The following is a 285391-nucleotide window of genomic DNA, read 5'->3' as shown; positions in this document are numbered from 1 at the left end:
AACCTGACTTTGAACAAATGGCTCCCTAGTACCTCTTACATTTAGACGTATAACAAAATTGACAATGGTGTATCTGACTCTAAGCATAAAGGTTCACATAGGTCCCCAACCACTCTTTAGCCAGAGCTACACCCTAGAAGACCCTCTGATTCAGTGATCTTGACGTATTTGCTCAGATTCTGGCATAAGAATAGCCATACTGCAACAGACCAGTAGTCCATCCAGTCCAATGTGTTATATAATTGTGGTTAAAGGGATAGATTAGAAATCTTATGTTGGTTTGGTCATACAGTTTCAAATGCATTTTGGATTAAATCCTGCTAACTATATGCAACCTTTCTCTAGGCCCGTGTGTGTGTGGAAGAGAATGTTAATAGAACAACATCTTGTCTTAACAGAAGTCCATACCAGATGCTTCAGAGAAATGTGCAAGAATCCCTGCAATGGCAATTAGGGAGTAATCTTCCCATAAACCATTTCTTCTCAACCTCAACCAGTGGCGGTATTTATGCCTTAAGCAGGAGGGTCTATATTTGTTACATTAGCTAGGATAAAATATTCTCGTCCATATAAATGGCTCCTTTTCTTAATCCTAAGATCTTCGATTCAGGGGCGCTTATGGCATTAAATTCCTCAAGTTGATTATGGACTAACTGCAGTATTTCTTCTTACCATCTTTAAAATGCAGTGCTTGTTAGCTTCATTGGATGTTTTCTTGCTCGTGTATTATGAGAAGGTAAGTAAGAACACCTCATCTGCACCATTTTCTAATACAGATAAACATTTTGCCTCATGGGTAGCTGCAGCCCTTCTGATTTATTTATTTTTTTAAATCCACCCCTCACCTCTACATGACAAACTTACGTTCTGAGTTAAAAACCTTGATTGCCCTACATGTTTGGAACCCTTTTGAATGTGAAGACCAAACCTAATGTCATGTTTTCCTGAAACAAGTCTGAACTAGCCTATTCCCAGAGCCAGAATCCCATTTTAGGGGCTCTCCCTGTAAAAGATGAGTTGTTTATATCTATTTGAACTCCTGGTGTCCGTGATGGGAGAATGGACCATCTTTCTAGGGGATGGTCTTGAGGACTCAAATTATTAAAATTATCCTGGAGACTACCATTACCATTTACATAAATTTCAAAATGTCAATATCTCATCTTGCACTCTATGTAGCATCAGAATTTTAACTCTGCTTGGGGGAGGGGTTGGGTGGCTGTTTTTTTGGGGGGGCGGGGGGAGCGTTTTGTTTTGTTGCTGTTTGTAGCAGTCACTTAAAAATACCCAATTCTATGACTCAGGCTGCCACCCTAGAATCATGCTTTCCTATAATTAGATTTGGCAGAATTTTGGGGGGATTTTAATATAATTTCATCAGATAATATTTTAAAGCGGCTTTAGAATTTTTTTTTTCCATAGTTGTGGAAAATCATAGGGGGGAGGAGTCAGACAATTTAATGACAGACATTGAGATTCAAAAAGTTAGTTTTATAAATGCTGCATAATTATCTATAGCTCCAGTTTTGCTAATACTGGAGCCAACTGTTTAGGCAGAGTTGTAAATACATGCTTCATGCAGCTTTCATTACAACATGTTTTATCTACAATAAGGAGGACTCTAAATTCTCAAGCAGCATTTTTCTTGCTTTGCCTATCTGTAAATTTGATAATCAAATGGAAATGTTTTCATCGGTTTGTGTGTGTATCAGAAAATTCATTTAATGACACTTACTGATAAAAATCTAATACTTCCAAGCCTACTTATAATGCAGAATTGTCCAGGTACCATCAAGACACAAGCAAATTATAAAGTTATAAATGATTATGGCATGATTAATAGATTTTATAAGAATGTGACAAAGATACACTTATAGTCATGTACCCAACAAACACAAGATGAACAAACAAGTATCTATACCCAGCTTGTTCCTACAGTCTCTCACCTTGTGGAAAAATCTAAGGTTTGTGCAGAAGTCCCATTCAGCCACAATCCCCCTATGGTCATGCTAACATCAGACTCTTCCCTCTTGGGATGGGGAGCACAATTGGGTACTCACACAGTCCAAGGCAAATGGTCACAACAGGAAGAATGCTTGCACAGCAATCTGTTGGAGTTAAGAGTGGTCAGAAATGCTTGCCTACACTTTCTTCCCGTAGTCAAAAACAAGTCCATCAAAATCATGACAGACAAAGCTTGTATGTGTTTATATTGTATCAATTGTCAGGGCAGAGCACATTCCTGCTTGCTCTGCACTAAAGAAATAAACTTGGAAATTATGCATGGAAAACCAGATAGTCCTCTCAGCTTCTTACCACCCGGATACACAAAATACCATGGCAGACAACGTCAGTGGACATTTCTCCCTAAATTACAAATGGGATTTGGACTCTTCAATCTTCAGCAAAATATTCCTAGCTGGAGGATTTGCGGAGATTGACCTTTTGTTATGGCAGCCACCATGACGTGCAGAAAACTCTGTTTCAGGACTCAATCTCTAGGAGACGCTTTCCACATTACATGGACAAAGATATTTTCTTATGCATATCCTCCAACTCCATTGCTTTTAAAGGTCCTCATCAAGATCAAGCAGGACCAAGCCAAGGTCATTTTGATTGCACCAACTTGGCTAACACAAGTTTGGTTTCCTTACCTTGTCAAACTCGCCTCTCTCCCTCCATGGTGGCTCTCAACCAAACCTCAACTGTTTTGTCTCAGGATGCAGGTCAGATGCTTCACCCCAATACAAATGTTCTGCAGTTACAAGCCTGGTTCCTCAATCAATGGTTCTCAAGATTAGAGGCAGCCTGCTCTCAGGAGTACCAAATGTACTTTTAAATAGCAGAAAGGAATCTACAAGATATTTCCCTTTTGGAAATGGAGAAGAGATTATCTCTGGTATAACCAGTGCCATCTTCACCTGTCCAGTCATCTCTTTCCACAATCTTGGATTACCTGCTGGAATTGAAAATGCAAGGTCTTTTCATGGGTTCATTTAGTGGCAATAACAGCTTTCCACACGCCATTAGAAGGCTTCTCAATATTCACTCATCTGACCACAAGATTTCTGAAAGGATTTATTAATCTTTTTCTGCAGATTAGAGCCCCTGCACTGCTTTGGGACTCTCAACCTTGTTCTGAAACAGTGACCACATGACTTAGTGGCTCAATCCCTCTATGAAGAGGGCCTTCTTGGTGGTCATCACTTCTACTCAAAGAGTTGGGGAAATGGGAGTTGTGATGGCAGGCCCTCCAATGTACAGTGTTCTTCAGGGAGAAGGTATCATTACAATTTCATTCAACATTTTTACCTAATGTGAAACTCAAGAAACCTTAACTAAACTATTCACCTTCCTTCCCCCACACCCCCAAACTGCATCAGTCTACACTGTAATCTGACTTCCATACACTAAATGTTCAGAGGGCATTAGCCTGTTACTTGGACAGAAGTAGGCCATTCTGGAAGGTGCCTAGACTGTTTCTCATGCAGGTTAGGTCTAGGGGAGCCTCTGTCTCCACTCAAACTTTCCAAATGGATCGCTGGGTGCACTATTGCCTGTTACGGTTCCACTTCCCTCATGATTGACTGCACATTCTAGTAGATTGCAATCTACGTCTGTAGCCGTACTCAAGGACGTTCCAGTTGCTGAAATCTGCAAGGCTGCAATCTGGTCTTCTGTGCATATGCTTTGGTTCACACCGCAAGATCAGACACTACAGTAGGCAATGCAGTTCTTCTCTGAGGGACTCTGTTCCGAAAATCCCATTGCCTTGGGGTTACTTCTAGGGAGTCATCTGAAGCAGAGCACCCCCAGGGATGCTACTTGGAGGAGGAGAGGTATGACCCTGTGGATCCTCCGCTACCTCCCCTCCTCCCCTCTGCTTTGGAGTTTCCTCTGTGGACTTCACAATAGAGAAGGAGCTGAGGGCAGTTCACCTGCACAGCCCTATAGAACTTCGGTATGAGGCATGAGGATACAGGGGAGTTGCATCTTACGCAGGGGTTAGGTTCTGAAGTCAGTGCGTAAGGCAAAAATCGCATATAGTCAAACGCTCATTGAGTGGAATGGTGGGCGGAATCGCCTGCACTACAGGTACAGTATTTAAATTATTTTTTTTTTCGTTTGTTTTTGTTTGGCCGAGCGCGTATAGTTAAAATCGTATAAGTTAAATGCACCTATGATGCGACTCCACTGTATCTAGGATGCATGTGCGAGCCAAATGGGCACTGCGACCAAAAATCTCTAATCAACGGCACAGGGCCAATGCATGCCCGAAGTGGGGCACCCATAGAGGGACACATCTTAAAGAACTCTCAGTTCCTGCTCCAGTTCTCCTTTCCAATTCTTGTGGCTCTTCTCTGACCCCTCTCCAATTAATTCATCAACATTCTCTCTCTTCAGTTCTGGTGCCCACAATTCAATCTTAAGATTCTCTTCTGTGCGATCAAACCTGTAGTGACAGTTGATAATAGAACTTAGCTGAACTATTGGTGTGGTTTTTGGTTTTTAAGTTTAGTCCCTGAATAGAAAAGTCTGGTGGGAGGGACAAATATTTCAGTCTAGAATCCAACTGGCTGGTTATCCTGTTGAGATAGTTGTATTGTTCCCTGAGAATAACTCATGTAAATCTTGTATATTTACACTTTTGTTCCTGTTCATATTCTGCTCATTTTTGACTGGCCTTCATTAAAATAACACATTAAAATATATCGTCTTAGTTTAAACCTAATCCCATTTATTTTAAGAGCATATCTTGGCTCGTGACTACATCTGTACTCTGCATAATTAGTACAATATCTTTTTCAGAGAGGTGGTTTTTTTTTTTTTCCTGAAGACACCTAGCAACTTTCCTTTGTTAAATGATATCCCCAGAGTGGTTTTGAGTAATAAATCCTCCCCCAAGCAGTGTATTAATGAAAGCAGAAGTCTGTCTAAATAGCTATCTAGAATATGAGCTAAGCTGCTAACATTTGTATTATTGAATACAATCTGTCAGCAAAGGTCAGATGGAAGTGGTTGTTTAGTTTCTTAGGCACAGCTTACTGCTGTATGTAGTAAAACTTGGATATTGCAGTACATTTTTAACATGGTCATATAAAAGTATATGTAAGCTCAAAGGCCCAGCCCATACACCAGTCATAAAATAATTTGAAAAGAAGCACCATGAACTAAAAAGCGTACATGATTTAAGCAGGTGCCTAATGTAGTGAAGGCCAAGACTATAACAGGGTTCAAAAAAGAACTAGATAAATTCATGGAGGATAGGCTCATCAATGGCTATTAGCCAAGATGAGCAGAGGTCGTCTCTCTAGCCTCTGTTTGCCAGAAGCTGGGAATGTGTGACAGGTGACGGATCACTTGATTACCTGTTCTGTTCATTCCCTCTGAAGCATTGGCCACTGTCGATAGACAGGATACTGGGCTAGATGGACCTTTGGTCTGACCTAGTATGGCCGTTCTTATGGACTGCTATACCTAATTCTACCAGGCATTCCTATGGAGTTTGGTATGGCACCTGGCTGTCCCCAGATTGTCCTAGGGTTAGAGTGGTAGAGCCAGCAACACAAGTGGAACAAGAAATTCAGTCTTTGGCAAGGTCTATACTACAAAGTTAAATCAATATAAATCATCTTACATTGACCTATTTGTGCATATCTCCACTCAAATTTGTCTCCCACCAACATAAGCAACCCATTACAGCAACACAGTAAAACCACATCCCCAAACAACTTTGAGCCATGGTCAACCTACGGTGGTCAGTGCAGCGTGAGAGTCGACTCAGGTTCTGTAATGTCTACACTAACAGTCTTCCACTGTCTGTCCCACAATGCCCCATTGCCTGCAACAGTGACTAACTGCTCTGGTCACAATTGTGAACTTCACTGCCCAGGGGTCATGGAGACCAGACACCATGATGAATTTAGCTGGCATCATTGCAATAAACAGGCTAAAGCCATACTGACCCAGGTGGCTTTGGGACCCCAGTAGCAGCTGTTTTCTGTGCTTTCTGTTACCCTCAGCTGTGAGAAATCAACTAAAGCCACCACCGCCTGTGGAAAATAGCGACAATTTTCAGTACCTTTGCCCTATGCTTATACCCATGGAATAGAGACCAACATTTGATTGCTTCATGCAACTGAAATTCCTTCCCCTTACTGGGCCATACTCACCATAGCTGAGGTCAGGACCAGCTCCAGGGTTTTTGCCGCCCCGGGGGGCGGGGGGGGAGCCGCGATTGCAATTGCGATCGGCGGCAGCTCCATTTCACCGCTTTCTTCTTCGGCGGTAATTCGGTGGCAGGTGCTTCCCTCCGAGAGGGACCCGCCGCCGAACAGCCTGCCGTGCTGCCCCAAGCACCTGCTTGCTGGGCTGGTTACTGGAGCCGAGGTTACTGGCTGAGGTTGGGGAGCAGTGCTGTGCAGAGATGCTCCACAGCTAATGTGTCAGTAGGCATATCTTCTCTTATTCCTATAAACGCTTTTAAGAAGGGAGTTTTGAAATTTCTTTCCCTTTCTGTTGTGACTGCCAATCCACTGCTACACCGGTCTGCTTTTATCAGCAATTGCTGCCGTTGTGGCCTTGAGGGCTGCTCTTTTCACGCGTCGGTGCCTGACTGGTGAGAAGGAAAAAGAAGAGGACGTGGGCGGACATCTTCACTGAGATCCTGCAAGCTAGTGCTTCATTGACTGTGAAAACAGGGCCTGGAGCGCTGATGTTGCAGATGGCATAGAGGACAGCGCACACAGGAGATAGACCCAGGAGAAGAATGCACCTGGATCTAATGGGTCTTTTGAGTTAGCAACCACCAATACTGCAGATCCTGGTTGACTTACAGATCCAAAAATCCCAGACTCTCTACTCTTTTAGCACTCCATGGTAGCAGCTCCCTTCTTCCCCAACCCCACCATGTGGCACAACAGGCTGCATCCTTCCTTACCCCCCTACCACTTCACACCATGGGACACCAATGAATATCACCGCTTCATGTAAACTAAGTTGAGAGAACCAGTTTGTGTGTGCATGTAGGTGCAATGGGCTACAGTTGTGCACTGAAAGGGGCAGAAATGTTTGCTGCCTTTCCAATTGCAAAGTCCCAGTCCAATCATTTTGTTTAAAATTTGTATTGTATTGTCTCCTCTTCTTTGCACGTTGTTTTTCCGAGCCTATGAGTTAGGTGATGCTTTGTGCTTTGAGTACTGCTGTGCATTTTGCAGTGTATGATGTGGAGTGGGCAAAAACAGTGCAGAAAAAGAGTCATTTCAGTAAATGTACACAAATACCACACAATTCATAGCAGCATCTGAAGCTCCAGGCCCAAAGAACAATCCAGTACAGAACACTATTGGCTGACTGTTGAGAGAGGTTTTGAAAGATCATCTTAACTGCATGGCTCCGGGTTGAGCTCTTGTAATGGCTTGTGTCTGGTTGGTTGAAGTCAGTAAACCGCTCCTTCACTCCACCCTGTGACAGCTTTTCCCCCTTTGCCTCACAGATACTATGCAAGACACTACAGGCACCTATAACCTGTGGGATATTTTTCTTACTCAGATCCAATCTCATGAGTAAATACTGCCAGCATCCATTCAATTTATCAAAAGTGCATTCAATTGTCATTCTACACTTGCTGAGCTGGTAGTTTAATCTTTATTTGTGCTGTCAAGGGGGCCACTATATGGCTTAATGACCCAAGGGAGCATTGTGTAGGTGGGGGTCCCCAAAATCAGTACTGGTATTTCAATATTGCCTATGGTAATCCACCAGTCAGGAAAGAATATTCCTGTTTGCAGCTTCCTGAACAGTCCTGCATTCTTAAAGATTAAAGCATCATGCACCTTCCCAAACTAGCCCACACTGATATCAGTGAAGTATCTCTGGTGAGCCATCAATGTTTGCATAACTATAGAAAAGTAGTTGTTTCTATTGATGCACTCTGTGGCAAAGTGGGGGATGTGTGCCATCTAGTGCCTCCACCCTCACCCCACAGTTCAGGAACTCCACTGCTGCAAATCCACCCACTATGTCCCACCAAATGCTGAGAATCTCAGTCCTGTGTAGTAGAAAACGATTAACGGCCATGCACACTTGACAATAGCCCCCCACTATGGATTTTCTGACTCCAAAATGACTTCCTACTGACCGGTAGCAATCCAACTTTGCAAGCTTCAACAATGCAATTGCTACTTGCTTCTCCACTGTCAATGCAACTCTAATTCTGGTGTCCCTATGCTGGAGGTCTGGGGTGAGCTTGGTGCACAGGCCCAGGAATGTGACCTTTTGCATCCAAAAGTTCTGCAGCCTCTGCTTGTCATCCCAAAGCTGCATTACGATGTGATGCTACCAGTCCGTGCTCATTTATTGGGCCCAGAAGCAGGCTTCACCATCTGCAGCTGCTCCATGCATGCCGCCCTTGAATTGTCCCTCAGCAAACTGCTTGGAGAAATCATCATGTCCACTGTTGTTGCAGTACTTCCTACAGGTTTGTGAATGCATCAGGATCGCACATCTAGTATTTGCAACATTCATGAGAATAGTGCAGAGCTCTGCAGACTCCATGCTTTTGTCAGAGAGGGCAAACCCCAGAAAGTGCCATGTGGATTTGTAGGATTTTAAAAATAAAACGTGAAAATTATGGAATTAGGGATGGTGAAAATTGCATGCTGCAAACTTGAGCCCTGGCTCTCAGAGATCCTTGGATGAGAAGTTTTGTTTCTACAACAACTGAACATTTCCCAAAAGGCATCATGCTAGACAGCGGTGCATGTCACACAGGGATACCTACCAGTGGTCCACAACACTTTGCATCAACACAGCAGTCCTGGGTTAGTATGTATAACATTGACACAAGCAGCTGTATATGCATGTGTGATATGTGAATTGGTGGCTGCCTGCTGACATAGCCTCTGTTGACCAAAGTTTGTAGTGTAGACATGGCCTTGGTCTGTACTTTAAAGTAATAACAGCATAGATATCATAGAATATCAGGGTTGGACGGGACCTCAGGAGATCATCTAGTCCAACCCCTTGCTTAAAGCAGGACGAATCCCCAATTAAATCATCCAACAAATTTTTATCCCAGATCCCTAAGTGGCCCCCTCAGGGATTGAACTCACAACCCTGGGTTTAGCAGGCCAATTCCTTATGGCATTCAGCTGAGGAAAAGAACTGTGGAAGCAGAAAACGAACTGTCATGTTTCTGCTTCCACAGAACATACCCCTGATTGATGTAGCTAAGACAATGTAACTCCCAGTTTAGATGCAGCTGTGTCAACAAAAGAGGGCTTTACATTAACATAACTGTCTACACTGGGTATTTTGTTGTTATAGCTATAGCTAACACGAAAGTGTGTGTGTGTGTGTGTGTGTGTGTGTGTGTGTGTGTTTTTCCTCCCATAGCCCTGACAGACATACCTATGCTGATACAACTTTTAAGTAGGCCTGTCAAGCGATTAAAAACATTAATCGTGATTAATCACACGATTAAAAAAAAGTAATTGTGCGGTTAATAATAGAATACTATTTATATAAATATTTTTGGATGTTTTCCACATTTTCAAATATATTGATTTCAATTAGAACACAGAATACAAAGTGTACAGTGCTCACTTTATATTTATTATAAATATTTGCACTGTAAAAATAAAATAAATAGTATTTTTCAATTCACTTAATACAAGTACTGTAGTGCAGTCTCTTTATCATGAAAGTTGAACTTACAAATGTAAAATTATGTACAAAAATAAAACAATGTAAAACTTTAGAGCCTACAAATCCACTCACTCCTACTTCGTGTTCAGCCAATTGCTCAAACAAGTTTGTTGACATTTGCAGGAGATAATGCTGCCTACTTCTTGTTTACAATGTCACCTGAAAGTGAAAACAGGCATTCACATGGCACTTTTATAGCCAGCGTTGCAAGATATTTACATGCCAGATGCGCTGAAGATTCATATGTCCCTTCATGCTTCAACCACCATTCCAGAGGACATGGGTCCATGCTGATGATGGGTTCTGCTTGAAAACGATCCAAAGCAGTGCGGCCCAACGCATGTTCATTTTCATCATCAGTCAGATGCTACCAGCAGAAGGTTGATTTTCTTTTTTGGTGGTTCAGCTTCTGTAGTTTCTGCATCAGTGTTTCTCATTTAAGACTTCTGAAAGCATGTTCCACACCCTGTCCTGATCAGATTTTGGAACGCAGTTCAGATTATTAAATCTTGGGTCGAGTGTTGTAGCTATCTTTAGAAATCTCACATTGGTACCTTCTTTGCGTTTTGTCAGATCTGCAGTGAAACAGAACAAAGTGCTGAGTCATCATCTGAGACTGCTATAACATGAAATATATGGCAGAATGCGGGTAAAACACAGAGCAGGAGACATACAATTCTCCCCCAAGGAATTTGGTCACAAATTTAATTGACGCTTTATTTTTTTAACTAGTGTCATCAGCATGGAAGCATGTCCTCTGGAATGGTGGCCAAAGCATGTAGGGGCATATGAATGTTTAGCATATCTGGCACATAAATACGTTGCAACGCTGGCTACAAAAGTCCCATGCAAACATCTGTTCTCACTTTAAGGTGACGTAAATAAGAAGTGGGCAGCATTATCTCCCATAATATAAACAAACTTGTTTCTCTTAGCAACTGGCTGAACAAGAAGTAGGACTGAGTGGACTTGTAGGCTCTAAAGTTTTACATTGTTTTGTTTTTGAGTGCAGTTATGGAACAAAAAAAATCTACACTTTAATGATAAAGAGATTGAACTACAGTACTTGTATGAGGTGAATTGAAAAATACTATTTCTTAATTTTTGCAGTGCAAATATTTGTAATAAAAATAATATAGAGTGAGCACTGAACACTTTGTATTATGTGTTGTAATTGAAATCAATATATTTGAAAATGTAGAAGAATGTCCAAAATATTTAATAAATTTCATTTGGTATTCTATTGTTTAACAGTGCTACTAAAACTGTGATTAATCGTGATTTTTTTTAATCACAATTCATTTTTGTTTAGTTAATTACGTGAGCTAACTTCAATTAATCGACAGCCCCTACTTTTAAGTGTAGACCAAGCTACTGTAGAGTCTAGTAATCATGTGGCCATACTATAGCTGGGGTCCTAGCATAGGCCTATGGCATTCATGCCTTAATATCCAGTCCTAGGTATGAGCCAACTGGCTGTATGCAAGAGTTTTCTTTCAAAGAAAGATGTTTCTATCCCCTGTACTGTACTGTTATTTACTTTCACAAACCCAAGAAGAGAATGAATGTCCATTTCAACACAAAATTTTTACTTTGCTGTACCACCTTTCATCCTGAAGGAACTCAAAGTAGTTCACAAGTTCTGTACATGTATATATTGCTAATCATAACAGAGAAAATGTCAGTGAACTCAGTTCCCAATGCTCAGAGAGGAGTCCTATATACATTTTAGTGCACTATACTTGTTGCATGAAAATAGGTATCAGGACAAGTGCTATTTATTATACAGTACTGCTTCTTATAGCAGCCAGAAATAAAGTACTATTTATTTTGTTTCATATACTCTTATAGTTACTTGTAGTTGCATATTAATAAAGAACAAGTAAGACATTAAATATGCTATTCATAGCATGAAAGCTAGCACCTATGTGCTATGTGTATTTCTCCTTTTCTGGATCTAGGTAACAGTTGAGATGAAAGTTTAAAAGCGGAGCTGTGTGAGTTTCAACAGTTTTGGTATATAGGGGATTCATTAATGCCAACCTCTTCTGATTCCAAGTCACATGGGTTTTTTATTTATTCCTTTGAGTTTCAGGTATGACTTCAAAGCAAATTAAAACAAGCTAGTTATGTTTCACCTGGTTTAGCATCAAAACTATAAACTGGCTCAGGTTCATGCTAAATGTTTAGTTTGGGATTTATAATTAAACAGAACCAGATGCGCTCTGTGGTTTTGGGCTCCATAATTAAAGTTTGGTTCAGATCTTAAAACTTGTGGGCCAAATGCTGTACAATCATTGGGCTTACATTAGGAATGAATTTGGTCACTGTCAAAAGACCAGATTGTGAACTTTGTAGATGAATTATTTACCATGACACGTACATTTAAAAATCCACTATTCTGCAGGTTTATAAGAACATCAAGCACTTAGATATTTGTTTGTAAGTATGAGAGTTAATGTTATGACATTTGTAAAATGCATTCTTCTGGAAGGCTTTTTTCTGCTTTGCTTTTAATAATAATTGTGTTTTATAAAACACCATTCCCATCCTTCTCCAACCCAACAAGCAGGTTTGAGGGCCTAACATGGTTCTCAGATGGAGCAGCAGGTTCATGTAACAATAGGCACCTTTTAAAAGAGATTAAATGTTGAGCATAGAAGAGTGCAAATTAAGTACAGGACTGTGATTTAACTGACAACTTTGGGGATGAGCAGGGTTGTCAGGCTGTGCAATAATTGCATATAGAGGAGATTCACCCAAAACGTAAAAGAACACAGGAGCATAAGCTGGGTTTGCTTGGTGCTATAGCTGGACTGTGGAGTCTAGCAAGGTTCTAAAGCGCTGTGCTACAGTACATTTTAAAAAGTAGAACTGAATATAAATGATGAGGCAGCTTAAAACGTGACAAAGGCCTTGTCTACACTGCATAGTTTTGTTGACAAAAGTCAAGTTTTGTCCACAAAACAGTGGAGGTGTACACACAACAACGCTGCTTCCTGCTATGCTGACATCATAAACCCACCTCGAAGAGCGGCATAGAGCTTTTTGTGATGAAGTTAGAGCAACTCAATGTCAGTGTAGACATTGTGCTTGCTGGGTGGTGCACAAGGGCAATGCCCATCATGACCGCTCTGGTAAACTGTTCCTACTCTACTGCCCTGCAGCCACATACACTGGTATGCGCCCCATCTCCTCTAAAGCCCCAGAAATGTTTGAAATTCCACTTCCTTTTTGCTCCTCATGGACAGCTCACATTACATCTTCCCAGCTGACCCCATGCCGGCTTTCCACAGCAAACGCGCTCCTGCCTGGGGTATACTGGAGTTACTGGGTCAGTAGGGAAAGGAGGCTGTGCAGTCGCAGCTCTGATCCAGCCATAGTAACTTGAACACCTATAAGCAGATTGCTCATGGCATGGATGAGAAAGGGCATGAAAGGGACACGCAGCAATGCCATGCTAAGATCAAGGAGCTGAGGCTGGTGCACCAGAAGGCCAGGGAGGCCAATCATCACGCTGGGACGGTGCTGAAAACATGCTGTTTCTAAAAGGAGCTGCATGTCATCCTTGGCTCTGACCCCACCTCCACCGCCAAGAGCCCCATGGATTCTTTGGGGTGACGGAGGCAGCGGACAGCGAAGTCAACCCCGAGGACAAAGTGGATGAGGAGGTTGAGTTGAGGGGGACAGGTGAAAGGCTCGTCCAGTGGCATGGTGAGCCAGTACCTCTTTTTGACTTCAGAGGGGTCTAGCGAGTCCGGTTCTGGCATGCCTGAAGCAGGAGGGGGGTGCTCCGGTAACTACTCATTTTGCTTTGATACTGCACAGGTACATGAGATAGAGGTATCCTTTATTTTGTTACATGGTGCATGTGGGAGAAGAGATTGAAATTAACAACACATGGCACTGTTTGCAAATGCTTCTCATTCCCCTGTGCATCTGCGCAGTGGGGGCCCTGCAGAAAAGTTTGTTAATGCAAATTGCACACCTAGATTGCCTGGAAATCCTCTGTAGAGATCTCTCGGAAACTTTCCGGCAGGTACTCTGCAATTCTCTGATGAAGATTCCTTGGCAGAGCTGCTTTGTTTCTTCCCCTGTTGTAGGAAACTTTTCCATGCTAATAGGCAATTACTTCTGCAGGAACCAAGGCAGCACACAGGCAAGCAGGATATGGACCCAATTTGAAGCCACATGCATGCAGGAGATGCACCCTTGCATCTTCAGTTACCCTCAGGAGTGTGATTTCAGCTTGATCACCCCTTAATCGTTCATGGAAAATGATGTCAGTATTCAGAAAAGTGTCCCTAGGTGCTTGTACTGATTCCCTTCTAAAGCCATCCAGACCCTTTTGTCCCATCTTGCACTCCTTCACCCCCCAGGGCGAACTCACTATGTTTAGTGCTCTGGCCATGCTGTGTGCTTGCCAAGGGAAAGTGAGAAAAAGGTGTATAACTTTTATGATTCAAGACTGTGAGTACACACACAATACTGACTCTGTGTATTGTTTTTTTTTTTTTTTTTTTTGCTTCTGCAGATGTGCCCTTGAGGGACAGCTCCTACACATCGGCGGAGTGAGTGCCTCCGTCAGATAAGGAGGCGATTGAGGAGGAGTTAGATGGACATGTTTTGAGAAGTGCTGCAATCGTCTGTTCAAGCCAATAGTGAGCCTGGAGAGAGACAGTAAATGAAAAACTAGAAATGGATAGCCAGGGGAGGAGACACGGGCAGGAGTGGATAATAGAGAGTCAGGAGCGGATGATAAAACTCATGGAGGACCAAACAGAGATGCTCAGGTCCCTGATTCTGCTGCAGGCAGAACACATGCATGCTTGACTCTCCCTGCAGCCCATACAGAACTGCATTCCATGCCCTCCCCAAACTCCCCACTCATGTTCCCAGCCTGTCTCAGTACCTCTTGCATTCTAAGCCAAGGACATTTTCCATAACAGCAGCTGGACTTACACACAGCTGGTGACATTCTCATTTCAGAGAGTGCTACTCAGTGTCATGTCCCTTGTAAGAAATGTGAATCTGTGTATTGCTGTTTAAGAAAAATGTAGTCTTAAAAAGACACTGGTTCTTTATTTGTGACCTACACAAAGTGGTTGCAGCAGAAATTTATACACAGTGGCAATTGGCACATTGGCAGACTACAGTTAATGCTCAGGCAGAAATCATTACAAGGGTCATTCAAGGTGGCAAGTAAACAGTGTCATTACACAAAGACATATTAGTGGGTCTCATTGTCAAAATGCGGCCTCAAAGCCTCCTGGATTCAAATGCCCCCCCATTGAGCCCCTCTAATAGCCCTGGCATCTGGCTACTCAAAATCATCTGCCAGATGAGTCACCTTAATGCTCAACCCCTGGGGAAACTTTTCCCCTTTGGCTTCACAAATGTTAGGCGAAGCACAGCAGGCTGCTATGACTATGGGAATATTTTCCTCATTGATGTCTAACCTGACAAAAAGGCAGCACCAGCGACCTTTTAATCTGCCAAACACACTTTTAACTGTCCTTCTGCACCTGCTGAGCTTGTTGTTGAAGCGCTCCTTGCTGCTGTCAAGGTTTCCAGTGTATGGCTGCATGAGCCACAGGACTAAGGGGTAGGCTGGGTCTCCTAGGATGGGCATTTCAGATCTGAAATGAAAGTCCCTGCATGCAGTTTTCTATACAGGCCAGTTTTCCTGAAGATGCTTGCATCATGCACCTTCCCTGACCACCCTGATGTCAGTGAAGTTACCCCAGTGATCCACCAGCGCCTGCAATACCATAGAGAAATAGCCCTTTCTGTTGATGGTCTGGGGCCAAAATTGGGATATGCATGCCATCTATCACCCTGCTGCAGTTAGGAAATTCCATTGCTGCAAATCCATCCAGTATTTCCCACATGTTGCTGAGAGTCACAGTCTTTTGTAGCAGGAGGCAATTAAGGGCCCTGCACACTTGTATCACTGCAACTCCCATGGTGGACTTTTAAACTAATTTGCAACTGAGTGGTTGCAGTCTGCAGTTGCCAGCTTCCACACAGTGATCACCGCTTGCTTTTCTAACACTAGGGCAGCTCTCATTTTGGTGTCCTTGTGCTGCAGGGTGTGAGCAAGCTCCACACACAGTTCCAGGAAGGTGGCTTTGAGCATGTGAAAGTTCTGCAGCCACTGCTCATCATCCCATACCTGCATCACAATCAGATCCCACCACTCAGTGCTTGTTTCCTGAGCCCAGTAGTGATGGTCTACCGTGTGCAGCTGCTCCATGAATGTCAACATAAATCTTGAATGGTTTCTATCCATGGCGCACACAACAGGGCAGGCACCACGGCTTCCTGTTCAGATTTGCAGCTCATGAAATACTGCTGGATCAGCCACATTGTGTTCATAATGCTTATCACAAGATTTGGTGAGCAGTGCAGGATTCATGCTTTCAGGCAGAGATGGAGGGTACAAAGTTTACTGGGGCAGTTGGAAAATGGCATGAAACATAGTTGAAAGCCTTGGAATTATAGGATGGAGAAAACTGCATCATGGGATAGTGATCCTGTCCCCGTGCTGCATTGTGATCCATTCCCAGAACGTCTAACGGCAGAAGGTGGCTATTTGCACAGTGGGATAGCTGCCCAAATAGTGCACTGCTCTCTCTGTTGGTTCTAAATCACCAACTGTGGACGCGCTCCGCCAATACAAGGCACGTGGTGTGAACATGTACAAGTGATGTAATTACAGCAGTTTATGACCATTGACATAACTTAAGTCAACTTAACTCTTTAGTGTAGACATGGCCTAAGAAATATGCATGCCTGAGGCCTGATTGTTCTCTTTTACACTGGTATAATTCAGTTGACTTGAATGGAGCTACTCCTAATTACCAGTGTTGGAAATAGGATGTTGAGGCCATGATTGGATTCTGCAGTTGTCATACTTCTCAGGCTCCCTGGAAAATGAACGTAATATAGATGAAGCATGGAGCTATGAGATATGTGAGAAAGTACAAAGTGAAGGAAGCCCAACTCCATGCTTTGTACCAAACAAGACTGGAGTGTGGGTACAGCAGCTGCAAATAAGAGATGTAGTTTGAAGATGGAAGACAAGAAAATGCAGACTGGGGTAAACTTTGTGGTCTGGCACTTTTGCTGCTTGGTGTTGGCTGTGGTTAGACATTGTGGGGTGTAGGAGGTTCTTAGCTATGCACACAACAGGTATGAAGACTGAAAATAGAATAGGGCCAGCCCTGTTGCCCGCCTGGTACTGGGCTATGTTGGATGCAGCTGGGGTGCAGTAGAGCTCCCAGCCGCTACAGGAGGATAACGCTGAGGACAGCCCTGCCCTCTGCCTGGTAAAGCTGGGAGAAGCCCTACTGAGGGTGTGTGGTTTGGGTGGGAGTGCTATGACTGGCCTGTGCAGCAATACGGAGGGGGAAGAGCCCTGTGCCTAGGCTCTGGAGCAGGGGGGAAACAGCAGACTGTGGGGATTGAAGCTGGCAAGGGGTGGAGGGATGCCACGCTTTGGACACAGGTATAGAGTAGAGGGAGTCCTGGGGATGGAGGCTCTGTACTGGCTGCGTGAGGAGAGCCCTGCGGCAGGTGCAGAGGCTAGAAAGCTCCAGGAGGCAGAGAGCCCTGGGCGGGGGCAGCCCTGTACTCTCTGTAGCTGTGGTATGAGGAGACCCCTGTGGTGGCTGCAGCCGTAGGGCCCAGGGAACCTTGCGGGAGTCGAGGGGAGCCTCGCGCCCAGGGATGAGCGCCCGGGAGGTGGGCTGAGGGGCGGGCAGCGTTGCCCGGCGCTGGGGCGCTAACATGGCTCTCCAGCCGAGGAGCTGCCGGCGCCGCAGCGCCACCTGCCGGAGCTCGGCGGCCTGGCAGGTCACGTGAGGCGCTCAGGGCCTGCTGCCGCCGCCGCTTCCCCCAGTCAGAGCGGAGCGAGCCGAGGCAGAGACGAAGAAACAAGATGGCGGCCGGTAGCGATCCGGAGCGGGACGCCGGCAATTCGGATTGATCCCCCGGCCCTCGCAGTTCGGCGGCCCCCCTCCCCGGCCCGGAACCCTCGCAGGGGGGGGAGCTTCCCCGCAGCTGCCTGTCCGGACTCCGAGCGCCCTCCCCAGCCTTCCCTGCCCCTCCCTTCCCCCCTCGGCCAGCGCCCAGAGATGCGGGGCCGGCGAGGCAGGCCGCCCAAGCAGCAGCAGCCTGCGGCGGCCACCGCTCAGGCGAGCTCCCCGGCTCCGCCCGCCCCACCGGGCCCCATTGGGGGGCTGAGGTCCCGGCAGCGGGGCAGCAGTCGGGGCAGGTGGGCGGCCTCGGCCCAGGTGGAGGCGGTGGGGCCCAGGCCGAGGGGGGCCGGGGCTGCTCAGGCCTCTTCCTCCTCCACCGCCTCCCCCAGAGGGGGCAGCAAGAGGAAGGGAGGCAGCGGCAGCAGCAGCACCCCTGGTGGTGGAGGCAGCAGCAGTAGGGGCAGGGGCCGGGCTGGGGCTGGAGGAGCAGGGGGAGGAGGCGCAGGAGGCAGCTGCAGCAGCCAAGGCAGGGCTGCCTCGTCCAGGAGGAGCATCAGCAAAGTGGTGTACGATGATCATGAGAGTGAAGAGGAGGAGGAGAGCGTGGTGTCCGAAGAGGAAGAGGAGGGGGACCCCGAGGATAACCAGGACTCCGAGGAGCAGGAGGAAGAGGAGATCATGGAGGAAGACGACGACGACGACTCCGATTACCCCGAGGAGATGGAGGATGAAGATGATGCCAGCTATTGCACTGAGAGCAGCTTCAGGAGCCACAGCACCTACAGCAGCACCCCAGGTATACAGTCAATGGGATGCACTGTAAACGAAGGGGAGGGCACCCTACATGCTCCCTCTAGGTCTGGAAACACACATTCCCAGGGGAAGGGGAAGGCAAGCAATAGCAAGGGATGCCTGCGAGCAGACACAGGGGGAGAGAGGCATGCAAATCAAGTGGTGCTGGCAACCACACAAATGCGTTGAGAATCAGAAGGTGCTTATAAACTCACACAGGGAAGGAGAAATAATATGTGCACAGTAAGGATGCTATCACACACAGAGAGAGGGCTTGCAACTACATAGACGCATGCTACGCCAGAAAGTGTTCACAAACAGTGGCAAAGGACTTGTATAGAGCATCCAATGGTACTTTTATAAAGGAAAAGGAGATGCATGCATACTAAAAGGGTCCTTGCAAATACATATAGACAAGGATGCCTGTTAACATCAAGTTCTTCTTGCAGACACAAGGAAAGGAAGTGCATGCAACATGAGGTGTCCTCCAAAAATTAAACTCAGGATTTGCAAGTGTGCCTTGCAGACATGCATATAGTGTTTAGTGGCCTCAGAACAAAACTAGCTTTACTAGAAGGGAAAGGAGGTGCATTGTTCAAAATGGAGATTGCATTGTTGCAGTTTGGGGAAAAATTCACAGGGCTTCATTGCACTGGTTTAAACCCAGTTTTAGTTACTGGTGTGTTTAAAAAAAAAAAAAAAAACCACATCCAAACATAGAATTAAAAGTGGTAAAAATGGAAATCAAAGGTGAAGTAGGTTTAAGTCTTCAGAATACTTGCATTTAAACACTGCATTTATTTTAAAATGTCGCAAACTTTAAAACTTGGTTTATTAATTAGGGGTTTGAGGCTCACTTTGATTATGTGGATTTACAGTTTTACTATTTTAATTATAAAATGTATTCTTTTTACATCAGTAACAACAATCTGGTCATCTTTCAAATTTTTAAACCCTGCACTCCTCTTTTCCCATAATTTGCTTTATTATAGGAGTTTTTGAAGCTTCACTCAAAAATTATGATTTGTCTAGATTTGCACCACTTTTTATTTACGGTTCTCTTTCACTCCGGTAGAGTTTAGGCTTGACCTTTTTTTAAAAAAAAAGGTCCTGATTCAGGGAGATATTTAAGCCCAGGCATACATTTAAATTATCTTGATGAATTGGGCCATAGGCAACAAACACTCTTGCAGTCTAAGTATTTGGTATTGGGGAGAAAAACACATAGCTTGTGTGAATTTATTGAACTTAATAAAATAGCTGTGTGGTCTTGTACAACTTGTAGACAACTTTTGAGAAGGAGAAGTAGTAGTTCAGGTTGCTAGAATGTGTCATTTGTTTTAATTATTTGTCTACTTAATGGATATATGCAAAGGGGATGCCATTATGTGGCTTTGCAAAACTTCGAAAGGAGTAGAATTTTTTTTGTAAAGGCACCACTTTCATATCCTAAGGATCCTAAATTCAGTAGTCTTTTAAAAGAAATTGCAAGACAATTTAAATATAATGTAACTACCAAAGAGAGATCATCTTTTGGAAAATGGATTTTAGTTCACCTGTAGGGATCGTACTTTGATCAGTTTGATGTCTTTCAAATAGTTCTTGTTTAAAGATGAACTCTTGTACCAAGTTAGACCCAAGCACTGAAAGTTACTATTCTGCATTTTCTTAACTAAATGGAAATGTAATAGTTATGTGGGAGCTTTTCATAGTTACCCACCTTCTCCTGCTTGGTCAAGGGAAGAATTTGTTTCCTGACTTCATAGGTTCATGCTGAGAAATATTTTGATGCCAAAAATCCAGGTGTAAGATCCATTATACAGAATACAATAGAGAATTTCTCAAGTCCTGAGAAAAAGTACCTAAATTAAAGAGATTAAATATTTTGGCAAGCAACAAGATACCTTTGGGCACATGTGCATATTGTCACTGTATGCATACACAGGTGTACGTGGTATTTAAGTGCCTACTACTAAAACAACAATGCACTTTATAAGAACTGGTAGAATTATAAATTTATGTGCTTATTTGAGTTTAAATCTCAAATTTAAAAATGTGTAAATTTAAAATGTTATCTTTTGAGGCATCACATATATAGATCCCAAACTTGTTGCTGAGTTGCCAGTTGGTGGCAAGAAAAACTGTATTGTAGCCTGTCTGGTATTTTAGCAGTATACTGAAAGGTTTACTTTTTAAGTTACTTAAATAATTGTGTGTCTTAAGTTGTCTCTCAAATTCTTATCTTCAGAAAAGAAGCAAGTGATGCCTAATGTTGCTTATTACAGGTGATGAATAATAAAGTACCAACTTTTAATTTGGCCAGCTGTAAGTCTGTGTCCAGTTCCTGCTGAACAAATATGTGTATCACAAACACTGCCACTTACAGATAGCAGTAACTGGTATCTTAATCTCATCAGATCCTAGAAGTGATTTGGGCATGGAACCTGAACTGCCCTCTCATTGGAGGTGTGGTCCTATTCATGGTTGCAGCATTTTTGTAGAGATGTGTGTGGGGAAATTATGATGCTGCTGCCTGTGCTGTGCAGACAATTTAAGTACAAGTGTCAGTCAAACACTTCTCACCAGCCATATGTGGACACTTCAAACAAAAATCACGTTCAGTTTACATGAGTGAGATACAATTCTAAAAAATTTAAAAATCTATTAATATATTGAAAAATAATATGATGATATGTCCCTAGAGCATAAGAATGACCATACTGGGTCAGACCAAAGGTCCATCTAGCTCAGTATCCTGTCTTCCAACAGTGGCCAATGCCAGGTGCCTCAGAGGGAATGAACAGAACAGGTAATCAAGTGATCCATCCCCTGTCACCCATTTACAGCTAGGGACACCATCCCTGCCCATCCTGGCTAATAGCCATTGATGGACCTATCCTCCATGAATTTATTTAGTTCTTTTTTGAACCCTATTATAGTCTTGGCCTTCACAACATCCTCAGGCATGGAGTTTCACAGGTTGATCTTCCGTTGTGTGTGTGAGTGGGGGAAGGGGGCTCAGTTTTTTTGTTCTACTGGAAAGTTTGTGATGTCTCTTGAATGTGCATATTGGAGTATCTAATACTTTTGATACTTGAATATTTAAGTTGAGAAAATTAAAAAAAAAATCTTAGGAATATCATTATGGCATTGACATAAAGCTTGACAATTAGTGCAGATTCAGTTGTAAGCACAACCATTATGGCTGCTTGTTGCTTCCAAGGGATGTGATGTTTTTCTTTTGCTGGGGGAGCCAGCATCAGTCATGTTTTGCCAATCAGCTGGTAGAAGGACTTTGACTAGTTCAGCAAATGTACTGTAGTTTGATGCAACGCTGATCCAAGTATCCCTATTCTATTATGCCTTTGACGTCCATTATTTTAGCAAGCAAATTTTGAGATAGTTATCCTTTGTGTTCTGTATTTCAAAACATTGTCTCCTCCACGTGTCCACTCTAACCTTTTACTTTAAGCTTATTATGATGTAAATACATACCAATACCTCAGGTACATTGCTTAATTTAAAACCATGTGCTTAAACAAGATGCCCGAACAATCAGTCTCATCCTACCCTCCATCTCTTTCTCAATTATTTCCTCCTTTTCCCACAAAACCCAGGGAAAGCAGTTGGTTCTTGCAGCATGTCTTCAAATCAGGGTTTTGGCTAACTGAGAGAATGAAATGTCAGAATGGCTGACAAATGATTCCTAAGCACTTGATTTGTGAAGAGCCAGAGGACTATATGTACAAACACTTCATTAAATTTCTTGACTTGGATTCCATCAATGTGAAAGTTAATGCAGCTATAAGCCATCATTATTTGCTTCTGAAGCTAGTCACTTTACCAGAGTGTTCTTACTTTTGTAGCAGAATTATTCTATTGGAGAATAAGTGTTGCACATCTCTCAAACTTTTTAACTGTAATTTTTATTGCCTAATATTCTCTTATGTACCAGGTTATTTAAATGAAGGGGAGTTATTTAAATGGAGGCACTAAGGTTTGATATTGAGGTACGTAAACTAAACTTTACTGATCGTGTCTGCGCTGTAGGAATATTCACACAGCACTGACTAAACTCCTGAAGTCTTTACCAAGCATGCACTGGGCTTTAAATAAAACCTGGCATGGCTTCTCTTGAGGCAGTCTCTAACTGGTTGTTTAATTATGTAGAGGAGATGTCACCTAGACATCATGCCTATTATGAAGGAACACAAGAGGTGATTTGACAATCCTAGTGAGAAGTTTGTGTAAAAGAACAAGTGAATAGGTTTGTGGCTAATTCTGTTGCATTGACTTGCAGCTTTTACCAGAAAGGGGAGAATTTGTATGCTAGCTCAAGAATCTCTTAAAAATCCATTTAAAATAAAAACCGAAACAATTATGGTCTATTTGCATAAATTAAAAAAAGAGCATTCTTTGTGTGAATAGTTGGATTTGAACTCCTCCTTAGCTTATTAGCAGTTGGATATTGTGCCATACTAGCTACCTTGTAAATTTCTTTTAGTTCTGCAGTAAGGTTTCAAATTTGACCTATGATCTCAGTGTCACATGGTATTAATATATAGACAAATAATTATTATAATTGGTCAATATAATTTTGGGTAGATTTTCTTGTTTTTTTCCATGGAGAAATTTAAATATACTTTATTCTAATTCCTAAATTAAGTTTACATATGCTGAATATAATTGTAGCTCCTTTAATAATAAAATAAAGCTGTCAGTCATCCTAAATTGCTGAAAAAGTAGCTAAATTGCATCAATCCTGTACATTTTCAATTTTGGATCCCTGGATTGAAATTTTGCTTAGATGATAGGTGACTATGAGTACCTCTCAGAATGACCACACTGGACTTAGGTATTGGTATATCTCATACTATTCACCAAAACATTTAAAAGGATGTGGGAAGTAGTTAGTAAACGACATAGTCTTTGTAGTTGACTAGTATTTAGAGGGATCCATATAGTTTTAATGCAGATGGTCAGGTTTATAAGAAACTAAACTTATGTAAAACCAGCATGTATCTGCTTGTTTCAGAAGCAACTAACACCCACTGTTTTTAGAAGTGTGCTGACATCCTTGATGCTAAAAAAAAAAAAAAATAGGCCACAATAAATTCAAATTTCATTTCACAGCAGTATAAGTGGTGGGGAGAGGAGGGGTGTGTGTTTTGGACAGGTCCAGTGGCTCACAAGGAAGTGCAATATCCTATAAATCAAAAGTTGAGCCCAGAAAATGATACTCAAGCTCCAGTCAAAGGACTATATTCTGGTCTGTCTCATCCATACTGTCCCTGCTGCAGTTCTACAAACAATTTGGTGTGTGGTGTTTTATAGGAAGCTGGTACAATTTCTGTGTCTAATCTTGATTTCTTTTCCAAGAAATAGAAGTAAACTGAAAAAAGGTGCACATCTTGCACAGCAACATCCAAACTGGTTCCATAGTTGTGAGTAGAGCTGGTCAGAAATTTTCTGACTGAATGTTTTTGTGTCGGAAAATGCTGATTTGTTGAAACTGAAACATTTTTTGGAAACATATCTCGGTGTATGAAATTTCATTTTTAAAGAAAAATTGAAAAAAAAAATTTTGATGAGGTTGAAATGTTCCATTTTGACCTCTTTGGAATAGAATGATTTTCCCTTTCTAAATGACTATTTTGGTTTTTTATTATATAATATAAAAATGTGAAATAAAAATGAATGACCCAAAACAATCTTTTAAAAATCATTTTACAGGAAATCTTAGGGTTATTTTTGTTTTGTTTGTTTGTTTTTTCTTTCCATTTTGGAACAAAAAAACCCTTCAAAATTGCAATTTTTCCTGGAAATACAAAATCCAGTTTCTGCCTAGCTCTAGTTGTATCATCTCCTCAAACTATAGAAAAGTTCTGTGGCACAGCACTTTTATCTGAAACTTGGGTAACTCAAAATAAAATATAGTGTAGCAATCAACTAATCTTTAAAACTGCCTCTTTTTTTCACATCTGTTAAAAACAAATATTTTTAAAAAGGCTCTCTTTGACTAAGCTTGGCATATTGAGCTGAGGAGAGTCCCTGTTTCTAGGGAACCCTCATGCCTCTAGAGCAGCACATTATTAATTGGGAATAAACCTCCATGTCGAAGATGCTGTGTTCAGGCCCTAAATCTGGAAGAAAATCCAGTTTTTATTTTAGCACATAACTAGTCTGGGTTATGTATGAATTACTTTGTTTGAAAGATTCCGTGGGAACTGTCACCAGATACAAACACGTAATCTCTCCTCTTCTTGGCTGCAAAACTCTGCTAAAATCTGAATACTGAATTATGGGTTTGGGGTTGGTGGGTTTTTTTGTACAACGTGATGAGGTCCGTGTCCTAAACAGGACAGGGAACATCCTTTTGTTCCCTGTGCTCTTTTATGTGACTCCTGACCTCTGCAAAAGGTGATGATGTAACAAAAAAACTCTGAACTGAGGTCTTGGCAGGTAAGTGAAGAAGAATTATAATTCATTACTTACATTTTAGCTGGCCTGGCTTTTCCTATTGGCAGTTTTTGGAGGAGAGCAACTAAACTTAGCATCCGAAGAAGTGGGCTGTAGTCCACGAAAGCTTATGCTCTAATAAATTTGTTAGTCTCTAAGGTGCCACAAGTCCTCCTGTTCTTCTTTAAACTTAGTTGAGAGCTTTCTGGGCTAACAGATGCTGGAAGCAGCTCCTATTGGTCTCGAGATCATATTTGGTCAATTTAAGGCATGGCAGTAACTGTCCCTGGTGGAAGTAGAGTTTAAACCTTCCCTTGACTTCTGATTGGAATTCAGGTTGTTGGTTCTTTATAACTTTCAAATTGGTTTTGGACTTGGTTAGCTGAGAGATTGCTTCTCCTTGTGTGGTGCTTCTGCATTTGTGGTTAGCTGGAATACACTCAGTTTAAACAAGAGGGGGCTTCTGAAAAGGCCTTTTCCATGAAGGTCTCCCCCATTGGAGTTTGTTTCTTTCCTGCCCACCAGAGCCCATCTTTGTTAACTTTCAGGACCTGCTGCAAAGGCCATCTATTTTAATACATTTAAAGTGGCAGAATATGGGATATAAGGTACAGCTTGTTTTTTTGATTATCAGGTGAATAATTGAATAATGTAGTCTGTATTGTATTTGTTTTACAATTAAAATACACAATAATTAACTAGAAAAGTGCCCACGGACCTAATGGGTGCATATTGTGGGTTATAAAATAAAAGAAATAGGGATAAGAATGGGCACAATGACCCAGATATATGCAGTGTAGTTGTAGCTGTGTTGGTCCCAGGATATTAGGGGGACAAGTGGGTGAGGTAGTATCTTTTCTTGGACCAACTTCCGTTGGTGAGAGAGACAAGCTTTCAAGCTACTCTTCAGGTCTAGAAAAGGCACTCCCAGCGTCACAGCAAAATGCAAGGTGTGCAACGCATTGTTTAGCAGCGTAAGTAGTCAGCATATTTTGTAAGGGACCATCCAGGGTAGAGTGGCCTGTTAACACCTCTGTAGTCATAGGACAAAAAGAGAGAGTTAATGATTTGTAGTGTCTAAGCAGAGTGATGAATTTAAGCTCCTAGGCTCATCTTTTGAAAGTGTTGTGCAGGTTTCCTTTGAGGATGCAGACTGATAGGTCAGATATAGAGCGATCGCTTTGTGAAAAGTGTTCACCCACAGGTGATAGGTTTTTTTTTTGTCTTTTATTATTTTTGTGTGTGAGTTCATTCGAGAGCGTAATGAATGTCTGGTGTCACTGACATAGTTGTTATTGGGGCATTTAGTGCACTGGATGAGAGATACTGCATGTGTGGGATCCATGAACCTTGAAAGGTGTGTTGTGGATGTTCGTGGGAAAAGCAGTTCGGGAGAGAAAATTCTAAAGGATCTTGTAAAGTCAATTATGGGCTTGAAAAACCTTTGAATGCCCTCTTTAAATATTAGTTAAATTTTCCTGTTATTGGAATGCAGATTTCTAAAGTCCCAAATCTATGCACAGTTAGTATGGAGTTACATGTTATCTAATATCTAGTTTTCTGGGTTGAATCCAGCCCAAGTAAGCAGCGACCAAAATTGTTGGCTGCTTGCTAATTGTTCATTGTAAAATGAGTTTGATCTCTGTTCCATTCCTATTGGTGAATTTTGTGATATAGATGTTTGTCCATCAAAGTTGGTACTAATGAATTGCCTTGATGATGATCCTTGTCATTTTCGCTGAGATCAAGTGGTAGAGATTGCCCCTTTATTCCTAGATCTGACCTGGATGTCAGGGTGTGGGTTGGTGAAATACATTATACTGGTAAAAGTTCCTTCCTACCAGTATAATTGTATACACAATAAGGGGTTGCACTAATTTAATAACATTTTTAATCCGGTTAGTTAAATTGATGTGAAAATTGTAGACAAGCCTTTGGAGATGGGGGTTTAGGATGCAAAGTTTGGACTGGTTTGTATCTAGAGTTTTTGTTTGGACCCATCTCTGCTAACGATATATTAATCTTGTCATTGGAGCATTTCTGTGAAAGGAAATAGCATAAAAGGGCTCTTTCTATTTGAAATAAGAGAGAAAACCATTTGAAATTGTCTGTTAGTCTTTAAGGTGCCACTGGACTCCTTGTTTTTGTGGATACAGACTAACACGGCTACCCCCGATACTTGAAATTGTCTTGTTTCAGACCAGCTATGTGGCCTGAGTTTTTTTTTTTTTTTTTTCCTCAAGACATTTTTGTATGGTAAATCTTAGAACTCTTAGGATCAGTTTTGAATAGATTTCTGTGGGTATAGAAAAAATCTGAATATTTGAAGATTTACTTCATTTGCAAATAATGGTAGTGCAAAACTAAGCTTTATAGTTCAGCTGTGGATGTGGTGTTGCGTGTCTGTCACATTTACTGTCAGTCTTCATGATTCTGTCTAAAAAAAGTCATACAGACCTTTTGCATTAAGGAAATCTTTCAGTGGAAGGTTGCTGCTTTGATTTGTACCCTCTGCTTAGTCTTATTAATTGTTGATGTTTGGTACAACAAGCATTCCTCAAGAGATTGAGGTTGAGATATAATTGGAGAAAAGTAATTGTGAATTTCTCTTGAGATGTGTCATTTTTAAGGAAAATTATAATGGTCATCTTAGGTTGCTCAGCACATTTGCCTTTTGGGTAATTGGTATAAAATGTATTATCTGAAGGACCAAAAAAAAGCTGTCAAAAAGTTATCCTCGCATATACTTTTTATGTTTAGATCTTTTATGGCCAGGCAAAATTTCTTGTTCTTTTCAGCTGCTCAGTCCTACTTTGCAAAGGGGTGCTTTCTAACATAAAATTCCAATGGCTAACTTCACTAGGTGACAACAAAGGTAGCAAAAACGTTTTACTGTCATACAGTCCTATACTATAGGAATTGCCAGCTAATGCTAATCAAACCTTAGCGCAAGCCAGCTAACAAACTCTTTTTTTCTGTGTCTGCCACTCCAATGGCAGTCCCGGGTTCCTCTCATACATTATTCATACCAAAGGTTGTGAGGATCGAGCTTCTACATTACAAAATGTCATTCTTGAACTTTTGGAAGCCTCTAGAAAATAAGTCCTCAATTCATTAGAACTTGTGGCTGTGTATAGCTATTTAAATTTAGAACATATACTGACCATACCACACAGCCATCTCTTGTCATTTTGTTAAAAGAATTTAAGAAATTTATTGTACATGGCTGCAGAATTCTTGTACCGCTTCTGTGTGAAGCAGTTATAAGTGTGTGTTTGTCAACACACCAATTCTCTTGATGCTTCAAGTCAAAGCTTTCTGATCTGGGCATATTAGATTTGTATGAATGCTCTTTCGTTATTAATACTTGAATAATTGGTGCCACATCAATTACATTGTTTAGTTTTTAGTTTTAAATACAGCCATCTCCTCAGTCAGAGAGTAGAAAATGGGAAGGAGCTGCTAAATCAGGCTCTCTCGCCCGGAAACTGCTGCTGAGCAGCAGGGTCTCAATCACACCCTAGATCAGGGGTCAGCAACCTCTGGCACGCGGCTTACCGGGGTAAGCACCCTGGCGGGCTGGGCCAGTTTGTTTACCTGCCGCGTCCGCAGGTTCGGCCGATCGCAGCTCCCACTCACCGCGGTTCGCTGCTCCATGCCAATCGGGGCAGCGGGAAGCCGTGGCGAGCACATCCCTTGGCCCGTGCCGCTTCCCGCAGCCCCCATTGGCCTGGAGCAGCAAACCACAGCTAGTGGGAGCTGCAATCGGCCGAACCTGCGAACGTGGCAGGTAAACAAACTGGCCTAGCCCACCAGCGTGCTTACCCTGGCGAGCTGCGTGCCAGAGGTTGCCGACCCCTGCCCATGATCACTAGAAAGCCATGGAACATGAGTTGAGCAGTAGTGGAGTTCTGTCCCTGCTTTGTATGGGCTCACCCAGAATGGCGTTGCAGGTGGGATTTTGATTCAGGGACTAGGTGAAAGGGTATGCATGAGTTGTGAAAGGATGCAGCACTCATGAAATAAAGTCCTGCTTCTTTGTGGGAACCATAACTATGAATAGACACCATCAACTTGAAATCTAACCAATTAAAATAAAAAGTGAAAAGTAGTTTCAGGTATTACACCTGCTTCTGAGTCCTTCTGCCAATTTGTTGTAGTTTTTACGATCACATTTTTTTTCTTTTTTTTAAATATTCCTTTCTGTTGCTATGTGAGAAAACACAGCTGTAAACTGACTGTAAGGGAAATGGTGAACTTGAAGTGGTACATAAAAGTGGAGTAAATCTGACTGTGATGCATATGTATTGGTGACATCAAAATAACCATGCCCCATGCATGTATTTCAGTGTGTAATTGTAATGAATACAGCTGTCAGTGTGTACATGTGCTCTGATTTTTTTTTAATCTTTTAATAAAGCTGAAGAAAGAGATGTCTAAAGTCATGTCTGCATGAGAAAGCAATACCAGTTTAATTTATATTGGCTTTTGACCAGTTTAAACTGATAAAAACCTCTGTGTGGACACTTTTTAAATTCAGTTTGTCTGGTTTATTTTAATTTACCTTTAGCATTAATCAATTAAAGTTAAACCAAGATAAGCCTGGTTTAAACCAAAATAAGTGTCCACACAGGTTTGCACTAGTTTAACTAAATTGGTTTAAAATCTTACTTTTAGAGTTGGTGTAACTTTCTTAAATAGACAAAGCCTAAGGCCTGTCTACATTTAAAAAATAGATCGACCTAGCTACATGGCTCATGACTGTGAAAAATTTTGTGCCCTGAGCACTGTAGTTTTGACCTAACCCCCAGTGTAGACATGGCAAGTTTTACGTTAAAAAGAAAAAAAAGTAAATTGTCAAATCTCAGTGTCTGAAAACTTAACCATGAAAGACATCTTCAGAAAAAAGCCAAACTGTTTTGCAGAGCAATCTTAAATCTCAGTCCAAAGGGAAGCTTTTTCGGAGATGTGCAATCACTTGAAAATAATGGTTTATAATGTAAATGCTTCCTCTGTAGTCATATTATTGTTAGGGCTGTCAAGTGATTAAAAAATTAATCATGATTAATCACGTGATTAAACAATAATAGAATACCATTTATTTAAATAGTTTTGGATATTTTCTACATTTTCAAATATATTGATTTCAGTTACAACACAGAATACAAAGTGTACAGTGCTCACTTTGTAATAAAAATAAATATAAATATTTGCACTGTAAAAAACAAAAGAAATAGTATTTTTAATTCACCTAATACAACTACTGTAGTGCAATCTCTTTATCATGAAAGTTGAACTTACAAAAGTAGAATTATGTACCAAAAAAAAACTAGATTAAAAAATAAAACCATGTAAAATTTAGAGCCTACAAGTCCACTCAGTCCTACTTCTTGTTCAGCCAATTGCTCAGACAAGTTTGTTTACATTTGCAGGAGATAATGCTGTCTGTTTCTTGTTCACAATATCACCTGAAAGTGAGAACAGACATTCACATGGCATTGTTGTAACCAGTGTTGCAAGATATTTATGTGCCAGATGCACTAAAGATTCTTATGTCCCTTCGTGCTTCAACCACTGATCCAGAGGGCATGTGTCCATGCTGATAATGGGTTCTGCTTGATAACCATCAAAGCAATGCGGATCGACACACGTTCACTTTCATCATCTGAGTCAGATGCCACCAGCAAAAAGGTTGACTTTTTTGGTGGTTTGGTTTCTGTAGTTTCTGCATCGGAATGTCACTCTTTTAAGACTTCTGAAAGCATGCTCTATACCTCGTCCCTCTCAGATTTTGGAAGGCACTTCAGATTCTTAAACCATGGGTTGAGTGATGTAGCTATCTTTAGAAATCTCACATTGGTACCTTCTTTGTGTTTTGTCAAATCTGTAGTGAAAGTGTTCTTAAAATGAAAAATATATGCTGGGTCATCATCCGAGACTGCTATAACATTAAATATATGGCAGAATGCAGGTAAAACAGAGTAGGAGATATACAATTCTCTACCAAGAAGTTCAGTCACAAATTTAATTCATGCATTATTTTTTTAATGAGCATCATCAGCATGGAAGCATGTCCCCTGGAATGGTGGCCGAAGCATGAAGGAGCATACGAATGTTTAGCATAACTGGCACGTAAATACTTTGCAATGCCGGCTATAAAAGTTCCATGCAAATGCCTGTTCTCACTTTCAGGTGACGTAAATAAGAAGCAAGCAGCATTATCTCCCGTAAATGTAAACAAACTTGTTTGATTTAGCAATTGGCTGAACAAGAAATGGACTTGCAGGCTCTAAAGTTTTACATTGTTTTGTTTTTGAGTGCACTTACACGATAGATTGCTCTAGGTACTTGTATGAGGTGAATTGAAAAATACTACTACTTTGCCATTTTTACAGTGCAAATATTTGTAATAAAAATAATATAAAGTGAGCACTGACAACTTTGTATACTGTTGTAATTGAAATCAATATATTAAAAAAAGTAGAAAAACATACACAATATTTAATAAATTTCCATTGGTATTGTATTGTTTAACAGTGCGATTAAAACTGCGGTTAATCGAGATTAATTTTTTTAATCAAGATTAATTTTTTGAGTTAATCGCGTGTGTTAAATGCGATTAATCGATAGCCCTAATTATTGCTGATCTCTTAGACTGAGAAATTCATGTGGTTAATGATGTATCCAGTTTGATTTCACAAATCAAAATATCCATATTCTTAAAGTAAAATATCTGAAATTACCTTTGACTTCCCTGAGATTCTAAAAAGAGAAATAAACTGAATTTGGATTTTGGAAAGTTGAATCCAACCATTGTTGCAGAATTGTACTTCAGAATCCAAACTTTTATTTTTTATTGTTCAAAACCTTTTTCTTTGCAAAAGAATTTGAACATAATAGCTCTGAGGGTTGGGAAATGCACTATCCATCTTAATGGAATAATTCCAAAACCTATAGATGACTCTTCAAATGGCAATTGTTAAAATGATTGGCAATGAAATAGTTATCAGAATCATACACACAAACATAATGTGGTTGTGCCATGGTCCAAAACTCTCTTGCCACCATAGGTGCCAAAAATCCCAGCTTCATCCTCTTTAGAAGCTCTCAGCATCACCAGTGACAAATTCTGCAGTGTAATTATGTACAGTATTGTCAATACAAAAACATATATAGAATATTGTAAATATGCGATGGCGTAAAATTGAATTTAATATCGAAACAGGAGCGATGGTACTCCTGGTTTGATTTCATGTGTAATCATAAATTAATTTTAGTTTAAATGAAGCTGCCACAGTGGTGCAGAATTTAGGAACAGTTTACCCAGGAAGTACAGATTCTTCATTAGAGACTAGATTATTTGATTATTTTCTGTAAAGTTGTCATTCTTTTTTTTTTTTCTGACTGACTTCTTGTTGTTGTTGTTAGTGCATGTAGCACAGAACTGTAATACATTTACACATATGTAATGTTGTCTTCTGAATATTCCAGTGCATCTTCTGTGTCTGTCACATAATCTTCAGACTTTATGAGGGAGGATATAGCACCAACCATATTAACAAATAAGTATAAAAGCACAAGACTGGCCTAAATACCATGCAGCTAAGCCATTCAGATAAGAAATGACTGGGTATTGTTCTTTCCTAAAATGTTCTGCACCTTTGTATGCTTTTCTTGCCTGGTTCTGGAAGCCACTCTGCTGCATACATTGCTGAATTACTCAAAACAAAGGAGAGGCTGTCAAATAAAGTGTGTTTTACAATGGTATTAGTTGAAGTGGAATTTGAAGTAGTATAACGGGGAGCTAAGTATGTTAGGCTGTAAACAGGCAATTTATAAAAGTGTAACACAGGAATTTAATTAGGTGCATACTGTATGTGAATTTAATATTACATAATGTGACACATCTTTGCTCATTTGCACCCCTTAGATTTATTGCAATTTAGCCCTCCCTGCTTTATACCAAGGGAAACTAGAGACAAAGGGGTGTCAGAAGATGCTAATGCTAATTGCAACCTATGTCCTGAAGTTAAGAGCTCAGTTTACTTCTCACACCTGCTTCAGTTTTAACGTAACAGATATTTTACCTCTTCTGAGGGCCATCGGAGACCACAGTGTGTGTACCACTATATAACTAGATAATTTCAGTAGAAGTTGGAGGATGATGGGAATAATATAACTGGTGCATCATTTCATATGCTGAAGTGAAGTGCTACATTGTAAGGCTTCTCCATAGCTTGACCAGTTATTAGTTTTTTTTTCTTTGCATTTGAGACCAGCAATTTATACCAGCAAGCTTCTCCTCAAAGTACTTAAGAAATTTGTTTGTTTTCACCATGACAGAAAAGGCTAGGAATGTTCCATTTGATGGCCTTTCTGCTCCTTTTATTCACACTGGCATGATATATATCAATTTTGCCTTTTAGGCTGGGGATACACAACTGCATCAGAGAAACGTAGCTCAATCTTTCTAATTTTTGCAATAATATAAGCTTATTGGTGTGTTTAATTCATAAGCCCATAAATTCTAATGCAGCAAATTTCAAAGTATCTGAAGGGTTAGGGTGAAGCCTTCTTTTCTCCAGTCTCATAGCCAGTCATATCCTCTTCTAGTTCACTCCTGAAGTGTCTGAGTACAGAGTTCATATTTTGAAAGCCTGATGATTCTAGGTCAACATAGAAGATGATCCAGATCCATCTTTCTCTTTCTTTAGGCTTCTTACTCTTCTTCTGTGGCCACCTTTTTGGTAGGTAGAGGAGCTCTTTTAATTCAGAACTTGGGCAGCAAAAATTACATTTGTTTGTAGATTCCCTTGCATTTGGTTGAATGGTCTCAGTGAAAAAAATTTGGGATAGGACCACAGCTACTAGGGTTATTCTCTAGACTGTTCCACTTGAATCAGAAGTAAGTTTCAGGAGTCTATGGTTAATTCCAAAGAAATACATGTTCTTTTGTCGGTGCTAAGTGTCTTCATCAAACTGACTCAAGTTTGAGCCTAAAAGAATTTTGAATCCCAACAATAGAAGGAATGAATTTATTCTACATATTCTTGCTGCAACAGCATTTTGTATCTGTAGCTGTGAAATCCCGATGTTCTTCTATGCCTGCCATGTTTAAACATTTTCCACTGACTTGTGCAGCTGTTTACTGAAAGAATGCTTATATGCCCTTCTTCCATTTTCCACAGAGTAACAACTCTAGCTTAACTAAACTTGGAAATTTATTTTTATACACTTCTCAATCTTGATCCATTTCTTCTATAATGGAAACATCTGGCAGTTCATCTTTTATACTGTATTATCCTTTCAGTGTGTAATTCAAACATCGTAGCACAAGATTTTTATTCACATTATAAAGTAAATGTATTAAACTTCAAATTAGATTAAATACTTTAAGGTTGGGAGCAATTTTCCTAGTATAGTAGTTGTTTTGAGTCTAATATCCTCTTTCGATACTGGCTCAACCCTTGATTTACTGTTCCTGTAATGGAACTATCTGTCAAATACTTTTTAAGGAGTGTTATGTTCCATAAAAGATTGTTTCTTTTTGTTTTGTATTTCTGTTAATTGAGAGTTTTTCTCTTTAGTACCACCTTAAACTTTGGGTGCTGCTTTAAAACGTATTCTACTCTGAAAAAACCCTGCAAAAATGGCACCTTCTAACTCAACAGATCTGACCTTTTGTGTATTCAGTCATCTCTCTATCAAAGCCTATGGTTGCTTGATATTTGCTTTTGTTAGTGATTAGTTCTTTCAATTACAGGGTCAATAACCAGTGAAAACCCCTTGAAGACAGTGGGGTTGAACAAGGGTCACTGAGGACATAATTTGGCCATTCTGATCTCTCGCTGATGGCAATACACAAGAAGGAAAGAACTCATCTTGACTTTCAAATTTTGGGGTCAATTTGAACTTCTGTATAAACTCTGATTTTAGCCCATGAGGTTTAATATTATAAATACAAAACTTTATATAAAGTTTTATATGGCACTGTGTGTTTTAATTGGATCATTGCAAATGCATCTAATTTATTACCTGTAATTGGAATTATTCTTATGGATAATTTCACTTTCTCATTATTTTTGTTTAGATTTTCCCTGTAAAGAAACTTTGGCAACAGAGGTCAGCTCAAACTGTTCCTTTTACATATTGACAGTTGCTTAGTTATTGACTAAAATACAGCAAGATTACAGGATTGATGTGTTGAATGAAATAGAAACATTTTTTAAAATTAGATTTTCATTTCAGTCTTTTGCTTTTAAATTAATGTTCACTGGTCTGTATGCCTAACCCTTTATTGAGTTAAAAAGCTCTAACAGTTTTGGTGAGTTCATCTGAATACTCCATCTAATAGCTCCAAAACAATTACCAGTAGTTGAATCCTTTTAAATTAACCCAATAACATTGAACATGATATTTGTAGGTTTTCTTAAAAACTGCTATAGCACCATATAAAGAAATAAATGTTCCTTATCCTTCTTTATGATAGCTCACACAGTGGAGGTAGTTTAAAAAAAAAAAATCTTGTGACATTTCTCCCCTTCTAGAAGGCTGTGCTGATTATGCCTGGTTTTCCTGTGTTAGTTGAATAGCTCTTCTGATTGGTTAGGTGAGATGGGATTTCCCCCCATCCTTCCTCCCCCCCTCCCTTTTCTATAATTGCTTCTCTGAAGAATGACCTTCCTTCTAAATCTAAGGAAACTGAAATATTACTTTGGCATTCTTAGAATCAGCACTGGCTTCTGATAATAAGAAAAGGCAGTTCTAGGCATAAGATTAATTTTTCTGAAGCTATTTTAGGAGCATTTGGACATCTCTCTCCTTCATGGTGGAAACTTTCTAAGGAGAGGTCCTTTTTTGTTTTATTGCAAGCATGGCTTTAAACATTTACCAGATACTGACAAGCCAGAAGTGAAGATCAAGTATAGACCTTTTTATTTTAGGGGGGGGGGGGGGGAGTGAGAAAGCAGAAAAGAACCACCAGCAGTGGCCAGGGGGAGTACTCTGGTTAGACAGCTAATTTATCTACAATTCCCACCTATTGTAAAAGGGGAGAGTGCTCTAACTCAACCCTGATTGGGACTCTATTTTCAGTAAATTTGAAAACCCCAATTGTCTCCTGATTACAAAAAAACAAAACAAAGCCCTCCATTCCAGAGTTTCGTGAAAGTTAGGGTGGGTCTTTGCTAATTTGCTCCTTGCCTATTCTCTCTTTATGTCCTCCCCAGTAAGTAACTTTCAGTGTTTGGCTCTGGTACTTTTGTCTTCTCCAAGCAGCTGCAATGAAATTGACATACTGATCAGTTTCACCACTGGCACAAATTTTCATTAGCAATAGAGATGCTGATCAAAGTCCTGTTAATTTTACTCTTCAGTTAATTATAGACAGGCAAAATAGCAGAGCATGGAATCTGTCTCCAAATTTAGGAAGACAGGACATCAGTACGTATTTGGAAGCTTTCCTTCAGAACCATATGGGCTGGAAACTTAATTTGTTAAAGAAAAAACTTTCTGCAGAAACTGATAGCTGAAGACACCCACTTGCCACAAAGTGTTTGTACACCATTGCTGAGTAGGCAAATAGCAACATGATTTGTTGCTAGTACTCCAGTTTCATTTGGAATAAAATATCAATTTGAAGAATTGTATTGAGTATAAAAATCAGTTGAGAATTAAAGCTTTCAGAGATAGGAAATTTTATTTAAAGCTTTCGCAAAACAACTAGTCATACTGAATGAAAATGAGAAACTATCAGTGTTTTGGGTGCTGAGGGCATTTGTCTACTTGTTTTCAATTTATTTAGGTTTCGGATTCTGCTTACTTTGCCAATTTGAATACTCAGTCTGGATTTTACATTTAATGTTAAGAATTGGATGTCAGATTTAGTTTACTTATGAAACTTTTGAAGTGTATTAAAAATCTGAAGCTTAAACATGAGTCTGAAATGAAACGTGTGAAGTAATTTTATTTAGTACTCTTGAAAATGTGGGTAAGGTGAAAATACTGGGAGTAATTGCAGAAATACTATATTTAGCTGAGTGCAGCAGCTGATAAAACATGAAGGTTTAATTTCCAGTAGCTCTGAAGGAAAATTTTACACGTGAAGGCCGTTCATAGGAGGCACACTCAAGTATATTGGCTTGTGATTAGCAAAACTCTTACTGTTACTTTTATTTACAGGTAGAAGAAGACAAAGAGTGCATCGTCCACGTTCTCCAATATTGGAAGAAAAAGACATACCACTCCTTGAGTTTCCTAAATCCTCTGAGGACTTAATGGTGCCTAATGAGCATATAATGAATGTTATTGCCATCTATGAGGTACTACGGAACTTTGGCACTGTTTTACGCCTGTCTCCTTTTCGTTTTGAGGACTTCTGTGCTGCTCTGGTAAGTCAAGAGCAATGCACACTTATGGCAGAGATGCATATAGTGCTTTTAAAAGCAGTTTTACGAGAAGAAGACACTTCAAATACTACCTTTGGACCTGCTGACCTCAAAGATAGCGTTAATTCCACTTTGTATTTCATAGATGGAATGACGTGGCCAGAGGTTCTGCGGGTATATTGTGAGAGTGACAAGGAATACCATCATGTTCTTCCTTATCAAGAGGCAGAGGACTATCCTTATGGACCAGTAGAGAGTAAAATCAAAGTTCTACAGTTCTTAGTAGATCAGTTTCTTACAACAAACATTGCACGTGAGGAGCTAATGTCTGAAGGTGTTATCCAGTATGATGATCACTGTAGGGTTTGTCACAAACTGGGGGATTTGCTTTGCTGTGAAACTTGCTCAGCTGTGTACCATTTAGAGTGTGTGAAACCACCTCTTGAAGAGGTACCAGAGGACGAATGGCAGTGTGAGGTCTGTGTAGCGCATAAGGTGCCTGGTGTAACTGACTGTGTTGCTGAAATCCAAAAAAATAAACCATACATTCGACATGAACCCATTGGATACGACAGAAACAGACGGAAATATTGGTTCCTGAACAGAAGACTTATTATGTAAGTAAATCCAGTTATTTAGTCTATTCTGAAGAACATTAGGATGTTAAGTATTTGTTTAAAATACTTTTTCCTATAAGTTCTGTTTTCATCTTAAAGGTATATATTTTTGTAATATAAATCAAATATAAATCAAAGTTGCTGTGTACTTTTCTATGTAGGTTTCCAAAATCCATGTAATTCATCCACGTAGTTTATCCAAAACGAATGTTTAAATACTCTTCTGTATATGACAGAACTTTAATACTTCCAACCCAGTGCTCATGTGCAAAAACAAGCCAGTGTGTAGTAGGCATGAATGTGGGAGAAGGGAAATGGAATTTCAGTAAAGGAATGTGTTTTGACCTTGAGCATCCACAGTGTTACTGCAGAATAAGAGATGACTTTAAAAATATGAAAAATAACATTACAGTATCCTTTCTGAAAATATTGAACTTCTTGTTAACATCACTTAAACTGGATCTAGTCAGTGCCTTCATAGCAGCAGACTGCATAGAAACCAGGATTTAGGAACAACTTCAGAATACAGTTTCCCCGTGCTGATGGAGATTTGATTGAATATTCGTTACTGTTGATGGTCTGCCTGTGCCTGACTAATAGAAATTCTCTTGGATCACTCACTATTGCTCCTAGCCAGGACTGCAGTGATGGAGAGCATGTACAAATGAAATAAGTCTTCAGGCTATAAAGAGGAAGTGAATGCATAGACCTATGAGTTCAAGTTGTCTATTGTTTTGTTTCTACAGTGCCTAGCACTTTGGGAACCCATTCTTGGTTGGTCTTTAGGTACTACTGTCATAAATGTGATTAATAATCATAATCTAATATGCTTTATGGTAGCTCAGGGTACTCAGATCTTTTTTTCTCCTCCTCCCCGAAAAGTTAAATTTGGAGTTGTAAACGGAACTTTATTTTCTAATAAAAATAGATAGTGGAATCCTGGCTACTCCTGAAAATCTTGTCTAACACAGTAGCTATGAAAAGGCAAGAAGCGTAAATTTATGAAGAGACAAATAAAATACTTAACATAGTGATCTTTATTATCTCTTCATACCATCTCCCATTAAGTGTTCAACCCTGGAGAAAATAGTCCATAGTAAGTTACAATTAACAAAATTTTACAAAATTAATGACTGAAATATATCAAAATGTTAGTTAGAATCTCTGGGAGGAGGGGCCATCAATATGATTCTGTCACTTGCAAGACATCAGGCCAAACCATGCATTTGTAGTCTTTCAGAATGTATTGTCATCTCTTCCTTCTAGCATTAATACATAATCATTCATTGATACTTAAAGTATTGACTAGTTCTCGAGGTTAAATCCACCAAGGGTATAACTTCAACTTGTTAAGGGAGAATATTAGCATGTCCTGTAATTGTGAGGTGAGGGTTTTTTCCTGTCATTTTAATTATTTTTAATTTCCCCAGATCATAAAAGCCACCATTGTAGCAGTTAATCTTCTGTAAGAGGCTGCAGTTAGCCCCAAGAATATCATGTATTGTTCAGGTTGATCAGCCTGATCTTGTCAACAACTTTATTCTGTGTATGTGACCTCAATCAGATGGGGGCTGCCCTCTGTTGGTTTCTGATGAATTACGTAGCCTGATTTGTTTCAGAGTAGCAGCCGTGTTAGTCTGTATCTGCAAAAAGAACAGGAGTACTTGTGGCACCTTTGAGACTATCAAATTTATTTGAGCATAAGCTCTTGTGGGCTACAGCCTTCATCAGATGCATAGAATGGAACATATAGTAAGAAGTTTTATATATATGTACACACACACACACACACACACACACACACACAACATGAAAAGGTGGAAGTTGCCATACCAACTCTAAGAGGCTAATTAATTAAGATGAGCTATTATCAGCAGGAGGAGAAAACTTTTGTAGTGATAACCAAGATTGCCCATTCCAGACAGTTGACAAGAAGGTGTGGGGATACTTAACATAGGGAAATAGATTCAGTTTGTGTAATGACCAAGCCACTCCCAGTCTCTGTTCAAGCCCAAGTTAATGGTATCTAGTTTGCAAATTAATTCTAGTTCAGCAGTTTCTCGTTGGAGTCTGTTTTTGAAGCTTTTCTGTTGCAAAATTGCCATCTTTAAGTCTGTTACTGAGTGACCAGAGAGGTTGAAGTGTTCTCCTACTGGTTTTTGAATGTTATGATTCCTGATGTCAGATTTGTGTCCATTTATTCTTTTGCGTAGAGACTGTCCGGTTTGGCCAATGTACTTGGCAGAGGGGCATTGCTGGCACATGATGGTATATATCACATTGGTAGATGTGCAGGTGAATGAGCCCCTGATGGCGTGGCTGATCTGATTAGGTCCTATGATGGTGTCACTTGAATAGATATGTGGACAGAGTTGGCATCGGGCTTCGTTGCAAGGATAGGTTCCTGGGTTAGTGTTATTGTTGTGTGGTGTTTGGTTGCTGGTGAGTATTTGCTTCAGGTTGGGGGGCTGTCTGTAAGCGAGGTCTGGTCTGTCTCCCAAGATCTGTGAGAGTGAGGGATTGTCTTTCAGGATAGGTTGTAGATCTTTGATGGTGGGCTGGAGAGGTTTTAGTTGGGGGCTGAAGGTGACGACTAGTCGCGTTCTGTTATTTTCTTTGTTGGGCCTGTCCTGTAGTAGATGACTTCTGGGTACTCTTCTGGCTCTGTCAATCTGTTTTTTCTTTTTCTTTTTCTTTTTCTTTCTTTCTCACTTCAGCAGGTGGGTATTGTAGTTTTAAGAATGCTTAGTAGAGATCTTGTAGGTGTCTCTGTCTGAGGGATTGGAGCAAATGTGGTTGGATCTTAGAGCTTGGCTGTAGACAATGGATCGTGTGGTGTGTCCTGGATGGAAGCTGGAGGCATGTAGGTAAGTATAGCAGTCAGTAGGTTTCCGGTATAGGGTGGTGGTTATGTGACCATCGTTTATTAGCACAGTAGTGTCCAGGAAATGGACCGCTTGTGTGGATTGGTCCAGGCTGAGGTTGATGGTGGGATGGAAATCGTTGAAATCATGGTGGAATTCCCTAAGGGCTTCTTTTCCATGGGTTCAGATGATGAAGATGTCATCAATGTAGCGCAAGTAGAATGGGGGGCGTTGTTCTAAGTCAGCCATAAAGATGATGGCATACTGTGGGGCCATGCGGGTATCCATAGCAGTGCCGCTGACTTGAAGGTATATATTGTCCCCAAATGTGAAATAGTTGTGGGTGAGGATAAAGTCTCATAGCCTGACAAATCAGGCTATGAGACATGCTTTTTCTCAACTCTTTGGAAGTTGGCATTTTCCATTAGCAATAGATTATTCCTCTGAATTCCCACTGCTGCATTTAAAGTTTTGGGGAGCAGCTTTCATCCTAGGAAAAATATTAAATCCATTCACTACTTACAAAAAATCCCAAACCCTAATAGTTTGGGTTTGATAGTGACTATTAAATAGCCCATGTCCTTCTCCAAATCTGACATCACAATTTCTATGGCAGCATGAAATCATAAATCACAGGATCTTAATTTTACTACAGGCTCAGAGAGAGAAACTGGGAGAGTTTCAGCAAAATAGTGATTTTAACTTGTATTTCCTCTTTCTGTAGTTCTGCAAAATACATACCCCATGATCAGAGATCCTGCTTTGTTGAGATTATCAGAATACTGCATACCAGGACATGTGAGCCCCTAAGATTAGCTCCAGATTAGGGACTTGGTCTAGGACAAAAAGGGGGATTTTGTCCATAATAGTTAAGTTTTGTATTTCAATTAAGCAAGGTTGAATACTGGAAGAATGGACATGCCTTTTTGTTGTTGTTAACCTGACTTGGGAGCTTGCCCGTCTGTTTTCTCTGCACTTCCCAGACATCATCTTTCTCTTGGAGGAAGGGTTTAAGGTGGAGGAATCTGGCAAATGTTAAATTTGTGTCCAAAGTAACTTTTCCAGTTAATGTGCGTTTAATCTTTCATTCAATGTATGCTGTATTAGCATAACTTTTTAAAACTGAGCCAATTTTGAATACTTCAGTAGACTTCTATACATTCTTAAATCTGATACAACAAGCTTTCTTTTTAACCCCCCTTTTTATTAGTATAATCTAGTTTTTAGGTGTACATTTCCACAAGCACATACATCTACATATTGTTTAAGGTTCGTAGATTTTATATACTATTGTAGAGACCATTATTGAAATAGGTGCGTTTCAAACACCTATTTATGTTTAGAGATGGGGGTTCTCTACTTTTGGTAAAACTGGTTAGTATGTCCCACTCTCTTGGTGTACTAGATCTTCCGATTCTTAAGTAATCTATAGTATGACTTTCCAGAATGTTAAAAACTGGTTAAACTGTGCTGATTGTTAAGGACAATCATGTTCAGCGCAAAGCATAAGGATGATTGTATTACTAGAGGAAATAGTGATAGTATAACACTCTCTCCTAGAGGGTAGGAAAAAGGGATGCTGCTTGGCAGTTAGAAAGCACTAGAGAAGAGTAGTAGCTCAGAACTGGAGAAGACTAGGGTATCCCTTCACTGCAATCAGGAGGTATGATTGCAGCCTCTGTAAGCATACCTGATCTGGCTTTAATCTAGTTAGATCGGGGTTGGCAACCTTTCAGAAGTGGTGTGCCGAGTCTTCATTTATTCATTCTAATTTAAGGTTTCGCGTGCCATTAAATGTAAATTAATACATTTAAACGTTTTTAGAAGGTCACTTTCTATAAGTTTATAATGTATAACAAAACTACTGTTGTATGTAAAGTAAATAAGGTTTTTAAAATGTTTAAGAAGCTTCATTTAAAATTAAATTAAAATGCAGAGCACCCCAGACCGATGGCCAGGACCCAGGCAGTGTGAGTGCCACTGAAAATCAGCTCGCGTGCCATAGGTTGCCTACCCCTGAGCTAGATCGATGCTAGCTTGAGTAACAACAACAGTGTAGCCATGGTGGCAGGTGCTATCCTCCTGAGTATAACCCTGCCCAGGCCCCTAGGCACTTACTGGAGCAGCTAACCTGGTCTGCTGCAGCTACACTGCTATTGTTACTCAAGCTAGCTTTGATCTAGCTGGGTAAAAGCTATTTTGGGTATTCCTACCCATTCTGCAATCATTGTTCCTGATGTCAGTGTAGACATACTTTGTCAGAGGCTGCTGAGAGGTAAACAAGCAACTCTAAAAACTTTAAAATGGGGATCATTGGAGAACTTTAAGGAGAACTGGCACTTCCTTTTCAGCTGGGAGGACTAGTTAGTCAGACAGTCTTTGCAGGAGAATAAAGAAGAAAATGGGGTTCATGAAGGGTAATTGTTCCTAGATTGTATTTACTCAGAGGAAAAAGGCTATCTAAAAATATATATTTTTCCATTTGGAAAAAAATCCAAATAATTCAAACATCTCTTTTTGCAATAAACTTGAACTGGAGATACATATGCCTGACTTTTTCAGTGCACTTCCTTTTTCCCTCAGCAAATGGACGCTAGAAAATAAAGTGCTAAAAATGTGAACTTCCACTTCAGTCGTAAGAGGATAGTCAAACATTTAAGAGTAAAATAAGTACTTGCCTCAGTGCTCAAAATATAGAGGTGAACTAGTGATGTAAACACTGTTTACACTTAAATGGTCGAAGACCGAGTTCATCTCTGCATTGTTTCAGTGTGTTTATGTTGAAGGACTTCAGTGGTCCAGAGTCATCTTGTTACCACCTTATTGTTACAAGGCTGGAATCAAATGGGAGCTACTCAGTGTGTTTTCAGTGAGCAGCATCCCCTTGTCATTTTCTCCTTAAACCCATTATTGGTCCTAATCCAGAGCCCATGGAAGTCACTGATAATTCCTGTGGTTTTAGTGGGCTTTAGAGCAGACCCTATATGCCACTAGTCTTCTGGGGGAACAGTTAGTTGGAGGCTGAACTTGTAAATCTTTTTCCAAATATGTTTCATGTGTGACTTTTTAGAACCACAGCTTTAAAAATTATACCTAAATGCACCTGTACAGTACCCAGAATGTAGTGAACTGATTGGTGTGTGAACAATTATACTTAAGTATTTGGAATCTTAAATAAATGTGAACACTTTAAAAGAATGAAATTTAGGCTCTTTATTATCTAAACTGCTTAATTGGAAATCTTTTAATTCTTTAAAGGTACATTATATTTTGTGCCTAAGACACCTGACAAAGATTTTTTTGAAAAAGGGGGAAACCCTAAATTTCAGTTAAAGATTTTCCTTGGATTTAAAAATTCCCTTGTAATATTGCCACTACTGACAATACCAGTTGTGTGTGTGAGAACCAGAGCATGAAACTGATTAGGTTAAAGATTTTTGTAATACATGGTAACATAAATTCAGAAATTGTTAATTATCTCTTCTCTCTTACCCAAGATCCCAAAATGGTGGTGGGAGAAACTCAATTCAGATACTCAGGAGAAAAGGTTCTTTACAATCAGAATGGTTACAGTATATCAGATTTAAATAATTTAGAAATCTTGTTATGCTAGCATTACACTATTAAACTGAAAATTAACATTTTTATTTTTGCCATTTTTGGCACCATCTAGGCTTCCGGATACTTATCTGTGATTTACTTCAGTGTTAATATGGCGTCCCTACTCTTGCAGGTACAATTTGAAATTATAGTTTGCCATGGAATGAAATGGAAATCTTAATAGCAAGAGAAAATGTACCAGTATGATTTGTCACAAATTTTAGTTTTTACGGTACTTGTTTTTCAGATTTAATTGTTGATGGTTGTTAATTGCAGCGTCAAATTTTACGGCTACAGTTTTATTGTTTTAGTGCATTTTTTGTTACTGAATATGCATTATGCTGAATAGTAACTACTAACCTGTAAACAAAAAGAACAACTAAGGAAAGAGGAAAAATTACTCCTGATGGCATTCTGTACCAAAAAATTAAAAATTCTTCACATAATATTTTAAAGTCTGCAAATTGTTATTATTATAATACTACATAATCATGCCAGTTTCAATTATTTTGGTAATTTATTTCAAAATACGGACTTGTCTTCACTACAGGGATAAGTTGACCTAAGTTACACTAGTCCAGCTGCGTGAATAACTTATCCTGGTGTCTTCACGGCACTGAGTCATTGGGAGATGCTCTCTGGTCAACTTCCCATACTCTTTTCAGAGAGCTGGGGTACCAAGTTCAACCGGAAAGCGCTCTGCCGTCTATTTAGTGGGTCTTCACTAGAGTGCGGCAGCATCAATCTCCCTGGTGGTGGAGACAAGCCCTTCTTATCAGCAAGCATGTCTATAATAATACAGACACACACAAAAATCCCCCCAGGAATAGAGAGTTAAAGAAACAATGACAGTCCCATTCCTGTTTCTCTGCCGAGCCCAGCCGGGGGGCCAGACACCCATAACCCTCCCCCCAAGAGCCTAGAGATACAGAGGGAGAAACAGCCTGATGCTTGGTACCAGGCTTGCATGGAGTTTCCTGCACACTGCTCTTTCCTTCCCTCATGGCTTGCTGGGAACAGCAGCTGCCAGGAACCTCTAGCTCCCTCTCCCTCCCCCAGCAGTGTCTTCTATGTGTGAGCTGGGTTCTGCTGGGTCCAGTGGCCCCTTGTGGCAGCTAGCAGCATTGCAGCCCATTTCTGTGGGGGAAAGAAATTCTGTGTGCACGTTAATTTCTGCAAAATTCTGCATTGTGCAGTGGTGCAGAATTCCCCCAGGAGTATACAGCTGTCAGGGATGGTCTAGATAATACTTAGTCCTGCCATGAGTGCAGGGGACTGGACTAGATGACCTCCTGAGGTCCCTTCCAGTCCTATGATTCTGTGATTCTATACATTAGTGTGCCACAATAGCAAGCGAGAGGGACCAAGTTTCATACACTCTCTCATGCACGACTGCCCATTCTCCCTCACCCCCCCACCCCCGTGGTGATTTACATTTCTATCAGCTGCTCTGGGCGCCCAAACAGACTTGCCTGCGCTGCCAGGGGGGAGCACATGACTGCTTTTGCAGCTTCCCTTTGCTTCCCCATCAGAAGTCGTTTTTCTGCGGGGAAGTAAAGAAATCTGCAGGGGACATGAATTCTGTGCAGAATTCCCCAGGAGTAAAAACTGCATTTAAAACAGTTAAATCAGTACATAAGATAAAATTTGAAAAAAGCTTTGCTCTAAAATAAGGACCGAGAGGGCGAGAAGAGGATGGTAGTTTAATTATCTAACATCTATTAGTAATGTCAAATTTAGATCCTTGTTCTGTAGTAATTTGATTCTTACAAAACAGGTCTCAGATTCTCAATTTGGCATTTGATGTAACATTTTTCAAAGTTTACCTTGACAAACTTCTATCTCCACTCAATATATTTTCTTAAAACTTAGAACCAAAGGCGGTAGGTAGTGGCTCCACCTGTTTTATCAGCCGTAGTGGCCCCAACTCAAACTTGTACCTCCCCTTATTAAGTCATTCAGGTTACACTGAAGGTCTTCAAATTTTTCATTGGAGGTATTGCTTAACCAGAATCTCTGGAAGTGAGGAGACAGTGGCAGAAACATCAACTGTAATAGTTTGGATCAACAAAGAGCCATAAGTCAAGCTGCCAGGCTATTTAGCAGCCTTTGATCCTTCTGTCAAAACTCAACATACTTACTAATATTAAACATTAAATTCCACACTTTAAAGGTAAGATAGGGAATGTCTACACAGTGGTTAAGCACCCGTAGCTGGCTCATGTCAGCTGACTTGGGCTGTGGGACTGTAAAATTGCGGCATAGATGTTCAGGCTGGAGCTCGAGCTCTGGTATCCCACAAGGCAGAAGGGCCCCAGAGCCTTGGTTGCAATCTGACCCAAACAGCTACACCGCATTTTTACAGCCCCACAACTCGAGCTCTGCAAGCGCGAGTCAGCTGACTCAGGTCAGCTGCAGGTGTTTAATTACTGTGTAGACATACTAAAATGTAAAATTTGTTTTGAGATTTCCCCCTCTTAAACCTGATATTGGCTGGTCTAGTAGCACGCTTGTGGTACTGCAGCCATATTTAAACCCAAACTCCATTTCAGGGCAGACAAAAATTCCTCTGGGATGTTTGTGTCCTCTTTCTAGGCAGAAGTTCGGCCTCTTCTTTTTCCTCCAACCTGCCAACGAATCAGGCAGAGAGAGAGAGGGCTTTAGGGCACTATTTCAAGGACACCAGGGGAATTCCTTTTACTCAGTACTTCCTGTTTCAGTTGTCAGCAGTGCTAAGGTTTCCATAGATTGGAGGCCTCTGCTCCTTTTCAGCTTTGTTGTATGTGTGGTCTCCCCCACTCAACAGCAGTATTAGGAAGGGCTGGAAGCCTGTTTACTGAAGCAGGACCAGGCTTTACAGATATTCACATCCAGTTTTTCCTATGATTTCACTATGTCAAGCTGAACATGACCTCAAAACCAAAAGGCCAGGTTGGACGGGGGGAAGAAAGTGCCCAAGGTATGGGAGTTTCCACTGACCCCTACTCTATCATTCTTCTTTTGCCCCAAATGTACCAGAAGCAGCAAGAGTCCTGGGTTCCATTCTCTCGCTCTCTGGTATTATCCTCCACTGTCTCTCCTGATTCATTCTCTAGGAGCAGTGCTGACTCACCCAGCCCAGAAATATCAGCTGTTTCTGTTGAAACAGCTTCTTTGAGTGGCAAGGATCTCCCTCCCACACTGTCAACACAAACTCCAGACCTCATCTTTCTCATTCTGTAAGGCTCCCAGCAGGACCAGATCATGCGCATCAGCAAACCTGAGTCCTTGTTTTCTTTGGATCTCTTCATGTTTCATGCTTTTTTCCATGTCTCTATTTGACATCATCCCAAGAAGGGAAAATCCTTTGGCAGGGTGGATTTGATTTAAATCACTAGTCAGGAAGATTCAATTTAATCATGGATTTCTACATAAAAGTGCATTCTTGTTGGTTGTTATAACCTTAATACATATTCTTCACAACTCAGATAGGGATGTAGGTTTCATTTTTAGAAGGTGCACACTATACATTTTTCAAATGATTTATTTTAAAAACTTTTCAGATTAGTTTTATAGCTATATCAGAGAATGAATGATTGTTTAGTTATTTCATTTACCAAAGGTAATTGAAGCAGATATTTATGAAGTCATTGGTAGGTGAACTATCTCCAATTCAACAGGTTAATCATTGATATTTGGAGGATTTTCTTGCCATGCTGTACTAGGAGAACATCACCAGACATCTAAATTGTTTTATTTAACTAAAACAACGTTACGTATTCTGGATTTTTTTTCAACAGCAAACATATAATTTAACAAAACAAGCATATAAATTTTTGAATTTAGTTAAACATTCAAGATTTTTAAAATCAGGTTTGTTTTTGTTAAAATTGTTTTAACTAAAATAGTTAAATGAAATACTTTTTTAAAAAACAAAACATAAATTAAATCGACTGTCAGCCAGGTCAACATGAGAAACTTAAAATATTGACTTCTGCAGCTAACTCAGTTGTCTTCAACTTGCATTTTCCTGTTTGTTCATAATCTAGAAAAGAAAAACAAGCTTTCCTGCTTTTTCAGGTCCCAAACGATTTCTCAATTTGGAATGAATTAGTCCAAAGGAAGAAAATATTCTTTCTACACTGGCAGAAGAAGCTACTGCTATTAAGAGTCTCTGAATCCAAGTGCTTAAGTGACTTCCACCAGTTCACTGTTGTGACTTTCTTTAAAACATCATCAGCAAACATATATTTCTTGAATGGTTCACCTTTAGCTCTGAAGTTTATTATAGTTGGCATAATGGAGGGATGATTGCTGGATGTCCATGTCATAGCCAACTCCTCTTCTTCAGCAGTTAAGGTTTGACCCTGGTACCGAGTATTGAGAATATTTGCAAGAAAATGTCCCATTCATTTTTTTAATGCTTGTAGTTTAACTCTGTCATTGCATATTTCTCTTTTTAAGATCTCACTCAGTTCCTTCCAAATTTCAACAGCATCAGCAATAAAACAGCTCTTTCCCTGCATTTTGTTCAAGACTTCAGAAATAGGCTTCAGGATACTCAGCATGTGTTCAACATTTCTCTTAAGCCCAATGTTGAGAACTTTGGCTATTTTTTCACGATTTTGTTCACCAACTGTCATCAGATTAGGCCAGATCTTGATATAGTGCTCAAAACAGTCCACTACTGAGTTCCATCGTACGTCTTGTGGGAGAGTTAACTTGGTTCCTCCCACTTTTTTCAGAGCAGCTGCTGCAAAGTGGTTGTTAACAGAAGTATTTTGCAATTTCAACAATTTTGCAATTAGCCTTTATTTCTGGAACACTGAAGTCTTTGGCTAGGAGGTGCATGAAATGAGCACTGCAACTGTATGTTATTAGCTTGGGACTCTCTCCTAAATTTCTTCTCATCTTGGATACATTTGCAGCATGGTCTGACCAAGCTGTGTACTAGACCTTTGAATTTTTTTTTCATTTTTTTATAGCTTTTACTGCTACGTCTTGTCAGTATTCTGCTGTGTGTGCATTTCCTGATGTATCCGTTATTTCTGTAAGGAAGACATTCCCTTCTTGTGTTGTCACACAGGCACATACAACAGGATCATTGTGGACATTGTTCCACCCATCAAGACTCAGGTTAACAATTTCACCCTCTAGACCTTTTGCACACTGCTCAATTTCTCTTCATACACTTTATCCAACAATTTGCCTGCGACATCTGCTCTGTTGGGTGGACTGTATCCTGGTCTTACTGACTGAACCATGTTAATGAAGTGTGGGTTCTCAATCATAGGGAAAGGAGAGTTTTTGTTGCATAAACAAACCGGGAAATTTTTTCATCAATTACCTCTTTTTGTAATCTGTTGGTTCTTATCACAAACTTATCTATGTTTTTTTCTGGATGATGGAGATTTTTTTTTTCTTTTTGCTACAGGTGATATACTGTGGCTATGTAACATACATGATGTGACTGAAACACTATCTTTGGCAGATAACTCTGAAACTATAGAAAATGATGGTGATCTTGAAGGTGGATAGTCTTCAGAATCCTGTATGTTGAGGATGGATTCTCCTAAACAAAATAAGTCAATACGGTTGTTTATTTATTATTACCGTACTGCTCATTTAGTATTACTCATTGCATTCACTGACACTCAGTACTACTTTAAAGGTGAAATTGTAAAAGGAAAATCTGCCTATTTCAGCAATTTATTTTTTATCACAACTGCATCTAAAATGATAGTATCATACAGTAACCACTATATTTATTGCTCAAACATGAGAATTCAAGAATAGTCCAGAAGGAAGACAGGCAGTCCTTAAGAAAGAAGTATGAAATAAAGAAGTTTACCAGCCTGAAGATCCTGCATTGTTCAGACATATTCCTTTCATTGTCTTCAACACAGCTTTCTCCTGAGAAGGAACGCTTCTCATGATGTTGTTTCATTCAGGCAACCAGGCATTTCTTTGTTGCACTATTTGCATTTTGCATGCGTGCCTGTCTTACCCACAGGTAGAGGAACTTTATTAAAATATTCCCAAACTGGGTCTCTTTTATGGCCTGCTATCATTATAGGTTTTCCCTTCTAGTGAGAGAATGGTATGCTAGATCTCAAATCAATGAAGGCTACACTCAGACCTCAAGACTTCTGGAATATGCTGCTCAAATAGTTTCAATTTTGTTTCTACAGCCTGTCCCTCCCTTCTCACATTTATCTCCAGACTTCTTCTCCTTGTCCAAATCTATTCCGCCCCCAACAATCTTCTACTCATTGAACTTTCTGAAACTTTGCACTTTTAGAGAGAGGCAGGGGATTGACTCTGTGTACACAAATTTGCAGAAGGACAATACGGTTGAGGTCTGTTATTTCTCACCGCTATATATTTATTTATTTATTTTAAAACATTTTTGCTGTTAACAAGCATGTTATCTCTGGAGACACAAATCCACAGTTTGAGAACTGCAAACCAAGCATCTCTGATGGTATCTTCTAGACTGAGCGCCATTGGGTAGATAGATTAACCTAAATCTATACAGAAACCTGTGGAACCCCATAATATTCGGTCCCTAATCCATAAACTATTGGAACTAATTTACAAACTTTTCTTAAACATTGTGACTATATTGTCTCATACTATAGAATTAGAATTTGTAATCCCTATTCCATGATGATAGTTTTAATTAAGATACACTACAGCTCAAAAATATCTTGATAGGTTTTTTTCCTCAAAAAGCATTTTATCAAAAAAATCGATTTAAATAAAAATAATCTGATTTTTATTTATGTATGTATTTATTTTAAATCATTGTTTTTTATTCACCCGGTTCTCTGGGAAGAGCAGTTTCTAATCTAGAAAGGAACAGCCATTAGCTGAGTGTTCCTAAACCTCTGACTGCCAGAAGCTGGGACTGGACGATGGAATGGATCACTCAATAAATTGCTCTGTTTTGTTCATTCCCTCTGAAGGATCTGGCACTGGCCACTGTCAGAAGACAGGATACTGGTCTCTATGGACCATTGGTCTGCCCCAGTGTGGCTGTCCTTATGTTCTTTGTAGCTTTTTTTCAAGGGAAATACCATGCCCAGTGAAACCCTGTGAAGAAATTAGATGGCACTCTCAAAATATATTTTGTTTTCGGTAGTCTATTTCCTGTACATGATCAGAGCAGTCATGAAATGATTAGAGCTTTGACTACATCCAAAAAGTTTACCTCAAGGTCTCTCCTGTAAAATAGCATCCCTTTGTGATGTAACATCCATCTAGGTGGCTCAGGATTCTGTTGGTGTCTCAGACCGTAACATGGCAATTTCTAGATGGTAGGGTAAGCTCTAAGCTCTCTGACTCTATGCTGGAATGGGGAGAGAAATCTACTAGATGGAAATCTACATTGTTGTATGATGGGGTGACCTGAGGGAGCCCTGCGACACCGGAGTAAGAAGAAATGAGAGCAGATGGAGGGGAGGATGGGGTGGGTGGCTTAGGCTGGGTAACTGTATGGACAAAGCAACAGATATAACTCTAGTTATGGCATTTTGGATTGATTAATAGGAAGCTAGGTGGGAAAAGGGGTCAGAGGAGGAAACCTGCTTGATGGCCACAGCCGAAGTCTGGGTAAGTCGCTTAGCTTCTTTCTGCCTCCATTTCCAGTCTGTAAAATGGGGATAACAGTACTTCCCTACCTGACAGGGATGTTGAGGATAAAACACTAAAGACTGAGAGGCACTCAGATACTTTGATAATGGGATTCTTCTAAGTAGGTGAGGTGGGATTCTGTATTGCTTAGTCAGTAATCTTGTGTGACTTATAAATTGGGTTCAAAATGAAAAACAAACATGGTTGCTGCTGAGTAATTAAGTAATTTCATAAAAGTATAATGCTTATCAACAATTATATGTGCTCAACAATGTTAGTAAGCAACAAAATGACTGTCTAGCTCCTACAACAGCTCTGCCAGCCCTTCCCACGCCCATCATTGCAGTGGTGTGTCTGCCAGGGATGTAAAAAAGAGTAACAAATAAATACAACACTGTAAGCATGTATTCTTTTTCTTTTCCTCTTGCTCTCTTACCACTTTTTTCTCTTATCTGTTCTTTTCGTTTACAGTCTGTTCTTCCTTTCTCTGAATAAGATATATTATCATTTGTGTGCTGTTTTCTCTTCCTTCTCTTAAGTTTCCGCCTCCTCCTGCTTTTCCTCTCCATGCCCCAGTAGTTCCACAGTCTCTTCACTGATAGGATTTGAAGTACTTATCAGACTAGCATAAATTTTTCTTGGTTTAGATGAAATATGGCTTAACCATTAACTGTGTTAAGTTTGAAAAACATATAGGTGGCTAAGTGTTAGAGTACACCACAGAGATAAATAAGAACAAAGGGTTGACAATATAAAAACTATTTTTGAACTGTCCCTTTGATCTGTAATTTGTGTGAACAACCTGAAAATTTTCTTAAATAACCATTTTTCTTGGAAACCTTTTAAAACCACTAAACAACTAAATAATAAACAACTGAAACATGCTAAACTATGAAGATCAGCTGGAGATTAGAAAGACTAGAGCAGTAGTCCCCAAACTATGGGGCGCGCCCCTCTAGGAGGGTGGGGGATGCGGTGGGGCCTGGGCCAGCCCCCACAGGGGGCATGGAGGGAGCACCACACAGTCCCGCTCTGCTTTGGCACCAGCTCTGGCCCCAGCTCCTGGCCGTGCTCCTAGGTCCCAATGGTGGCTTTGGGGAGAGGAGGGGGCGCAGACAGCGGTAATGGGGACCCAAGGTAAAAAGTTTGGGGACCCCTGGACTAAAGGAATAAATTAGGTTAACTAGAGTCTTAGTTGCCTTCCAAAAGCAAAGAAAGATTCCCCTAAGTCCTTTTTAATGGAAAGAGTGGTATTTCTTTGCAATATGCCAGATTCTGTCAGCCAATCAAAAACATATTTTGAAGTAACGTCTAGAAAGGTATTGATTTAATGTAAAGTAATATTGCCATTACTTCCAAGCTCCTGATATTTTGGCAATTTTGAGGATGATTGTCTTCATAACAACACTTCGGTGAATTTGAATTTTTCTGCACTGTCTGTGTGTAACTGACTGTTTAGCTTGCTTTATAATCCTAATTTAAAGTATTCTAATATGTAAATAAACTTCATGAAATCACTAAGGATGCTTGTGTTCATGAATACATAAGGCCAAATCATCCACTTTTATGGGGGTGGGAGGGAGAAACACTAGAGAGGGCCAGTAGTCAGGGAAACTCAGCAAGTTCCTCTGATGTATTAGACTGGTTTGTTTGGAAGAATTAGGTATAGAGGAGGAGCAGAGCATTGTGCTCCCAAAACCTCCAAATTACAGGGATCTGAATAGAGACTCTCTGCAGTGAGAGCAAGGGCCAGCCAGTGCCTTCCTCACCACTCTGGTGCGTGCGCACACAAGTAAATACTATCTGAATAGTAATATAAAACATTATTATTATTGTGCGATTCCCCATCTTTAAATTTTCTGACTGAAATTTTAAATATATCAAAGCCATAATATTGCATTGTTTTTAGGAATGCTTGGAGAGCATAGGCATTTAGTAATATTGTAATAATTGGAAAGTAACCGTAGTAAATCCTATTGGAAGATGGACAAACCAAATTTGAGGCAATGATTTAAAAGCTTTTCTTTTAACCTCCCAGGGATGTGATCATGAATATTGGCTTTTTTGAGGGAGCAGGGAGGAAGTGGTGTGAAAAGAACATTTGGAGGTGGAAAGAGAGAGAGGGAGATTCTTTAGAAGCTTGGGAGGCCAAAGGTGAATCTCGAGTGTTACCGTATTCAGACCTTATTGCTTAATATTTTCTTGGAAAAAAGGGGGAAGGTAAGCTCATCTTATCTAATTTTCCTCATTTATTTGAAATAAATGTATAAAACAATTGTTCTCAAACTGTTCTTGCAGAGAGGAAGATTCAGACAATGAGAAGGATAAGAAACTCTGGTACTATAGCACAAAGGTCCAGCTGGCACAGTTAATTGAATGCCTAGACAAAGATTACTGGGAAGCTGATCTTTGCAAAACTCTTGAAGAAATGTGCCAAGAAATTCATCGGCATATGGATATCACGGAAGACCTTACTAACAAAGCACGGGGCAACAACAAATCTTTCCTTGCTGCAGCAAATGGTAGGAATATCTGTCTATCATGGGAATGAATGTTAAACACTTTCATATTATGATTTTACTTCAAAGTCTTTAAACATTGCAATAATGTCTGCCCCCAAGTTTCAGATACACAAATGCTTTTTTGAAATGTATTGTTAATAACTTTCTAACATCAACCTGGCTGGCAGTAGCAACGTTAAGAACTTTTGAAGTTGCTTCCATATTTCCTGTTTTCAACAGTTCTAGTCCTGCTGAACTGCTTGATATATCTTCTAGACATATTCTTCTAGCACTGCCAAACATATTTATGTCCTGAATTTCCATTGACTTAGTGTTCTGTTCCATGTAAGAGAGAGAGTGTGCTGGGGAAAGGGAGAGAGATGGAGTTTTCATTAGTAAAATGGTTCAGTATCCTGTTAACTGAATTTATGTGGTGATATGACCATTCCAGAGAAGTCCAAATCTATACCTTTTTTTGATTTCATAGGGATTACTAGTGGCAGGGGTTCAAAACAGAGTTGTCCTTCCTGTTAACTCTGTCTGAAGGTAATATTCTTTGAAGGGGAAGAATAAAATTTTGAATTACCTGAGAAATATGACCTATAACTTTTTAATTTTAGGTCTGTTAAGTTTTGTTTAGAGACCTAGCTTTCTGCATCTGCAGGTCCACATATTTAATACTCCAGTGGCTTTCTGATTATCAGGAAGTACAGGAGAAATTTCCTATCTAGTACTTGTAAACGTTGACACTACAATTATGAATTATGAGATCTACTCAACTTTGTTTTAATTTAACATTTTTACTAAAATTTCATTTCTCCGCAGAATTCTTGTTAAAAATTAGCCATGTGTTTTAATAGAATATTGTAGACTGCTGTCAAAGTACAGTCCCTTCCAAATGAGTGTCAAAGATATAAATTCCCTAATGTTAAATTTTAGAATTTCTAATTATCCAGCAATCTGGTGTAAAGTAAATGTTAAATGCTACTAACTGGGGGAAGTACATAATGCTCCTCAAACACAATTCTATAATGTTACTGCTATCAGTAAATGAAAGAATTACATTTTTTGTATGAGTTATGTATATTGTGGCAATAATTCTTGGTTCTGATGTGAAAGATTTAAAGGAACTCATGGATGTATGTGACTTGGCATTTGGTATAATCTGTTCTCTCTAGATAGTTTTGACAAAGTACAAAATCTAGGGAAATCCTAAACAGAGAAAACAGGCAAGATAAAGTAACAGCCCCCAAGAAACAAAAGTATCAACTACATAGAAACTGTATCTGAATCCTTGTTTACATGCATGCCCTACACAAGCTAACGATTTGTGTAATCTGTGTGGTTTCCTCCAGGAACGAATGCTTTCACTTACGCACTCAATATTTCTTTCAACCCTTTTTTCTTACTGAAATACAATATGCATTTATGTAGCTTTGGCCATATTAAATTAACAGTTTGTTGAGCAATTCAGCTTTTTATATCTTGATGAAAGGATTGTTATTACTTATGAGATATAATTACTGAAAGTATGAAGTCTTTCAAAGTTTAGAAAGCCTTCATTCAACATTGTGAGCAAAGCAGCTATTCTTGCGTCCTTCAAAGAAGGAGACAAAATAACAAAAACAAGGCGGTAGGATGGTGCAGTATTATTGAGTATCAGTGATTAATGCTCAGATTCATTATACTTTACTGGAAGCCAAAGTGGGATAGGATAAGAATGGTATGACATGAAGAAGGAATTGAGTTGGTGAGAATTCAGTCACATGCAATCTGAATTGTAGTCAGTGGAGAGCACCCTCAATTAATTCTCAATAATAAGTTACAGTAATCAAGTCAAGATCACTATTTCAAGGTCTTACTAGTCAAACCGGATCTTATAATGGCAGTATTAGTGATGTTTAAAAAAAAATATCCTGAAGATATCTGTCTGGAGACGAATCTGATTCCATAATTACTTCTTTCTACTTAATACTCAAAAGTTAAAACAGTGAATGTGAATTGCCATGGGTGGAGTGCTGCTCCGCAGATATTTGGAGCCAACCATCAACACCTATGCTCAACTCTCAGTAAGTTACATGGCATGGATTTTTATAGAAGCAGTTGAACAGAAATTACACTGTATTTCAGTACTTAGCATCACAGTCTCACATAGCTAGTCTTTGGTGAATAGATGTGTAATCCCAAAGGGAAGGAGACAAAAGGAAGCAACCATGTAGACCACTTTAAAAAAAAAAAAAAAAAAAAGGCAGAAACAGATTTGATCCTGACCTCCTGATTTCCCCCAGTGTGAAGAGGGGCAGGAATTAACAGGCATATGACACTGGCTATGCAAAATTTTTCAACAAAAACACTGGCGCAAACCCCTAATCTTCTAGAGAAAGTGTGATAGCATCTTTAAACTTTATGTAGAACCCCACAACAATAAGCTGAAACTCAGTTTATCTACCATGGAACAATAAAGGACTGTGTAAAGGGGTTTGGTATTTTGTACATAACATAATGTTGAGAAATCAAGAACTCGAGCATTCAAATTTCCATATATCTGAAAATGGAAAAAGGGGTAAGAACTTGGATGTTATTTTTGTTCTTAGCTCCTGGCTTTTGTTTTGTAATTGTGAAAGGTAATGCTTTAAACCTGAAGGCCATTTTGATTTAAATGACTTCTGATTTAAGACTTCTACTTAATGGCTCTATAAAAGGGTATTTTGATACCTATCACCTGAATTTTACTGTTTTTTTTTTTCCTACTGTAGATGAAATATTGGACGCTATTAGAATAAAAAAAGGAGAAATAGTGGAGGATAAAAGTCAAGCAGCTGAGGAAACAGATAAGGACAAAAATGATGTTGAAAATAATGACCAAACAGATACTGAAAAAAGCAAGGAAGAACCTGCAGACCAACTACAGGAAAAAAATGAAGAAACACCACCTGAACAAGATTCAGAAAACGGAAAAACAGAAGGTAAAGAAACTAACCTCACATTAGCAATATTTTTGTTGTTTTAAAATAACCTTTTACTATCACATTTACTTCTGGAAATATTAATGTAATTTTTTACACTGGTAAGATTTTTTTTTTAATTGCTTTTAAAGAGATAATGCTAGTTTGCTTCTTTATGGTTATATACCATTGTTTCTCTTTGGTAGTGTTGGATAGCTCATTTTCCCTACTGCTATTTTACAGTTTGACTCCACTTTTGCTTTGAGATGTCTAGCATGGAGCTCACTGGTGGCAGTCAATATGTGTACATCCACCAGTGTCAAAGGATTGATTTCTAATGCTATTTTTTTAATTAGGATTAAGTATTTTTGGCCTGTTTCTGTTCTCTGATTCTATGAAGACATTATCCTTACTGCAGAAATACACTCAATATATTTTGGTGCTACAAAGTAGACATAATACAAGGAACTGCACAAAGTCTGCCTTTTAGCATGGATAAGGACAGATGACATCCTAAGGAAATGTTAAGAATATCCTTAAAGATTTGTTGTGCATTTTACTGTAGAGCCAACAGACGTTGGGGATAAAAGTAACTCTGTGGCATCAAGCACAGACGGCAGCACCACAAATCCTTCTGCAGGAGAAACTAGTTCCTCTGAAGGGAAGAACGCAATGGGGTGTCAGTCAGAAACCTTTGATAGCAACAATGTGGCAGAGAAGAAGGTGGCATCAGAGCTCCCCCAGGATCTCTCAGGTACAGAGGGCTCTGTATCAATGCCTCTGTAATTTGGGGAACCTTTAAGATTTTCTTATTATAAATTCTGGTTTGTCAACTAAAACCATTTACAGTGTATGTTCATTCATGCTATTTGCTTGCAGTGCCATCCTTTACTGCTGCATTGTCATCTAACATTTAGAATTTTTTAATGTGGTCCTCCCTGCTGTTAGCATATGCTTCCATGGACTCCAAAGATTTCTGTGGCTAAGCTTTTCTCATATTCTGTTTTTTATTTTTCTTCATTGCAAACCATAGTGGTGGTGAACATCCTACAAAGGTTTATTTCAAGCTCTTATTTGCTAATGGCTGTTAAATTGTTTAACCTGTAATATACTGTAAAAATTACTAGCAAGAAATTAGTATTTGCAGTTAATCATATAGGTTCTTGCATTGGGTTGCCTGGAGAAAAGTTTTGCATCATCCCAAAAATCTGTACGCTGATGCTTAATAATGTATGTACAAAGTTTGTTTTTATTTTAAGCTGTTTTTTATTTCACTGCAGCAGTAATTCGCTACTCCATAAAATACAATACAATTCTTTTCTTGACACTCAGGAATGAGTATGACTTGCTTAGGTCTGGAGCATTAATTAGTACATTAAAATCATACAGATACTTTTTAGAAAAGAGAGAGAACGTTGTCCTTTTGACCAAATTCCTACATTAGCAACAGATAAGTTAATTTGAATAACTCGTAGCATTAATTAAGATGATGAAAGTTGTATTTTCACTTGAATCAATATTACAAATAAGGTACTGCAGTTGAAAAAAGTACACTTGGTACGCTAGATTTGAAAGTTGGTTCTTGATAACGCATTGAAAAATGTGGTGTGCTGTGCTCCAAGAACAAGTAATATGCCTCCATACAGACATAGTTTGTAATGTTTCAAGGTGGTTATTTAACTTTTATTGTATTTAATTCTTTTGTATGAAATGACCCTCGTTATTCTCCACCACCAGTTAGTTTTATTTCTCTCCATTAGTAGGTAGCTTCGTAATTGGATTAGCAGTTTTATGTACATCTCCAACAGGGAAAATCTGCTTGTGCTTGGGGGGGAAAAATATATATATATTTTTGTTTAGGGTTTATAGATCAAGCATAATTTTTTTTCCATTACTGTTCACAAATCACCTGTTGAGTACATATTTCCTTTTAGAGTTAATGAGGAAATAATCCCGTTCTTACAGGATATTACTGAAGGTGCATAGGGAAAGTACATATGCCTGTTGATTCAAAATTTGAGTTTATATTTTTTGTTTAAAAATTCATTTATGAAGATGCTTATTGGGCTGGACTCTGGGCTGCTGTTCCTTGTTACGTTTTTGCAAGTAGCTCTAGCTGGTTGCATCCAGCTAAGCTTTTCTACCTGCAACCTCCCCTAAATTTTTTGCTACCTCATAGTTATAAGTGTGCTGCTACTGCACAGTCATAGTCTTTGGGACCTTTATTGAAGAGCGTGGGGAGACCTATGATATACAACAGGCAGGCATCCATTCCCACATAGGTGGAGCAGAAGCTGAGATGTAGATATGGAAGAGAGAATCTACCCATTTTCTTCCCAGTTATATGTCCTCTGGATCTCAGGTCCTTATGTGAATCTAGGTTGGGTGGGGATGGTCTACCTTCCCCTTCTCCTCCAAACTCCAGGCCTTAGATGGTTCTATCCTCCCCGACCTGCAATAGGGCAGGTGGACCAAATAACACTGGTCATGTTTTGGATCTGTGTCTCATCCAAAACAAGGTTAGGGGTGCTCTGAGAACCCTTGGATTCTTAGCAGATTTATTCCTTTGCTTCTTTGATGGTGAGTACTTCCCAAAGAGGGAGACCCGGCCCTCTCTCAAAAGGATGGCAGGATCTTTCTGTTCTATATAGGGCTTTATACCACATTCACCACCAAAGTATCTGAGCACCTGATCTTCAGCACCCTTGGGGAGGTGATGTCCAAAGTCTGGATTTTGTCCAGGGAGGACTCCAGGAACAGAGGGCCCTCAAGACGAGGTTGTTCAAGTTCAGGCAAAAGCCCTCGTTGTGTTTCCCTTGTACAAGGTTATCAAGGAGATAGGGAACCCTGAAATAAGCCAGATGCTCACCAGGCCCTAAAGCTAATTGTACCTTTTCTTTTCTGTGCCTGCTTAAGAGATAATATGAGACCCATAGGTCCCTCCTGCATGTAGGCACCCTAGTCACTAATTTGGAGAGTCAGAGCTCTAGATGGAGGAGGTATGTTTTTTCTGTAAGATTCTGAGCTCAGGAGAAATCATGACCTGATCACAGACCATTTTGACCGATTCAGCCATAGCCTTGTGCTTTAAGACATCAGCTGTTTAGTTCCAACTTCTGAATCTAGACTCTTTGGCAGATCACAAGTACATGGAGATCTGGACCAACCTGCTTGGTTTCAGACTTATTGCCAGAGGTCTCCCTAGACACACAAACCTTGGTCTCCTTTCTACTTATGAGTAACCTCATGGTGGGAAAAGCCACTGGTTAAGGTTAAGATGCCAAGAGCGCCAGACACTGACACTCATTATTGCTGCTTTTAAAGGTGGGAGGCCTTGAATCAAGCTCTTCAGAATTTCCAGGTTCAGGACAGCCTGTGGAGCCCAAGTAGTCTTCTTTCGTCCTTCTTTCACCATGCTCAGATCCTCTTAAGTCTTACTACCAGATGAGGTGCCAGAAGTCCTACAATTCAAGGACTTTAAGGAATGGGCCCAAACTGGCAGAGTCCATCAAACCAATTAAAATGTTTTTATGTCAGGGAAGCAAGCTTCTTCTCCATCCTTTTGGAGGGCAGTTCATTTCTTCTACCAGTAGTGAGGGGATAGAACACAAAGTACCTGCTAGGTGGCCAATTACTTCACTAGGATACTTCATGGACTTCCAGCCTCTTCTGAGTTCGTAAAGATTTTGTCCATCTTTTGTATCTCATAGGTCAAAAAGCGAAAGCAGTAGGCAGGCATGTCATTTTTAGACTATCAGAACCGTCACAGGTGTGTGTTGCAGGGATCTACTCTGATTTTGCTAATTATAACATGACATGGCTAAAGATTTAACTCTCACCATCCTAGATATTCAGAAAGCCATTGGAGTAACAGGAAAACGTAATCAAATCATGTTGCATTAAGGATGTTATAGATGTTAATTCTGAATTTCCCTTCTTTTGTAACTGTCAGAACTGTTTAATTTTGTTGTAGAAAATGTCATTCACAAATGTTACAGATAATAGAAATAGGGTCTTCATTTTTCATGTGGGCACTTAAACACTAAGTCATTTGTGCCATATGTGTGAACTAGTCTATGTAGAGACTTGTTTCCAATATATGTGGATAGGTGGGGTTTTTTGTTTTGTTTTTTTAGAATTTCTAGTTTAAAAAAAGGCAGTTCATCCAGTCAGAGTAGATGTGTAGATGTTCGTAGGCATATTCATTGTCTTGGTGAAATTGTTGCTTAGCTTTAAGAGATGAGGGAGAATCTGCATTTTAAATACAGCTACAGGCAGTGTGATCCATTTACTTCTAATTCAGAGATGGTAAATAAAATACAGATTAAAAAATTACTTCATGGGCCACTGTCAGTTTTAAAAAAGATTTATCTGTTACTAATAACACTTTATATTTTTAAAACTGTAAGAATTTTTTTAAAAACTTCTCACCATTAATGTTCCATTTTTGCATTCCCTCTAGTTTGGATAACAAAAACAAACTAGTCACTCTCATTTCTTGGTTTTTATTCTCTAGCGCAGTCCTGTAATGCTTAGGTTGCAGACACAAAACTAGGGAGTCTACTTTGTTTTATTAAAAAATATACTCAGTAAAGATGTGTATAAAAATGATTGACTTCTATTTAGTCTGTTTTACAAGGCTTGTTTTTATAAAACATTTAGGTTTTGTAATTTTGGGAGAAAACTTAATCTAAAAAGTTGTAAAAGTATAGCAGTTATCTTTTTAAAATGTAAGTATTCTTCAATGGATCCAGTGCTCTGGATAGAAGTCATAACTCATGGGTATTTCTCTGCAGTCTAGCAAAAAAAATTGAAGTTCTTTGGGAGGAGGAGGAGGACCTGGAAGCATCATCACTTGCACTCGTGCTTGCTGAATTAATCACACCTTTCCTTAGTAAACATTTCCAAAGAAGCAAAACTTTAAAAAAAATATTAATAACTTAAGCTAAAGAAATCCAACTATTACATTGTCAACACTGCATCATCTTTTAGCATGATTTAACATTCCCTCTTGTCCTGACTTGAAGAAAGATGATAAAATCTTATGCTAAACCAAACCTGTATAGAATACTAGACAAATTTAGGGAGTATCTGTCCAGAGCAATGTATCCACATGAGGAGAAACTAAAATTGCAGTTAAGAAAACTAATTTTGTCTTTCTCCTGAGAGTTTGACAGCATGGATAATTTCTAAATTGTTTGGTCTTTGCTGATTCACTCTTCCTTAATTTGTATTTTTCTGAACATACATTTTGGTAATGTTAATCAGCAGTTTCAGAATATCAGGATGTGAAGAATGTTTATCTTAAATGGCAGGTTAGGCAGAAAATCCTGTTTGAAATCTAGGAGAGGTTAAATGCAAAGAACAAAAGAAATAGTGATTAATTTTTCATTTGTAGGTTTGAACTACTGAAAAGCATGTAATTGTCTATAAATAGACAAATGAGCTGTTTGCAATATTTATGAAGATATTTATTTATGTAGAATTTGTCTATTTAATGCTTAGGGTTAAAACAATCACTTACTGTTTTTACTTTCTTGCTTATTTGACCATAGAAATTTTGAACAGTTGTGGTTGATTTGAAAGCTGATTGGGGAGAGGGGAGATCTTTGTTTCCAGTAGGTGCATATGCCTGTATATGCTTTGTATGTTGTTAAAGATTTTAGGTAGACTTTTTGAGGTAATTAAAACTCCCAATTCTTCCATGTTACAAATGAGTTATTGATGTTTCAGTAGCTCATCTGAATCTTTTAGGGTTTTTAACTTTAAGGGAAAAAAAGTAAGCTTAATTGATACAATACTAAATATCTAAAGTCTTTCTTTTGTAGAAGAAACTGGTCAGATGACCCCCAGCATCAGTCCTAGTGCATCAGTTGCACCCCTCCAGTCTGTCGAAAACAGCAACAGCAGCGAGCTAAATTCTATGCAGAATGACTCTATTAAGACATCTGATGATGCTGAAAATGCAGAAGGAGGATCCCAGACCTCAGAAGAAATAGGTAAAAATAAGTGTCACTAAGCTTCTTTCTAAACTTGATTCTTAAATTTCTTAATTCCCATACATTTGCAATATATTATCTTCTTTTTTTTTTCATGTTTGTTTAAATTACATTTTTGTGGCAGGGGAGAAATCCAACGGTGAAAGAAGTGAATCTCCATGCACAGGAAAAGGCGCATCAGGCTCGACACGAATGCTTACCCGATTACGAAATCCAGATAGCAAGCTGAGCCAGATGAAAAGCCAGCAGGTTGCTGCAGCAGCACACGAAGCAAATAAATTATTTAAAGAAGGCAGAGAGGTTTGTACTCATTTTGAGAATTCCCAAAATACAGGATTATATTGGTAACAGAAGAAGAAACCTTCTTGCTGCTACAGTCTTAAGAAAATGGGGTCAGTGACCTACTAGGAGGTACATGAGAAATTCACAAGTTGGTGGAATTGCCATATCAGAGATAGTTCTTCCTCCTTTTTGTACTTTATTCCACCCCCTTTCTCTCTGTGTAGCTGCTCTCTGATTTGCTCTCTGTAGAGTGGTGTGACAATAACAAAGTGGAGTAGAGTCGTTTTCCTTTAGTGTGAAGCAGGTTCTGTTGGTTTCCTTTTCCAGGAGAGTGATGCAGTGGGTATGGTGTACACACACAAAATAGTTAAATATATTTTTACCCCTATTTCTGTTGATCAGATATGTAGAAATTCTCTTGCTAATTGTAACTTCTTGGTATTTTCTTGTCATACTTGACTGTCATGTGCCTTTGTGTATTCCACTGAGGGGTGTACATTCGCACCATGCCTCTGAGATTGAGGATTCTCCTCCTCATGCTCTGAACTGAGGGCATAAGGGGCGGCAAAGACTGACAATTTCTGAAGATCCTTTCTACTGCCTGTGATCTGAGATGGAACCTTTTCTGTGTCTGCAACGTTTGCTAGTTGCTTCTGTGTCAAACTGTAAATATTTGTAAATAACTTTTAGATAGATTTTATACTTGGGTATAGTTTTTAGCAGTCAGGGCCTTGGGAAGTCTTCCCCTACCTTGAGCCCCCATCCATATGGGATGACCAGTATGCCCAACAACCATGCCTTCTCAGTCAGCGGTGACCATCTCAAATGCTTCTACTGCCTCACGGAAGTTCATGTCCCCTCCAAGTGCACTTTTAGCCAATCTCTTCCAAGCCGAACGCATCAAGCCTGTGAATATAGGCTCTGGAGATTCCTAATAAATCATGCTATGAGATGCCTGTTCAACCCTCACACAACAGATGCCTATGTACATCAGGCAGAGGCATCAAGTGTCTGTCGGAGCACAGTGACCTCTGCAGCTGTGGTGCTTATAGGAGTAGAGCTGAGGACTCCAAATGGCGTGAGATGAGTAGGAAACGTTCTGATAAGAAGCAAGAGAAATCTGCCTCCAGATACGCATCCGAAAAAAGGACCTCTTCTCCGACATCCCCCAAGTCGCCCCAGTGGGAGTGTCAGGAGTTCACAAGGAGCACAGCATTGTCTCACTGCTCCAAAGAGTAAGTCACCCCAAAATTGGCATTAACCACAGGAGCAGGATCGTACTCATTACCAGTCAGAGAGAAGTGGAAGTAGATGCCTTCTATATTGATGGTACTGTCATACTATGATAGGGAGATGTCGGTACCAAAGGCCATGACAAGACCGAGACTGCTGGTGCCACTGAAGGAAATGAGTCCATTCTACACCCATGTGTATGGGGATAGATACACCACCCCCATAGGATTTTGCCATCCTCTCAAACCTGGAATCTCTCATCCTGTAAGAACTGATCCTGACCAAAGGAGATCACCACACCATCGATCCAAGGGATGGAAGAGAGGGAGAGCCACTCACCAGTACCATCTACCAGCTGAAGCATATCAAGGCCCCAGTGCCGATGGCATCACCCTGGGAATCTGAAGCTACTGCCTCCTCTGAGTCAGTGTCAACACTCCCATCGAGACATAGGGTCAGTCCAGACAGAGGATTCAGAGTCTCTTGGGCACCATCTTGATCTTATAGGAGCGATTATGCACCTCAGGACCAATGGTACCTACTCCATAGGGACCACCTCAGTTCCCATTTGACCCCCTCGTACTGCCCTTATGGGAGCTCATGGGACCCATACATGCGATATTCCGTATCAGACAACATGAGAGCAGTGTGCTACTTCAAACAAGGGAGAGCAAGATCCGCAACTCTCTGTACAGAAATGATCAATCTCTGGAACTGGTGTGCTTGCCACCAGATCATCCTCTCAGCAGTGCACCTCCCAGGAATACATAACAAGTTAGACAGCCTCAGCAGGCACTTCTCCAGGGACAGCAAAAGAGAACTACACAATTTGGTAATACAGAACATATTTCAACAATGAGGATCCCCATCTTTGGACTTCCTTGCTCATTTCTTGTTTTCTTGAGATGCAGTCTGCTGTTGCAAGGGGACTCAATCCCTTGTCAGGACAACTAATATACACCTTCCCACCCATTCCACTCTTACCTCCGGTTCCAAGATGGAACAAGCAAAAGGGAGCGTTGGTTATTCTTATTGCTCCAGACGTCCCAGATGGTTCTGGTTTCCCAACATTCTACAGACGTCAAAATGTCCATACAGCTGTATTCAACTCTTTCCAGATCTAGTGAACCAGTGACTGAGGCAAAATCAGGCATCCCAATCCAGCATCCTTCCACCTGACAGCTTGGCATTTGCCTGGATGATGACCCTAGAAAAGACATGCTTGGAACTAGTTCATTACCTCCTTAACAATAAAAGAGGAGACACGTGAGAGTGCTACACAACAAAGTGGAAAAGATTTTTCGATGTGGTGTCAACATTGTCAGATGGCCCCAGGGGGTTCCAATATCTGTGTCCACTTGGAATAGCTTCTCTTCTTAAAGACTTCATGTCTACCTGTTAAATCCCTTTGGATGCAATTAGCAGCTGTCAGTGCCTGTCGTGATCACTTGATCTTCACCATCCTGTGACAGTTTCCTAAAGGGTATCGTTAGAACCTTTCCCCGGTACTGAAAATTACCCTGGCTTGGGACCTCAACATAGTCCTATCAGCATTAATGGAGATTTCACTTGAACATTTAGACATATGTTCCTTAGCCCATCTATTGATGAAGGTTGCTTTTTGGTGGCCATCACGTCAGCCTGAAGGCTAGGAAAGCTGGGGACCCTCATGGCACATTCACTGTACACAGCCTTCCAGAGGGACAGTCTCCTAAAGACTACACTTGAAAGACACACCCAAAGTGATCACAGAAATCCATCTAAATCAGGCTGTTCGCTTACCTGTCTTCTTCCCAAAGCCATATGCTACCAGTGAGGATAGGAAGCTTCACTCCCTGTATGTCTGAGCCTTGGCATTCTACTAAACCTTTTAGAAAAATCACCTAGATTATTTGTATCCCTTGCAGAACATATGAGAGGTGAAGCAATCTCATCCCAAAGACTGTCCAAATCAATTTTGGACTGCATCCTGCTCTGTTACGAATTGACGATGACCTCTTCCCCACATCTTGTGAGGGACCAGTTGACTGACCCGGGCTGCGTCAGTGGTCTTGCTTCAAGGAAATCTGCAGGACAGCACGGCAGGGTTCTGTTCACACTTCTACGAGACATTACGCCGTAGTTTAAGCTTCTATGGCTGACGACTCGTTTGGCAGAGCAATCCTTTAATTGGTGGTACAGCCAGGGTCCTCACCCTTCTCTTCAATGAATACTGCTTGTGAATCACCCTCAGTAGAATATACATATGGACCACTCAAAGAAGAAAGTTAGTTATTTACCTTACGATAACTGGAGTTCTTTGAGATTTGTGGTCCATATCAGTATTCTAATACTCACCCTCCTTCCCCGCTGCTCCAGAGCCTTATCCTAAGGTTACTTGCATTAGGAAGGTAACTAGAGAGGCAGTCTGTCCACGCTGCCCCTTCTGTTCCTCGTGCTCCAAACTGAGAGCATAAGGACCCAGGCGTGGACCTATAGACAGTGCTAGCAAGAATTTTCCAATCTTAGGCACATGAAGTGCCTGCACATCGGTCAGTGGAAAACAGATAGGGACCACACATCTCAAAGAACTCCAGTTACTGTAAGATAGGTAACCTTTATTTATTTTACTTATTTGCATACACAAATTCCAACTTCTTTGCACACCTATTTTGTAGGTGCAACTCTGGTGCCTACATTAGAAAACTTGGCCCCTAACTTTAATACTGTTGTTACTATTTTAGTACTGTTAAAACGTTTTGAAGGTAAAAAAGATTAAATAAATTAGAAGAAATTAATACAATATAGAATTCAGAATGAATGGATGTGACTTTGAAAATTGAAGGCCTGTATTTTAAACAGGAATATAATAAAGATTATTTAAGATTTTAAATAAGTTAATTAAAAAAAAAACACCAACTTTTTGTTTCTTTAACAAGGTTCTGGTGGTTAACTCCCAAGGGGAAATCTCCCGGTTGAACACCAAGAAAGAAATCGTGATGAAAGGAAACATCAGTAATTATTTCAAGTTAGGTCAAGAGGGGAAGTATCGTGTCTATCACAACCAGTATGCCACCAACTCATTTGCATTGAACAAACACCAGCACAGAGAAGACCATGACAAGAGACGGCACCTTGCACATAAATTCTGTCTGACTCCTGCTGGAGAGTTCAAATGGAATGGGTCTGTACATGGGTCCAAGGTTCTTACCATATCTACTCTGAGGCTAACTATCATTCAGCTAGAGAGCAACATCCCTGCATCATTCCTTCACCCCAACTGGGCCTCCCACAGGTAAAGAAATAGCAAATATTTTTGGTTGACCCATATTTTATTTCATAACATTACTTTGTGGCACAGGTGCCAGCTTCCTCCTTTCCCTGAGGGTGTTCAGCCCCTGTCCTGCCCCCACTCCACCCGTTTCCCCAAGACCCCACCCCCATCCCGCCTCTTTCCACCCCCAGGTGTGCCCCAACCCCGCTCCTTCCCCTCTCCCCCAGCGCTTCCTACATGCCACTGAACAGGCAGGCGGGAGGCTCTGGGAGGGAGGGACTGGGAGGAGCTGATCAGTGGATTGCCGGCTGGCAGGAAGTCCTGGGGGGTAAGGAAGGAGCTGATCAGTGGGGCTGCTGGTGGGTGCTCCAGACCCAGAGCACCCACGGAGTTGGCGCCTATGCTTTGTGTTGTCCTTAGTCATATCACTCTCATAGACAATAGATATCATTGGAACAGAAACTTGAATAAATGTGATATGTAATGCATAACAGAAATTATGCAGTGTTTTAGCAAATATATTTTAATAGTTTAGCCTACTTTAAAATCCTATTAATGTATTGCTCATAGGATGAACTTGATATATTTTAAATTCTTTCCAATGTAGGTCTAACTGGATTAAAGCTGTTCAAATGTGTAGCAAACCTAGAGAATTTGCACTAGCTTTGGCTATATTGGAGTGTGCAATTAAACCAGTTGTCATGCTGCCAATTTGGCGGGAGTCGTTGGGGCACACTAGGTAAGAGAAGCTTTATGAATGTATTCTACTCTTATCTGCAGCATTGGTTAAGCTAAAACTATATAATTAAGAGTATTGATGAGAATTCAGTCAGACATCAGTCAGACATTCTACCAAATGATACTGAAATCCTTTTCCTTCAAACAATGATTTACTTAAGCCCAATGATTTACCTAAGCCCCAGCCTCAACTGACATCAGAGGGGGAAGTCTAAGAAAGCAACAGTGAAGAACTTTCAAAAACCCCAATTTGTTGGGATCTGACATTATTCTCTAATCTTGGCATAAGAATAGGAGTAACATTAATGATGTTGAATACTCTTGCCATCAACTGCTTTTGCAATTGTGTAAATGCTCATAAAAGTAACATTATCGCAAGTAATATCGAGGAGTCTGGTGGCACCTTAAAGACTAACAGATTTATTTGGGCATAAGCTTTTGTGGGTAAAAACCTCACTTCTTCAGCTGCATAGAGTGAAGTAATGTATGTTATTAATATTATTCCGTAATCTAATATTATTCATTGATAGTTTTTTCCCTCGTCTAAATCTTAGTCATTCAAGGGGGTGGTATGTGCCATTGTTAGGGTGTTCAAATTTGCTTACACAATTTGACTGTATTTGCATGTATTAGATTACACAGAATGACAGCTATTGAAAGAGAAGAAAAGGAGAAGGTGAAAAAAAAAGAGAGGAAACAAGAGGAGGAAGAAACAATGCAACAGGCTACATGGGTGAAATATACTTTTCCTATCAAACATCAGGTAATGTTTCTCCCTAGCAATTTTTGTTTTATTTTTAGAAATAATAAAAGGCTTTATTTTTGTAGCAATTGTCCTTTATACAACTCTGTTTTATACTTAAGATTTTAATGACCAAATTCTTCATTCCATTGCTTCAGTGAGAGCCATGTGCTCATATTCAAAAACGGAATTTGGCTCCGAGTTAAATTTCTAACATTATTTCCGGACTTGATCATTTGAGGTTGCCTGTGTTAGAATTTCTTATTTATGATGCAAAATATGCAACTGTTTTTAATGGAAGTATAATAGGTGAACAGTGGAGTATCATCGAATATAAAAAGAAAGAAGTCTTTTAGCTAAATTGTGCTGAAACGATATGTGAAACAATGAAACATTACTGTTGAAACACAAAAGTTACATATTAAAGGCTATGATATTCTTCAGTGGAGATTCATTCATGGATTTGACTTGGTTGCATTTGCTTCTGAATTTTGTAGGGGATTTGGTTTTTGTTGCTCATACTCTCTAAAGTAGAAAACAACTAGAATAATATCCTGAGCTCATGGGCTAACAAATAAAGATAGTCTTATTTTAAGCTAACATTTGTTAGAATTTTGCTATCGGACTGAGTTGTGTTGTCAGTTTATTTTTGGGTATACGTTTTGCAACAGATGTCCTCCAATATGCAAAAGCTAACAAAATTGTATATCTGCTTCTTTCAACTTATTAAAAAATTCCTAGTCAGTGGTGATGGCATATGTACAATCTTTGTAAACACGCCATTGATCATTAGAATTAGTGTCCAGAAGCTAAAATTGCTGGAGATTTCTTCCCCTTTGTCCCTCAAAAAAAACCCAGACTTTCTTACAACATCCTTTCATCCACCAACTTCTCCCTTCCCTCCAGATAAAAACCTTGGAGAACAGATAGGCTTCACAGCATGAGCTGAAGATTAGCAAATTGGGTCTTGGTGGAAAGCGAATTCTAGTCAATGACCTTTTGCTGAAAACACCTAACCTCCAGCTGCATCACTGTTAAATTAGGATGCTGTAAACTGGAGTCCTTCAAACAAAGCAAGATCACACGAGGGAAGAAGTAGTCTCTCAGAAGTTACCAGCACCCAACTCATTTAAATGATTAAGGGGGGCTATTGATTTTTATTCAAGAAAATTTTCTTTTAGCCTAAAGTATTGTACTCCTGAAAAGTACTATGTAAGTGCAAAGTAATAGTGTTATGGTAACTTGCCACACTTCTTTAAATCCATCTTTAAAGGTTTCAGTAAATAATCTTTTAAAAAATTAATGTTGTAAAATATTTAACAGGTTTGGAAACAAAAAGGAGAGGAATATAGAGTAACAGGATATGGTGGTTGGAGCTGGATTAGTAAAACACATGTTCATAGGTTTGTGCCTAAATTACCTGGAAATACTAATGTCAATTACAGAAAAGTGCTACCAAGTAAGTGAACCTTTCTTTGTTTTCAATTAATAACATACTACTTACTGAATTAGTAGACTGCATTAAAATATCCCAGATAAATAGGCTTTGTTCTAAATAGCGTTCTACGTAAACTTTGGGAATTTGCTGTTGCCTTTTTTCTGTATAATGCGTGTATTTCAGCTGTCCCACAAAATTGACCATTTATGTTAAATTGGCTCATTTATGAAGTTGAGGCAGTTTGTAGTGCTTATAAATGTGCATCTTCACATCTGCTTTGTTCATGGACAATCTATGTCAAAAAATAGCATTCATAAGCTAGTTATTGAAGATATATACCTATTTTCTATATTAAACAAATATTGTACCATTACCCAACTTGATTTGGAAACCATAGTTTTGCAGTGGGGAAGGAAACCATTCTCTACAGAAATCATGATACGGGTCTTCAGTTTTTGTGAGCAAGCAGTCCTATGAATGAACGTGATCTAAGCTCCGTTTGGTACTGTTGACCCTTAAAAGTGTCTGTCTGCAATTTTATTTAGAAAAGTAGTAGTTTGCAAATAATCTTGGATTTCCTTCTAAATATTAGAAAATTGTGGGTGAATTTACTGCTATGAAACTTTTAAAAACATTTTCTGGAATCCACAAAAACATGCAGGCTTCCTCTGCAGTATTACTTGTGGACACAGCCTTTGGGTTGCTTTTGTAACTGCTAGATTGGATTATTATTGCCTCATGGAGTGCAGAGTGACAGTCAGGTACAAAGTCTTTGCCAGTTGGATAGTTGGGTCCATCCAGGGCTTAAGGTGTATAGGCCAAAATTAAAAAAAAAAAAAAAATTGGAACTATCTTGAGATACTGTAAAGGGGTCTGATTTTCAGAGGTGGGTGCTCAGTTCTTTCTGGAAATCAAGTCCTTTTAAGGTATCTCACACTGGGCTTCCAAAAACACTAGTCACTTTTTAAAATCCAGACCAAAGAGCCCAAGCCTGCAGTGGATGGAATTTTTACCATTTTCCAGGATTGGGCCCATAGCATACATGTATATATTCAACATTTGAGCCCCTTACTTGAAAGTATCACTGGAGTGTTGGGTTCTCTTTCTACATATTAACCATGACACATGGTTAATTTTGATTGCAGGAGAGATGAAAAGGTAAAATATTGTACATGATGCGTGTAAAATGCAGGAAATAATGTAATTAAATCATTAACAATGTACAGAGTTATTTTGAGCAAGTTAAAACATTTAAAACTTTCTACTTTTTTAATCTATTGCTAATAGCAAAGAATGATGGTACCACTGAAAATGAGTGTGAATTGGATAAAAGAAAAAGTCCAGCAAAAGTAAAAATAGAGACTGATTCTTCTAAAGAAAGAAAAAAAGATTCTCATGATCCACAAGAGAAGGACCAAAAGGAAATAGAAATTTCTGAAACCTTGGAGAGAGTCCAAGTAAAGGAAGAAAACAAAATGAGTGAAGAAAAGGTGGAAATTGATATGAATTCTGAAAATTTAGATCATGCAAAAGCTGAAGGTAATATAGACATTTTTCAGACTTGAATGTGACATTCCAGGGTGCAGTCCAGACAGGTGAGGGACTGTTTACCCCTCCCCTGCAACCTTGGGTGCCGTACAATACCTTGCTGGTAGTAGCTCCCACCTGGGCTGCTCACAAACAGCCTTCCAGCATGCAAGTCACACCCTGAGTGTCTGTGTGTAACTGCAGCCTGCCAGCCACACTTGTGTTACACTCTGGCTCTCACCAGCCTGGGCTATGTTGCATGGTGACCCCAACACACTCCCAGTCCCAGATTTTCCCCCAGAAATATGTCTTCTAATGCCCAGCCCTCTCCTGGAGAGTCTGAATATATTAAGTCCATTACTCTTTTAAGGGAATAATATACTGCCTTAAGTGGAGTCACCCAGACACTTCAAGTTAAACACACTGGATTAGATAAAACAATAAAACAAGTTTATTAACTACAAAGAGAGATTTTAAGTGAGTACAAGGAATGAGGCATAAGAGTCAGAAATGGTTACAAGAAAAATAAAGATAACTGGCTTTCTAATGCTAAATTTAAACTATTAGATTCAAGTAAAGTTTCTCACCAAGGGTTTCCAATAGCATTACTGACCAGAGTCTTCAAGTCAGCAACTGTCCCCCCAGAATCCAATGACTGTTTTCTTTGTCTTCTCAGATGTGGAGAATAAGATGGGCGGGGGGAAGGGAGAGGAGGACCTCTTGGGGTATTTGCCCCTCCATTTTATAGTTTCAGTCCCTCTTTGAAAGGCATTTCCGGTTGAGAACCGAGAGACGAGTCTGGCGGAGGAAGGAGATCTCATGCTGTTTCACTGCTAAGATGCAGATCTTTGTCCCTGCCCCCCTTCCTTGTCAAAGAATGACCTCTTGATAGGTGATGGCCCATCAGTTTTGTTGACACCTAGCTGGGGCGTCGGCTTGTCTTTTGTGTTTGAAAAACTGGTTTAGCCACTCCCCAGATTTATCTGAGAAACACTCTTGAGTCATGATTTCAGCTTATGTTCATAACTTTACACACACTGTTGCTATATGCATTTTACTATATTACTGATCAACAAATTGTATTTTCAAGTGATACCATACAAGCGTGCCTTGTACAGAGATTATTACAATAGTGTGTAGGGTGTGTGAATACAAGGGTGCATTCTCTCACACACACTCTCTCTCTCTCTGTCTCCACCTAGGATATATGTTATATATTTTTATGTATGTTAAAGCACAAGAAACCTTTTAACAAATCCTTTTTAGTTTTGAGAGTCTCTGGTGAAGTTTTTTGACTAGTTTTTAGTCATTGTATTTCATACTACTTGTCTGCAGTAGTGTACTGTATGCAAATGTCTTAAGTTTTCTGCTTCATGTTTTTCCTAGCCTAGTTAATGTTTATCCAGCCCTTTGTGTAGTGCTGTAAGTGCTGTTATTACTTTAAAACTTTATGTAAAAATGAAAGTTATTTATTGTATTGTGTCATTACTGAGAGGTCCTACTGATTCAAAAATATTTATTGTTCACAGTGGAAAGAGAAGTTGATTGTGAAAATAGAGCCATCAAGGAAGAACCCATGGAGATAGATGATGTAAAAATTGAATCCCCCACAAAAAATGAGGATATTCACTCTAAAGCAGATTTAATCAATGTCAGCGAGGGGTTTCACTTAAGGACTTGCTACAAAAGAAAAGTAAAAACATCAAAATTAGATGGACTACTTGAAAGGAGAGTAAAACAGTTTACGCTGGAAGAAAAACAGCGCCTAGAAAGGATGAAGCTGGAGGCTAGTTCTAAACCTGTAGGCAGTAGATCTGTGAGTCCACAGAAAAACATAGATGAGCCACAAACAACTAAAGCAAAAGAAGGAAGCCAGATACACATGTCTCCCCAAGACAGAACCCATATTTCAGGTAAGATCCAAACTGAAGATTCAGTACAGGACTGCTTGCCAACCAGCAGTACACCTTGTACCAAAACCTGTGAACCAGACCAGCCTTCTTTGCCTTCCATAGACAGACTGTCAAAAAGAGAAGGCCAAGTACTGGATGATGCCTCTGAAATTCAAAGTTCAGTTCAGAACATCACTAAAGAAGGTGATTCTGAACCAATCACTACTGATAATAGTCCAGGACAAGAGGTTCTTAAAAAGAGAGAGAGTGAGAATCCCCTCATGGATGACTTAAAACAAACACACACAGAAGATATAAGCAAGAGTGGCACCTTAAACCATGAAAAATCTTCAGAACAAAAAATATTTAATACCACAGTGTCTCAGAGTGAATGTGAAAACCCATTACAGCCAGTGGTAACTGAAAGCAGCTGTGAAACAGATGTTCAGCCCATTGCTGAAAAAGCAACCTCAGAAGAAAAACCTGAAAAACAGGTCTGTGACCCAGAAAATAATTGCATGCTGAAAAGCCATTCTGAACCAGTGTCCCCACAAGAAAATGAGCTAAAAGATATGGCTCAGAAAAACACAGATGTTAAAACAGAAAACAAGATTTTATTTGATCAGAAACAATCGTTAAAAAACGAACTAACTTTAGAAAAAACACCTGAAAGCCAAACTCCTGAACACATGGGTGGAGTAAATGTTAGTGGTGATTTATTGAATTCTAAAGTCACTGAAGCCAATGGTGAAAAGCAAGATGAACAGAAAATGGAAGCAAGTACCATAAACAAATGTCTTGATCAGCTGAATCTAAAAAGTATCACTGACAAAAAGAACAATAAACATGGAGAAATAGAGACTAAAGTGGAGAGAGAGAAATCGGTGGCATTTCAAATTAATGGAAAAGACATTAAGGTATTGTCAAATGAAGAATGCTTAATGAAAGATACCTGTGATACTAAGGCAGGGAGTGATATTGAACCTAAAGTCAATAATATTAGTAAATCCATTCCTGAACATGAAATAAAACCATTGACTATTAAAGAATCCTCTGTAAAACCATTCATGAATGGTGATATCACTATGGAGGATACAGATTTAAAAAATAACTTGGATACTAAATCATGTTTTCAAAGTTCTGCAGAGATTGGTGGTGAGTCTGGAGAGTATCCTCTGCTTCCAGATAAAATGTCCAAGTGTGTGCAAAATATTGGAGAAAAGCAGCATTCTCTTGAAAGATCCAGCTCTGTTGATAGTGCTTCTACGCAAGCACAGCTTTCCTGTAAAGAAAATAATGTGATTAGTGAAGTAGAATCCATGGAAACAGAAGCCATTGAGGGTAAGGAAGTTGCACCCTCACCAGTAACTTCTTGTGAGGAATCTAGCTTGAGTAGTGACTTTACTGATCAGAATGGCCTGCAGATGTATAATAAAGTCGAAAATATCAATGGAGAAAATAAAACAAAAAATAAAACTGTTATTACAGAAGTGACCACCACAACGTCAACTGTTTCCACAGAATCCAAAAGGGTGTTTAAAGTAGCAGAGTTGTCCGCCTTCAAGGATGATAAACAAACCATGGTGTCATCTACAGAAAATTGTGCCATTTCCACTGTAACTACCACCACCACTGTAACTAAGCTTACCGCACCTGCTGCAGACAGCAATGTTGATGTCATCTCTGTACAGGAGCACAGTAAAACGGTGATTACTACAACAGTAACTGATTCATTAACTATTCCAGGAGGCACATTGGTGACTTCCATGACTGTGAGCAAAGAATATTCCACAAGGGACAAAGTGAAGTTAATGAAATTTTCGAGACCCAAAAAGACTCGTTCTGGAACAGCCCTGCCATCTTACAGAAAATTTGTTACCAAAAGCAGTAAAAAGAGTATATTTGTTTTACCCAATGATGATTTAAAAAAGTTGGCCAGAAGAGGAGGGATCAGAGAGGTTCCCTATTTCAACTACAATGCAAAACCTGCCATGGATATTTGGCCGTATCCATCCCCAAGACCAACTTTTGGTATCACTTGGAGGTACATACTTAATGTTTACCTTTTTAAAGAAGACATTTGGGATGGGGTGAAATTAACTGTAAAGATGGAAGCAATACAATAGGCATGCCAAAGGTAATTTTTTATTGACTTAAGCTATATCAAAATAGGGCATTCTTATTCCAAAATAAGCATCCACACACAGGTTTGCACTGAAATCACTAAAGGTGTGGATTACAGGTGATGTCAGGCTTGTCTCTATGGGAAGTTAGTGCACAGCAAACTAGGGTGTGAACGTACAGCACACTAGCTACTCCGGTGCTACCTCTTACTGTGCTCAAAAATGCCCTCTGGCAGTTTAGCTCTGAGCTAAACCAACGAGGGTGCTTTAAGTGCTCAGTAAGAGTGTTTATGCCAGGAAGGTAGTGCCAGAGTAGCAAGAGCACTGTAAATTTACACACTAGCTTGCTGTGCACTAACTTCCCCATGTAGACAAGTCCTTAGTTATTTTTGTTCCCCATGTTGACAAGCCCTGAGCTGCCAGTTTTTGGATGGATCCAAACAACACAGAACCAGAGTTTAAAACAGTGTTGTAGCAAGGTTTACCATAAAAGAAAAGTGATCCTGTCCACACTAGACAAAAGTGGTGGAAATAGATTTAAATGGAACTGATTCTCAGGCTCTGTTTAAAGGCCAGTGGAGATGGAACCTCAGTCTTATCTATAATTGGTGAATAGATGGAATAACTTATCTGTTGGAACAAAATAGTTCTGAGACTGTTTATAATGCAGAAATAACCATATTTAAACTTGATTGTGGCTCAGCTGCATTAAATGTTTTCTTTTTGTCTAGTGTTTTGGTGGTGGTGGGAGGGAATGTTATGACCATTTTTAAGGTCCCATGTTTTTCTTTCAGTAGTCTTATCTACACTAGATAGGATGCTTAAAAATAGATGTCAATCTATACTAGCATTCTCATAGGTGAAGATGCAGTAGTGGGAAATGTAAGAAAAAGTTTAGTGTAGACACAATTTCTATTAAGTTTAAAATGTAGTTATAAATTTACTTTTTATAGCCTGTGTGGATGTAAGATATGCTGTAATACACTTTTAGCCATAACCATGTTTAAACATGTTTTTGTGTATGTAGACAAGGTCTGAATCTTATTTTCTTTCAACATCCTAATTTTCTTGGTTTTATGTGAACATTCTTTATAACACACAACTCTTTGTACAGTTGGGCTTGAATGGTATATGGTATCTTGTAGACTTGCCTGCTAAAGCTGTTCCATAATTTGTATATTTCCACTGCGTATCCACAGACTCATATGCTTTAGGGCTTGGTTCTGCTTCCATTCAAGATGATGGAAAAACTCCTATTAACTTTAATGATGCACGATCAAGGTTTTAGTGAGAATCATCTTAACAACTTTAGTCTCTTCTCCTGACAAAATGCTTACTAAGAATCATTCTAATTGCTCTGTCTTCACCTTAAAAGAAAAGGTGATCCAAATCCATTATTTCAAAAAAGCAATAACTGGTGCTGAATTGCATTATGAAATTTTTTTTTATTCATTCTTGATCTGTTTCTACCGCTCATTATTACTTGCAAAATCTTCAGTATTATGATCAGGCACTGATATTTTATCTTTGATATTTAAATCATAAAAATCATTGTTATAAACACAGCTGAAAAGTGAGTTTCTCTGGTGGGGAGGGATTTGCAGATTCCTGCAGAAAAATCTTCACTGCAGTTTATGGACCTGCAGAAATACTGTTAATTTTTCAGCTTAGTTCAGTGAGAGAAGCCCCTAATTTTGTCCCTGGATACACTTCAGATAAACTCCCAGCTTCAGAAATTGGTCTTAGCCACTTTGTGCTAAATATGAATCCTTCCTGAACTGTCAGACCTTGCTTAGATCTCAAACAAGGCTGCATTGTCCCTACCTATCTTTTGTATGTGCTGTCTGTTAAGTGCCATATGTTTTTCCTCTGAGTGGTATTCGATGGAGACATTCTTTTGGTCAGCCCCTTTTGCATGTTCCTCCAGCTGCCCAGTGGCATTCCTGCAATGGCAGGTAAATAACTTGATAAAATTCTCTCCACTTCATTAAAATATGTTTAATCTATCCCCCCACTTCCCAACTCATCACCTTAAGATGAGGTGTATTTGTGCACACATATTCTTTACCCACTTCCTAAGAGAATTCTGTATATGCTTTGTCTGTAGGATTTAGAAATCAACTCAGAGAAACTTTTACAGTTAGGCCCCCCACAGTGCCATCAACAGGCTACTGTGCCTTGCTGCAGACACTTTCAAAACAAATATACACTATGCATTCTTCTATGGCTTAGTTCAGAAAGTGCTAGGTTTTTAGCCTTGCAGTTTGTTCTGGACCATTTAAACACGCACCTACTAAGAGAAGGACCAGTTTCATTTACTTATGAAGAAAAGTGGAGGTCTTTATTTTAAGCTTTCCTAATTTTGACCTCATATGTCCTCTAATAAAGATAATTCTACTCTGTAACACTATAGAATATATAGATGGTCATGTTTCTTGCACATGTTTTTTTTTTCCGGGGGCATGTGGAACAAAAGGTATTTTTGGAGGATACAACAAACTAACATTGCAGAATTTAGGGGTGTTTGGTACAGCATCTTATCCCATTGTGCCATGAAGTACATAGGGGGACCCGTCATGTATCCAGCCTTGATCCACACATGCAATACACACTGACATCAATGGGAAATTTTCTGGAGATCTAGGGCAGTATGAGTTCCAAAGAGTTTCAGGAGCTGAATAAATTACAGGTGTTCATGCTACTTAAATACTGAAAAGATAAAATGAAAACCCTTTGGTTTGTTTAGTCATTAAGTTAATGTATTCAGTTTAAAATGTTGTTTTTCTTTGTGGCTTGTTTTAGATATCGACTTCAAACCGTGAAATCATTGGCTGGGGTGAGCCTTATGTTGCGGTTACTCTGGGCATGTTTAAGGTGGGATGATATGGCTGCAAAACCCCCACCTGGGGGAGGAACTACACGCACAGGTAGTATTTCTTATAAGCTTTTGCCTTTTTTTAAATGAATAGTTTGTATTAATTTAGGATATTGGTACTGAGAGTCTATCTATAAAAGTGCAATATGCTACACAAATTTCAGTTGGTTAAAATCATATAAAATTAACATTATACAGTTTATACCTATTGCTATTTTACTTATTTTGAGTATTTTGGAGAAATGGATGAATCAGTTCAATCTAAATGCCTTACTTTTCAGTGTATGTTTTTGAAAAAATGTAACCAAAAACAAAGTATGTAAGGGTTGCTTCCAAACAGTTACTTCAGAATGAGCATCTGAGGTTAAGAAAAATTTTGCCCACCTTGGGTGAAATCCTGGTTCAACTGAAGGCAGTAATGCCAGGTTTTTACACCTTCTTGCCGGTGATTGTGTTACTTTACAGAAGGGTGGGGTTTAAATTTTCCTCTGACAATCAAAATTGGCCAGTGTGTGAGGTAGACAATATATTCTGATATTACACCTCCTGTGTTTCTAGGAATGGACTGTCTCTTAAAATGTATTTCTCTGGTTTTTGTTTACTCCAAGCCAGTCGGCACACACACAATCACTTATTTCTGCCATTTTTAATTGCAGTATTCTTTGATTTCCTCACTATAGCCCATATTTTCAAATCAGCCTGCATGCTTTTGTGCATGCCTTATTTCCATGTGTACAAGTCAGAAGATGTGTGTACACATGCCTTCATGCATGTACAAGCAAAAGCCCCGTTTTTGAAATCTGAGCCTGTTCATGCAGAAACTTGAAATAGCTTTTTTGGTTGCCTGTGAAACTCAATGGATTATTGAAAGTTATTTCTCCACAATTGTCTTTATTTCTCATGAACAACTTGTTTACTTTTTATTTTCTAACATAATACATCATATTGGGATTAAATCACTGTAGAAACATCTGAAACTGAAATTACAACAACTGAAATAATCAAACGGAGAGATGTTGGTCCTTATGGAATTCGTTCAGAGTACTGTATAAGAAAAATCATTTGCCCTATTGGTGTACCAGAGGCTCCAAAAGGTATGCTTGTTTATAAGTTCTTCAAACTTCATCATAAATTTTATAGAAATAAGTTTAACCAAATTTTCATGGTAACCCTGACCGTCTAAGGAGAGGGCAGTGTTGCACAAATTGAAATAAGTATCCATTCTCCATTCAATTGTGTTAAACAAATCAATCTAGTCATTCTGTTAGATTTATTATCTTAAAGCCAAAGGCCTTCCTGTTACAAAATGAGATTAGCAAAAATGAATGGGGTAATATACAGTAAATCTTCTTTATAAGCAGGATATCCTGTCCTTAATATGTTAGAAGAAAATTATCAACTAAAAAAAGTTAACCCAACTCCATATCTAATCTACCATATGATATTGTAGATACAAGTAGGCTACAACTGAAAAACACCAAATTTGTGTATGTGTATGTATGTAATATTTACTTTCTCTGGATTTTTAGTAGCCATGCTTTCATACAAAACAAGCTAAAATGAACCTACCCCTACAGATCTTTAAAACTGTAGACATGACTATATTTTTCTCCTGATTTCATTAAAATCTAACAGCCCTCCTAAATACAGTTTTAGCTTCAAGCTTCCTGTAAATCAAAAATAGCTTGTGGATCTATTATGCTTATTATAGATTCTTGGAGTATAATGATACTCAGATTACTTCTTTAACAATTAGGTTGGAATTTTCCAAAGTCTTCAGCTTTGGCCTAACAATGCTGCTATTGAATTCAGTTTGTCTGAAAATTTTACTCTGAATAACCCCCATTTTCAAACTGCAGAATTTGTGTAAAAATTGACACTAAATAACTTTAAATTTGGATCTTTTATTTTAATGAATGTTTGACTTTTCTCTAAAGAAACTCCTACACCTCAGAGGAAAGGCCTTCGATCAAGTGCATTGAGGCCAAAGAGGCCAGAAACACCCAAGCAGACAGGCCCTGTTATCATTGAAAGTTGGGTAGCAGAGGAGGAATTGGAATTATGGGAGATCAGGGCATTTGCTGAAAGGTAATTTCACAATTTAAATGAAGCATTTTAGTTTGTGTGTACATTGTTAAAAAAATGCTCCAACCAGATTGCCCAAATTATGGGTGATACCCATAATGAATAAAAAATTAAGCTTTTAATGTTGTCTTTGCTTTCTTTTTTAAAAATGGACAAACTTAGTTGAAGGAGCAAGTTACTAGTGATGCCAGAAACTAATTTAATTGTGGCAGATCTATAAACCTACACACTAATTTTGTGTTAATCTAGTATGTAGTAACTAAGCAAACTACTATTTGGCTGCTTTATGAAGTAAACAGAGTTGTGTGCCAACAGATTATTTCTATGCAGCATGAGTTCTTCTGACATGCACATTACTTACTAAAACTATAAAGGTTTTAAATCATTCTGCAGTATGAATGAAGCAAATGTGTCCCTTAAAACAAAGGGTAAAGTCAGTCTTTAAGTCCCAGAGTGTACACACAAGAAAGGAATATTCACAGTGCTTCACATTTAGAGGAAAAGTTATAGTTAGACCTTTATCTTGCTTTCCTAACAAAATGCTATTGTTTTGAACTGTTGGTGTTATGCATAAGGTGGTGTTTTCAGTCTCTCAAAAATAGTTATAGACCATAGTCTTGATAAATACCTTTTTTGAAAGGCATTGCATTTATTTGCTTTAGAATATTTCAGGGAGTAGTCTAAGAAGCAGGACTAATTCTCAGAACATCAGTTAACCTGGATAAAATTAAATAGCTTTTTTCGTGTACAGTAGTAATTTTCTCTTTGGTTGCTTGTCTTTGGCAGGGTGGAGAAAGAAAAGGCACAGGCAGTTGAGCAGCAGGCTAAGGTTAGTGAACAGAAGAAGGCTGAGGAATTCAAGGCCCAAATGGAGGTTCAACTAAAACAGCAACGATTGGCTGCCCAGCAGGTGGGGAAGCCATTAGTAGTCCCACCTGTCAAAAAGTTTGCATTGTTAGTCTGCGTACATCCAAACACAGGAAATAAAGTATGCCTCTGTAATGCTATTTTTCAAGTATAATTGTAATTTTTCCAGTATATATACAAACTCAACATTCTGGAAAGATCCCACTGAGATATTAAATATTGTCACTTATTGTACATAATACATTCATTATTTTGAAGTACTGGGCTCTAAGAAGGATTTTTTTATAATTGCCTTTCAGTTTTGTAGACCCAGTTTAGATTGTGTCCAAAAAAGTTTTTCTTCTCCTTTTAAAAGGAGGATGTGAAATAGCAGCCTCCAGGTGAGATCTGAAGCATTCCACAATCTGATGGAAAGCAGCTTCAACAGACAGTAGACTGTGAAATTGGCCAGATTAGTTTCCATGCTAGAATTAAAACAAAACTTCTGATTTTGTCCTACCCTGAGTTTGTCTGGATACAAGCACGGAAGGGGAGGGTTGTGTTTTAACCTGCTAATTAATAATACCCAATACCTGATTGCAGGTTGATTTTATTTTATTTTATTTTATTTTATTTTATATTTTATTTTATTTTTTTGCACCCTGAATGTTACAATGAAGAATTGTACAATTTTTCCAGAATGGTTTCATTTTTCCTTTTGTTTTGTCTTCTCTACAGACAATACATTTCTCCCTGTTAGGGATTGATACTACAAATAGTATTTTAGAATTATCTAAACATAAAATAAAATGCAAACCATTAGTTGACTTACAAACCTCCATTACTTTATTTTCTAATGTTTCTGCTATTTTATATCTTAAATCATTGGTATTATTTATTCACTTGTAAATAGTGAAAAAGAAATAATGTTGGTGCCTAAGCAGTTCTACCCACTTTTCCCAGTCTTGCAGTCAAGATTCAAATGGATAAGGAGCACTGCTCAGCGTGAAATATATTGGAAAACATACAAATTACAATTGGCATTATTGAATTGCTTGCAGATAGCCATCTCTCTAAAATAAAAAAGCACCATTGCTTATGACAGTAACAGCATGGGAAGCCTACTGTATGTAAGGGATTGTTGAATATGGTTTTGAGTGGGCTGGAGATTGGCTTACAGTCAGGTGAAAAACTTTAAATAATGATATTCTTTTGATGATGGTAAATTAGATAAAGTAGAAATGGAGATATCTTCACTTTGTCACTTTAGCAAGATAAAGCTGCAGCCAGCAGTAAATTCAGGAAAGCCAACCGTAATTAAAAATTGAGCTATGTGTAATACAGGTTTGCTTCTGTCATTGAAATTGATGAAAGCCACGGACACATACTGAAACCCAAAATATGGGCATATATTTTCGGACTGTAGTTTATCATGCTAAAAAACCTTCTACCTTTTGATCTTTCATATTGCTTGCTAGTCTGAGAATAGTGAATAAATGTACTGGATTGACTATGTACAGCATTCAAAAGATGCTATATATGTAATAATTTTGTGGTATGTAGCACAGTGGAATGTATACATCTGCAATACAGCAAGTATTTTATGGCAAATTATAATATTGCATGTATATGTCAATTGTGATAGCAATCTGTAATATATTCTGCTTCAATAATTTAGTATTTAGATTTGCTAGATCCTGTTCACATACCTTGTTTTTCAGTGGGAAAAATTAGGTATTCATCCCTTGCAAAATCCACAAATTTTAACTGTTCATTCGTTCATTGAGTTTTTCTTCTAACTTCTATAGAAGCGACTGGAACAACAGAAGCAGTTACCTACAACAGCCACTACAGTCACTACAGCAAGCAGTACTGCAACCACTGCCTCAACTCCACAGAAGGTTGTGGTAGGCCCATTAACAGGCCCAGTTCCTACTGGAACCAAAGTAGTGCTTACTACTAAAGTGGGCTCTCCAGCTACGGTAACATTCCAGCAGAACAAGAACTTCCATCAGACTTTCGCTACCTGGGTTAAACAAGGCCAGTCCTCGGCAGGTAAATGATCTGTGTGTCACTAAAAGAACCTGTTGTTAGTCCCTGCTTCTATAGCACATCACCTTTTTCTCTATAATATAGCAATATTGGGATTTAATTTCTGATCTTTGTGGTTAACTTTGTTACCAGTTTGGGAGGGGACTGGGGAACAATTCTTTTTGCCTAAAGATGAATGTCCCATCCTTAGGCCAGTATTTTTCCTGCATTCTCAAGCCAGATTGTTTCATTTCTGATCTGTGTCAGTTTTATCTGTATGGTGAAAGTGTTCTGTGCATAAATTCACTGTTTCAACAAACCTTTAAAAGATATGAGGGGAAAATGATATGACACATTGAAAAGTGGTTGTATAATAACCTTCCAGTTTTACTCTCTACTACTTAAGAAAGAGTCATATTTACTAATAATAACTAAGTTCAAAAATTGACTTTCTTATTTCAATAGCTACCAGCACAGCTGCTACATCAGCTACAACCATTGCCAGCACAGGTCAGACGTTCCAGATTGCAGGCACTCCAGTAACTATGGCAGGCAAAGTGATAACAAAGTTGCCTCTTCCAGCAAACAGCAAGATTGTTGCCGTCAATGTGCCATCAACCCAAGGAGGTAGGGGGAAAAAATATATCTTCTAACTTTCCAATTCAGATTGCATTGACATTATTTTCCCAGTGAAATAAAATGTGACTTGTCTCTTTAAAGAAAAAACACCAAAACTGGAATAAGTCTCTCTAGCTTTTTCTTTGCTACCCCCCAAACAATGGCAATTGTTTTCAGGCAAAAAATGTAGGTTTGTATCTTAAATTTCTGCCTGCTCTTACCCGTGACCTTGGGCCTTGTACTCTGAGTCCCATAGTGCATAATCAGAAGCTCTAATTTCTTTTGACAACCTAGAATGCAAAATTCTCTTTTCCGCCTCTAAATTAGATTTCAAAAGGATTTTTTTTAAAGTGTTTCAAAATAGACATAACTGCTAATTGTTGTAAATAGTTATTCCTTAGAAGCTAGTGTGATTCATTTTACTGGTCAATGAAGTAGTGTTGGATCCTTTTCTTCTTGATTGGAAAAGACAACATGACATTTTGTGAGCTTGTGGATGGCATATCGCTTCTTCACCAAAGAAAAATACTCATTTCTCCATCTCTATTTTATTTATATTCGTATAATATCATTTGTATAATTTGTATATATATGATTGTTGAAACAGTGAATTTATATTTTTATCTATGAAAAAATCATGGAGACTGCTAGCTTTTGACGGTGCTTTTTTTAGGCGGATGAACGGCACTTATCGTACTCACCTGCTCCATGAGTTTGAGGCTCTTTGAGATGTTTAAATAGGTCACTTGGAAGCGGGGAGGCATAGCCCATCCATATTTAAACATGTGTAAATAATAAATACTTGTATATGGCACCACACATGGGCAAGAGCCTCATCGTAAAGATCAATAGAAAGGTTCACAACTCTGAAGTATCATTCTTTGCCCAAATCCTTTTAAAATGTCTGTGGATTGGTTTTGTGGAGGAAGTTGTACAAGCAACAGAAGAGGTAATGCTACTTCCCTATAGAACGTGAAGAAGTTTCTGTCAAGAGACTTTGACAGAAGTCCAACAGAAGTGTAATAAAAACGTAGAGTGTGAGTACTGGATGTCAGTGTGGCGTTCCTATGATTTATTACATTTGCAATTTTTTGTATTAACGGATTAATTCTTTTTTATTAGGTGTTGTTCAAGTTCAGCAAAAAGTGTTGGGTATCATTCCATCAACTACAGGTGCAAATCAACAAACATTTACTTCATTCCAGCCAAGGACAGCGACTGTAACTATTAGGCCAAATACCACAGGGACTCTAGGTACAACATGTACTTCACAAGTAAGATGTTTTTCTGAGCTTTATCAATTATATTGGGTAAATACATTGGAAGTCATGGAAGGGTACATGGGCAAACACAGAAACAGGATCCTACATGCATATGCAGATGCCCAGCAAGTCTAATAGACACTTAAGATTTCAAAATAGGATTTTTAATAGGATTATTGAATGATTAAAGTTTTCAAAGGTTGTGCTGTGTTGCTATGTAAGAGATGCAAGTTTTGATTCAGACTAGAAATAAGATTGTACAGTGCCTAGCCTAGTACAGTGGAATTGTGATCCATGGCTAGGGTGCCTAGGCACTATGGCAATACAAATAATATTGTGCAAATTTAACACAAAGGGAAATTAACGATTGGAATAATTTACCTAAGGATGTGGTGAATTCTCCTTCAGTGTAGTTTTTATATAAAGACTGGATATGTCTCTCAAAGATATTCTGTAGCTCAAACAGAAGTTATGAGCATGAGTAGATGCTACTGAGTGAGGTTCTCTGGGCCTATGTTATGCTGAGATCAGACTAGATGATCATAATGATCCCTGTTGCCTTGATATCAATCTGGTTCCTGGATTCAGTCTCCCACTCCCTAGGCTGGTGTTCACATTTGGTCAGAGTGGGAGGATAAAACCACACATAATTTTTTCACTGATCAAGGAGCCACTTCCATGTTGTCCTTCTTGGCTTTTGTCTGGTCTCTACAACATAGGACCTCATAGCACATAGTTTTAATGAGGAATTGATGCTTATCAGAGCTAAGAAACTTGTCAGGAGAGTAAATAAGACAGAGTTATGCTAAAGTCGGCTTTAACAAAATTTTCAAGCGTGCAACATATAAATATATGAGCTACTTGTATCCCTTTATTTCTCATTGTTTGTAAAGAATTCAAGGTTCAGCCGGATATGCCCTTTTTGAAAAGTTTTGTGTGTTTGTTCTCCTTTTGCTGTTTCTAGATAATGCCAGGAACACCGCTCCGCCCAGGTATGACAGTAATACGGACACCACTTCAGCCATCAACATTAGGAAAGGCCATTATTCGAACACCTGTAGTGGTGCAGCAAGGTATTCTTCCATCCAGTAGGTTCATTTTAATTACAAACTTCCAGTGTGTGAAACCATGGTTTGTTTCTCCATAAACATTTTATGTATCATTCACCCTAACTCAGAAATTACTGTATTCAGTGCAGTGTTTTACAAAAAAAAGTGTTGGGCTCAATCATCAGTTTAATCAAGATTACTGGAGAGTCTACTGAAGAGTAACTCTTTCATTCGGGTGGGTACAAAGAACAGGGTTTCCTAGTTTAATAAAAAACTTGGATAAACAGTTTAATGAATAATTAAAATATAAAATTATTATTCATCAGTTTGTAGAAAGGTTTGAATTAATAGTGTTGTGAGAAAACACTACATGTAATTAGAGGAAAGCTAGGTGTTTAAAACTATCTTGTAAGTAGATTGCAAAATGTTTTACTTCTTGAAATCAGATTCATATTTTTGGTTAGTCAGATAGAGAAGTGACTAATGATAGATATTCTGTGGCAAACAGGAATGCTTGCTTAACTTCTCTCATGAAGTTGGGGTTTAGAAGTTTTGTGGGCTATAATGAAAAATGTTGGAAGTGTATTTTTAGCATAACAAATTTTGCTGTCTTTAACAGGTCAGACTCAACAGGTGGTGACTCAGATAATTAGAGGTCAGCCTGTCTCAACTGCAGTTTCTAATGCTAGCACAACTTCAAGTCCTGGACAAAAGGTAACAACAGCTCCAGGAACACCTCCACAGAATATACAACCACAAACCACAACACCGCAGCCCACTCGTCCCCAGCAAGGGCAAGTGAAACTTACTATGGCCCAACTCACGCAGCTAACTCAAGGACAGGTAAACAATTTTTTTATAGACTCATTTATGAAAATATGCCCATACTGATATCCTTTGATCTCATCAGTACGGCGTGTGTGTGTATGTGTCTGTACGTTTTGTACATCGTGTTTCAGTTTTGCTTTTTGGGAAACCTATAACCTACATACAAATCAAATGGTAATTAAATTAAGAAAATAGAGATTTCTTTTCTCTAAATATCTTTTATCTACTTACCTTGTTGCCTTCAGAATGTGGTGTTGATGCCCATCCACTGTCTTTGGGTGGGTGTTGAAGGACATGATAGCTGTCGTTTACACTTGCTTTAGTACTGGGAAAGGACAGAGTTACATCATTTGGAACTGGAAAATAACACTCTTTATTGCTTATGCCTAGACCATGAGAGTCTGGTTAGTACATGTAAATTTAGATTCATGCTGAGTTTGGCTGTAAATTGTAAATCCTTTAGATTGTTAACCCTTCAAGGGGCCCTCTTTTCTGTGTTTATACAGCACCCAATCCCAATTTGGACCTTTGGGAACTATGGTAATATAAATACTTAATAATAATGTTAAGAATGGATAAAAGGTTTAATTGTCAAAATATGCTTATGCCTTAGTGTCATTTTTGACATGTAGAACAACATGCAGGAATTCTTTTCTAGGGCAGACTCAAAAGGCTATTGATTATTGAAGGTGTGGAGAAGGGCAGGTATCAGTTGAAGGCAAGAGCTGCCACTAGTGGGACTGAGGCTACGTCTTCACTACCCGCCTGAATCGGCGGGAAGAAATCGATGTCTCGGGGATCGAATTATCGCGTCTCGTCGGGGCGCGACAATCGATCCCTGAATCGACGCTTGTACTCCACCAGCGCAGGTAGGAGTAAGTGTCGTCGACAGGGGAGCCGCGGCGGTCAATTTGCTGCCGTCCTCACAGCGGGGTAAGTCGGCTCAGATATGTCGAATTCAGCTACGCTATTCGCGCAGCTGAATTTGCGTATCGTAAATCGATTTCTCCCTCCCCCCACCCCCCCAGTGAAGACGTAGCCTGATTCAAAGAGACGTGTATGACACAGGGAATCACCTTGAGGGTTAGAACTATCCTTCTGATCTGTCTGCAAAACTGGGATGTTTCTGCCTGTATTAAAGATCTCCAAAAATATGGTATCCAAAGAGACAATTTAAGCAGTAACATTCTACCAGCATGCTGACAACCTAAATGAACACTTAGAGTTGGGCAATGTCTGATATGCAGTTAGGAAAATGTTTTATTGAATAATGTTGTGAACAGGCAGTTGGGACTCTTGAGGTTGGTCTTTGGGTCAGGAGGTGGTTAATAGGATGCCCAAAATTAAGCATCATAGATACGATATGTACCCTAGTGGTTCAGGTTTTAAATCCCCAGAATTCATAATCCTAGTTCTCCCGGATAGTCCACCTAAAGGTTATATCATTGGGACATCAATACTAACGTGAGTTTTACTTTTTTTTTTTTTTAGGGTGGCAGTCAGGGGTTGACTGTGGTAATTCAGGGACAGGGTCAAACTACTGGCCAGTTACAGTTGATACCTCAGGGTGTGACTGTAATACCAGGTCCAGGACAACAGCTAATGCAAGCGGCTATGCCGAATGGTACAATTCAAAGATTCCTTTTCACTCCATTATCATCATCTGCTACAACAGCTAGCACAGCTACTACGACAGTTTCCACTTCGACATCAGGTAGGGTTTTCTGTGTTCAAGAGAAAAAGATGATTGGAGTTAGGTTGTTTTAATTTTTTTATATAGTTGGAGTTAGTCTCTTTCATTAAAGTATCTTAGTTAAAAGAACAGTGTGTAGGCATAGAAATCTTCAGCTGAAGCTCTGTATAAAGTATTGTAGTTCTTTTGAAACCAAAGGGGAAATAGTGCTTCCTCAACTTTAGAAAACCTAGGTCCTTGTCTACACTACACAGTATTATTGGCAAAAGGCAGATTTTGCCGACAAAACAGTGGAGGTGTACAATGCATCTGAAGAAGTGAGGTTTTTACCCACGAAAGCTTATGCCCAAATAAATCTGTTAGTCTTTAAGGTGCCACCAGACTCCTTGGTGTTAATGCTACTTTTGTCAGCAAAACTCTCCGGTTTGCCGACAAAATAAAACCACCTTGACAAGGCATAAAGCTTTTTGCAATGAAGTTAAGCAACAAAGTGTCAGTGTAGATGCTGCCATTCGTTATGTTGCCATAACTGGCCTTCCACAATGCCCGCCGTGAGCGCTCTGATCAATATTTTGAACTTGGCTGCCATGCATTCCAGCTACACAGGCATGCGCCCCTCTCCTGTCAAAGCTCCAGGAAGTTCTGACAGCTACACATGCCGCTCTGCTCAGGCATCAAACAGCAAATCATTAACGTCCTGGGCACTAGGAACACAGCGGCAGGCAGGCAGGGGTGTGTGTGCGGCGGGGGGAGGGTGAAACTGCTATGCTATGCAGAGCCAGGGAGGGAGGCGGGGACTGATGTCAGGGGTCTGCCCCTGCCTTGGGACTGGTTGTTTCCAGCCGCTGTCTGAACTTAGAGACAGCATGCCAACACGCTTGCTCTCCCCGAACACACGCACCTTCCCCCTCCCTGTTTTCTCTCACTCTCCCCCCACACACACATACTTCAGTTGAAAAGTGACTGGCAATCGCCCATGGAATGATGGGATTTAGAAACCTGCATCATGTGACACTGTACCTGCCCCACGAGGCATTGCAAACCCTTCCCAAAGGACCCTGCAGCCAGTTGCAAAGTGGGATAGCTACCCACAGTGCACTGCTCTCTGTTGATGCAAGAGCTGCTAGTGTGGATGCACTCTGCCGACTCAAGAGCATAGTGTGGATATTCAACAGCGGTTTAATTAAAGCGGCATAACTTTTGTCGACAAAACTCTGCAGTGTAGACGTGGCCTAATTGTTCAGATTAACAGAGCTTGTAGGCACGTTGCTTGGAATGAGTGGAATCCTCTGTTTTTATCCTTCACAGCTACGGGAGAACAGAAACAAGCCTCACAAACACAGACACAACCAGTGCTGCCACCAATTCAGCCCCACCCTCACAGTCAATTGCAAGCTCAGCCACAGGTGCAGACCCCGAGTATTCAGCCTCAGCCCCCAGCCCAGCCACAAACTACTCAGCCCTCACTTCAGCCTGAAGATCAGACACAGCCTGAATCTCAGTCTCCAACGTCAGCTCAGTCTCCAGTCCGATCTGAAGCACAAACTGTCGTGGCACAACCAACTAAAACTCCAGTTACAGTTCAGTCTCCGCCACAGACCCAGGTTCAAGGCCTGTCTCAAATTCAAATCCAGAATCAACCACAGACTATCATCCATCCACAAGCTCAGTCCCAAGTCCAAGCTCCGCAGCAAGCTCAGGTGCAGACCACAACCCAGCAACAGATACAAATACAACCCCAAGCTTCTCTACAAATACAAACTCAACTGCAGCAGCAGTCGCAACCCCAGATTCAGACTTCCCTTCAGACTCTTCCAGCTGCTCAAAATTTAAATCAAATTGCTGTACAATCGCCATCTCGCCCTCAACTGCAGATCCAGCAGCCTACAACAAAAGTTATTACCGTACCTCAGCTTCAGCAGCAAGTCCAAGTTCTCTCCCAACTTCAGTCTCATGTTGTAGCTCAGATACAGGCCCAGCAGGGTGGTGTGCCCCAGCAGATTAAGCTTCAGTTACCTATTCAGATTCAACAAGCCAGCCCAGTGCAGGCTCACCAGATTCAGAATGTGGTAACAGTTCAGGCAGCTAGTGTTCAAGAGCAGCTGCAAAGGGTTCAGCAGCTCAGGGAGCAACAGCAAAAGAAAAAGCAGCAACAGATAGAAATTAAACGTGAACACACTCTTCAGGCTTCTAATCAAAGTGACATTATCCAAAAACAGGTAAAGTTATCAGAAGTAAATACAACCCATGCTAAACACATGTTTCTGTTAATCATATTGATGCGTTAGATAGCCTGTGAATTGAGCCTCTGGGATTTTCATTTCTAAATTAGATTGCAAAATTGTTTTTGCCAATTTAATAGCGCCTCTAAGTTAATTCAGCACATTAAGAGACTACGGTGCTGTACTTGCTATCTGGCACTTTGACTTGATTTATTGTATCGCTGGTTATTGCGAGAAATGTATCTTCAAAGTTAGTCCAGAAAAAGTGAGGACTGGTGATTTGCAACACTTCTACTGTGCTTTCATTGGCTGTTCTAGAAAGGAGACTATAAGAGCTGTATTAAGTATAATGATGTTAACTACCAGGGGATGGACTGTGGGGAGAAAAAATGGGCAGAAAACTCTAAATATAGTGCAGCAATAGGAGTTTGGGGAAGTGCAACTGACTGCAAAAGTGAAACTGACTTCACTTATTTTTTTCTCCAGAAATAATGAAAATTTAAGTTGAATCTCTAAATTCCTTAGTCATAATTTAAGATTAAGTATAAAAAATTACCTTCAAAATAGTGTAAGTAACATAAGACTTATTTGTTCAAATGTGACTTAAGTTAGCAAGTGCCTGCATTTCCCCAAGTACTATTATCAGATACTACCTGAAGTTTTCAAATGTTGTTTGGACTTTTGTGTTCAAGGTGGTGATGAAACACAATGCTGTAATAGAACACTTGAAACAGAAAAAGACACTGACCCCGGCTGAACGAGAAGAAAATCAGAGGTAGGAACACATGAAAATGTATCAATAGACATGGAGCAAATGTGTTCATTGTTGTCTGTTGTACAAAATAAGGCTTGTCTACATGGAGCTGTAAGGCGCAGTGTGTGAGTGTGATTTCTAACCAGTCTGTGTAGACAGTGCTGGTGCTCATTGAAAGTTCCCCAGTTTGCTTTAACATAGTGCTATTTTAAACATTAGTGTGCTTTAGAAATCATACCCTAGTGGTGTGCATTTCCCCATTGTGTAGTCACGCCTTCTGTCTCAGGCTTGGAAAAGCTTAGTTGTATGAAGTTCTAAAACTGACTTCAAGTAATATACAAATAATGGTGACAATCCATGACTTAAAAGTAACTTTCCTAATTATGAGCAGTTTGATTTCCCCTGTAATCAAAATTAAATGTTGACTATCTTCAATTGTTGCCCAGAATATGGACTGTGATATGATGCATGTGGTTAGTGCTAGCCACAGTTTTTTAATAAGGATAGCTCAGTGGTTTGAGCATTGGCCTGCTAAACCCAGGGTTGTGAGTTCAATCCTTGAGGTGGCCACTTAGGGATTCGGGACAAAAATCAGTACTTGGTCCTGCTAGTGAAGGCAGGGGGCTGGACTCAATGACCTTTCAAGGTCCCTTCCAGTTCTATGAGATAGGTATATCTCCATATATTAAAATTCAAGCAGATAAATAACTTTGAGGGAGCTCACAAAAGGAAATGGAAGGATTGCTCCATTGTCACTAAGCCTGTTTCTCATTTCTGTTTGAGCACTCCATGTTATGGTTTCTTAATTTCATTCCCTTTGTTGGCAGGAGCTTGTCCTCTGTTTAACTATTTTACCTCCCAGACAGCAGACAAAAGTCGTTGGCTTTAGAGATTCTTCCATTGCTATTTTGACAGTTTTGTTATTCACATGATTTATCAAATAATCCTGTGATCAGGAAAAGGAATTCCTGTTTTATAAGGTTTTGATCCCCAAATCAGATACAAGAACAATACTATGCAACTTAGTGTCCACTCAGTGTGAGAAACGAATAGTGAATACACTGTGGCTAGTTCACAAATCAAAAGTTAAAAATTTGTTGGCACAGACTGCTCTCTTAACAATTGCGAATGACCAAATTTGTTACTTTTAAAAAACAAAACATTTTTGTTAATGGTGTTTGACCAGCTCTGTTCGTGGCGCTGTCATCTTTCCTCCTCAATGAGTCTTTTCTTCCCAAAGAGTATAATCTTTATCAGTGAAACCCAGACTGGGACAGTGGAGAAGAACAGAATGGTTGATGTCATATGGCCCTACCAAACAGCCAGTGTACTCCTACATCCCTCAATAAAATACCAGGTGGCTCCTTGATTTTCCATTCCTACTTCTGCAGCAGCCCTATCACGAGTCAAGCAAGTGCTGCTGTTGTGACTAAATCCATGATTTTACCACCAGAATTAATAATACAACTTGTGATTTGTGTAGGCTGTAAAGAGAAAATAACTTTAATTTTGAGATTTATTAGACAACTTGGGACAATGTGCTTCTCTGTATTCCTTCCCTAGAATGATAGTGTGTAATCAGGTGATGAAGTATATTTTGGATAAGATAGATAAAGAAGAAAAACAGGCAGCTAAGAAACGGAAGCGAGAAGAGAGTGTGGAACAGAAGCGTAGTAAACAGAATGCTACCAAGCTCTCAGCTCTGCTTTTCAAACATAAAGAACAGCTTAAAGCGGAAATACTGAAAAAAAGAGCACTTCTGGACAAAGATCTACAAATCGAAGTTCAGGTAGGAGCAGTTCTTCTCAATGAACCAGGTGGGTTTTCTTAAGTTGGGGGAAAATATAGTTATGTTTATCAGCTTGTCCTTTGAGTCCTTAAGGAAGCATGCAGGATGAAATTCTTTTGTTGCATGCCTGTATCCCTGCTGAACCCTCAGTTCACTTTAGTTACTGCATCTAGCATTTAATCTATGCAGAGGTCTTTTGTGGTTTCTTAAAACCATTTCTGCCCTATTAAATTTAAAGGTCCACATACTGCAGTCTTGCCTCTCACTGAAAAAGCTAAACCAAGAAAGTCAGAAATCCCCCTACCCTAGTTTTTGCTCCTTCCCCTGCCTTCAAAGGAAATATGACCCATTTGATTCCACCCTGTTGAGAATTTAACACCGGTGGGGATACGCTTCTAGAAGTGGGGGTGGAGCTGCATTAGACATGGTTTTTGTGAAGGACCCCACAAAGCCTTGAGCTGGCCCCATCCGTTATTTCTGTGGCACTTTCTCATTGTAAGGGCATCAGATTTCCAAGAAACAAACAGCAAATTGCAACACAAATGTACCAGAGCACTTAAGGCAAAGGCCTCACAATTTATGGAACCTACTGGACCAACTGCAAGGTAGGAATGCTGAATAAAGATTGTGTGGAAAACTGAAGCGATGTAAAGACATACCAACAGGGAGCTCCTTCACCAATCATGGTTGAGAAGGAGCTGGATGTCCAGAGGATAGCACTCAAACCACTGCTCTTATATCCGAATTCTTTGATGACTGGGAGCTACCCCACTCTCCCATAAAGGAGTGAAAACCAGGAGTGAGAATTCTGGTGGATGGTATCATTGGGGTGAAATATTGTTTCTGTATGCTTCCCACACACAAGATTTTGTATCCTGGCAATTACACCTCTGGATGGGGGAGCTGCCTTCTGTGTCATCTGACATTATAGTTTATTTGCCAGAGGGTCTGCTGTTGAATATCCCTAATCGCCCTTTACATGCCCAAGGAATGACAAATAGAGACTAGAAATGGAACAGGTTTCCCACATGACAATGCAGAGTTACCAGTGTGGGACTTCATTAATCTATTAAAGGTTCTGTGGCTGTTATTTCAATTCTAAATGTCACAGATCCTATAAGAATCATCTTAATTTTTATTTCTTATTGTTAAAAGTACAAAGAGCTAGGTGGTCGTTAACAGTAAAGACTGACTCCATCCTTAATTCAGCTTTTTATGCCTGATCACCATTTTTATTAGCAAGCATGTGTCCTCCATGTTCTTCACACATCCCTGAAATTCCTCCTCTTTTTTGCCTTAGGATTAGACATCGGGTCACCTCCCCGATACTTATTATCAGACTTAAAACATCTAATCTTAAAGCAGCCCAGGGGCTGACTTAAATTAATCTTGGAATTTGTACCTGAATGAGTAAATTATTTAAATGACTTGTCTTTTTTAAATGGAGCAAGATTTGAGTCTGGATTCTGATCCTATTCTAGAATGTCCTCAACAGGTGTCTTTTTTTTTTTTTTGCCTTTTTTAAACGTGTTTCAGGAAGAGCTAAAGAAAGACTTGACTAAAATTAAGAAAGAAAAAGAAAAAGCACAGGCAGCGGCCGCTGCTGCTGCCGCTGCCGCAGCCGCTGCTGCGGCAGCAGCAACACCACCTCCACCTCCACCTCCTCCTCCACCACCACCACCATCACAGCATGCCACCAGCGTCACATCTGCCACCACAGTCCCAGCGCCAGTATCTTCCCAGAAGAGAAAACGAGAGGAGGAGAAAGATTCTTCAGCTTCCAAGTCCAAGAAAAAGAAAATGATTTCTACTACCTCAAAGGAAACCAAGAAGGACACAAAGCTTTATTGCATCTGTAAAACACCTTATGATGAATCAAAGTGAGTGGTGAATGCAGCATGCTTGTCCTGTGCATTGTTTGGTTCAGCTTTAGCATTTAGCTATTAGTCTGAGATAGTGATTAGAAATGGGGGTAGAAAATCAGGCGGTATTGCAAGGAGCATGGACTATGAAAGAATAAGCAGTGTCTGGATTATACTAGCAATTACAAATCTAGTACTTCTTGTGAGTTAATTTTTTTACCTGTTTGCATGTTTCCATTGTATGATCTTTCTGTCTCACATGCACATACTCTTTATTTCGCTCTGTTCTTTGTTTTGCCTTTTTGCCTCTGCTTTGGGAGCAAATGATTATATACTTGTGTTCCTTCTTGTGAACAGATGGTTGGTGTTCTCTAGTGATAGGTTTGGTACCGTCTCCCCATAAATAAGATTTTTCTGTAATTCAATAGTTAAGAAGAGATTCTAACCTATTAGGCTGCAGTTCATTTTGGAAAATGTTTCAAGTGGTTTCCAATATTCCAGTATATTCTTTTTTCATTTCTTAATATATTACCTACCCACCCCACGCTGGACTCTTATTGAGTTGCATTAAGAAATGCAAACCAAGCAAAAAAAAAAACCCCTACTTTTCTACCAGACTCTAGTATGTTTGGAAGTTTTAAGCATTTGACAAAATGAAAATGGCAGTTCCTAATAAATGGTTTAGAAACTAACTCTGAAGAGAAAAAGAAGATTGTTTCCCGCTGAAAGGGAAATTGTTTTATAGAAGGAATTGTTTATGGAAAAATTAATAAATGGTGGACTGGATCACCTCTAGTTTGATGGCTCTAATTCCGCTCAAGTCAGTAATGATCAAAAGTTGTTACCGTATGATAGCTATGCGGTGGCATCTGAGAAATCAGTTGGTGTTAGCGTTCTAGGTCATCCACTTGATAAAAATCACTCACTCCAAAAGCACTAATTAGAATCTTTTGTTTGGGGTTTCAGTAGAAATGCCAAGAATTGAAATGAGCCATGGAGACTGAACTAGCCTGTCCCCCCAATAGTGGTTCTTTCAAGTCACAGCTGAAGGGGGTTAATTTCTGTCTCTTGGGTATTTATATAACTCCAGTCTACCATCCTGTCAGTGTTGGGAAGCTTAGACTGCTCCCGGTGCTGCACTCATTCTGTGAATGGCAGCCTGGAATGGAAGTACTCTAATCTGCCGCTACTTGTAAGTGCTAAATACCACTTTAAATAGGGATTGGTGGGGTGGGGAAGAGTAAGTGCTATATTAGGATTTTTGTCACTCAGTAAAACTTAGTAGGATGCCCTGTTCTCATTTTGTTATAACATATTGAGCAAAGGCCAGTCATACTGGTTCAGTCTCTTATAAGCAGTGGAAGCTTTATCACAAAAATAAAGTAAATTAAATACATGGATTTGATCTGATGCCTGTTCAAGTCAATAATCTTTCCATTGATTTCAGTGGGCATTGGATTGGCCCATAGATAATGCATGATGACAGCACATTCTAGCATACTGAACAGATACGACCTTTATTGAAGCAGGAAATAAGATTTCCCAAAAAACGGAATGTTAATGCCTTAGCAGTGTGATCCAGTTCAACTTCTCTGCTCATAAATTCTGAATCTCACCGTTTAATATACAGTAGCTATGCTGTTGAGCTTAATTATTTCACCACTTGATTGTGAAGAAGTTGGTTACTTTTGAAAACATTGTTTTCTTATGTAATTTAGTGTTTTTTAATAAATGTATATGGTTATCAGATATGTTCTTTTTGTGCTGGTGCCTCATTTGCAGTTCATGCAGGATAGAAGTGTAGCTTTCAGTTTTGTAGCCTGAACTGCTCCTAAGAAGCAACCTGTAATATGAGATGAGGTACCCTATACATTTGTTATAATGCACTAAATTCACGAAGATCATTCTTTGCTTGAGTCATTTATATTCTTTTACTGTAGGTCTTTCATGTTTATTTTTTCATTAATGACATTGAAGCATGTTAGGGATTCACTCATATACTGTTATGGGTTAGTCAGGGTATCTGTCTATGGGCTGGTCTACACTGGGGGGGGTGGGATCAATCCAAGATGCACAACTTCAGAAAGTCGAAGTATCTTGGATCGAATTACCTGGGGTCCAGACGGCGCGGGATTGATGGCCGCAGCTCCCCCGTCGACTGCGCTACCGCCGCTCGCTCTGGTGGAGTTCCGGAGTCGACGGTGAGCGCGTTCGGGGATCGATATATCACGTCTTAACAAGACGCGATATATCGATCCCGGATAAATCGATTGCTACCTGCCGATACGGCGGGTAGTGAAGACGTACCCTAAGATTTAACCGATAAGTGGGAAATATAAAAATAAAACAACTTGTGAGGCAAAGGATCCAAGTTCTGGACCTGAATTTGCTTCCAGGCCAGCAGGAGCTGGCAGCGCTCTGGAGATGATGCTATCTGCCCTTATAGTGTTGGGGCAAAGAAGCAGAAGAAATATCTTGTGCTAGATTGAATTGATGTTGACTCACTGTAGAGAGAACTACATCTAGCCCTTCTTTGCAGAAAGATGATTTCATTAGATTGTTGAGACTTGACTGATAGGAAATAAGAAGCAATGGAAAAAATAGGTTGAATGTGGCAGATATTGGGCCGCTAAGAGAATTTTGGAGGCACCATCGGAGGGGAAGCATTCCTCAAATTAGCAAAAATGGTCTAAGTGAGGTGTGATTTGATGTGAAGTCTGGGTGCACATTCCAAGACTTTTAGTGCAAAAGTTTAGTAGAAATTAGAGATGTTTGTTTGGTGTGACATATATTGCTAGCTACCCTAGTATAGCCAGTTCCTCTTTGTCATGCCTGCCCAGGGTTGGTTCTGTAGGTTAGCAGAAACTGGCATCATAACAGGTGATAAATGGTAAGATTTTCACTAAATTTGGGGGGGATTAGTCTTGTTTTGAGCAGGGGGTTGGACTAGATGACCTCCTGAGGTCCCTTCCAACCCTGATATTCTGTGATTAAACTCTAGGAAGCCTGAAAATCTGGAGTCAGCTAGCTTTTGCTCAGTCAGAGAGAGAGAGGGAGCCTGGGTGCCTAACTTCTTGTCCCCATGGTTGATTCTCCTAGTCATAGGTATGTTTGGGGCATCCATATCCAAAATACTGTCAAACATCCTTGAATAATAATTTACAAGTTTATCACACCATTCTGTGCAAGGTCCATCATTCACATGATTCTGTATGGAATTAAATTGTTTTTGAACCTTACCCAATTCTCCTTCACTTTGTATCATACCATATCTGGTTCTGTCCCATAGTGTTGTTTGAGAATAGACATATATTCTCCAAAGAATGGTCTGTGTTCCAGTTTGTTGTAATTCTGCTTAGTTGAATTGCTCTATTTTCAGGATCCCGCATAGAAATTTTAAAATTACAACACACATTCTTACACAGTTTTCCTTCCCATCATGTTATACCAATATGTTTTCTACACATGGCTGGTATGCATGTTCCTTTGTAGTGTACTTGTAACTTCTAGTTGGTGTTTGTGCTTTGCTTTGTTTTTAAAATTAACTGAGACCTACATTTTCAAATCTCAAGAAGTTGCCTTGATACTTACCTGGCTTCTGAACCATAGTTTTGAAAATGTAAATCTTTTTCTTTGGCCATGTCTTTTTGTGCCTTTTACAGTTTTTCACATATGCATTCATGTTGGAGATACACATTTTCAGTCCAGTTTTTTCAAAATCTTGTAGATATTGGTTGACCCACATTTACTAAACTGTCTATATCAAGATTGACCCAAGTGACCTTATTTACAGTGCAGCTGCAGTGTCAGATGTAGGCTTTGCAAGGATAGAATGGTAGAGGACAGGGAGACTGAGTCAGAAAATTGCAGAAAGCAGGCTAGCAAGAAAGTGCATCAGAACCAGAAATGCAAGGAAAAGTGCCATGCCATTTGAAATGACAATTACATTGTCATTTTCATTGTGAACACTTTTAGGTTCTATATTGGCTGTGATCTTTGTACTAACTGGTATCATGGAGAATGTGTTGGCATCACAGAAAAGGAGGCTAAGAAAATGGATGTGTACATCTGTAATGATTGTAAACGGGCACAAGAGGGCAGCAGTGAGGAATTGTACTGTATCTGCAGAACACCTTATGATGAGTCACAGTGAGTTCTGATAAGAACCTCTTATTTAATATTTAGGTAGCAAACTGCTCTGACTTTGGTTACTTGTTCCTTAAAAAGAAAAACAAATATTCTGCATATATTGTATCCCCTGGTATTACAATTTCTTTTTCAATATTTCTCTCTCTCTCCCCCCCAAATGTTGTTTTCAAGTGAATATTTAGGAAAAGTAAAGTTCTTAAGGTGGCCTCAATGTTTTAAATAAGACCAAGAATTTTAAATTGCGATTAATTTTAACAAGGAAGAGCTAGAAAGATTAAAAAATTGAATATTAGTTGGGACTTTTTGTGCTTGAAATTAGTCTCTTCGATTTAGATTAGAAAAATTTCTTGGAGTATGGGGTATTTGGGTGGTATCTTTGTTTATAAGGCTTTTTGTCACCAGAATACCCCTTCTATATTCAACCACAAGACTCTGGCTTCCATATGAAAAATGTTTGAACAGGGTGAAATTGGAGCCCTAGAATGTAGTCCTATTTTACATGTGTAAAATGGTCCTTGAATCACTGGTCGAGTGAGACTTCTGGCATTACACTGTTACTTTCAGCTTTAAAACTGATAAAGAACTTCTGAAACCGTGTTTCCTTGAAATTAATTATTTAATTTTAGGCACTACTGATAATTATGAAGTAAAATTGTCAGGTAATTTAGTTATTGTTTGTAAATATTAAATTAGCGTGCATGGTTTAATTAGCATATGTAACACTAAAATGTCACATGTTTAAATATAAAATTGTTTTATATCATGCAGAACAACTACTGAGGTGCAAATTATTAAAACTGAGTTTTTAAAAAAATCTTTTGCTTTGAATGTAAAGGATAATGTTACTGATATTTTTCTTTCAAATCTTGCAGATTTTACATTGGCTGTGACCGATGTCAGAACTGGTATCACGGGCGCTGTGTTGGTATTTTGCAAAGTGAGGCAGATCTCATTGATGAGTATGTCTGTCCACAGTGTCAGTCGACAGAAGATGCCATGACAGTACTCAGTCCACTGACTGATAAAGATTATGAGGGATTACGAAGAGTACTACGTTCCTTACAGGTGAGGATAAACCATACTCAGAGTGGAAAATACAGGTATAGAGGTTCATCCAATATGTCTTTCTTGGGAGTAACCTTGGATCTTCGCTTGTCTGATTGTTAGACTTCGTGATTTTGTTGAGATGTAATAAGCTTCCTTTTCTGTGAGGGATGACAATGTGTTGGCCACAGCCTTCTCAAGCAGCATTGTGACATTGAGTAACATTGATGGTAGCCTGGAAGAAAATCACTGCCTCCAGGTTCTGGGGTATTTTGTTTTTTTTAATGAATGAGGATAGCTCTGTTGAACATGACGGAAGCAGATATCATCAGAATATAAAGGGCAGAGCAGTTGCATTTTGGGTAGGAAATGGAAGTTTTCAACATAAAATAAGTTGTGTTCTCTGGCTGGCCTGTATGATTTCCAATCTGAAATTATATACACTTCAGCTAAACTGCAAGGCTGACTTTTTTTAAAGATTAAAAAAATATATTAAAATTTTCTTTAACACAAGATCACCTCTAGAAGATTGATTTCAGCATGCAAATGACTATATGTTGCTAAGAAAAATGAAAAGCCTCTGGCCCAGTAATAACATTTTTGCTAATGTAAATATCATCCCTAATGGTTGAAAAGGGACATTTAAATTGCCATCAGCTAGAAATAATCCCATGTGTTAATAGAAGAGCAGGCTAGTGCAATATGAAATGTACAGCAAAGTATTTCATGGATTTGAGCGGTTTTAATTGACATTTTTTATGACAAGTTAATTTTAGATGTAATGAAAGTGAAAAACAGTAAACGGCCGAACTCTGTGAGGGGTGCAGCCCCTTCAGTCCCCACTGACTTGAAAGGAAGCTTCTTCGGGAATACTGGCTGAAGTTGGCTGTTTGCAGTCTCTCAATTCCAGTATGCCTCTCGTCATGAGGACAAACTGCTCATCATGCCAGATTACACTTTAGGATACGGACAATCCAGATCAGCAAATAACACTTTAGTTGTTCCTGAAATTAGAATCAGATGCAAATCTCTAGCAATATATAATTAATTAAACAGCTATCAAGCCCTTGTTAATTTAAATGTATTTGTAATGTTTTCTTCTGAAACTGATTATGCCTAATTTTCCTGATAGGCCCACAAGATGGCATGGCCCTTCCTAGAACCAGTAGATCCCAATGATGCACCAGATTATTATGGTGTTATCAAAGAGCCTATGGGTAAGTGTATTTCCAATTCATAATATGATTGGCTGAGTACTAATTGTTAGTTAATATAGATTTAAAATTTACATATATCGAATGGCTTCATCCGAGGATCTTTGGGTGCTTTATCAATATATCCTCGTTAGAGAGATGGGTAAAACGAAACCGAGATGGTGACTCGCTTATCAGCACGTAAGTTTGTGACAGAGCTAAAATGGAAACCTATATACTGACTCTCAGTCCTGCTCCTTAACCACAAGTCCATCCTTCCTAACATACAAAATAAAGTCCCAATTGGTTTATCAAACTTACAAATTTATTTTTTTCTGATCTTTCTGTACTTCTGTAGTCACTTTCCAACAGAGTGAGTTGTACCACCATTCCTTATCCTTTCCTCTCTCCCCTCACGCAGCATCTCCCAGTAAGAAAAGTAGAAGTATGTGCTCATGTGATTAAGGAAAAAGATGATTTTAGTAAATTGATGATATAGTTGCATAATGACTTATGTAATACAGGATGGAAAGATATAAAAGCAATCTTCATTTTCTTTGCTATTGTACAAGAAAATTTTGATTAGACTGAAAGCTCGATTGAAAAGGAAGAAAATCCTTTTGGGGCTGTATAATAATCTGCAGCCATACTATGTTGTGCTGTGATCTTACTAAATCTCAAGGACAAAGCAGTGGTGGGCTGCCTCGGGACGTGGATGTAAGATCTCTAAGGAAAACCCAGCTGCTGCAGGAAATTGTTACAAATGTTTGTAATCCTCTTCCGTCAAAGTCAGTATTGTCTTAGCAGTCAGTGTGCTTGCTGCTGGAGTTTCTGACTTCTGGATGTCCCACAAAACTTGACCACTTTGTACTTTTCACAAAAATAAGGATGCTAATTCTGGTGTGTGAGGGGAAAAATTGGAATTTGGCCACCTAAATTTCCTCAAGTTTCACAGAAAAGAGCTGGCTGTTTGTTTTACAAAACACTAATCTTCTCTTGTGGGTAAAACTGTCTCAGAAACGCCAAGCGATAACATCGTTGAATTTGCAATCTATCAGGTTACACTTAGCACATTGTCACTGTAACTGGGAGGCAGACCACCTGTTATGGATGAGTAAACTACATCAAAAGATGTCCATGTTTGCAAATGTTTTGACACTTGGTGGGATTAAAAAACAAGCACTTAGAAGGAATTTTTTTAAGGCAGGTGAATCCTTTGGTCATTTTCTCAACCAAGTAAGAGGGACACTTGTTAATTTAAATTTAAAGACCATTTAGTTTATATTTTTCAATGCTTGTCCCTTTGTTTTTAACTAGGGAGTCGCAGCCTTTGTAACTTGCGTAGGCCGAGCTTATTGCACATACCAGGAGCTGCTTGCATTCTTTCATTCCTCCCCCACCCCCAAACTTTCTATGTGTCACTCTCCCATCCCCCTCTGTTTCTAGCATTCCCTGCAACTCTCCCCGAGTTCCCCCATCATGAAGTCTGTGTGCCCCCCATACTAGGGTTTCCATTCTCCCTGCCTCACCACTGACTCAGTGTGCATGCCCATTTCCCCTTCCTCCATGGCAGGAATGCTGTGTGCCCCCCCAACCCCCCATTCCCCAGATGCCTGTGTGCATGTCCCCATTCCTTGCCACCATTATTATTCTTTCTGTTTGGGAGATAAGTGATTCAGGATGTCAACATATTAAACTCTCTAGGGAAGATGAGCAGTGATGAATTGCAGTATTGTTACGCTGGAAACCATTAATGGGTGCCATCAACCAGTTGTTGGATAGACAGTTGAGGAGCTGGCATTGGCAGGGACGTCATGTGGCCCCCGTTTTCCCCCAAATCAGTACAGTTCTGGCTCTGGATGCCTAGGACATTCCCTGAAATTTCAGAATTGATTGGCTGTGGTGTTCAAGTTATCAGTTTGCCATCTGAAAGCCCTTGAAGTCATTCGGCCCTTTGTGTGGTAATGTGCATCTCAGTGGCAATTAATGGATGTCCCTAAAAGAGTTATGAATTCAAATAAGGAGTAATCAGCAGGAGCAGATGAACTGCAAATCAAGTGTATTTATTATGCATTGATTGATGATAGTATTAAAAAATAAGGAAAACAAACAAATACCAAGAATAGAATCAGAATTCTCTAATGGCAGTGTCCTTTCTTCATCAGGAGTAAATAATAGCTCTGTAATGGAGGTTTCAAAAACTTTAGTTGCTGTAACTAAAATGTGTAAATTACATATAATCAATTCATGTGAGAAGGGAGGAAGCACACATTCTAAATGAGACCCCTCACCTGGCATCATGTCACAAACAACATTGCAGAAATGTAGCCAACCCAGTTGTGCTTTTGTTACAACATTTGATGATGATATAAATAAACTTCTGTCTGGGAGACTAAAGATGTCTCGTTTTAAATAACAGGTATGGGTTGGTTTGTTTGTTTTCTTTTAAGACCTTGCTACCATGGAAGAAAGAATCCTGAAACGTTACTACAAAAAGGTGACAGAGTTTGTGGCAGATATGACCAAAATTTTTGATAACTGTCGTTACTACAATCCAAGTGACTCCCCTTTTTACCAATGTGCAGAGGTTCTTGAATCATTCTTTGTACAGAAGCTAAAAGGATTCAAGGCAAGCAGGTAAGGCAAAGTGTTCCCCATATTGATAATCGTGTGACTGTAACCTGAGTTTGTTTTAGAAAATCTTCCTACTACCCTAAGCTTATCCTACTGCACTCATATAAAGGCCTGCCTCTTTCCCCACGCATGCCATTATAGCTAGATTTGGAAGGGAAGAATCTCGAGTCAATACATTCCAGCTGTTGGTTTTTGTCAAACTTAGGGCCTGAACCTGATCCTACTTAAGTATTTGTATAATTTTTTGTTTAAAATATGAATTACATATCAATATGGGCATTATCATAATTATAAAGAAACTGAACACTAAAATAAAGAAGACCTTTTCAGTTACTGTGAAAACCAAATCAAAGGGACCAGCTTCTGTTTTGAATATAATTATTAGCTACGTATGGTCCACTGGTGCCAGGACCTTTCCTAACACTGAAGAAAGGATGCTCCTCCTACTCCAAAGAGCTCACAACCTAAGGAAAATTTAAATGTATGCAAAAGTAAACAGTTCCTTACTCTTATCTAGCAAACTTCCATCTCTTCTTGTTGTTTTGTATCATTTAGATAACCTGTTCACTCTCATTTTTAAGCGACTATATGTCCAATTGAAATAATAGAAATTTAAAATTGAGACTAATAGTTTAAAATAAAAAACAGAAATTTAGCTTTAAGTTCCTTTTCTGCAGGAAAAGACTGGTACAGAATATTCCATCTGGGAATCTTGTTTGTAAAACTAACATGCACTCTGCTTAACATGAACTATACAGCTTGCCAACTACATTTCAGGCTATAATCCATATGCCCTTATGTATAATACATAGTATCATGTACTTACTTACATAAAACCAGGGGAGCTGAGAGTGGTAGTACTGCTATAATTAAGATTGAGACTAGTTTACTCTTTAACACTAGTATAGTAATAGGACTCTCCATATATCATTGCAGATTTGTATCCCAACAATAAACAACCTATATTTAATTACAAATATTACTTTCATTCAATTCAGCTTGAATCAGAATTCTGATTATGTACAATCAGTTGGTAGATTAGTCAGCTTGACCATTACACTTGAATTCTGGTAGGTTTAGATCAATTCAAGATTCAATCTATTTGCAATTAACTGTTAGAAGCTGCACTTATATCCATCTGTGTGGAAGTTGCTAGTTTTCCAAGTGGGACAAGAGCAGGACTACGGGGAAGTGCACGTGTGGCCAACTGAAGCACTTGTGTGTTTACCCTCTTAATTTAATTCTGTGATATCTGCTTTTATCAGGCCATTACTGGCTCATGCTTCTTTCATTCTGTCATATTTGGTTATCCGACATTCATTGTTTGCACACTAATTTCATTGCTGCATCTTATTTGTTGTGCTTCTTCATTTACACCATCCATGTTCTTTCTTTTCTTGCAGATTGTGATATCTTTAGTCTGACCTTTTTAACTGGAATCAGAACTGGATGTTGGGGTCACTCTTTCTTTTATTGTACAGTACCATGACATTAAACTGCCTTAAAAAATCCAGATCAATGTCCAAATATTAAGTGTTCGTTTTAAAATGGAAACAATTATTTGCCAGCAGCCATGTTGGTAAACAAAAATGTATTAAGAAACTGTCTGTTCCTTGGAATACTGTATTTAAACAAAGTCAAATAATTCAGTCTTGGAAACTATGTATTTTAATTAATTATTTGCAGTCACTAATAAAACTGTGAACGTTAGAAAGGGGATTCGCTGAACTCTGATTAGCAAAAATGTGGTATTAATTTCTTTTACTATTCAGTTTTTTATGTTTGAATGTTTATCCAAAGACTTCCCAAATCAATGTAACTTAAGTATATTTTGTATATTTTACTAAAAGTACCGTACTAACTTATGAATTGTCTTTATGCCTTCCCTATTATAGAATACTATTATGTATCTTGATTAGTAAAATTTTATTTTGGGCATTTTTGGATATTCCGGTGAAGCATCATGTTTTGTATACAGTGGAATTTTTTAACGCTGTAGCTGAAAACTTCTGTAAAGTTCAGAGATGCTTGTTTTAAATGGTGTTTGTCTCCAAAGATGAACAGACACAACATGGCTGCATTCCCCTCCCAGTGATTGACCCTTGGCATCCTCTTAGAGAAACCGTGTTCTCAAAAATGAAGGGTGCTTAATTCACTTTTTTCTGTATTCTGCAGGTCTCATAACAACAAACTGCAGTCTACAGCTTCTTAGAGTTCAGCGTGTTAACCTAACACACACACAGCAAGAATCTGGTTGTCTGAAATTTTTAATTAAGAAGCCAGATGGTTTTTAGTCAGGTTATCCTGACAAGACTTGATGTAAACTGTGTTTTTATTGGTCACAGCAGTCAAATTATATTCTTGGCTTATTTTGTCCAAAGGACAAAGGAATAAAAATCAGCAGCACCACTTTCTTGTCAAGATCAAATTGTTGTACTATTGTGGCAGAAATGAGAAAACTTTGTTTTGTTGGCGAGAGAGAGAGCAAGCAAGCAAGAAAAAAGATACAGTAAATGGGGTCAAGTTTAACTCCATGGAAATGCCACGTCTGTTCTTCAGTGAAGAAGCTGGTTTAAAGTCCACACAGAAAACTTTGACTGTATTTATTTATTGTTGCAAAAAAGGACGCTTTTTTATTGCTGCCCTCATTTGTCAGCTAATTATTTTTTCTTATAAAATCCGGCCCCGGTTACATGTAATCCATTCTGTATCTTAACATGATTCCTGTAGGTAAAAGTACAAGAAGACCTCTAGATGTCTTTTCTTTCTATGAAAGGAGCTGCTATGTACACATGTGCACACAAAAAAACTGGGAATCAACAATGAGTTTATCATTCGTGGTAGAGAAAAAGGATTAAGCTTGCATAAAAGTTGGGCTAAGTGGTCACAGACTACAGACTCTGTTGCCTTGAATATAACAGTACAATTTGTCATTTACTCTGCACCAGACTGAAATGAGTAAAATCTATTTGAAGGTATCTTGTTTGTAAACATTTGTCAGATTCTAATTTTTTTCTTTTTGTATTAAAATTCAAAACATGGATGTATAATGAAACAAAATAAATGGAGATAATTTTTCTCCCCACAGATGTAGCTGTCTTTGAATGTGCGCTAATATGTTTGTAAAGTTTTTGAAGGGTGTGTGTTTGGAATTGGAAGTATCCCAAGTAGTAGGGGAGGAAAAGGTAAGAAAGGTAGAAAGGGAAAGCGTTTCTTTCGTTTCATTAAGCAACTACTATCCCTTTAAAAACCAATTCTACTGTGGTGCCATAATTGCTGCATCAGATAATAAAGGCAGTATTGTGAAATTTCGTTGCCCACTTCTGAATTAGAAAGAAGAAGGCAAAATATCATCCAGGAATGAAGTACCACATGTTTGTAATTCTATCTCTAAAGGGCATTCTCAGTGGTTTTGTCTCTTCCTATACAAGGAAAGCTAGCATGAGGGATAAATGGAAGCCAACAGAGGGAGATGTGACTTGCAGACTTTTTTTTCCTTCTCCTCTCTCTGATCTATCACTTGCACATTGCTTATGTAACTGACTTTGTCATATTAACTGCCTCCAGTAAATCAGCCAAGGCTGGTTTATGCAGCTCTACAACCATTTTGCTAGATTTTGCACTAATTCACAATTAGCTTTGTCCTACAGTGATCTGGGATTTACCTGGTTTATGGATAAGCTTCCCTTGGGTTTAACCTCACCCTGCTATGCAAGAAACTTTCCTGTTAATTTCTTAGAAATAAGACATTGCTACTGACCACAGTTTTCTTACAATTACATGCTCAGGTGTACAGGTTCTTCTGGGTTAATTTTATCTAATAAAACCCATACATTTTTGTACAGATACTGTCACTTAACCTATATGTGAAAACTAAAAATGAATTGTTCAATGTGAAAACAAAATCAGTTTATGCTTCTTAAAAATATTATGAGAAGAGTAGTTGCATTTAGGTTATGTTGTCCTTTGACTTCTTAAAAGAAATGCTACATATTGTATGCATTGTGTTTGATGCAAGAAGGAAAATTCTCAATTTAATGAGTTCTGAAAATATTCTGCATCTCTTCCCAACTTCATAGTATTTCTGTACTATTTATTCATATATAAATATATATGATGTCATTTGAAACTGAATGCGAAAAGAACTTTCTTACCTGTAGCCAATAGATTGCTATGTTTTTAACAGTTGTGGCAAACTGAAGAGTACTTTTTTTGTACGTAATAGGACATTACATCCTAGACAAATAAAGTCATGTGTTTGACATCTGATTTGGTGGCGTTTCTAATGAAACATTGGTTGATTACGTAGCTCTTGGCATTGCCAAATTTTATATAACTTCTTAGGAATTTTTAATACAAATTATTCTCTTGCTAGGGAAATGTTAATCTCATATAGACATTTTCACATTCTTGACATCTTTTCAGTTTTTCTGTTGCCAGCTAACACGTGGAGACATTTTCTAGCTTTATCAGGTATCAAATTTTGTGGACTTGTCTTTTTTTAAAAGTGATATATTAAAAAATAGAAATACCATATCTGCAATACCAGTATCATTCCTGTACATGTATTTCAAAAGTCATACTTAAAACTGGTTCTTAAAAGCATGAGAATTCATATTTGAAACCAGCTATGTTGCTCCAGTGTCCTGTTTCTATATATTATTACCATGTAAATTCCAAAGTGTCTATTACTGAATTATGTTTTAACTTGGGGTTTTGGTGACACAAACTAAACCAAGTTGAGGTTTGTTTTTCTTTATGCTGTGTCATCAGAGGTCCTCAGATAAACTTGAGCGCATGTAATTAGTCCTTTTGTAGAATTTAGTTCAAACGCTTTTAAATCCTCATAATAGGTTGTAGAAAGATGTGTTCATAACAGATCTGCGTAAATCACTGGAGAGACTGCAGTGTCTTATGTGCTCAGCGTATCAGTTGATTGGCTGCAAAATATTCATGTTTGTCCTGCTGAAAAGAACATCAGGAGTTAATTTTTTACAGGATCTCTTACTTTAGAAGAAAGTTTTGTTAGAAATGTTGAGGGGCAAATACACTCTAAAGGGACACTGTCATCTACTTACTTTTAAAATCTTTTTGCTTTTCGTTGTTTGTAATAAAACATACTAGAAGTTTTGAGAATAAAAATCCCCGCCAGATTTGTCCTTTTTGTTGTCTAAACTTTTATCTGTTTAGCAATGCATGTGGCTATATTTGCTTGCTTCTGTCTGTACATTAGCATCGTTGCTGATGTACTGTTGCACGTTGCTGCTGCTCTCATGTTAAGGCCTGCTTGACTTGTAGCATTGGCCTTTTCACTGGTGTTTGTTGGAATATCGGGTTTTTAGGGACTCTTAGAATGGGGGGGACATTTCCTGAGTTAACAGTTTACAACCTAAGTTTGACAGTGTCCCTTTAATGAAGATAGATGTGTAGCCTGATATGTGCACCTCATTTGCTATCCCAACACCACACAAAATAACCTGAAAGTGAACTGTAAACTGTCTTTTAATGATGAAATCATTAAAATCTGTGTAAAGCAAAATTGACTCAGTATGAAAAGCTAGCTGTACTATAGACTAGTTTTCTATGGAACATGTACTTTCCTGTACATTTAATACATTTTTATATGCTTAGTAATCTGCCCCATACTGGGTAATTAATTGCGAGACTGCTAATGTAATTGAGTATGAAATGTTTTGATCTTTAAAGAAATTCTCACTTTTTCTTTCCATTCCTTTGCTGCATTAGTCATCTATTGTAATTCAGAAGTTACTTTGCCACCTCATCTCTTGAGCTTGTAAGGCAAGTATGATAAGTAATGGCCCTTTTTCCTTTTTAAATCAGGTACAGCTTTTAAAATAGTGTGATCTTGTTTAGTGAGAGAGTCTGGAAGAGCAATCCAAATGATTTATAAACATCGTCCTGCAGTATGACACGTCTACATATATTTCTAAACACCACCCATTAAAACATACGCTGGGTTTACCAAAAAGTGAAAATAATGAATAGTTAAATGTTTAAGTTATAGACACTGAAACATATTGGACTGTTACCTCTTAACTTATTATGTGACACAATAAATAACCACTTCACCTCTTCCAGAAGGAAGGTAAGATTTTTGTGATGCGAAAGGAAAAATAAAGCACCTTGCTGCTTTTCCCTCTTTCAGTAACGTCCTGATGTCCCAGTCCCCGTGTAGCCCAATGAAAAAATAGATAAACACCAAATAAAGAGTTGAGCCCAAATAAAATGCCATTGTTGTGTAAATCAACTTTACCTAATAAAGGATTTATCTATTTCCTTAGTGGTTTAACTCTCCAGGTGCAATATTTATTCTAGGGTGTGGTTTAAATCTAGGAGTGGTCAAATGATGGTTTGTCCTAAGCTACTGGTCTTGTTCCAGCTGCTATCCATCATCACCATTGATAGCCTATTTGTCTCCTGGGGGGGAGCAAGTATTAAATGAGCCAAGGCAATGGCACTACTCTTCACCCCCCACTCCAGGTGTCTGCTTCAGATCACTGTTCAGTGTCATGGATGAAGGCAGTGGGGGAAGTGCATTGCTGAATCTGGATCAATGGAAAACTGGGCATCATTGAGCAACACTCAAATATCGGTTGAAAATAGAATACCCAAACTTGATACATGGATGTAGCCCTTCCTCCAGTGCACTGAGTTGCTGCCAGGAACAGTCTTATTCTGCCAAAGTAAAAGTCCCTCATTAGAGTTTGCTTGGGAAAATTTCAACTGACATCTCGATTGTAAATGTGCCATTCTCCATGCTCGCTCAACTCTGTTCTCACTTAAATGTAATAAAAGTAGTAAGAAGGCACTGTGACCTTTTTAAATAGATGCAAGCTACTGGTTGTCAGGTAGCAAGCATCTCTGCGGGTACTTCAATCATATGATAAAACTGTTCTGATTCTAAAAGCTAGCTAGTGTGTACAGCCCAGTAAACCAACCCTTCACCTCTCTCCCAGTTGACAATGCAAACAAATGCTGACTTACAGCAAGAATATATAGTGTTTTAGAAGTGACAGCAGTGTTTGCAGTCAGTGCTTTAAGCCTATTGCATGTCAAGAAATAAATCACATGAGAACAATTCTGGGAAGGTACTTTTGCTGTTCTATTCATGTCACCTTGCTTGCCTGCCCCTACCATTTTGGTTTCTGAATAGTCTCCTGGTAAAATCCTTTGGTGTACTCTGCCATAATGCATAGTGACCTAGGTGTACCATTTTGCTGAGAGAGTCCTTGCTTCAGCTGACTTTAAAAAAAAAAAAAAAAATTTACCTCATTATTGTGTAAATCTACGGCAGAGTCAAAAATCAATAGTTCCAGACCTGAATACTACAGAGCTCTACAAAATGAATGTATTCTCCTGGCTGGCTGGCCGGCCAGATTCATACAGAAATCAAGATTGATATTTGCCTCTGTGACTTTCCTCACTCCCCACCATGGCTATGCAGCCTCTCGTTGAAGCTAACACGTTTGACTGCCTATATCTAAGGGCTTGTCTATACTACCTGCAGGATCGTGGGCACCGATCGATCCAGTGGGGGTCAATTTTATTGCATCTAGACTAGACGCGCTAAATCGACGGCTGAGCGCTCTTCCGTCGACTCCGGTACTCCAGTGGAGCGAAAGGCACAGGCAGAGTTGATGGGAGAGCATCAGCTGTCGACCTACTGCAGTGAAGACACCACGGTAAGTAGATCTAAGTACGTCAACTTCAGCTACGTAACTTAGATCGATTCCCCCACTTCCTCCTCCCCCAGTGTAGACCAGGCCTGAGAGGCAAATTTAGTTAATCTTTGTCTAATGGCATGTCTACACTTACTGGGGATCCATGCTGCTGCGATCAATGCAGTGGGGGTCGATTTAGCAGGTCTAGTGAAGACCCACTAAATCAACTGCGGATTGCTCTCCTGTTGACACCAGTATGCCAGTGGAAGGAGAAGAGTAAGGTAAGTTGATGAGAGAGTGTCTCCCGTCAACGCAGCACAGTGAAGACACCGTAAGTTGAGAAGCTTTAATAGCCCACCTGCAAGATACTACTTTTTTAACATTTTGACAACAGCAAGAGATTTTACTGCTATTCTAAAAGGCAGCTATTTTTTTCCACGGTTAGGGGAACTAGTTCCCCACAAGCTGTTTTAAAATAACTTTTTCATTACTAGCTAAGGAAGTTGATGCTTTTTTTTTTTTTTTTTTAAGGTATTGAATCTTTTTATTGGGTCTCTTCCTCGACTTTTATTTATTTTATTTGTTTTAAGTTTCTGCCCGAAGAGTAGAGCTGATTAAAACAAACTGATGAAAAGGCTAAGAAGCTGGATTTTAGATAATTGGGGAGAGGGCTATTTAGGAATATTTAGTACCAGCATTTCCTACAAGGGGTTAAATGTCAAAAAGATATTTGTTGAAGTCTCACTAAGGCTCTAAAAGTAAAAGATCAGGTCCAACATAGAACTGATTCAAAGGTAGCTTTACTGGTTTGCAGATATAAACCTCATACACTTGTCTTAGAAAAATTATACCAAATACACTCAATAGTTTCAGGGTTGAACATCCACTTTAGAAGAGTAATTAGGCATGCAAAATGTGTATGCAATTGCATGACTGATTTGCATGCCTCAATACCATAATTTGTACATGCAAATAGGTAACTGTACACATACTAATTGGCTATTTGTGCATGATTTGTATTCAATTAATGAAATAAGGCATAAATTTTTAAAAGGGTAATTAAACATTGGAACAATTTACCAAGGGTCATGGTGGAGTCTCCATCACTGACAAGTTTAAAATCAAGAATGGATGTTTTAGAAAAAGCTTTAGGAATTATTTTGGGGAAGTTGTATGTCCTGTGTTATGCAGGAGGTCAACTTAAATGATCACAATTGTGCCATCTAGCCTTGGAATCTATAAATGGATCAATCTCTGAGCATATGTGTAGGCTCCAATAAGGTGTGCTGTGGCATATGTATGTTGAACATGTTTCTAAATGACCAGAAAAATCTGGTCCCTTATATTTGAGAAAAATGGTATAATTATACATTGTTTAAAAAAACAGTATTATGTACTTTGAGGAAACCAAAGTGCTGCAAAAATTTTATTTGTCAGAATTCTTAATTTGATAGTGTTTCAAAACAAATGTCTACATATTTATGCTGTGCAGCCGTTGAGCTACAAATGATCATGCAACACGTTACAGAGTTAGGGTTTGAATGCTCGTTTTTATAATCTCATTGCACTGAGAACTTTAATACTATGAAATACACAGTTCTGAATATTAATCTAAGCAGTAAGAGACAGCTGTTCTCAGTTAAAGTGGTGTAAAGCCAGAGTGACTCCAGTTACTCCTGATATATATAAGAGGTGCTGACAAAAGAATTTAGCTCTAAAAATAATCATAATGGGTTATTTTCTAAATATTAGGATTTAAATTATGTATTACAAAAAGGATAACCTATATTTAAAGGGAAATCCACTAACCAGTTAATGTTCTCTACAGTGAGTGAATAGGTTTGATTCCTAGGCTGTGGGTGGTTTTGTTTGTTTTTTCTTCTTTTTGCACACTATATTGGTATCTGTATATAACCAGAACCTTTGAAGGAAACATTGTTTTGTAAACCCTATAAGACACCAGGTGTTCATCAGTACTGGAGACAGAATTAAGCAAGAGCTGAGCTGTAGTCACTCTAAGAGGATCCTTACTATGGCAGACTCAATTCAAGGAGAGACCAGTTTTGTTCTGCTAGCTGACTGCCAGCGCTGCTTATGCCGTAGTAAAGCAGTTAGGACCGTAGCCTCATCCACACTTGGTGTGAGCTACCCCTTGAACTTTACGATCCCTCTTCCTGTTGAATCTTTTTACATAGTTGCTGCCGCTGCTTAGCAGCCCATCTCCTGGCCGCAGACGCCCTCTCAGGAACTGCAGCAGAAGGGCAGGTAGCTGCCGTCTCTTGTGGTAGATCTGACCCATCACAATGTATCTACTTCCTGCAAAATAACACATAATTGACGCTGGATTGGTTTATTTTCATTGTTTTTTTCCTAAAATGAAACAAGGAAATGAACCACGCCTGTTCCCGTTTGGATGATTGTAGCTTAGTCACGTTTTCTTTTAACATCAATTGGGCTAAAACCAAATGTGTTAAAGTAGCAAAATTCAAATTATTAATAAAGCAAGAGATGGGCCAAAACTGGAACTGGCTATGCCAACTCCCCCCACCGTCACCTTGACTTTTGGAGGTTGGATAAAAGAAGCAGGTCTGCTTGCGGGTGAAAGCTTCAGCAGGGCAAATGTTTTACAGAATGTATTTTTAGGGGATTGAATGGCTTTAACCATTCTGCCTTACAGACCGTTGGGCTTGTTTTGCAGATATGGGGAAACCAGAAAGAAAACAGTTTGTGTGTCCCCTGCTCCTAAATGAATCTGTTCCTTCTGCCCAAACTGTCCCATGAACCCCTTTTAAATCTAGCCTAACTGAAATCCCACACCACCGAAAGGAGAAATAGACTGGATTTTGCTGGGAATCATTACCAAGTTTAAAATCTGGACATGGTTTACTGCAGTTTAAAGCATCCACAACGAGAATGTGAACTCGGAAGAAGAAACCATCGGGGGTGATATACAGGCGACTCATCTTGTATAATCCGTCGCTATTTACCAAGAGTGTAACCAGGCTGACTCCTTTCTCCAGTGTTTCCACATCATGAACAATCCCATTCACTGCTGTTTTAAGAAGGGAGAGAGGGAAAATGATCACTCGCTACACTTGCTAGTGGAACATTGATACTCAGCTCATGATACATGTGGATGCTCTAAACGAATCACAATGGTGCAGTGAACAGAAGTCTTAAAGTTTATAAAGTATTTCAAAGTTGAGTCCTAGGTGGTGTTGAATAACAGTGCAGGTTGGGAATGGTAGGGTTGAGTAGTCACTTGAAAGGGAGAAGAAAAAGAAACATTCATTAGAGTATTCTGCTGTATTACTATATTACACTAGAGTATTATCTAATTTGAGAGGAGAGTCCTCTTGCTCAGTGTCCTTGCAATGCAGCTTGCTGAGGTAGCAAGCGTCCTAATCTTAGCCAACCACGTGGAGCTGTGCTACACCATTTCTGCCTCAAAGACTCAGGCCTGGGCTGAATTAACCAAGGGACTGGAAAATCCCCCACATGTATTCTAGATAGACTGCGATAAAGTCACTGGAGAGGTAAGGCTAGAAAACTTCCTTGACAAAGGTCAAGGCCATATCTGCCTCATGGAGTGAAAACTTCTCTTTGATGCAGCCACTAGCCTTTTAATCTCTAGATGTAAATTCATGAGGAGTAAAGCCCCTTCTGTGATCACTCTAGGGGAACCATGGCCATGGGGCTGTGCAGATTAATGTTCATTCAGGCTGGGTTAAGAGACATGCTTTTTTTGTTTGTTTTTAATTTAAGAAATAAATGAAATTGTTTAATCATTAAAGGATGAAATACGGAGAGGGCCAGTACAAGGCCTCGATCAGAGACCTATGTGCTGGGCGTCATTCTAAAATTTTGACTAGAAGGAAATTAAGGAATGTTTACATTTGTAGAAGACTGCCTAATGTCTAGTCAGGCAAAACAGATGCCTCATAATATGCTTATTTTCTGGAAATAGAAACACCTGTTAACTGGTGCTAGGCATGTATTTTACTTATCTACTTTTAAATATTGAGAAACACCATCTAATCCCCTGCTTCTCTGATAATGAGACACAGCTCCATTCAGAAAACTTGTGCGCCGATTTCCAGTGCAATTAACCCAGAACTACACTATCTTTTGCTATCATCTATGTGTGTGACAAAATGGCCATTAGAACCTATTGCAGCATGACCGCTGCAGGCAGAAGTCCTAGGAAGCTAAAGCGGAGTCCGGAATGCCGACAGCATGCTATTCAGGCCAACATCTGGCATGGTCTTCCATCCAAATGATATCCTAAAACTCATTAGAGCTAGGTAAATAATGCAATGGCAGTTAAACAATACAGCTACAAAGGTAGAGGGAGAGAGATGTATCCAGCTGTGGGTTAATAAGAAATGGAGAATCATATAGACGGCTTGTGAAATGGCTTTAGCACTGACAGTGATGTGTGGATGGAGTGGGGACACTAAGAAGGTCAGTGCCAGACAGAAAGGGGATGAGATAGTGAAACATGATTGATGCTATTTGTTGTGTATGTATAGGAACATCTGTGATGGGTGCCTTAAAAACAGTTGTTAGAATAGGCTGGAGCAAGCCCAAGAAGGCTTTTAAAAACAAGAACGGAAACGTATGTGCTAGTAGCATGGGCCAATGAGAGTGTCTGGTATGCCTGCCTGTAAGTGAGAATATATGCAATGGAACAAAACGGTCTTACCAAATTCACTCACACAGAAAGCCTCTGCTTCATCCTTCTCCCTCCTGCACTCCGTCAGGCACACCTTCTCCTTGTTGTCAGCATCTAGAACTGCAACAGGCATGTATGTTGTGGATGTGCAGCATTAACACAACATGCCCCCTGGAGTTCAGGACTGAAAGTAAGTAACCCTATTCTCCTGAGGGGTCACAAAGTGCCTTCCAATAGAGGTTCCCCCTTACCTTTCTTTAGCATGTTGAAGTGATACAGCAGGCTCGATGACTGGCGGTTGGTGACCCAGGAGGGCTTGCTGACGTTTCTTATAGGGTCGTGCTGTTTGTAGGGATTCATCTTGCCAGGTCGGTTGAGGTGATCCACCATATTGGGATCTTCTGTCTCAACTGCCCCTGTGTCTTGGAAAGGATGCATCTCAGCTAAAGTCAAGGATCTGCCTTTATAATGGGAAAATGCTCTATGGTGGAAGCGTGCTGAGATGCTGTTCGCTGACTCGGACTGAAACCTATCTGCCTGCATTCTGTTTGCATGATTGAAGTAAAAGGAAGCAGAAGGAGGTCCCTCCATGTGGCTCTCGGAAGCCAGGACCCTGCCATCCTGGTGAGGCTCTTTCCTCAGCCCCGTATTGTTTTCCACTGAGGTCTTGGCCTTTTTCTTTCTCTCTGGTGAGACTGAGAGGATGTCAGCAGCTTTTGGCCACTGGAGGTTAGCTGGAGACAGCAACCAATGCTCTGTTTGATTCTCTTCACCAACACTGCTGCCTCTAAATGGGAACTTAGCTTGGCTTGGTGTGGAGTCTGCTGCACTGTACCCATCTTTGCTGAGTGCCCGAATGGGTTTTCCGATATAGGGCAGGTATCCTATGTACAAATAAACAGAAGAGGTAGAATTGTTTTAACTTTTTGGGGGGAGGAGGGATGGCTTGTAAGCTCTTTGGGGCAGAGACCTTTTTTTATATGTATGTACAGTGCCTGGCACAAGGGGAGGGGCACTTGAAGCCTCTAGCCATTACCATAATATAAACAATAAATGGTCCACTAACAGGAATAAAGCACAGTGTGTGCCCATATCTGATTTCACTGTCCTCACATAAAGAAGGACAGCACCTGCCTTTCTGGGCATCATTGCTTGTGGAACAAAATCTGAATTAGCTTCTCCTTTCCAAAATGCCGCAGGGTTGAAAATAGCTGGGATTCGTACAACAAAACAGCCTTTCAAAAAATGCGGGGGCCAGAAACACAGGAAAGATTGGAGGGGAACTTTATAGCTCCTATTTCAGACAGAATCCCAGTAACTCCAGCACGGAACTTGGCCCAGCTGTGTGCGAGCTGAACCCTGGTGATCTGCATTTTTACTATTATTGTTACAAATTAAAAACACGATTTATAAACAAACCCTTCTCTCGAAAGAGCCCTGAAAGTCCAGGGAGCATCCGGGGGAGCCAGATTCACAGTGCATTGCGGGCTGATAGTTCTGTTGTCATAGCCTTTTAAACAATTTGGTTTTCCCATCCATGGGACGCCTTATTGACAATGTCATGTGGACTTTTCAATGCTCATGGGCTTTGAGGATTGCTGAATAGATCTTTATCCAGCGTTTTGGACTTCTGACTTGTGCGGCATAGAGCTGTCAAGGAGCCCAAAAAGCTCATGTTTGGTAGAAGAGCCGTTGCTTTTAAGTAATGATCCCTTGCAGTTTGTTCCTGATGGCAGAAAGATGGGATTGAAAGAGATCTGCCCTTTATTTCAAAATGAAAGTTAAGAAATTATGTTAAAATATAATTGTGTTTTTGGGTCAGGCAGGTTAACAGCACAGTGCAGGCCAACTGGGAAAATTTCCAGGTCTCATTTCACACCATCCCTTTCCCCCTTTTGAATCTCACAAAGCAAATTGACTTTCCTTTTAGACAGAGTTTTCTTTCCCCTGCAGTTTTTTCCCCTTCAAAGTTGTGGTTCCCTCTTCCTTTTCAGCCTATTCTTGCCATGCAATTAGTTTGCCAATGTAGAGTATTTAAAAACAGTTTACCCACACACACAATGTGGGTGCTCACTGTTTGCGGTTAACTGTGTGTAGGAGGCCGATCCTGACTCGTCCTGTGAAGTATTTGACATAAACAGATGAATAAAGTCCTGGTTTATCTCCAAATCCTGACTCTCAGCTGTTGACCTCACCATTACTTCTCCATTGCTCTCACCAGCTGTTGTCATGGGAAAGATTTCCTGATATTTGGGCTGAATGCATATAAAGTCAGAAATTTCCATGAAGACAAGTGGAGGGTGGGGGGAGGTACAAGCTGAAGATAGGGACATGCCAGCGTGCACTGGAGCTGTTCTGCCTAGAGCCATGGAGCCTTTCAAAGAACAAGTCCTTTCAAACACATCTCCTACCTGCGATGTTTACCCCCAAGACACACTTTCACTAAGCACTGAATTTCTAAGAAGAAATTAAGCATTTTGTCATGACCCAGATTTCCAATCCCCCTCAATTCCTGTCAGATCGCTGGAGACTGGGAAAATAGAACTTCAACATAGCACCTGATCTTTTCTGTCCTCGGGGAGAGATGCACCTTTTACCTCCACACCCCTTGTGGGATGCAGTAACAAATCTGTTTAGTCTGACATGCAGAAGGCATAGGTGGGAGCTCAAAACTGCTGAATTTAACCACAGATTTGGAGCCTACAGGGAGTAAGGAAGGGGCTACAAAAGTCACATAAGAAACCACACACGAACCACTAAGTAACTCACAAAGTGCTCAACGCTGGCTAACTCAGGGTTCGTGGCATTAGCTGATTCTCTGTTTCTTGCAGGTGCTCTCCAGCTTCCCCAGACACACCTTCCTCTGACACAAGTATCTCTGCTTGCTTTCTAGACCAATGAACATGCTAAAATGTTCCTTTCCTCGGCTCTCATGTGCTTGCTGCTGCAGCGTGCTGAAACGGATGCAGCTGGAGAGGGCTGTCAGGGCAAGAATTGGAAATAATGTGTCCAGTCTTTGTGGGAAAGAGCGACGCTCAGCCTCTCCCCTCCTTGCTGGAAACAGCAAATCTGCCCTTTTCTGCCTTGGAATGTTAAGAAACTTACCTGCCACCAAGTTGGACGATGGTCCCATGACAAAACAGAGGAGCCAGAATGCTTTGGTTGTCATTCTGAAGGAAACCTTTTCCAGACTCTAAATGAACTGGAGTCTTTTATGCCCTTCCCCCTGGTTCATGCTAATGAGAGGCAGCCTTAGGGGAAACATGAATCGCTCCCTGGACAAACCATTGGAGCAAGACCAAGCTGCCGCAATCCTGCTAGCCTCCCACTGCCACTTCCTAAGAGAAATGTGCATGGAGCCCCCCCATGCTGGATACAATTGCCTGAAATGTCAGTTCTGTCTTTGCTTGATTAAACGAATCTTCCCTAAACTCCTACTCTCTACTCAAAGTAGTCGGGGTTGGGGTCTTGTTTTCCTTCCCTACCTCTGAGGGGAATCTGTACAAAACATATCAACGCATAATTGGATACAAGGAACTGCATTAAAATGCAGCATTCAGAATCAGGGAACACATCACCACTACATGTTAGCAGCTACTTTGGGGACAGGGAGGGATGTGCTGAGCATTTATGCACAGTTGGTTATAATGGGTGCATGTTTTTTTAAGGTCAATTATATTGTACATCTGGCTATTTCAGCCCTTACTTCATGGGGATTTTGCAAATTTGTTATAGTCATTGTCCATTCTCAACAGAAAGGGTCGCTGTTCCCTGTAGTAGTTTCAATTTATTTTAAAACCCGGTTTCAGTAATTTGAATAAGTATCTAGAACTCTGACACCCCTCCTCTCACCTTACACACACACAGCCAAATTCATCTTGAACGTAACTTTATTGATGTAGGATTCATTTAGCCCAATATGCTTGTTTCTATATATCCAGTTTAAACAGTTGAGGACTTTTCTTCTTATTACCAAGCCAGATGTTCACTGAAGCTGCTTACCCCACTGCCTGATAAGGGATGTTATGAGGATTAATCAGTTAGTTTATGCCTGTTTAGTGCTTTGAACACAAAAAGCACCAGACAAGTGTTGCTAAAGGTCATTAGAAATATCCTGTAGCCTGCTTACTGAAGCCCATCTTTACAGACAGAGGAAAGCTATGCAATGAAAGGCCCCAAAAGATTGCTGAATGTTGTAGTATCTATCACTTAGTTTAAGCTTAAATGGTTTATTAAGAATGATCAATGCATTAGAATAAATATATATAAACGCTCGATGGATTTCTAATGCGCCTGTCGACATGTTCTGTATCAAGTTACCAGTCAAGACAGAGAATGGTTGGGAGAATACTGCAGCTTTAGGATTGGATATTTGCCCTCACTGAAGTAAATGGTAAACTTCTGTTCTGTTTAATTATTTTAAATAAAACAGACCAGAGGTATATGAAAACTTCTTTTGGTTGCTACCAGTTAGAGTGGAAGTTTTATTTTGTTGATGTCTCTTGTAGATAATTGGTATTTCTTTATAACTGGACTGTCTTATATATTCCAACAAATTCCCCAGCAGCACAAAGTCTTATTTCATATAGCTGTGTACAGTTTATTTTCTATATATTTAAAATGGTTTGCAATATGTAAGGAAATTGTAATACATATATGACCCTATTCTTTAATTTCCCATTACATCGTGTGTTAATTCTTTTTCTTCTGTTACAATATGCCTTTTAAATGTTTTAAAGCTGAAAGTATGTTAATGTGGGGAAAAAACATTGTAGAAATCTAAACCCAGACACAATGCTGAACTGAACTCACAACTGGGGATTCACGTTAAATATCTTAGCCATTTATATTTTATTAATTTGGCTGTTTAGGAGTTGTTCCAGCACAGTGCATTCCTCTCCATTTCTCCTGGGGTGAGGTGGGACAATGAGGGGCTACACACCAGAAAAAGCAATGGGGTGGATTACATGAAATACACAGTTGTTCTGTAACATTTATCTAATGTGCTTCTATGGGACTGTGCGATGGCAGGCACGGAGCAAATACAACCTGCAAATAATTAAGTGAATCTGTTATGCTTCTTTGAATGTTAAACTCTTTATATTGTTTAAATTCCTCAAATAGTAAATAAGTCAGCTGGTTAGTGTCTGAACACCAGACTAGGTAAGCATTAGCGCCCCCTGGAGGATAAGGAATAAGAAAAAGATGCCTATGCTCTCTCTCCTGATTCAGTATTTTCTTCCTTATGTAAAGGATGTATGGGGCAAGATGTGAGTATGAATATGTGAGGAGCTACATGTGAAGGTGTCTTTCTGGGTGTAATTTATATCTACTTAAGGAGTATGGATGTGGGATGCATCAGAACCATGTGGACCTTTTGATGATATAAAGAAACCACTAAATAGATACAACCTTCTGATAAAACTATGTCAGTATAATACAATCCATTTTACTATATTGTTGTGTCTATGTCTGGGTGTTTCTCCTAAAAATTCAGCTATTTTAAAATTTCAGCTTCACGGGTAGCACTGTGGACAATATGGTGGTTAACATGTCTACGCTAGCCTTTGCACTGATGCTACTATTGGTGAAGCTGCTTTTTGGTTGGCAAACTGTAGTGAAACATTCCTACGTCCGACGAAGTGGGTATTCACCTACGAAAGCTCATGCTCCAATACATCTGTTCGTCTTCTATAACGTGCCACAGGACTCTTTGCTACTCCTAGTATAGGATTCCTTCTCCCTATGAGAGAAGTTTAGAACTACAATTTTAGCAACCAATTACATCTATTGAAAAACCCCAGAGACTCTGCACTGGTGACAATACTGGCCTGCAGTGAAAAACCAGATGAATTCCCCATTCCTAATCACCATCGAGAAAAGAACACTGAAGTTCTGATGCCATCATGACCCTGATGTGTGATGAACAATGGCTCACTACAAAACACTAGGGCTCAGATTTTCAAAAGCAGTTAGGTGTCCATCTGCTTACCACTGCAAGACCTAAGTGATTAGATGGCCATTTTCAAAAGTGACAGAGGCACGTAGGAATCTAAATCCCATTGATTTTAAATGAGTCTTAGGCGCCCATGCCTTTTTACAAAGGAAGTTAGCCGTCTAAATCCCTTCGGCCTTGCAACGCTGACACAACACAATGTCTCAATACCTTTAAAAACCTGGGCCTAAAAGATCAAAAATTAAGTCCAAATGAAGGCCTGGTCTACCTCTGTATCCCACCCTAATCCAATTGCATGCCAAAAACAAAGCCTCAAGCTGCTAAACCAGCAGCACCTAGACCCCACAGCTAGGAAGGCCCAATCAAAACCAATAAGGAGCTAGACTGATACCAATTCCGGTACAGAACGAAGCCCCTGATCCGAAGCTCCCTGCAGTCAGTGGACAGACTGCAATGGGCGTCGGCTCAGGCTTTTAGCCCAGTCCCTCTCCCACCGTTCAAAGTGCAAAACAAAGGGGGACCAAAGGCCACCAAGGCACATACCTGGGCCAAACCCCAGCCTCGGGCCCTGTCCTGGGCAGGCTGCACCCGTCTGACAGACACAGGCCGGGGCTGGCTCCTGTTTCCCGCGCGCCCTCACGTGCCCAGCGGCGGCCCCTGGTCTGACCGTGTTTACATGGGAACCGGCGCCGCGCCCCAAACCCGCCTCGGCGATCCCGGCCCGGCCCATCGCCTGCCCCAGGAGATCTGGCTGCCTCTCGCAGCGCGCCGGGGCCCGAGCCCGGGGCTCGCTGGACGCAGCTCCCGCAGCCCCGCTACACGGGGATTTCTTTCCGCCCGGCGGGGCTTAAGGGGCCGAGCTGCCTCAGGCTGCCCCCGCGCCGGTGCAGGAGTCCCCGGCCTTGTGCACGCAGCCATCGCAGCCCTGCTACGTGCACCAGCCGCCAACAATCCCCTAGCTCCTGCGCGTCGCCTTCCCATCGCACGGGAGGCGGGACTGCAGGATTAAAAGTGTATCAGGGCGGCGGCATGTGCAGCCCCTGCGGGCGATAATAACGTGGAAGCGGCCCAGGAGCCCGGCGGGGCGCCCAGACGCGAATTTACTAGGCTGCTCCGGCTCGCTACAAAACGTGTGATCGGCACGACCCAGATGGGACTCGAACCCACAATCCCCAGCTCCGGAGGCTGATGCCTTATCCATTAGGCCACTGGGTCACCCAGTGAAAACGGAGACGGGCGCGCTCTAAAGGCCCCGCCCGGCTCCAACTGGCTCCGCCCCGACCCAGCCCTTGGTCCTCGATGATTCCAGCCTCCCGCTAAGGGCCCCGCCCAGCCCAGGATGGCCCGCCCCCCACTCAGTCCCAAACCCGCCGAGCTCTGACTCCGCCCCTCCCCAGCCTCTCAATCAACAAGGCGCGCTAAGGACTTGTGCCTGGGCTGTGCCCTGCCGTTCGCGACACGCCCTTAGCCTGTCAGCGTCGCGCCGCTAGCCCCGCCCCGAACACGCGAGGGCCTCACTCGCGCGCAACGGCCGTTAGCTCCTCCCTCACCGCGCGCCCCGTTAGGCGGTGTCAGCCCCATGCCGCCCCCTGTGCTCTGGCCCCGGCCCTTGACCGCGCCCCCTTGCGCGCGCTTTCCTTTCTCGCGTCCGCCACAGCTGCTGTCTTCCCAGAGCCCCCCCCCATCGTTAGCACTGCCCTCTGCGCCCGTACCCCTGTAGTAGCTCTCCCCTGATGTTAGCTCTGCCCACTCCCATGCAGGTCTGACGTTAGTGTGTCCCCCACACGCCCTCCATGTCACCCATTCCCCCACACGTAGCGCACCCGTTAGCCCCTCCGGGGCACCCCACTGACAGCATGTCCTGCCCCCCTGGCAATAGCTTCCCATAGCTGGCTGCTCACTCCAAGCTCTCGGATTGTCATCTCCTTCCTTCCACCCTATCAGGCCACCGACCCTTATCCCTTCCGTCAAAACACTGGCACCTGCCAGGTTTGGTTCCTTCAGCTACTGCAACCTCTACAGCTGATGACCGGTGTCTTGGTTCCCACAGCAAGCCTCCCCTGCCCCACCACCATAACTACTTCAGCTCTGCCCAGCTGGCTCATACTGCCCAGGGCTCCATACTTCATTGCTTGTGTCGACCAAGGCTAGCTGGGTGTATAGCTCTGCCAACCAAAGCAACCTGTGTGACCCTCTAGTAAGCTGCTGCCTGTGCTATGTGTATGCGGGAGGAGAGAGAGTTTCCACTGCACTATCAAATGGGCACTCTGGGCCTGATTTTAATGGAAATCAGACTTCCAGTTTTCACCAGAATCAGTTGGGTTCTGCCCATTGATACCTAACGTTCCCTAAAATTAAGAATTGATCAGATGTGGTTTTCAAAAGTTATGGCGTTCCAAAAGGTGCCAGGTCATCACCTGCCCAGCCCCTACTCAGCTGGGGCCGCCTCCTACCTACATCAGGCAGCTGCAGCTCCCAGCCCTGGCTCCACAGGCAAGTCCCTCCTGACCTGGGGTGGGGAAGAGCAGCGAGTGGTAGGGAGAGTGGGGAAGAGGACCGAACAGGGATTGGGACCTCAGGGAAGAGGTGGGACAAGGAAGAAGAGGCAGAGGGGAGGAGGTTCCGAAACTCCTGCTAAATATTACAAAGTTGGCAACCCTAGTCCTAGTTTGACTGAGGCTCAGATGCTCCACCCCCATGTGGTCCTGGGTCTGAGTCTGACCTCTGGATTAGCATGATTTGTGTGTAGACAGAAAGGGGGTAAGCTTGAGGCTGAGTTTGAACACTGGGTTTACAGTGCCGTGTAGACCAGGGATTCTCAAACTGGGGGTCGGGACCCCTGAAGGGGTTGTGAGATTATTACATGGAGGGTCGTAAACTGTCAGCTTCCACCCCAAACGCTGCTTTGCCTCCAGCATTTATAATGGTGTTAAATATATTTTAAAAGTGTTTATAATTTATAGGGGGGGGGTCACACGCAGAGGTTTGCTAAGTGGAAGGGGTCACCAGTACGTTTGAGAACCACTGGTGTAGACATACCCAAAGCATGTAGCAGTCCTAGGTGGCCAGGGGTTTGGTCATGCTATAGGGGATGTGACTATTGAGAACCCCACAGTGAAAGTCCATTCACTCTAACCCGGGGGGCGGGAGGTAAGACCAATGACTTCCTCCTTCAGGCTTCACTCAACCTCCCTGCTCAGGTGTACTGAAAGCCGCCGCTTTCGGCATATGTTTGGACCCTTGAAGTCACCATAACAAAAACAGGCCCCTACGGGGACAACAAATCCCAGCATCCCATGCTCTACTTCCTTCAAGAGGACAAGGAACAAGGCCGAGCGTTGGGTGCTGGGAACTGTAGTCTCCTTCGAGCTGCTTGACGCTAGGTGGCGCATTGTGTGCTGGGATCGGTAGTCTTGGAGCCGCGAACGGTGCGTTGTAGGTTCTCTGACGTGTTATCATCTCTCCCCGGGATCCCGGCGGGGTTCTCGTGAGATCACTGGTTCTCCCCCCCCCACCTCCACCTCGCGAGAACAGCTTGTTTTTCAAACTGACCAATGACAATGTTGCTGTGGCTCGAATTGACCAATAGGAGAGCGAAGACGCGGGAAATTTAAATCCCGCCAGGGGCGGGCTCAGGGAAGAAGGGGGCGGGGACAGCGGCAACGTGTTCGCTGGTGGCCTGGGCGAGTCAGTCAGTCAGTGCGGCAGCAGCTGCAGAGAGGGGAAGCGGTTTCAGTGGCAGGTGGGGGTCTCGCGCGCTGTGTCCGGGAGGCCGTGGGGGTGATGGAAGAAAAGGGGTGGAGAGGGGGGAGTTCTGGGGGGGGGTGGGCAGGAATCATAGGGGGTGAAAGGAGGTTGGGGAGTTTCTATGGGGTATTTAGGTGTGGGGGAAGGGCGGCGGTCTGGAGCTATATGGGCTTGTGAGGGGGCAAGAGGCTGGGCGGGGTGCGGTTCTGGCTCTATATGGGACGGGGGGGGGTGGTCTAGAGCTGTAGAGGGTGAAATGAAGTGGGGTAGTTCCTATGTGGTGTTTATATAGCGGGGTGGGGGAATGTACAAACCCCACTCTCCATTGCTCATTACAGGGGGCTAATGTGGTTTCTGTCCTGCTGGAGGGTGGATGGGTGGGGGGGATTTCTAGATTGCAACTCTCCCGGGGGAGGCACTGACTGGGCTACTGGCTTATTTTGAATCGGGTGGTATGTTCTTGACCGTGTGACTGTAGCTGCTTCTTTGTGTTGGTTTGGGGCTTGACTTCCTGTAACCTACAAAAGGAACTGAGATCTGCACCCCGTTATAAATGTAGCGGCTGCACTGTGCTTGGGGTGTGTCTGCAAAATGGCTATCTCCATTTAAAAGGCCATTATCGACTTTAACTCACTTTACAGAACTGACTGGATTTCAAGTTAGGTACAGGTTCTACATCTACCTGCCCCCGAGTCAGGTTGCCAACCTATGTGTTTCTAATCTCACTTCTGTTTTTTTCCTGGGGTGGGGGAATAACAAACTTTCTTGTTGCTATGTCTGAATGACCAATGCTATTTGCAGAAATAATGAATCTGACTATGCTCTAAGAAACCTAAATAGAAAATAAATATTTTTTTCTGTTTATTCCTAGTAAAGTTAGGCGTCACTTGTAACAATAGTGAGCTTTTTTTTAAAAAAACAAACCATCCCTTCTGTTTTTTTAACTTAACAATGCCCTTTTTCAAATCAGAGGCAATGCTAGTTATTTAGTTTTTAGGTGAAATGATCTGTAATCTGGACATACTTCTTTATCTTTAACCCCAATCTTGATTTCAAGTGCATATCTTAATCTGAAATCTTTTTGGCTAAAGTAAATTAATTGCTAATCTCAGATCTGTTTCAGGTCTATCTCTTTCATTGGTATTGCCTGAGGTCTGACTCCTATAAAAGATGTCTACCAATGAGAATGCTAGTGCAGCAGTTGCCCGTCTTAACAGATTCAAGAATAAGGGAAAAGACACTACAGTGAGTATCTGATCATCAGTTGGAGTCTGTGTTCAAATGTATGTTTTTAAACATAATTTAGCCCTTTAAAAAGAGAAGTACAGTTCATCACGAATGCACGTTTGCCTCTCTCAGGAAATGAGGAGGCGGCGGATTGAAGTCAATGTGGAGCTGAGGAAAGCTAAGAAAGATGATCAGATGCTTAAAAGAAGAAATGTCAGTACTCTCCCAGATGATGCCACTTCACCTCTTCAGGAAAACCGGAACAATCAGGTAACTAAGTCCCCAACTCGATGAGATCAGGAGGCCTTTTTCCCCTTATGCTGGGCTCTGGTTTCTTCCATCAGTGGATGTGTTCCTATGTGTCTCTGTGATGCTGTATAATTGTTACCAACTGTAAAAGAGAGATCACAGTGGCAGATCCCTGCCCTGTATAACCTCAGACTGAAGGAACAAATAGATACAGTACAGCTAGGCTTTGGGAAACATGGTTTTAAACACAATTATCTACACTAATGCTAAGTGGTTTTAATAACATTAATTAAACTTTATGTTAACACACGTAACAACTAACTTTCCCAGTGTAGACAAAACTATGGCTGACAAGGATTGGGAGTCCCATTATAATTGCACAATGCTCAATAAAGTATTACGCATTTAACTGGTGCTTTCTCATAGCACTGCGCCTTGTGGGCTAAGGGAGTTCTTGCTTGCTATACACTCACACATTTTTCTCAACATAGTCTTAACAACTTTCTATTTTTCATGCAGGCCACTGCACACTGGTCTGTTGAGGAAATTGTCAAAGGAATTAACAGTAACAATTTGGAGCTTCAGTTGCAGGCAACTCAGGCTGCCAGGTAAGAAACTTCAAGGTCAAAGTTTATCCAACTCTTCTATGTGGCTGGGAATAAAGGGGTTCAGCTAATCAGAGCACAGGTATCAGTCACAGCAAATACTTGTTCAAAGCCTAGTTCTATGTAAATATTGCTAACACTTCTATAATCTGCTCTTCAGGGCCAAATGGAATTATAACCTAGCATCATGTATAACCTTGAATGATTAAAGGTGTGACCTGACTATGGGACTTCGAACCTGGCACACCTGAGCTGTCCCCCGACTTTGTTTCTGGTCTTAGGGGTGGCACAGAGGTGCTGCAAGATTTAAAAACTTTTATTCTCAGTTTATAGAATAAAATATTGCATCTGTTTAATTATATAGTACGCTGTTTATGGATAGAACTGGGCCCTTAGTTTAGGGCTGAGAATTTAAGACACTAATGTTTTCCACTTGTATATAGGTTCTGTGATCTCACTTCTGAATGAAGTGAACAGCACAATGGTTCCAGTTAGGAATGTGGCCCAAAACACGGGAGCTAGCAGAAAGATCTCACGTGGCTTTTGTGCAGCCTCTGGCAGCTGCTGCTCTCTCTACATTAGAATATACCTCTTGAGCAGCTCAGATGTATTATTACTGTTGCAGCAACATGAAGCTAAGTTTCACTTCAGTCACTGAACAAAACCTCTAAAGAAATTTTGCCCAAAAGCAATTTTGTTAACATGTTAAAGCTTCCTAGCTAGCTTGTTCAGATGACGTGTAGTCTGTCTGAACATCTCAGTACATTTTGCTGCTTCCCCTTTTGAATGTTTTTATATTTTAAAAAGTGATTCTCAGACTGACTAAACTGGAATCTGCCTAAAGATTTTAGTGGACAAAAATAACACTTCCTTATTTTTATTTCTTCCTTAGGAAACTCCTGTCCAGAGAGAAGCAGCCCCCCATTGACCATATAATCCGGGCTGGTTTGATTCCAAAATTTGTCTCCTTTTTGGGTAGAGCAGACTGTAGCCCTATTCAATTTGAATCTGCTTGGGCGCTTACCAACATAGCTTCTGGCACATCGGAGCAAACCAAGGCTGTAGTGGATGGTGGGGCTATACCAGCCTTTATATCCCTGTTGGCTTCGCCCCATACTCACATCAGTGAACAGGCCGTGTGGGCTTTAGGAAACATCGCAGGTATATCAATGTGGAGTATGACCATTGTTTTCAGCCCTACTTCCTTATATACAAGGGGAAGAGAAGGCCGTTGGGGCCAGATTTTCAAAATAGTGTAGTTTCCATTTACCTAGCAAGCAGGGCTCTCTTGCAAATCTGGCCCCACCCCCACTGTCATTTTGCATATAACAACCTGAACTCCCACATGGAGATGGTCACAAATAACTCCTTGCCTTTTGGCTAAGTATAGTATTCCATACAACTTCTATCAGAAGCTGGCAATATATAAATTCCATTTGACACAACACTTCCACATTTCACTACCATCTTAATATAGTAGCTACTTCTCTTTTCAATACATTCTGAGTAGACTCTGCTTTTTCTTGAAACAGGTGTGTCTTTTGGGGTGTGGGGGGAGGGAGATTGTCTGTCTGCAATCTACCTGGTTATAGTTAGTCTGTTCAATCTAGTTCTTGAATTCTAAGTTAATAAATTCAGACAAAGCAAGAGTAAAATAGTGATTCAGATGATCACTGGAGCAATTACTTTAGTACTTGAATCCTAGAAATGGCTGTTAAAATATTGCATGGCTTAGGCAGTGAATTTCTGGGGTACCTCTGTGTTCCTTCCGCGTAGTCTCAAAACCTTAATTGAGGCTGAAGTCATTTCTCTTGACCCCTAAAATCTAAATCCTTAAACTAGCCATAGCGTGGCAACTAGGAACTGTGGTTCTCAGCCATGAGAGATCAGAATTCCAAAGTACTTCATAATTTGCATAAGATACCATCAGGTATCTTAAAAAATAAAAATCCTTGCTCAGGGATGGACTACAGGAACTCATCAACAGCACTAAGTTCACTCTAGTTTTCATGAACCATCACAGTGCAGTTATGTCTGACAATGTAGGGATATGTTAGGGTCCAAGAGTTTTTATTGAAATAAAAGCAAGAATGTTTCTATAAAATTGTTCTAGTGCTACAGTGTGACTGCTTACTACATGTGGGGGGGAAAGGGGTCTGTGACAAAATAACCATTCAGTAAAAAAAACACTTCAACCATAGCCTTTAATTACTTTGAATCAAATTGTGAGCTAAAGATTTTTAGTCTCTGAAAGTGGATTGAAATAACCTTGACCGTAACTAATAGGTGCTTTAGAATATTTTTAATCTAAGGGGTAGTTACAAGTGAATTCAACTAGAAGTATCTTAAAAGTCCCATTTAGCATAACTCTCTTACTTATTTACTCTAGAATTTCCTTCAGACAGAATGAATGACTCTCCATGTTCCAGGTTCAGTGCTGGGTCAAACGCATTTTGTGGAAGGGTGTGGGGTTGGGTTAGGTTTCCATTAGGACTAGGGAGGGTGAGGGAGAAAACTCTTACTTGATTTTGAGTTTTGTGAAAACTTGTTACCAACCCTACATCTTAAGCCACATTTGAAAATATCAGATCAGGAAGTCCATGGCTTGAGTAGGAAAAAAAAACCCTGCATTTCCAGTGGCTTATCACTAATAGCAGTTCTCCCTTTGTCCACCAATGCCTCTGCTTCTTAATCAGTATCAGCATTTAATGATTCACTAAACCAAGGAAGAGACACTGTTTATACACAGCCTGCTGTTCAGTTAGGAGTTTCCTGTTCCTGACATAGATATTTCTTCTGGCTTTCAGGTGATGGTTCAGCCTACAGAGACCTAGTTATTAAGTACGGTGCTATTGACCCATTGTTGGCTCTACTTGCTGTGCCTGATATATCTTCTCTAGCAGTAAGTGTGCCTCACAAATGAAATCACCACACTAACACCAAACTATTATAAATCACTAAACTTCCAGCTGAACAGGAGCTAACTACAAATGTTTACTTTTTCAGTCTGGATACTTGCGCAATCTTACCTGGACCCTCTCAAACCTGTGTCGCAATAAGAATCCTGCACCACCCATAGAAGCCATTGAGCAGATCCTGCCTACCCTAGTTCGTCTGTTGCACCATGATGACCGTGAGGTCTTGGCAGATACCTGCTGGGCAATCTCTTACCTTACTGATGGTTCTAATGATAGAATTGAAGTAGTAGTGAAAACTGGACTGGTGCCACAGCTTGTGAAGCTCCTGGGATGTGGTGAACTGCCAATAATGGTAAGATGGTGGTGCATAGAAATTACTTTAGCATGTATTTGTCTCATTCCTGTCTAGGTGGTTTAGGAAAAAAACAAAATAGAGCAGTGGCTTTCAAATGGTGTTAGCCATTTCATGTAGTCAAAAGGAGACCCATAACACATACTTTGGGTGATCCATGAGTAGATATAAGACTAGATGGTCTTTCCTGAGGACCTCACACAAATGATCTATGCAGCTAACAAGCTGCTTTCCTCAGTAACTTTAATAGCTTGACAATGACCTCACTTAGTCTCGATTTCACTTATGAATCATGACCCGAAGAAGAGCTCTGTGTAAGCTTGAAAGTCTTGTCTTGCACCAATAAAAAAATACTACCTCACCCACCATATCTCTCCTTATGAATCATGAGTAGGTCCCTACCAAATTCACGGTCCATTTTGGTGAGTTTCACAGACATAGGATTTTAAAAATAATAAATTTCATGATTTCAGCTATTTAAAACTGAAATGTCAGTGTTGTAATTGTAGGGGTCCTGACCCAAAAAGGAGTTAGGGGGGGATTGCCAGGTTAGGGGGGGTTGCAGTATTGCTACTCTTCTGTGTTGCTGCTGGTGGTGACGCTGCCTTCAGCACTGGGCAGCTGGAAAGCGGTGGCTGCTGTCCAAGATCGCAGCTCTGAGGGCAGATCTGGCCCCAGCAACAGCACAGAAGTAAGGATGGCATGATATGGTATTGCCATCCTTATTTCTGTGCTACTACCTGCAGAGCTAGGCCATCAGTCAGCAGCTGCCCCTCTCTGGTCACCTAGCTCTGAAGGTAGTGCAGAAGTAAGGGTGGCAATACTGTGATTTCCCCCCCCCCCCCCCCCGAATAACCTTGTGACCCCCCTGTAACTCCCTTTTGGGTCAGGACCCCCAATTTGAGAAATACTGGACTCCCCTGTGAAATCTGCATAGTATAGGGTAAAAGCACACAAAAGACCAGTTTTCATAGGGGGAGACAGATTTCATGGCCATGAAAAACATGTTACAGACCATGAATTTGGTAGGGCCCTGATCATGAGGCATGGATAATGACTATCAAATATTCCTTCAGACCTAGTAGCTTTTCTCAATCAACTAGTTTAAATTACCAATGGCTTCAGTCCACAACACAGATGTAAAGCTTGGCATTCTAATGGCAGTGCTTGGCAATGGAATCTGTTAAAGGCACGTGGAATCTTAAAACTTAGCTCAGTATGGCTAGAGCCTGGGTTCTAGGAGTCCAGCTTGAGTCTTCCTCCCATCTCTAGTACTTGTGATAGGCATATTGTGCTAAGACAATATCTTCTCCACCTCAGTTTACCTAGTGTATAACAGCTGTAATGTCTAGACCACTTTGGGTTTCTCAAATGAGAGGTATCCTAGTGGTTTATTCTACAGCAGCCCACTTAATAACTGCAGGGGATAAAGCAGAAGAGCTTCTGGTGGTGATGATCTGCTTCTGAGGTGTAGTATTAGTGGAACTTAGGGTATGTCTTCACTACCTGCCGGCTTGGCGGGCTGCGATCGATCCAGCTAGACGGGATAAATCGAGCCCCGAGCATTCTCCTGTACTCCAGCTTGGTGAGAGGCGCAGGCAGTCGACTCACTGCAGTGAAGACACCATGGAAAGTCTATCTAAGTACATCGACTAAGTGTGTAACTTAGATCGATTTTCCCACCCCCTCAGTGTAGACCTGGCCTTAGTAATATGTACTAAACTCATCATTTTGCAATGTCTTTCAGACTCCATCATTAAGAGCTATAGGAAACATTGTCACTGGCACCGATGACCAAACACAGATTGTTATTGAATCAGGGGCACTAACTGTCTTTCCAAGCCTGCTCTCTCACCACAAAAATAACATCCAAAAAGAAGCTGCGTGGACCATGTCCAACATCACTGCTGGTCGTCGGGACCAGATCCAGCAAGTTGTGGATCATGGGCTTGTTCCATATCTCATTGGAATTCTGAAAAAGGTAAAAATCCAATGTCCTCCACAATGAGTTTCTGCAATAAAGTGCCAAAATTCAGGCCTTACATATGGAAACATGTTCCCCACAGACTTCAGTGGAAGCCACCTGCTGTTCTAAAGGTGTATTTGCTCTAAAATCTTCAGGCTGATGTTGACTATAACTACTGTAGGGTTAAGATGACCACTCTTCAGAGTTGAAGTTATTTTGGGCAAGTTTGCTGTGTGTAAAATGGAGGCATTAAATGTGCTCTCTGTATGTTAATCATCTTTGGCAAAAACTTTAGCTCTGAACTTCATATACTTTAATTGCATGCTCAAACTAGCACTTGGATATCTTTAATGTAGAAGACCTCATTGATCTACTAGTCATTGCTTTCTTGTTACTGTTTATACTGAAGTACATTGCTCTTATCTTAAAACAGGGGGACTTCAAATCACAAAAAGAAGCTGTATGGGCTGTGACCAACTACACAAGTGGTGGAACAATTGATCAGATTGTGTACCTTGTTCAAGCTGGTGTCGTAGAACCTTTACTGAACCTCTTGTCAGCCAAGGACAGCAAAACTGTACTAGTTATTCTGGATGCTATTACTAATATCTTCTTGGTAAGTAGACAAAGGATTGTCCATTGTTGGTAGGATGGTCTGTAACACATATTTCTCCAATAGTAGATGACTGAAGGGGAGCCTCCTACTGCAGACACTTCCCACCATGTTTCATTCAGTATTAGTTACCTACTTCTGGGCATTGTTGCTATCCTATAGAGTTCAGCCACGGAATCTTGTACTTTAGTAGATTCAGTAACCAAGAACCATGGCCTTGTTCATAACCAATCACTTTCACTGATTCTAAAAATGGCCATTATATGCTCCAAGCAGGGACACATCATTCATCCATCCATCCATCCCTCTTACAAGGTTAGTCATTGTGGTAAATGTGTGGTGCTGTAGTACGTAAGCAAACCTCTCGAAGCATGACCCTTATATGGCTGATTCTTTGCAGGCTGCTGAGAAAATCGGTGAGAACGAAAGACTCTGTCTCATGGTAGAAGAGTGTGGAGGCCTAGACAAAATTGAAGCTCTCCAGTCCCATGAAAATGAACTGGTGTACAAGGCCTCCTCAAGCCTGATTGAGAAGTATTTCTCAGCAGAGGTGAGTAACTGAAGGATTGAAACATAGGTTTTGACACTCTGCATCTCAAGACAACCAAGTGTTTTAAAGCTTGAAATAGTAATACCCGTTTCAAACCTCTTTCCATCTCTTTTAGGAAGAGGAAGACCAAAATGTTGTGCCAGACTCTACTGTTGATAGCTACACCTTCCAGATTCAGGGAAGTACTCCTGATACTTTCAACTTCTAGACTTTTCATACATTCCAGCCAGCTTCAAAAGTCTCTGAGTTACCCATCTGAATACTGCCTTCTATTTGTCTTAATGTCTCTACTTATCTTTTTTTACTGTTTTTATGTGACCTGTAATGTAGCACTTTGTATAACTGAAGCATACTTGAACAGTTCAAAACAGTGTACATACTGTGTGAATTACTTATGTAAATCTCGATCTTTCTACCTGAGTCTTGAAGTACACATGTAAATACTCTTCTACTTCCATACTTTTTTGGCTCTTACTGTGATTTCAGTGCACGGCTGTGCTAATATAGCCTTCATGCTGTTTGGGATAAGGGAGGTATTGGTTTCTTGATGTCACATCTATGTACATGTGAAGAATTTGGAGGCTTAACAAGTCATGCTCTTCTCTCAGAGCAGGAGCCACTGCCATGCACTCTATGCCAATCACAGTGAAATCATCAACAGACTGTGAATTGGGTTTTAAAGAGAATTGGTGTTCAGAATTTAATAAAATGGTATCGGAACACAATGTGAACTGTCAAACTCTTTATTTTTAAAGGAAGATGTGGCAAACCAGATGTATTTACACTTTGTCCTCTTTTGCACTTCTGTTAATCAACCAGTTCCTCATTCTTAGTGGCTGGGTAAAGGAATGAGTTCCTAGCCCAGTAGATGAGTGCAAGTCTAAATTTGTGTAAAAAAATTTTTTTTTTTTTTTTTTTTTTTTGCCTGAAGCCAGGGCACTTACCCTTCAAGCCTCAGATATGTCTAACTTTGAATCCTAGACATACATAGTTGACAGATATCACTGCATAATGGGGAGCTGTTACAACGCTGCTTCCTTGTTTGCTGTTACTCGTACAATTGTCCAGTGGCACCCCTCAACAACCTCTGATTACATTCCTGAGTGTTATGAGATTCTGGATATTAACAGGCATGTCTACACTACCCTGCATTTCAGACTACGTTGGTGTGATAGCAGTATGCACCAAAGTGCTGCTCTGTAACTCCCTCTTGTCTATGATGTGGGCATGAGCTTAAAGGTCCCTAGTTTGCACTAATGTTGTCCTATTTGAAGCAACATGCCATAAGACTCTGACTCCTCATTAAGAAAGGATGCTGAAGGAATGGCAGCCTGTGACCAGATGCTTACCAAAAACCCTGGAGGTGGTTTCAGGGGATGGGGGGGTAAAAAGTTGTATAGCTACTTTTCCAAGGCTGGGCATGTTGACTTGATTTTTTTCAGGAGGACATCAGACCATCTTGTATTGGTGGATAAATATATATAGCTAGGCCTTGCTGTAGTCCGTTTCATGTGCATAAGATCATCTTGGAGTACAGTAGCTACTACAGCAACTTTCCTCTTCAGAATCAAACACTCTTTCAATACAGGACTCATCCATTCTAATTGCTCTCTTGCTTCAGTAACTTTGTGTGAGGTCATGTTTGTGCTGGCCTCCTTAAAGGAGGCTCATATTGATGCTCTTGAGAGAAGGGTAGGAGAAGAACCATATAATAGCATCTGCAATCTTCCAGGTCTGAGGGAAAAAAACTTGTTACTGAAATAGGCTGCTGTACTAGGAATTAGCCATAGAAAGCATCCTCTAAAGAGTGATTTGGTTTCCCATTTATTCAGTCCTCTATGCTGATGCAAGTGGTGGTGATAATTGAATGCATTATGTAGACTATGGTACCTTAATTTCTGCCGTAATTAATTTCCTGTGACCCAAGCTGAGGAAAAATTAAAACACTCCCAAGCTGGAGAGAGAGCTGAACTCGTTGAACAAGTAACCTCCTGATGAATCATAACACACAACTCTTCTGCAAGCAAAACTATAATCTACTCACGCTGGCTGTGCCTGGAAGGTAGCTTGCTGATAAAGGTAAAGTCAAGAACTACTGTAGGAGTGAATGCGGTACATCTATGGAGAAGCCATGACCAACACTACCTGCAATCTAATTTAAATAAGGAGGTTGGCTCTGAGAGGGTACACCAGATAGAGTCCTCCTATAGTACACTCCCCTAGCTTTTATTTTGGAAGCCAGAGAGATTTAAATTTTCTAGAGAAATAACTTGCTGTAGATAATGTAGAACGGTAGCAGATTTCTAACTGGTATCAGCTGCCCAGGAAATACTCCAAATTATTGCTTGCTATAGCAAATAAGGCCAGCAACTTGGAATATATTACTCCTTGTTGATTCTAACTTGAAAGAAAATCTAGCATGTACTTCAGACAGTGGAGTCTTCACTCTGTCCCTGCAAACCTCTCCAAAGATTTGTTTACCTTTACTGTTGCTGAACAATCCTAGAAGACTGTAAGCATCTGTTCTGGATAACCTGTACCTGTATAATTAAACACAGCCAAGGCCTGATCCAAATACCCACACCTTTTCTGCTTTCTGGGTGCCAGGGAAGTTTAAAGTAGGAAATGAATGAGGTAAATTAGCTGCTCATGGCAAGGTATAATGCTGCACCTGATCTACTCTGTTCATGAGAAGGATGATGAAGGTGCTTTAGCAACTAGCTTCTGATTTAAATTTTTATAGCTCTGTAGGCTCCTTAGGTTTTTTTCTCTCTGCCACTAAGTGTGTGACAAGGTTTAGTCTAAAAATGGGAAAAAGAAACTTGAACACTGGTCCCAGCCTGGTACATGAGGTTCACACTTGTTGGCTCTTGAGTTTTGCTGCTTCGTCATTTGCTACTACTTAATCCAGTAACAACTGGAGCCTGTCCTGCTAAAAGATAATGTAGTGGAAGTATTAAGATGCGTAATAGAGAGTAGGCTGACTTCAACACACACATTGTCAATGTATTATTTCAGCTTGGAATGAGCTTTTAATAACTGAGCCAATAAAATCCTGATAAGTCTGTTTTAAAGCAGTTGTATAGAAAAGCGCACAGAATTCTGGTTCTGTTTATTTGTTCCTTCTCCATAACCCACCCCCCAAACATCTTTAAAGTTTTAAAAGAATAACGGTTTCTGAACCTATGCATAAAATTACTCTTCTTCGAGTGCTTGCTGATGTGTATTCCACAGTAGGGGTGTATGTTCACCATATGCACTGGTGCCGGAAGTTTTTCCCTCAGCAGTACCTGTAGGGGGAGCATTGCCTCTATAGCACACTATAAGAGGAACCATGCACTCTTCCCCCCCCCCCCCCACACACACACTTCCTTCTTGCCACCAGTGATGGTGCATTGGAACTACTTACTCCAGCTTGTCCCAGAACTCTTTTAGTTGTTTGTAGTACCCGTGTTAGTTCAATAAAGTTTCAGTTTAGTTAGTTAGAGTTCGGGCCGAGGCATGCCCCGGGCCCCAGGGTTTAAATCATGCGAGTCTTGCAGCCGTTCAATGCCTAGAAGTGACCCACACACCGACTGTCTCCGCTGCCTGGGCGAATCTCACATCGGTGACCACTGTATGATCTGCTATCGATCGAGGGCCTTGTTGGGCGTGCCCGGGGGGCCAGGGAGTCCACTGGTACTACTGGCCTTGCCATGGGGGTCCTTGCCTTTGACTCTGCTGCGGCACCAGCTGGTCGGGTTGGCCCGGCTGGGTCATAGGGGGCCACGTGTGGGTTGAGGTCGGGGTTACCAATGATCTGTCGGTATCGTGAGAGCGGTACGAGTGGTGGTACTGAAAATGATGTCTGCCACGGGACTGGGACTCAGACAGCGAGGAACGGTGCCGCCTCGAGCTGCTGCTACTCGAGATGCTGCGATGCCTGGATCCGCGGTGACGTGGAGCTGGCGATCCCCACTGGGAGTCGTGGGCATGGTGCCTTGAGGCGAGAGAGCTGGAGCGTGACCGGTGACGGTGTCCTTCTCGGGAGCAGCTTCGGTAGCTCCACCGAGAATGGGAGCATCTACGGCGTCTGTGCCTGTCCCGCCGATACTCTCTACTCAGTGTGGAGCGGTGCCTGGAGCTCCGCTCCAACGGCACCCAACCAGACAACCTGGTGGGTGACGAAAGCAGAGGCCAGAAACTGTCCAGACAGGACACTGAGTGGCAAGCGGGCCCGAGAGCGGTCCCCTGACCAGGATCTGCGTTTCCCCTCATTGGCAAGGTCCTGGAGAAAGTGAAAACGGACAAGGCACGCGTCCTCCTGATCACCCCAGCTTGGTCCTGGCAACATTGGTACGGGACCCTCATGAGCTTGCTTGTGGCCCCGCCGTTGTCGCTCTGCCCAGACCTACTCTCCCAGGACCAGGGGCGCCTCCTCCACCCCAATCTGGCCACCCTCCATTTGACAGCGTGGCTGATCAATGGCTAGATGTGGAGGAGAGAAGGTGTTCGGAAGGGGTCAGGCGTGTCGTCCTCGAAAGTAGGAAGCCATCCATGCACCGAGCCTACTTGGCAAAGTGGTCCAGGTTCTCCAGGTGGGCGGGTGAGCAGGGTACTTCCCCAATGTCTGCCCCACTCCACCTTGTCCTTGAGTACCTTCTCCACCTTAGAACTCAAGGCCTCGCCCCTTCCTCCGTCAGGGTGCATCTGGCGGCTACTTCAGCGTTCCATCTGCCAGTTCAGGGCTGCTCGGTTTTCTCCCATGCCATGACCGGATGTTTCCTCAAGTGGCTAGACCGGTCTTTTCCTTATGCTAGAACCCCAGTTCCTCAGTGGGATCTCAATTTGGTATTATCCTGCCTCATGGGGAGGCCCCCATTCGAACCCCTGGCCACATGCTCATGGTCTCACCTTTCATGGAAGGTAGCCTTCCTCGTGGCTATCACGTCAACCCGGCGGGTCTCGGAGCTCAGGGTCCTGACCTGCGACTCCCCCCCTCCCTCCCCCTTACACAGTCTTTCATAAGGACAAGGTTCATCTCCACCCACACCCTGCATTCCTCCCTAAGGTGGTCTCCGCCTTTCACATGGGCCAGGACATCTTCCTGCCTGTCCTCTGCCCCAAACCTCATGCCTCTAACGAGGAACGCTGCCTCCAAATGCTCGGTGTGCGCAGAGCACTGGCTTTTTATCTGGATCGGACTAAGACGTTCCGCAGGTCTTTGCAACTCTTTGTTGACCCCTCATGCGCTCGGCTGAAGCAACCGATCTCCACCCAGAGGCTTTCCCGGTGGATTACATCGTGCATCCACACATGCTACAACATAGCAGGGGTTCCCGCACCACCTATTGTAAGGGCTCATGCCTCGTCAGCTGCCTTTGTGGCCCATGTCCCCATCCAGGACATCTGTAGAGCCGCTACCTGGTCCTCAGCACACACATTCACGTCGCACTATGCGATTGTCCCCCATGCCAGGGATGACTCTCGTTTCGGTAGAGCGGTGCTTCAGCCAGGGAATCTGTGAACTCCTACCCACCTCCATCAGACATAGCTTGCAATCACCTACTGTGGAATACACATGAGCAAGCACTCGAAGAAGAAAGGACAGTTACCTGTTCGGTAACTGGCGTTCTTCGAGGTGTGTTGCTCATGTCTATTCCACATCCCACCCTCCTTCCCCTCTGTCGGAGTTGGTCTGGCAAGAAGGAACTGAGGGTGGGGGGAGCTCGCGGCTCCCCTTATAGTGCGCTATAGAGGCGCCACTCCAGGGGTCGCAGCAATGCTCCCCCTATGGGTACTGCTGAGGGAAAAACTTCCGGTACCGGTGCACGTGGCGAACGTGCACACCTACTGTGGAACAGACATGAGCAACACATCTCGAAGAATGCCAGTTATGGAACAGGTAACTGTCCTTTATTCTGATATCCCCATACAACCTTGTGCTATAATCTGAAGTTCTAGAAACTAGTCGGGATTGGACCTGGTGAGTACTTGAATGAGATCTATGAAATGGTATTTGTGATTTTAGTAGGTAGCACTCTTGCTTCTTCTACTCCTGGCCTAGAGGCTGCTGTGCTGTTGAAGCTGCTACTTAACACAAGGACTTTAAAAAATGGTGCCCTGACTATCTGTTATCTCTCTTCGTGTAACTACCACTTTCCATCACTACACTTTACAGACTCTCACTGTACATTTAATTATAAATGTTCATAACTTACCCATTTAAGAATACTATACAGCTGCTTAAACAGGATGGCTGCTATGGCTACCCGTATGACGACTGCATTTCAGAAGTAGGTGAGTCAACATTATAAATCACCGGGGCATCCTCAGCATGAAAAATGCTATATTGTAGAATGGGGTGAAATTTTTCAGATTAAACTTGTTTTTACACCGGGGGGGGGGGAGGGAGAGAGAAATGCAGATTAGTTCAACAAATACTTCATGAATTAATCAAATTAATCAAAATGGGATGGCAAATTGTAATGTTTTTGACATTTTAGAAACATTTAAACTTTGATTTTAAACAATTATTTTTTGCCTAAAATTTTATTTCAAATACATATACAAGATATTTAAAATTAAAAAAAAATCATATGTTTCACTTCACTTAAAACAATGTTGGGTTTTTTTGGTTGGTTACTGAACTGAAAAATGGGTTATGTGCACGGCTCTACTACAGTTACTTGCAAGGGATTATAACTTGTCTATTTTATACTCTATGGCTATATCAACTATGCTATTTAGCAAAATAATGTTTGTGCATCAAACAGTCTCGAATGTTTGTGTAGAGGATAACCCTTTAACGCATATTGCATTCATCTTTATAGCTGGGACACCAAGGAGCTAGTTTGATGTTAAGGCTTGTTGGGGTAAGTAATGATTAATTTAAACTGCCATCCAATTTACAATTGCCTCCACCCTTGCCCAAAATTGAAAAGATGAAGAGAACCACCTACTCCCCAATATCAAAAGCTTCAACTGCTTTGAATGCCAGAAGCTCCATTTTTCCATTCTCCAGCTCTCAATCCTCCAGTTTTCTCCTGACACTGTTGATACAATAGTTTTCAGTGCAAAAATCTGCAGATATTGAAAATTGTTGGGGGCAGTCTTAAATGAATAACCAATTTACTTTATAAAAAGAATATTGTAGGGCCTGTACTTTTGTGGGAGAGGGCTTTGAAGACAATGCTACCATCCTGAAGTGTAATGTTGGTCCAATATCTGCTCAAGATGCATGTTCATAGCTATGTAGTATATTGATATTAAAGTGGTCCACCAGGGGGTGCTACATCAATCCCAAATATTCTTTCATACTATTTAACAAGGTCATATATTCTAAGGCCAGAAGGCACCCTTGTGATCATCTACTCTGATCACCTGTAGAACTGTTCCTAGTGAGACCTGACCTTGAGATGAAATGAAAAAAGATGGTGCTCTCACTAAATGTGAAACATTAACCCTTTTACTGGGTTACAAAGTTATGCTTAGTATGCACTAGAAAGTAATAGTATGGTAGAAACATAAACCTTTCAAGATAATTCACATAACAGTTGTAGATAGACATTAATACAGTGACAAGGTAAATCTCCCATATGCCTCACCAAGATAGTTAACAACAATACTATCTTATTCTATAAGATTCTAGGTTTTTATTAATCCACTCACGTCGAACAAACAAAAGTATATGGGACCTGATCATGCAGCTGCTCCATACACGAAGCAAGGTGAGCTTTGGGAGTTACAAGATCAGGCCCATAATTCTTATAAAGGGGTAGTCAAGGTACCTTTAATAATTTAAATGAGAATACTTAACAGCTGGTACTCACAGCGCTTTACAAACCTCAATTAAACCTCCCCTTACTCTGAGGAAAGTTTGTACTATTATCACTACTTTACAGATGAATAAACGGAGGTGAAGAGAGGGTGACGCTAATAATTTCAAGAATGGCCTCTGGTTTTGGGTGGTTTGATTTTTGGGATGATGAGTGTGAAACACCTTGAGCCTGCTTTTCCACAGTATTTTTCACTCACAGGTCCCACTGCCTTCAATGGAAGTTATGAGCACTCAGCATTTCTGCAATTTAGGCTCAGGTGTGTCTCATGTTGGGCACCCAGAACATATGGCTGCTTTTGAAACTGTTGAACTAAGTGACTTGGCCAAGGTTATGTAGGGCTGATCCTGCTCCAACTGAAGTCATTGAGCCTAATCCCCCGCTCAATACACAGGTTATATAATGTTCAGTAGAGTTATTCTGGATTTCCATTGGTTTAAGTTAGAGAAGAAACTCACCCACTAATTTCAATGGGAGCCCATAGGGAGGCAGAATTAGGAATGACTTCTAGTCCTACGTCACTAGACCATCTCTTGAAATATTACATTGGTTTCCACAGTAATTTTCCCCTCTGTGTTCATACATCCTGGTTTGTTACTATAAGATTGCATACATGTGCTATGCAAAAAACAGTACTGAAGCATAGGTTCTGAAAAACAACACTACACCAATGGGCAGAGAAGTTTGATGACTTCACCTGGGCCACAAAGCTGGGACTAGAACTCTGAAGTCTTGGGGCCAACTAGGTTACACGGGGGTTATACTGGTATAAATGAGAGCAGAATTTTTTTTCTTTGACTCCCAGTCACCTGCTTTAAACACTAGTCCAATGCCTTATCACTTCAAATTAATATTACATTCCTGTCTTTCAGAAAGGGATTTTTAGCTTCTGGCTACCCATAAGATACTATGATGCACCTGGTTCGCCTGTTTCAATGCCTATCCACTCTTTAACAAGTTTGCATGTCTTACTTTTATAAAGTAACATGAGGACACTGCCATCCAGCAGGACATAATTAGGAAACAAAATAGTTGAAGGAGTAAATGAAATGTGTGCGCCTCAATTACTAATCTGCTGTGGTTGGAGTTATAGGATTTATCTAAATGACTAACCACTGGAAAATCCTGTCGTGTGTGTGTGGGGGGGTGGTCTCTCTTTTTTTTTTTTTGCAGTCACGGTTGCAGTCATTTCCCTTCAGAGACACATCATTTCCCAAAACGCATCCTGTCTGAGAGGGTGATGATATCTGTCACTGAAAGCTACTGTCCTCTTTTCAGCAGCTGGTGGAGGGGTGGAGACGTCCTTCCTATTTTATTCTGCTGAGACAGAGCTCCATCTTGCTCTCCAGCCTGAGAAATTGATTGAATCTTGACCTTTTACACAAGCATTGTCTCTACATGCCAAAGGAAATCTTAGTGAGAAGCAGAGCTTCTGTTTAGACATTTCTGCTCATTATGTTGCTGCGATGAAGAAATTGTCCATTGTGGGATAGTTTTCTTTGTCTCTCTGCATTAAGATGTCAGATCTATGGCCCACGGACCTGTTACAACCGAGATGAAGTACTGATCTGGGCATACGCATCTGGTCCACTGTACTGCTCAACAGACAGAACAAGGCCTGGGCCAGCCGTGGGTTCTTAATTGCCGTATAGACATCACTAAAAGAGAGCCTGACAAATGGCTACACTTACATTAGCTGCTCTAAGCAGATGGGAGAGAGCTCTCCTCTTGACTTAATTAATCCACCCCCAACAAGTAGCAGAAGCTATGTCCGCGGGAGAAGCTCTCCTGCCAGCATAGCGCTGTCCACATTGGTGCTTATTCACACCCCTGAGTGACGTAAGTGATAGTGTAGACATACCCAAAGTGGAGAAAGGGTATGGTTCTGGCCAGAGGGACAATGGCCATTGCAAGCAAAGATGTCTATGGAGAGGGCCTTGGTTGAGGGAGGTCATAAGAGAACAGCATTCTCGGTGGTCTCCAGGAAGTCATGACCTAAGGAAATAAACCTGGTTCCTTGAGGATTAAGATTCTATTCAGTGTGAGTGAAAATGGCAGAATCAGGCCTTATTTTATTTCATTATCTCTTCCAGACAGTGAAGCAACACAAGCACTTGTTCCAAACCCATCATCATTTCTAGACCCTCCTTTCTTGACTTTGCAGTGCTCTCAATGGGGGTCGGTGCCTGAAGAATCCCCACAGACCAATAGCTATTGTTTGCTGAACTTTTACTGTATGTTTCAACGTAGTAAGGATATGCTCTGAAATAATATTGTTACCTGTAGTTAAAAGAACTGCCCTGCTTTTTCTTTCTTTCTTTCTTATGGGAGTTGTTTGTCTAGATTTTATTTTAATAAGATATTGTCCAAGTTTAATGTTGTAAATTTGTATTATTATTAATTAATATTAGGGAGTGCCTATGGAGCCCAATTGAGGTAAGGCTTAATTGGGCGTGGCACTGAACAAACACAAAGTAAGAGAGAGTCCCTGCTCTGAAAAGTTTACAAGACCGACAAAGAGGTGGGAGGGAGGAATATAACATGCAAGCAGAGTGAATAATGTGTGATGTCTGCAAACATGTAAGTACCATGACTTTTTTTATTTTTAAATGTTTCGCATGGAATTTTGTTGGGAGAGAATTGACTAAAAAGGAAGGGAGACAGAACACTGAACATGTAAATGTTCATATCAAGAGACTGTATCTAGTATTGCAAACAGCTATTTTAAAAGCTCATTGTTACCAGTGTGGGTAAGTAGTAGTGAAAAAGAAAAAAGTTGGACACTCTGAGATCGATCCACTGGCCTAGTGAAGACCCGCCAAATCAACAGCAGATTGTTCTCCAGTCGACCCCTGTACTCTACACCTGATGAGAAGAGTGAGGTAAGTCAACACCCACCGCGGTGTAGACCCTGCGGTAACTCGACCTAAGGTACATCGACTCCAGCTACATTATTCACGTAGCTGGAGTTGCGAAGACTGAAGGCAATAGTTACTGTAGAAAGATTCCAGATTTATCCTCCTAAAATAGTTTTGAGTTTATAGATTAACACGTTAATTTGCTTTGTCTGGATGCTTATTGTGGTATTACCTTTTACGCTCAGAACTGTATCACTAGGTAGAAAAAATAAGTAGTCTGTTCGCTGCAGTTGCAAATTCCACAAACAGCATGCCATAGAGGAAAAGGAAAACACAGAGAATGGGGCTGCACTGCGCTTACTACCTATGCTAATTTTAACTCCATTGACTCCAGTGGAGTTGCTCCTTATTTACACCAGCGTATGTGAGAGAAGAACCAGGCTCAGAGAAAGAGACACTAACAGCAGGAAATCGAAAGTAGCAAATTTGAAGAACACTTGTTACAAACAAATCTTTGCCTTAGAAAATACCATTATAACCTTCTATTTCCCCACCAAGCCTTAACACTATCATGATGGAAACCTTTGCTTCCAACAAATCACTGCATATGCCAGTAAAGAATGTGGTATAATACCAGCCAGCTCTCTCATAATTATTTAAAGGAATGGTGTGACTAAACCTTTTGTAGGAAGACTTGAGATTATAATCTTTGTGTTAATTCCAGTGGTGTTTCTCTTTGTTGAACACATACCAAATTCTGAGGAGCACATTTCCAGCATCCTCTTCTGTCTCTAAAGATGGAAAGGACATCACCTCTAAGAATGTAGCTACACATTTCCTTTTCTGAAAACAAACACTATTTGGTTATAGACGTGTTTACGTTTTCCAGTAAAACACACTCAATCCCTTGAGAAACCTCTGTAAATGTAAAGCCTTTTCTTTCTGCAGAATGGGAAATTCAAGAATCAAATTTCTGTGGTATGCAGCCATAGAACAGCAGTTTTTGTATCTCTACACATTTATTCAAAAACTTTTACTAACCAATGATAATATCAACTATTAAATTATTTTATCTCCCCAATGGCTCTTCCACATCTCTGTTGGAGCCCGAAAGATGCTTCAGTTCTTCCTTTCTTTACACGTTCCTGCCCACCCTTGAGACTCCATGTCTCAATCACTAACCTTCTGGCTGAGGATGACTGGATGGAACTCCCTTCTGAGCCTGTCAGTGCAGCTGCCATCCAACAAGTGAGCTGTTGGGCGAGAAAAGGCACTCCCTTCCCTCTGGATCTGAGCTAGCTACCTCATCTTGAAAGGATTTGTTACTCAGTGATATCAGCCTAGAGTGAAATACAGATCACTTGTCAGCATTTAATGGTAATACTTAAACACTTACATCACAAGATTAGCTCCATAAAACGTGCAGCTTCTTTTTACCCTTGAAATGAGATGTTTTGAGAGCAACATGTACTTTATACATATAAGCCCCAATAATGAAGTATCCATTTAAGGTCTGATGCATCCTCTGAGAAGATTATTGGGGTGGAAATAAACCTCTATAGAGGACAAGAAACGCTTTGAGTCCCAGAATGTCCATTGCATTGTTTTGTTGGGGGAGTGAGTATACTCTCTTGTGGCAGTGCATGGGCCTTGACCACCGTAAGCAAACAAATTATCTGAGAACTGCTTTGCAAAGCTTCCTGACACCCTTGTAACCATGGCTCCTGCGTGGGTTCTTTTCCTGGCTGCTGCTCCTTGTCCCCCCACTCAGGGGCTTTACTCAGCAAAGGGGACAGTGAGTAAAACTTGCTGCATGGTCTTACTTAGTGATTCCACACATAAACTGGGAAAGGAATGATAGGACAGAAAATGCCTGTGCCCTCAGCCCCAACCCGCAGAGTCCAATTACTAGAGAGCATACAGGGGCTTCTGCAAGGTTAAGAGAAAAGGAGATGATACTATGGACCTGGCCTCTCTCCCTGTCAGAGTATGGCCTGATCTGAATGTCTTCTGCTCGCAAGAGTAGAGGTGACAATTTGCCATGTATCCCACATTTGGGGCAGCTAGAGGGCTGTGAAGACCCTGTACCTTCACTTGCCACATCATCGTCCTTGCCTGAGGAGGTGGTGGCAGGAGCTCAGTTTCAAGACCCCCGCCCATCGACCACAGGGCGCACCAAGACTTGCTCCCCCGCATTGCCCGCAAAATAGGCCTTCAGACGGAGGAAGTGGCTGAAACAGAGAACTCAATGGTAGATATTCTTGCGCCAGAAGGTCCTTCCCGGGTGGCATTACCATGAATAATGACCATACAAAATAATAATAAAACCCTGTGGCAGACTCCAGCCTCCATTCCGCCCACCGCCGGGGGCATAGAGAGGAAGTACTTTGTCCCATCTCAGGGATACGAGTACTTATTCTCTCACCCACACCCTTGCTCCCTGGTGGTCACGGCAGTGAATGAAACGGTTACTCACCTTCTTGTAACCATTGTTCTTCGAGATGTGTTGTTCACATCCATTCCAATACCCACCCACCTTCCCCTCTGTCGGAGTAGGTGGCAAGAAGGAACTGAAGGGGGGTCAGGTCAGCAGAGTCCTATATTGAGCGCCATGAAGGCGCCACTCCAGGGGGCTCTCGAGCCAACCCGACGGGAGCTGCTAAGGGAAAAAGTTTCTGATGACCGTGCATGCGGCGCGCACACACACCTGATTGGAATGGATGTGAACAACACATCTCGAAGAACAACAGTTATGAGAAGGTGAGTAACCGTTTTTTTTTTTAAAACACATCTTAGCTGCTCAAAATAAATTTATGGTGTGGCACAGCGGGATATTAACATGGTAGCTAGGATGTGTTAAAAAGACTTTTCATAGATTGAAAATAACAAAACAAAAAAGACACAAATAGTCTCCATGAAAGAGCTACTTATTTGATGATACAAAGGTTCAAAAAATTTAAATATATTGAATATGCCAATTGTTTTGACAAGAATATGCAAATACATGATATTAATAAATAATAAAAGAGATCTATATCACAATTACAATTGCATAAACCAGTAAACCCAGTACAAACAATCCCTGAGAACCCAACTCATGCATAAGTCTAATTAAGGACACAGTCTTGCAAAGTGCTGAACAACTTCAGCTTTCATTGAATTCACTGGGATTAAGTATTTTATGGGAGACACTGGTCACTTTGGAGGCTTAACCTCCAATTTTCATTCTAATACCAGACCCACAAAGGGACTTGTAACGATGTTACAAGGGCGATGTAACTCTGGGCATCACGGTGCCTAACTTGTTGATGCCTGGAAAATTGCAGGAATACTACTATGATCCACAAAGCCTGAGCTAGGTGCCTAGGCTCTCGTACAATTAATAGGGAGAGAGAGGCTCCTAAGAATTAAATCCACAAAAGTCAGTAGGCTAGGCAGGGAGACGTCTAAGCTAGCTGATAGGAGATGACAAGGAGAGAGGTGTGTCCTAAGCCTTACCCCTCTCTCTCCTAAGTCTGGTCCGCAGGTGCTGTCGTGGAGTCAGGGACTCGGGCTGCAGGGCTGTTTAATTGCTGGGCTCTAGGACCCTGTGGGGTGGGAGGGTCCCAAAGCTTAGGCTCCAGCCTGTGCCTGGAAGTCTACACAGCAATGAAACAGCCCCTTAGCCTGAGTCACCTGGCACAGGCCAGCCATGGGTTTTCTTTGCTGTGTAGACATACTCTGAGGCACTGAAGGCATCTTTTGGGAATGAGTTAGGCCCCTGCCTTTCTCCATCCAAAATGGCCAGAGGAGGAGGTGCCCACTACTCTCTCTCTGGCTCAGTGACTGTTTATCCACAGTGGAACAGAATCATTGGGCCAGACTCTGTAGCCCAGTGGTTAGGGACCCAGCATTCAGTCCCCCTACTCCAATGACTCTTTAATTATTGATACACCTGAGGAGTCCCTACATCGGAATATTCCATAGCTCAGTGGTCAGAACATTTTCCTGATAGACTCCTGCTCAAAACCTTCCCTTCCCACCCAAGGGGAGGACTGAACCCAGGTCTCCCAAATGCCAGAAGAGTGCTCTAACCACTGAGATAGAAGAGGGGTAATCCCCACCTCCTCTGAGCACACCTACCATGACCGCACCACACATGACTTAGGTAGATGAATGCCTATCTTCTGCAAAGTTTCTGAATCGCTCTGGGGCTTAGGTGGGAGATAGGCATCTGTACACTTAAGAGTGAGACAGCCATGCACATACCCAGAGGCAGAAACATAGGTGCCTAGGGAACTTTTACCCTGAAAATTTAGGTGTTGAGTAAGTTTAGGTTCCTAAAGGCGTTAGGTAGGAGTTTTGTGGATCACAATGGAGCCAAAACTGGGATTTAGGGACCTAAGTCTGGTGTTTAGATGCCTAAGTAACTTTGTGGATCTGGGCCTTAGATTTCTATCCTGCACTAGGATCTGCTACTGTTGACCCTTGAGCATATGTGGAAACCCATTGAAGCATAATCCAAGAGAATTTCAGTATGTTCTGAGCTGAAGCTAACAACCAGTGGCTTGAGCCAAAGCCCATTGAAGTGAATGAAAAGAAGCCAACTGACTTCAGTGGGCTTTGGATCAAGCCCTTACAGAGATGCTCAGCACCTGTGAAAAATCACACCGGGGTTGTCTGAATAGAGAGGTTAAAATGTGGTGTTTTCAGATATTTGACCAATTTAAAAAAACCCTATTTTTATATATCTTTAAAAAATGAATTTCTCAAGCAATAACTCTGCCCATGTTCTTTTGTTTCAGAAAATGTCTGGTTATTTAACTTTGAAAAGTAGCTGTTATACATGCACCTTTCATAACATTTTTAATAACATAGAGAACCACTCATCCCAAACAGTGTAAATGGAAAAATCATAATGGTTTTACTGAGGTCACAATGACCCAATAGAATTATGTCGAAAGCAGCATCTTACAATATCCCGGTACAATGTGTAATTCCACAGATAGCATATTTGGAGCCCTCCAGGACTTAAAAAGCTCTTCCAAAAGATCTTGCACAATTCCCAGACATACCAAAAAGCCATGTTCAAGAATCATTTACAGTGAGAACAGCAGATCATGAATTCTGTGTTGAAAAGGAGTTGCAAGGGACATATTCCCTAGGAAGATCTTGCAGTTTTTACAAGATGTTACAAGGTAGTGCATAAATAAAAGCAAGTAGCCATTTTGTTTGTTTTTTAATGATCACTTGATTCTGAAATCAAATCCAGCAGATAGCAAGGTCCTATGTGGATTTAAACAGATTGTTCATTGAATTGATTGAATTGTGGCACAATGTCCAAGGCATTGTCCAAACCTATAAGACACAATCTTTGCCCTGAAGAGATATGACAGCTCTATCTGCTAATAAACATTTATATAGTTTCTGTGTAGTGCTGTACAGCATGTTATCAATTGAAGGTTGTATTTTAAAGGTAGGTGTCATACACTGGTATTACGTCAATATGAGCTTCCCTCTCTGCCCTATATAGTCTTACAATAGTACTTTTAAAAATAAACAAAATGAAATGAAATATTAAAAACATTAGACTAGTTTAACATAATGGATAGCCCAGTGGAAGTCCTGCTACATTTAATTTCTGATCCCATTTTCTCGTACCCTGGGCTGGGAGTGCTGCCATCTGTCCTTCTCAGCTGGAAGAACAGTATGGGACTCCAAAACTGGGTGGTTTCTTTAGGTCCAGTACAACCCAGTGCTATGATAGAGTTGTACTGAAGGAAACCCTATGGAAAAACAATAGTTTATTAAATGGACCAAATTAAAAAATAAAAAGCCACAACATTCACCTTAAAGGCAAGAATGTAGTCTTCTAATCAAATCAACTATTGCACTGGAGATAGTTATTGTAGCAGAAAAGATATGCTGGAGTCTCTTGCACTAAGCCAGATAACTGAGACCTCATTCAACTTGTATGGGTGTACAAAGCAATACAAAATTAGCAGGAAAGTATGTGAGAAGTACTGAGGATATAATTTTTGTTTGGCTTTTTAATATTGATTATTATGTTTTAATTTGTATTCTAGTGTCAAATGCCTTAGCAGAATGGGACCTATGTAATGAAACTATCAGATAAGCTGGGTGAGCATCAGAAATAATATCAAATATAATTAGCAGTCTGCTTACAAAGCCAGTAGTTTCCTATCGATCTCAATCTTCATGGAAATTTTACAATGGCATTTCAAACTCATAATTTTAAGTGGGAGTACCTTGCCCATTTTTAGCTACACCGCGTTCTCATTTAATGTAGGGTATGCAGTGTAGTTGTGTTGATTCCAGGATTGTCTTTCATTAATGTAGGGCACTTTTGAAAGTTGCCCCTCCAGCCTCTACTGTAATTGCTGGATTGTTCATTAAGATACAGATACCCTTCCTTAAATCCTCTTGCTGCTTTGGAGTGCCCGTAGTGGAGGGTATGTTGAAAGGCCTGGAATTCTCTGGAATAGTTGCCATTGGATCTGGAAGACAGAAGAGTTACACTGAGAATCGGGATCTGTATCAGTCTTTTTTTTGAGAATTTCAGAGTGTGTGTGCAGGAATTTCCCTCACTTTTCTACTGCAACCAAATCACACATAAATGGTGGATTTATCTGAGTTGTAATGGTTTTCATGGTTAGATAATGATACCCTTATCCTGAAAAGTACCCTACATCACAAGTAGTCTCATCATACTGGGGGAACAGGAACAGGGTACTACTCGATGTGAGAAAGGTATCACAATCTACTTATACATTTGTATCCCATAAACTTATTTTACTTTTGAATCTTTTTTTTTTCAATACATAAATCTTCACACCACCCGCTACTACTAACTTCCTACTCCTTTTTCTATCCCTTGACTCACAATATGATTTGCGCCTACATTTCTCTGAGCCTTTCAACTCCAGGGTGGGAATTATTAGTCACACTTGATGCTATTTTGCCCATCATAGTGTTACCAGTCTCCCTTGGTCAACATTTAGGGGCAAAAGGAACAGCATCCACAGTGCAAGGTGGTGTCTTCTTTAGGAAGGGGTGAGATTTGGGAGGGGGTGGGAAGAAACACACAGGAGGGCATAATTCCCAGAAAATGGGGGTACAAGGACACCATCCCAGTGAGAGGGGCCCCATCTGTGGGAAGCAAGGGATGAGAGGGCCCAGCTTGAGGGAGAAAGGAAGACACAAGGGTCCCATCCACCATGGATGGTAGTGAGGAGCCACAAGGGTACCCTCACCCAATGGCAGGGGATAGGTGAGGGGGGCTTTTCCCTGGGGGGAGTTAAAGATACACAGGGAGCTCTATACTCAGTAGTGTGTGGGGAGGAGGCAGCCCCATGGGGTAGTGAGGACATGGGGGCATCCCCAAAGGGCAAGGGGAATGCTAAGGGGAAGGAAGCCCCCTCCCCAAAGGGTAGTGACGATATGGGGGCATCCCCAAAGGGCAAGGGGAATGCTATGGGGGCAGGCAGTCCCCTCCCCAAGGGGTAGTGAGGACATGTGGGCATCCCAGTGACAGGGGGTGCTGACACCCCCTTCTCCCCGGGGGTAGTGAGGACATGGGGTACTGAGGGGAGCACAGGGGCGCTTTTCTGCGAGGCAGGAAGGAAGCTGCAGGGACACGGGGGGCTTCCTCCCCACTTGGGGGCTAAGCTGGTACCAGGCCCAGTCCCGGAGGAAGGGAGGCGGCCGGCCGCCGCGGTACGCGCTGTCCCGGGCTTTGTTGTGCTCGCCGCCAGGGCCCCGGGCAGGGGGCGGGGGAAGGCGGCGGTGGCGGCGCCGCCTCCTCCTCGGCGCTGGCCCCGCTTATGGCGACGCTGGGCACATCCGGGCTTCTCCTCGTCCGGCGGCCGCCGCCGCCGCTGCTTCCCTGAGCGCCCAGCCCGACTCCATTAGCGCGTCCCCCCTTCCTGCCCGGCCCCAGAGGCAGGGGCAGCCCCGGCGAAGGCAGCGCCGAGCCCCAGCAGCGGCCGGGGACATGTCCAACCAGGGGGCCCGGAGGAACGGGCCCGTCAAGCTGCGACTGACAGGTGAGGAGGGGTCGGGGAGCCCCCGGGACCGAGCCTGGGGCCCGCCGTGGGAAGGCGGAGAGGGGGGCCGGGGGCCAAGAGCCGGGCTTTGTGAGGAGACGGGAAGGGGGCAGGTGGCGGGGGGAGCCTGGTTTGGGGGGTACGGGGCTGCTTCGGGGAGAAGGGGGGATGGTTCAGGAGGGTAGGGGCCGAGTTGGGGGGCGGGAGCTGTTGTGGGGAGGCAGGCGAAGGTGGGGAGTAGATGGGGGAAGGGAAGGTCTGGTTTGGGGGGGCGGGCGGTGTGTGGGGCGAGGAGGAGTGTGGCTGTTAGGTTGGGGGTGTGTGGGGGGGTGAAAGGCAAGGGAGATACTGGGGAAAGCCCCTTTCTCCGTTTTCTAAACCCAGCTGGAGCAGTGGGATCGAGCTCCCTCCATGTGTATTTGAGATTGAACCTGGGGCTTGGAGACTCAGGCCTCAGGAAAAAGTAAACTCTCTCCCAACACCCCCCTCCCCCAGTGCTCCGCTGCAGGGGGCGGGTTGCTAAGGGGTCCGTGTGCCACGAAGGAAACGTCTTTGCACAGCGTTGTAGTGGCATCGATTATCAAACCGGATTGTTTACTCCAAGTAATAAACACGCCTTGGTTAGGAGAGGTGAAGCCCTGGGCAGTGTGTGTGTGGTGGGGTGGAGGTATTGGTGCTCTCCGCCTGCCTGTATTCAGAATCCAGAATAAACCTGAGTTCACTAGAATTATTGCACGAAGTCTGTAACATGCCGGAGCTCTTTTTGGAATAGTTGTATTTTTTAGGGAAGGGGGGGCGAGCAGGAGTCCATTGTAACTTTTTAGGCGCTAGGTACCTTAGGTTGTTTCTCACCCTCTCAGACCGTCTTTTCTGTGTAATCGTGAAACAAACTATCAGGCCCTTTGTCCCCTTTGTTTTGATCTTTTGTGTTGCTGTTTTCAAGTCAGCTTCCTTAGTTGAGATTGTAAACAATTCGTTGGCTGTAGTTCCTCCTTCTGTAGGAAAAATACCCTTTTAAAAAAAACTTGGCCTTTAACAATATTTATGTATATTGTATACATAAAAGTAAACTATTTCAGTCTACATGCTGGGAAGGAAGAAAGACATTATTTCTGTTTCTAAATACTTGGAATGTACTTCTTTTGTAGTGATGAGGGCAATGTAAAAAGATAAAAATGGAGAAACGTTTATAAATATGGATAAAGCTTGTCTGCCTCTGTAAAATAATTCCTGAAGACTTGCGAGAAAAGACTGAATTTAAAAAACACATTTTGTACCCTAAATTGTGACCTCAGTACATGAAAATACAAGATTTAAAATAAATATTTAAAATACTGTTTGTCTTCCAGCAGCTTATTGAACCAACTTAATGGCTGTGCTTTGCAAAATAAATTAGTTGTTTTAAAAAAGTCTAAAAATAGTCACTGCGTTTTTGAAATTATGTAATTTTAATGGCATGTGCAGAATTTCCAGTTTAACTGCTACTGCAAAAAAATTCTTAAAGTTACTGCATTTAACTTTTTAAAATAATTCTGAGTAGGTAGAAAAAATGACTTTATTTTCTAGACTACTGTAGATTTTTTTCTTATAATTACTTATAATTGCTTACATTATATTTTGGAACTTATTTGGACTGATCTTGTAAAAGGGGTTTTTATGCAGGGCCACTATAGTGCCCATGTGCTGAACTCCTTAGAAGTAAACTTTTGAGATGAGGGTAGCTGGGCTGATGTGTGGGACAATATTAGTTTTTAAAATACTGTTCTGCACTTTTGGGTCTCTAGCTGATAGCTTAGTTTCTCTGAGCACTATCAGAAAAGCAATCTTTTAAAAACTTTATAAATCTGCTGTGGCTTAATGGAAAACTGCGAACAAAAACCTGTTTAAGGAATTGTCCTTTTTCACCTCTGGATTTCTCTTCCCTTTATTAAAGATCTAGGGACATAATGTTCTGTCTATGACATAATGTACATAGGTACATTGCAGAGGGTTATGATTGTGATGAAGAAATAAACAGCACGGGTAGATTTTTTTTTTCCAGTTATTTATTGAATTTTAGTAAAGTGTACAATTATGATGCATTCAATCCCAGAAAAGGCATGTATATTCTTTAGAAACAAGTATACTATTTTTGAGCATATGTCCTTGCTAATAAAATATGGGAAGAGAAATACTGAAAAGAAAATACACACAAAGTTGTCTTCAGAAAGAATCTTGTAATCTCAATAACTGTTTGGAATTGGTACTGAGCAACTCTGATTTTCAGAGATTTGCATGAGGCATCTGTCTGTTTCTTAATATACATCTGATATGTTGAGGTATTTTGTGCTTTCATTAATCGTAACTGATTTACACGCAAGGTCAGTTGTTATAAGGAAGTTTTACATGCTTAAGGAAAGTTGGTATAAGTGGTGAATTGAATTTTATTAATTGAACTGATGTCAGTTCTTGCTTGGGAATAGTCTGGAGTACTCTGTGTGGTTTTGATTACCCATTTTGATTGGAAAAGCAGTCTGAGAACTCTTGAATGCTAAAATTGTTTGGAATCAAAATCCTTATATTCCAGTGTTTTTTAAAGTAATTTGCTCTCTAAATCTGACAAATGTTATTTAATCTTAATTTTCTTTGGCTTTATGAAACTAGCGGTCTTGTCTTCTGTTTTGGCTTGAACATTGATAGGATTAATTCTGTAATCAGTGTGTAATATTTACTTTTTTTTTTTGTTCATTATCTTTAAACTGGATGGTATATATTCTAAAAATGGATTTCAGGAACTGGATTCAATTAGCAGTTTTTCAGGACATAAACATTAAAGGTTTAGATGGAAAACGTTGTTTTGACTGACTGGATAAATGACAGGATAGTGTTTGATGCGAGTCCAAGAACTGATCTGGAGCTCATGCCCAACTTCTCAGTCCATCTTAAGGAGCCAAATAAAATATTTAACCTAGGCCTCATTTTGCAGAAAAGGTTGAGTCTTTGTTGGGACCTTAAGAAAGTTCTGAGAAATGTTTGGCATACCTTTACACTAAGTGTTTAACAGTTTATTTAGGTCTGGGTTCCATAACAGGGGAAAAACCACGGTGGTGGCACACTTCTAGTAACTTTTTATTTAGCTTACGGTATATCTAGGCTATAAGTTTCTTCTAAGGTTATTGATCTTTTGCTTTTATGGTAGACAAATGAAGATAAATATCTCCTAATCCCTTACAGACATATACGTTGGTGTATTATGCACTGTCTCGAGGTATAAAGTTGCAGGATATTAGACAACTGTCAAAATATTAAATATGTTCAAATACATTTTTAATTGAAAAATCTTAGCATAAAATTTAAATGATGGATTTTAATCTCATTTACACAAGTATAACTCAGATTAGTCTGAGCTCAGTAGCTGGTTCTAAGGCTGTCTCTACACTAGACTTTTTCTTAACATTTCCCACTATGGGTTCACTGATTTAGCCCTTCCCATGGGGAAATGTAGTATAGGCAGGGCTTCTGCGGCCAGTGGCATTTTTACCACCATTTTGTCTAATCCTGTTTAGAGCCTGTTTAGGTGACACTCTGATAGAAACTCCAATATATGATGAAATACTTGTATCGTGTGTTCCATAAAACACAAATCCATAGACTTCAATTAGCTTCATATGAGGGAGGAGCAGAATCTGTGTATAGGGGTTAAGAGAGTTTCTCATTCAATGTTGCCATATCTCCAATGAGGAGGATCAGGTTTGGTTGATAAAGGGAACTGCATAGATATAATATATTTACGGTATGTCTACACTGCCACTCCTACATTCCTCCTGTCAGTGAGTCTTAGGGTATGTCTACACTGCTGTTAGACACCCACAGCTGGCCTGTGCCAGCGGACTTGGGCTCGGTCTAAGGATGTTTAATTGCAGTGTAGATATTCGGGCTTGGGCTTCAACCTTCACAGTTCTCTGTGTTATGTGCGCTGCATCCACACAGTATATATACTACTTTTATGGCCCTGAGGATGTCAGATGGGCCTCAACTGTGTGCTGATTGGGCGGCAAGCAGCCCGTGGGCCCTGGGTTGAGAACTACTGATCTAATGAAATGGGTACATCACTTCTATATTATATTCAGTGCACTGACTTGGTAGCTTTTTCTGGGTGTAATTCAAGATATGTGTTAATCTATAAAACTCTGTATTCTTGACACATCATAGACTGTCTCCCTGTGTCATGATGGCGGAGATCGTTTGAGGGACACAAGACATTCTTCCCCAGAGTCAGAGGGTATTGCCTTCACAAGATTCCCAGCCCCTGGAGAGCCCAGTACTTGATTTGATACCTCGGGAGCTGACTGAAAATGTTAGTGCGGTGGGGTACTGGTAGTTGAAATGGACCATGATTGAATGGGTTATGGGAGAGAAGGGGCCCAACTAAAAATCCCTCAAAAATTGAAGAACAAGGGGAGTTCCCAACCTGTCTTCCACTGGAGTTTTGTGATCTAAAAATAGGGATCTGAGTGATTATATCTTCAAAGAAGCAGAATTGTAAGGTAAATAACTTTCCCTTGCTACTCAAACATTAGATGTTTACACCACAAAGTTAGATAAGAATACTTGTGACATATATTGAACTCTTCCTCTGTAGATATCCAAGCTTAGCCCAAAGCTGGCTCAGCATTGTCTCAGTTTCCAGGGGAAGGAAACTGAGATGCAGAATGTGGAAATGACTTGCCCAAGTTCGCAAAGGGAGTCAGTGACAAAGCTGTGAATAGAATCCTGATATCTTGACTTCCAGTCTAGCGCCTAGGCACTGGGGCATGCTGTCTCTCCTTATTGTACGTTTACTGAAAGTAAAATTTGGTATTGGCCCTTCTGATACTAGAGATTGGGAGTGACCCACGGGTACCATTTGGATCGTATCCAATGATTCTATGATCTTAGTTATATATTCACTTGTACATTCTATCTGTGCGACTACATTCAGAAATACTTTAACATGCCACAAGTTTTACTGTAATCTTAAAAGTGCTTTTACCTTAGATGTCAAACCTGGTAATGAACCATCTCATAAATGATCAGTGCTCTTTACTTCTCATAAACTCAAGTTGGAAGGCTTTTGTGCCACTTTCCATTTCTAAAAGTGAACAGAAAGTATTGCTCAGCTGTAAGATGGTTACTTCACATTTGCACAATTCTGAAAGTGAAAGGAAAAGCAGCAACATATAAGTTTATAAGTCTGTTATGAATTTTCTGGAATGATTCCTAGCCAATTCATGTTTAACACGACTAATAAAAATGGATTTCTTGTAGAAATAAATAGAAGACAGCCACTCCAACCTTTTTTGGTGCCTTTGTCAGTGGCTAGCAGTTCGGTAATGCTTGAATGAAGCAATGAAACAGTATTGTCTTAACAAATGAGAGAATTAAATGGATGCCTGTGCATCCTTTTTCTTTAATTTTAAAAAGAAATCCATGTACAGGACAAGCGAATTTCTAAGAACATTCCCAAGCACAACCTAAGAATACTGCATTGATTCTCATTGGCGGTTAGAGCTATGTGAAAGAATGCTGATACGATTACTCATTCTGGAAACAGATGTTAAAATGTTAACAATGATCAAATTATATGCATCTCTAGTGTACTGGTAAAATACTATAGTAGTATCCGGATTCTGATACTTTCAATGCACTGTTGAATTGTTACTTTATTAAAAATCAATAAAAATACATAGAGGAAATAAGGAGCGATTTAACTAAAGGTAAATGGCTTTCAACAGGATAATTGAGTTGAACTGTGTAATGGGATGAGTGTGGAGCCTGAAGTCCATTCAAAGAAACTTGTGTGTATCAAATGTACAGAAACACAAAGGGGTTGTGTTCTCATACATAACTCCTTGCATATCACAGTAAACATGTCCATATCCTGCAAATAATTACAGATATGCTTAACTTTCAGCATATGTATAAGCATTTGTAGGATTGGGACCATATTACTTACTGATTGATCATGATGGACTATCAAACAACTGAAAGACACAAACTTTTCAGTTAGTCTCAATCCAGCTTTCAATATTACTGATCCAGTTAAATGCAGGCACAACTAATTAGGTCTGTAATGATACCTTTTTACATCCTTAACTACCTGATTTGTAGTTGGGTAGATAGGAGTCTAAATGAGTGCACTTGTGCCTGTATTGAATTGAGAGTGAGAGGTTAATTGAGATTAATATGTATATTAAAACAAACAGTCTTTCATTTCTGGTGTTGGGGGGGAAGCAGGAGAAAGAGAGTAATTATAATAATTATTTGCAAAAATTTTTGAATGTTTACAGGAAATTAAGAAAAATTCAACTTGCTCAGGTAATACACCAGATGGTTAAGTATGGACTGTGTAGTTCATAACCAAAATAGTACTTACAGCAAATGTTCACCTGCACTAAGAGCAAATGGTGTTTTTAATTCTAACATGAGTTGAAATAGACTTAAAATTTAACCTTATTAATATAAGCTTTCAGAATGAACATTTTCAGAGAACTGTTTTTTATTTTTGAGACACAAGATACTGGAAAACAGGATTTATGTCATAGCATATGTCCAGAAAATGAACTCTATTCCCTATCAACCTATTAAAATTACTAGATCTTTTAGATTCTAGATCTTACAGATTTCTTCATTGAAAACTATGCAGGGTTGAGCCTGTTAGGCAGCAATGTTAGTGATGCCCTTTGTTTTTGTTTAAAATACATATAATAAAAACCCTATTCAATTACTGAAAGGAGGAATATATCAATAGTATCTTAGGAGCTTTCTAAAGAAGGTGGTGGGTGGATATAGCAGTAGTGGGGTGGTTGAGAGAATTGGAACAGAGGGTGGAGTAGGAGAGGCAGGCAAGTGGATGGGGGAATTGAGCTGCTAAAGGGATTCTATAGCTGCAGTGGTGCCAGCATATGTGCAATTTGACAGTGGAAACAGAAAACCAGAAATAGGTTCTTATAGTTGGGCTGGAACATATGGAAGTCTCTCTTTTGTGCCCATGCCATTTATTATGATATAACTCAGCCAGTGGGTAACAATAGAATTACATTTTGTGAAATTCTAAAAATAATTGTTCTAATTTATTTGCTAATTTTTATTAAACATCTGTTTTCCTGCCTGGCATTGAAATGAATATGTTTGTAGGTTTCTTAGAATCTGTCCTTTTTAAATAGATACAAATGGCTTCATTCTGCAAGATGTCAGGCACCACCTCTCTCAGTTCCTGTTCAGGTTAGGAGGAGTTGAAGGTGGCCAGATCCTTGTGTGCTTGGACTCAGTGGGCTGAGAGATCATGGGCCCAAGTGAAAAGACAAGTTCTATGGGTTTTTATTTCTTGAAATGGTAATTCTTCATGAAAAGAGGAAAAAGTATTCTTGCTCCTATTTATATTTCAGTAGCTCCCAAAACATATCACAAGGGGAAGACACTGTCCATTTCCTGTTTATAGCGATCAAGAAAATCCAAAGCAAAACATGGACAATTAAAATATCTGTGCTGAATCTTAGTGCTGTCTGACGTAATTCAAATGGATTGGATAAATGGCATTTCTAAACAAGCATCTAAAATTACTGATACAAGTACATAAATTGAGAACCTGGGGTAAAGGTACACATTTCATATTTATTGTTATAAGAAAGTACCGGTTAAGTGTGTACATGTGTGTTTATGAAACAAATTGTTTTTGACATCTAGCCAAAATGTCTTGCACTACTGCCGATGTAAAATCCCTGTATGTTCTTATGAAAGTAAATGCTAATTTTATGTAAGCTCGGTGCCATGCAATGATTTTAAAGTGTTGGATGCACATTGTTGACAAAAAAGCTGAATTGTTTAGACTACACAAATGTAGGAGCACCCAGAACTTATGCTGGGATCATGTATGATCCACCAGTGAAGCTCTGCACTACAGATGAGACTTTCATGTGTATGGCCTTCTGCTCAACAGTTGGGTCAAAATGTAGTTGTTAAAAATGTTACCTGTTTCTCTTACTGAGACAGGAAATAAACTTCCCTTCTTTGTTTAGGAGCAATAGAGCCTGTTCTCGCTGAACACAAGAAAGAGGATTTGTATTCAAGATACTTCATTGTACCAAAGAAAAATGGAGGGTGGAGACTGATTTTTAGACTTAAGGCTACTCAACAAATTTGTGAAGTCTCAGAAGTTCAGGATGGTGACTCTGGCAGGTATAATTCCTTCACTGAATTAAGGGAATTGGTTTTCATCTCTCAACCTACAAGATGCATATTTCCATAAAGCGATAACGCCCATCTCACAGAAAATAACTGCATTTTGTTATAGGCCAGGATCATTTGCAATACTGGGTGTGCCCCTTGCCACGGAGAGTGTTTTCAAAGGTTTCAAAGTTGAGAGGTGATTTTAGTATTCCTGTACCTCAATGATTGGCTGTTCAAGGGTCAGTCTTATGAAGCAGTACTGTCATCCACACAGAAGGCCCTTTCTCAGTTCCTGGAATTGGGTCTTCAACTCAATGTAAAAAAAATCCACATTGACCCCTGTACAAAAAATACAGTTCGTAGGGGGGTTCTTGGGTTTGTTGATCGCCAGGGCCTGCTTTCCTGTGGACCGATTCATAACCATATCATATCTAGTCAGAACTACTGAAGGGAGCCCTCAAACCTCAGTGAGAAACTGCTTCCAACTTCTAGGTCACATGGCAGCTTGCACTTCTTTTTTTTTTTTTTTTTTTAAATCAGATCATGCAAGGTTAGGCCTTTGTTGATCTGAGCCACTCCTAGAAGCAGTCTACTCACCAAACAGACACAGCTTAGACAAACAGGTTTCAGTTCCCCACCAAGTAAAAGATTTCCTAGACTGGTGGAAAGATCATGACAGCGTCAGTGCAGGCATTCCTATTCTCCAATCAATCCCAACAATAATGCCAGATACATTCCTGTAAAGATGGAGAGCTCATGTCAATGCTTATACAATTCAGGCAGATGGTTGCCTCAAGAAACCAGTCTCCATAGCAATGTGTTGGAACTCTGGGGAGTCAGGAATGCCTGCCTTCATTTTCTGCCTCTCTTCAGGGACAAGTCCAATCAGGGTCATTACCAACAAGGTGGCCTACTTGTTTATCAGCTGGCAAGGAGGAGTGAGATACCCCTCTCTGGCACTGAGGCAATCAAGTTGTGGAACTGGTGCCTAATCCATCATATATGAATTTCAGCAATCTAGCTCCCTTGCCTTCCAAATACCACAGCCAATACTTTCAACAGGCACTTCTCCAAGCATTGTGAGTTGGAGCTGGACTCTTGGACCCTCCAAGGCATATTTCAAACTTGGGGATTTCCAGAAGTGGACCTCTTTGTCCCCTCTGTGAACAGAAAGTGTCGTCAGATTTGCTTAGGAGCGGAGGTCTAGGCCATTATTCTCTAAGGGATGGCTTTCTCCTACCCTGGACAAAGAACCTGTTCTGTACATTTACTCCAACACCTCTGTACTGAGGGTGATGAACAGAATCAGCCAGGACAAAGCTAGGGTTATTCTAATAGTCCCAACATGGCAGAAACAAGCTTGGTATCTATCTGTTTCGCCTGTCCAACAATCAAGCTTCCGATCATCACCCATCTACTCCCCCAAGATGCCAGTTGATTGCTTCATCCCAACCTAGGAGTTCTCTGCCTCAGGGCATGGTTTCTCAGTGGTTTGCAGGGTTAGTCTGCAAGTTCTGTGGAGGTAAAATAGGTGGTAGGAAAGAATCACCTCAAAGTACTTACGTTCAAAAATGGAAATGATTTAGCCATCAGTGTCAACTCCAAGGACTCCAAAATTGATTTTCCTCACTCTCCGCTATCCTGGATTACCTGCTGTAACTAAAGAAAATTGCATTATCAGTCAGCTCAGTCAGGGTTCACTTGGCTACCATAACAACCTTTCATTCCCTCAAGTGAAAGACCCCCACTGCGGCTTGGGATATCAGTCTAATTCTTAGATGTCTCAAAGGACCTCCCGTTGAACCAGTGGTGACCTACTTCTTACTTAACCTATGTATGAATACGGCCTTTTTGGTAGCCATAATGTTAGCCTGAAGAGTCGGAAACATTTGAGACTTAATGGAAAGATCCTTCTTTCATGATATTCTTAAATGATATGGTTTCCTTATGTCTGCTCCCTAAATTCCTCCCAAGCTCTCATCCAAGTTTCATCATAATCCATCCATTTATTTGTCTCTCTTCTCTCGCCCTTCTCTCCCCCCCCTCCCCCCATAATTCGCTACAGGAGGTTCCCTTTTATACCTTAGATGTCAGATGAGAATTGGTCTTCTATGCTGATAGGACCAAACTGCTTGAGAGGTTTCCTAGGCTGTTTGTTTCTATTAGACCGATTTAAAGAATCCACAGCCTCCACCCTGAGGCTACTGAGGTGGGTCTCTGGGTATATTATTACATGCTATGATGCTATCAGCATTCAGCCTCATTCTAGGGTGTTGGCGTGCTCTACAAGGTTACAGTTAACATTTTCTCATTAATTGAAAGAAATTCCAGTATCTGAGGTCTGTAGAACGACTGTGTGATCTTCAATGCATTCCTCCTCTAAGCACTATGCCTTGGTCTATGCTTCTAGATCTGATACAACAGTTGGCAGTGTGGTTCTGTCTTCAGTTGTGGATCCATTCTTGAAGCTCCCTCTGTCCTGTGAGGATACTGCTTGGAAGTCACCTGAAGTGGAGTGCCCACAGGGAGGCTACTCCAAGAAGAAGAAAAGGTTACTCACCCTGTGCAGTAACTATGGTTCTTTGAGATTTGTCCCCCTCTGGGTGCTCAGCTACCTGTTTTGGAGTTTTTGTGGCACTTTGCGATAGAGAGGGAACTGAAGACAGTTTGCCACTGCAGCCCTGTATCGCCTTGATGTGGGGCACAGGGCTGCTTAGGGCATATGCATGGGCTGAATGAATACTGCTAATGAAAATATCTTATTGAAGGAACGTGGAATGCATGTGGACCTGAAGTGGAGCACATGTAGGGACACATCTCAAAGAACCACAGTTACTGAATGGGGTGACTAACCTTTTCTTCTCCATGTCCACTGAAGGTAGGACAAGAAATAATGGGCTTAATCTGCAGCAAGAGAGACTTAGGTATATTGGAAAACCTTTCTAACTATAAGGATAGGTAAGTACTGGAATAGGTTTCCAAGGGTGGAATCCCAGTCATTGGAGGTTTTTAAGAACAGTTTAGGCAAACGTCTGTAAGGGGTGGTGTGGGTATACAAAGTCCTGCCTCTGCACAGGGAGTTGGACTAGGGAGCTCTCCCTTCTGGTACTACATTTTTATGATTCTATTACTTATTCACATATTTAACAAAATCCTAATTACATCTTAGTGAATTGCCTTGAAATTCCAACAATGTCTTCTACAGTTTTCCACAGCTAGAATTTTTAATGCTATCAGAGGGTCCACTTTTGTTCTCTAATATATTGCATGTATCCCTTTGTATTAACAAAATCAGCAATAAGTCTCATGCACAATGACATTCTCTAAGAGATGCTTCTTGAATTGCAGAGCATCTGAGAGAATTGTTTTAGCTATTCTAGGAATATCAATTTAAATATTAAAGATTGCATCTTATGTAAAATGGAAACATAGCATCCAATTATGTAATTTACCATCTGAAAACAGCATGCTTAATTTTTTTTCTGGACATTTATTTTTTCTGACATACATTTTCCTTTCCTTAATGACTGTACAATATTAATGTAAGTTGTGCTGTGAGAATGGTGTCCATCTGTATTTGTAACTAATTTGGTTTATCGTCTCAAAAGTTATAGTGAAGAACCTTGTACAGTTTTACTTCATTAGGAATTTTTCTTTTCATCTGTTTTTTGTAAGAATAACATTTGGCCTTATTTTTACTTACTCTTATAATGGAGTAAGTTGGCCTACATCAAAACAGCCTCCGGAATAATAGTGTTTCTAAGGTGTTTTCAAATTTTAGCTGTGTTTTCATGATTAATAGGGTAAACTCCTTCATCTTTCATTATATTATACCCAGAGATCAACACTCTAGGATAGCACCCCAGTAAGAATTCACATACTTTTCCTAGCGTCTGGGTGGTAGAGGTTGTATTACCATCTGAGCATTGTAACAGTTTTTGGGCTTTAGTGTGCACAAACTCAGTGTGAATTAACCCCTCTGAGTAGACAAGGCCTTAACTGGGGATTTTTAGTGTAACTATATTGATGTAGCTGCACAAGTGCAAACCTTTAATGTAGATTCAGTGCACTGGTGTATACTGGGAAAATTTTCAGTATGTGAAATGTGTCGATGTAGAATATGGGGATGGAAGTAGGTGGGGGAGAGAGAGATTATATAAGTTTAAAAAATGTGATTTCAGAACTGATATTCTGGGAGAAGAAAGGAGAGAGAAAATATAGGGGAGGAGATGGTGAATACAGTGTAGGGAAAATAGAGACATAAATGGGTTGAGGGTCAGAGTAGAAAAAGAGAAAAGCACACAATGAAGACAATGTAAGGAAAGATGCACCACAATGGATATTGGAGGAAAGAAAAAGTAGAGTGAAGCAGAAAGGGAAAGAAGGAATAACAAAAGCAAGACACGATGTAGTAAGTTACAATTGTTTAACAATGTTATTAAATACTTTACGCAGCTGTTTTATTCCTTTAAATTGAAGGTGGTGTGGCGTTGAGGAGCTGTTTGGAGCAGTAGGGCCATGATAGTCCACATACTGATCATGCTGGTTAGTAGGGTTAGTGTTCAGAGTAGTATATGTTGGGTAAACTTTTCAAGCCATTGGTATGGTAGCAGAAATAGGGAATTTTGGTATCATTTGATCATGATGTCAGGAGTAAAGTGCTTTATTAAAGTATGCAGACAAGCAATTGGAACAAGTGAACATAAGACACGAGCAAAACTTGTGCATACAAACATAAGTAAGAATATTGTGCATTGAAATTTTATATTTGCATTTTAACATAATAGGCAAAATGTAAGATACTAGTTTGTACATAGAAGAAAATGAGGTTGCACTGATGCACAGTTTTGAGTCTGGAGGGTTTGCAAACAGTGGCCTTGATTCAGCGACCCTCACATGAGTAGCCCCAATGGACTTTAATGGGAGAACTTGCATAAGTAAGGGTTGAAAGATTGTGTTCAGTGTCATTAAAAGTGTGTACTCTCACCCACAGATGTTTCCTCTATATTCAGCTACTCTTTTTGTAATAGTAATGGGGAGCTCAGTAATCTGAATTTTTGCATTTTTTTTAAATGTTTTGATATGCTGTATCCAGTTCTTGAATTGAAATCTTCATGGCAATTTTTGCTATATTTGCTTTCTCTGAAAACTTCTGTATCAGGTTACCATTGTTTAGAAAAACAATTTCTCAGCCTGCTCCTCATGTTCATAAGTGTGATTGACATTTAATCATTCAGAAATCTAAATCTCTTTACTCTCAAAGAACAGGGTTATGAATGTCAGTTTTGAAGGGTCTAGAATGTGTCTCCAGACGGCAAGAGTTTCAGAATAATTCTTATAGCTTACTTTTTCATTTATTGTTAGAATGGCTTAAGGTTTTTGAGCATCCAAACATGTCAACATGGATGATTATTGTTTACATCCGGCATACCTATTTTTTGTCCATAGGGCCTTTAGCACCATCATATACTCACTGAATGTGGCTATGGTTGGTTACTAACTTGGAGAGGGAAAGGAATAAGATATCGTTGTTTGCTATTTAGAGTTAAGGATCTGAACTGGCTGTAATAGGAAGATTTTTCCTGTTTGTCAGATTTCTGACTTTAAAAAACACTTTCATATAGATTGCTGCTTAATTCAGTAAATGAAATCCGTACATTTTCATTCTGTGGAAAGCTGACATTCCAACTGTTGTAAGAATACATTTATACCACCTAGGGCAACATTACAAGCACTATCAATCCTTATGTTGTATGACAAACTGATTTCTGTGTGGAATTAGGAAGAGAGCAAATAGTTGGGAACTGAAGTTTAAACATTGGCTACTGTGCATTGAACTGTTTATTACTCTAATTTTTAGTCACGCATTCTCTAACTTTTTCCAGCATTTTAAATTAATATTTGTTGGGGCACCAGAAACATGTTTTCAGGGTTAGTATTTTCATACATTCTGTCATTCATGATGATAAAAATAATAGTGCACATTCAGGGTACATGTTAACTTAAAATGAACTTACTTTTTTTACAGTCACAAGTTACTTTAACTGAAAGATTAGGGGGAAAATATCTTGTGTGCATTTGACAGCACTTTACATATAGTAATTTTAATAGTTTCTTCTGTATAGTCAGTTTTCCTTTGTTGTTCGTGTCAGCCTTTATCATATTAACAAGGAAGAGAGCATTAAAAAAAATATGATTGTAAAATCACAAATTGACAGTTGGACTTCGGCTGTGATAGTATCTGATATTACTTTTTAATTTCCTTTTTGAAATGGACAAGATTCAAATTGATGTCCCTTTAGCATATAGATTTAGCGTTCATATATGTCAGGTTCGTTGTTTTGGCAGACCACAACATGTATAAAAGCAACTGTTACAGTATTACTTTGTCTTATTTGAAACTATTTTTAAAAAGGACACCCCTTCTCCCCAAAACTTTGACAAAAAAATTGTTCTAACACAAGGAATTCCAAACATTAGGTGGAAACTCTCTTTACAACTCACTTTTTTTAAAATTGGTAGTCTGTCTAGTTTACATCAAATGAAAAGATTGTAGTGGTTGCCCTGAGCTTCTCTTATTATCTTGTATTTAACTTATGTGAGATATTCCTTACTATGGGCTACTTGAGAGATCCACAGAACAAGATCAAGTCATGATTCTTGCCTCTAGCCCAGACTCTGGCAAGATTTGAGCATAGCTTAACTTTTGCTTGTACTGAATACCATACTCGAGGGTCCTTTAATTGAGGATACCTTTCACACCTTAGTCTTAGGGCTTGTCTTCACTACCCGCCTGGATCAGCGGGTAGAAATCGATCTCTCGGGGATCGAATTATCGCGTCTCGTTGGGACGCGACAATCGATCCCCAAATTGACGTGCATACTCCACCAGCCCAGGTAGGAGTAAGCGCTGTCAATGGGGGAGCCAAGGCGGTTGATTTGCCGCCGTCCTCACAGCAGGGTAAGTCAGATCGGATACGTCGAATTCTGCTATGCTATTCGCGTAGCTGAATTTGTGTATCTTAAATCGATTTCTCCTCCCCAGTGTAGACCTAGCCTTAGTGATTTAGAACCTGGATTCCACCAGCCTTTGTGTTGCTATTTCCACAGAGGATGTGTAATGAGAGATGGTCCTTCAGATAATTACTCAGCACTTGTCTGCACTTGAAAGTTAATTCAGATTAAGGTAGGTTGTGAGTTTGAAGTGCAATAGCTATTCCTGAATAGCTCCATGAGTGGCACTCTTATTCTGGAATAAGAATATTCACACCCAGAGCTATTTCTGAATAATGTTATATATAGACAAGACTTGAGCCTAAGCCCCAATTCATGGTTTTAAAGATAAGGACCAGAGCCTAGAAATATACCCAGTGGTGAGCAGGCAGCCGATGTGGTGTGATGTGGTCTGCTCCATGTAGAAGGTGAATGTCTGCATGTTGAACCAGCTAGTTTTTGGATGACCTTCTGGGTCAGCCCCAGGTAAAATATATTGCAGTAGTGCTGCCCTAAAGTGATCTAAACATGGACTCATTGTTGCCAAGTCTGAAACTTGGAGGTAAAGGTGCACCTTCTTGTCTGTCTCAAGATGGGGTCTGAGGAGAAAATAGGCTTGTGTTTCAAACAAACAAAACCCACCCTTATTTTTGCTTCTCTTCTTCTGGTTGATCCTGCTGGCCAAGAGGCAGCAGTGGAGATGGGGGCACTGAATACCTTACGGGCTTTTAAAATATTTAGAAGAGTATAAATACATCAAAATAGCAGCTTAGTCTCTCTCTCTCTCTCTCTCTCTCTCTCTCTCTCTCTTATATATATATAAGAGAGAGAGAGAGAGAGACTAAGCTGCTATTTTGATGTATTTATACTCTTCTAAATATTTTAAATATATATATATATAAATCTCTTTTTATGACTGGATTTGGATCCCAGACGTTTTGTGCACTGTAGGTTCCCTGGAAGCAGAGCATCTATCTTTTCATGTCTGCATAACTGACATCTACAATCTGGAAAGCAAAATTCTAAATACAGATTGGTAGATTTTGCTGAATTTTTATGGATAATTTTAAACTGGCAGAGAATAAAAGGAGCAGAAGTGAATTCTATCAAATGACTCTCCGAGTCTTTGTTACAGATAGGTTTAAAAAAAATGTATATTTTGTTGTCTCCTTAACCTAAATTGCTACCCTCTTAAGATACAGTCCGGACAGAGAGAGGAGTTAAATGCAGTTCTTTATTCACACACACAGCCTTGGGAGGGTAGGGGATAGAGAACTTTTTCATTCTGCTTTCTCTTTCAAAGAGTTGTGGAGGACTGCCTGAAAAACTGGAGCACACTCCTTGTGACCTCAAATTACTTTTTTATAAGATACTCAGACCTCTGTCTCTCTAAATTAGGAATTCAAGGACAGAATGATTAGAAAAGCAACTATACACTTTTTAAAAAAATGTGGTTATTGGATAAATCAGTATGAGCCCAGCTGCTGTTGATAAATTTATTTTGCTGTTGCTTAAAATCTATGATTTTGTTATTTTGCCAGCGTAAGAAAAACAAGAATATTAGAATGTAATTTACTACATTGGGCTTAGTAAGGAGCACTCTGTTTCTATGATTGGGGCAGAACAGGATTGTTCAGATGTGTCTGATAAACAGGACAAGGTCTAGTCTGACAGCTGGCAATAATATTTTTACTCAGTCAGGTGTACGAAATTAGCAAATCTATTACAAGAATACAGGAGAAATCTCACAAAAGACAGCCTTGTAGGCAGAAGTGTTGCCAAATGGGAAATGATTCATCGTCTCTGAATGGGATGAGCATTGAGCAGAAGCAGTTTAAACCTCAAACTGGTTTGGCTCATAAACCATCAAATATGTGATTTAAAACTGTATCTTTTCCTATCCTTTGTCTCAATGCATCCCGATCAGCAAAATTATATTGACGATCAAAATTCGATGGACGGGTTATTTATACTTTTATCTTCTTTTGGAAGGTTAGATATGTTTGGTTAGTTTTGTGGTCCTTAACTATATCCTAGTATGTTTGTGTGCAGCCTAAAAACACTCCAATATTGTGACCATTGTCAGCTTCACCTTTTGGTGGGAAGGGGATTATATGTGCCTGAAATGTAAGTGTGACGTGACTGAAGATGTGTCTACGCGGCAGCTGGGAAGTGTGCTTCCCAGCACTGGTAGACACACTTGTGCTAGGTCTGCTCAAACAAGTGCCTAAAAGTAGCAGTGTGGCTATAATGGCTCAGGCTCGCTGCCTGAATACATCTCCTGGAGGTCAGGTGGGATTGTACTTGAGTGCCTACCCTGAGCCACTGCCCTTGCCTCTACGCTCATGCTGCTATTTTTAGGCACCAGTTTGAACAGAGCTAGCGCGTGTATGTCTACCTGCACTGAGAATTACACCTCCTAGCTGCTGTGTAAACATTCCCTGATGTTCAGTGGCAGAGCTACATTAATTTTGTGTCTTTGTGTGTCTCTTGCGTAACTACCCATAAATGTGACTTAACATATTGCTCTTTGATCCTTATAATTTTGCTCACTAAAGATAACTTATTTGTTTAATGCTGACAACGTGTCTGGTGCTGTATGGTCCTGCAACAAACAGTATCTTGCAAACATCTTTATTCCTTACATTAGCAACAGAGGATATATTTGTGGATTCTTAGAGTTAAGTTACTTATTAAGGTACAAAGGAGGTTCAATTTACGGAGCATTAAAGGTAACTTTCAAAAAATGGGGGAGGGGAAAAGGGCTTGTGCTCTTTCTTGTTGCTTTATTATTTATAAAGAAGGCCAGAAAGTTTCTGTCACTGCTTTTATTTTTGTATGTATGTATGTATGTAGTTATTTAAGTCTTGTCTGTTCTAGAATTTTATGGATAATTGAAAAACTAGAGAAATTATAACACCTCATAAGAGATGGAAGACTGAATAGTTAAGAGGAAGGTATTTTTAGTCACTGTCTAAAACCTTTTTGTCATTGTTAAATATTCATGCCTAATAAACACTTGGGAGAAAGATTAAATGTTTGTGCCTTTTTTAAGGCCTGACGGAGCTGCTAGTCTACAACTGAGATCCTCAAGAAGCTGTGTAGCAAAACCGGGAGAGAGTGAAACTTGACATTTCTGATATTTCTAAGGTTAAGAAAAAGTTGAGCCTTGCACTTGCAGAACAAAAACAAACAAAAAACCTCTGCTCTTCGGTACTTATTTATATATCACAAAGAAGCAAAAAGGGGCACAAATACAATATTAAAAATAATCATATGCAGGTCACCTTTAGATTTTATATAATCTTTCAGTTCATCTTTAATCTATTTAACCTGCCAGGATTTAAATTTAGGCTGCCATATTTCTGTGCTGGAACAGATGTTGAGATCACAAGCAACTGAGCAGAGCAGGGAACACAGCTCCTTGTTCTGTATTAGGTATTTGTGATATCATCAACTGTTCTAGGAAAGAGACTGTAGATCGTGACATATAAGAGGAAATTATATCCATCTATTTTAAATGTATTTATCTGTAATTCACACACACACACACACACACACACACACACACACACACACACACACACACACACACACAATTTATAACTTATTTATTTAACACACTCCTAGAAACCATAACATTGGATTTAGAATAAGTATTGTAGAACTAGCTCAACACTTTCTGAAACTATGACAGACAAATAATGTAGGCTCAGCTAGGTTCAACTATTGGAGTAGTATCAATGGGACCATGCTTGTAACATGATCTGGGTTTCCGAAGAGAGAGAATTCAGAGTTTTCCTATTTAAATTGGGTAGGTGATCTTTAGCTCTGGATAAAGAGACTTGCGTAGATCTGATACCTGGCAAGCTTCAGTCATTTATAATTCCTAATATGCAGGAGGCTATGAGTTACAGGTCTCTCTTGTCAGTAGACGTTTTTTTAAAATTCAGGGCATTTTTGTCCAGCTAGTAATTAGATCATCAGTTTATAGTAGAGGAAACAATACAGTAGAGCATTCAGTGATGGAGGGTTTTACTGCAATGAAGCAAATCTTTGGGTTCTGCTTCTTGTTGAATGTCTTTTTCCTCTAATCCATTTTCATAGATACATGAAATATATTGGACAGAACAGAGCTGTAAATTGTCTTTATCTCCTTTTTTCCTTATTAATGCTCTGCATGTGTATTTGTTAAGCAGTGAATTTGCCTTTCCACTCTTTTTGGTCCATTCATCTTCAGAGAAAGACTCCTATGCTCTTTTATGGACTCTTGATATGACTTTTTAAAAATAATTTTGGGCAAATCGCTTCTCTGTTCAAGAAGATTTAAATTAATTCTATTAGAAACAGAATGAATCTTGACTCTTCTTAGGTAATATACTGAAATCACTGTCTTATGGATTTCACATCAGTTGTTAAGGAAAGAGGTAAGAATTGAGTGCCTTAATTATTCAGAGTTACAGGTGGGGCAGCTCTTAGTTGCATCTGAACTCTTTAAGGCTATTTTATACGTATGTCTTAGAAGGATATACAATGTATGTTCATGAAAGAGTTTACTTTGGCTATGTCTACACTACACATCTCCGTGTCGCTACAGCTGTGCCGCTAAAAGTCGCACAGTGTAGCCGCTGTTTGTTGGCTCTCCTGCCGACAAAACTTCCAGCCCCAATGAGTGGCATTTGCGCTGTCGGCAGGAGAGTGCTCCTGCCGACAATGCGCTGTTTGCACTGGCACTTGTTGTCGCCAAAACTTGACACCCGCCGCGGACAAAACACGTCTGAAAGACAAAAGTTTTGTTGTTCAGTTGCTAGTGTTAACATAGCCTTTGTCTCTCACTTGTTTTTAAATGCCTCCTCTTCAAGATTAGAGAGATTAATCTTAGCCAGTGTTGCTTTTGATCTCCAGTTCACTTTTTTGTTGTGTGGCTAATTGTTCTTCATATTGTAGTAAATTGAGATAAATTTAATTGTAATTTAGAGTATCACACTACAAATGCAACAGTTAAAATAGGTAACTGAAGTTACCTTTATTGAATTTCCTTCTCCAACCCATAGTGTGCTTACTGGAATGTAAATTATAATCTGAATTTATTACAGATATGAGAAATGAAATCAGTAGCTTTTTACCTGCACATTAGGCTTTGTTGACTGCCAAAAATGTTCAATTTTTCAGATAAGCATTTTGGCAGTTTAAGCTTGTTAAATTTTGTCTTTTGGTTGGAGAACTGTTCAGTATTCTTGTAATTAATAATTTGCAGTGCATTTATGATGTGCTAACTGCTTTTCATACATTCAAGAAGGACAGTCTTGAGGGTACTAGGGAAGTTGAACAACATTTATACTGTGCAAAAATAATTGTGTTGGAAGCATCCTGGCTGGGTGACTGGTCTGAGAGGCTCCATCCGTGCTAGACCAGGAAATACAAAATCTTCACACTAGCCTTTGTTTTCCTAAAACGTCCCACCAGTGCTACCACTGGTTCAGTTCCACTGCCTGTGGCAATGATGGATATGCCAGTTGATACAGGATACAGGTGGGGACACACGTTTTGCTACTGTATTATTTAGACTTGATCTGAGCATGCCACAAGTGCTTCAAAAGTGGGAGTTCCTTAGATTTGAAATTGTATACATCCACTTAGAAACAACATTTCATGGCTGTACAGGAGACCTGCAAGTATAAACCAATGAGATTTTAATATACTCTTCTTTTTCTTCTGTCTGTATTGCAAAGGTTGCAGAATAATTTCTTCCTTTACCTCATGACAGCCATGTAAAATAAACCTGGACACATGAATAGACTTTGACGTGAGTGGCAGTAAGCCCATCACCGAATGAATCAAGGAAATGTGAATACGTTAGTCCCTTGTGCTAAGAATTCTATGGGTGTATGTTTTTTTTTGTTTTTTGTTTTTTTTTGTTTTTGGCTTGGAGTGTGGTAAGAGGGAGGAGGAATGGAAAAGGAAGCCCTTTGTTTACAGTAAAACAATACTGTGAAGTAGACATCATGATGTTAAAACAGGAGTCTAAACATGGCAAATCTAGGCAGACTCCATCTGGCTGTGTCCACAAGTCATTCAGGCATCCTAGGCGCAGACTACTGGAGTCTGATATTTTTTTTCTTACGGAAATTCAGAATTGCCTTGGAGACTATGTTCCAGTGTTTTATTACTGGACGAGATGACTGATTACTGGTTAAGCCATTACTGGCTTAACTATTTATATTCAGTGTTGCAATGCATTTTTCTAGTGTTTCTTCTGTGATAAATGTATGACATTTTCATATTTTTTAATTTTAATCTGCATGTGTATGTTAAGTACTTGCACATAATTGGTGTTTTGTTTAGTTTTAGCAGGAAACCTAAAATACTAACCCCAAGGCATATATTAGAGCTAGTAGGATAACAAAATTGAGTACAATAAATCTAAAGGAAAGAAGAAAAATGTACAATCGCTATAAAATTAGTTCTTCTTCGAGTGCTTGCTCATATCCATTCCATTAGGTGTGTGCGCGCCGCGTGCACGATCGTCGGAAGATTTTTACCCTAGCAACACCGGCGGGTCGGCTGTGGAGCCCCCTAGAGTGGCGCCTTCATGGCGCTGAATATATACCCCAGCCGACCCGGCGCCCCCTCAGTTCCTTCTTACCGCCCCTGACGGTCGTTGGAACTGTGGAGCGCTGCTTAGCTGTTCTCCACTTTCCCTAGCTTTATTGTTGTATCATAGTTGTAGTTATAGTTATAGTCTTAGAGTTTGTTGTAAGTTAGTTAAGTAGTTGTAAAGTTGTTCTAAATAGTCCAGGGGGTTAAGGGGGTCGTCTCCCCCCTTTCTCCCCCGGCCGCGGGGCCGGGCTCATGCCCAACGCTCCCGGCTTCAAGCTGTGCGCCTCCTGCGCTAAACCTATGCCCACGAGCGACCCGCACGAATCTTGTCTGAAGTGCCTGGGAGAGTCACACCAGACAGACAAGTGTAAAATCTGTAAGGCCTTTCGTCCGAGAACGAAGAAGGAGCGGGACTTTCGGCTCAGGCAACTTCTGATGGAGGCGGCTCTTAGCCCGGACGCTCCTTCCACGAGCAAGGCCCCGGCACCTAGCACCTCGGTGCGCAGTGCCCCGGCGGCACCGGCTGCGACGACCACGCGAGTGGCGTCAGACAAGCCTCCCCGGCACCGGACCTCGTCGGCACCGCAGACACAGCAAGTGCCTCGGCGCCGGTCCTTATCCCCAGGGCATAAAAAAGCCCATAAGACGGGGACATCAGTGCCGAAGACGCCAGCTCCCCCAGTGTCGGGGGTAGAGCCGCGTCCACCGGTGGAGCAACGGAAACAGTTGCCTCCGGCACCGTCGACTCCGGCGCCGAGGCCGTTGAGTCCGGTGCAAATAGCGTCTCCCCCCAGGCCGGCGGTGATACAGTGCCTCCCGTCGACTCCAGAGACCTTCGCGGCGGCGAGAGACTTAATAGCTCTCACGGAGCCGGCACCGCCTCAGCCACCGGCACCGACTGCACCGTTGACTCGCCCGGTCCAGTCGAGGGGGAAACCTGCTTTGATGCGCCCACCATCACAGGGGCTGGAACCTCGGCACCGGTCCAGGTCCCGAAGCAGGTCCCCACGCCGCTCGCAGTCCCGGCGCCGAATATCGTCTCGGCACCGGTCGTACTCGCGGCCAAGATCTACTTCGCGGCACCGCTCTACGTCTCGGCACCGCTATGATCGTCGGCACCGATCAACGTCGAGACGTAGTTCTCGGCACCGCTACGGTCGGCGCTCGACGTCGAGGGGTCGCTCCCGGCACCGGGCATACTCCAGGTCCTCGTCGAGGTCCAGATCCGACTCCCGGCACCGACGAGGTCATCGGCACCGGTCGCGGTCCCGGCACCGATCGCCGGCACCGCGCAGAGATAGATCATCTCCGGACCGGCACCGTGCGGCACCGCAGCCCACCGGGATGGTTTCATCTCTCTCGGCACCGCCATGGCCGTCTAGATCGGTGTCTCGCTCCTCGGAGGACTTGTCGAGATCGGCATACCCCCCTCAAGGGCGCGCCGATGAACAAAATTTCGGCCACTGGCAGGAGATGGCAGAGGACCAATCTCATGGACCATCTCACTGGTCGTTTTGGACCCCGTGGGCATACCACCAAGAACAAGGGGCTCCAATACCATCGACCTCTCGCTCGGGTCACTCGGTTAGAAGGGCCCCAGAATCCACCATCTCTCGGCCTCCGCCAGGAGGCATGGAGGCTTCGGTGTCCACGCCACCCGACACCAGGGACCCAAGTGCAGGTGATGCCCCGGCCCAAGAGCAAGGGGATCAGGACCCCCCCTTGGATCCGGTACCACCGGAGGCATCCTCTTCCTCCTCTCCGGACGAGGCAGTGGCGGGCACTTCATGTACGGGTCCCCCTCCGATAGATCTTCGGGCTCACCAGGATCTCCTGCGTAGGATGGCCCGTAATATGGACCTGCAGGCGGAGGAGATAGTGGAGGTGCACGACCCGATCGTGAACATCCTTGGAGCAGATGCCCCATCGAGGGTGGCGTTACCTCTGATCCGCACGATCCAATCGAATGCGGATACGATATGGCAAACTCCTGCCTCCATTCCACCCACAGCGAGAGGGGTGGAAAGAAAATACTTTGTCCCCTCTAAGGACTATGGGTACTTGTACACCCACCCCCAACCGTGCTCACTGGTGGTGGAATCAGTGAATGCACGAGAGCGCCACGGCCAGCAGGCTGCAGCGCCTAAATCAAAAGAGGCTAAGCGGCTCGACCTGTTTGGCCGTAAGGTCTACTCAGCCGGAGGGCTACAACTGAGAGCGGCGAACCAACAGGCGTTACTGAGCCGCTACAATTTCAACTCCTGGAACTCTATGGGGAAGTTTAAGGAGTTGATTCCCCAAGAGTCCAGGGAAGAGTTTGGAGCCATGGTAGAGGAGGGCAAGAAGGTGGCTCGGACCTCCTTGCAGGCCTCCTTGGACATTGCAGACTCAGCGGCGAGGACCCTGGCTTCGGGCATCGCTATGCGCAGGATCTCCTGGCTTCAGGTTTCGGGTTTGCCTCCGGAGCTGCAGCAAACCCTACAAGATCTGCCTTTTGAGGGGCATGGATTGTTCTCGGATAAGACGGATTCCCGCCTGCAGAGCCTCAAGGACTCGAGAACAATCATGCGCTCCCTGGGGATGCATGTTGTGGGCCCCCAGCGCAGGCCATTTAGGCCGCAACCTCAGCGCTTCTACCCCCCCCCGCCTCGTCAGAGACAAGACTCGGCCCGGAGGCGAGGGCGAGGTGGTAGAAGAAGGTGGACCGGCCCTCAACCCGGCCAGAACCAGGGGCCACCTCGACCACCTTCAGGCCCCAGGCAGAACTTTTGAAGGTGCGGTCGAGGACGGCGCCCCAGTCATCCCCCAGGATCCAGCCCCCTCCTTTCGGGATCGCCTCTCCCACTTCCACCGTGCTTGGTCCCTTATAACTTCGGACCGTTGGGTCCTCCGCACGGTGGAGAGGGGATACGCTATCCAGTTTTCTTCTATCCCCCCCTCCTCCCCCCCTTCCCCGTCCCTCTTCAGGGACCCTTCTCACGAGCAACTTCTTATACAGGAAGTTTCTACGCTCCTCGCTATGGGGGCCATAGAGGAGGTTCCAGTGGAATTAAGGGGCAGGGGATTCTACTCCCGTTATTTCCTCATCCCCAAGTCCAAAGGAGGTCTGCGACCCATCTTGGACTTGCGCGGACTCAACAAATTCGTAGTAAAGTTGAAGTTCCGCATGGTCTCTCTGGGGGCCATTATCCCTTCCCTCGATCCTGGAGACTGGTTCGCCGCCCTCGACATGAAAGACGCATACTTTCACATTGCTATTTACACGCCTCACAGACGCTTCCTGCGATTCGTGGTAAACAGGGTGCACTACCAATTTGCAGTCCTTCCCTTCGGCCTATCCTCGGCCCCACGGGTGTTCACGAAATGTATGGCTGTCGTGGCAGCGTACCTTCGTCGGCAAGGGATACAGGTGTTCCCGTACCTAGACGACTGGCTGGTACGCGGTCGCACCAAAGAACAAGTTCGCGATCACGTCCACATAATAGTGCGCACATTCAACAAGTTGGGTATCCTACTCAACAAGGACAAATCCACTCTAGAACCTACCCAGAGAATAGAATTCATCGGTGCGGTTCTAGACTCCAGACGCGCACAAGCCATCCTGCCAGACAATCGCTTTTGCACCATCACGAGCCTCATCCAAGGACTCAAGGCCTTCCCAACTACCACGGTGAGGTCATGCCTTACCCTGCTGGGTCACATGGCTTCCTGCACGTACGTAACCAGGCATGCCAGACTTCGGCTTCGCCCACTCCAGACCTGGGTGTCATCAATATACCGCCCACATCGGGACAGCCTGAATATGGTGGTCACAATCCCGAACTCGGTCCTGACCTCCCTCACATGGTGGCTAGATCACAATGTGGTTTGCGAGGGGATGCCGTTTCACGCCCCACAACCCTCTCTGCACCTGGTCACAGACGCTTCATCTCTGGGTTGGGGCGCCCATCTCAACGAGCACCATACCCAGGGCCTGTGGACTGCACCTCAGCTAGCCCTACACATCAATGTTCGGGAACTGATGGCGGTGCGCCTGGCGTGCCAGGCATTTCTCAATCTCCTACGTGGCCGCTGTGTGTTAGTTCTCACCGACAACACCACGGCCATGTTTTACATCAACAAGCAAGGAGGAGCACGTTCGTCAATTCTATGCCAAGAGGCCATTCGCCTGTGGGACTTCTGCATCGCCCACTCAATCCATCTCACGGCATCGTTCCTCCCTGGAGTCCAGAACACTTTAGCGGACCGACTCAGCAGGTCCTTTCAAACGCACGAGTGGTCTATCCGTCCGGACATCATACATTCCGTCTTCCAGAAGTGGGGGTTTCCCCAGATAGACCTGTTTGCATCTCGAGACAACAGGAAGTGCCACGTGTTCTGCTCCCTGCAAGGTCGAGCCCCAGGCTCCCTCTCGGATGCGTTTCTCCTTACCTGGAAAGACCACCTGTTTTATGCCTTCCCTCCGTTTCCTCTGGTCCACAAGGTACTGCTCAAATTGCGCAGAGACCAGGCACAGGTGATTCTGATCGCTCCAGCGTGGCCGAGACAACATTGGTACACCACGCTGCTGGAACTCTCGGTTCAGACACCGATCCCGCTTCCGTTGTATCCGGATCTCATCACGCAGAACCACGGCCGGCTGCGTCACCCCGACCTGCAATCACTCCACCTCACGGCGTGGCTGCTCCATGGTTCACCCAGGCAGAGCAACAGTGTTCACACTCTGTCCAACAGATTCTGCTGAGCAGTAGGAAGCCTTCAACACGGACCACATACTTGGCCAAGTGGAAGCGGTTCTCCTGTTGGTGCGAGCAACGAGCCACGTCCCCATTGCACGCACCTATTCCTCTTATTTTGGAATATCTCCTCTCCCTAAAACAGCAGGGGTTGGCGATATCTTCAATTAGAGTTCACCTGGCCGCTATATCGGCCTTCCATCCAGGGGAACTCGCGTCCTCGGTATTCTCTAACCCGATGGTCGTTAGATTCCTCAAGGGCTTAGACCGGATGTACCCACAACAACGTCAGCCCGTTCCGACGTGGGACCTCAACCTGGTTCTCTCCAAGCTCACAGGTCCTCCATTCGAGCCACTGGCCACCTGTTCACTTCTGTACCTATCCTGGAAGACAGCCTTCCTCGTAGCCATCACCTCAGCAAGGCGCGTTTCTGAACTCAGGGCGCTTACATCCGAGCCCCCTTACACAGTTTTCCATAAGGATAAAGTGCAGCTTCGTCCACATCCTGCCTTTCTCCCTAAGGTGGTTTCTCCATTTCATATCAACCAGGATATATTTCTCCCGGTCTTTCACCCTAAACCACATGCTTCTCGCCAGGATCAACGTTTGCATTCTCTGGACGTACGCAGGGCCCTGGCCTTCTATATTGACCGCACAAGGCCCTTTAGAAAGACGACGCAACTCTTCGTTGCAGTGGCCGACCGAATGAAAGGCTCACCGGTCTCATCACAACGCCTATCCTCCTGGATTACGTCTTGCATCCGGACTTGCTACGACCTGGCAGGTGTCTCAGCACCCCACCTCACCGCTCACTCCACGAGGGCACAAGCTTCCTCGGCGGCTTTCCTGGCGCAAGTTCCGATCCAGGACATTTGTAGAGCTGCGGTTTGGTCGTCAGTCCACACGTTTACAGAACACTATGCACTAGTGCAGCAGTCCAGGGACGATGCTGCCTTTGGATCAGCGGTTTTGCACACAGCAATGTCTCACTCCGACCCCACCACCTAAGTTGGGCTTGGGAATCACCTAATGGAATGGATATGAGCAAGCACTCGAAGAAGAAAAGACGGTTACTCACCGTTGTAACTGTTGTTCTTCGAGATGTGTTGCTCATATCCATTCCAAACCCGCCCTCCGTCCCCACTGTCGGAGTAGCCGGCAAGAAGGAACTGAGGGGGCGCCGGGTCGGCTGGGGTATATATTCAGCGCCATGAAGGCGCCACTCTAGGGGGCTCCACAGCCGACCCGCCGGTGTTGCTAGGGTAAAAATCTTCCGACGATCGTGCACGCGGCGCGCACACACCTAATGGAATGGATATGAGCAACACATCTCGAAGAACAACAGTTACAACGGTGAGTAACCGTCTTTTTCTGGTATACTTTGCAGCCCTTCAAATAGTATTTCAGATTACTAGGACATGCTTTCATTTTCTGGATTCCTTAGGTTGCACTCTGGTGTCTGGAAGTGGGTTATTGATTTGTGCTGTTTGTTTAGTTGGAGATCAGATTTGCTTTGTTCTTACTGACAAAATGCTTACAGGCAGACTTATGTGAACCTTTTAAAATGGGTGTTTTTTACACATTGTGTATTAAGTTTTATTTATTAAATGCAAATCAGCTAAGTTGAACTTTACAAATTTGTGTTATGTGAAGGATAAATTAGAACTCTGATCATTATTAAAGAAATATCTAAGGATGAAATTTCTGATAGTAGAAATTATTCTAATATATAATAAAGAAGGCTTTATATATTGTTCAGAAACTATTCTGCCTTGCACTTAGATTTCAGCCTAACAATAAAATTTTTTTCCTTTTGGGTTTTCTTTGTATTTTTGCGCTATTAGAATAATTGTGTTTTAATGTTGCACTAAAGTATTTTGATAACATGTTATAATTTTATTATTAGCTGAATCATTCTTTTAGATTATCTTCCAGATAAACAGAACTTTAATTAAAAACCAGGTCATGTGTCAATATTTACTTTTATACTTTAAATAATTTAGAATTATAATGTTGAAAGATAATTGTAGGCCATTAGTTCCAGTTGTAGTCTGAATAATTTGACATTATTGATTTCAATACAGTATTGGAATTTTGTCTGACATGGGAGAGCCTTGATTTCCAAACAGGTGAAATATGTTGCGGAAGTAATTTGTATTTCTTAGTGTTAAAAAGACCCCATCAACATGACATATAATCTGTCTTCTGCCATTCTTTTTGTTTGATTGTAAATGTGCTTGTGACGTGTTTGGGGCAAGGACTGTCCTATACTTTGCAAGGCAGTGCCTATTATAATGCAGGTTTCATTCAGTGACAGACCTGCGGGTGGCTATATTACAACAGAAAAAGTTCAAAAACAGACTCCAAAGAGAGACTGCTGAGCTAGAATTGATATGCAAACTAGACACAATCAACTCCGGTTTGAATAAGGACTGGGAATGGCTGAGCCATTACAAACATTGACTCTATCTCCCCTTGTAAGTACTCTCACACTTATTATCACACTGTCTGTACTGGGCTAGCTTGATTATCACTTCCAAAGTTTTTTTTTCTCTTAATTAATTGGCCTCTCAGAGTTGGTAAGACAACTCCCACCTGTTTATGCTCTCTGTATGTGTGTATATATATCTCCTCAATATATGTTCCATTCTATATGCATCCGAAGAAGTGGGCTGTAGTCCACGAAAGCTTATGCTCTAATAAATTTGTTAGTCTCTAAGGTGCCACAATACTCCTGTTCTTCTTTTTATTATAATGCAGCTGCTATTCTGATTGGAGCCTCTTGGCACTACTGTAATGCAAAATAAATAAATAAATAAATAAATTCAAAACATGAAGTTAATAGTTGAAGGTACCACGTGCCTTTGAGTCTGTCTGCTAATGTTTGTGGCTTTATAACCACTTTTTAAAAATAGTCTCTCTCTTGTGGGAATCTCAAAGGAAACTGAATATATAGGGGTAACAGTGAAAGTGACTATACACAAAGTGTTTTCAGATGCATAGAATAAAGTGAAATCAATATTTTTTCTACTCTTTTTAGTTATATGCCTCTTAGATGTGACTTGTAATAATAGAGTTTTAAAAAACCCCACATTTCTATCTGAATTTGTAAGTTTAAGTTGTCCCTTTTTAAAAGCTTGGGGTGGGTCAGGGATGTTATTGACTGCTCTCAATTTGGCATCTCATAGTGAAATCTCCATATTTAAAATGCATGCTGTAACTGTAAACCAGAGAGTGGGGGGGAAAAAAAAGTAACAACCCTCACTGCATGATGAAAACCTGCCTTTTAGCTGGACAAACCCACTGGCACTGGTATGTTAGTGATCCTGGGTAGCTTTATTGTGGTGTCTCCTCCATTCTCATGAGCAGGAATAGCATTGAAACATTCAAAATCCTAATCTCTCAGCATGTGCACCTGTGAAATTAAATGTGGAATATTTACCACCCTCGAGTGTTCCTTTATAGTTATAATTAAGTACAACCTTTTAAAATTTTATGAACTTTATTATTAACTAAAAATAACTCTTTAGTTTATGGGGGTGTTTTATAATTTGCAATTCACTCAGTTGAAGAAGCCCTTTCTGTTAAATCTGAGGACTCAGAAAGATTTCCAAGTGAATGAAGATTAACTGCCCAAACCAAAAAAAAAAAAAGTCAGTGTCAGGATAAACAATATTCTTTGTAGATTGTTCCTATTTTATCTTGCCACATGTTTGCAACGCTGCGTGACAATAATTTAATTTGTACTTAGACTTTTAGTTAGTTGCAATTTCCCTTGTTAGATTTCTTAACATTTCACTTTATTTTATACCTCCTTTCTTTTATATCTGGGGAAAAAACAGAAAAATAAAAGTTGCTGTGTAGCATGCCAGCAATTAAAGCAAACAGTAGAATTTGGTTAGAAATGTTAAAGACTGTCCTTCTGGAACTTGTGTGTGTGTATGCTTTCTTGAACTTCAGTTATGAGAAAAAATCTCATTTGTAAAGGGTAGAAAAAGTTCACAAAACATGCAGAAAAGTAGTGTCCGCTAAGTGTTCAAAATGGTCTAAACAGTTTGTGTCTCAGGAACAGTATCCTAAAAGTGTGTGTGTGTGTGTAGTCTCCCTGAAGTAGTTTCATTCCAATCAGCAGTGTAATTGGAATGCAACAACAGTCTGGAGGAGGAAGGAGAATTTTTGGCAAGAAGAGACAGAGCAGTTGGGAGCTTTATTCAGATTAAAGCATAGACGACCATTCATTATCGGTACATGCACATTAGCAACAGCATAGCATTGTGTTTCTACAGCTGGGACTTATTTTAATGATTGTATTGCACTGTATATTACATGCAAACTGCTGGGATCCAATCTCAGAAAACCATATTAATGATTTCCAAGATGATGTTTGGGTAGAGAAAAATGACAATTTGTCTCTAAAATGAACTATTGTGTTGAGAACTGAAGGGCAGCATGTCTTTCCCTCCCCCACTCCACATGTTACATAGGGTCTGAAAGAAATACCTTTTTTTTTTTTTTTTTTAAGAGCAGACTCTTGTGTTAAAATAACTATAATGTTGAACCTACTGGTTGGGTTTAAAAGGCTGAAATAGTTTTTCTATGGTGATGACATGTGAAAAGACAGAAGATTAGTAAACATAATCTTAGTTTTGGACTCAGTCCTTTTTTCTCTATAAATTTATTGCTGGCTGTTGTCACGGTATTGGTTGCTTTTGGATACAGTATTGGCAATGATAAGTGTTCATTTTCTTATAGCATAACCATGTACTGAGCTTTAAATATATTTGTTTTGCAATTCCTTTCCTGTTTCTGCAGTTTAACAGACTTGACTTCTATGGTCATGTGAGGTTTTTTATTTTTTAAATCTTTTTTGACCTAAAATCAAGATCTTTCGGTATCTGTTTTGTTCTGTGGACATCTGAATGGTATACGTTGGGATGAAATACATAAATATATTTATCAAAATTAAAACTCTTTAATAATTGGATGCTTCAAGGAAATCTTATTCTTTACTTTAAAAAGTAGTTAAGCATTTCATCTTTTAATAACACTTTATTTTTATATAGCATCTTTCATCTGAAGATCTCAAAGTGCTTTAGAGATGCTAAATATTTTGTATTGTGTTAAATTCTAGGGCTCCAATTATAAATTAGTGCCCCGTTAGACTAGGCACTGTACAAACACATACAAATATCAGATTTTACTTATATAACACAAGAAACAATAGATGAATACAAAAGATGGACAGGGGAGCACAATGTAACAGATACTAACTCACAACACTCCTATGAGATAAATTGTATTCCCGTTTTACAGCTGTGTGGGAAACTGATGCACAGATAGTGTTGGCTAAATCATTTAACCTACTTATGTTCCCTTGGCAGAGTTGGATTCAGTACTTATGGGTCTATTTCCAAGACCGCTGCTCTAACCACCAGGCAACTAACAACAAACCAGCTATCCCTGGTAGACTATCTCCGAGAGTCTAATTCTGAGGGTATGTCTACACTTAAACTGTTACATCAGCACAGCTGCAGCTATAATGCTTCAGTGTAGAAGCTACCTGTTCCGACAGGCTGGGGGTGCTCCTGTTGGTGTAGCTAATCCACCTCCCTGAGAGGTGCTAGCTAGGTTGATGATGGAAGAATTCCTCCATCGATGTAGTGCTGTCTACGCTGGGGGCTAGGTTGGAATATCTACGTCTCTCAGGGGTGTGGATTTTTCACACCCCAGTGAAATACAAGTATACCTGTGTAAGTTCCCAGTATAGACTAGCCCTGAATGTGCATATTAATCTAGTACCTTAAAGCCTTAAGGCATGTCTACACTACAAAAGTAAGTCAACCTAATTTATGTTGGCATACAGCTGCCACAGTAATTGTATCACTGGTGCATGTCTATGCTTTGCTCATTGTGTCAGCGGCGCACAAGCCAATTATGTACCTGTTATTCTGAAAGCCAGTCACAGTCGATGTAAGCAACAGAGTGTCTACACTGACACTGCATCAACATAACTACATCAACGCTGATTTTATGCCTCTCATGGAAGTGGAGTTATTAAGCAGTGTAGCGGGTGAGTTACGTAAATTTTAGTGTAGACATTTATGCAGTTAGGTCGATGTAAGCTACTTTGCGTCAACCTAACTCTGTAGTGTAGACCAGACCTTAGTCTGTTTAATTCTCTAGTAGTACAAATGTTGGCTTGCTGGGTAGGAGCCATTGTAATCCATCACATCATTGTGTCTGCTGCACGTTCACATTGGGCTAGTCTACACATTGGGCTAGCCACGGCAGCGCTTTAACATGGCTTGTGTCGTCGCGGCAGAGCGCTGGGAGAATGCTCTCCCAGTGCTCTAAAAACACCACCTCCACGAGGGGGTACCTACTAGCGCTGGAAGTGCGGCTCTCAGTGCTGGGACACTGTTAACACTGGCGCTTTACAGCGCTGAAACTTGCTGCGCTCAGGGGGGTGTTCTTTCGCACACACCCCAAGCAAGAAAGTTGCAGCACTGTAAACTGTCAGTGTAGACAAGCCCATTGTCTCCACATGCTAATACTTTTAGTAAGCTTTTGAATAAAGAGAAGAAAAAATAGCATATATTTTATTTTGGTAGAGCTGGGGAGAGGGGAACATCTTGCATTGCTAGACAAATTCAAATAGACCTTTTACAATGCTTCTTTCCCCAAGACCTACACTGTGGCCATCAGCCTCCGGTGGGAGATTAGACTGTGTGGAGAGTTTATATAAAAATAAACTCAAACATGATGCTAACAAGTTGTATACCTATTCCCAGCTTAATTACTTTGCTTGTATATGTATTTCTTTCCTCTGCTCATGTCTTTTTAGATGGTAAGTTCTTGGAGGCAGAGTTTGACATTTCCTCTGTGTTTGTGGATAGCACAATGGGGCCTTGATCCTAAGTGGGGTCTTCTAGAGCTCCAGCCGTACATTAATCATCATAACCCTTGACAATAGCTAGCTACACTTTGCACCCTCCCACAGTATCTGCTACTACATATCCTAACTAAAGCTGCGATTCTGTCATGGAGGTCGCAGAAGTCACGGATTCTGTAACTTCCATGAATTCTGTGACTTTTGCAGCTGCAATGACTGGTGTGGCTGATCCCAGGGGAAGCACCTGAGCAGCGGTCTCAGGGGCAGTCAGTCCCTGCGCCCAGTGCAGGGGCTAGCCGTTGGCCACCGGACCCCCACAACAGCAGTGTCTCGAGGTCCCCCAGAGCAGCAGTGCTCAGGGCCTAATGAGGTGCTAAGTTTTAGTCAGGGGTATTTATATATTAAAAGTCATGGACAGGTCAGGGGCCGTGAATTTTTTTGTTGCCTGTGACTTGTCCATGACTTTTACCAAAACTACCTATGACTAAATCTCAGTCTTAATAACAGTAAGTAAACTAATCAGTGAAATAGTTGTCAATATCATCATCTAAATCATCACTAGGTTTCATAGTCAACAACACATTAACATGAATTCACATTTCTTTCAAAGCTATTGTTTAAGGCTACCTACAGACTAAGGGAAACATTACTGTATTTGCTTATACTGAGTTCAGATTTTGAAAGTTTTATTTGTAAATGTAGGAGTAGAGACTTACTTTAAAAAAAAAAAACCCTTTAGATTCTAGAATATTATTCAACAATATATACAGTCTTGTAGTTATCTTATGTGGGCACCTGTTTATAAAGGATTTGTCTCAAACTGGTCACAGTAAATCAGGCACAAAAGATTGCTTTGTAATTATTCTGCAGTTAAAAAAACCAAACTTTTTTAAATGTACCAGATATATTTAAGAATTAAATTTCATTTTTTAAATGATTTATTCTTATAAAGAGGGTCATTCACACACTGGGCGTAACTTAATACTTTACAACCTAAGCCAGGGGTCAGCAACCTATGGCACGCATTCCAAAGGCGACACACAAGCTGATTTTCAGTGGCACTCTGCTGCCGGCCTTGGGGGCTCTGCTGCTGGCCTGGGGTACCGGTCTGGGGTTCTGTCCACAGGCTCCCTGCCGCCGGGGTCTTGGCCGCCAGCCCCGCTCAGCCCGCTGCTGGTTTGGGGTTCCGGCCGTAAGCCCCTTGCCAGCCGGGGTCCCGGCCGCTGGCCCCGCTCAGCCCGCTGCTGACCTGGACAGAACCCCAGGCCGGCAGCGGACTGAGCGGGGCCAGCAGCTGGGACCCTAGCTGGCAGGGGCCGGCGGACAGAACCCTGGGCCGGGAGCGGGCTCAGTGGCTCAGCTCGCTGCCAGTCTGGGGTTCTGTCCGCTGGCCTCTGTAAATGTAAAATGTATTACTGGCACGCAAAACCTTAAATTACAGTGAATAAATGAAGACTTGGCACACCACTTCTGAGAGGTTGCCGACCCTTGACCTACGCCCACTTATTTTTCATACTCTTCTTAGGCTTTCATTTTAAATCATATATAAAGATGCAGTTTGTTATTCCCCTTGCAATGCACCTCCTCTTCTGGTTTATGTTGCAATGAAGTCATGGTGCTAAATCTGCTTTCTCCACCCTAGCTCCTTACTCCCTCTGTCCTATTCTTATCTCTTGAGTGGGCCTGGAGAAAGCCCACCTCAAGCTCAGAGTGAGTTTGTCATTTTTCTTCCAGACTTTTTCATTGCTGAGACCATTAACTCTCTCAACCAGACTTGTAGCTTTGGCATCATCTTTGCTCGTGAAGAAAGTCAATAGGGAAGGGTTATTTACTCCTCATAACACAAGAACTAGGGGTCACCTAATGAAATTAATAGGCAGCAGGTTTAAAACAAACAAAAGGAAGCATTTCTTCACACAATGCACAGTCAACCCATAGAACTCTTTGCCAGAGGGTGTTGTGAAGGCCAAGACTACAACAGGGTTCAAAAAAGAGCTAGATAAATTTCATGGAGGATAGGTCCATCAATGGCTATTAGCCAGGATGGGCAGGGATTGTGTCCCTAGCTACTGTTTGCCAGAAGCTGGGAATGGGTGACAGGGCATGGGTCACTTGATGATGCCTCAGAGGGAATGAACAGAACAGGGAAACTGGCATTGGCCACTGTCGGAAGACAGGATACTGGGCTAGATGGACCTTTGGTCTGATCCGGTATGGCCGTTATTATGTTCTTATGTTTGCCTTCTATCCCTCACCTCTTCCCATCACATCCAGGATATCGCGAAATCCTGTCACTCTTCCTCTAGAGTATCATCAATATGTGTTCTTTTTCTGTTACCAATGGTAAAACTTTACCCTCCCCTCGACTCTTCTCCTTCTTACATATTACCCTTTTCCCTCAGAAAAGACTCCATATCAATATTTTCCAAGAAGATTCTGTTTCCTCCTCCACATCTCATATGAAATCCTATTAGTTCTCTGAATCTAGATACAACTGCACATTTTGCCACTTGCATTGCTTGTCCTGTTTCCTGTAATGGCCTTCTGTATTTGCATCTTTAAATTGCAATTTCTTCTTCAGGACAGGGACCTTATCTTATGTGTATTTATTACATGTATTTTTTTATGCTGTGTGATTAAAACTGTAATAATAATGTGACATAATAATTTCCATAGCAACAGACCCTGATGTCATAAAAACAATATTATAACTTTGCTGTAGAATAAATCCAAAGCTAAAACTAGTCTATGCAAGAGAGAGCTCTTCAGTAATTAGCAGCAGGAGTAAGTAGAGTACAGAAAACTTCTAGGCAGTGTAAATTATTTTGTTCTACAAAGTTCAAGTTTGCACACATGAAAATTCCTTGTGAAGCGCAAGTGTAGTCACGCCGTCAGCGCTGCGAGAGCTCTCTCGCAGCGCTGTAAGTACTCCACCTCTCCGAGGGGAATAGCGTGCAGTGCTGTGAGCGAGCGTGCAGCGCTGCAGGCTCTGATTATACTGGCGCTTTACAGCGCTGTACTCACTGCGCTTGGGGGGGGGGGGGCAGCGGCGTTTTCACATGCCTGAGCGCAGCAAGTTGCAGCACTATACAGCACCAGTTTAGCCAAGGCCTTAGTCCATGTGCTTGGGGAACACAAGTCCAGGCATGTCTGGTGGGGCATTGCTGAGTCCCCAGGCAAGGTTGAACAATTCCCCTGGTGTGGCCTTATGAATTGCAACTCCCTTGGTGAACAATGGCTGTTGATGGTTTTGACACCCGCCGAGGCATTGGTTACTTTCTTTGCTGTTGTCTCTGGGGAACCAATATCTGGCCGATTTCCCCAACTTGGAGCATGTTTTACTGACAACCATACAACGCAATCTCATAACTTTATAAGCACTAACAATATACATATTTAGATAGAACAGTGACTTTCAGCAGATCATAACCTTTCCCTTGATACCCTACATGCCATGCTTTATATGCAAGATCACAATTATATATAAATGAGGAATATGGGGGTTACAGGGCTCTCCCCCAAGGTATAGAATGTCACAACGGGTTTTGTAAACTGACGTCATGTCTCATCAATTAATTAGAATTCTTTGAGGATGTCAACAAGCTGGTGGATATAGTGTACTTGGATTTTCAGAAAGCCTTTGACAAGGTCCCTTATTCAAGGCTCTGAAGGAAACTAAGTAGTCATGGGATAACGGAAGATCCTCTCATGGATTAGTAACTGGTTAAAAGATAGGAAACAAAGGGTAGGAATAAATGGTGAGTTTTCTCAATGGGGTCCCCCAAGTATCTGTACTGGGACCACTGCTGTTCAACATATTCATAAATGATCTGGAAAAAGGGGTAAACAGTGAGGTGGCAGTTTGCAGCTGAAACAAAATTACTCAAGCTAGTTAACGCCAAAGCTGATTGTGGAGAGTTACAAAGGGATCTCACAAGCCTGGGTGACTGGGCAACAAAATGGCAGATAAAATTCAATGTTAAGTGTGAAGTAATGCAATTGGAAAAAATAATCCCAACTGCACATTTATAATAATGGGCTCTAAATGAGAGGTTACCATTCAAGAAAGAGATCTTAGAGTCATCGTAGATAGTTCCCTGAAAACATCAGCTCAATGTGCAATAGCAGTCAAAAAGGCTAACGGAATGTTAGGAACTTTTAGGAAAGTGATAGAAAATAAGACTGAAAATAGCATAATACCACTATATAAATCCATGGTGTGCCTACACCTTGAATATTGCATCTAGTTCTGGTCGCCCCATCTCAGAAAGGATATAGTGGAACTGGAAAAGATTCAGAGAAGGGCAACAAAGATGATGAATAGTATGGAACAGCTTCCATAAGAGGGGACACCAAAAAGATTGGGGCTCTTCAGCTTAGAAAAGAGATGATTAAGGGGAGATATGATAGAAGTCTATAAAATCATCAGTGGTGTAAGACTTCAAATCTCTGGGCACCTTGAGCTTAGTAGCTGTCCTCTCATTACATCATCCTAGGAATTTTATATGACTGTCTTGTGTAGCAGATTGTCATCGCATTCTGTGGTTGCGTACGTGCCTAAAATCTAGGCATCGAGGGACAGCTGAAATTTTCAGCTTTTGTGCCAACGTTAGCTTTCTGCAGTTGAATTATTTGGTTTGTGTTGGAGGGTTCCCATTACATGCTTTCCCTCAGCTCATCACCTTACCCCCCCTCTCACCCCATCTCTTTAAGGGAAGAACCAGTAATAGTGGCTAGACCCAGGACTACTGTTTTCAGGCTAAGTTAACAGCTCTGATATTAGCATCCCTTGTGACTGACTGATTTGTCTAACATTGTGCTGTTCTAGGCATTTCCTGTGATTCGTGCCAGAGTGGATTGTTGTATGATCCACCTAAGAATTAGGTGGCATGGCCGTCATTTTATTTTTACTTGTGAATAAAGCTCTTCAGAAATGAGTACAAAAACAACAAGGAGTCTGGTAGCACCTTAAAGACAGGTGCCACCAGACTCCTTGTTGTTTTTGTAGATACAGACTAACACGGCTACCCCCTGATACTTAACAGAAATGAGTATAGCATTAAGTGATCAAGTCTACTAGGTTCTGAATTTCCCAAAGAAAGCTTTGTTTAACATTTAGCCTTAAAAAGAGGCAGATGCTGTTATATCAGTATCTTTATAAACAGAAGTCACTAGAAAATTTGAAAAAATGTATCACATTCAGTCTACTAATTAGAGAGTAATATTTTATTTCAATCGTAGTAGCTCCTAAAGCGCCATTTACAGTGTGGCTCCATTATGCTAGGCCCTGTATGTGCCTTGAACATGACAATGAACAGTGGTGGGGTAGAGGAGAGATCCAATCGATATGTACATTTGTATGTAATGTATATACAAGTTGTATATAAAATTTTTGTTTCTGGCATATTTAAAAACATTTTGTAATGCACATCAATTGCACCTGACTGTGTCTAAGGCTGGGTCTACACTACCCGCCTGAATCGGCGGGTAGAAATCGACCTCTCGGGGATCGATTTATCGCGTACCGTCGGGACGCGACAATCGATCCCCGAATCGACGCTCTTACTCCACCAGCAGAGGTGGGAGTAAGCGCCGTCGCCGGGAAGCCGCAGAGGTCGATTTTTGCCGCCGTCCCTACAGCGGGGTAAGTCGGCTGCAATACGTCGAATTCAGCTACGCTATTCGCGTAGCTGAATTTGCATATCTTAAATCGACCCCCCCCCCCCCCCCCCCCGTAGTGAAGATGTAGCCTAAGACTTTTAATTGGTTAACTACTTGTAGGGATCATAGAAGAAGCTGGTCTTGGAGAGGGTAGTTCCTTACAGATCAGTTCAGGGAAGGATATTCCTCAGGGGAAATATTTACGATGAGTAATTGTATTTCTCTAAAGTGAGTTCAGTTTGTGGAATGCAACCACCAGCACCATTGAGCTTTGGGAACTTCAAGAAAAGCAGTGTTCTTTGGAAGCACATATTTCAAGCCACGGTTATAAGAGGCTGTTCAGCTCCTGACCCCCTCTGTTGCTCGTTTTCACAGCCAGCTGTGGGAGTTTTCACCCTCTGTATTTGCCAAATAAAACCTTTGGGTTTTTTACCGATAATTTTTAGTGCCTTGAGGGGGTGCTCATAATATCTCAGTGGGCACTGCTTTTCTAGAAGGTTCTTGAATCTCTGTGGCCGTGGGAGTGCATCATACAGATGCACCACTGTCAGAGAACTAGAATTATTGGTAAGTAATTTTTGTATGCATGTCTTGTCACCTTGTAACTTATTTCCACCCTTGCAGGCGGTTATCTTCATTCTTGATTTTTTTTGTTTTTGTTTAAATCCATTCCTTGAAAGAGAAGTTTATTGTTGGGGGAAGCATTTCCCCCCTTTGGCAACACATTCCAATTTTTCCTTGGTTTTGGAATTGCAAAGAAATCCCTGAATCATTTTTGAGAAAGGCGTTGTTTTCAGTTTCCAAAAATAAACAAGACATGTCTGGAGCCACCGAACTCTGATAATAGAGACAATCTATTCCACTCTAATGTTTATCTCAGGGCTCACAGTGTCTTTCTCAATTTGCCATTGTTTCTTCAGGGACCACAGAATTTCTTTCATAGCTAACTGATTACTCAGCACTAGTATCCTTTCATAAAACTTTATTACTTGAATATGATTGCTCTGTATCATCCCCTTTTTTCTTCAGTTTAAACCAATATTATTCCGTTTGACTGAGTAAAGACTTGCTCTCTTTTAAAATTATAATATTAACTGCGATATTTTAATAGCTTATTTGCTTGGGCAGTAATACGATTAGAGGGACAAAAGAAACCATGTTTCTGAAAATAAATTAATGAAGACAAACTGATAAGTATCGCAATGGATGCTAACTTTGGACTGGTTATTACCAGAGGGTACAGAAATTGTAATAATGCTATCTCCTCATTCATTAAGGGCATGGACATGGGCTGTAAATACTTACTTGATCGTTCAGCCACATCATTGCCTATTTCTTCTCTCCATTCTGAAAGTGCAATATCCTCTCAGGTGAAGGACTCATAACCCCAGAAAGGGAACTTTCAAACAGAAGAGAACTTTAAAAATAGGAATCCTTTTATAATTCATGTTTTTCAAAATTCTGCCATATGTAGTGTCCAGCTTAGTAGCAAAGCCTTTCTCCGTATCACTTGTGCTCTTGTTCTACTTTTTTTCTGAGTACAGTGTGATCTGTAAAATTGTCCAAGTGCGTGCTTGTTTTTTATTTAAAAGGTTTCCTTCAGTTTTGCCAAGTGCAAGTCTTCCATAAAAACATGACTTGTAAATATATAGCTACTTGGTTGGCAAAGAGAGGGAAGAAAACTGCCTCAGTTGAGGTGGGTGATTATGTGGTGCTGATAATTGTAGCTTTTTTGTTTTTAACCAGCACGAAAGATTAAATATTGGGTTGTTCTTGAATTCGGCCTTCTTCTTTTCTGAGTGGTCATCTACAATTTCATGTGGTTGGATTTTCCCGTTCAGTTCATTCTTAGCGTGGTCTTGTCAAGAAAAGAGTTCTTGTAGTGATTCTTCAATTTAGATCTCCAAGGCTCTACCCAGCTTCTGGTGCCTACTCAGAAGGTTGTTTTTGAAGTTTCATGTAGTGAGGGTGGAATCTTTCTCCGGGGTTTCAGAAGACAGATACTGGGGAGCCACCTACGCAGCAAGACAAAAGTTCATCTGGTTAGTTTCCTTGTTAGATGGTGTGAAAGCAGGAATACCAGTCAATCTAGACTGGTGAGTCTGACTAATGCACCAAATTTACATATGGGAAGTCTTGCTATTTATATAGAACTGAAAGGAAGACAGATCTCTAAGTTATTTAGAACTAGGCCAAACCACTCAATTTTAGGTCTCTGGTGTTCAAGCATCTTAATTCTTTTGTTGCTGGTGGGCAGGTAAAGCAGAAAGGTACACACTAAGTGAAAAAATATGAAGATATGTCAACCAGGAAATGAGTATAGCCATCGTTACTCAATAGAAAGTTTAAACAAAGCCTTTTTGTGTGGAAGGAAATTCTCTGTACAACATTTCGAGACTAGATCTCTCTATCAGTCTTGTTTTAAAATATTTAAAACAACTTCATTTAGACCCATTTAGTTTTCAAAATAGATAAACATTTTTACAGAAAAATCACTTCTAAAACCTTACAAATCTGACCTTATTTAGACAATTACCGTATATACTCGTTCATAAGCCGAATTTTTTTGAGTAAAAAAGGGAAGCACCAGAGAAGGGGGTCGGCTTATGAACGAGTGTAGAGAGGGAGAGGTGGAACACAGCCCCTCCCCCCAACAGAGGGAGCAAGGAGAGGCAGCAGAGCCAGAAGGGAAGAGCGGGGGGCCAGCATCTCTCCGCTTCTGGTCACGCTGCTCTTCCCCCCCCAGCCTCCGAAGCAGCTGCAGCTCCAGGGCTGGCAGGCTGCAGCCGTGTCGCTCAGCTCCGCCCCCCAGAGCAGGCTGTGGCTGCGCCGCCCGGCCCGCCGGAGCACGGCCCAGCCCGCTGGAACATGCTGTGGTCACGCCGCCCAGTCTGGCCCACTGGAGTAGGCTGCGGCCGGGCTGCCCAGCCTGCCGGAGTAGCTCCAGCCAGGTCAGAGACATCCTCCCCTGGCCCTCCCCAGATAAGGTGGGATGGGATGGGGAGAGTGTGGGAGTCCCGGGCTGGGGTGGGGACATGTGGGGGGTGGTCACAGGGGTTAGTCCTCTGACTCCCAGTTTCTTCCCCTCCCCTCCCCCCAAAAAATTTCCCCACCAGTTGCTGTGCCAGCCCGATAGGGTAAGCTGGGACACTTTGTTTACTTACCTCCGTGCCTGGGGACACTTGAGGTAAACAAACCATCTCGGCCCACCAGTGGCTTATCCTGATGGCCCGGGAGCCCCGGGGGGGTGGGGGTCGGCTTATAAACGAACCAGCTTATGATCGAGTATATACGGTACTTGGATTCTATGGAAAAATTGCCATTAAATGGTTATAATTTACCTTCTCGAGATGTATTGATTATGGTGGGATTTAGATTGATGTATTTAATATTTATCTGTGTTTAAGCAAGGAGACAGTCATTTTACTGTTCAAATTTAAACAGTTAATAAACCGGAAGCTTCTGCACATAGAGCAAATATTTTCTGAAAGAACCAAATTGTTTTAGTTTCATAGCTTATAGTTCAAGTAGCTAATAGATTAGCATATGTGTTTTCAGCTCTTTAAATTGAAATGATTTCTGATATGACTCTTATTTTTCATGTAAGGCAAAGCTTGTTTAACAGACTTCCACAAGCGTTCCTTACGTGTGTACACCACCTCCTTAAATCCTTACTATGTTTTACTAACTGTACCCTGAATACCCTCTGGAGATTGGTTATTTTTGTCTTCTAATAAAGTGTGAATTGAATGCATTTAAAAAGCTGGCTTGTACTATCATAGCAACCAGTTTTCAAAGTGAGACACTGAAACTGCAAAATTAGAATCAAGAATAACAGCTGAAAACAAATGGCAACTCTAAATGATTTATGCCTTCTAAATCTTTAATTTGTGTGAGTGTCGTTGTACTGGGCAAGCTAACTTCATTTATCACCGTCCATCAGGAATTATGCCAAGAGGGCGTATGGTATAGGGGAAGCACCCTAATCCGTTCTAGAGGCACCTGCCCTTCTATTCTTTCTTGATGCAGTTCCATCCCTCCTCCACATATTAGCATGTTCTGGCGATTAAAATTAGATTAAAATTATGGCCATGTCTGAAGGGCTGGAAAGCGCACACACATACTGAGAGCATCACCTCTCTGTAACTTCCACCACAGCTGACCTTGGGGTAACTGTCAAAAGAAGGAACTTCTGGCTCAGCCTTCTGTGTTTACTTCATACATGATTAAAAATGGCCTGTGATCACAATTTGTTTTCTTGCACACATCTTTGATGTTCATAGATTTTTACTTTGCACTGGGTTTTCTGGAATGCTGAGAAGATAAAGAAATTCTAAAATATTAATGATCAGTAATTTCATTATGTATTTCTTGTTTCCCTTGCAGTACTATGTGCAAAAAACTTGGTGAAAAAGGATTTTTTCCGTAAGTAGCTATTAACATTTATGAATTAATATGTGTGGTACATGTTACATAAGTTCTGTACACTACTTTTAACACAGCATCATAGTGCATTGACATCTATGTGTTGAAGGAGATAGTGGTGTTTCCAACCCACTGTTCTTCAGCGCTTGTAACTTTTTAGCTGGCACTCATCCTGGGAGTATTTTTTTAAATCTGTTTTTAAAAACAAACAAACAAATGAACAAAAATTATCAACAACTCCTCTGGACTGGTGTAGAGAGGGGAAGGAAGTTTATGGGTTGAAGACATTTTTGGTGCTAATAAATCTGAAGGATTTTCATCTAAAAATATTGATCTGATCGCTTTTTGGTGTTTGAATAGTATGATTGGTTGATTATGTGCGGTATCTTTTTTTTTAAACAAAAAATTCTGTTTTTTTCCCCACATATGTACCAATTATATTGTTGCTGACTTTAGAGTGGAGAGAGAAGTTTTTCACCTTGAGTAACTTCTTTCAGGCAAATTGCAGGCTTTCAGAAAAACTAGCATCACATACATAAATATACATTGAACCATTTTACCATAGACAAGCTCCTTTGGTCTAACAAGCAGATACACCTTTTTATAATTAATGAGCAAGTCAGAATACATATTTGCCCACCCTGAACTGAAATTATGCACCTTCCACTAGTTTTCATGATATTTTGGAAGGGAAAGAGGATTCTTCTCAACTATGTGTGTGTGCGCGCGCACACAGATACAGAGATAGAGATATCTCTGTATCAACTTCCTTCCAAATGAGATTAGTAGGTAAAGCAGGAGAATCCAAAAGGGCAGACCCTAAACTTTAAAGATAACCTGCAAAGAGGAAAAAGATGGATGTGTGCCCTTTTTTGTGGTCTTATGATATATAAAAAAGACCGTAAAGCCTTAATGTTTATTTTGTTTGTAAGGTCTCTGAGGAAGAGGCTGTCCATTACTATGTGTTTTGTATAGTGCCTAGCAGAATGGGGCTTTGATCTCAGTCGGGGCCTGTAAATACTACCATAATACAAATAATTAGCAAGGATAACTAAAAAATCCTGCTTGTAACTTAACTTAAATACCAGGAATGTTATCTTCTGTGAATTTAGTGGATTCCTTGTTGGCTGTTCATTGGGAACTTACACAGGGTTGAAGGGGCTGAGAGTGGTTAGAACCTTATATAACAAGAGCTTTTCTCCATAAATATTTGACTCCGGGATTAAAAAACAAACAGTTTTAAAGAGTTTGAATGAAAATTACTTCTCTTCTCAGTCAGATTGCACTTGCTTGGTATATTTCATGTTGTCCTAACAGGCCTCCAGTCATCCATAGTTCCATCCCAAGTAGTCAAGATTTGAATGGCAAGTGTAAAAATAGCAGAAGGAAAAACATTTTTTTTTAAGGGGGAGAAAAATGCGTAGCCCTTTTTACACATAAGGGGAAAAAAAACTTTCTTTTTCTTTGCAGGTCACCTTTAGAGCATTGTTGCAAAGCTCAGTTTGTTCATCTACTTAAAGGCAGTTTAACATTGTAGTTCTGTCAGTTTGTATACATAAGACACACATTTTTTATATATTTGTAGAGAATATGAAATATCTGAAAACTCTTTCAAAGCAAGTATTTTATCCTGAATTTTGAATATTCTAATGCAAACATCACGTTAACCTACTTGGAGCTGAAATTGTGATGATGACAGACTCCGATTAAATATGACCCTTTTCAAAATACTCAGCATATAAGAAAAAAAAATCACAGTTGTGTATTGATTATCATTTTATTTTTCTTCAGTTTTCAAGCATGCCCTTTTATGAGTTTTTCCTCCCCTCCTATAGGACTTCCTGATCCATTTGCTAAGGTGGTGGTCGACGGATCTGGCCAATGCCATTCTACAGATACTGTGAAGAATACGCTTGATCCAAAGTGGAATCAGCATTATGACCTGTAGGTGTTAACAGTGATATCTAAAATACAGCAAAGGTTTGAAGCTGAATCTTCTAAAAAGCACAGAAACTCCAAAATTGCCAAATGTTCACAGTAGTGAAAATATGCCAGAGGAGTAAACCTTGTTAGCCAGGGTGAAAAATACATGCACCACAATCACACCTTTCGCATCTCAACACTACACCCTGGTATGTTTTCTAATACACTGTCTGCAATGCATTTTACAGATAGCATAGTGTTGTTTGGATTATTTTATTGTCCAACATTTTGATAGTGGACTCTGCATAAAATAAAAGGAAAAAATAGTTTACCAAATTTCCCTTAGCATTTATTCTTCCTTTCCTCTTCATTCCATTTTTTATTTCTGCAGTGTAATTTGGTGTCTTTCCTTCTGTCTTGCAAAATCTTTCTTCAGTCCTAATGTTGTTTCCTTCTTTCCCTTTCTTATTCCCTTTAATTTGTGCTAAGTATTTCATTTCTGTTCTGTGTAGGTTTTTATACTGCTATCCTCACCCTAGTATCTGAGCTCCTTTCAGTAGTGCAGTAAGCAACATGACATACATCTGTCATGTGTGGTTCATTCTTTCTCTTGCTTCTCCCTGGGGGAGAATTTTCTGTGCAGAAATAATACAATATTTTGTTTTCTTAGGCATTTTTAATTTTTTTTTATTATATTGTTTCTCTGCTCTCTTCTTCCCTTTTGTTCTTTCAATATGTGCTTGGGGTGAAAAGCAGAAAGAGGAGTCTTTGAACTATTTGCACAGTTTGCCTCAAGGCGCTCTTTTTAGTCACTGATTACATCCTGGCTTAATCCATTCCTCCATTCACATTGTCTTCCCTCCATTCCTGTTTTCTGCCAGTATCTGCATTCACTCCTTAGGGCCTGTCTTGTGGGAGTATTTGTATTGATCAGGCTACTCCAGTGCAGACCTTCAGTGTAGCTGCAACACAGTGGTGTAAAATGGGCTTTTACAAGTTTTAAACTGCTGCATCACTTATACATAGGTGCTGGAACTAGAGGTGCTGGGGGTGCTCCCACACCTCCTGGCTTAAAGTGGTTTCCATTATATAGAGGTCTTACAGTTTGGTTCAGTGGCTCTCAGCACCTCGCCCTCCCCCCGCCATTATACAGATTGTTCCAGACCCCCTGTTTAAAACTAGGATAAACTGCAAGCCCTGATTTGCACCCAGTGCAGCATATCTATGCTAGGGATTTGCCGCAGCATAGCTGCATCACTGAATTTATACCTATACAAATATCTCCACTCCATGCCTCCGGCTTCCCAGGGAAAAGAAGCCATGGCTCCAGCCAGCATCCTAAATCTTCAGCAGAACACTAATGTGAAAGACCTGTTTTAAAGTAACCTCAGATCTTCCACTTCCTTGAATGGTTGAAGACTAAACACGCACAATACATTTTCAGAATTTTTTGGTGCAAGATACAAAACATTTGCATTACTATTTCACTAAATGTCATTGATAATTTAATGAAACAATATTGCTTTACTGGGGAGTGGGATTGTAGTATTTTAGCCAAGGACAGCATTTGTTCAAAGCATATTTTCAAAGCTTTGTAACTGTGCCATAAAAACTTAGTCCAGAGTCAAGCTCCGCATATGCAGTCTTTTTTTCAATTTCCAAACAAATTTGATTTAAAAGCAGTTTGTTATAAGGAGAAAAAACATCTCTATGCTTTTCATGTTTAAAGAACTTGAAAATGCTTTGATTTTCATAATTATTAAATCTGCCAAGGTGCTGATTTTATACAAGTAGCTAATTAAGTGAATTGTCTAAATCTTCAGGAACTGATTTTTTTCAGAGATTTCTTCATAGCCATATTTATTAGGCATTGTAATCAGGAGCACTTTTCAGGGTTGGTATGGCAAATACTGCTGTGGAAATTGGTGCCAGCTGGTGAAATATATTTAAATTGGCAGCAGTATCGAAGTCTTGCATTTTCTTTTTCTCCTCTCATTCTTTCTTTTTCTTTCTCTTCCCACCCCCTTACCTTTCTTTTTGGAAATGCCCATTAGCACACATTAATGATCTTCTTTATAGGAACAAAAAGAAAGAGTAAGGGAGAAAGGAAAGTGAAAAGAGTGTTGCCAAGTTTGTGTTTCCCACAACCTTGGTGGCTTTGTAAAGCTAGTTGTGGGATTTTTAAAAGGAGTAATGAGTTACTATAATTTGATGGTACTTATAATAATGCTGCCCACTTCTTGTTTACAATGTCACCTGAAAATGAGAACAGACATTCACATGGCACTGTTGTAGCTGGCGTTGCAAGATTATTTACATGCCAGATGAACTAAACATTCATATGTGCCTTCATCTTCAACCACCATTCCAGAGGACATGCATCCATGCTGATAACGGGTTCTGCTTGATAACGATTCAAAGCAGTGCAGACTGACACATGTTCACTTTCATCTGAGTCAAATGCCACCAGCAGAAGGTTGATTTTCTTTTTTTGGTGGTTCGGGTTCTGTAGTTTCCACATCAGAGTGTTGCTCTTTTAAGGCATCTGAAAGCATGCGCCACACCTTGTCCTTCTCAGGTTTTGAAAAACACTTCAGATTCTTAAACCTTGGGTGCAGTGCTATAACTATCTTTAGAAATTTCACCTTGGTACCTTCTTTGCATTTTGTCAAATCTGCAGTGAAAGGGTTCTTAAAACGAACAGTATGTGGCGGGTCATCATCCAAGACTGCTGTAATATGAAATACATGCCAGAATGTGGGTAAAACAGAGCAGGAGACATTCTATTCTCCTTCAAAGAGTTTAGTCAAAATTTAATTAACACATTATTTTTTTAACGAGTATCATCAGCATGGAAGCATGTCCTCTTGAATGGTAGCTGAAGCATGAAGGGGCATACAAATGTTTACCATATTTGGCATGTAAATACGTTGCAATGCCAGCTACAGAAGTGCCATGCGAACGCCTAGTCTCACTTTCAGGTGACATTGTAAATAAGAAGCCAGCAGCATTATCTCATGTAAATGTAAACAAACTTGCTTGTCTTAGTGATTGGCTGAATAAGAAGTAGGACTGAGTGGACTTGTAGGCTCTGAAGTTTTATGTTGGTTGGTTTGAGTGCAGTTATATAGCAAAAAAAAAAAATTTACATTTCTAAGTTGCACTTTCATAATAAAGAGATTGCATTATGGTACTTGTGTGAGGTGAATTGAAAAATAATTTTTTAAATCATTTTTACAGTGCCCATATTTGTAATAAAAATAATATAAGGTGAGCACTGTATACTTTGTATTCAGTGTTGTAATTTAAATCAGTATATTTGGAAATGTAGAAAATCATCCAAAAATAGTTAATAAATGTCAATAGAATACCAATTGTTTAACAGTGTGATTAAAGCTGCAATTAATCGCGATTAATTTTTTTCAGTTAATCACGTGAGTTAACTGCGATTAATCAACAGCCCTAGCTTTTATCCATCATTTTCACTTTCAGAATCTTGTGTGTCTGAAGAAATCAAAAAAGATGTGTTCAGGTTAGCAATAAATAACTCCTCAGACAGAAGCAGGTCTTTCCTCTGTAACTAGCTCATACTTTCATGAGCTCTGGAAGAGTTATCTCCATGCCTTTATTATGTAATGAATTTTTAAGAGATGGCATGTTTGTGTGTCTCTCATCTGCGGGACCTGAAATCCAAGAAAAATGAGTTTGCATTCATAGGTAACGTTACTCTTAATACATATATCTTTTTGGGTATGATCCTGTAGAGTTTATTATTCTTCCTGGATCCTCCTTACTCTCGGTACTTAAGGTCTGACCTCACACTGAATCTCACTCATCAGTCATTTAAAAACAAAAAAAGTCGTCTTTCTCTCCCTTCATTCACTTACTTTATTCTCCTTTATTTTCATTTAAACCCAACTTTTCTTTGCTTCCTTGCTTTATTACCCCATAATACTAGATGTGATTTAAGAAACCTATTTTCTATTATTAAAATTATTTACCTTAAAAACATAAAAAATCGGAGCTCTGTGTACTGTCCTGACGGCGTTTTCAAATGCACATATTCTCAGCTCCAAGTTGTCTAGCTTGGCAGTTAGAAGTATCTTAAACCCCAGAATGCTATCCACATGATTGTCCTCTTAAGGAGCCTTGAATTGATTAAACGAGTTTGACTCTGTAGAATACATTTATCTGAATGTGATTTAAATATATTCTGAATTCTTACTTTGATATAACTAATGCCAGTTCTCAGCTCTGCATCCCAAGCAGATGTTAAAATAAAGTAATCTTTTCCTTTGCAGAAAGTCTAGAAAAATGTCATAGTAAGAATAGTAACTAGCCCACTGCCAAAAAGGCTGATGATTAATCCCTGCAATCTATGAGATTATTTGCCTTTCCGACCTCTTCTGAAAATAATAATACGGTAGATTCTAAAGGCATCATAATGTTTACCCTAACAACACACCATTGCATGGGAACGCTAGTCTCTGACTTATGACACTGTGCTGCTACAGGAAATAGTATGCACGCCAAGGATAACAGATGGTGTCTCAATGGCAAAATGCCCACTTGGTCTCTTCTGTGGAAATCAACCAGAGGAAGGTGCAAATATGTAGAATTTTTAGAGCTGATGTAATTAAATACAACATTATTTTAGTTTTCTACTATAAAATATTTAGTTACTTAGAGTTTTTTTTTTAATAATTGTAATAGTCTGATGTCCAATAACATTGTCTCTTGGTTACGGTGTGTCTGCTCAATGCCAAGTTTAGGACCTTTCGCATAACAAATTAACACTTACAGGCTTTTTAATGATACTGCATCTGAGTGTACAGTGAGAGGGATCTTTATGTATTTGTAGAACTGTGTTTGAATTAGGTTGCCAATTTTAAGGGAACCCACATTCCTTAAGTCTGATTCAGCCCAATACAGTAGCTTCTGTCCTGTATAAGACTTTTTCCCCCCAAGGCTTTTGCAGTACTGGGAGGACCAATAGTACGTTTTTTGCTATATGTGCTTCTTAATTCAGATTTTAATGTGAGAGGAAGCCGTTGAATTTGATAAATGATTAAATTCCTTAATCCAGCTGGGTGTGTGTAGGGGAAAATCTGGGAGCCCTTCCAGAAAGAAATATCCAAAAAGCATCTCTTTGGCAGTAGTTAAATGTCAATAAAATACCATGCTTGTCCTAGTCGTGTTCCCTTTTCTCCCTTATTTTCCATCTTTTTGTGTTTTCCTTATTGCTCATGCTTTTCCCAATGCCTGAAAAATCATATTTGGCACTTTTACTGAGCTTTATATGTTCAAAGCACATAAATATTATCTAAACCTAGCTCCACCATTATGAAGGTACTATTAGCTTTTTTTTACAAATGGGAATACTGAGAGAAAGTGAGTAACTTATCCAAAGCAGCAAAAGGAGTCTGTCAGATCAGGGATTAGAAATTGGGATTTCCCGGCTTCCAGTTCTGTGCTGCATTTTCTTTGCTTTTCTAGAGACAGCACATCTGGTCTGATCAGAGGTGCTTTTTCAGGAAGGAAAGTTTCCTTCTCGCCCTTTCTTCCTGCTTTCCTCTCCCAGGCAGAATTCTGCAAAGAAAGTGTGCTTTGCCCTAGTGTCACAACGGTAGGCAAGTGACTTGACAGCAACCCTTCTGGATGGTAATGGTGCAAAATGGATAGGCTCTGAAGGAAATGCTACCTATGGATCTTGGTGAACTAATTCATCTAAAATAAGAGCTAACCCTTTGTCTAAAACTTGACTTGAACCTTTTTGAGTTTAAACAAAATAATTTAATTAACAAAATCAGGTAAGATAGAGGTTTAGAGGTGGAAGTACTGAAATACTGAAAATAGCCTGTTTCCAGAATATTTCATAAAACCCTGTTCTTGTACAAAATCCCAGTTTGCAGACTTGAGATATAGAAAAGTTAAGATTGCTAACTTCTGGGTATCTTGCTTATCTGAACTATATCTCTTGAGGTTTCTCTTCACTAGAATATTTCATATGGCCTCAATTGCAAGCATTGGAGGCCATGATGTAGCTATTGAGGATGGGTGTGTGTGTGTGTGGGGGGGGGACAGGGTGACCAGATGTCCCGATTTTATAGGGACAATCCCGATTTTTGGATCTTTTTCTTATATAGGCTCCTATTACTCCCCACCCCCGTCCCGATTTTTCACATTTGCTGTCTGATCACCGTAAGCGGGGGGAAGTTGAGGAAACTCTAAGGATTTGGCTACACTGGAACTCTATGGGAGAAAATAAATGGATTTGTTATGTGAAGAAGCAGAGTTTAACTTCTTTGTTTTAAGACTTTGAACTTTTTTTTTAATAAACAAAATTCCTAGCTAGGGTTTTATGTTTGATTTTTATTGCAAGTTGATGTGAAACAAATGTAACTTACTATCCCAACAATGGACAGAAAATGCCAATTCAGTCCTTAAATACCACTATAATTTTTCTCTGCCTCAATTTGCATAGTAAAAAAGATTAAGCATTGTTTCCAACAAGGTCCACTAGTGTTTATAGGAAGTGTTTTTTCCACAGGAGGAAAAAACATCTTTCTTTGGCAAGTGTAAGTTGAATGGCTTCCTCTCCTAACATGATACTGAGACTAGATTTTTCTAGTGCAAAATTCAGATGCTAAATTGCTAAGTAGTAGTATAGAAGCTCTTACCTGCCTTCTATGGAGGACTTGTTAGTTACTTCTGAGCCATAAAAACTCACCCTCAAATGTTACATTAGTAAAGTATTGAAATACATATTTTTACTTAATTTTCTAGATAGGTTTGAAATTTTATTTGACGATTTTTTGTCCTTTTTAAAAGCAACAAGGAAATACTGGAAAATAAAAGGCTCATGGGTTTTGGTTATTTTTATTCTTTAGTGCTCATAACTAGTTCACAGGAATCTGTTTTAAGAATACAAAAATAAGTATATGAAATATAGTGTAAACTGTCACAACTAATATTGTGCAAGTGAATTCCGGTCTTCCCTTCCGTATTTCTCCTGTGCTTTTCTGCCTCCAATACCGTTCTTAAATCGGCATTGTCAAGGTTGATAGGCCAAAAATCTGACCTCCCTTGAGAGTTACATTTGTCGGTCTGCTGACAACTTCACTTCAAATAAATAAATTTAAAAGTGTTAACCCTAATATTAAAAAAAACTAGGACTTTTTTCCCCCCTCTCCATACTCACAGGTATGCAACTACAGTAACGCTCTTCCCTGCTCTGCTCTGTTCTTGTATGCAGGCAGTAAAGTGAAATCTCCAAGAATCCTGCTCCGAAGGCCTGCATACAAGAAAGAAGCAGAGGAAAAGCGTTACATGAACACTTACTTGAGTACAGCTGCAATTTAAATCCCAACAGGTAGGTCCCATTTTTAGTCTGCCAGCCTTGACAATATCATTTAAACTTTGACCAACAGCGTTCACAACTCTTTTTAGATAAGAAGACAATACAAACTATAATGAATGTGGGAGGGTGTATGTAGAAAGTGGTGATGGTATCTGGATGGCTGAATTGATTGTTTACTTTTTGTTCAAAAGAAGTTGGTGGTAATCTAAAGAAGGCCAGAATCTGAGAGCTTGGAATGGAGCACCTCTCAGGATCTGGGCCATAATTCTTAAATTTATATTGCCCGTGATTGAAATAACTAAACAATTAGATACCAGTCATTCTCACTTAGACATATTGTCACTGTCTAGCCAGAGGGTGTTGGCAATAGTTGATGTATCCAAAATACTTGGAAAGGTTCTTTCGAAATTGCTTCCTGTAAAAATTGGTTTGCAAATAAAATGCTTCTTAAAAGTGAACTTAAAAACAACCATCCAACCAACAATAACAAACCCTTTCAGTGTTCAGATTTTCTAAAATTTGAGAAATACTCATCTGGATTTTGCAAAGTACTCAGTAAAGTGTTTTTGTAGCTCTGTAGATACCATGTATTTCACACTGCAAGGGATCCAGCAGGTCTGAACCAAAGTATTGTACAGTCTTTTGTTAGAGATACTGGATCAGAGGCAAGTCTAAAGTGGTGCAACTTGCATCCTCTTCTGGGCCTCCATGTTGCTTAAATTACACCCATTGAGATTTCTTAAGACTCTCACTATTTTATCAATGTGTAACCTTATAATGCTATTTATTTTTGCCCTTTTCAGATATATTGGGAAGTCAGATTCAATAACAATCAGTGTATGGAACCACAAGAAAATCCATAAAAAACAAGGAGCTGGTTTTCTGGGTTGTGTGAGACTTCTTTCAAATGCAATCAACCGCCTTAAAGACACTGGTTGTAAGTAGACTAAGTGCTAATATTTTGTCTCTGTTTTAGAGCACTTTTGCAAAGAGTTTTAAAAAAATTCAGTGGCAGCTCTGTGTATATGTTAATGTTTTCTTTTTGTTTTGCCCTTTTTAAAGACCTGTATTTTCAGCTGGCCAGCCCATTGCAATATTGTTTCCTAGGTAAGGAAAATATGCTGAATTTAAGGCAGTGGTTCTCAGCCTTCTGTTTCCAGACTACCTATTACAACAGAAAGTTTCAAAACACCCTTCACTCTAGAAACAAAGGTGCAGGGGGAATGACCGAACTTTACAGTTGCACTGCTACAGTGCTGTTTGTATAGACATTGCCTTAGTCATGGGTTTTCCATCTGGGGATTGCAACTTGTTTCAGGTGGGTCATCATTCCCTCTCCCACCCCTTTGTGTCTAGAGTTGAGCGAGTTTTGAAACTTTCTGTTGTAATATGTAGTCTGGAAATAGAAGGCTGAGAACCACTGTGTTAAGTTCAGCATATTTTTCCTTTCCTAGAAAACAATATTGCAGTTGGCTGGCCAGCTGAAAAACCCATGACTAAGGCAATGTCTATACGTACAGCACTGTAGCGGCGTAGCTGTACCATTATAGCTGCGCCACTTCAACACTCTATTTCGACGGGAGAACTCTCTCCCCTCGGCATAATAAAACCACCTCCACGAGCGGCAGACGCTATATTGGTAGGAGAAGCTGTGCACCTGAGCACTTGTCAGTGTAACTTAGGTCGCTCAGAGGGGTTGTGGTGTCTTTTTTTTTTTTCCACATGCCTGAGTGACATAAGTTATGCTGACATAGGCTGCAGTGTAGACATAGCCTAAGCCTATTGACTTTATGACCTTCTTAGACTTCAGCAGTTTCATGAATGAAAACTGATCCAGTCCTAAACTTTGTATGCCTTATGACTGAGCAATTATCAGAAATATAACTATCTCTTGTCACATACCTTACTTTCATATTTGCACAAACTTGCACTGGAATGCTATTAGAGTTGTTGGCTTTATTTAACCAACAGTCAACATATTCTTATTTGGAAGGTTTAACATCATGAATTGCAAACATATAATTTGATATTCTAACCATTCCCTGCTCTAATGAAAAATAGAGAGGAAAAATAGACCTAGTACCAGCATTACTCACTTTACACCATCTTGTCTCTCGGCTATTTATGTACATTAGTGGTATCTTTGCATTGAAAGTTGACAATATATAGTCCTTTTTCTATGTCCCAGTGCAACAAAAGTATGTTGGAGGTGGATGAAATTGCATACCTAGAATCTTTAAGATAATTTGTTTCAGATGAGATCACTCAAAAGGTAGTTCAACTTCTAGGTCTTAGAATATCAGGTGTCCCTTTCTTAACTTTGTTGTTGCACTAGTTTGGTGCTTCTGGTGCTAATTGCCCAAATTAAACTTCCTATATCAGAGCTGTAAAAGAAGACAAATTCCAGTCACTGCCTTTATTGCCTTCAAAGATATGACTCTTATCAGAATTGTAGTTGGATTCCAAGTGTTTAACTTGTTTTTGTTTTAATAAATTGTACTTTTAAAAAGGTGCATGAAGGGTAGCTTTAATTTGAAGTTAGAGATCTGTACTTGAGAATTACTGCAGCTTCAATTTCTACCTGTGTAGCCTGTGCCTAAATATGTTGAAAGTTTACAGCAAACTTTTACAATAGTGTGGATTTACCGTTTTAAGAGAATGTTAATAAAAATTGTAAGATGCCTTTTTCTCGTTATGCTAATTAACACGGATTCCATTGACACTGGTAAGAGAACAGTAGTAGATCAATCATAAGGCATGCCTGCCACTGAACAAAGCATGACAAACCACTCTTGATGAAAAAGATGTACTTACCTGGCTAGGCCAGTCAGACTTTTCTTTTTCCAGGAAGTATTCTAGTCTCCCTTCAAAAAATTGGATTCTTGAAGATGAAGTAGCAACTGAATCTCTAATTTCTAACTGCTTGTAGTTGTCTCAGTGGTTCAACACATTGCATTTTGCTTAATTGCTTGGACTTCTTGCTGTTTAGTGTGGAGTACATGCTCATTTGATTGATGTTCCAGATTAGCTGTGTCTGTGTTTACGTCTCTTGTACTAATATCCGATGCCATGGCGACAGCGAGTTATGGTGGTGATTGCTCCCTACATGGGGGAAAAAAAACAAGTTGGTTTTTAATACCATGTAACCAGTCCAGTCTGACTGCACAATCTCCTGTGTTAAATGAGAAGGTAGGAGGAGAGTAAGAATTGTGAGGAGGAAAGAACTTTGTGAAGTTGGTCAGAGAACAGTTTAAAATTTAATAAAGGAATTAAATGTCTTTTTAACGTTAATAATTTTTACTTTCAATTTTAGAAGCATGAAAATTAAATGTGCTGTCTTAAGAATTTTTTTCCCCTTTCTGAATTCTAGCAATTTTAAGATAGCTCAGATCTTGCTTTTATGGTAATTCAGAATGCTCCTTAAAAACGGCAAAATATTATATAGTTAACACTAGATATTTCCTGATTTTATAGATCAGAGGTTGGATCTATGCAAACTTGGGCCAAATGACAATGATACAGTTAGAGGACAGATAGTAGGTAAGTGTGGATTTTTTTTTAATTCAATTGGAACTTTGTTTTGAATTGTACTATCAGCTTCTAGATTGGTGTTTTCTGGACTAGAGTAACAATAACTATGCTTTTAAATTTGATTGTCAAGGAGCCATTGCCAAAGGCCTCTAATAACTGTATGTGTGTATGTATGTGTGCAGTCGAGCTCATGCATAGAGTTATAAAGAAAAATAACAAGGCCCAAGAAAGCAAAGTAGTGCTGAAATGAGGCAAACTAGACTACAATAATACTAGTATAAAAGTTGTATAAAATGCATTAAAAGAAAACTGTCTTGAGCTTTGCCGTGAGGAGGTGACAGATGAACTCTGGGGCTAACTTCCCCTGAAAACCCAACAAAGCTGAAATTGTTGACCTTGCTTCAGGGCACCATGCAAGACATATTTTCTGTAGGTTTTGTCTAAGAAGGGATGCCTTCCAAGGAGTTTTGCTATAACTGGGGTGAGTTCTTCTTTGGGATAACTTCACTAATATATATTGTATTTTTATGGCTTTTTAAAAAATTGTCTTGCTTCAATCTCAGCTGCTGTGCTGTGTGATTCAGGTACTTTGTTCCTAAATTATTTAAGATTTTTTAAACGCTATAAATAAATCCTTGAAGCAGGCTTATTGGAAAATAAGCAGCCACACATTTAAGTAAACATTCTTCTTTTGCTGCATTCTGAACTTAATTCAGAGTAAGTTTAAAGGGCAGCCCTGAGTAGAGCACATTACAATCGTTCAGCCTGGAAGTCACCACGTTGTGGATCATTGTGATGGGGTCTGTATTTTTGTGGGGGAGCTGTAATCTATGAATATTTCAGAGATGGGCGGGGGGGAAGATTTGGGCCTCCATGTTCAGCTCCTGGTTATAAAATCTCCAAGTCGTGTACCTGATCCACCCTGCGAGGGATCTCTACCAATAGGCAAGGCAGCCAGGCAACAAGTGAGGGCTTCTGGATGTTTGTTACCCTCCTCAAAATACTCTGTCCATTGATACCTCTGCTTTATCTTAGCTAAATTTTAACCAGCTGTTTTGCCTCCAGTCTGCAGTCTTTGTGAGGTAGTAAGATAGCATCAAAACAGAGGTGATGTAATAGGATCAGATGGTGGGAGATATGTCGGTATCATCAACACATTATTAATGCTTCAGTCCATGCTGACATATCAGTTTTCCATGGAGGTTCACACTAAACATTAATGATGATAAAATAGACACTTGTAGCAGCTCCCTTGGTGCTGGTGGAGTATTCATAGCTACCGACTGAAACCTGGTTGAAAGTAGTGTTCATCTCTTCCCTGAGAAATCCACAGCTTGTGAAGTTATAAAGTGTGTTACATTAGCACCATTGCTGCTTCCCTTGTAAGAATAGTATCTGTACATTGTTTCAAGCTATTAACTTTAAAAAGGCCTTGTGTCTTCAGTCAGTGCTGTCTTTAACTTGACAGATACTCCAGAGGCTCCTACCTTTTTTCTATTGAAAATTCATTGTTAGTCTCCTTAAAATTTTCTTCACTAATACAACTTCGTTTTGTGGATGAATGGGTCCAGGTAAAACTAGATAATTCTGGGTATAATAGAGTAGAGAGAGTTGATTTTCTTTTTTTTAATCAAAATAAATTGTAGCTAAAATGAGTTGGAAGTGGGATTAGCTTTATAACAGGGGTGAAATGGCCTGAATTAAAGGGCAGGATAAAATTGAAAGGGAAATTATTCTATTTATCTAATTGGTGTCTTCAGCAATTGATTGTCTAGGAAAAGAGGGACACCTTGGTGTATGCCTTATGGCTAAAAATCTAGGGACTTCCTGGTGAATGCCTTATAACTGAGGGCAGAGAACAGGGGGAATCTTGCCTGGGGTTACCTTTAAAGTGGGGGGGAAAGAAGGGTGATGATTTTGGGTAGTGGATACAAAGGGCACCTGAACTGTGTCTTAATCTTGCAGCTCTCTTCTGTGCCACTATTTTATTTCTGATGTGGCAGTGCAGAAAAATGAGTCCTTACTCATTACAAAATGAAGCCGTCCACTAATTTTGGTCCTCACATAGGCAAAGAGGAGGTAATTGTTTAGTTTCATTTTTGTCTGTGTGTATTGGTATTGCTTGCCTACATGCAACAACATGAACTTGTAATGTGTGGGGTTGTTGCAGAAAGTCAATCAAGCATTTCCTTGCTCTCTAAAGAAATTAAGGGCCGTCTACATTTCTCTCTAATAAAGACCACACTCATAAAAGGTTAGGCATTAATACTGGCTAGAAATGAGGTTAATGCACACAGATACAGCAAGACTTCTTGTGTAGCTCAGCTAGCGTCCCAAAATCCTGAACTTCAACACACCTTTTGATTCAGAACTGGGCCTCTCTCTTTCGGAGGTTGCCAATAATGTTAAATTGTCTTGTGGTTTTATGATATGGGCAAATGTCCATTTGGGTCTAGATTGAGGCCATTAAACTTATTTTCGTTTCATTTGTGGAAAAGATTTGAATGCAGGTGTCCAGAGATGAAAAGGTGCATTCATGTCACACAGCCAACAGAAAGCAATCATGTATTTGGTTTCCTGCGTGACTAACCTCTTTAACAACAACAACAAAATAAACAAAATGCAACCTGAACGTTCAAATCAGATATTTTTACACATTGCAATGTTAGGAACAAAACTTGTCCACAAAACCTGTGATTTCATAACTGCAGTGAAAAAGCTTCTGGCATTAAAACAATGTTTTAAAATGTTTAAGGCTGTAGCATGTAATACTGTTTTAGTTTGTTTATAAATTTTTACTGTAAGTAATAAGACTACTGTTCTGATAAATGCTTTTGAAATACAATTTAAATGTGTTTAAATCTATATCACTGATATTTGAATGTTAGTTTACATAGATCTCTAATAACCAAAATGTATTGTGCTCATAGCATTTAAACTTTGCCTGTTTTGTGTGTCCTTTTTTTATGATGAATTTTCACCCTCATTCATAGTTACTATGAAAAAATTGAACCTTAGTAGAAACTGCATTTTTAGACCGCTTAACAGGCCCAGTCTTGGTTGCTGCTTTCCATTAGAAGTGTTCCTTTTCAGTTTCTAGTAGCAGTCTGACACTGGCATTGCACAATTCCACTTGCTAGTCATTCTGCATGGGATCAGCCACCCTGTTGTCACCAGACCAGTTGTACAGTTTTAAGCTTTGCCTAAGGAAGATCAAAATTAATTACAATTTCAGATTTAACTTTTCTTCCCACTTTAAATTACACGCTTATCCCTAAAGGTGGGTTTTTCAAAGTAGCATACAGAGATTTAGTTGTGTGGAACCACATACCCCTCTACCCCGATATAACGTGACCCAATACAACACGAATTCTGATATAATGTGGTAAAGCAGTGCTCCGGGGGGGGGGGGGGGGGGGGCGAGGCTGTGCACTCCGGTGGATCAAAGCAAGTTCGATATAATGCGGTTTCACCTATAACGCGGTAAGACTTTTTTGGCTCCCGAGGACGGCGTTATATCGAGGTAGAGGTGTATTATCTCTGCTTAACCTTTATTAGCTATTTGGGGAGGAAGATAAAATTCAGAAAATGGTTTAACTTAGCCCTCCTCTAAGTTATACCATTTCTTTCCAAATGTAATTGTGATTTGGATTCTGTTGCAGTATCTTTAATAATTGCCTTTTAATATTTTAATAGTAAGTCTTCAATCCAGAGACCGAATAGGCACAGGAGGACAAGTTGTGGATTGCAGTCGTTTATTTGACAATGATCTACCAGATGGGTAAGCTAACACCTATACTCACTTTACTTTTTAACCTTTGAAGTGATGAGATGTCAAAGTAAAAATAGACTTTTTTTTTTATTAAATATTTATAAACCTATAGAAGTTTTAATTTAGAAGCTGGAGACATACCAGTCACTGACTTAACTGTAGAAGGTACTTACTGAGGCTATGTCTACAGTACAGCCGGAACTGATGCTCTGAGATCGCTCCACCGGCGGTCGATTTAGTGGGTCTAGTAAAAACCCACCAGATCGACAGCAGATGGCTCTCCAGTCGACCCCTGTACTCTACGCCCGACAAGAAGAGTAAGGTAAGTTGACGGGAGAGTTTCTCCCGTTAACTCATCGCGATGGAGACCCCGTGGTAACTCGACCTAAAGTACGTCGACTCCAGCTGCGTTATTCACATAGCTGGAGTTGAGTAGCGTAGGTCGACTTACCGCGGTAGTGTAGACATAGCCTTACTCAGAATGATTGCTAAGAAAATGATTGCGAGAAAATCTCCCGTGGACTTCCCTTACTCTTTTCGTCGGGGGTAGAGTACAGGGATCGACTGGAGAGCGATCTGTAGTCGATTTGGCGGGTCTTTAGTAGACCCGCTAAATTGACTGCCAGTGGATCCATCTCAGAGCGTGGATCCCTGTCATAGTGTAGACCTGCCCTAATAGTGTAAGCATTGTGTATCTGTTCGCCCATTTGGAGGGCGAGAGGAGAGCATGTGATATCAGTGAGTGAATGAAAGTATATACCCAAGAACCCACAGCTCATTTGAGAATTATAGAACAGATAATTGACTTACATGAATATAATGTAAATCTAAGTGAGAACTAACATTCTTGAACAGCCCTGCTTTACCCACAAGATAATCTAATAGGACCCAGTGCCCTAATTTTGTACCCCGTGTAATGTGAGAGCGTGCCAAAATGTCTTCTACAGAGCTGTAGAGAGGATATAGTATTGTAAAAATGGGTCTCTTTTCTTCTCATTTGTAAATCAAGAAACAGTATTGTTCAAGGTTGTGGAGACTGAGTTCTTGCTGTACTTACCTGCCAAAGGCTGGATTCAGGATATTTTTTCCTCTATGAAAACTGATGAGATCAATACCTAAAGCAGTTTGGGGAGTTCAGAAAAATGTGCTGTTTTAGGTGCTTTGGCTAGCATCTGCGTAGCAGAGGAAAAACAATTCTGAATGTGAGTTTTGGCAGGGAAAGACAGGAGAGAGTTTATATTTTTAACTGATTTTTCAATTTTCATTTATAACTTCTAAGTCATAAACCACATTGTGATGTTGCTTGAGAGTCTGAAAAAGTTTAAGAAAATTCTAAAAAGCTATGTAAGTCACTGATAAATATTTCCCTTTTAAACATTTCTTAGTTAATTGTATAAATGCAAAGCTAGTTTAATCCTTTAAGAGAGAATTTTTAATGGAAAAATAAAATAGAAGTGTCCTGTAATTTAAGGACAAATACAGTAAAACCTTTTTTTTTTATCCGACATGTTGGGGAAATTGGGGGTGCCTGTAAGTGGAAAAATTCCGGTTAACTAAGGAGGAAGTGCAGAGTTGGGGGTTGGGGCGCAGGAGGAGTGCGGGGTTTGGGTGTGGGGTCTGGCAACCTGTCCCTGCTGTTCATAGGCGGAGGCGCAGCTAGACAGCTCTGTGCACTGCCCCCGCTCTGCCGCGAGCGCTGGCTCTGCAGCAGGCAAAGGCAGCACGCAGAGCCGCCTAGCCACGCCTCCACCTAGGAGCAGCAGGGACAGGTCGCCGCTTCCAGTGAGCCACGCAGAGCTAGGTAGGGAGCCTGCTGGCCCCGCACCAATCGGACTATCAGCCGGACTTTCTATAAAAATTAGAAATGCCAGTTTATAGAGCTTTCTGGATAATACAGCTTTTACAGTAGTAATTTTTATCAAAGGAAACTGGTGCAAAAAAGATACTGTGCATGATTGTTGGGTCACAAAAAGATACGCTGAATCCACCAGAGAACTTCTGGTGCTTCACATTAACTTGCTGCCCAGCATTTGTAACAGATGCCTAAATCATTAGCAGTGGTTGAACAGAATTTTAAGGCATGCATATATTTCAGAGGAAAAGGTGAAGAGAAAATATCGTGCAACAAGCTTTTTAGCTATGACATTAGGAGTAATATTTATTAGTTTACATGATGTTTCATTTTTAATGAGTATAGATAAATTGTGTTAATCCACCATATTTAATAGAAATTATATTGGAAACAGTTTATTAAAAGCAGTTGCCAAATAATAAAAAAACTGAGTGTATTATCAAACATGAAATACTTTTTATTAGGAAACTTGTGGAGTATTTGGAGTTAATTTCACTTTGAATAGTTACTGAACGTGATGGCACAACATTGTTAATGATTTGTCTGGCTTCAAGAAGAAAACATTCTGGGAGTTGAGCTTTCACTGTTCAGCTACTATGATTCATAATAGATGATGTCTTCCTGAGTTGGCTGTTGTGTTAGAAACATTTTTGTGCCTTGGTTTCCTGGAAATATCACTCATTGCCTTATCTCTCAATGTCCGAATTCTAGTTGGGAGGAGCGGAGAACTGCCTCTGGAAGGATCCAGTATTTAAATCACATTACACGGACAACTCAGTGGGAGCGACCAACACGGTAAGAAATTCTAAAACATGCCTATAGTGGAGTTCACCTACTGATCAAAAGTACTGAGCACCCACAGCTCCCATTGGGCTCAAGAGTATGTGCTCAGCAATCCCTGAATATCATGCCCCACATATCTTATAGTCTTCCCCCTCCTGCTTAATTCACAGGAATCATTCCAGCTAGATTTCTCAGTACTGGTCTTCATATCACTGATTTTTGGTAGATTTCATCAGTGTGGAACCCTAAGAATGCCAGCCTTTATAAAGTGGGCATTATGAAAAAGGGATTCTGACTGGTTGACAAATGTCTGCAGATATGCTATAACTATATGGGTCAGAACTCTTAAGCTAATTGTTACAAATATATAACCAGTTTTTGAAATCAGTATAATCAGCTCCACTTACAATAGAAGTCAAATCTGTCAACCTTCATTTCCTCAAACCAAGTGGACTTCTGCTATTATCTAAGCCTTAAATAGTCTCTGTGCATTTTCTTCTGGAGCTTTTTGCAGACCCTCTGTCTCTTCTCTTCCTTCCTCAATAAGGAATAGATGGGCAAATGACCTGCACTATTAAACTTTCAGTTCTATTATATGCCTGCATTTCTCAGTTGAAAGTACTGACCATTTATTAATTTTATTTATGAATTTATATTTTCTTGATATAAAAATGTCTATCCTAAGGTCTAGACACACAAATATGTCCCTAGTTTTGTACTGTGGAATGTATGGGTAGACCCTTGTGCCTATATGGATCCCCATTTGACACATTGGAGGTTCTGTGAAGGATCATTGTATGAACCCATAATGTTTGTAACTCTTCTTCACCAACCCAGACTATCAGGACCAACAGTTTCTACCTCACTTATCCCACTTACACGATCCTTATCTGATACCCTTCTCAAAAGGTAGTAAGGGGATGGGACAGATAAGTCTTGTAACATACCCTGAAGTTCCATATGCTCTAACCCCTCCCCTTACCCTAGTGTCCCCATTCCATCTCCTAATCTCTTTTGCGTCCACTTCTCTGTCTTGCTCTTCTCCTTACCCTCTCACTGTCCTCTGGCTCTTCCACTCCTCCACCCCCTCCCATACAAACATGCATTAGTCTCTCCCATCTTAAAAAAATATATATACCCTTGGCCTCACTTTGCCTCTCCAGCTACCACTCTTTCTTCTCCAAGCTCATTGAACATGCTGTTTACAATTGTTGCCTGGAGTTCCTCTCCTCCAATTCCATTCTAGACCCTTTCCATTCTGTCTTTTATCCCTTGCATTTAACTGAAACCACTCTCGCCAAAGTCTCTAATGTCCTCTTAGCTAAAGCTCAGAACCGCCACTCCATCCTCCTCCTCCTTGACTTGTCAGCCACCTCTGACACAGTTTACCATGCTTTTCTTGAAATCTTGTACTGCCTTGGTTTCCTTGACTCCAACATCTTCTGGTTCTCCTATCTCTCTAATCACTCCTTCAGCGTGTCCTTTTGGAGGATCCTTCTGATCCTCTCTCCAGCTTTCTGTGGTGGTTCGGAGGTTGTGGTCTTCTCTCTTTACACTTTTATTTCTGGGTAATCTCATCCACAAACACACACTTCACTTTCATCTCTGTGCTGATGACTCACAGATCTCCCTCTCTACTTCAGAACGGTCTCCTTCTCTCCAAACTAAAATCTTGGCCTGTGTCTCTGAGATCACCTTGTGGATGTCTAGCTGCCAGCTCAAGCTAAACATGGATAAAACAGAGCTCCTAATTTCCCCCCACCTCCAAAGTCCTTCCTGCTACCTCTTTTCTCGATCACTGTGGACAACACCAGCATCTTGCCTGTCACTCCCTGGGCTTGTAACTTGCATCTCAAATCTCTGTCTAGGTCCTCACATCCATGCTATATCTAAATCTCACTGATTGTTTTTCTGCATAACATCAGTAAGTTATGGCCTTTTCTATCCATTCACACAGCTAAAACTTTCATGCAAGCTCTCGTTATCTTGCGTCTCTCTTACTGCAACATCCTTCTTTCTGGCCTTGACAAAAGCAATTTTGCCCCACTCATATTTGTTCATAATGCTGCTGCAAAGATCATTTCTTAGCTCATTGCTTTTATCATGTCGCCCTTCCCTTCTCTATTGTATCAAACACAAGCTGCTTGTATTTATTTTTAAGGCACATTATAGTCAATCCTCGCCCTACGTATCCTCATTCATTCGCTATCAAGCTGTCCGTGCTCACCTCTGATCAGCCCATGATTTCAACCTCCATTTATTTTCAGACACCTGTGTTACCCATGCACTTGGGAGCAGCACCCCATAAATATCAACATAGCTATCTCATTATCCATCTTCAAATCCCACCTGAAAAATCTTTTGCTATGATGCCTACAAAAAACTTGACAACAGTTAGGCTGCTAATATGCGGAGACTGCTGCCTATCTTTCTAACCAATATTGTCGCTTTGTTTATTTGTGTGTCTATCCATCTGTTGTCTCGTTTTATAATTAGATTATAAGCCCGTTGAGACATGAACTGTCTTTTTGTTCGGTGTCTGAACAGTGCCTATTGCAATGGGGGTCATGGTTCATGATGAGGGCTCCTAGGCATTATGGAAATACAAATAATAAAAACAACATGCTCAGGTAATGTCTGACCGGGGGAAAAGTTCCAGAGCTGCAGGCCCCTCACTAAAAATACCCTACTGCCAGCCCCCTCTTTTTTTTTTTAAAGTGTGTGGAGAGGTGTTAAATCAAGTGCTTCACATGATCTAGACTGCTGCCGCAGCAGAGAGCAGCAGTCTTTAAGGTAGGCAGAACCCATAGCAATTTGAGCTAAAATGAACACCTTGAGTTGTATCTGGAAGCTAATTGACAGCCAGTGCTTATCACAGAGCACAGGCATAATGTGCTTCCTGCAAGAAGCATTGCTAAGCTAGTGCATTCAAACGGTCTTCAGATGTAACCCATGTAGAGTACGCAGGACAAATGCATGAATAGCTTAGCAAGGTCTACGTACAAAAGAGTAGTTTGCTGTCTTATCAAAGCAGTCTTTGACACAGCGGATACCTGAATATTTCTCACGTTTTATGAAATTAAACACGAGTGACTGTTTCCTGCACTTTTAGTGACTGATGTTGTCATCTATTGTATGTAAATGTTGTTTCATAAAGGATAGATGTGGTTGGAGAGAATAATTTCCTTGGTTACAAAAGACAAGTAACCTTTTCTCATTACCTCTCAACAGACCAGCATCTGAATATTCTAGTCCAGGCAGACCTCTGAGCTGCTTTGTGGATGAGAACACACCAATTACAGGAACAAATGGTGCGACATGTGGACAGTCATCAGATCCCAGATTGGCAGAGAGAAGAGTCAGGTCTCAAAGGCATAGGAATTACATGAGCAGAACACATTTACATACTCCTCCTGACCTGCCTGAGGGATATGGTATGTGAGTTAAAAAACAGTGTGACATTATTCCAGTCCTTCTCTACGAAATTAAGTAAATTTCTCCTCCCTGCTCTTTGTAACTTTTTTCAATCCTCTTTTTTTCTTTGATAACTGGTTTAAAATGCTGATCTGTCTGGGGTCTGCACAAAGTCTTAAATTTAAGCTTGGATTTCTGGCGATAGCCTTATTGTAAAGCAGTCAGACATTTTGTGAGGAAGGATGGAGCTCCTCTTCCCATTCCATTATTCCTGTCCTTGTTCTCTGAACAATTTAGTGACATTTCTATAAATTGGAAATAAATACTTCCCTGCACTGATTCACAATCAGGTGAAGAAATGTGCCAGATGGAAGCCATTAGGGAAGGGCAGACAAAAATGGTAACTGCATTTGGAGCTATTGAACTTTTCTTTAAGACTTTTGCTGTTCCCAGAATATGTATTTGTTTCCATAGTAGATTCTTACAAGAGTGCACTTAAATGATTGGACATTATTAATGTACCACATGTATTCATCTGCAATTGAGCATATATCTTCAATGGTCAAATGGGCAAACTTAGGTATGATTTGTGGTTAAGTTAAAGAAAGGACTTTGATACATTTTATAAACTCTTTAAATTTAAATTAATCTTGATATTTAAAAGCGTAATTTGATTCTCTTCCCTTCTATATGTAAATTGAAGTGGTAAGGTTCATTTGTGACTTAAGAGTGGAGGGAGAAACTCTTGCGGTTTTTAAACTTGCAGCCCTTGAGCTCAGTACAACACTCACTATGGGCAATAGGTGTCTTTCCACAAACTGCAGTGGGAGTTGGAACAAGCCATATTCCAGCATGTTGGAAAACCCTCCCTTATATTTTGTTAGTGTGTAGATGATGGGCGATAAACTGCAAGAACTAGAAAAGAGGAAGCCTGGTGCCAGTAGAAACGTACATTACAATAAGATTGATTAGAAAGAGGCTAGAAAATCATGGAACACATTAAAAATCATATGGCTTTTCCCCCACAATTTACAGAGGTTCACCTGCTTTGTTTCCATAGTATTTAAAAAGGAGGCCATCACTACCGCATCACAAAGCAGTGCAGCCTAGTGGATAGAGTATTGGGCCAGGACTCAGAAGATCTGGGTTCTGAGGATATTGTGAAGGCAAGACTATAGCAGGGTTCAAAAAAGAACTAGATAAGTTGATGGAGGTTAGGTCCATCAATGACTATTAGCCAGGATGGGCAGGGATGGTCATAGGTGCCAACTTTCCCTCTGCCCCATGGGTGTTTGACCCGCCCCTGCACCACCCTCACCCCACCCCATTTCCACTCCCTTCCCCAAGTCCCTGCCTCTTTACTGCCTCCTCCCCTGAACATGCCACATCCCCACTCCTCCCCCTCCCTACCGGAAAGTCCTTAAGCGCTGCCAAACAGCTGTTAGGCGGTGGGCAGGAAGTGCTGGGAGGGGGAGGAGCGGGGATGCAGCACGCTCGGGGGAGGAGGAGGTGAGGAAGGGATGGGGGTGGGGGAAGCTTGGCTGCCGGTGGGTGCGGAGCACCTGCTAATTTTTCCCAGTGGGTGCTGCAGCACCCATGGAGTCGGCACGTATGGGGATGGTGTCCCTAGCCTCTGTTTGCCAGATGCTGGGAATGAGCGACAGGGAATGGATCACTTGATGGTTACCTGTTCTGTTCTTTTCTTCTGGGGCACCTGGCATTGGCCACTGTCGGAAGACAGGATACTGGGCTAGATGGACCTTTGGTCTGACCCAGTATTGCCATTCTTATGTTCTATTCCTGGCTCTGCCACTGGAGTGCTGGGTGACCTTGGGCGAGTATGTGCCTCAGTTTCCCCATCTGTAAAATGGGGATAATGATACTGCAAAGCACTTTGAGAGCTACTGATGAAAAGCACTGTATAAGAGTGGGGTATTATACTTTGATCACGTCACATATTTTGTCAGGTAAACTATAGTGGATGACATAAGTAGTTAACGTCTGCATGGTAATGTGACCTTGTGCCTTAACATTTCCTAAAATCAAGTGCTTTTAGCTATTCAGTAGGTTTAACTGAACTTCATGAAGTTTCAGTTTTTAAAATTGGAAGACTTCTGGCACAACTGAACGAGCCCTTACCCATGTGGCTAGAGAAGATACTCTCACAGTTGTAAGTGTAGTTGGCCAAGTTGATTCCATCTCTCATAATACCTATAAAACACTTAAACACAGAGATAATGCTGTAATCTCATTAAATGTCTAATCTTTTTAGTGGAAGTTTTTGCATTTGATGTGGTGTTCCTCATTATCTAGAGGCTTTTGTAGGACACTACCAGCTGGTAGTAGAGAAATACCTATGTCATGGATAATGACTTGTTAATTACCTGGATATCTGGGTCAAGGACATCTGAATTGACTCTCTAGGGAAGTGGAACATTTTAAAGTAAAACATGGAATATTTAATAGCTGCTTTGAACTTATGCTTTTTTAAAAGTCTGCATTCTTGTCAAATTTTGTATACAGACTTAATCTTTCTAGTGTACAACTAGGGGAATATTGGAATACTTTTGTTTTAGACTACTTGAGAAACGTTACCACATTTGGTAGTTCTGGAAGGCTGGTACAAAGACTGTTTTGAAACATGTTTCCACGTTGTTCAGTTGCTGATATAACTTCTGCTATACCCTGCTTAATTTTTTTGTTTAAAAATCACTTTACCAAAAAGTCTGATTTAGATCCCTATAACAGTACACTTAGGCTTTGTCTACACCACGCAGCTTTTAGCAACACGGCCACGCCGTTACAGCTGTGCTGCTAAAAGGCACGCAGTGTAGCTGCTGTTTGACGGCAAAAGAAAGCTCTCCTGCTGACAAAAAACTTCCACCCCCCACAAGCTGCAGCAGCTTTGTTGGCAGGAGAGTGCTCCTGCTGACAAAGCTCAGTTCACACTGGTGCTATTCATCTGTAAAAATTTTGTATTTCAGGGTGTATGGTTTTTTTAACACCTCTGAATGACAAAAGTTTTGCCGACAAAGTTCCAGTGTAGACAAAGCCTGAGACTCTCTCTTCATGGGACTTTTACTCCTGTTATAACCATGGAATATGTGCTAGTTAAGTGTTTGTAAAATGTGTGCTATTCTAGAGTTTAGGCACTGCCTTAGAGGAAGTAAAAGCCCAGTATTGCTGAGGTTTTGTTATGTAATCCCAGATGTAGACACAATTCCAGAAGAAACTGAAACCTTTGTCTCATAATAGACTCCTGTGAACTGCAAAGAAAAGATACTGCTCTCCTATCCATATCTACAAATTGTAGTATTTCCCCGAAACGCTGACTGTAGAAAAACTATTCCACGCCTCTAGCAAAAACAAATATCTAAAAACTGTCAGATTGCCAATTGTCAAGGCTTGCTGCTATGCTAATTGACTCTGATTTGGATTTCTTACTTGGACGCCACATGCAACCTGCTCAGCCTGCTGTCAGGAAGCCTAGCTCTCTCCACATGTTAATCCGATGACAGTACCTAGAAACCTTCCATGGAAAAAATCTGTTTGTTTAACCACATTTCTAGAGCATCTCTTCTTCTGAGCAGAGCTGTTTGGTTAGTAATTTTGTCTATAATCTTGTAGTATGAGCTGGATGACTTTTTTTTTTTATTTTCCTTTTCCCTTTCATGCATGTCAATCTTTGTGGTTGTTCTTAAATTATTTTATCTTAATTAACAGAGCAAAGGACAACTCAGCAAGGTCAGGTCTATTTCCTGCATACTCAGACCGGTGTAAGCACATGGCATGACCCAAGAGTACCAAGGTAAGAGAAGAACTCACATGTCTTTATTGTTATATAAAGTCTTAAATTAAACAGGATGCTCTTAAAATTGCTTGTCCTCCAATATTACACTGTTGAATGTTACTTAAGAGAATATGCAGATTGGCTTGCTAGATGAAACATGCCCATGCCCCCTTCTCCACCCCCACACCTCCCCAACATCCAGCTTGTCATCTTAACATAAGCCACTCAACAAAATAAATTACACCCCTTGCATCAAAAACTAAGACTTCAAAGAATTCTTCAATAATAGAAAGTCTCAGAGAATAAATAAAACTGTTTTTATGAAAGGAAGTATGGTACCTGATGGTGTTAGTATCAGATATAGCCCCAAAGTTTATAACCAAGTCTGGCTTTTTATCCCTAATAAAATAATGGAACACACAGTAGAAGATGGAAAAATCACCAAGGCTTTGTCTACACTACACAGCTTTGTTGCTAAAAGTCAGGCAGTGTAAACGCTGTTTGTTGGCACTTTTGCCGATAAAATACTTCCACCCTCTATGAGCGGGGTTCGTTTTGTTGACTGGAGAGCACTCAACTTCTGTCTTTCGGGGGAATGGGGGCTTTTAAGCACTTGTGAACGACATTGTCCTTGAATTGGCAGTGTAATCAAAGCCTTAATATGTAGGGCTGGCTCGTCAAAAGTTCTCAGCTCCCACTGAGAGAAATGGGAGCTCCCAGAAGCTCAGCAACCTGGCTTCTGCCTTTAGGTACCCAAATGAGAACTGAGTTCTTATAAAAATCTGGCCCATAGAAGATAACTGAAGCATGAGAATTTAGCAACATAAATTTTAAGTGCAAATCTTGTCAAACAAACTGGATTATTTTTTTGTTTGCAGACAAGCCTGGGAATTTAAATTCCTAACTGTGCTGGACATTAAAAATTGTGGATTTAACACAGAGCCTGGTTTTATGGCTCATTACAACAATTTGTAACACATTCTGCTGCCTACTTACCCTCCTTTGCTCTATGACTGCAGAGGTGCTAAGTGCCCACTTCATTTTAAGTGGTCTCCTAAACATCCCTTGTGTTTAACAATCTGTCCCACCTTCTATTTAGCTGCAATACTCTATGGTTACCTTCTGCAGATTTGAGGAAGAGCTCTGTGAAGCTTGAAAGCCTGTCCTTTTCAACAATAGAAGTTGGTAAAATAAAAGATATTACCTCACTCATCTTGTCTCTCTGGGTTATTTTATTGACAGAATTAAAAAAAAAATGAAAAGAATATGGTTGATGTCTTGTATGTTGAGACTTTAATAATGCATTGGATACAATATCTTATGGTCTCACAATCAAAATAATTCAAATTGGCTTGGATATGAATACTATCCCATGGGGAACTAATTGAAGGACTGTAAATAAAAGGGAAATGAGAAATGACAGTTTTTGAAGCTGAGAAAGGCGTGTAGTATATTACTTCAGGATTTGGCGTTAGATCCCTTTTCATTAAATATCTTCCTTTAATGATCTGGAAGAAGGGAGCAGGCAGCACATACATGAAATGTACGTATTACACTAATTTGGGAGGAGATGATATGAACACCACTGAGGACAAGGCAGTAATACAAAGGGACCTAGATGTGATAGAAAGGGATGCTCGAAACAGCAAAATATGATTTAACTTGGAAAATGTAAGCCAATATGTTTTTGTAAAAAGGTAACTTGCAACACTGATACTCAATGGGATAGAGAAGTTGTGAAAATGGTGGGATACACCTAGAGGTGACCATGGATAGCGTTTGTAATAGTCCAAAAGATCCAATGTAAGGCTGTGTGTACAGGGGTATTGTATAGTGGAGCAAGAGGGAATACATAGACTGTTCCTTGGATATTGTAGTTAGTTCAGGGCACCTCATTACCCATAGACAAATGGAAGGCGTACACACAAGAGAACCAAATTGATAAAAGGGCTAGAAGGCATTGACTTGATTCTTTACACACAAAAAGCTAATGTGTACAACTTGGCTAAACATTTAAAGGGGAAGATTAATCTGAAGTGTGTAAATATCAGGAGGAAAGGGAATATAATTAGGAGTAATGAATTTAGAGGGAAAAGAGATCACGAAAATGTTCCATACATTGATGAGATGTACTAAATTCTGGAATGGTCTCCTAAGGGAAATGGGGAAGCCCAATTTTCTTGACATATTTGAAACTAGATTAAGTACTAGAAAAATGTGCTCTGCAGAATAAATTCTGCCTTTTCAGGGGGAGATGGACAGGATAATCCAATACATCTTTGCATCTCCACTTTCCAGAAGGTTGAGGTTTACTGTCCCACTCATTAAACACATCCCTGTCTGTGTAAAGAGAGAGAATTGTTAGTTTAAAAAAAATCCTTGTTAACACACTGGAAGCTCTTTAAGATTATTACCTCCTAAAATCTGCTGATGCTAATGTAAAAATGGCATGTACAGTCCTAAATTGGCAGCAAGCCCTGAGATTTATAAGAAACTTAACAACTCTGTGGTTGGCTTCTGCTCATGTTCATTCCCATGTAAATGGATGTTGTATTGCCAGAAGTGGGTAAGGTGCTTCAAAACCATAGTATGAAGAACAAAAATTAAAGTTTTTAATGAAAAAGTGACACTTTTGCTGTTTGAAATTCTACTGTTGAGATAAGAAAAATACCTTTGTGACATTGTCCTTTGGGGGACTATGGAGAAGACTTTCTAAAACACAAAAGGCAATTAAGCAGCTGATGCCAAATTGTCAACTGCCGTTTGTGCTTAGAAAATCTTCCCCTGCATCACACTTTCCAACATTTTCTGTGAGCAATATATTCTCTATCTTGCTGCGTAGAACTAGTCTCCATTTGTATGTGGGGACTTTTTTTAAAATACACCTTAATTTATCCACGCTTTTTGTGCCTCAGATAATTGAAGTTGCAATTGAGAGCATATTGACATTTAGTTGTTTGTGGGTGTGATCAGGTGGCTTAACATCGACTTCATAGAGTACTTCCGTCATTTTGCCCTGTCATTATTTACGGCTACAGACTTGATGCAAGAAAGGAGGGTTTAGAAATTATACCTGTAGCCTATATAAGTACATGCCTCTCTCTTAAATAGATCAGCCTCATTTTGATTGTTCAGGTTGGGGATGGGGAAGGAAATCCAAATTCTAGACTGGTGGCGGAATATAACAACATTTATATTCAGCTATTTTTGTATTTAATAGATTTAATTAAGAGCAGCACAAACTTCTCAAACTGTAATTATAATGTAAAAGATAGAAGCTTCTGTGTGATAGCAAGAGGTCAGTGGATCTGCAAATTAACCCCATTATGAAAAATTGATTCATTAAAATGCTTTGGACAAAAATTATTATTTGCTAGGTATTTATTGCTCCACCTAAAAAGGTGAGCTACTAAAGAGATTTCCTGCTATGCTTCATATTCTACAACAAGACAAATACAAAGGGTATAGTGGGCTTGATAGTCTTCTACATTAGTTGAAGACTGCCATTGTTACAAACTGGTAAAGAATTGGGGCACTGGTCCTTTTACAAAAGATACCAAATGCTTAAAGATGCAGCATAATAATTTGCTTTGTAAAAAGTCATAATCTGTGTATTTGGGGCCAAATTGCTTCATGAGTTACATATGCCCTACTTCCAAGGATGTCAACAGAAGTTGAGCTAGAGTACCTAAAGGTTGTCGGGGAGAAAGGATGTTTTATCATTCCTCAGAGAAATGCTATGCAGTTTTTAAAAAACACAGTATTCATCTTAAATAAATTAACCTGCATATGCTACTTGCATTCTTCTGACTTTAATAGAGATTACCTGAGACCACTTAATTGTTTACTTAAAATACTCGTTAGAGCTTTTCTTGCATCTAATTGTTTGTTTGTTTTTAAAACAGCCAAAAATGACTTTTTGTTTGGGCAGATATCATGCATAAATCTTCATGGAAAATGTAACTAATCAGAAATGTGGTTTGTTTTGTGGGAGTTTTTTAAATGTGATTGAGTGGCTTAAATGACTATTATTATTTTTAAAACTGTTTATTGTTAAAACTGGTGCAACTCCGGTTGGCAAATATGGTGGCAGCTTTTATTTTTGTTTTAAATCTGTATTAAATTAGTATCTGATTGTTATTTTGTAAAAATGAAGATTATGTAATAACTGCTTTTCCAATGCATGTGTAGTCGGGTGTGTATATTTTCATTTTCTTTGGTAGGATTGTACCTTGGGAGTAGAGATTCCAGCTGAACAGATTGTTTCTGAAACAATACATTTTCTCAGACTTCATGGAATTGTTCTGTTACATTTACACTTGTTTGGCTCAGAGGCCAAATGCTGAGGTATTTTTCATTTTATATTTGTTTTTGCAGGGATCTTAGCAACATCAATTGTGAAGAGCTTGGTCCACTGCCTCCTGGATGGGAGATCCGTAATACAGCAACAGGCAGAGTTTATTTTGTCGACCATAACAACAGAACGACACAGTTTACAGATCCGCGGCTATCTGCTAATTTGCACTTAGTTTTAAAGTAAGTTTGAGAAGTGTCCAGCACGTATTAAATTTAATATTAGAACAAGAAGGTGACTCGTGAACGTGCTTGTTATAAGCCAAGGCGCATTCTGTGTTATGTAAACTCTCTGCAACAGTATTTGCCCTTTAATTAACATGCTGCAGACATCTGTGTAATAACATAATATATATGAGAGAGCTTTGATTACTATATAAATATTTTAATCTCTACCACCCTTCAACAGGGGCGTGGCCACTGTGATGTCATGGGGGGGCAGGTGCCATCCAATGGAAGAGATCTGCCACCCCAGGTGAGAGATTGTATAACAGTGGCATTTATCCAGGGATAGTAAAAGTAGTGCCTGCTGTACCTTTTTGCATTGTCTTCAGATTTTAATGTTTTAATCTATGGGGTAACAAACTGATTTAAAAACATTAGATGACATATTTTGTTGTCGTTAAAATAAAACATTGATGCTTTGGGCCAGGGAGCAACTAGGTATCCTTCCACAGTTTGTCCAGCTCCAGATCTCTAATAAAGACAATTAGAAACATTCTGAACAAAAAGAACCACTCATTAGAAATGAAGCTACTACTAAACACAGAGAGAAATAGTAAGGGTATTTATGATGTGCACTAGGAATATGTCCCAGCATTTAGAATCTTAAGCAAAACCTAAATCTGGGTATTTTCAGATACTGCCTTTTTATTATTATTTAAATAAACATTAAGGAATTCTGGCGCTTACTTTCATTCCTGGTGTACTCATTTCGCATTGGAGTGTTTCTATACCACTAAATGTGGAAACCAAAAAGAATACAAATGTTTGTTTTGTCTAGACACAGCTATCAGCTTGACCAGACATTGCTGGAATTTTGACTCTGCTGTTTCTCCCACTAACAACTTTTTAAGACCTTTGTTTCTGGAAACACCTGCATAGCATTAACTAGGTGTTGAATGGAAGAAACAATGAAGAGCTGGATGGAGAGAAAGGAGGTGTTGGGGAGGGATGGCAATACGTTTTCTTAAAGGGAATCAGGGTATGTCTACACTTAAACTGCTACAGCAGCACAGCTTCAGTGTAGACACTACCTGTGCCAACAGAAGGGGTTCTCCCATTGGCATAGATAATTCACCTCCCCAAGAGGCAGTAGCTAGGTAGATGGAAGAATTCTTCCTTTGACCTAGCACTGCCTACACAGAGGGTTAGGTGAGCATAACTATGTCTTGGGGTGTGTGTGGATTTTTAGCTATGCCAATAAAAGTTCCCGGTAGACCAGCCTTCAGTCATTGGGAAGTGAAGCCAAGGAGAGTATGTCAGGAGCCAGCAGGTAGAAGAATCAAATTAGGTTCCGAAAACATCCAGAAAAGCTTTTTATGTAATTTGTGCCATCACCTAAGTAGGCTAGCTGGTTTGGGAAAATGGCTTTTGTCTGGACAATCCACATCTGGAATCTAGTGTATTGAGAGAGAATTTGCCATCTAAACATGAGAAAAAAATATTTTTAAATGTTTTGAGGACCATATTTTTGAGTGTTATGGGCATTTTATGAAAGTCTTCGTAGTACAAGATGGCATCTTTTTATGAACGATGTACCTTTTTTTCTTAACTGTGTTTAGATTCCTTGTCTCCTTAGCTGCCTGCTGGCATTGAAACTGAATTTACCAGTGATACTTTGGGAGCCTGCACACATCCAACACACAGAACTATTTTTATTTGGATATTTTAACCAAAAATTCTCTTGTACAACAATACAATTTTTATATTTGTAGAAAATTCAATTTGTAGGAGTATATTTATTTTTAAAAAAAGAAATATTCTGGTTAGCACAGCCTCCGTTTAGATCCACCAGTTGCCATTTCATAGATATTTACAAAATAACTATGACATGGTCGTTCGCATGACATTTTATTGTGCTTACAATAGAGCTAGCTTTGCATCAGAAAAATCCAGTTTGACTAGCAAACTCCAGAACCATTTTACACTTCTTCAAGCTGTAAAGACCTATAACAACATGCTTAAGTTTTTCATTTGTACATCTGTCTTTCATTAGAAAAGGATTTTAGAAATTCAACCAACAGTGTGTGCAGGCTGATAAATCTTCTGTAATGTTTATTCTTTTATTGTACCAGACAGGATATGTGAAAGTGATTCTCTCTCCACGCCCCCCCATTTGCTCTGAAGTAAAAACACGTCATTTGCCTTAGGCCTGAAAGATTTTTGTAAATTATTTGAAAAATAAAATAATATTGTTTAAGAGGGATGGGTGGAATATAATTCCAAGTCCAAAAATATAACATAGGGTTCAGTTCAGATGATACTGACTTTTCCATTGAGCAGAGATGCCATTTTGCCCCGATGCCATTATACATAGCTACCTAATTCTGTTTAAAATTTAAATATTGGCCCAGAGTTACTGATAGTTTTCAAAGCTGAATGAGTTAAATAAATGCTTCATTGAGTATATTACTTTGGAAGTGTAGTTGAGCAATTTTCTGGTGATACAAACATTGAAAAATAACTATGAAAATAGCAAAATACCAGCATCAACAGTTCAGTAATGGTAAAATAATGTTTTTATTATTTTAAGTACTGCAAACTATTTAGCTAATACTTCATTGTGATTTGTTTTTGGTCTGATTCAGCTAATACTGTTTTATTTTTCTCCCTCCAGTCCTGCTGATATTTTAAAAAATTGTAATTTGATGCATAGTTCTTAAACTCATGCTGATTTCACAGATTACTTACTTTTCCTTTAAGACTGAGATTAATTGGCTTTGTATCTACAGGACTACTATCTTGAGTACGGTATATAGTATTACCTTGTCTGGTAGGCCTTATACAAGGGATGTTTTTACTGGCTTGCCCTTGTGGAATTGGAATGTGCAGGAAAAGGAAATTATTCTTTCATTTAACTTGAGCATCATCAAGAGTTATCCTCGAGTATATGGAGTTTGATGTTTAACAACAATATAATCTATTGTCATATGTCTCATCATGAGTGAGAGGATAGTGTTAGATATAAGTCACGGGTAGAAATACATAGCACTAATGATGTAGGGCTGGATTCAGGAGCTATGTGGGGGACTTTGCTTCAAGGGCCATTTGGAGGTGGACCTTTAGGGCTGGTCTATACTAGACGATTAAGTTGACCCAGCTACGTTGCTCGGCAATGTGATAAATTCATATTCCTGAGTGATCTAGTAAAACTGTCATAAGTCCCTGTGTAGACAGTGCTAAGTTGATGAAAGAATTCTTCCATCGACATAGCTACTACCTCCTGGGGAGGTGGCTTACCTTTGCCAATGGGAGACCCCTTCCTGAAGCACTACAGCAGTGAACCTCACCACTATAGCGTTTTAAGTGTAGACAAGTCCGTAGAAATGATTGTCTGAGTTTTTTGGGAAAGAATGGAGAGGGAAGTAGACTGTCTTACGCTTTAGCTCTGAGTAGCACTGAGATGTTGGTTGTCTTCCTCATTAAATCATTTTAGTGCCTTTTTTAGGATAATGGTTTTAAGATCATTGTAGCTCATTGTAAATAAAACCAACCATGGTCACTTTACAGAGGTATTTTTAGAGTTTAAATTTAATTTTCTTTCTTCACCCCAAATAACTGCTCCTGGAGATTTCTCTGATATCTGCTTCTTGCTAAATCTTATGCAAAGTAGTTTACAGTTTATTCTGTGAAATTTGCAATGGCAGAAGGGGGGAGGAAAAATTCCATTGATACCTGTTTCCTGACTAGCAGATAATTAATAAGTTCTCTGTCCTAAATATTGGTGGTAGAACTGAATTTAATTCCATTATCCCCTCCTTAGAGCCTGTGGGTTAAAAGCAAATATTAACATTAAAACTCTTTTTATTTTTGTTTTAGTGATTTAGAATGTGCCCTATGGCAGTGTTTATCAAACTCTGGCAGCATGGACCACCTTGTAATTGTTGTTGGTCTGCAGTGATCTTTCTGGTCCCAGTTTTCCTCCTTTTTCGCCCTGCTAAATTGCATTAAAAGAAAGGGTTCTGTAATAACAGAATGGCTACTGAAACCCTGGAGCAAGCTGGGACTTTCGCTTTTAACTGCCAACCCTGAATGTTCCAGTGCTGAAAGCTTGCTGGAAATGACTTCTGGTTGGCCATTGTTCATAGGGAGCTTTCTAGCAGATCATGTTCAAAACAGTCAACAGACTAAAATATTTTCAGGTCTAAAATTATGCATGGTTCTGTTTAGAATCTTTCGTGTATGAAGTTTGAGATATCATTAATAAGTCAACTGAAAAAACACATACTGAAATGTAACCTTCATTATACAGTACTGTACATTCAATGTACTATCTTCTGTGTTCCACATAAGACTTTTTGCTGGACAGCTTAAGTAAAGCGTACCTTTTTTACACCGTTGTGCTAGGTCATGGTTTCCCAGATGATGGGTCATGACCCACCAACAGGTCATGGGAAGATTCTAAACGGGTCGCAGGTATAGTGCAGAGGGGGAGCCCAGCTCACACTCACCCTGGAGCTGCGGCTCCTTTCCTGTGGGGCTGGGCCTGATTCCGCACTCCAGACATGGCCTGGCATGATAGGTTACAGCACCACTGAGATTTGGCTTGGCCACCCCACTTTCATGACAGAGTGGCACTGTGGCCCTGTGCCTAGAGTGGGGAATTGGGTCTAGTCCAGTGGGATGGGAACTGCCACTGGGGGGTGAGTGCAGGTCAGGCTCGCTCTCTATCCCACTCCCCCATCCCCACAGGTTCTCCCTTCTGCACTGGGCTGGGATTAGGGTTGCTGGGGTGGAGGGTGATGCTGCGGGTGGCCAGTGCCCCCTCGGTAGGGTGAGGAGAAAGGGGCAGAAGAGGACGCTGGCCTATGATTTTGCCCCCTTCTTCTCCCCATGAATTTGGACCTTGGTTGGCTTGCAAAAAAAGACAAAATGCAGTTGGTGGGTCACCTTATTAAAAAGTTTAGGTATCACTGATCTAGCTCAAAGAATATCCACTTATTGTGTGCAAGATGGACACTTTCACATGCCTGTAGCTTTAGAAAATCTCTTAGAATTGGTAGTAAAACTACGTGATTATCTGTGCCAATTAGTTACATGTGAACTCCCTACATTCCTGTGGCCCAGACTAGTCCAGGTACAAGGGACAAGGTCCTTGCCAAGCTGCCAATACAAACATCTTTTTGTAAGCTTACTCTTTTTCAGACAAGCCATTTAAAACAGACTGTGGTATTGACTGTAGATTAGAGGCGTAGTGTTTGGCATATCCCTGAATTTTAAAATGGAGGAAGGTAAAACATGCAAAGGAAATATGGAAATGGTATCTAAGAAATTCAGTGTCAGCAGCTCAGCGGTAAAACTGTATAGATAATGCTTTATTATACAGTGCTATAACCTTTTACGTACTTCATAGAATAGCACTAATGGAAATAACAAACCCTGAAACCAGCTACTTGCCAAGAAAGACAGAAGCATATGTCTTTGGTCAGGATAAAGTATCTGGACTTTTTTCTTTTTTTCCTTTTACTGAAACTGGACATTTTAAAAAATGTAATTACAATAAGTAACCATGTGTCATTGAAACTAGTTTTGTTGTAAATACTAAAATTTAAAAAATATCTGAGAGGGAAATACAGGCATGTGACTTGAGTTTCTGAAAATAGCTCTGTTTATTCCTAGCCGTCAGAACCAACTTAAAGATCATCAGCAGCAACAGCAGGTAGTATCATTGTGCCAGCTTCCAGATGAGGCAGAATGTCTGACTGTGCCAAGGTATAAGCGAGACCTAGTGCAGAAACTCAAGATTCTGAGGCAAGAATTGTCACAGCACCAACCCCAAGCTGGCCACTGTCGTATTGAAGTCTCCAGGGAAGAGATTTTTGAGGTAATCTGAAGCTAAGGAAACTCTACCCATTTTTAAGTGACGGGAGAGAGAGAGAGTAGGGGAGGGAACTTTTCCGAGGGGGTGGTGATGGTAAGGGTTGAGGAGAGTGTATAGATAATCGTAGATCCTAGATGGGATGGGATTCTCTTCCAGGAAAGAAATGAAAAAGGAGGGGCAGTTGTTTAGGAGAAGGGAGGGTGTAGATTGAAAAAAAATTTTTTTATAAATATAACAGATAAATAACTTCATATAGCATTCATCTTTGATATTGTAATTACACAGTATGTATCTCAAATACACATTTTTGTTCAGATTTTTGAATTCTCAAGGCTGCTGACTGACAGGAGACACCCAAAGTGCAGTGTTCTCACTGGAATTTTGCAACATTGTTTTGCTGAAATGATCTTATGCAGTTGTAATTCTTTGGCTCCCCTCCACTGCAACCTTCTCACTTTACACTTAACTTCCAAGTCTCCACATTGTGGTCACCATTTTTCCACCCAAGCGGGATTGGATGAGTCTTCCTTTGAAGACTCGCTCATCTCACTTTAATTAGCTGGGGGGCTGCTGTGCAGTAATCAGACATGCCAACTCACAAATTTATCATGAGTGACGCGATTTCTAAGTAAAATTGAGCCTCACTCACGATCTTGCGATAGAACTCTCAAATGTCAAGAATTTTTTATATATATTTGCTAAAAAAAAAAAAAAAAAAAGACATTTGAGAGCTATCGCGAGATCATGAGTAAGGCCTAATTTTACTTAGAAATCACTGTCAGCCAACAACTTGCCCTCCCCAGGGCGCTCGCTGTACTAAAAGGTACGTTTTTAGCTGTGTGGTTGCAGAGGAAAGGTTGAAAATGTGACCTGAGAGCACCTTAGAGGCTCAGAAACCAGTAGGGAAATAGAGAACCCACATTTCATTGGCTTAAAAATCATGAGGACTTTTTTTTAATCTCATGATATTTGGGGGTCTGACTCATGATTTTCTAATAGCAAGGGTTGACAACTCTGAAAAGCTGTAGTCCCTTGGAGGCGGGGTGCTAGCTCCAGGGGATCATGACATTGCTCTCATATAGAAACTGTACATTTAATACCCAGTTCTTCATTCCTCCTACCTCTTTGTTCTTCAGTTTCTTTAGCCACACATTTTCTTCCCATAGTGTGTGGGAGTTACCTTATAGAGGTGTAACTCTAGGTTTCCCAGTAGCAGAAGGCATCCAGTGCTTGCAATATTTGATATTCCTTAATGCTCCCCTGAAGATTTGTTTTTGTACCTACCCTTTACAGATTGCCCATGTTTTGTCTTCTCAGACAGGAGAAATGAGCCCTTATATAGCACTTTCAATTTTCAAAGCAGTTTACTGACAATTATAGCTTTTAATTACTTGTAGAAGCTATAGAAGGACAAAACAAAAGAGAAACAATCCCTGCACATGACCAGCAATTTAAGGATCCGTAGCTTTTCTAGCATATCTAGTCTTTTATTTGACGGGTAATGTTATATTGGTAGAAAACATAGTAGTTTGAGAAATGGTGGTTAATAACTGAAAGGACACCGTCTGGTTTAGGTACTCAGAGTCAAATGATTTACCATAACAAATAGTAGTAGGATGTCTATCCATAAACAGCAGTGAATAAGACAGTAGATGGTGTGATTGCAGGAGTCTTACAGGCAAGTCATGAAGATGAGGCCGAAGGACCTGTGGAAGCGATTAATGATAAAATTTCGTGGAGAAGAAGGCCTTGATTATGGAGGGGTTGCCAGGTATGCTAGAAAACATGATCTAAATTATCCTGCTTCTAAGTACTGTGTCTTTTTAAAGTCTTTTTTTTAATGTGTGTTCCACTAATAACTTGTACATCAAAAATTTTTCTCTCAGTTTTCTGGTGTTTCTCTAGAGTAGAAAATATTAATTCCTTTGTTGGGGTATATCTTGTAAGTAAATCTGCAAGATTACTGCAGATCTTAACATAGATGCATTTTAAGTGTGAGATATGTTTCTAGTAACTCCACTGAAGATGTAGTTGGTTTTTCCCCCCTCTGGTTACTGAAGCTTAGATATCGGAGACCATTAAGAACTGACTCCACCTTGTGGTACATTTTTGGTAAGAAAAGTGAGTCTAATATTGTAGTTTTGAATGAAAAACTTTGACTAGGATTTAAAGTCAAATGTTAGCAGTTACTAGAGTAGGGAAGTAAGCCTATTTTAATTTTTCACTTGTTAAAAAAACAGTTTTTTCTGCTGGTAGCAAATGTTTCAGTTTAAACATCGTTTAAAATGGTTTTGATATAACAGCTACAAGTATTTTAACATATGAAGTCCTTGTTGCTACTGTAAAATAACCTAGATGCTACTGTAATACAGTCAAAAATATTAACATGCCCATCCTTGCTGGCATATGGATTTGTGACCTGTGAATTAAATAAGCTGTGAGATAGAAGTTAACGTATTTATTGTGGTGAATAGCACTTTTATGTTAAATTCTAAAAAATACATAAGTAGTGAGAATTGCAACTTTCATTCATTCTTAAGCATCCTTCTGCCCCCCAAAATTGGGTAGTATTTCTTTGGCATCTTTAGGTGCTGTATGGCAGGTTGTCGTAATGAAAGACACAAGGCAACTATTATATTGAACATATCTTTAGACCCCTGCGTGGATACAAAATGTGTATCTGCATCTGATTCGCGATCCGCAAAAATGTTCCCGCAGATATCCACATCCGCGGGTATAAAGCAGATAACCGTGGAGTTGAAGGGCTTTACATAACTTTACTTGATTTTGCATAATAACACTACAGTGTGTTTGCTTCATGTAACCTCCCATCCCTGAAGGATAACTTCTCATTTTAATCATTACTGTTATAACAATCTAATATTTTGCTGACTTAATTACAGCTGCTTGTTCAGTTATAACAAAAATGTTTCAAAAGTAGAAATAACAGATGCAGTAAGGTGTCATTTTCCATGCTTCTGCTAGTGTTTTCTAGCACTACTTCTGGTTGGCTTACCTTGGACAATCAGCCCTCTGCTTTGCTGGCAGCCAAAGAAGCAAAGGAGCAGTATGAAAAATTATGGCTGTTCTCCTCCGCCCCTTAAATCAATATGTATCAATCAGTGCAAACCTATTTAGCACGTTAAATTGGAGGCTTTAAAGTAAATGGTCTTCAGGTAATGGATACGTTCAGCAGAGTATCATACAGCAGTGTTGTATAGTGAGTAAAATATACAACTTTGTCTTCAATGTGTAATGTCTAAAGAAGGGGAAGCAACCAGAAACTATTGAGATTAAGTTGAAGAAAAGGCTTGCAGAGTTGGGACCCAGCCAGTTTTCAAGTACTGTATGCTTACTGGGCGAGTAAAAGTAATTTCTGCTTTCTGTCCTGTTTATAGCTTAACTCTGTATTCATCGCTATAAATATTTACAGTTGAAAATCTCAATTTTTGCACAACTTGTCAACATAGAAATGTATTTGTCTGAAACATGCAGTAAAATTATTATTTTATTTCTCAGGGAATGGCTTTACCTGTTGTCTCATGAAATGTTGAATCCATATTATGGCCTCTTCCAGTATTCACGAGATGATATCTATACGCTGCAAATCAACCCAGACTCTGCAGTTAACCCGGTACAAACGATGACAAACTTACAGAACTCATTCTTTCTGTGACCTAGGAAATTCATCTTCGAATTAGCATGGGGAATGCCTTAGACTTAGGAGTCTAATTCTCACATTATCATTACTAGAAATTGAATTTGTGCAATGGCATGACCCCTTTGTATTTAGAATTAAAGAAAAATACCAAATATTTCTCCTTAATCTCGGTGCCAGACGTTTGAATTGCTTTCCGTAAAGCAATTCAAACAAGTTGTTTCTGTGCTGAGTAATAGGATCTCTGAATTGTTGCCAACCAAGTTCTGAAAGCGTGACAACAAAAAACCTAGAAACTTTTTGATTGTAAAGTTTTAATTCTGAAACTTGAAATTCAGTAAGTACTCTCTCTGGAAGTCTGGTTTAGTTGAATGCATTTGTTTTTCTTTTAATTCCAGGAACACTTATCATATTTCCATTTTGTTGGACGGATTATGGGGATGGCTGTGTTTCATGGACATTATATTGATGGGGGCTTCACATTGCCTTTCTATAAGCAATTGCTAGGAAAGCCAATTACTCTCGATGACATGGAATTGGTTGACCCAGATCTTCATAACAGCTTAGTCTGGATACTGTATGTATTGCACATTTAATAATTGATATTTAAAATTTTGTTAGAATTAATACAAATGTCTAAGGTAGAGTTACAGTATATCTTTCTAGACTAAGTATATCTTTATAGTGTTCATAGTAAACAAAAGTTTTAAAAAATGGAGTATTTCAGCTTTATAGACGCATGGACGTGTGTAGTGAATGTAATTTTTGAACATGGAAGAATTTTTGATTCACTGAGCTTATCGGAAACTATAACATAGTTTTTCTATTTACTGATCATTTAAACCAGGGGTTGGCAACCTTTCAGAAGTGGTGTGCCGAGTCTTCATTTATTCAGTCTAATTTCAGGTTTCACGTGCCAGTAATACATTTTAACGTTTTTAGAAGGTCTCTTTTTATAATACTGTATATAACTAAACTATTGTTGTATGTAAAGTAAGTTTTTTAAAATGTTTAAGAAGCTTCATTTAAAATTAAATTAAAATGCAGACCGGTGGCCAGGACCCAGGCAGTGTGAGTGCCACTGAAAATCAGCTCACGTGCCACTTTTGGCACGCATGCCATAGGTTGCCTACCCCGACGTAAACCATTAAAGAGCAGCAGCATGTTGCTAAAAGTGTTGCATCAAAAGGTTTGACAGTGTTCCAAAATATAATTCAAGAATAATAAAGAAGTGTTATGCTTATTATCAATATTTTGAAACCAAATCTGATTAGAAAATTAAATTGAGGTGCTATCGTAAGTATTTATGAATGTAATACATTTGCAGAGTATGTCTTCTTCACTGAACCATTTGTTTGTTTCCCTCCACAAGAGAGAATGATATTACAGGCGTCTTGGACCATACGTTCTGTGTGGAACACAATGCTTATGGGGAAATTATTCAACATGAACTGAAACCCAATGGCAAAAGCATCCCAGTCACAGAGGAAAATAAAAAAGAATATGTCAGGTATTAAATAATCATCCATCTATTTTTTCAAGCAAAGCTTCTCTTTTAGTTTCCTCCCTAAGAGAGTTTGGCTTGTTTGAATTTATTGCCAGTGCCACATTTATCTAAGCACTAGTACAGTACTTTTATTGTGGTAGGTTGCTGTCAGTAAGTTCAGTTTTTGGGCTGGATAAAGTGCAGGGTTATTGTGTTTGAATATATTTTTCACAAAACGAATTTGCACTTGATTTGCAGGCTTTACGTAAACTGGCGGTTTTTACGAGGAATTGAAGCTCAGTTTCTAGCACTGCAGAAGGGATTTAATGAAGTCATCCCACAACATCTGCTGAAGACATTTGATGAGAAGGAGTTAGAGGTCAGTACACTAATGTTACATTATGTCATCAAGTGTAACAATAAAAGGCTAAGTTGCATCCCCAGTGCTTTTGGGGTTTTGCAGGTGCAATATTACAAGCACCACAGTTAAACACAAAAGGTCATCCAGGCCTTGGAATTTTGAGGTTGATTTCTTACACCTTCACTTCTGTATATCTTCTACAGAATCAGTAGCTGAGTTTGTCAGCTTGAAGCATTCTCTCTCTCTCTCAGATGGTCTGCATTGTTTAACTCTGTTTAGTAGAGTGTATACACACAGGTTTGGGCATTTGTTTTTGTTAATCTTGGGAGTGACTGAATAAGGTGTTGCATAGTGACTGTAGAAGTAGCCACTTCCTTTATTTCAATCAGTTCTGATAGGACATGTAGTATGGATCCCCCTCTTGTACCTTGGTTCAGTTGGTTTTCTGTTTCGAAGTATCTACAATCACCTCATTTTGGTCCAGTGTGTTCTCTGTAGTGGAGGTGGCAGTGCGTTACCCTTAAAGACACATGTATACCTTAGCACTGCCACTAAGTGCTCTACTAAACGTAAAGATCCAGCACCTGAAATACCGTATTGCCCTGGACAAATGCAGCAAGTTCCCAAAGTCTGTTTTTAAAAACCGACATCTAATATAGAATCCGTAGCTGGGATTTTTCTCTCTATCAATCCTGCACAACCACAGAGCCATTGTATGTGTGTTGGTTTATAAAAGGGCTAAAGTGTGAATTATCCACATTTTCCTAGGTTTCCTTTTGTAAAGTTATTATTGTTATACTGGAATAAATTATGATTACTGTATGGCCTGCTCACTGGGAGAATAAACAAGCAAATTCCGAATAGTTTTGTGTATGCCTCATGAGAACTGGGAACAAAGCATTCTCTGTCAAGAGGATCTGGCTTCTAGAGGAACCAGCTTCCAGAGGAGATTAGGCAAATCCAGAGTTTGACTCGTTCAGAAATACTGCAAAACCTTCTTCTTTGAAATAGGCCTTTCCACCCTCGCAAGAATGACATGCACAATACTGACACTCCCCTCTGCTCAAAGACAACCATTTCCGCCCCCAAATAAAAACATTATAAATGCACATAGAGGTTTTATTCAAAAAAGGAAGAAGTGCCACAGACTCCATGAAGTTCACTAGGGACTTGGCTATTGCTATTGATTTTTAAACTGAAGGCATTCAGATGTAATGGTGATAAAACTCTTAGGCTACATCTACACTACAGGGGGGAGTCGATTTAAGATACGCAAATTCAGCTACGTGAATAGCGTAGCTGAATTCGACGTATCGCAGCCGACTTACCCCGCTGTGAGGACAGCGGCAAAATCGACCTCTGCGGCTTCCTGTCGACGGCGCTTACTCCCACCTCCGCTGGTGGAGTAAGAGCGTCGATTCGGGGATCGATTGTTTGGGACGCGATAAATCGATCCCCGAGAGGTCGATTTCTACCCGCCGATTCAGGCGGGTAGTGTAGACCTAGCCTTAGATACATGTTCACAGTGCACAGTTTTTATTTAAGCTCTGACAGAATCGGGATGGATGTTATAACAAAATTAAAACAAAGTCCAAGATACATTTTACCTGTGCATTGTCTTGTAAATGTGTTTAAACTGATTTGTACAATATGTGTGGATATGATTGCAATAAAAAGTTACATTTAGAGGGGGAAAAAACAGAATTAGTTGAATTCTGAGAGCCAGATTATACCCCCAGCTACTCATAAACTCCTTCTTTTGAACTCAGTGGCAGCAATGCAACATCTGAATGAAGAATTTAACCTGTAAAGTATACATCTGGAAACACATGACACTTTCAAGCTCCCTAAATTATCTTTGCCATACAGCTTTTGGATATTGGCTGCTCTGTTTGAAATGAAGTTTAAATATGACACCTTGAAAATGGATTAATTGTATGACATTTCTTACTACAGAATAAAATGATATAATTCTATGCCTTTAAACAAGAGAGCCTGTAACTTTCCATTTGTACTGAAATCTATAGGTATTTTTTTTAAACATGTAATATATTTTGATGCTTAGATGTAACGTCACTTATTTGTATTGACCACTGATGATGTATACAATTATTAACAGCTCATCATTTGTGGACTTGGAAAGATTGATGTTAATGACTGGAAGGCAAATACTAGGTTAAAACACTGTACTCCAGACAGCAACATTGTGAAATGGTTCTGGAAAGCTGTGGAGCTCTTCGATGAAGAGAGGAGAGCACGATTGCTCCAGTTTGTGACCGGCTCATCCAGAGTGCCTCTTCAGGGTTTTAAAGCATTACAAGGTAAAAGTTCGATGGGAACCAACTTAAAAGGGATCCATTTGAGGAAAGAAATAGCACATCACAGAAACCTTGCATAAAAATAAGATTATTGGTCTGTAATGTGACTTGTGTTTTTGTTCTTTAGTTTTGTTTTTTACAAAGGGGTTTTCAGTGGTCTTGATTAGCTGTTTTCAGTATCATTTATCAGATACTCTTCTCTCCTGTCCCATAACCTTGTGACTCTCAGCTGTAACCTGCCCTATTCTTTCATTCAGTAAAGCACTCCATTCTCTAGTCTTCTCTAATTGTAGTGAACTCTGGACATCAGAGACCTGTATGTGATTCTCTTGGCTGTTTTTTCTGGCAGTCTGTTTTGTAATATTCACTTTACGATCCCTCACTGCCTCTTCAGCTGTCTACAATTCACTCCCTGGACAGGAAAGCCAACAAGTAACTTCTTTGCGACTATAACAGGGGTGAGAGAGACTCTTGTGATGTTGACTCCTTCATGGAAGGAGCCACATGGTGGTGAGCAGGCCAGGAACAGAAAGAATCTACTACATTATCCAACTGCCTTTGGAACTCTGATAGAATCTCTACCTTTCTGCAGCAACAGTTCTAACTTTGTCATCCATGCTGCTAGGTGAGCAAAATCAGAGGCAATCCGTTCAGGCCTGTTTGCTCTCTCAAGATGGAGGAAAGTGTCTAAGAGAACACACTCACCAAATACACCTCTACCCCAATATAAAGCTGTCCTCGGGAGCCAAAAAATCTTATCCCGTTATAGGTGAAACCGCGTTATATCAAACTTGCTTTGATCCACCAGAGTGCGCACCCCTGCCCGCCCCGGAGCACTGCTTTACCGCGTTATATCCAAATTCATCTTATACCAGGTCGCGTTATAGTGGAGTAGCGGTGTAGAAGTGTTTTCTTTACCGGTAGAAAGGCTGGATTCCAACTAAGCAAAAACCTTGTGATATCAATTGCCACTTACAAAAGCCAGGGGTTCTGGAAACCAACTATCCTCACCCAGCCTTCTCACTCACATAGGGCCTGCGTAGTCTTTTGGGTTCCTCAGATGGCCTAGATCCCCTGCAGTACTAAGGTTTCATTAATGGGCGTTAGTACCTGTTAGCAGAATGCAGTACTCCACTGAGTGCTAACACATATAGGAGGAGCTCTCTACTATGTTGCATATTTAAATGGCAACATGAAAAGCTTAAGCAGAGGTGAGAGCCCCATGTTCATTTAGGTGCTTTCTCTCCTATGATTAACTCACTGTATTACCCACTAGATACTTGCCTTGTTTAATGTTCTGTTAGTGCCCCCTATTACTGCCATGGCTAACTTAACCTGTGTGTTAAATCCTTAACATGAGCTAGAATTTTGCAGCACATACTGTATCCTAGTGTCTGGGAAGGGCCATACAACCACCCAAGTGCCCAGTGGGGCCTTGATTACCACAGAAGTTGTACCACTTTAGCTATATTGGTATAGTTAAAGTTGTACAAACCCTAAGGTCAAATCAGCGGTAGAAGCAGTCTGCCAGTATAGCTATACCGGTGCACTATACTGATAAAATGCTGCTAACATGGATGTAGCTAGTACTGGCAAAGCTGTAGCTTTTAGTTATATAACTTATTTTCCATCATCACCCTGAGTGTAGTAAGCTGTATCTGTAAAAGTTCAAGTTATTGTCCCTCTGGGTGCATTCGCTGTAGGAGGTTCATGCGCTGGTGCACTCTTGATTGCAGGTTTTAGTTAACAGTGTGCATGGATCCATGCCTTTGCTCTATACATCCTTGTCCTCTGGTGCAAGGGTATATGGGGAGGGGGGGGGGGTGGACCCGCCACGGCTCCAGTTCCTTCTCAGCTGCCCTTGGTTCGAAACAAAGCATAGCAGAGTTTTCTGTTAGCTTCTCCACTACTGCCTTCTTAAGCTGAGGGAGGCTAGATTGAAGTTCCTCCTGATGGAGTGCTCTGCTGTCTGAGACCTGCAGGATGTGACGCCCTTCCCTGGCACAACGGCCTTAGTCACTCAGGCTGCAGCAGTGACTTCCAGAGACCGTGAAGCAGCTTCAGAACTAAGGTGCCACAAGTACTCCTGTTTCTTCAGAACTGAAGCACTCTTAAGAGGTGGTAAACTCATTCCCTGGGGAGAGTCTCCAAGTTACCTCTTAGGACAGAGAGCAAGGTGACCTTGCATCCCGGTATGGGTACTGCTGAGGCTTCTGTGTGTACCCTCCCCACACCCCCAGTACCAAGGTACCATTACCCACCAAAAAAACTTCTCTTATGCCTTGTGCTAAGAAGTCTTCTAACAAACTGCACCAAGCACCTCCATAGTTGGCCTGGGAACTGGAGATCTCCAGACACAGTGACTTCTCCTAAGAAGCCTTGTTCAACTGTGCTTCGGTACTGCCCTCCTCTGGACACAGCCACAAAGAACACATGGACTTTACCTCTGTAGTGTACACTTGGAGTGCATGGACTGTACCTTTTGCGCAGGCCCCAGTACCATCTCAGGTTCTTATTGAGCACTGTCCAGGTTTCTCTCCCATGAAGACTTCTTAGTTACAGAAAAGCCTGGGTCTCCCCTCCTAAGGAATACCTAGAGGGATCCCTCCCCGGTACTATTTCACTATTTGCAGCCAGAGCTTCCTTCTGTTATCCTGGATCGCAGCACACAAGCTTCATCACTATGAACCCCCAGTAACGATCCAGCCCTCACTACCTATGCTTGGCGCTCCTCCATTGGACACAGGAGAAGATACCTTCTAGGATTCTACCATTCTTTCCATTCTAACCCCCCTCTGGAGATATTTCCCAAGGAGGAGATCATTGAAACAACAGACATTCATGTCATCCCTGGCAGGAGATTATGCTCTTTGCTTATATACCACCACAGTGGGCTTTTTGGAACACATGGACTCTGTACGGTAACCAGTATTATAGGGTACCCTCCAAAAAGCCCACTGTGGTGTTGCATAAGGAAAGGAAAAGGATGGTCCTGTCCTGGATGACATGAATGTTTGCTGCTTCTTGGATCTCTTTCTCTATATGCCTTCAACAAAGAGATGACTTACCATATCTCAGATTGCTCAGCATTCTTGACTTTTTCAATACCAGACCTATGAGAGACCTGCAGAACCCTCCAGAAAGAGGTCCAGCTCTTACAAGAAGAGGCCCTCCTTGATGGTGACCTCCCAGTCTGCATCTTCTTCCAAAAAGCCATTTTGACAGGCTTGCAAAATGCTGTTGCAAATTCCCTGAGCAGGCACTTCCAAAACCATGAGAGGTGACTCAGCAACTTGGTTTTTCAGCTTATTTGCCAGTCCTGGGGCCTTCCAGAGGTGGATCTCTTTTCAACACCATCCAGTGCAAAATGCCAACACTTCTGCCCGTGGAGTAGGGAGAATGGGTACAGACACAACTCCATGGGGAACGCTGAACTCTTCCTTTAGCCTCAGTCTCTTGTACGCCTGCCCTCCAGCATCATTGATCCTCCAGGCACTGGAGAAACTGAAAGAAGAACAAGCTTGTAGCTATCTTGATAGCACCATCCTGGCCAAGGCAAGTGTGATTCCCAGAGCTGCTTCATCTCTCTGTGAACATCTCTTTGCCTTCCTCTTGCAGATCTCCTGACACTGGATTTGGGCACCACAATGCACCCCAGTTTCTTATCTCTGCACCTCAAGGGCTGGCTCCTCGATAGTTCTGAGGCATAGAATTGGGCTGCTCTCCAGAAGTTCAGTCCATACTCCTGAGCAGTAGGAAACTAAGTACAAGGAAAATCTATCTGCAAAAGTGGAGGCACTTCCAAGTCTAGTGTACCCATCGATCCATATCCCCTTGTGAATCTCTCCTCACAGATGTACTAGGTTACCTGCTGAATTTGAACATACAAGCTTATCACTGAGCTCCATTATGAGTTACCTGGCTGCTATTAGAGCCTTTCATCCACCAATCAAAGGATTTTCTGTTTCTACCTCACCCACATTCCATAAGGGTTTGTTTTATCTGTTTCATCATGTTAAGGAGTCTGCACCATCGTGGGACCTTAATCTGCTTCTCAATGCCTTAAGGAGCCCAGCTGTTCACACCTCTACCTGTCTTCAAGACTTTGTTCCTAGTAGCCATAACTATGGCCAGAAGGGTAGGGAAGTTAAGGGCACTCATGGCTGACCCTCCCTACTTACATTTTGCCATGACAAGGTGACCTTTTGCCCCCATCCTCATTTCCTGCCTAAGGTCTCTTCAGAATTCCATGTCAGTTAGAACATCTGACTACCAGAGTTTTACCCCAAGCCTCATTCCTTGAGGGAGGAAGCTAGCCTCCATACCTTGGATGTAAGACGGGCCATTGCCTTTTACCTAGAGGCAGAACAAAAGCCTGGAGGGAAAATCCTGAAATGCGTTGATCTCCTTTGCCAAGAGAATGGATAGCCAGTTTCTGCTCAGACGATGTAAATGGGTTTCTGATGCATTCTAGCTTGTTACAAAGCTGCAGGAGCGCATCCTCCTGCTAAGCAGACTGCTCATTCCAACAGGCCCAGTCCACCTTTATAGCCCTTCTTAAACACATACCCATCATGTACAACTGCAGAGCAGCAACCTGGTCTTGTGTGCACATGTTCTCTGGGCACTGTGCTATTCAACCTGCTTCCAGGTCAGAGAGAACCTAGAGCAGCACTCTCTTCAGCGCTGTGCTGAGATCCGCCTCCATGTCAAGACACTGCTACAGTTGAGCAGCCAGAGGGACAATAACTCAAAGAAGGAGAGGTGACTTACCTGTACAGTAACTGGAAGTTGAGATGTGTTGTCCCTATGGGTGCTCCACCTCCTGCCTTTCTTCTCTTCTGCTGTGAAGTCTTCCTGTGCTTCCAGTCTGAGAAGGAACTGGAGCAGTGGCGGGTCCACCCTCCCTATATACATCCTTGTGATCTGGTGTGAGAGTATAGAGTGTAGGCGCGGACCCACAGGCACTGCTAACTAAAATTACTGATCAAGAGTGCACAGGTGCATGCCCATCCTATGATGGAGTATCCATGGGACAAAACCTCTCTACGAACTCCAGTTACTGTAAGGTAATAGCAAAAGGAGAAGTTAATATACTACATTAGGGGCTTTTGCCATCACAGCTGTCTTGGTCACAAATCACACCTTTGTAAACGTGACCCTGAAGTGGATGCTGTTTATACAGATATAAATGTGCTTACACTGGTGTAGATTAGTCTGATGTGAGGAGAAATCAGCTATAGTGGTATGAATGCGACCACACTATAAGTTGTATTAGTTTTAAAAAAAAAATCACCCCCCTAACTGAAATAGTGATACCTGTATAAAAACTGTGTGTGGATCAGGCTCTACTATATTACCGTAGTGCAATACAGATTTACATTTGTACGGATAGTTCTTGTGTATCTTTCACCGGCTTAAACAGTCTGAGTGTTGTGCATGTGTGAAGAAAACCAAATTTCTGTCTGATGGGGAAACGTGGAGAGAGCTTTTCCATTTGCTGTTCTGTGTGTTCTCTCCCTCCCTGCCACAATATTATACTGTTTTCATTTCCTTAGTACGTGGCTCATCTGTCTCACCTGCTTGTTTACTTCTCACTCTGCCTTCTTGACAGTTACAAAATAGTAGTTTGGGGGTTATACCCTGTAGTAGTGCTAGAGAATTCATCTTTACTGGATTTGCAGGTGCTGCGGGGCCCAGGCTATTTACAATACACCAGATTGATGCCAGCACTAATAACTTGCCGAAAGCTCATACCTGGTAAGACCATGTTACGTTTTCACTCCTCCATGGAAATATTGGCATTTTGGTAAATGGACACGTGCCCATTGATATAGCACATCTAGATTATCAACTGTCATTTATTTCTCCTCTCCTGATAACTTTTCTGCTTGGTAAAGAATTCCATATTTTATGGCAATAGGAGATAGTCTGGTTTTGTTTATATCAGTGTAGTTCTGTTGGCTATCGTAATGTAATTTAGTAATCTAATACAAGAAGTTGCATGCTTATCACCAAAGTGTTTCAAGGATGTTAAATGCAGTTGTAGTGCAACAGAACTGCATCAATTTTGGATTTCTTGTTAGAGTTGAAACTCATTCTAAAAAGCTTTTGTTTTTTGTTAACAGCTTTAATCGAATAGACATTCCTCCCTATGAAAGCTATGACAAGCTGTATGAGAAGCTGCTAACCGCCATTGAAGAAACATGTGGGTTTGCTGTGGAGTAACCCTTTGCAGACTTACCTGAGACTCTATTTATACTCCTGTCAGCCAGAAAGCCCCCCCCTCAGCCAAGACTCAAGAAATGCTTGAAATACAGGAATGCTTTTCCTCTTTTACTCAAGAACACTGTGAGGAAAAGGACAATTTGGGATTTTTTTTTTTTTTTTTTGCCTTCAAGAAAATAGGTCCTGTGGCTCTTGCCATGGAACCATTCAGCTGCTATTAAAAACGAATCTCTTGACCATACAGAATGCTGGCTTTTACTACATTTTGACAGTTAAGCAGTATTCTACACTTAAAGACTACTACTATTTTTGTAAAAGGTAATCTGTTCTATTTGCCTACCTGATTTCTATTCTCACAGACAAGAAGACACAACTTCAGCAGTCGGTACAAATCACGTTTCAGCTCGAGTAAACATACTGAACAGCATCTATACCTGCTATTTAAAAAAAAAAAAAAAATTTTGGATTATTCTAATTTTGCATAAAATTGGTTAAAAGAATCATTAACTTTTTAATTACAGCCACTTACATGTTAACTGCGTTTTCTTATAGTGAAATATTATATTCTGCATTATATGTTCAACTTAAATGTTACCCAGAATTGGGCTTTTTATATTTTTCAAGCATGAATTACAGACATGAAGTTCTGTGTCCTGTTTCTATCAGTTGTCAGATTCCTAGTATGAGTGAAATACTGCATTTGGTACAGTACTTTGTGTTAAATGTGGAATAGTCCTTTTTTAAAGAGCATTAGTCATTTCAGTTTTTTTAAACAAGCATTTTTGTAACAAGTTGATATTGTTGAGAGTATTTTTGGTTTTGCTTTCAATTTAAAACAAATGCTACATTTTAAAAAAATTCTTAAAGCATGCTGATGAGGTGATGTTGACAGTCTTCTGCCTGGTCATCAGTTCATGTTTCAGAACCCACTGTGTCTATCTAATCAACCAAAGCTTTTTATGTTTAAATGCAGCCAATTCACATTGTGTACTTTTTGATGCTTAAAGACTTATCAGGTAAACCACCTTTAATCTTTGTTTGGCTGCTCATGTCGTGTGGGTTTGCACAAATTACAAATAAGGAAAAGTAACGAACTCAAATGGCAAAAGCTCTTCTGTTAACAAACACGCACGATGTGATGTGCTTTGAAAATGAGGTGAGTAAAGCACAACACTGTCACTGGTTGTAGGGATGAGAGTAAATATATGTAAGAGTTAAACTGTGGGTTGGACAGTTCAAATGGGAACATAATGCACTACCAATGGAGGGAATCCTGGGCTGTTCAAATGAGCATCCTACTGTGAGGTCAGAGTGCTGTCTTTTTGGGGTGTGGAGAAGGTAGGCTACTCACTGCACATTTTTTATAGCAGCATTCTTCTGCATGATCTGTAATCTACAACTGGCATTTTGCCTGCCCTCTTGCACAGTAATGAGGGCAGCAACATTTGGAGGTAATTTCGAATTTTTCTAGTCAGTGTTGGGTTGTTGTTTTTTAACTTGGATCATAATTAATCATCAGAAATCTGCACTATTTTTACATTAATGAGAAACAAGAGTCTTGAACTCACTAAGACAATGGGATGTAAACAATTATTTCCTTTCACAGCATAAGTTATATAATGAACTAGGGATTTTTTTTGTCTTGTCTATTCTCTGTAGTTTGTGAATGTCAACATATAAATTCATTCTGCCAAATCTGACTGCTACAGCACGTAAGCTAATAATGGACTGTGTTCATTGGAATGATTAATAGCCTAATAGTACGTCTATTTGAGAGCAGTTGTAATGAGATCATACCATCACTGGTAGCCCAAATCCACATTTCCTTCAGTAGTATGATTGCTAGATGCTGCTTGTTCTAACAAACATACCCATCTGGGCTCGTGCATGGTGGAGACGTTAGTTGCTTGTTGATGCACACCGGAAGCAGCTAAGAGATCTGCTTTGGCAGCTGGGCTTGCAGTCTGCCAGATCCTTTTCCTCATTTGGAGGGCTTGCAGCTCTATGCTGCACTCAGTCATGTTGAGTGGTAACACTGCCTCTAAGAGACCTTCCCAAACTCTGAGGGTGATGAGATGGATTGTTCTCTAGAGCCAGGGTTCTTTTGTCACTTCACTGGCTGGAAACTTCATTAGTGACTTGCAAGGCCTTTCTGTGCAAGGCTGCTGAGATGGTCTCACTACATTCTTCATCCAAAAGGCATGGCCTATTGACAGCACCACTCTCTGCGGGAGGTGGCTGTTCCTGCCCAAGGTATGGTTGGGATTTTTTCCACAGACAGGTCTCATCCCATGTGACTCCCCTGATCCTGCAGGCAGCTCTTCCCTGTGGTGTATGAACAGAAAAAACGCCTCATCCAAGTGACTCCTTGGGGAGGGGCAATGCAGATCTGTTACACTAGAGGACCTAGCCTGGGGATACCGAGCATAAATACTATATCCCCAGGTTTGACTGCTGCAGCTCAGTGCCTCTTCTGAGCTGGCACTGTACAAGGTCTCTTGATGGCATCCGGCCTCTGCTGTTTCAGGTATGCATCTCCCTCCCCACTGTAGTCTACTCCCTGCATTAAACAGCCAGAACACGCAGCTGTAGCTGGCCCCTATCCTAACCTCCTATAGGTTTGAGATGTTGAGTCCAATGTAAGGGTTTATTGGAATTTGCACACAAAACAAAAACTAAAAAACCCTAATCCAGTGTTTGAAGTGTCACAGCAGCTTTAGCTGTAGGTGAATTGCTTTCCTGCTAGGCATTTTGGTGTTGTGTAATCCCTCTAGCACCACCAGTTCAATGTTGTAAAATCTAACTTCTTAAAATACTATGGACATGGATAGACAAACTTAATATTGCTATATATTTGATCAGTTATGAGGAATATATCAAGTATTCGGAGTGCCTTTTTACCTTCATAACAACTAAGAGCTTTAAATAAAGCACCCCAGCTGGCCAGAAGTTTTCTAATACATTTTGCAGAAGTATTGACCAATGAAATAGTTCTAAAATCATGTCAGCCACTTTCCCTCAAACAGGTGCTAAGCCCTATGTTGCATTGAACCTTGGACTTTCACCCCATGATTAATGTGAATATTTATTTCAGCTTGTCCTTACTGGGTTTTACTTTATCCATTCTTTAGTTGCATAAAGTTGTTTTAGAGAAATGCTGCATCATGTTTTCATGCTGTTGCTTTTCATTATGAATGTTTAATTATGAACGGTGACTATTTTGTAGATTTCAAATATACAGCACATAGTTGAGTTTCAGAGGATTTAATTTCTCGCTGTAAAGAGTTTTGTAATGGTGCTTTGTACAGTATGTATTCTAATTTTTTTTTTGCACATAGGTTCAGCTTCCCTAAACTGATTTATTTTTACCATTTTTTGTTGTATACTAGAGTCCAGAGCACACAAGTTTTCCTTTTGTATTTTTGTTCTACAACACTACATCTGTATTAAACTTCTGGTGCGTTTAAACTGGCTGCATTGATGGAAGTAAAAGCTTTGCTTCTATATCATAAGTATGCATCATACAGCTTAATGTAGCATGCTCACATTGCTTCAGATTTTAAACTGCACCATATAGTTAACAGGTGCCATTTGTTGTATTTAACACTATATAGTAGGTTTTTGACTCTACCACATCCCAAGCTTTGTCTGTAGCTGTAATTAGTTTATACTCAAGTATAATTTCCCCTCCACAAACTGTTTTATTTTCTCATTTCTATTATTTATTACAGAGTGTTTTTAGCATTGATATTCATTGTATTGCCATCCGTTACATGAGCTTTAACAAAACATCTGTATAAAATGGTTTTTAAAAACTTAATGTACCCATGCAGAAGTTGAGCAATAAATTGTATGCTGTTTGCACTGTCACAGCATCATTGGTTTAAAATCGTTTAAAGTTTTTAATTAAAGGTTTACTTTGACTTACATTTGTAACTTTAGAGATGTTCAGGGAGTCAGTCCAATCGTAGAGAGTATATTGTACAGGGTATGAAACTAATCTGATGCCTTCCTACATTTACTTGTATATACAGCAAGTATTAGGCCTTAAAACGGCATTCAGGAATGGATACTGTAGCCAGTTTTCCCTTATACAGTAGAACCTCGGAGTATGGCGGTTCATAACTCTGAACAAAACACTATAGTGGGTCTTTCAAAATTTACAACTGAACATTGACTTAATATAGTTTTGAAACTTTATATGCAGAAGTAAAATGGTGCTTTTCCTTTATTTTATTTTTTTTAGTAGTTTAGGTTAACAGTGCAGTACTGTATTTGCTTTTTTATTTTTTTTGTCTCCGCTGCTGCCTGATTGCATACTTCTGGTTCCAAATGAGGTGTGTGGTTGATTGATTGGTGACTTCATAACGCTGAAGTTCCACTTTACTTTGTCTCTCCTAGCTCTCTCTGTGCCTTTTAACAGTAGCCACTTGAATATCAACATGTCTCAAAGGGGAATTGATCTCTCTTGATCAGTGAAGGGGTGACTATTCTGCTGGCTTTAGCTAATCTGAACAGAATTCCTTGCAGGAAAATATATATGTGAAAAATATGTGAAATCAAATCAATTAATACTTTCTCTTCATTCCAACTCATTAAATTATAGCCCTGGTGGACTGGGGGGAGGAATTGGTCTCTTTTAGTATGTTAGCTGTTTGGAAGTGATTCTGAAAAAAAAGATTTAACGACTATCACCACCAGAAAAACTATTTATTTAAGCTGTCAGAAGCTTCAGTCAAGGTGCAATTCTCTTCTTTCTCCCACCAAAGCTAGTGTGAACTTTTTTCCCACATGCATGAGACTAAATCTCATGAATGCTCTTGTGACTGAGTAGTTCTATTTCTCTTGTAAATTGCTTTCTGTAATCTCTTATCAGGCCAAGCCCACAATGTTGAGTGACAGATACCAATAGTCTTATACAGGCAAATCCCAAAGATTTCTGCTTCTAGCAGCTAATCCTATAGGGAACAACCAACTTTAGGCAAGGCCTTTTACTGAAAATTCTGCTTTGGGTCCTGTTTAGTGAAAAGAGTGTATTCTAGAGGGTGGATCTAAAACGTCTAGTTTTGTTAAACAGCAAGAGACTTAGTCCTTAGCCTACTAATTAGCACTGTGCTTTAATGTGTTAGTTATTTTTCAAGCATATTAACATCCCTAGTTACTTTGCCTGTAAGGCTACAACACTGTTTGTAGCAGAGTGCGCACTTATTCCTTCACTTAATCTACTAGCCCGTGTATTTCAGTAGCAGAGGTAAATAACAGCTTTACAGAAGACAGGTACAAGAGCCACCTCTCAACTGCTGACTGGTGGCAGCAAGTCCTAGCTGGAGGCTAGGATGTTAAATTCAGATTGAACTTTAGGGTCTTTGCCTTAAATGTACTGTCAGTGTGTGGTTAGCTAGTCTACCTTACCTCAACATGATAGCTGAATAGGTTTTGCATTGAGAATGGTGAATGCAAGTATAATGCATCTTACTTTACCCCACCAGTGTCAAACCCACTGCTTTCTTACCTGTTCTCAAATAAACTAGAGTTAATGTAACAAGATGTTGGTTTTAGGTTTAAATGCTTGCATCATGTTATTAGGACAGTGTCTTTCCAAGTAGCTTAGTGAAGCAAAGTATGTGATCTTGAAAACAGCTTGGTTAAAGTCTACCTCAATCATGTGCAAATACTACATGTTTTGACTGTTGTAGATATTCCCACCATGAAGGTAGGCTATAAGTAGTGCCTGTAATTGGAGTTATTGCAGCAATCTGCTGAGAGCAATTGCATAGAGAACCACTGTAAAATTGAAATGTAAAAGGACACTAATATGCTCACTCTAGGAAGTAATTAAGAGCCTGCAAGTTCTTGTACCAGTTTTATTCTTTAGCAAAAAGCGGTCTAGATTTTGAAGTGTGTGCGTGATTAAGAATGAGATGACAAGCTTGTTTGAGGACATGATTGGGCACAAGTACTGTAATCTCATTTAGTACTAGCTATTTAAGAGCCAAAACACTACAAAAATATATTCCTGGTTAAATCCTATGTAAATGTATCCCATAAGCACTATGTTGTAAAGCTGTGTACAGTGTAGTGAAGTGAAGTGCCACCCCTCACCCCATCAGGGGTATATTTAAATAATTGATTTGTATGTCAAAGGTTGAAGGAAATCCCCATCTGACCTGCTCTCTCACAAGGAACTTGAGCAAGTGCTGCTTTGTTTTAAAGAGCTGCCACCACATTTCTAGTTTCATTATACTTTGTAGTCAAAAGTTCAGAGACCTTGATTCAGCCTCAAATGCCCAAATAATGTAGCACTGATATGTAGGAATTTTAATATTCAGCCCTTTAGAAAGCTGAGTACTGAGTACAATAGACAAGTAGGTCCTATTCTTCAGCAAAACTTGGGTTAAGAACTTTGCCCTGGAGGCCAAATGGTAGCTTGAAATAGTCAGATTGTTTAAACTTGATAAAGGAGAATCAAATTAATTTAACTTTATTAAAAGGTATGTTAAAAATCTTCAAGTCCTAGTTACTGACATTTACAGCCCTAGTACTATGCTTTGACATTGTAAACCAGACGGACAACATTTTACAGAACAACCAGCCACCACCTTCTGGTTGTGGCAATTCCCCAACATACCCCTAACAGTATCTTAGCCAGATATAAAAGCTGCTTTGATATTTAATAGTTAAAGTCTTATAAGAAATAGCTTTTGCTATACTGAAAAGAAGCCATTTGAAGTCTGGATTTCAGTCGTTCTGCTTCCAGCTCTCGGAAGAAGGAGTCATCGTCATTTTGAGTTATCAGCGTCTGCAGCTGCTGTATTTCCTTTTCCATCTTTGATCTTAACTCCCTTTTTGTTTTGTGCAGTGTCTTGAAAAGAATACTGAGGTTTACTAAAACAACTCTGAACAAGAAATCACTTGCATACTGGAACACAGCTGCCAACTTTCACGTGGTAAATAAGCACCCCAACTTTTACAATAAACCAAAAATCAAGCTAATCCCATTTCAAAACAAGCCAATCCTTAAGAATCCCAATACTGACTAGATCTCCCCCCCCCCCCCCCCCCGGGTGTGCAGTCTGGGACTGTGGTGGTCCCGCTGTGCACCCTTGTCTTTCTCTCCCCCCCTTACCGGGAGCTGATTTAAAAAAAAAAAAAAGGCAACTCACAAGCCAATTAAGCCAAAAACAAGCCCAATTTCTGCATTTTTTCCATGGGTTTGGTATACACCTACTTTTGCTTGTGCTTTCTCTCTGGCTTGGATTTCTTGACGTTCTTGTGATACAGCTTCTGCCAGCATTGAAAACTGAGTACAATAAACATTGAATTAGAACTCATTAAGATATGAAAGATTTACCAATTTAAGATTGAAAACTGGATCGATTGTCTTGGATGCAGTCAAATAAGCCTACCTGATCCTTGTAGTAGTTCTCCATGGACTCCAGTTCATTCTGGTGTACTCTTCTTTGCTCAGCACGCTTTTCTTTACTATACATTCTCAGCTCTTGCAGCCTTTGCTTCTGAATTTCTAAGCCTTCTTCAAATAGATTCTTAAATATCTGCCAACAATTAAGGTGTTAATGTATAACCGAAGGAAAAAACCCTTCTGCTGGTGTAGGGTACATCAACCCTATGGGGTTAAGTATAATGTAGACCCAGTTTGCACATGTAAGCCACAGAACTTTAGGAAGTGATCTTTGAAGTTACAAGAACCCCCTCGATTCTACTTTAGCTAGTGTCCCACCTTGCCTACAAGCCCGTCTAAAAATCTTCTCAACATGGGAGAGGAAGTTCTATTCTAAAGAGAACTAAATTGCATTGAGAGGTTCCATGTTTGTCTCAATTGCATATAAAGTTTGCTGTTTACACAGAACAAAGATGGCCTCACTGCACCTTGAGGCACAGTTCTCTCCTTCCATCACCACTAATCAGAGGGCAGAATCTGTTACACCTCTAAACATCACTGTGCTCATCCGGGTAAAAGGTATAACTGATGGCAGCATTTGCCCCCACTGTTGCAATGAGTTGATGCAGGAGTAGGAATAGAATTCAGCTTGTTCTCCCATAGCTATTGAATGAGTAAATGAGATTAATGTTTAAAAACCCACTTCATTTAACAGGATCTAATTGGTTGAGTGAGGTGGTGTCATTTTTAATCACTTTTCAGAAGGAAAGTTGAGGTGGCCTTTAAAGTTCCCTCTAAGCTGCGTGGCCACCCGGCAGTCTATGAAGTGCTGTGGACTTCAGGTGCCCCTCCCCCTACTGCTAGGCTGCTCCTGGGAGCCTCCTGCTTGCTGTGCAGAGCTGGGGAGGGGGGCTGATGTCAGGGCTTAGGAGTGAGACCTCAGATGGCGCTTCCTGGCAGCTGCTACTGTGTCTGAACAAAACAGGCTTCAGGTTGATGAGTGCCGATCTACTTAAAGGGGCAGTGCGTGTCTCGGTGTGTGGGTGTCTCTCTCTCACTCACCTCCCAACACCTACTCATTGTAGTGTTGTTACTTCCTGCAATGCACATATATTCTCTGCAATTTTATTCTTTCAAAGTGCTGTTTTAGTTTGACTGGTCTATGTATTTCATAATTTTTCTCTTACGCTTAAATTTGATTCTGTGAGTAGTGAGTTCTAAAATGCCTAACCTGTCCTGGCTGGAGTAATTATCCCTATGGTAACTTTTTAAAAATCTATATCTAGTTTTTTTTGTTTCTCCTGGTGATGCACATCCGCACATTACCTCGATATGGGTGCGTATAACAAAATTCATTCTGCACGTGGATGGAAAAAATTAGAGGGAACATTGGTGGCCTTACTTTTGATACTAATAGAAACATTCTCTAAACTCAGCTTTATGATCTCATTGCGAAGAGAACTCCTCTCCCCAGATAGTTCCCTCTGATGTCGTCCCCCCCCGCCCCCACTCCCACACTCACCTTTACTAAGCCTAGTAGCTTCCTTTGTTGCCTGACAGTGAAAGTTAACTCCAGCTTTTGTTTAGATGGGAGGTGGCTACTCTACTGTGTGTGTGTGGCAGAACACAGAGAACAATAATTTCATATAGGACCTAGCTCACCAGCAGGTATGGTCGTACACCTGCCTTCTGCTAAGAAGAGTAGACGTGGAAATTTACAAGCTCTTGGCTCAAGGATGGTTGCTGCCAGAAAAACTATCAGAGCCAGAGTTAGAAAGCAGGAGCTAGGAGCTCCAAGGCCTATGCTGTTTAGTTTAGTTGGCCTCGAACTCTTTGTACCAACACTTTACTATGTGGTGTGTATTTATACTTGTGAGGAAGCAAAGGGGGAAAGATGCTCATTCAATACTGGAGTCTTTCCCCTAGTAGAACAAGAATGCCACACTTACAGAAGAAAGCAACCTCACATACCCTTTCTTCCCGTGTCCTAGCCCGCATCATTTTGGCACGCAGCTGAACGCGGTAATCTTCATAGTACTTTTTGGCTCGAGCAATTTGCTGACGTTTCTCTCTCATTTTATTCTGAGCAAACTTCTGCCGGTATATGCGTTGCTTAAACTCTTGCTAAATAAAGAAAGATCATCAAGTATCAGACCACCAGCACTTCCTGGAGAGGGAGAGTCAAGGCAGAGTTGTATGGCAAACTTTACTAAATAAATCAATAGTAAGGAAATTCTCCCCCACTCTACTACCCTGCACTACATTTAGGAGTAGACCACTGTAGTGTGGTGCTATCCACAGTGCTGTATAATTAAGGAATCAGCACTTTTATGGTAAACTAGTGTTTCAAGGATTAAACTTACTCATGGAGAGACTGAGGTCTGTTCCTCTGTCTCCCATATTCTCAGGATTTGTTCCCTCTTAATGCACCAAGCTGCTTCTTTAAATAGTGAAACATAAGCATGTTTAGCAACCCCATTCTCATTCTAAGACCTCAGTGGCCACATACAGCAAACAGACTAGGTAAAATCTTCAATACCATAGCTGCTCAGGAGTCAATAGGGGGCTGCTTCCATGGACCAACAGCTGTAGGATCATTTTGGCTCTATCACCATGTAAGTGTCATATGCTTTGTGTATCCTCTTTGGAAGAACATACCAGTCTCTTGTGATGGTCTTGATCTTTCTTTATGATGTCAACAAGGAGGTCATGCTTCTTCAGTGCTTCTTCCACCTTGAGATAAGAAAGATGATAGGCAATTGCTTTAATAAATTCTGCAGGATAGGCACTCAGTGATGGGACTTTTAACAGAGGAGCAATACTTCAGTGTACTCTGCCCCAAGTGGTTAAGAGAAAGGAAAGAGAAAAGATTCATTTAGCATTGGTGAATTAACCATTCAACGAGTTAACAAATTCTGCATGCCAAGAACAGCTCTTAAACTACAGGGTTTTGTATGTAATAGCACTTTTAGAGAAATTCAAAATGCTTTACAAAGGTGAAAAAAATATTCCCATCTTTATTGTAGAGAAAGTAGTATAGAAGGTTAAATGCAAGTGAATGGCTAAGATCAGGAACTGAACCCAAGTGTCCCTCTACTTTAACTATTCAAGAGTGCCTCCTTATTCTACAGAGTAGCTCTTCCTTAGACAGCCACCTCTGTTGGAGACCAAGTGAGTGCTAGTTTGACTCAAATGTATGCCATATATTTGTACAATAAAGACCATGGGAAAACCTATTCAAGTACTGCAAGATAAAAGAGCTGGGATAGAGAATCTGTGGAGTTTGCATCTGCAGTAATATAAGCAATGGGCTTTCCCCCACATACTTATCACATGACAGTGAATCTGCTCCGCTTTTAAGCCAGGGAGCTGGGATCCTCACAGGCCTGGTGCTTAGAGAACCAGGCCCAAATTACTCCAGACGACTTAAAGTTGTCTCCATTTTAAAGAAAAGCAGACTTCAGATTCCATTCAGGTTCTAAGATAACATACAAACTAGGCCCCAGGTTATGCCTACACAGTATCTATGCAATTGGTTGGGTTTTATTGCTTAGTGCAGTCATCTGGTGGCCAGTACTATTGTGTAGCTGCATTGCCCCCGGTCAAGCCTAAGAGGCTGTGTTCATACTGCACAAGAGAGGGTCTCACTTCACTTTGGAGTTTCAGTCTTGATCTGTCTTTGCCAGAAGCAGACTTCAGTTGTTCCATCTGTGCAAGCTGCTGTTGCCACATTTTGTTCATAGAGTGGTGGGAAATATGCAAGTATGGAAACTCTTCCAGTAGCAGAGGCAGAAGGTCATTGTCCTTTACTTTCACTGCAAGATAAAAAGCAGATTAATCAATACGCTCCTAGAGAGCAAGTTTAGCAGTAGTTAAGTCCAAGATATGCAAACACTTGAGACTGAACACCTGGCCTGTTTAATATGCTCTGTTACCATGATGTAGCATTGTCTCTCTTTAGGATGTATTGCAGTCTGTCTTCACAACATCCCCAAGCCAACCTGCTTAGCTTCTTTTCAAGCAGCATAGAACCCTACAGTGATTTCCTTGCTCCTGTCAATCTCACTAGCTGCATGCGGTTATTTAAAATAAGCCCAACAGTTGTACTGGTGATGGTACTATATTTTGTAAATGAAGCAAATCATTGTCTGGATCCTCCTCTCATTCCCTGGAAATACTGCATTGAGGTAGTAGGCCCCAGGACAGGAGCAACAGAGGTAATGTTCTAATTAGGGATTGATTTAAGAGTCAGTTCTTTCACATTTCAGCTTTCACAGGTTGATCTGAATATGAGATGAAATCATTGGGCACTTATTAATTATACTATTAATGGAAAGAGTGCCTTTCAACCATGCTGAAACCAAGGCAGTGTAGCAGGGTGCAATTCAGGCTGTGGATTTATATAATGAATGCACAGCATGCAGCTGCTAAAAATGTGGCTTGCACTCTGAGTACTCCCTGTGCTTCCATTGCAACTTGTTCAGCATACTGAACAATGGATAATGGATGGGTCACAGTTTGAGCTGTGCATCAATGGTTTGTGTCTATTTCAAAGCATTATCTTCCATTACAAAAATCCAGACATCTGGAGGTCATAAGGGGGGAAAAATGCTACAGCTGACTGGTATATGTTGGCCAGATGCCTTTATTCTTGGAGTTCACCAGATGCTTTCACAGGATGCCAGTTTTCCACCAAGTAGAGTTTTGTGGTTCTTACTCGGAGTTGCTTTCTTTGGCTTTGCAAACCCTCCTCTTGGAATCCACTGGCTCTGTTTGGGAATCCGAGGTGTGGTTTTTCTAGAATAAACTTTCACTGGCCGAGGCATTTTTGGAGGTTCTTTAAAGATGTTTTCTTGGTATTCTTGTTCCTTAGGATGTAAAACAGATGGAGAACAGGTATGGGAGGGGAAGAGTGGTAATTCATATGGCTTGAATATCAGAACTGAAGTAGCTTTTGAGTCTCTAGGAAGGCAGTTTGCACACAGTGAGACAGATCCCTCACAGTAGGGCCAAAAATTCACCAAATGCAGGTCAGAGGATGGTGTGCAATAGAGGTGTCAAGCTCTCCTTTGCATAACCCTAATTCTGGGGTGCTCTATGCATGGCTGCAATGGCCCCCTGGGCTGAAAATACAGCTCAGATTCGCATAGCATACAGGCATTCCAGTCATGCTCCCTTTTCTTGCTACACACCAGCAGCACAGAAGAGTGGTGAGAACCCACATCAGCTCCATGCTACTCACTCACCCCTGCAGTGATCATTAGCTTTCTGGTTTAGTATTTTTTTATCTAGTTTTATCACCCCATTACGCTGGCAGTGCAATGCAAAGTGACTGCACTGCAGGATCAGACATATCTAAGAAGCTCATAGCAAGAGCTACATAAAGGCAAACAATGTAGTTAGGGTACAAGCTGTAAGTGCCAATCTGACAGCTCTCAAATTCTAATGGCAAAGAAGGTAAAAAAAACTAATGCTTCCAAAGTTAGGGGGAAAATCAGTTTCCTTATTAGAGTTCTCCTGGTGTCCTCGCACATCCTCACTACTTGTTTCTCTTGAAGCGATTACTTCAGCTATGCAAGGCACTCAGATTGCTTCTGTGGAATTTCCAGTCCACCAAATGGTGTTTAGTTATTAAATCTTATTCTGCAATACGAACTAGCCACCTGCCTACCACGCTGGTTTAAATTCTTCCAGCTGAAGTATCTCACTACAGGACAAACTCAATACACCGCGACCCGATATAACACGGTAAAGCAGTGCTCCGGTGGATCAAAGCAAGTTCAATATGACGTGGTTTCACCTATAATGCGGTAAGATTTTTTTGGCTCCTGAGGACAGCGTTGTATGGAGGTAGAGGTGTACCAGAATCACGGTCCTTGTGCCACCCCTAAGAGATGTTTCTGAAGAATTACTAACTACCTAAACCTCCCCACCTTAGGGTCTATGTGCCCTAAGAAAATTACATACTGCTAACCATATCCCCAAAGTAGTGTAGCTGAACAAAGCTGTTTACAGCATCTATTATACTAGTATTTAAGCCAGGGTCAGCATTGGGTCATGTCATTTAAAAGCATCATCCATGTAGCCTGGATAGCAGGCATGGACTGAGTAACTTTTAGATATTTTTTAAACAAAACACCATCTAATTTATTCTAGTAAGCTTCACCTACCGTTTCCCTGGCTTTTGCTTTTAGCTTGGAGAGGCCCAGTTTCTCTCTAGCTTCAAAAATTCTTAATTCCTCTTCATAGGCTTTAGTCATCATCTAGAAAACGAAATAAGACACTCATTCTGAATTTTTACTCTCTGCAAAGGGGATAATCAGTCCAAAGGAAGTCACGTAAATGAAACAAATTAGTGTTGGTGTCAAAAGGGCTTCTTTCACCTCTAGCTCACTAAGAAGCTTTACCCCTTCTTCCCGGACAAGGACCTGGCCACAGTGGTTTATGCATTTATCTCCAGGGTGAATTACTGTAATTCACTCAAGCGGAACGTGAAGCTGCACAAATTCTGTTTAAAACAAAACAAAAACTACAGCCCTTGTTATCCATGGACTAGGTCACTGTGAGAACAGACTGGTGCTCAAGTTCCTCTACTGGCTCCTTTAAAACAATTTATGGATCAGGCCCCAGCCTCATTAAAAACTGGATTTTTGACCTAAGCATTGTCAAGACAGTTGCATTCCTCTGGGACAAAGCAGGTCACAAAGCTAAGAATAAAGAGAGCTGTGGACAAAGCATTCTCCATCATGAGGATTCACATATGGAACAAACTTCCAGGAGATTAGGTAACTTTAGAATCAAACAGGCTTTAGGAAATACAAAACTTTGATCTACAAAAAATACTTTCCACCATAATAATGACACTCAAAAAACCTTAAATAAACCAATCAACTAAAAGATTACCATACCCCAAAAAAGATAAGCTAGAGACTTCATGAAATTCTCTAGGAACTGTGCATTTTCAATGTAAAATTAATAGGCTGATGGGTGGCCATATAAAACCGTACAATGTGTCCTATGCACAGCCATCAGCATTAGAGTGCAAGGTCAATTCTATTAGCTACAGCTAATGGTCATGCAATAGCATCACTGGTGAAAAGGAGGTTTGCCAAATATAAAGTTGCTTCTGTTGTAAATATTCATGATGTTCGGCGAACTGTCCCACACAAAACTTCATCTTTGTTTTAAGCTATATTTTGAGGTCGTTCAATAACTGTTTTTGTAATGTAGAAAAAGCATGAAAGGATTAAGCTCTTCTCCAGCTAGGCATCTATATACTGTGCTCATTGGGGTAGTCAGTATTTTGGGTTGCCTGTGGGGGATATTAATTTTGGGCTCACATTTCTTAAGAATGAGAGTTCTGAACCTACTCCATTACAGGATAAGCTTGGGCCTTTGAGAGGATTAAAGTTCTGCTCACTCATGTGACTTGGCCTCTGTCAAAGATGAGGGATTCTGGGATTTGTAGTTCACCAATCATGAGAACTAGAGGCTGCTAACAAAGCATGCTGGATATAAAAAAGGCCTGCTTTCCTCAATGTGCGGAATGATGGCAGGGTGATGGCAGGAGGTGCTGCGAGCATCTCTGCCAGGGAGGAACAAGGGAAGGACATGAGAGCTGATCTTGCTAAGCAAAGTGGGCTTAAGGGACAAGCCTGGGAAGAAGGCTGCTGAAGAACTGAGCAAAGGACTAGGAGAGCCCTACATTAATTACGAACCCCTGAGAAAAGGGAGAGATGTTCACTCAGACAAAGGACTGTACAGCAGAGAGTTTTTTTCCCCTTTGGGGCTGCTTTTGTTTACCCCAGAAGGGGGAAGTGAGCCTTAACCCACTTCATGCATAGCCAATGCTGGCCAAAAATTTCACGTCGGGGAATCCTAAACGATGGACTGTCAATAGTAAGCAAAATTCAGTCATCCAGGATAATTTAGACAGTTTAATAACACTTCCCAAGGTATTGGGCTGAACATCAAGCCTCAAGCAATTTTAGCAAGTTCATTTTGGCTATTGTGGTACACCATAATTGACATCTTAGAACTATGGTGTCAGTTAGCAGCAAATGGACAGCAAAGATCCTTTGGTTCCCAGTTTTCCCTATTCTGCATATAGCTTAAACTGCTGCAAGTATTAAATGCAAGAAGCAGTGCTGTGCAGGTGCTGAGTTAATGCCTGAATCTTTGCTACACCCAGCCTCTTAGTAGGACAACTGTAAAGTGGAAATAAAATTCCCAAAATAGGCCAAATGCCCCCCCTAACCAGGCTGTAGGGGCATTCAGATCTAATGCAACCCAGAAACAGTTACCTTTGCTTTTATTCTTCTCTGGTCCATTTCCTTTTGCAATTGCCTGCGCACTTTCCCCATCTGGCCTCTGGCATCTCTCTGAAGTGTATCTTCAAACTCAGAGTGAAGTAGATACCTGGATGAGGGTGGGGATGGAGAAAGGGACCGTGGTCTGCTAAGAAGTCTTTTTGGATGTGGAGTGGCTGTGAAATAAAGATGTGAATGCTGTTATAGCTAGTATCAGAAACTATAAGGATGAATAGACTTAAATCCAGAAGGGTGCCAAATGTTCAATAGTTAAACAGGGAACACTCTACAAAGAAAGTAATTTTTAAAAACAAATACCCTTATTTTAAAGTCCTCCCTGTCCCAAGCCTCCAGTTCTTCCTGGCTCGTACCATAATTATGTATTTAGCAAATCAAAAGTGCCAGAAGATATCACAATGGGGCCAAGAAAGAGGCAGCAAAAATGTATTTTAAGAAGGTTCAAAGTTAGGGCCTGCTATACAAGTTTACAATGTCAGAGCCATGTTATAACATGGTTTGGTCTTGCATCTGTAGACTGTACCAAGTCATAAAACAGTGTTACAACCCTTGTCAGTGTACGTTATTGTTACATAACATGATTATCACAAGTTCAACAACAAGGGATGTAACGCTGTTATATATTAGAACTGGACGGCTATAGTGTGTTATAACAAGGTAACAGGCCCATTTTTCAGTATTCCCCTCCCTCACAGTATGGTCAATAGTAGCATTCTGAACTTTGCTCATTTGTCACTCTGTACTTCACTTTTCATTTCTAGTGAAGCTTTCATAGCTGTTTAGGTATTATGTTTAGTTAACACTTTACTAACAGGATTTTATATCTTTGGGCATGTCACCCAATGATATAATTCTAGGGCTGCAGGTAGGCTTCTGAATCTCTATGAAATTATCTATAGAAGAGTTGTGTTCTACTTTCAACTTTAAGTGAGAAGGAAAGCTTTACTTTTAACAAGGTTGTACTTCACCCAGTGCTTAAACAGTCACACTCTGGATTGTTACCTGCGTGAGGTTTCCTTCCCCGATAATCCATGACACTGTCACTGTGCTGAGACAGTTTATCTTCATCTGTCAACATCTCTTCCCTGGGATGCTCCCCCAAAGCTCTCTTTAACATCTAATGATTAGAGATTCTTCTGGTCAGTTTCATTAGTTCATCCTAATAAAGTCTAGAATTGTTTAACAAAATTAGAGGCACCAATTACAGATTTCCTTTCAGTTCTATTATACATTGAACTCACCTTCTGCATTTCACTGGGAATTTAATGGAAACATGTTGAAGAAATATCAAGCTAAGCAAAAGACATATTACTATTGATTAAACAGTGGTACAAGAATTCCAGAATGTCAATATAAACTAAATTACATTATTGTGTAATATCCAGCCATGAGTAATCCTAGTATTTCTCCTAAACCAAGTAATAGTATTTTATAAAGTGACTATTAATGCATATTTTGCACTATGTCACCAACACGTCTCTCATCCAAGATGAAATAACTCATTTTCTTTAAGATTATTTCTCTATCCATTCTTTTACATAAAAGCACCTAAACTGTATTTAAAGTCCCTTTAGAAATTAATGTATTGTTAATCCTACCAAGATTGACCTGATTCCCTAGATTTTAGGTAGGCTTCACACTTGTTACAAATGCTGGATAAATTCCAAAATATTATCAAGAATGGATTCCCACTTACTAAATCTAGTTCATTTAACCTGTGAGAGAGTTTTTCTGACATTTCATGCAGCTCTTGCTCAGATAATTTATCCTTTGCCTTTCTGCAGGAAAGGGGCTCCTCTTCAAATGAATCTGTGATAAAATGTTCATATCTGCTAAAAAAGAAAGGTTTTGTTTAAAAAAAAAAAAAAAAAAAAACCTGCACCCATACCACTAAGGTTTCATTTTTGTCCCAACAAAGATTTATGGTCAAAGGTTACCATTCCTTAACAGATCCAGAACTCAGTTCACTTTTTTGTTTGAAATGGGATTAGGAAATTATATAGAAACTGATCTTGTGGGACAGAATTCACCTAAGCATTTATAGCAGTATTGCCCCTAGTTGTACAGTGAGTGTTTGTAAGAATCAGATGTTCCAGCCTACGCTGGCTGCTCAAGCCTTTTTAGGAGTATTTGGAACATTTCCCCCCTAAATGAATACCAAGAACTGATTCCTACAAAATATTGTATTTTTATCTGGGTCTTAGAAATGGGTTTCTCTGTATGAAGAAAGATCTGAATTAAAAGGCCATTGTTAAAGGGACTAAAGCTATTCTGCACATCTCACTCCGCCGCTAGCGCCAACCAGCTTTGGTTGTTACCTCGGCTGGATTCTGAGCAGCAGCCAAGAAGTGAAAGCCCCGTATAAGGAAGTGAGCACGGAAACCCTCAGCTTCTCACTCAGTATAAAAAACCGGACTTACCTTTTCCCACTAGGCCGACTTCCTGTTTCAGGGTTTGTGATTCGTGCTACTGATATTACCTGGTCCGTGCCTGATAAGATGTCTTGGGGTAAGCAGGTAGTTGATGTACGTGAGGCAGCCACATCAAAAGCCTGTTAGAGAAGGGAGGGGACAAGCTCAAATTCATTATGAACTTTTAGTGAAAGGCTTAAAGACTCCATAGGCAGCAAAGTTCTGGCATGGAGAGGACGACCTACGAGAGTCTGTATGAATACACATCTCAAATCATAAGATTAGATCTTAGAGTTCAACTACCAGCCTCCTTCTCAGGAAAAGGGTGTGGAGTGTCAATGTTAAGTCAAAAAGGCAGTTAAGTCTAAAAAAACTGAAATAATGGGAGACGTCAAGTACCCACATAATCTGGTCAAGTGTCACCATGGGACAAGAGCTAGAGAAGTGATTTCTTGACATCTGAAATATTTATTTCTTGGAACAGCTAATTCCAAAGCACATAAAGAAGCTATTCACTTAATCCTGAATAACACAAAAGTTTTTCCACAATTAACCATTGAGATCACAACAGAACTAACTCAGGGCTCAGCTTGAGTAGGTATATAGATTCAGAGACATACCATTATGCCATACTGCTATCTTATCATCAAGAACTTCAGCCCCTATTTAAAAAGGAAGGCCTGACCTACAACTTCGTACTGGTTTAACCAACAGTGTTGTTTATACCAATCTTGGTAAACTGGTGAAAGTGTCACTAGTGTTTAAACCTGGCTTACAGCGGTTTAGCTTGTGTCGATAAATTTACAGGTGCAATCTAAACCAATATAACCATTTTTAAACAGATAGAAATTTAGGACTTGTCTATGCATAGTAGTTGCACCAAATTAAGTTAATTAGTTTAGTTAGAAGTCCCCACACAAGTTGGACTCTTATCTCTTAGGGTTGCAAATAATCTCAAATGTGAACATAAGGCATCTAATGGTGAGATTTCTACTAAGCCTCAAACATTAGCTGAGAGCTGTAAACTTCCCCATTCATCTCTGCAACTTCTAAAGATCACTGGATCTCTGAGTTAAATGTCAACATAATTACCTAGTTCTTTCCTAACAAACAGAAGAGAGGGATCTCGCAGCTGCAGCGTTCACTGAGAGTGAGGTCTTTTTTTGATGCCCCCAGTGAATGGTATTTGGGAGAGGACCACCATTTATTCCCTCTCCTGACACAATTAAGGAGGCTTGCAGAGCCCACAAACATATTCCAGCTCAAAATATCCAGCAAGCCTCTGAGCTGCAATCATATTTTGAGCACATTTAAGAAAGAGTTTCAGTTTATTAGAAAGTTTGAGACATGAAAAATCACCATGATGGGTCTCATCTTTAAATCAGTGGGAGATAACATGTCCATATTACTACTACATCTACCTCTTGTCTATATCCTCTAGGTGGCAAGTAGTTGCATCACTTACCACTAATCAGACTAGTCCAGGGCATACAACATCTTACGGCAAATAGTCTGTAGACTAACAGCCTGGCACAAGATCTTTTCCACTTATAAAGGGGGGAAAAAATCTGATTGGCTGTCAATGTTGAGTGCACTGTTTAGCATGTCTTTAAGTTCATTAACATCTCCTTTTGCTCAGCCACAACAACATGAAGGGAAGAGTTATAGACTGCTTTGGGAAGAGTCCAGAGACTAAGTTTATGTCTATGACAGCTGACTTGGGCTTGCAGGGCTTGGGCTAAGGGGCTGTTTAATTGTGGTGTAGATGTCCGAGCTCTGGGACCCTCCCACCTCTACACTGCAATTAAACAGCCCCTTAACCTGCACCCCATAAGCCCAAATCAATGGGCATGGGCCAGCTATAGGTTTTTAATTGCAATGTAAAACATACCCACAGTCCTGCAAGTAACCCTGGTCGTAGCAGAGGGTAAAGACTAGAACTGCAATGTTAAGTCGGCTGATCTGGTTATAGTAAGACTTAAAACGAAGGGTTGTTGGTTAAGTTACAAGTGAAATCCACTATATTCTGAAAGTCCTATTCACCTCCCATCAAAGCTTATCTTCTCAGGTTGCCAAGTAGTAGGTCAGCCTCTCAATATCTTCAATCACCCAAGAAGTGCTTTGTGGAACAAGTAAACATCTCCTGCTCAGCTAGTTTCCTATAAGGACCTGTTCCCTGCAGGCCCTTTGAGTGGAATGAAATCTGCTAACCACTTTGTGGGTTCTGAATTATCCAGTTGTTCCAAAGGGCAAATGCAAGGACAAAAAGGACAGGGAAGTAATCTGGCCGAGTCACTGACTGATCTTTAGACTGAGGCAAATCCTCTGTTGAAATCCAGGCAAGTCTCATTTTTCTGGAGATACCTGACTCTAGGCTGTCACCAATATCGTAAGATACTAGGCAAGGAAGAGGTTAAAATATTCTTCCTAAACATCCTTAGATAAATCCAACTGATATGTAATAACTGGGTGCTTTTGCTGAACTGGTCAGCAATGTAAATGCAAGTGTTTACATCATCAGTTAGTGCTAACATCCCATTGAGATATGACTAGCGTAGTTTACAATCTGCCTGTAGACACACCAAGTCAACACTGCATCAGGTCACATTCGCAAGGTTTTTAAAAGAAAAGCAGCAACAAGTTTAAGAGGAAAGCTTCATTTCTGCAAGGCGGTAGGAATACCAAAAATCCCCTGCACAACTGTGGGGAAATTCCATGTATGCAGGTTTACAGCAACCCTGCCTAAAACATATATGGATTTTACAAATAGTAGAAAGTCATGGTTACCTTAGCCACATCATCTGTGCCATTTGGCTCCTCTTTTGACACCACCTTATCTCCAACTGGAAAAACTGGCAATAGAAACAGCTGTATTTACTGGATTATTTATTCTCTACACATCATCAAAGTGTGTTTAGTGATTTACAGAACAAATACAAAAGGCATGGATCCTGGCTCAAAGAGCTTACAAACTATTTGTCAAAAGAAGTGTAAAACCACAGGGGAAGGAAGACAGTAATTAGGTGTGTGGCTATTCAGTTATGGCCTGTGCACACTTTTTTTTTTTTAATTTAAGGAGAATTTCTTGTAGGCTTTGAATTTTCAGGAGTGTCATTTGAGAGGGTGATGCAATGGAACTGGAAAAGTAGCCAGGGTCTCCAAGGCAACAGAGAAGTTAGAAAATAAGCACTTAAAACTAAGTCTTGTCTATACTAGGAGGGTTTAACTATGCTTTCTGGAACGGATTAACATAGTTTGTCTTAGTCTACATTCATAGCTAGTTTATTCTGCACCAGTTCAGCTCCACCTTTTTCAATGAGTTTCTGCAAAACAGACAAAGCTGAGATGGATTAATTGGAGGGAAAAAAAAAACAGTTGAGCAATGGACACACTTTACTTCTTAGCACAATAAATCCCCTTTGACTATGACCTATTTTCACTGCCCTTGCAGACATTGTGACAGAAGTGATTTGCTCACATCTGTTAGGAAATTTGAATTTAGTAAGGTTTGAACAGCAAAACACAGATTAAGGTTTTCAAAACCATGTTTCCCTCGATGCCAATAAGATGAATTCAAAGTAACAAGCACCAATATTTAACACTGCATTAGAACACAGTTTAATATGAAGCACAACTTGTTCTCACCAGAGGCGAGTCTTGACAGAGGAACCCTATCAGAAGTAGCTGACTCCTGTCTAAGTGGTTCTGCAAACTGCAAAGAGAAGTAAAAATGCATATTAAATTAATAATTCACTATTCTTCCTGCTGAACAGGAATGTTTTGACAAGGCCATAGATTAATAATCCATTCGGAGATACAGTTCAGATAGAGATCTCATTAATTCCATTCTACAAATGCAATAGAGAAAAGCTGAAGATATTTACTAATAAAACCAAGAAAGAGGTTTTCACTTACAATAGAAGCTTCAAGTCCATGATTGTTAGCCAAACCTGGGGACTGTCTGGCTGGGCTTTGGTATTCCCTTCCCATTGAATAATGAGGCCTGGGTTCAGGAGGCTGATATGGTGGTTGCAAAGGAATAGCTGGGCGTATGGGCTCCCCAAGCTTCTTAGCACTGGAACTCAAACTCTCTTTGAGAAATTCATTGGAATTAACAGACTTCATTGATCCTTAAAGACAAATATGAAAAAATGTATAGGCACAGTTAATCCCTTTAACAAAAATGTCAGCTGGACACTTTCAGTCAGCTTCATCTTTGAATAAACATGTTAATCATTCTAGAGTTTAATACACAGACATTGACAGTAGCTTCCATCTTTGCTGCATGCTGCAGAATTTGGATTTTGGGTGTGTGGAACTAATTAGAGAGAAGAATTGATTTGATAATTTAGCATTAAGTTAGTAAAACAGTCATATGAACATCTGAGTTTTCTGATTTATCAGGTGTCAGACCATTCAGATTTCCTCCAAAACTGAAATAAGGAAGAAAGGTGAAGAACTACTTATATAAGTAACTCTAGTTAAAGAAATAAGAGGCCTTCTTTTGTCAGCTACTGTATTTCTAGTCTCAAATCCATGGCTGTGAGGATTACTGCCAACAGAACTAGGAAGACTAAAGAATTTTTAAGGTATTTCTCAGAAAGTGAGAATTTCACTCACCTTCCCTCTCTTTTACAAGTGCTCTTCTGAAGCTGAAAAGCTGACTAGATGATGCCACAAGTTGACAGGATGCCACAGTAGCCTCAGAGTCTTCAGGTTCCTTGATCTCCTTAGACCTCTCTCTCTCTGCCGGCAACAATTCAGGGAGCTGGAACTCTGGAAGTGGTGTTTGAAAGCAGGTTAAACTTACGTTTAAATAATTAAATGCATTTTTACTATTGGCTCTGTGTTTAGACAGTGCTCATATTGGACTGAATTAGTAACTAGCAGTTAATGCTCTTCACTCCTGTGGGGATAGCACAACTTTGTAGGTGGAATTTGTAACACTTCAAGGAATTGTATTTATACATCACAGTATGCGACAAAAGTTTTATTCACAGATTTGCTCAGCTACCATTGTAGGGGCAAGATAGGTCAGCCTCAGTACCCATTCAGTCCTTCACTTTGCAAAGGAAATTGTCGACAAAAATGCTATTGGTGTTCAGAGTGAGCCCAATTTAAGTGGTTCCTATTACCAATTCCCTGAGCCATCTGGTTCCCTTAAAGAATGTTTCAGAATTGCCCAGACTCCTACCAACTGTTTGCTATAAGTAAGCTTAAATAATAATTCATTGCTAGGTTTACATATTGTGTCTTGAAGCAACATTGTTACAACTATTTTACATTTCATACTGTGATTGTCTGAGGCCATCCAGTTATGCTTTCATGTCCTTCTGAACTGGGTCTAATTCACACAATTTTACTATGTAGTCCTTTTTTAGGCAAAAAACAAAACCCTTCAACCAGAAGGGATAGATAATGGTCAACTCTAAATCAGGTCTGAAACCCTTAAACTCTAGGGAATCAGATGTTTCCATCTCAGCAGGATCCCTTATCTTGACATAAGTACACTGGGTACTTCTGTCTGTGGGTCTGTGAAATAAGAATTATAATATAAGAGGGTCCATCTGCTATTGGCAAATATTCAAAATCCACTGGTGTTACTTGTAAGAGTAAAGATTTGTCCTGTTCTCTTGACCTAAGTTTTCTCCAACCTACAGTTATGCAGCATACTTTATGCCAGTTGACTTTCCCTATCTGCCCCAGAGGTGGCTTCATCTCAGTTGTACTAACCATATATAAGCTGAAGCATTTAGGGAACCTTCAAAACAAAAGGAGCTAAGCTTTTTGCTTTACAAGCATGCTCCCAGTCCTTTCATACATTTAAAAATACTAAGCACTTTTGACAGTGTATGTTTGATTGCTAGAAGAGTACATGTCCATATAGAACAGTCTTAAAGGTATATTTTAAACTCACCTTCCTTTCTTAGAGAAAATGAATGAGCAGTGTCCCCAAGCCTGATTAATTCGCTAGTAGATTCTGATCCTTCTACCTCCCAAGATGGGACAAAAATATCTGACTGGGAAGACCTAAGAGGAACACAACGCAGAAGATCTATTAGCAATAACATTCTTTGCTTGCCTAGGCCACAAGATGGAGCTGCAGAAGAATCCTAACTCTACATCTTCAGTTATCTGGCCTTTAATTTTTAGAAGAGTATGATCAGTTTCCACAGAGTAAGCTAATTTAAAAATATATATATCATGAAAATAAATGTAATACAATTAATTAACTAAGCTTCAGTGATTTAAATCAAAAGCATGCACTGAGACGACAATGGAAGTTTGGAACATAACTCATTACTGTGCAGATTCACCACTAAAGGTGGATTAAAAAATTTAAAACTGCAAGTTGTCTTAGGCTTTGCGGTGCAAACATATACTTGATCCAAATTTTAGATCTCTTGCTGCCCAAAGAAGACCAAGCATTCCATTTGATGCTTGTACTCAGTATGTTTTTTTTTATTTGCATAGCATGAACATGCTAGACACTTTATAGATATGTAAAAATACAGTCACTGTCCCAATGTAACTTTAAAACATTCAGAACCAGTCTTACTCTGCAACTGATGGGAGTTTCAGAGGTGGCACAGGTTCCTCATGGTCACCGTCCAGCTGCTCTTGAAGCGCACTTTGAATTTCATTGTTAGCTAGCTGGTCAGGTTCATCTGTTTATAATCAAAATTGGTTTGTTAATTTCAAGGAAAACCACACATACACAGGATGGGTACTACTGCCAATATCACAACAAATACTTTGACAGAAATGGCAATTTTAGACTTAACATGCTGTCTAAAACTGTCACACTGAACAGGTTTGTATATTTTGGTTTAACAGTACAGTTTATATTAAATATAGCAACTTCCAAATGCACCTTATTCAATAGAAGCTTCAGTGGTAAGTTAGGAGAAAGTTTTAATACCACTTTCACACTGTAATTCATAAAGTTGTTAGGAGATGGTTTCTGCCACAAAAGAGAACCATGTTAAAGGAGCACTATGATTTTTTTTTTAAAGGCTTCACCTTTTATTACCATATTACTGAAACTAAAATATTTTAAATCCAACTTTCTGTTCACCATGACTACTGAAGGAAATGGAACAGTGAGTACACAACTTGGGAAAAGAAAATAGATTAAGTTCCACTTCTGTTTGTGATCAATTTCAATCCCTTGCTTTCGTGCAATGTTTGGATTACAAACATTGCAAGCAAAGTTTTAAATCCCAGCAAAAAACTGCTTAATTGCAAACACTCCTGTTCATCTTAGGTGTTGTAAAAACAAGGGTTTACAAAGTTTGTTTTCCATACATGATTCTAAATGGCTATGGGCTTCCTCAAAAAAACCAATATAGTTGCTAATCAGGGGCACCGCAAAGGAATAAAATTTAATCTAATACTCGGAGCCTATTCCATCCTTAAACATGCAAAGAATGGTGTACATATGAAGGCAGAACTTATGCCTCAGTATGGTAGCTTAATAGTAGCACTCGAGGTATGCAGGCAAGATAAGAAACAGTCCATCATAATAATAAGCAGCAGCACATAATATCTTGAACTGAGAGAGTCTCTAACTTGAACTTGAACTCTTGAACTTTGTTAGTCTCTTTACTCACCCCCATTCTGAGAAGAAGTTTCACTGATTTGTTCTGTAAGATATTCGAGCAGGCCATCAAATATTTCTAACAGATTTCGGATAGATTCTCTCTCTCCTTTCACGATGTTCTCTCCTTAACAGAGGTTACTATGAATTAGTAATTAGAGCTTAGAGAAAAAAAATTTAACTTTAAAAATTTGTTGAAACCTTGGAAAGGCTGTTCAAAGAAATGTATATACTGATATCAACTCAGAAGAAATTTAGCTGGACTTAGATGTTTGGGACACTGTTGGATTTTTATTTCTGTAACATATTTTAAGGTAGGTGGCAAACATCCTGAAATTGTACATTTTCTGTTCCAACAATTGAAAGCCTAACCTCACTATCACATTTTTCATCAGCTCTCATGGAGCATACCAGACATCAAGGTTACAAGCGGCATACTTGTCTAGTGCCGTAGTTTTCAAACTTTTGTACTGGTGACCTCTTTCACATAGCAAGCCTCTTAGTGCAACCCCCATTACACATTAAAAACACTTTTTATACATTTAATACCATTATAAATGCTGGAGGCAAAGTGGGGTTTGAGGTGGAGGCTGACAGCTCGCGACCCCCCATGTAAGAGCCTGGTGACCCCCTGAGGGGTCCCAACCCCCAGTTTGAGAAACCCTGGTCTAGTGAAAGTCACATTAGCAGTTCATCCAGTTTCTACAGGGTAAAATTCCGCTAGAGCAAGCGGTTGAGATCTTTGCCTACACTTTGTAGCTGGTTCAGCAGGTAGTATTATAGTCAATATGAAACTAATGAAGGATTCCTGCCTTCAGTTTGTTGGGGAACTTGGTAAGATTCTCAAACATGCCTGCTACTGCACAAACCAAGCTGGGAAGGCAGGATGTAGGAGTCTTTCAAAAATGTCAGCAATACTCTATAGATATACCTACCAGTCAGCAAGAGATGCTGTTAGGAGGAGAAAGGTTCCATCCTCCCTTTTCAGGGAGTCAATTATTTATATGATACTACTGGTCTTCACTATCCAGAGTAGAAGCCCCTAAAAACTCAAATCTTCAACATATACATACATGCCCAAGCCAGCACAAAACTGATAATCACTGTGTAGGCTCAGATTTCAGAGGACTTAGATACACTCCAGTTATTTACAAAAAGTCACAAGCAATACTGCAATCTCCTTTACAAATGTCAATCTTCAGAGCAAGCCAAATATCCAGGTGGGTGTTAATGTATGATTGGAACCAGAATTTGAACTATTCCCTCAGTATTTCACTGCAGATGTTTGTTAGCACTGTTACTGTTAAGAGATTGACTTGGTTTCTATTTCAAGATACATTGTTCAATAAAAAATATGTAAGTTGGGACTCATTTCAAGTAAGATTAAATGACAGGCTTAAAAATGGAAGGTCTCAAAAAAAAAAAAAAAAACCCACCATCCTGGGATTTCAATTTAGACAATTAAAATATCTAAATAACTATTTCTATTATAAAAATTCACGATGTAACATGAATGTCATAGCAAATATATTAACTACTTTGACAATATCCAATTAAAATCAATTTTAAATTAAATAAAATTGAGACCATATTGGTTATTTATCACTTGAATTACTACAAATATTCATATTTTGAACATACACATCTATCCGTTAGCTAGACAGAGAGTAGCTAAAAAACAAGTCAAGATGAACTATCTGTTCGAGTTCAAGTGTTTACCACCACAATGTGTTTTCCCTCTGTTGCCAAGTATGGTAATTATAACCCCCAGGACACATTCAAGGCTTCTTCTACTGTTTCCAAGGTGAGAAGGGCAAAGACTCTTTCCATATGGCCTGACACCACCAACCACAACATCGTTCCAGCTGAGTGGAAGAGAGTGACTTGACGCAGAAAACAAGATAAAAACTGCTATATATTCCACTAGGAATAATTAGATGTCTGCAGTGTCTTAATCCAACTGGTAACTTCAAGGTAAAAAAACTAATAACCTCAACACTGATTTACTACTTTCCATACTGCAATATAGTACACATGAAATGTAATTAGATGTTTAGTCTAAATTTTTAATTATTTTCTTGTTCTCTAAATTGATGGCCCCAGTTTTCAGACCAAGACTCTATTTTCTGGGCATAACTCATTGCACATGCACAATTTTGCATGCAGATATGGAAACATACTATGAAAGATCAGATCCTTGCTTATAAATAGTAAGTTGAATGTAAAGCCTTGGGTATTTTTCAATCACGCATGTATACCCCTCACTTCTGTTGACCATGACTGTAAGTACTCACCAGTGATGTGAGACAAGCTGACCTGCAAGTAGTCCAATGCCAGAGAATCTATTACTGCTTGCACATTATGTGCATCATCCTCTTGGCTTCTGGGAGAGGCTATGAAATCTACAAAGAAGAAACATTACATCATACTACAGCAGAGGTGGGCAAACTACAACCCGCAGGCCACATCCGGCCCATGGGACCTTCCTGCCGTCCCCCTGAGCTCCTGCCCCGGGAGGCTAGCCCCCGGCCCCTCCCTTGCTTTTCCCCCTCCCCTGTAGCCTCAGCTCACTCTGCCACCGGTACAATGCTCTGGGCGGCAGGGCTGCGACCTCCTGGGGCAACGCAGCTGCAGAGCCGGGGCCCGACTCGGTGCTCTGTGCTGCACAGTGGTGTGGCTGGCTCCAGCCGGGCCACGCAGCTGCCTGTCCTGGTGCTCTGGTCGGTGCGGCTGTAGCGCTGCCAGCCACCAGTGCTCCAGGCAGCGTAGTAAGAGGGCGGGGTGGGGGGTGGGGTTGGAGAGAGGGCAGGGGAGTTCGGGGTGGTGGTCTGGGGTGTGAATGGGGGCAGTCAGGAAGGAGATGGGGGGTTGGATGGGGTGGCGGGGGCAGGCGGGGGCAGGGAGAAGGGGTGGTTGGATGGGGCAGGAGTCAGGAATGAGAGGGGGGCAGTCAGGAATGAGAGGAGGGGTTGGATGGGGTGGCGGGGGGCAGTCAGGGAGAAGGAGTGGTTGGATGGGGCAGTCAGAGGTGGGGATTCTGGGGGCTGACGGGGTTAGATGGGGCAGGAGTCTTAGGGGGCCGTGAGGGGGCGAGAAGCAGGAGGGGTAGGATGGGGGTGGGGCTGGGTCATGCCTGGCTGTGTGGGGAGGCACAGCCTCCACTAACCGGCCCTCCATACAATTTTGCCAATGTGGCACTCAGGCCAAAAGGTTTGCCCGACCCTGTACGACAGCCTACTTGAAGGAGATAATGTCCTGTGTAGGCCCCCAAAATGGCCTAATTGTTTCTAGTTTATTTGCAATGAAGTTAAATGCAAAGATCGTGTAAAGTAAGGGTGGAAAACCCAACTGTCATTTTGTCATAAGAAAACAATTCAATGGTTACTGCATATAAGCACAGAGCATACACTCAAATACATAGACAAAGAAAGAGCCACTGGTTATAATTCACATGCAGCTGTATTTAGTTATGAAACTTAACTTAGAAGATAGAATTGAATAAAGTAGTATTCTTCTCTTACAGCTTTTAGAACAATAGGAAAACGTAAAAACAATTTAAATGTGGAGAGCTGGACTAGAGTTTGTTGTATTTTGTTTAAGGTCTCTCTCTTCTGTACTGTACCTGCAATGGTGTTACATGAACCAGTTTTAAAGCACTTTAAAATTAGTTTGGATTAACAAGCTTCAGGGCATGTCTTCAATAAAATGTTTTTTTAGCCTCAAATTTGATTGCCAGTTAAAGCAGTTAACACCTTTGTAAAAGCTAGTCTGGACATTCCCCAAACATTTGTAGTTTACCCCAGAGTAAACAAAGGTTTACATACAAAATTGCTCAGTGCTGGCCTAGCTCTGCTGCCAATGAAGTCAGTGGGAGTTTTATCATTGATTTGAACAGGTATTTGGCAGAGGTTAAGTGCTTTTGAAAAAAATCACATTCTAGATATGTAATACTAAACATTTGAATATAATAGTATAAGATTCAGCATTACCATTCCATTGAGATGATCTAGACCAGTTCTTACTTTTCAGAGCTATTGTTTTAGCCTATAGACTCTTCAAGGCCTGGTCTACACTAGAAAACGTTCATCAGTAGAGGATGGTTTGCTAGTATAGCTAATGTAACCCCAGATGATACTGATTTAAAAAAAAAAAAAAAAAAAAAAAGTGCTTTACCAATATAGATTATACCAGTTCAGCAGCAAGCAAAATAAGCTATACCAGCAAAAGCATTGCGTCTACACTAGGGCTCTTGTTGGCAAAGGAAAATGGCCAAAAGCCCACATCCTTAACTACACTGCAATGCCAGCAAAAGCCCTACAGTAGAGATGGCCCAGGTCAATACTGCATTGAGTCACATTCATTATGTTTTCTTCACATCCATAAAGAATGAATAAGCAACTTTAACAAAAAAACAAAAAAAACATGAAAGCTTAAATTCTTCAAAAACTAACGGGGTTACCATACTAATACTGGTATGGCAAATTACCAAGTACCAATGAACCTTGGCTATGTTTGGGAAGAGAGTTATAAGCTACATCCAGTGTAGAAAGTAGAGCAATGCCAACAGCCCCACACTACAGTAATTTTTCCATTGCTCTGGTTTAAGAAAAACTTCTGTTATAAGCATGAAATTTGGGAGGGGAGGAAGAAATAGGTTGTAACATGATCCCACCCAGATCTTGTAATAAAATTCATGATAGGAGGTTTACGTCACAGAAAGTCAGTTGAACAGAATTGAACAATATATATATTTGTTTTTGTAATAGAAATAGGTTGTAACATGATCCCACCCAGATCTTGTAATAAAATTCATGATAGGAGGTTTACGTCACAGAAAGTCAGTTGAACAGAATTGAACAATATAAATATTTGTTTTTTGTAACAGACAGCTGTCCTGCTGGTACCTTCCACCCAGAAACTTCATTCCTAAATTCTAGCACTACAGCAGCTTTGTCTAGAATAGGATAAGAGGTGTGTTAAAACATGTTTAACATGTTTGAAAGTCCACAGTAGATAAGGCTTTTAAGGGTCTGTCTTTTTGACAGCAAAACATTCTTTACTCAGGTTAGGTAACTCACATTAAAATAACAGTGAAGACATGGCAACTTTGCTTGTAACTTGGGTTAGCAGTCTGAGTTAAAGGCAAGAGGGGAGCCTGCTATTTTAACTCCAGTTAGCTAACCTGAGTTAACATTTTTTTTTGCTGCGTAGACCTACCCTAACACTAATACTAAACTGCTCAAGTTTTCAACCAGATTAGCATGGGTTAGAGGCAGTGTGACTTGTCCATACTAGACTTTAAAACACAGACCGCATGTGCTAACTTCACACCTTTAAATCCTACTGCAGACAAGGCCTCACTTGAGTAGTTTAGCAACATTTAAAGAGTACACCAATCTTGTATACACTAGATTTTTCGAACCTGTTTGTTGGAATGTTAAACTACACAGTATGTTTACCAGCTGTACACAAGATGTATTCTACTGGCCTCCGTTTAATTTGTGATTTTACTTTTGAAAATGTGTTATTGGAACTTGAGAAATTAATAATTCTTCTCCTACTACAATGGTGTTTATTTATGTTTGTATTTATAGAAACAAAGAAAGCCATCATAGGCATAAGTAACGATATAGGATCTCTGTTCCTACCTGGTACTTTTTCTCCCAAGATCGACTCATAAAGACCAACAAATACATTAGCACCACATTCTGTGAGCTTCGTCACATGCAGATTTATATGAGATTTCATAAGAAGATCATTGGCGACATCAACCCATTCTATTAAAAAAAATGTTAAAACATGTAAATGACTTAGCTAGAAAACATAAGTACAAAACCCTGTCTGTGTACATTATGATGAAGGGAGACTCCCAGCTAAAGGCTCATATAATAAGTTTTGCAAGTAGAAAGTGTCTTTATATGCCTATTAAACAATAAATAATTTATTATTTATGTACTGGTAGGAGCAAAAGACAGGAGTGAAAAACAGCCCTTAGTCCCCCAAATTGCTTTAACTGTGTATTCTTTGATATTTGGGCAGAACAATAAAGAAGGACAATTAAGTGTAATATGACTCTCGATCTGACAATTCAAAAAATTCTATCGTTACAGATTAACAAAACAATACTAGAATGTGTTACGTTCTATTAGAGATTTGAAGTTTATGGCAATGATCCTGCAAGCCATCCACATACAGAATTCCCATTAATTTTAAGGATAAAGCTGCAGAGGGAAGCTGTCCAGAGTGCTTATTGGATCAGGCCAATTTTTGGTATTATCCCTTCAGAAGCCATAGAGCAAAAGCTGCCAATAATGCTCATTTCCCCCAATCCCAACATAATCCATACATTGCAAATATCACATCAAAGAGTGCAGGACAATCTTCATATCTACTGGCCTAGTACATCAAGTAATTTTATGTAGATAATTTTTTTCATGTTGGGCCAACATATAAAAGGAATTATTGTTTATATAGATATTAAAATATATTTTTAGTATACGGGTGGAGATGGGATATTAGAACATGGATAGGACTTGGGCTGCAGCAGCTATTGTACGGTGAAAATTGGGTAGTTTGATTTCCATCCAAGTTTCAGGAAGGAGCAGACTAACAAGTCCCAACCAACAGACGTTGATGTGAAATGCAGTAAGTGTGCTGCCTTCCAGTCACACCAAGAAAGAAGAGAAAGGGAGAGTGGAGGCAAAGTGCACAAATGAGCAGGGAAGAAGCAAGGCTAGCTTTAACTTAAGGGCAGACATCTGGGACAGCAAGATGTTCAGCATGAGAAGAAGGGCAGAAGTTTGCTGGTATGCTTACCAGTGGTCCAGAGAGACAGGTTAACTCCCTCCCCCTGCCAGCAGTGCTAACACACAAAAGGTTTTCTGCATCACCTAATAGTTTTTTAACATCTTTAATTAAGAGGACAGAGTGGATGAAATAGAAAGTTCAGCAAATGGCATTAAGCAGAGCAAATTGTTGAAAGAGCCTGCTGGTGTCCTGAAGTGGTTTGGTTGTTTAATAGTCTTTAGACTATGGCCCAATAACTTGTTTCATTTTCAATATTAACATGTTAACTGAGGTCATCTGGGGATTGCTCACCAAAGAGAAAGCCTCAGTGGCTGTAATTAAGTCATAAGAAAAGAAAAGGAGTCACTTAGTTTCAGGATATAAGGCAAGTAAGATTGTAGGTACTGCCCTCACCAAACAGTGCTCTGACAGGAGAAAAGACACCCCCACCTAGCCCAGCATGGGGCCAGGACAAGAGGCAGGTGGTGGATATTTACTGATCTATTTAATTTTTTAAGTAAACATAACTTTGAAGACAAGTTGAGAGGCCTCCCTGTTACACAAGTCATTCCTTCTGCTCCCGTGCCCCACACAGATTTCCAGACTAAATGGTATCTACTCACCCCAGCTAGGGTGACCAGATGTCCCAATTTTATAGGGACAGTACTGATTTTGGGGTCTTTTTCTTATATAGGTTCCTATTACCCCCCACCCCCTGTCCTGATTTTTCACACTTGCTGTCTGGTCACCCTAAGTCCCCAGCTCTAAGACCTAGCACAGAAATGAGACAGTTGCTCCTACACACAACACCCACATATACAGACTAGGAAGAATGGGCAATAACATAGGGCCCTAGTCTGGGACTCCGGAATCTAAGGTTCAAGTCCCACCTCAGCCTCACTCTGTAACCCTGGGCAAGTCACTTAATCGTGCTGGAGACGGTATTCACAGGGCGGGAAAGCAACAGGGAGGAGCCCGTTACTATGGTGAAAAGGACCAGGTAAGTGGGGGGGGCGCAGCCGGGGCAAATCCCTTCCCCCCTGTCACCCCACACACCATCTCCCCCAACAGCCCCCGCCCATGGGGCTCCCTTCTTCACCCCCCCACCTCTCTCCTCGGGGCTGCCCATGGTGTGGTGTTCACTGGGACGCGACGCCGAAACTCCCAACTGGCGAATACAGCTCCCCTCCCCCTTCCAGGATATTTAAATACAGAGACAGTGCTCCCTCCGCACCGATTGGCCGAGCCGGAGCCGGAAGGGGCGGGACTTCCTGCTGGGTTTTCCCAGTTTTTCATGTCTTTTTGCGTGGTTTTTTTTTTTTCTTCTACTTTTCTATCCGGCCTCGATTATGTTTTCACCGGGTTTTTTTTTAAACATTGGCTACGTTTATAGTTATTTATATTTACCCGCCGCGTCAGCTCCGGTCGCTATAGAAACTGCGATAGGGGCGGATCCTACTGCCCGCTAAGTAACGCGCGCGATTAGCGCTTTATGTTGGGTCACGTGAAGCGGCCAACCTCCCCTCCCCCCCGGGGGACTGCAAATTGGGACTGTTAATTACATGATCGGACTCTACGCGAGGAAACCCGTAGAGCAAGGGAGCCCCACCCCACGAGAGTGATGGTGGGGGGAGTGTCTCACGGGGGACCCTTCTCCCTGGGGAGAGCTACAAGGGGACTCTGAGCACCTACAGGAGAGGAGAGGCCTGCAAAAGCCAGGCTGGGCACCATTCTCGCTCAGGCAATGTCATAACTATAGAATCTGCTCCCTCCCCCCACACACAGAGAGTGGAGAATAATAGGGGAAGTCCTGGCATGCACAAGCAAACCCAATGAGAAGAGCAATAATGGTGTCCCAGGGAACCTTTCTTCCTCCCTCCCTCCCCAGGAGAATGATGTGGGTGTCCCAGCACCCACAGGAAACCCCCCCCCCTCACTCCGACAGAGTAAAAGTGTCCTCGGCAAGGTTGCCATCTCTGAGATACAAAGAAATGGGACATCCAGGATGATCCTGAGCCCATAAAACTAGACAGCTTCCCAGAGAAAGTAACAGAGTCATATCAGAGAGATGGGCACCAACACCTCCCCCGAGAGACTGCGATGGGAGAACAATACAGGTGTTCCAGGACCTAAGGGGACACCCCCTAAAGAGAGACATGGGTCTCCTCCACCCCATGTGTGTGAGTGGAACTGTTAGTCCCATCCTCAGAAATTTTAACAAACAGGCGGAACAAAAATTCTTACTCCTTCCCATTGCTCTACTCCAAAAACAAACAAACAAAAAACCCTGTAATAAACATCACTGCTCCATCTCATTGTTTTTGTTCCTTCCTCTTTCCTATGTCCATTGTCTAGCTACACTCTAAACTCTTTGAAGCAGCAGCAGTTATGACTTATGTGTAAAGCACCAATCATAATTTTACAGGTCAATAATGCATAATGATAGTGTGATATGAAAAGTCCTATATGTTGACTCAGAATAACATAACAATAGAAAATCATAAGAAAAACAGTTCTACAGACTCTGCTAAAGACATACTACATCTAATCACTCTGAAGTAGAGTATTATGCAAGATTAATGGGTTCAGACTTTCAAGGCCAAATTCAGGTGTGGAGAAGGCTTGTCCTGGCAGGTATGAGGTATTGGGGAGGGAGGGGGGAAATGGGAGAGCACTGGTAATTGATTTAGTCAGGTTTGTCCTAGGGAATTCTGGGAGGAGTTTGCCAATAAAGGATTTAGTTTAAGAGGCTTTTCTTGAGTTGATCTTGGAAGGAAGACTTGTTTTAGAATGTAGGAATGCTGGGGACTCTTATCACTGCACGAAAAAGCTTGAGAGGTTTTATCCGCTGCCACTTACCTCTCTTGACTGCTGTCCCTGAGGTTTCCAGATTTGTCCATGCAGAGAGATCCAGTGGCCTAAACGCATTTGCTTATAAATTAAGCAGTGGCTAAGGGTTTTCAAAATCCCATATTGCATCAAACCATACCACACCAGAATTTGGAGTGCCCCATTCATTAAAATCCCAAGTACACATAATGTATGGTGCCCAAAACAGGCCAAAGACAAAGGCATTTGGGATCTTAATTACTGCTCTGAGAGCAACGAATGGCAGGGAGATGCAAACCAGAAAGGCAATTATATTGAAACTGGTACAAAATCTGGGTTCAATATAAGCAGGTAGGAGATTGAGAGACCTCCATAAAACCATGACTTAACTGGTAAATGAACACATCAGACCACTTAGCATAAAGCAGGAAGAAGCAAAGGAAAAATCAAATATCTTTGCTTATCCGAATATTGCATCTAATATGCTTCTTTGTAAACTCCTTGGCGAAGGAACCATCTTTTTGTTCTTTATACAGTGCCTAGCACAATGCGGTCCTGATTCATAGCTGGGGCTCCTAGATGCTATGGTAATCCAGACAAAAAAGCTAATATAAGGAACCATTAGGAAAGGGATAGATAATAAAACAGAAACTATAATGCCTCTGTATAAATCCAGGGTATGCCCACATCTTGAATATTGCATGCCAATCTGGTTGCCCCATCTCAAAAAAAGACACATTAGACTTGGGAAAGGACAGAGAAGGGCAACAAAAATTATTAGGG

At 40.6% G+C, this 285391-nt stretch overlaps 5 protein-coding genes, 1 long non-coding RNA gene and 1 other non-coding gene across 47 annotated transcripts; 3 read left to right on the top strand and 4 right to left on the bottom strand.

The window, feature by feature from the left end:
• Window positions 1-17603: 17603 nt before the first annotated feature.
• On the top strand, window positions 17604-108714 carry BPTF (bromodomain PHD finger transcription factor). 14 transcript variants are annotated; one of them, XM_065563632.1, is made up of 32 exons: window positions 17604-18486; window positions 37122-37944; window positions 54321-54544; window positions 57280-57489; window positions 58034-58222; window positions 63297-63467; window positions 63592-63767; window positions 67901-68256; window positions 68843-68974; window positions 69607-69736; window positions 71039-71174; window positions 72441-72692; window positions 74210-76616; window positions 79498-79622; window positions 80536-80664; window positions 81508-81658; window positions 82442-82565; window positions 84310-84556; window positions 84998-85159; window positions 86273-86424; window positions 87377-87500; window positions 88081-88304; window positions 89781-90003; window positions 91291-92201; window positions 92897-92979; window positions 94522-94747; window positions 96284-96627; window positions 100585-100758; window positions 101631-101823; window positions 102935-103019; window positions 105446-105632; window positions 107805-108714. In XM_065563632.1, exons 1-32 carry the CDS (start codon window positions 17847-17849, stop codon window positions 107839-107841), a joined length of 9747 nt encoding a protein of 3248 aa, XP_065419704.1. In that variant the 5' UTR covers window positions 17604-17846; the 3' UTR covers window positions 107842-108714. The 14 variants fall into 14 exon arrangements, with proteins under 14 accessions (XP_065419704.1, XP_065419696.1, XP_065419695.1 ...); XM_065563624.1 differs by having other exon boundaries at window positions 17703-18486; window positions 82442-82484; window positions 87377-87485; XM_065563623.1 differs by having other exon boundaries at window positions 17703-18486; window positions 82442-82484.
• A 6010-nt stretch (window positions 108715-114724) lies between these two features.
• On the bottom strand, window positions 114725-124790 carry C12H17orf58 (chromosome 12 C17orf58 homolog). 7 transcript variants are annotated; one of them, XM_005282916.4, is made up of 5 exons: window positions 124486-124769; window positions 118238-118870; window positions 118017-118106; window positions 116172-116363; window positions 114725-115627 (listed from the first exon to the last, which is right to left on the bottom strand). In XM_005282916.4, the coding sequence occupies exons 1-5, from the start codon at window positions 124670-124672 to the stop codon at window positions 115437-115439; spliced, it is 1293 nt and encodes a 430-aa protein (XP_005282973.3). In that variant the 5' UTR covers window positions 124673-124769; the 3' UTR covers window positions 114725-115436. The 7 variants fall into 7 exon arrangements, with proteins under 7 accessions (XP_005282973.3, XP_005282970.2, XP_042696940.2 ...); XM_005282913.5 differs by lacking the exon at window positions 124486-124769 and adding an exon at window positions 121092-121250; XM_042841006.2 differs by lacking the exon at window positions 124486-124769 and adding an exon at window positions 121092-121229 and having other exon boundaries at window positions 118238-118408.
• Window positions 124791-125084: 294 nt separating this feature from the next.
• TRNAR-CCG (transfer RNA arginine (anticodon CCG)) lies at window positions 125085-125157 on the bottom strand. The gene has a single exon. It is a non-coding gene; the product is annotated as a tRNA-Arg (tRNA).
• A 2389-nt stretch (window positions 125158-127546) lies between these two features.
• On the top strand, window positions 127547-136894 carry KPNA2 (karyopherin subunit alpha 2). Of its 4 annotated transcripts, none has more exons than XM_005282912.5 (11): window positions 127547-127684; window positions 128813-128934; window positions 129049-129186; window positions 129685-129773; window positions 130663-130931; window positions 132578-132672; window positions 132777-133040; window positions 134788-135021; window positions 135440-135622; window positions 136020-136169; window positions 136285-136894. In XM_005282912.5, the coding sequence occupies exons 2-11, from the start codon at window positions 128860-128862 to the stop codon at window positions 136375-136377; spliced, it is 1590 nt and encodes a 529-aa protein (XP_005282969.1). In that variant the 5' UTR covers window positions 127547-127684; window positions 128813-128859; the 3' UTR covers window positions 136378-136894. The 4 variants fall into 4 exon arrangements, with proteins under 4 accessions (XP_005282969.1, XP_008165836.1, XP_023960374.1 ...); XM_008167614.4 differs by having other exon boundaries at window positions 127567-127684; window positions 128802-128934; XM_024104606.3 differs by having other exon boundaries at window positions 127595-127680.
• Window positions 136895-152045: 15151 nt separating this feature from the next.
• LOC122172251 (uncharacterized) lies at window positions 152046-154659 on the bottom strand. The gene is made up of 3 exons (XR_006172362.2): window positions 154520-154659; window positions 153093-153341; window positions 152046-152609 (listed from the first exon to the last, which is right to left on the bottom strand). It is a non-coding gene; the product is annotated as an uncharacterized LOC122172251 (long non-coding RNA).
• Window positions 154611-253145, top strand: SMURF2 (SMAD specific E3 ubiquitin protein ligase 2). 17 transcript variants are annotated; one of them, XM_008167612.4, is made up of 20 exons: window positions 154622-154889; window positions 198346-198384; window positions 200220-200328; window positions 208471-208604; window positions 211142-211207; window positions 214895-214979; window positions 217534-217617; window positions 220837-221039; window positions 224743-224827; window positions 229187-229345; window positions 229572-229637; window positions 235004-235208; window positions 236873-236976; window positions 238725-238839; window positions 239262-239440; window positions 240236-240373; window positions 240608-240728; window positions 242830-243031; window positions 248713-248788; window positions 249157-253145. In XM_008167612.4, the coding sequence occupies exons 1-20, from the start codon at window positions 154838-154840 to the stop codon at window positions 249254-249256; spliced, it is 2322 nt and encodes a 773-aa protein (XP_008165834.1). In that variant the 5' UTR covers window positions 154622-154837; the 3' UTR covers window positions 249257-253145. The 17 variants fall into 17 exon arrangements, with proteins under 17 accessions (XP_005282968.1, XP_065419717.1, XP_008165834.1 ...); XM_042841008.2 differs by lacking the exon at window positions 200220-200328 and adding an exon at window positions 162926-163085 and having other exon boundaries at window positions 154650-154889; XM_065563644.1 differs by lacking the exons at window positions 200220-200328; window positions 229572-229637 and adding exons at window positions 162926-163085; window positions 165142-165285 and having other exon boundaries at window positions 154782-154889.
• A 2566-nt stretch (window positions 253146-255711) lies between these two features.
• Window positions 255712-283303, bottom strand: CEP95 (centrosomal protein 95). 3 transcript variants are annotated; one of them, XM_024104600.3, is made up of 22 exons: window positions 283187-283303; window positions 280642-280770; window positions 277288-277395; window positions 275007-275120; window positions 273953-274061; window positions 273311-273423; window positions 272014-272169; window positions 271309-271523; window positions 271039-271105; window positions 270181-270245; window positions 267403-267533; window positions 266679-266814; window positions 265985-266099; window positions 264959-265140; window positions 262826-262918; window positions 261373-261523; window positions 260304-260470; window positions 259314-259388; window positions 258627-258779; window positions 256663-256809; window positions 256485-256556; window positions 255712-256118 (listed from the first exon to the last, which is right to left on the bottom strand). In XM_024104600.3, exons 2-22 carry the CDS (start codon window positions 280739-280741, stop codon window positions 255942-255944), a joined length of 2646 nt encoding a protein of 881 aa, XP_023960368.1. In that variant the 5' UTR covers window positions 280742-280770; window positions 283187-283303; the 3' UTR covers window positions 255712-255941. The 3 variants fall into 3 exon arrangements, with proteins under 3 accessions (XP_023960368.1, XP_005282963.1, XP_005282964.1); XM_005282906.4 differs by lacking the exon at window positions 283187-283303 and adding an exon at window positions 282887-283029; XM_005282907.4 differs by lacking the exon at window positions 283187-283303 and adding an exon at window positions 282887-283029 and having other exon boundaries at window positions 266679-266811.
• Window positions 283304-285391: the final 2088 nt, after the last annotated feature.

Source organism: Chrysemys picta, chromosome 12 (assembly GCF_011386835.1).
Source record: "Chrysemys picta bellii isolate R12L10 chromosome 12, ASM1138683v2, whole genome shotgun sequence".
Classification (NCBI taxonomy): Eukaryota; Metazoa; Chordata; order Testudines; family Emydidae; genus Chrysemys; species Chrysemys picta.
The sequence above is the reverse complement of the archived record's forward strand: the minus strand, read 5'-3'. Positions and strand labels throughout refer to the sequence as shown.

Coding starts and splice junctions, on each gene's coding strand:
- BPTF (XM_065563632.1), top strand. CDS start 17,847: ATGCGGGGCCGGCGAGGCAGGCCGCCCAAGCAGCAGCAGCCTGCGGCG. Junction 86,425..87,376: donor GTACAACATGTACTTCACAA/GTAAGATGTTTT, acceptor TGCTGTTTCTAG/ATAATGCCAGGAACACCGCT. Junction 88,305..89,780: donor CGCAGCTAACTCAAGGACAG/GTAAACAATTTT, acceptor TTTTTTTTTTAG/GGTGGCAGTCAGGGGTTGAC.
- C12H17orf58 (XM_005282916.4), bottom strand. CDS start 124,672: ATGGGCCGGGCCGGGATCGCCGAGGCGGGTTTGGGGCGCGGCGCCGGT. Junction 118,871..124,485: donor GAGGCTGGGGTTTGGCCCAG/GTATGTGCCTTG, acceptor ATTTGTACATAG/GATACCTGCCCTATATCGGA. Junction 118,107..118,237: donor CTTCAACATGCTAAAGAAAG/GTAAGGGGGAAC, acceptor TGCCTGTTGCAG/TTCTAGATGCTGACAACAAG.
- KPNA2 (XM_005282912.5), top strand. CDS start 128,860: ATGTCTACCAATGAGAATGCTAGTGCAGCAGTTGCCCGTCTTAACAGA. Junction 130,932..132,577: donor GGCTTTAGGAAACATCGCAG/GTATATCAATGT, acceptor TCTGGCTTTCAG/GTGATGGTTCAGCCTACAGA. Junction 135,022..135,439: donor TCATTGGAATTCTGAAAAAG/GTAAAAATCCAA, acceptor ATCTTAAAACAG/GGGGACTTCAAATCACAAAA.
- SMURF2 (XM_042841008.2), top strand. CDS start 154,838: ATGTCCAACCAGGGGGCCCGGAGGAACGGGCCCGTCAAGCTGCGACTG. Junction 208,605..211,141: donor CCGCCTTAAAGACACTGGTT/GTAAGTAGACTA, acceptor CTGATTTTATAG/ATCAGAGGTTGGATCTATGC. Junction 235,209..236,872: donor CCAGGGAAGAGATTTTTGAG/GTAATCTGAAGC, acceptor GTGTGATTGCAG/GAGTCTTACAGGCAAGTCAT.
- CEP95 (XM_005282906.4), bottom strand. CDS start 282,908: ATGGGCAGCCCCGAGGAGAGAG. Junction 280,771..282,886: donor GGGCAGCCCCGAGGAGAGAG/GTGGGGGGGTGA, acceptor TTTTTTTAATAG/AATGGGTTGATGTCGCCAAT. Junction 271,106..271,308: donor ATGGACTTGAAGCTTCTATT/GTAAGTGAAAAC, acceptor TTCTCTTTGCAG/TTTGCAGAACCACTTAGACA.